Raw genomic sequence first — 242500 nt, forward strand, 5'->3', positions numbered from 1 at the left:
GGGTGCGTTAAATGTTAAGCACATTCTCTGCAATACTTTAAACACAGTTGTTCACATAAGACACAACATTCAAAACTGAAAACCATGTGTTTCTTTTAGAAAACACTGCCACACAACTGCTACACTCAACCTACCAAAATACCATATCCAGTTCTCACATGTTACAACACTTCTAGCTAATTTTTAGACATCAAAGCCTAATCCCTATAAAGAGGCCACAAGTTGCAAATCTTAGTGTGCACATCACTGGAGTTCAATATTGCATAGAGATGAAGATGAAGAGTACAAGAATGAGGAAGAGGATGAGAAACCATAATGGAAGTACTACCACATGGTAGTAGTGTTTTCCATTTGTCACTTCAGTATGTAGTCACATATATGAAAGGCTAATCATCTGATATTTGTGTGTAGCGTTTAGATGCAAAAATATGGTTTTGGCAAGAGTTGCAAGAGTTTTGGTTCAAGTGTGTGCTTTTTCCAAAAGTTTGAGATGTTTTGCCTGTTGTGTGTGTAGCATTGGCTGCTGTGTGTTAAGTTTCGACAAAAGAGCCATAGTTTCAGAAATTGGGTCTTAGAATCTGCAAAAAACTGTATTGACTTAGTTATATATATATATTTTAGTGATAGTTCTGGTGAGAATTGTTGACATTTGATGTTTGTATGTTTGAGCTGGTGAAAGTTAACCATTAACATAGTTAATTTCATCAATAAAACATTGGCAATCTTACTGGCAATCTCTCAGTCATCGTGACCTGGTCATCCACCTCACCAGAGACCCAGCTGCACAGATGCCCCACCCCCAGCAACACAGACGCCCCATCCCCACCACAAATCTCTCTGATCATGCAAACTTACACCTTTCTTCCAAAACCAAAATTCTGAACAATGGCTACAATAGCTTAAGGACAAAATCAATCAGCAAACTTAATTAAAATGGTATCAGACCTAAAATCATTCCACTATGCTTATGCACTATTCAATCATAAAATGTCTAGAAAGACTCTCCATTACATCAGGCTGTTAAAAGAGACAAAATAGAAGTCAATGTAGTCTAATGTAAACACTATCAAGTATTTTCTCTTTTGTTGCAATAACACTTCTTAAAATTCTTAATAATTAATATTTCCTTGTAACTTTGTAACAAAGTTTGTTATACATTGAGAGGATGATGAGTGATCACAGCAGCCAAGTATGTCTCAGATCTACATAATTGAAATAGTACATTATATAAGTTTTACATCTTTAAATATAAAGGTATTTCATTTGTTGTTATATTTTTTCCACAATATAATCTAATCTGTGTTTGTTTGTTGTAATGACATATTTAGTTTTTTATACTTTCTATTATTATTTAATTTTTGGCTGGTGCTTACAAACAATCTGCATATTAAGATATAAGTGAAGCGTACAGTATTAGTGCAACTCACGTATTGCAATTTGTTGCCAATACTCGTGCCAATAAAATTATACAATAAAAAATAAAAAAGACTGGATATTCCTTTAGTGGTTCCTACATTCATCAGAGAGGGAAAATGCCATTTGGTCGCTAAAGAGAGAAAGAAACAGCTAAGAAAATCTGGAGAAGGAAAGGTCTAAAGAGGTCTTAATGCTGCCAAGTCACACCTCTGGCCCCTTAAGCTTCCATGGAATTCCAGCATCCCTTAGGTCTTCTGCTAGCCTTTGTAAGAAGTTTAACAGTCTCCCCTGTTTTTATTTCCAGCATTTAATTTACAGAGAGTGATGCACCACAGACCAGAGAAACTGCAGGGCACTGGAGTAAGGAGTGTGCACCCAATGAGCTATTCAAAGGCTGGTGAAGACTCAGCTTTCCTGCACAGGACTCTGGGTGCCAAGATCTGGCAGCTTGTGTCTGTGTGCACACGTGCTGGTGCATGCCACGGAACGCATGTACGCACGAGGTGTGGGCGTGCTGCACATGTGAGTTAGATATCCAAGGGTACACTGAACCTTCCTCAAGGCAAATTCATTAAAAGAGGCAAATTCATCACAAGAAGGAAAAGAAATACCCCCAGGTGGGTGAGAGCGGGTTTGGACCTGGTTATCATGACAGCTTTCTATGGATTTAAGGAACCCAAGTGAGATCTTTCTTATAATCCCCTGACACCTGCCTTTCCTAAAGTATAGCTGAAATCTAGCTCATAAGGTCTTACTATGCCCAAAGTGGTCTATTACAATAACTCAAAGGTATAATAGATACCTGCCATCCCTTAAATACAAGAACATGTATAATATTAAAGGGGGTGCATTCACTACACAAAGTAGTTAATCTACATCTGAAAGGTCCTGCTCCTTTTTTGGTGAAGTAATCATAGTGTAATTTGCCTACATAGAAAAGGCAACACAAAGTGCTGAAGTAGGCACAAGGAATGAGGTTTCATTCAGCAGCTGTGTGACTCAGACACTAAGCGAAAATAAGAAACAGCCACTTGAATGGACCTGAATCGAAAATGGGGAAAACAAACAACTTTCTATGCTGGCACGAACAGTGTGACCTACATTTACTCACTGGGCATATTTCCTCCCAGGGCAACTTACTAGAAAGGGGAGGGCCAGAGCTCTGGTCCTGGGTGTGCACCGTGTGACATGGTTGTTACACCAGAGGATTGCTCGTGTTCAGGCCCCCGTGGCTGTGCCTTTGAGCAAAGCACTTGATACCTCGACACCAACGCCCACTTCCAGATGGGCTTGGTTGGCGGCAGCAGGTTTTCAAAGCGCTTAGTCATGCAAAACAAAAGTTTATTTTCCTAGTTCACGGAAAACGTAATCTAGGAGAAGAGGGTATCAAAGATACACAAAGCTCTGGTGTCGTAGTATCTGATCTGTATTTCAAACTAGAGATGCAGAATCTGGGGGCGGGGTGGGGGGGGGGGGCTGGGAGCGGGGTTGCGGAGGACAGGGGGTGGAGGGTTGGAGCATAGTGAAAGAGAGAGAGAGCAAAAGAACAATATAAAATATTATTTTATATGGATAATTTATGTATAGTTTTCATTTCACTAGTCAATTGCTTAATTGCCTGTTTGTTTAACAGGGCAAAGGGCAGATGTGATTTTAACGCTATATTTGAATGGGTGCCACAGTTGATTCTGCCTTTCTGTATGCTCTTGTGAAGGTGCACCAAAGGTGCAGTGATTAGTAATGAAGCAATTGTTTAGAGGATTAGCTTTTAGGGAGAAAAGGGTGTTTTACTCTCTTATACTGAGGGATGTGTGCATGAATTAAATACTGTGGTCAGAAAACTTATTCCTGTTTCAGTGTAAATTCAAACTGTGAAATCCTGTTTATCATTGAATAAGCTTGATACAAGGAGATATCCCCAGATCATTCTGAAGGAGAACAGGACCGTGTGTTTGACTCACTGTCCAGCACCAATCTGGGCCATCAACACAGACAAGAGTCCATTTTGCAACATTCAGTAGTTCTGATCTTTACAGGTGTACAAACACCACTATTTAACACTTGATATGATTTGATATGATTATGCTTTAGTTGCACAAAGCTCTATTAATTGCCTCTCTATTCACTGAATGAGATTACCTAATTAAATTAAAGGAAAAAAAAAACAATTTGACTGGGACATTTGCCGAGTTTCCGTTTACAGACAAATATTGGGAGGACTGTGGCTTCAGAAACACAAAGTGTACATTGCAAATGTGACTTTTTGTAGACCTCAAATTCACTGATTATTTGGTCTCAGACATCACTGGAAAATATTAAAGTAAGAGATTGTGTTTCGCAAGCAACTGCAGCATCTATACCAGTTTATTTAGGAAGAGAGAGAATCAAAGCAGCTCAATCTGTGCCATGTCATTGCTTTCATGCTTTTGAGGAACCATGTCTAATCTGTTCCAGTGTGCTCTTGGTATCTGACACACACAGAACTCAATTTCCAGTCACAGAGGAAAATCACTTGTCATTTTTTACTGTTCAAGTCCAAATGCTATGCTCAGTTTACATCTATGAGAAAAAGCTTTTTTGGCAGCAATGAAAAGAAGTAAAATGTCCTCCACTTTTACCCATTTGGAATCTTATCATCTTAATATAGTCTTGTACTCTTAATATAGTATTGCATGACCCCTGAGGACTGTCCCCTGGATATCTTTACAAATTTGTTAGTGGATAGTTCAATAATTATTTAGCAACTGCTTGTGCAAACTTGAATGTCAGAAACATGGAAAGGAACAGTATGTCAAAAATGAAGCAGTACTGCAATCAGACACGATTGAGAAATAACATATTTTGTAGCTCAAGGCACTGGTGTGAGACAGAAAGACAATGTTATGAGATTTATATCTTTGAGATCTCACATTCAGCACAGTTGCTCATATTATACATTCTGTTTCTCATGCTCAATCACTCTTTGGATCTCACTTGTAGTGTTTTCGTGTCTCTTATTTTGTCCCTCGCTATCTCCTTACCTGTGATGAAGACTGCCTTCCCTTCAACAGGCAGGCTGCATGGCGGGGCAGCCCATGAGGAGTAGAGCCAGCAGAAAGCACAGAGTACAGCCAGTGCCAACACAGCTGGCATGCACAGGGTACAGAGCCTCTCCACGAGCAGCAGAGCCCCCAGCCACGCCACCGCCGAGGGCACGGAACTGACATGGGACGCCAGGAACTTCTTCAGTGTGCCACCCACGAACACAGACATCACCCCCGTGTAAATCCAGAAGGAAAGCGCGTAGTCATCCATCGTGCAGGCCGTGAAGCTGGAGCAACTTTTTTCTTTCTCTCTTCTTCTTTTCTGTCTTTTTATTTTCTCTGTCTCTTTCCGCCTGTAAGTCTCTTTCTCCCACAGTAGTAGCAGTAGATCTGTCTAGCTGTCTCTCTCTCTCTCTCTCTAATAGTTTTCTCAGAACCATGTGCTTGTTCCTGTGGTTGCTTTCACCTACACTCTCAGGTGCCTGTGGGTTTACACGCACACACACACCTATGCACACACACAAGCATGCATGATCAGATCCAGCACTGACTGAATTGGTTGTGCAGAGTGTGTGTATATATATAGATCTCCATGAGGGAGGGGAGGGGCTACTCAGAGACAGATCTAATCAGAGCACAATGGCCAAAGTTTCATTACACTTTAGCCACCCCTCCATCCTCTTGCCACCCCTTCTCTCTCTCTCTCTCTCTCTCTCTCTCTCTCTCTCTCTCTCTCTCTCTCTCTCTCTCTCTCTCTCTCTCTCTCTCTCTCTCTCTCTCTCTCTCACTCTCTCTCTCACTCAGTCAATTTATTTATCTCTCTTCACAAAAAAGCATACTGGCCTCTGTTTCTCCCTGGGTCTTGTTCTTCTGCCCTCTTTCCAACTGTGCTGAGTCTTCAGTATGACACAGTATGGCAGTGTGACCCACTGCAGCTCTGCTTAAGTTAACAGGGGCTCTTTATCACAGGGCTCTGAATGAAGGCTTTCATTATTAAACTGCAGCGTCGGCTGACAGGTGGGCATGAGGCACTACAACAACCTGAGGGTCTATTTGGTGTTGAGATAACATATGGACCCTCTGTAGTGATTTAAATAAGAAAAAGCCAGCCTGGAAAATAGAAGAAAAAAATAACCTAATTATGAGTTTTTCTATATATGAGTTATTCTCTATACATATAAACTATCTATTTTGGAACTCATTTTCAAGACCTAAATGCATGCACACACACTCCTTGACTCCTGCAAAATCCTGTTTCAAAAAATCTGCTTGCAGAGTAGCATAACTGACCTTACATTCACATACACACACACACAAAATCTCTCAAACTCAGCAGGTAAGCTATAAATCTTCAAATCTTCTTCAAGAGAAGAGAAATACATTTAAAAGGCAGGAAAAGCTGCAGAGAACAGGAAGGAGCTTTACTCACAATTACTCACCAGGTGTGCTACTTCAAAGGATCATTTATTAACGCTGCCCCCCCTATCTCCATCCACATGTATTATCCACCAGGTGCTGAATGCTAGCAGGTGGATTAGGTTTGATCTAGAGGCTCAACTTGCTAGTTCCACCTTTGTCAAATGTGGAACATGCTGTTCTCTAGGCATAAGAGCCCTCAAGGCAACGCATACAGTGCAACATGCCACTGGCCGCCTATATTCATACACACCACGTATGCTGTGGGACTTGTGGCGTTCCCTGGTGAAGCATCGGTATGCAAACTACCTGGCCTATCTCTGTCCAAGGATGGGCTGAGACATACTTTGTAGTCATGGAATGCCCTGATGCCTGCATATTGTCTGCAGATTAGTTGTCTATGGAATTCCCCTCGCGATGTTAAAAAATAATGGTAAAATGACCAGATGTCTAGATGAGGTAGTTGGAGTTACTAATTAATATTTATTATTTATATACCAGTTATATCTATCTGTAAATGGACACAAAGCAGTCAAGTCTTACAACTATCTATAAAAATTAAAATCATTGCTAAAGTAAAAATAAAAGCATATCAAGGGTGTTAAATAATCAATAAATGTTAGCAATTACTAAGGTAATTAGGGCAATGAAACTGAGCCCACGGCATGTTTCTAACCCAAATCCACCATGACACCTCTTAATTCTGGCTTAGCTGTCTCATCTATGGAAATACATGAGAAATCAAAAAGTTTCTGTGCATAAAATGCACTGAGACCAGAATAACTTAGAAGTGACAGGTTTGCTTATATTGAACATACTGAACATACTGTTAGCATTTTTTGCAATTCTGCAGTTTCAGGAAATGTCTAAAGTTACAGCTTGTATAGAAAATCAAAGTCAGGCCTCCTAGCTATCGAAAGAAAAGCCCATGTCATAACTCCAATGTGCTTATCTGGGACATTTGTATATCAAATATGCTTCATGTTGGTTCTTGTTTGCCGATATGTGATCCAGCATATGCGGAGGAGTGTGTGCATGTGCTTGGACAGCCTTGTGTTATTGAAGCAGTAGCCAGAGCAACGGAGCACTAAAGTTGCTCTTGTATATGAAGAATTGGAACCCAAAATATAAGGCTGGTGGTTATTATAATAGATGTAAGAGACAATTAAACATCTTTTTTGCCAGAACATAAAACAGGAGAGAGAGAGAGAGGAAAGGAGAGAGAGAATTTTTGATATGTCAATTTCGTCATTGCCACTTCATCGCTCTGCACGGCAGCCTGCTGATGATCCTCGTCACAGGAAGCCCAAATTTGGAGGTGTGAAATCCTGACTGTTGTGCTCTGCTTTGATTGCTCATATGACATCCACACAATGAATCTCAAAGCATGAAATCACCGATACACGAGTACTGCAAACCACACATTTCTTTAAACAATGACTCCATAGAGTGCCAACACAAACACACCACAAACACCTCCACCCAACTCCACCCCACCCCACCCCACACCACCCCTTCAGCATTCCCGAAAATTACCTCTGCAACCCCACAGGCTGCACTCCCTGCCCCCACCTTCCAAACACAACTATATACTTCCCCCATCTGAGCTTAAACCCCAACACCTCTCTCTCTCTCTCTCTCTCTCTCTCTCTCTCACTTTTTTAGCCCACAGGAGACACAAAAACAGCTCAGTCCCTTCACCATCTTTTGATTAATTTTGACATACAGGCTGAGCTAACTGATCTTGACATATCTGTAACTGCCCCCTTCAACACGACAGAAACAGGACCGGCACTGACGCTTCAGACTCTGCTGACATCGACTGCCTTTCACACAGGAGAATAACTAGTTTATTACTGGACCAGAGTCCAGTTACCCTGCCACACCCCAGTGTCTCCGACAGGGGGTAATCTGAAACAGCAGGAGCCTGTGGAGCAGGAACCTGTTCCAATGCACCCCTTCCCAGCAAACATCAAATCTGCCCCCTCCCCTCCTTACAACCCCCATCACGACTGCCCCAGACCTTGTGAAGAATCTACGAGACGCATACTGATTCATGTCGGTTCAACAGTCAGGAGTTCCAATCTTCCTCACTCACCAAGTTTATTGGCTAAGCCAGCAATGGCGATGTTACAGAAGGACTATCCTCAAATTACTAAGGTAATCAGAGCGGTTGGTTGGTTGTCTGCACAACAGAAAGGAGGCATCAGATAATGAAACATTTTGGGTTATTAAACATTTTCAAAGTTAACAGGCTGAGAATGGTAAGCTCATTAAATCATATTGAGGGTTTGTGCTGAGGATCTTGTCTGTGCTGAGAGGAACATCTGTGGAGCATGTTGAGGGACTTCCACATGTCTGGATTGTAGTGAGTTATCTGCATAGTTCTCGCCACATTTGCCATTTTCAGAGGTAATTTTTTTCCCATGTCAGCTGTGCCCTCTGTTGGTCGCTATATGCAAATGGGCAAATTATGAGATGCTTAAAATACTTGGAATGTTCACAATGCTCACATTTGATAAGCTTGCACCACATATAGGAATGTAGCAACCAAATCAATAGGAATCAAATTTTGAGCAGAATCAAATGTCATTTGCGCAGGTGTGTGTTCATTAATCTGCCAAAGCACCTCCACCAATGCAATGGATGCACTCTGGAAACCCTAACCACATCACCATACAAACCCTGACTTTTTCATGAATGAAACGTTATTCCTGATAAATGTGATACATGAGCAGTAAATCTAAAGTATAATCTTAGATAAGTCAAATGTGTGTCAACTAATGTGAAAAGTGTTGAGCCAGTTCTTTCGCAATGTTCTTTATCTGCAAAGTTTATGCTTTAGCTTTCATGGCAACAAACATTTGCAAATAACTACACCTTGTGCTCCTGGTACCCTTATCCCCATAAATGATGGAGATGCAAACAGATCTGAAAAGAAAGGCAGGCCCCCAGGAGGACCAGACCTGTGAATGTTCCCTTAGATAATCTTCACCGCCGCTACTTAGCTGGTGTGCTGTGGAAGCGTCCTCTTGCAGTTTGCACCTCTGGCTTTTCTTTGTTCTGTGTTTTCATTATTTTAGATTGTTGATTTGGTGGATTGGCTGGTGCTTCTTTGTAGCAAACCTGTTCTGCTGTGATTGATAGAGTTGTGTGTTTTGGTTCATACAAGTGTTTAAAGTGTACATGTGGAATGGAGGAATTAAGCACTATATATCTTCACTACATATGGGACAAATGTGGCCCACACTCCAGCTCCACATCATTGTGCTTTGTTAAAGGACATTGAGCAGTCGTAACGTTTTCTCTGGTTACCATTGTAAATGTGAGAATCATCAAAAAGCAAATATTGTATTTCTTTTTTTCAATATTGTAAAATATATTGAAAAGACATTCAGAAATTCATTGTTTCAGCAGTGGGTTTTCCTGATGGATTTGCCTTTATTTCATGCAAATGTATTTACTGTTTTGATAAAGTATGCTGACTGTAGAGCATAACTTCATCATGGAGGATTGAAGACGTTTTAAGTGTCTGTCATGTTAACAGAATCATCTGGTTTGAATAAAAGGGCCATGGGGAGGGAGCGGATGAAGATATACAAGACCGGGGCGGTGTGTCAGATGGAGGTCATTTATAAGATCCTGTCATTGTCTTTTCTTAATGCAAAGACTTTCAAAACTTTCAAAATGTACCTAAACTGAACAGACCTCTTACTGATGTAAGTACACCATGGCCACACAAAAGTCTGGCAAAGCGCCTGAGAACAGCTCGTGTCTCCAAGCAGAGCACTTGCTGCAGAATAGCCTGTGTCGGCCAGTACAGACATCTGCGCTGCTTGCTCAGAACCCCAGATCCCCAGGTGAAGATCTCCGCCTCAGGCTGTGCCTCTGAGCAGTTCTCCTTTACTGCACAACAACCAGCTGAACACAAACCATTTCACTATGTATAACCGAGCAGCATACACTCATCCTAGTACAGGAAAATATTTTATCGAACTGATTAATATAAGCTATTTTTTTTTTGTTATTTTAGCTTTTTCTTCCATCACATCTCTGTCATTCTAAAATTCTCTTAACTGTTTAGCTTTTGGTCTGCTGCAGCCAAACATAACACGTGCAAAGCGTGAAGACGGTAGGGGGAGGGGACGAAGAGACTTCCCAGAACAGCGTGTCCTTACTGTGTGTCAGATACAGACCACAGTGTAAATACTGGAGAACCGCCAATCACTTCATACCTGTAGTACCAGCATCTCCTGCATGAGCACACACACACACACACACACACACACACACACACACACACACACATACACACACACACACACACACACACACACACACACACACAGACACACACACACACACACACACACACACATAGGTACACACACACACACACACACACACACACACACACACACACACACACACACACACGTGCACACACTCATGCACACACACACACACACTCATGCGCACACACACACACACAAATACAGACAAAGAATTCACACTAAGCTGTAATGTGGCATCATCTCTGAAGGAACATGGAAAGACTAGATGTTCTAAAGTGCAGTGACTCAGATTTAGCTAATGCAGAGGAATGTGTTGCATTACAGAAGCATGTGCCTGCCATTGGGAATACTGGGTTAGCCTGCAAGTTGTAATCTACTTTTGATTCAATGCCGTTACCATAATTGATTGTTTCAGCATTGTGTAGATTCCACCATAGTCTTTTTAATGGCATCATCATTTGACACTGCAGATCACAGAATACTTCAGGTTGTAAAATTCAGTATGACTATCAGGATGGCCTCAAACTGACACCCAAGAATCTAGTTGTAATGTACGTAATCTCTGAGGGATCAATTCTCAGTCCACTTACATTCAATCTGTATATGCTCCAATTACAGCAGTTCTACAAGATAACAACACTTCTTAGTACAGGTATTCAAATGCCATGAAGATGTACTTGGCTCTTAGCTCATGATTTTCTGTGTTTGAACATAATAATAAAGAATTTCCTTCAGTTCAGTGAGAATATAAAAGTAAAATGCAGAATTGTAAATCTGAATCTGGCACTCTGGCAGAACAGGTTTGCTACAAAGTAGAGATCAGGTCCGACATCTCAGGATAAACTCACGATAAACTCAGATCTCTCCTGCACATGCTCTACCAAAACAATATTCAAAGCAGTTCTCTCTCAACTTCATAGGAATCAAAATGTTTAATGTCCTAGTAATTCATAGAGAATCCTATGCATTTTTATCTTCAGCAGTGTTGTAATGGTCTGTTAACTATATAAACCAATTAGGTGTCCTAGTTCCAAGAACACAGATAAGATAACTGAGCCCAGAATCCAGACTAACCCTTGGGAACAAAACTGCACATCTTAGATGGCCTTTGATTATGACTAATTATTCATTGATCATAAAGGCTTGCACTTTATTTCAACTGCATGTTGAAATGTGCCATATTTGTCAATTGTGATTTTTTCACCGCGATCGAAATTTGTCCTCCGCATTTACCCATCTGTGCAATTAGAACACACACACTTGTGATTACTAGGGGGCTGTGGTGCACACATGCCCAGAGTGGTGGGCAGCCCTAGCCCGGCGCCCGGGGAGCAGTTGGGGTTAGGTGCCTTGCTCAAGGGCACCTCAGTCAAGGCCTCAGGTATGGGAATCGAACCCACGACCCTCCGGTCACAAAACTAGTTCCCTACCACAGGACCAAGACTGCCCTATGCCCTATGCCCATGATGTTCTTTGTGTTCTGTGAGGAAAATTTTCTAATGTCATTTAAGATCACATAAGAACATTATGATTTAGTACATTAGCAAAAGAACTGTGAATAAGGTTGATCAGTGATTCAGTTCAGTGATTCATTTGTAATCATGTCCTTGTTTGGGTGTAACCAGCGTCAAGAGAATGTGTAGAGACAGAAAGTGCTATGTTGTGACTGTCATCCTTGCTGACCATCAGCTCTTCCTGTGTTCTGCTAGAAACAGGAAAGATCCATATTAGGAGGAATGCACATGTGAGATGAAAGATGTCTACTGTGCATTTTGCCCCCTCAGGTTCTCAGTGTGCCCAGATGTACTGTAAACATGTGATAACAAAGGAATAAAGGAGATTGGATTGCCCTCTCTCCTCAGAGTTCTTGTTCTAGACTCTCATGCTTTTTAACTTTTGTAATAAAACTCTCAGTTTTTTACGAGTGCTAACATGCGTTTCCCAATACTTGACATACATTTTCAAAACTCTAAACACAGCAACACATTTACCTCACACAAATAGCCAAATAGTTAATATCCTGTTCAAAAGCGCATTGTCTTAACTAAATACCAACTCTGCATTTCACAACGTAAACAAAGTTTTCTCGTTATACACCAACTTTGTTAAAAAACAGCAACCCTGGTTCAGTATTCAAACATTCTTTCAAGCACAAATTCTCTATTCCAGATGAACATAGTCAATCACTGCACAACCACTGTCAAAAAACTAACATTTGATGACAATACAGAAACAGTACTACATGTAATACTTTACTCTCTCCCAGCAAACAACTGTTGCTTTCTTAGTCAGTTCATGTTTACTGTAATCCGCTTCATTTGGACTTTTTTTCAAATGTGTGCATTTTTGGCAACATACTGTCTACACAATGAGTGATATTTACTGTTAGGTATTATATGGAATGTAGATTAGACAAAAAAGGAGTCAGTAACAGTTTTGCAGTAAAGGTTATATTTTACTGTATTACGGACATTACTGTAAATTTTTGCCTAATCCAAAAAATAATTACCGTAATTGTAAACATAATTAGCCATGGTCCCATATGTGTAAAAATACACATATACAAAAAAAGCCACACAGGGGGAAAAACAGGATACAAAACTGAACAGTCTTGTTACATGTATTCTAAACAGTCTTCAGCAGTTGGCCACATGTTTTCAGCCACATCACATCTGATGTTGGCCCTTGCCATGCACCTGGGATAGAAAAATCCAATGCATCCAGGAGGGACATTTGGTCATTGGGCTGATGATCATACACCTTCCACCTCCAGACTGAAAAAAGTTCCTTAGTGGGGTTGAGGAAAGGCGAGTAGGGTGGGAGGAAAAGGGACAGCATTGTGATGACATGAGAGTGACAGAATGCTACATTGTCCTATCACAAATGTCCTCGTGTTTCCTCACCTGTTCCATTTCTGCTTCTGGAACCAGTTGTTGATAGAATTCATTCATAAATGAAAGAAGGATGTCTCTGGTATAGGGACCAATCTGGCATTTGTGAAGGACCAAACCAGCACTTGAGATAGCAGGACGAATTGTTATATTTGTTCCTCTCTGACCCGGTACATTACTGTACTTCATTTTATTTAATTGATCTATATGTATTACAGTAATAGCTTTTCAGCTGCAGAGTTTTTGCATTTTATACAATATTTAAGGTTTTGATCCTTAGGTTTTCATTTTTGACATGCTGTGTGCAAGCATTTGTAAATAAGACAAAAATTTACCTTGTGTGTATAGAAAATGTGTATAGAAAATGTAAGCATTGTAGAAACATGTTAAATGACTGCATTTTGTGCAAAAACAATATGAATTGTACTAATTGTATAGCCACTGAAGACTGATGTTGTTTACTGTGTTTAGAGTTTTAAAAATGTGACTACAGATTGGACAAAAGGATGTACTCTTTACTCTGAAAGGATTCAGAGTAAAAGTTCTCTGAATGGCATCCGAGTGTGAAAATGTGCTACATATCTAGAATCATCTTGTCATGCTTTACCACATCCTGCAGGTATAATGGTGCCAATATACTGGGGCCTGGCAGCATTTCCAACACATGTCTGCTTCATGATTGACACCAGCAAATGTTTTCTGTTTTTTCTTGGAGGCATTTATCCTGTAGTGAGGAAAAAGATAAGAAAATATCTGAATCAAGCTGATATCCCAGATGATCTGTATTCCCACACTCCTGGTAAACCACTGCAAATAACTAGACTCCTGCTGCCTCACTAATGCCAATCTCCCACTCTGCATGCAGCTATATCGTCAGCTCAGTTAAGTAAGATTTGGAATTTAGTGTCAGTTAGTAGTGCTCTCCAGGATTTCCAAGCATTTTACACACCGTCGCACTGATCTCATTAACCTAACAGTCTGTTCTTTGTTTTATCCCAACACTGGAGCCAAACAAAATGAAAGCACGCAGCTCTGGATTATGGTCTGACCAAAACTCTGGTTGTATCACAGCTTTCACTGTTTAACAAAACAACATTTTGCACTTCTTGAATTATTATACAAACATAAATGAAATATAACCAGTGTAAAAAAAGACATGGAAATATTACTGTAAATTAAAGGAAAAAATTTAGTAGAATTCTTAAATAAGTATTATTAGCTAGGTGCAACATAGTTTGATTTAAACAGACTTGCAAACAAGCTCAACTGGCTCATAAAGAAGAATAAAAAAAACATTCACAAGTCAGACATCCATAAGGACTGACTGCAGAGGTGTTATTAAGGTTTATAGAGCCACATGAATGACTTTCCTTTTTGAATCTTTTGGTCAGCAGTGATTCATGTAGGAGAATAAAACTGTGCCTTCGAATTTCACTGATGTTGGTAATTGATGATGTTGGTTTTGCACTTAACAAATAGCTAGCTTTCTTGTGAGGAGCAGAGATGTGTACTGTTAATGTTTACTTGGTGAATGCAAACTCATTCCACATGAGCTCCATCAGAAAACTTGAAAGGAAAAGGTATCATTAAATGAAAGCAGCACAGACAGTTGTCATTACCCGTAATGTGTGCAAATGAGGCTCATTATGATGCCTTTATTTTTGTAATTTTATTGCACAGCTATGAGAAGAGCTGTCAGATTGAAGTCTATCTCAGTCTCATCTCTCTTTGACTGTCTAAGCATGCCTTGGGTCTGCATTCTCAGCTTAAGGAAGTAAGATAAGTGGCTTTGCCTTTTCCAGTATGCTGGCAGAGCTGCTGGCCTGGGGGATTTAAAATGTGCTTCTAAGGCTCTAAAGCGTAACGTTTCACACGACAAGCCATGCACTGTTTTTCTTGGCTGGAAAGTCGAACACTGGGTGCTTTCCGGTTAATGCATTAAAGAGATCCCGCCAGCTATGGCTCTGTAATTTGTGCAGCTCTTTTGCGCGTGGCAAGCCTGGAAACACAAGTGCAGACAGGCACACACACTTTTGGAGAGACCCACATAGGTGAATCAAGACCTCCAGCAAAGTCCCATGGGGCATCTATGGAGAAAATACATTTTGAAAATGCAGCCTGCTGATAGACTCTGTTTATGTTGAGTAGATTGAAAAAAAAATTGGATGGTGAATGGATTTAATGGGCAGCAAGAGATCTTGGAGCACTGTGGGACAGAGGCCTTGTGTGCATGTCCATGAACAAGATAATCATAACCGCACAATGCTCAGTAATTCTAATCATCTTGGAGGGTTTCATCATTTCATGCACATTAATGCACATACTCTGTAACGCAGCTCGCGCTGCGGAGCGAGAGGACGGACACAATTGCTGAGAAGAGCGAGATTTATTCAAGGGAATACCATACTCATCGTCAGATAACCAGTCCGGGTCCATAACGGGAGGGCAGTCCGAAAAACAAGCGTACACAGGCATAACGAAAGGAAAGACGGGGAGCAGGCAATGGATCAAAAAACAGGGAACACACTACGGGCAGTCACAAGGATAAAACATCCAAACATTCAAAACAATCGACGAGGGACAAGGGACACTCAGGGACTATATATACACAGAACACCAAACAGGGAACAGGTGAGGGCAATGACACGGGGGAGTGGTAACAAACGAGGAATCACAGAGACAAACGAGCAGGGCGGGATAAACAGGCAAGGAGCACAGACAAGAGGGAACCCGGAGTGACAGCTAAGGGAGGGGGCGAGGCCATACGTGACATACTCAAAAATATGAAAAAACATTGGAAGTATTTCCTCAATCATATAATTCATTCTCAACCTCTGAATAACACCATCAAATGCCAATAAAATGATTTTAGATCTGTTTGAAAAATATTTTAGGTAAAAATACTATGTAACACTTCTTTTCTTTTAACATTTCAAGGTATCTTCAATCTCCTAAATTAAAACAGTGAAACAACGAAACAGTAAAACAGTGGCACTGCCCTAGATTATTTCTAAGATTTCATCAAATAATTTGACTGTTGGCCACTGTGACGTGCGGAGGAACGGACACGACACGTAGCAGATAGGTGCAAACACGAACTTTACTTGACAATAAAGACGCAGCTTCACTGCGGAGGCGCAAGCACAACAAATGTGACACTCACACTGGCATGAAACTTAGACAAAGACGAGCACACGACACTGCGCGAACGCACATTAAATAGGTGAGTTACACAGACCCATGTGACCTCGAGACAAGGCACAGGTGTAACAAACGAACACGCTCACAAACAACCCACACCCACGGAAGTACAAACATGGACATAACAGCACGCAGACGACGTCATGACACGCCCACAGGGAAGGGTCCGGAGCTTTCACCGTGACAGAACCCTCCGCCAGGGGCTCGCTACTCCCGGAGCGTCCCGCGTAGCCGGGAAGCCCCGAACCAACACCGACGGGGCAGGTCCGGAGCCGCCGGGATCGTGAGCCTCCGAGAGCCGTCACCCCCGACGGCGGGAACCGCCGCGAACAGCTCTAGCACACCCTCCCTGGGAAGACAGGGGAGAAAACATTAAACAATGGCACGCTGACAAACACACACACTGGAACATGAAACACCAATGGCACAAAAGGGAACAGTGGGTTAGGGAGACACAAGGGGATAGACAGAAACACCGGAACACAAACATTCAGCCCCGAAGCCAGGCTTCCCGCCTGAGGCAACGCCGGTAGCGGCGCGAAGGCTCCGGGGGCTGGAGACGCTGCAGCAGGCGGTGCTCCTCCCGCCTGTTGCGCCTGCTCACCGCCAGGTGCCGCACGGCCAGCGGACGCGCTGGGTGGAGCGCGACTGGTCGACCGCTTTGGGGCAGTCCCTCTGGCGGGCGCTCGAGGTGCAGCGTGACTGTCCGACCGCTTGGGGGCAGTCCCTCTGGCGGGCGCTCGAGGTGCAGCGTGACTGGCCGACCGCTTGGGGGCAGTGTTTCGGGCGAACGCGCGAGGTGCAGCGCGGCTTGCGGCCCGTTTGGATGCAGCGAAACCGGCGGGGCTCGCGGCGACCCACCCCCTGGGTCCGCGGCCCCCTCCGTTGCCAGGCCAGCCCCCTCTGGAGCCGGTATCGGGGGTGGTGTCCATATCCGGCTCCTCCTCCTCGGCCACGCTCCAGTCCATGGACCGAGCGGGGGTCTCGCATCGGGAGTGTTCCATGGGCTCCTCCTCGCAGGAATCCCCACTCTCCGATGCGATCGAACTGTCCGGTCCGCTCCCGCCTCCCTTGTATACTGTCGGGAGCGAACACACCGACGGAGGGCTCTCCCCCTCGCTCTCCTCGCCGTAGTCGGAGGGAAGGGGACTGACGTCATCCCCCCCGTAGCGAACGGTGCTCTCCGAGCAAACCGACGGGGAGTACCCCTCTGCCTCTGAGTCCACCTCTGTCGCCTCACTCTCAGATGGCGGAGCACTGACGTCTTCCTCCCCGTAGCAGACCGTGCTCCGTGAGCACACTGACGGGGAATACTCCTCCTCCTCCTCGGAGTCCGTCCCCTCCGTCTCGCCCTCTGACGGTGGGAGACTGTCCTCCTCACCTCCGTAATCCACCGTGCTCTTCGAACACATTGAGGGGGGATAGGACTCTTCCTCCTCGGGAGGGGTGGTTCCTGCCGCCTCTTACCGCCCGGTGCGGGGGCTCTAGGGACGCGGCGAGGTCCTGGTCCCTCCACATGCGGACCGCGGATTGACGTAGATGTTCTGCCATCTCCGCGTCCTCCGCTTCCCGAGCCGCGCAGAGCATGTACGCGCACAACGGGTTCCTCATCATCTCCTGCTCGGAGACAGGGGCTTCGTGGTGACGGACCGGGGAAGAGCCGTGGTGGCGACGGCTCTTTCTCTTCCCTTTAGGCGCCCGGGTGGCGTATCCAGGCATACCTCTTTATCTTGGGCTCGTCTTTCTGTGACGTGCGGAGGAACGGACACGACACGTAGCAGATAGGTGCAAACACGAACTTTACTTGACAATAAAGACGCAGCTTCACTGCGGAGGCGCAAGCACAACAAATGTGACACTCACACTGGCATGAAACTTAGACAAAGACGAGCACACGACACTGTGAACGCACATTAAATAGGTGAGTTACACAGACCCATGTGACCTCGAGACAAGGCACAGGTGTAACAAACGAACACGCTCACAAACAACCCACACCCACGGAAGTACAAACATGGACATAACAGCACGCAGACGACGTCATGACACGCCCACAGGGAAGGGTCCGGAGCTTTCACCGTGACAGCCACAAAATACCTTTTATTTAGATAAAAAAAAAACATTTTTAATATGGTCATTACTTGAGACTTTACTTGGATCTTTGTGTGATGTGCTTTGTCTTGTGGAGTTCCTCAAGGTTTGATTATGGGACCAGGCCTTTTTAATCTCTAAATGATCCTGTTAAGCAGAATAATTAACAAGTAATTTATTTCCAAAAAACAAAGCTGTATATGTCCCTAGCTATTGATCCTCAAAGGTCTATTAGTTTCCTGATTGTCTAGAGGACATCAAATCGTAGGCGTGTCAGTTTCATGCAGGTGAAGACAAAACTGAATTCCTTGTATTGGAAATGGCAAACTTGAAATGTTATACTGGTGCATTTAACATCCATATCAGTATAGGATACAACTGTATAAAAAGGGGGTGTTACTATAGCAACCATGGCTTTAAGAAAAATATCCAAGGTCTGTGACATTCTTTTAAAAAATAACAGTGAAAACTTGTACATACTTTTGTGTCAACTTGTCTGGAGTAGCGTAACACCACTTTTTCTGATCTCCGGTAACTTTAGGTTGCAGAAAGTACAATATGCTGTAGTAACTATAAAATAAACTCTTCTTGCACAAGCTTTCCCTAACAAAATACAGACTCCTGGAGTTGCAAGTTTTAACTTTTAAACATACTCATTTATGGTTATTGTCACGTTGAGGACCCCGGCCCCTCCCTTTTGGGCGTGTGTTTACGTTGTCCACATGCATTGTCTGCGTCAGTGGATACCCGTGGTTATGGCTATGTCGTGTGATAATCTGTCTCACCTGTGACTCGTCTCGTAATCACGTGGGGCTAATGTGGTTTGTCTATTTAATGTGTGCTTGCGCAGTATCCTGTGCTCGTCGTTGTCTAAGTCTGCACGTTATGTGCCTGTGTTATTCGTTTTCTGTGCGCTACACAGCGCTATACTTGTTAAATAAAAGAGTGACGTTTGGAAAAAGGAAGGATTCTGTGTCTCGTCTGTCTCCCGCCTCCCGCGTCACAGAATGACGAGCCGTCAAGAGACACCAACATGCCAGGCTACGCCACCCGGCCTAAGAAGGCACATCGCCCCAGCAAGCGGCACCACCGCTCTTCTTCCTCCCCCCCCCGCACCGCAAAACCACGCTGACTCTGGTGCAGCTGGAGGAGGACCTGATCTGTGCGTCCCTGCTGCGTCAGGCTCGGGAGCACCGCGACCCCGAGGCGGCGGAGAAGCTCTGCCAAGAGGTGGTGCGGCTTTGGGGGGAATACTACCCCTCGTCATCCAGAGATCCCTCACCCCTGCGGGTGAGCTCCTTTGAGCTCTACGGGACGGAGAGCACCCCCGAGAGTGAGTTTGGGGAGGGGGACTCCCCAGGCGAGGAGGAGGAGCTAGATGATGAGGAGGAAGCCTACCCTCCATCGCTAGACGACGCCTCCACCGTGGACTACGGTGGGGAAGGAGAGGACTACCCCCCGTCGGTGGGCGAGGCGTCCACCGTCGACTACGGTGAAGAGGAGGAGGAGGAGTCAGAGGAAGAGGACTACCTCCCTCCACCCGTAGGTCCCTCTCCCACCGTCGAGGAGGGCGAGGAAGAGGGGGAGGAGCAAGAGTACGACGAGGAGGAGTACCCCCCGTCAGAGTGCTCCGCATACCCCGATAACGACTGTGGGGAAGAGGAGGAGAACGAGGATTACCCTCCATCCGAGGGCTCCTATACCGAGGAGGAAGAGGAGAGCCCTCCCCCCTCGGAACTGTCCACCGGGATGGTGAAGAGGAGGAGGAGTCCAGACGCGGGCTCATCCCCCGAGCGTTCCCCAGCCAGCGACATGGACTGCTCCCGGGGTGGCAGCTCGGGACAGCCCATGAGCTGGAGCCGTGGCAGTGATGAGGAGATGGAAGCAGAGGAAGCCACTCCCACTGCCAGGTCCGGAGGGAGATCCCCGGGCGAAGAGGGATTCCCGTACGGCCCACCGAGGGGTGGGACCAACCGCGCTGCACCTAGCGCGTCGGCCAACCGCGCTGCACCTAGCGCGTCGGCCAACCGCGCAGCACCCGGCGCGTTCGCCAGCCACGCTGCGCCCAGTGGAGGGTTTGCAGCAAGGACAGGAGGAGCACCGCCCACCGCAGTGGTAGTGCCCTTGAAGAGGGTGTCTGTCACGTTGAGGACCCCGGCCCCTCCCTTTTGGGCGTGTGTTTACGTTGTCCACGTGCATTATCTGCGTCAGTGGATACCCGTGGTTATGGCTATGTCGTGTGATAATCTGTCTCACCTGTGACTCGTCTCGTAATCACATGGGGCTAATGTGGTTTGTCTATTTAATGTGCGCTCGAGCAGTGTCCTGTGCTCGTCATTGTCTAAGTCTGCACGTTGTGTGCCTGTGTTATTTGTTTTCTGTGCGCTACACAGCGCTATACTTGTTAAATAAAAGAGTGACGTTTGGAAAAAGGAAGGATTCTGTGTCTCATCCGTCTCCCGCCTCCCGCGTCACAGTTATGATTTAGCTTGTTTAGCAATCACAGGGCACATAAAAGAGTAGATGTGTTGTCATATCATCTATGTAAATTCTAAAAAGAGGGTTTTGAATGCCATTCTGCCACATCTCTCCACCAAAAACCCACTTGAAAGCCCTAATTGCCACTTCAATTGCCATGGTAAATGCCAGAGGTGGGGACTCGAGTCACATGACTTGGACTCGAGTCAGACTCGAGTCATTAATATTAAGACTTTTGACTTGACTTGAAAAAATATTCAGCAAAGACTTGATTTTTTTTACCCCAAATCTAAATTTTAAAACGCATATTAATATTTATAAAGTGCGCCCCATTAATTTCATTTCCGTCCTTCTGACGCAGACCAGTCCTCTGCTTTTCTACACTCTGTACGTGTGTGTGCATGAGCTGCAGCACAACCAATCAAATGGGGGGGTCAGCGAACGTGAATTGTTACCGGGCGGGGTGTAAAATGGACACAAATTAAGCATTATATCGCGATCGATCGATCGCCAGTGGTTGGTGCCAGAGCGAACTAGTAACTCATTGAATCATAGATGTGGATCAGAGGTAAATAAACTAGATTTTTTTCCAGCGTGAGAAATCGGATGTGTGGCGTGAGAGCGTGTGAAGACGGTCAAATGCGTGTGTCTCACGCTCAATGCGTGAGAGTTGGCAACCCTGGGTTCTGTATCTGAACTCAGGGAAGAGAGCCTCTCTCTGTCACCATCATAATATCCAGTTCTATCTCAGCATGGATTGTGTATTTGAAGACATCTACGTCGAGAAAAAAATATATTGACAAAAGTGGAGCGAGTTTTCAGCTATGGGGACATCATTCATCGTGCACAAATGACATACAGACTTTTGGCCAGCAAATGCAATGCAGAATAGTTTACTGAAATGTCTAAAGTTGCAGATTCCTGTTAATTGTTCAGTTCTTATATTTGTTTGTCTTGTGTCACTCACACATGTTCTCCAAGAAACCAGATAAGAGAAGAGAGGGAAAATGCCGTTATGGTTCTTTGTATTGTACTGTGAAAATATCAGCACTTTTTATTTGAACATGGAGTTCTACTTATGACTTTTTCACAGAATATTTATTTCTGGAAAATTGTAGTTTAAAGTATGAATATTTTTGCAGCTAAGTTTAACAAATTGAACTGTGCAATAAAGAGGTGTAATTTTAATTTTTTTTTTATACTTCGTGTTTTCAGTTGCACATGTTTTATCAAGATTTGAGGAGAATACAGATTTAAAAAAGAACGCATGTCTATTATTTACATTTAAAATATACCTGCAACATTGGTAAAAAAAAAAAAGACTCGAAAGGACTTGAAATTCCAAGTTTCAGACTTGGGACTTGACTTCACTGTTGCCTGTCTTGACTCGAGTCTTGACTTGACTTGAGTGTCTTTGCTTGAGACTTGACTCGGGACTTGAGGTATAAAGACTTGGACTTACTTGAGACTTGCAAAACACTGACTTGGTCCCACCTCTGGTAAATGCCAAAAGTGCAATTGTACAACATGCTACTATGCCTATTTCTAGATGGTGATATATTCACCTGTATCAAAACAAAACTCAATAGAAGAAATTAAACTGCCATGTTTAATAACCCCTTGCATTGGCTTGAGAACTATTTCAAACCAGAGACCCAAAAATATCACCAATGCTGGGTATGTGAAAAAATATTTGACGCTAACCTGGAGCAGAACAAAAATACGTAAATCATGTGAAGTATAGCAAATACTGTCGCCAGGAATTGTGACCTGATTAGAGCTGCACAGATGCAGTCATTAGATTTTTTCGGTTATGCCAAACAGGATCCAATTCCCCAATGTCAGTTTGCTTTTAAGTGAACTCAACAGAGCAAGGCATGGGTCACTTCCTGACAGTGTGATCAAATGAACCCAAGCCTCACTTTGGAAAATCCCATTCCACCCACCACCCTGACAAAAGAGTTCATTTATAACCAAGCGGCCATTGCAGGCCCGTAGCCAGGGGGGATCGAAGGGTTCGTTCGATTACTGTAAGTAAAAACATTGATCTCTTATAAATATTTCCAAAGTATACATCAGTAATACGGGGCCACAAATAGGGTGACTAAAATTATTTTTCTTTTTCTTTTTAATGGCAAGATCTGGTTACCTGGGCCACTTCCATGAGTTTTTGTGAAAAGATAATTAGTGAAATGATCAGTTGAGTCAAATTATGTGGAACTGTTTTTCATTGCAGAATTCTCTTCCACACATATACACACAGTCATGGGGTGCACCATGTGCTGCAGTATAGCAGGTGTGGTGTATATCCTCTGTGTCTCTCTATATTACCAAGTGTGTATGACAATAGTCACATCAATCCTGGAATAACTGGAATAATACTACCTAGAACCATACCAGATAAAACTTTCTTGGAACCCCCTTTGTCTCTATGCTGGACCATTGATTTTAGCTACAGTTCAGCACAAACAGTGCCAGTTCTGATATGAAACAATCCTCTCTCCTCCAGTGACTTGACAACTACAACTCTCCACCCCGATCTCAGGCTCCAGCACTGGGGTCATCTAAGGTCATCTGCAAAGTAACGATATTGATACTGTTATATTCGAGGCACAAATCGTACTGAAGGAATAGTAACGTGTGGCAAAAGTACACAGGCAAACATATAGTGACATTTGGAGGACAAATAAAGTATTTTCAAGAATATTAGGTGTAAATTTAAATCACTGCTGACACAGAGGTGGAAATAGAAGAAGGAGAACAACAAGAAGAAGATGATGATATTTGAAATTGCTACCAAGTCCATGCATTTGTGAGCACAGCTACATTGGATACATTGCTACATTGGCAACGTGATTCAATGAATTAGTAGATAAATGAATTGGATCACTAGAGTGTAAACCCTATATATACCAGGACTATCTTCTGCTTCTCAGTAGGGGAATTGAATGATGCTATAATCACTGGGTTTAGAAAACCCAAAGTGTAAGCGTTGCACTTTTAAAATATGTTGTGTCATCACTTTTGGACTTCACTGCGTGACGCTGGTCGGGAGGGAGTGAGATGTGGTTGCGAAAAAGGAATTCTGTTCTTCTTCATAACAGAATGACGAATTCGGTTCTGTGCAGGCAAGCAATTTGCAGGACTGGAAAAGAGCACCTTTGGGCTTGAATAGGGGAGAAAATAGCCTAAATGTGGCACAGGTGATCATGTTTAATAATACATTGATTAAAAATGGGGCAGCTCATGGGTATGATAACCTTACGCAGGGACTCCTGTCTTACTCGGGAGGTTACTGGACACCCCCCCCCCTCCTCAGCCCCTACAAGAGGTGTGTTCTGAATGGTTCACTTGTTAACTCATTTACAATTCACGTAGGTTGTCCCATCACAGATATTTGCGGTAGTACGAATCAAGAAGAATTAGTTAATCAGTGAAGCTCTAAAATCAACAAGGAAGGCTAACCACCCTACATCGTGCTGAGGGGCACAGGAAGAGAGGCAAGGAGAGGGCCCACAAAGGTAGTGTCTTCATTGCCAATCCCTTCGGGTTCACAAAGAAGTTGCTGGGAGAGAAACAGTGGGAAACTCATATGTCCTGAGGAAGACATACACCTACCTCTACATCAATAACAGCTACAGAAACCCCGTTTCGACATGAGAAAGCAAGATCTCAGCCATTGCGTAGCTCTTATACATCCACCTGAACCCAGCACCCAACGAACCCACCCTCATGTAGGTCAGAGATGTCATCAAAGTTGCCAGAACAGTGTCAGCACCAGGCCCCAGTGGAGTAACATATAAGGTCTTTAAGAACTGCCCAAGGCTGTTGGAATGTCTCTGGAAGATGTGTGTTGTGTCCCTTACCTACAGAATCTACATGCAGCAGTGATGGGAGGGGGATGCCTCCAGATTCCTAAGGTTTCCTTCCACTTTGGAGTCAGTCAGGACCAAAATTAAAGAAGAGCATCCCCAGTATGATAACAGAAACATAAGGCATCATAGAGGCTGGAGATGCACTCATCTCCTCTCTTGCCTTTCAGTTCTGCTTTTCACTTCAGCTCTACCCAGCTCTATGGGTTCCCTGTGGGCTGCTACCTTTCACAAAAAGAAGGCAGACGGTCTTGTGGGGACCTCCATCAAAGGGAGCAATATTTGTTTTAAATGAAGTGCTTGTAGGTGATCTCATTCAGGGATACCACCTTGTTTGCAGGAGCTCCCTGTAGCTCTCTTTATAGACCCTTCATGAGAGCATCAATAAGCACTGGTTCTTTCTAGAGGTGTATTCAACTAAGGATTTTCATCGAATCTGATTAGTCAGATTTTCCATTTAGTCGACTAATAGTCGAATCGAGGTTTTTTTTATCTAGAGCACCTTAAACGGGATCCCGTTCTCATTCAGGATTTTTTTCTACTTCAAAGTAAAAATCTAACACTCAGATAAATGAATAAACATGGTAGGTTGGCTTTATTCAACTTAAATAAAAATAAAATAAAAAAATAAAATAAAAGTGACGTCTGTCAAGTCAGAGGGATCCGTGTCTCATCTTTCGCTACGTCCCCACCGTCACACTTATTTATTTTTTAATGAAACGTTAGAGAACATTAACCGTCAGTGCGCAGACAGGCACTGTGCAAAATGTCAAAAATATTTTTTAATAAATATGCCTGCCTGAAAATATTTTTAAAATGCCACACAACAGCAAAAAAAAATACAAGAAAAGGTTCAAGTAACGGGGTTTTGTCACGTTGTGGGGGGGGCCCCCTACCGGTCGCCCCCGGTTACAGCGGCAGCGGTCCTGTTTTTTGTCACGTGATGTTCGTCCTTCAGGTGGGCGGGACCCGTGATCCGTCGCACCTGAGGGTCATTTGTTTGTCTATATATGTCTTGTCTTTGTACCAGTTGACTGCTGGTTATTATTTCCTACATTTGGAACAATGCACGGGTTTTTGGTTTGCACACTTTCTATTAAACCATCCTCTTTCCCTGAGACTTGGCGTGATCGCTTCCTTTTTGAGTTGCTCACCCTGCCCGTCACAGGTTTAAAAAGCAAACAACAACAAAAAATGTTTATAGGCCTACTTGCCGAGACGCACTGCGACACGACACGACCGAAACGACAAACGGTTGAACTGTTTTTTTTCCGCCTTACGCGTTTTAAATAGTATGCCATGTTGGTTGTTGTCGTGCAAAATGAAAGACATTGATGACATAACTTGCACTTTACTTAGTTTGATTCATCTTTATCTTTTTCAAAATACTTTTGAAGTTTTTTTAGTAGCCATTTGTCAGTCCTGCCTCCCTCCAGTCAGTCATGTCTCTGTTTGTACTCTTATTTTGAAATTCATTGAGTCTGGTTTCAGTGTGTTCCTGTTCACTCCTTGTTTGTAACCCTGCCCCCCATTAGTGTTCCCAAGTGTTTGTACTTGGTTTCCCTTGATTTCCCCTGTATTTTAATCCTGGTTTCTGTGTAGTCGGTGCTGGTCTTTATATTGGTAACATCTCTATGGTTCTTAGTTCTGTCCAGTGATTCCTGTATGTAAGTCTGTTATTGTTGGTTTTTGTTAGTTGTATTAAATATGAATGACTCTCTCCTGGATTTGACCCTTGCCTGTTTATATGACCCTGATTTTGGATTTCCCTTCAAAACACCTTGCTCTGCTCAGCACATGCGTCCACCTCCTCACTTCCAGCTGCCACAAATGTTACAGAAAGACCAGCCTTACCAGGACGCAGCGAGAGAGCGAGGATCTGGTAAGCCAATTCACTGTGATCAGGTTCTGACTGGCTTTGTGCAGTTGGAATCTTCTGTGACACAGTGCTGGCAAACCAGTGAGAGGAAATCCCCTGGCGCTGTGGGTACACGGGCGGCTCGTCGAGCTAATAGAAAGGCATGGTCACATTCAGGCATAGTTGACTGTGTGTACAAGAGCCCAGGTAAGCGCCAGGAGTCTGCCCGTCTTGGCCAACAGTACAGGGAAGAGCGACCTGTAGCGCAAGACGTGGTCAGGCGGAGTGAATGTGCAGATGATCTGTATACCAACACTCGGCGTGCTTTTAAGGGTCAGTGTGAGCTCCCGGTGCCTCGTGTGGGGTGGAGCAAACGCAATAAGAGCCGCCGAGGGGATCTTGTATCTGTATGTTCCTCCAGGGTTTCTAAGGCACCAGTGGTGATGGAGGACGCCACTGCCACCCCGTCAGCTCCGGTTGCTGGTGAAGGAGGGACCACGCCCATGTCTCCTTTGCTCCAGGCTGCACCCATGGACGTCACCACTGACCTCCCTCCACTCATCCCACCAACCTCACCCCTGGAGACCCCAAAGGATTTTTTGGGGGGGAGTAGTGGACACACTCCCCAGGAGGGGCTGGAGCGCGACCCAGAGGCCCAGAAGAGGCCTGAGCGCGACCCAGAGGCCCAGGAGAGGCCTGCACCAGTCCCCGCACCCCGGAGGGGCTCACTGCCTCCAGTTGCACAGGCCCAGGAGAGGCCTGCACCAGTCCCCGCGCCCCGGAGGGGCTCACTGCTTCCAGTTGCACAGGCCCAGCAGAGGCCTGCACCAGTTCCCGTGCCCCGGAGGGGCTCACTGCCTTGTGTTCCAGAGGCCCAGGAGAGGCCTGCACCAGTCCCCGCGCCCCGGAGGGGCTCACTACTTCCAGTTGCACAGGCCCAGGAGAGGCCTGCACCAGTTCCCGTGCCCCGGAGGGGCTCACTGCCTTGTGTTCCAGAGGCCCAGGAGAGGCCTGCACCAGTTCCCGCGCCCCGGAGGGGCTCACTGCCTTGTGTTTCAGAGGCCCAGGAGAGGCCTGCACCAGTTCCCGCGCCCCGGAGGGGCTCACTGCCTTGTGTTCCAGAGGCCCAGGAGAGGCCTGCACCAGTCCCCGCGCCACGGAAGGGCTTACTGCTTCCAGTTGCACAGGCCCAGGAGAGGCCTGCACCAGTCCCCGCGCCCCGGAGGGGCTCACTGCCTCGTGTTCCAGAGGCCCAGGAGAGGCCTGCTCCAGTTCCCGCGCCCCGCCTGGGGCCCACCGGCGTTCCAGAGGCCCGCCTAGGGCCCACTTCTGCCTCATGTACCCTCACAGGGCCCACCGTGACTATTCCACCCACCTGTGGGCCTAATATTGACAATATTTTTGCTCCCCCTAGTGTTCCCCCATCTGTGCCTGTATCCCCATTTTTGCCTTGTTCTGTGCCCGGTTTTGTTCTGTTCCCTGTCTCTGTACGTGATACCGTCATTGTTCATGTGCCCATGCCCGTTGCTATATCTGGTGTTTCTGTCCCTGTACCCATGTTTGTTCCTAGAGTTGTCACCCATTTTGTTCCTGTTCATGTGTCTGTAGTTTTGAATATATTTGCCTCTGTCTCTTCCTCGTTCCTTGTCCACAGTACTGTTCCCCGTCCGGATCCTGCTTCCCCGGTGTCTTGCCCTGTCCAGTCCCCAGAGGTCCCGTTTTCCTGTCCCCCTCAACCTGTTTCAGCTCCTGTGTTTGTGTCTCCTAGCCCTCTGTCCCCTGAGCCTTCTTTTTTTGCCCCTAGGTCCTCGGTTCCAGTTGCATTCCCCTCAGTGCATTCTCCCCAGCCCCCAGCTTGTTCTTTGTTTCCTGGTTTAGTTCCTCCTATCTGTGCTTGATGTTTTTTTGAGTTCGGTTGCGTGCCTCGGAGCGGCACGCCTTGGAGGGGGGTTCTGTCAGTCCTGCCTCCCTCCAGTCAGTCATGTGTCTGTTTGTACTCTTATTTTGAAATTCATTGAGTCTGGTTTCAGTGTGTTCCTGTTCACTCCTTGTTTGTAACCCTGCCCCCATTAGTGTTCCCAGGTGTTTGTACTTGGTTTCCCTTGATTTCCCCTGTATTTTAATCCTGGTTTCTGTGTAGTCGGTGCTGGTCTTTATATTGGTAACATCTCTGTGGTTCTTAGTTCTGTCCAGTGATTCCTGTATGCAAGTCTGTTATTGTTGGTTTTTGTTAGTTGTATTTAAATATGAATGACTCTCTCCTGGATTTGACCCTTGCCTGTTTATATGACCCTGATTTTGGATTTCCCTTCAAAACACCTTGCTCTGCTCAGCACATGCGTCCACCTCCTCACTTCCAGCTGCCACAAATGTTACACCATTATAATCTGGGCGGACGCTGATCCTGTAGCGTGTTCAGCTCTGCTCATTTGGATTGTGCAACTGCAGGGTGTGATTTGTTAATGTGTAGTAAAGAAGATGCCTATTGTTAATGCGCACACATAATTTAAAAATATTTATTAACAGAAATTAGGATGATTTTATTTGACAAAAGGCTATATATAACGAAAACAAAGACATTTCATGTAACAACTAATTCTTAGCAGCATCCTTCGTCACCCCCATGCAGTTAGAATGGTACATTCGACTATGACGTTCATAGTCGACTAGGGGGTATAGTCGAATCAGCGACTATTGCAGGTCACCCCTAGTTCTTTCCATTGTAAAGAGCATGGTTGCAATTACTTACTTTCTGAGGTGTATGCAAACATACTAGCGGTGCCCCCCGCACTCCACCCCCCACCAACTCGGCAGATAATTTTCTCAGGGTTGGCAATTTTTCAAGATTGCTTGGAGTGAGATTTGAACCTGGAGGAGGTGGCGAGTGTAAATTGTTGACCAGGGGGCGAATGAAAGTTGTTGACCGGGGGGTGGCGAAAGTAAGATGGTCACAAATTAAGTATTAAGGATCGATTTGGCGCTGAATTTGTACATTCCTGTTGAATGGAGGACCTGCCTCAGGCATAGAAGGGCGTGATCACAAACCCCACCGTACCAACACAAATGATGTAAAATTGCCTTCAGTTCTGGGCTGAAGTCAAGGTTGTCAGCCAGCAGGAGACAGGAGCTAGATACCAGAGTAGTCCCCCAAGCCTTGGCCCTTTCTGTGAGTCAGGAGATGATAAAAGCCACGTTAGCGTGATCATAAGAGTGGGGCTGGTAAACAAAATACAATTCACATGGTACCACAAACATCTTGCAACCTTCAGGATTCCATCATATACTTTGGGGGTGGTGATATGACACCCCTCAGCTATTGTGTACTCACCATTCTGGGTGTCTGAACTCACTGAGAGGCTCTCCATATAGCAGACAAGATGGTCAAATGTGGATTACAGCTCCCTGGGCTCCCATTGCTGGTTTCCCAAGGCAGCTATCTGGACGTTCAGTAGCTCTGCCCAGTACAGGGCACTTGCTGCACCCCCATCAGGTGGCTGCACATTCTGTGGGCGTGGTGCCTGGCGTACCATGACACAGTGATATAACAGCTGCAGTCTTCGTGTGGGAATTTACCTACACCCTACATCTACATTTCACTAAACATTACACCCACATGACTTATGTCACATCTTGAATTTTTGACCTGAACTGAACAGTTTCCAGATAAAAACTTCAGATAAGACCTTCATTATTTAATATCTAAGATTGCTTTGACTGTCAACTGACACTGAATGTTTTGCCAAAACCCATACGCTACCAAGCATCACACTTACTGTTACAATGATTCTTTTTGCCTCCTGCTGTTTCACCTTCTTGCTTCATCATTCCAAGGCATCGGTCTGTGAAAAAAAGACAAATGTGGCCTTTAATACCAATCATAACAAACGGATCTGCATATTTACTTTAATTTGACTTGCCATGGCTCATCTATCATGCATTCTCTGCTCTGGCTGTGACAACATGTCCTGATCCAAATGAGTGTACCATAATCTCTGCACCTGTCTTTGCTTGTCTTGTAACCCTGCTTCCATCAGGAAACAGCCTCTAGTCTCTACGTCAGTTAGAGGCTGCATCTGTTCTGGCAGTATGCCAAAAACTGGCACAGATGTCCCCTAATCCCCATAGACCCTGGGACTGCACCATACAACTGCTGTCAAACGTTACCACTCCCTCATCATGGGTTTACCTGACATCTGTGAGAGAGATCATAGCCATGGAAGAAAGACACAGCAGCTGGGTTTACTACCATAGACTGGGATCCATGAAATTCTTATTGTAAAGTATGACTGTGTGTGTTGGGGGTGGGGGGGGGGGGGGGGGGTCTTGCGCTCTGACCACCAGACCAAATACCCAGAACTCGCAAGGCAGCCAGAAATCGCATGGCTGACAGAACACATATTTATCCTCCTGACTGACAGTCTCCATCACACTACCCTCTCCTTAGGGGAGCACATCCACCCCTCATTCAGGGTCACATCCATATCCCTTATATGGTGATTCATACAGGGCTGCATAACATCACTTCACAGCAGGGATGGTCCCTCCTACCGTGAGAACTCTGCCAATGGGCTCATGCAAGCATCCAGCTTCACACCATTTGTAGCAAAGGCAGAGAGCAACAATGGAGGCTCAGAACCAGAATACCATCAATGAACTGGGTCTGGTTTTTTACACAGGATTTCAGCCTCCATCTGCCAGCCAACTCAATCCCCAGTTTAACTCGACTATTCAGGAATCTCTAATGGAGTAACTGTGTGACATCATTTTATACTATAATGCATTTACCAGACACATTTATCCAGATCAAACATGTTACAACATGTTACAGAGGACGTAAGTGTAGTGTTAAGCTACCATAGGCCTACTGCGGAGATGGTGGTAACACCTGGTATAGTGTATATCAGGGGTGCCCACAAGTTTTCGGCTTGCAAGCTACTTATAAGATGACCAAGTCAGAAAGATCTACCAGGGGGTGGGGGGTTGTGAGGTGGTGAACGAAATTAGGGGGGACGGGGGACGGGGACGTAATTTGTTGAGCGCGGGGGGGGGGGGGGGGGGGGGGGGGATTTGCGTGTGTCAAACCTTAGACGTCAGATTGGCTACCATGAATGTCAATCAAAATATACAACCGTCAGTGCAGATGGGCGATTCATCTACTACTTTTTAATGTCATGCGATCTACGCACATTCCTTCGCGATCGACCAACACATCCTTCATAATTGATGTAATGGGCAGCCCTGGTGTATAGGTATAGTTGGTGTAGTGCAATGGGTAATAATGCTGCTGCCCTGGTGGTGGACAAGGGTTCCACCTCCTGTCAGGGCAAGTAACCTATGCTATGGGAATGAGTTTTGGGCAAGGCTTGTAATAGCATCCTGTGGAGGACATCCTAGACTGATGCCAAATATTGTTTTCAATAATGCTGATGCAGTCTCTTAAATGTTGCAGAGCATACCTGCCTTTGTGCAGTTTTGTCTGTGCATTACTTGGCCTCTAATGTCACTTGCTTATTATCAGATTTCACTCACACATTGTCACTGTAGTCTATACTGATATGTTAACATTTTCAATAAACTGCAACACACTTTCTTACCAACCTGTCTCCAGAGTCTTCCTAAATGTGACACGTGCAAATGGTAACACCATTTCTAGTCCATTTTATACATTTAATAACAGAAATGTACATTCAAGTCAGTAAATGCAAAGTCAATTCAAAGAAACATGGCCTGGCCTCACACTATACAAAAGCTGTTGCTCTCCATTTTTGGACTTGAATGTGTATGTGTTTACATGTCAAAACGTATGAATACAAAAACACAGACCTGTGCTGGATGGCTAGTGTCCAGCAGGTTTGCCAGGTTTATTTGGAGTATTAAAACAAGGCAATCATCATAACTTATCTGGGTACCCATATCATATACAATAATAGCTGTGTAACTATTTGCTGTGCCTAACATAACCCTTTCAGAGCCCTGTATACACAGTGAACATGGATTATGGAATGGAAGGTTTAGTTTGGGTTAAACGTAACATGGCCTGGCCTTGTTGGGAACTAAACCCATCCTAATTGTATATTATTGCTTATGACATTGAAGCACAAAACCGATAGACAGATTAAACTTCTGAGAAATTATCTTTCACCTCATTTACCTTTTTGGCTTTAGCAATCTTGTCAGGACCTGTCAGACATGAATCAGCCTGAACAAGAGATTTGGAAGATAAGCGCTATTTTGAGCCTTGCTTGGACAGCTCACCTTCAGAATGCAGTTAGAACTTGGCACTTTGAAGCCAAAACAACTTTTATCTGTGACAATCTGAAACATTCAGTTCAAGCTCTCCGGTGTCTTATTCTGCCATTCTTGGCCCAGACTAGCTAGTATCCTCTTATAGCCTCTTCAGATCCTGCCAAGTTGCACAGCTCCATGAGAAATCATGGGCGGGAGACATATGAAAACACCCGTGAATGTTTGGATGAGTGATTTGGTTTTTGTTCTTTTCGGATGAACACCAAAGATATTTTCACCCAAAACCAACAGTGCTGTTTGAAGAATGGTCCCAAGCAGCGATAGTGTGCTGTAGGACATGTGGGAGGAGCCACTCATGGGAGGATAAGGGAGGACTATATGCTTGTATCTGGACTGCATCCAATCAGATTAGGACTAATTAGGACAAGTGTGTACGCTAACAAAATCTAGCTAACAAATCTAACAAATTCAATAATTGCAAAAATGCTTTGCAAACAGAATTATTTCAACTTTGGCTTGGTAAATATAATAACTACATAACTAGAGTAGCTGTGTTTAATTACCTGACATATTTAGTAGCTTTGCCAGAAAGGTAGTAGCTTTAATGTGGATGTATGGAGTGCAGATTAAGACATACAGTAGTGTGTGTGTGTGTGTGTGTGTGTGTGTGTGTGTGTGTGTGTGTGTGTGTGTGTGTGTGTGTGTGTGTGTGTGTGTGTGTTTGTTGGGGGGGGGGGCGGTCTCTGCTCTGAATCCTGCTCTCACCCCAGTTTTGTTTTCACAGCCACATGCTAGTGCAGATCTGTCCCGAGAACTCTGTGAACCCTTTGGAAAGTACAGAGTGTTACACAGGCATACATACATGCTCTATTCTTCCTTTACACTTATGTAAAACATAAACCATACACAAAATATATGCAGTGAATTTGGCATTAAAGATATACTTCTTGAGATCAAATCGGATTACGTTTATTCAGGTTATTAGCTTATGGTGTATTGTAATGCACAGCAGACCACATAGACATGCATTTGGACTGTAAAAACAATGTTTTTATCTTTAGATTACCCCTCCTATGGTCAAAACTATACTGTACAGTGAAGTTCATCACATATATACAGACACAAGGACTCTGACACTACTGACAATACAATTTCACACTGTTACCAAATAACTACACATGATTGTCAGACGTTAAAGCTGAAAGGTCTTCATTCTCATCACTTGTGTAATCCTCTGAGCACATCTTGCTGGTATTGACTCAACATTTCCCTCAACATTTCCAAAGTCCCTTTTGCAAAACAGTTTATACAACACTCAGCAGTGTATATTACAAAACCTCCTGTTTTCTCATGAAAAGAATAAATCTGGGTAATAAATCCAGTAATCAATGAACTAAGCTCTCATTTTATCAAAGTATGAGGTGTTTTTGTTTTTGTTGTTCTTATCTACCTTTCTGTAATAAATGCCTGACAACACAACCTGCCGCTCAAAGGAAGAGCAGCCTCAAATCTTGAACTTGTCATAACACACTATCCTGAATAGTATACATGTAAAAATCTAAATTTATAACAGAATTTATATCAGACATGAAAAATTAAACTGTTCACTGTGTAGTAGGTCCTCCCTTTCCAGTTCTTCACACTCTGCCAGAATGTTCTTATCTAGCTCTTCACAGCGCCATGATATGGTCAGTGCCATGTGAACTTTGGTACAGCTACTCGCTGCTCTGGGCAGATTCGGCACTTCCAAACTATGGAGCCCTTCACCTGTTTTCAGCCTTTGACCTGGATTCTTCCATTGTTTTTGCCTTGTTCAGTTGGGAGTTTGAAATTGCATGAGATTTTGGTTATTCACCAAGATTGCATGGGGTTTTTGCCACATAAGCATTTGGCACTAGGAACAGCATATGAACAATATCTGCCATAAGACAAAAGCAATCAAAAAAGAACAAAGGTTTTATCAACATTTTCACTGCTTTGAAACGTACAGTAGATATTCATGGAAAGTGAAAGGTGATTATAGGCTCTGATCATAGACAGAGGGATCGTTTAAGTCTAAGGATACATCTGCATTCATCATGTGTAAATGGCCACTTGTGAATATTTGTAATCAGGCATGTCCTGGTATCTAATCAGTCATGGGTCCACACAGACTAACATGAATTTTTCCTACGTGAATGTCGGTGCATTCACTACTTTATTATAATGGCCAAAGCTTCTGATTTAAATGGGGCCCCATGAATTGTGTAAGACTTAAGCCTGGAGGTCTGCTGATGTCACTAAGAACCAGAGACCTACAGTTCCTGTTTTTATAATAACTGCTTTCTTGAAGCACAACACAATACATGTTCATTATGAGTTCACGTGTGCTTTTGTAAGCAAAGCAATAATTATTGTTTTAAGCAAGATTTCAGTAGGTGATACCAGAAGACAGTACACACCTCATGAAGAACAGACATGTGGGTATTCTGAAACAACAGGGTGTCTGTTTTTTTTTTGGAAGTTATATATACATATATACATATAATCTTGTTTAATGATTACTGAGTTTCTTCTTAATGTAACACTGCAATGCAATATAAACTCAGGTGTCAGGTATGTGTCCAGGAGGACATGCGTGTGCTCTGAAGCTGTGAAGCTGTGTCCATTCTGTGAAGATGTTATTAAAGCTCATATGAATGTGGACTCTTCTTTATGTCATTTGACAGAGAAGTGTTTGAGAGGCCACCGGGAGTTTAGTAATCTGTCAGTAGTATTTGTTACTCAGTCCTACGGGACCTTGTTGTTTGTAGGTCTTAACTACAAACACATGAAAAATGTAACAAAGTGGAGTGATGCAATAAGTTTGGGACAAAGACCACACCTGAGACTTCTCCCTCTTATCTAATGTAATGTATTCTCGCTCTGCTCTCTGGAATGGGTTTTCACACCCTGCCTTTCTCCCAGTTCCCTCCCTGTTGTCCATGAGTTCTTTTCGCTTGTCTTGGACCCACTGCAAAGAGCATCTGGCCTACAAACATGAAAGGCCATACAGACCCCACCTCCATTGCCTGGATAGCATGGATCCTCTCCCCTTTTACAGTTTTGCATTCACCCAAGGTGCAGACAGGAAGGTGCGGTCTTGTTAAACAAGGGGATTTGATTTGTCTTGCATATTAAAAGTTTATGTTTGGCGTGTTTCAGCTGTAACTGCAAAAAAAAATGGTGCAATCGAGAACTGAGAACATCAGAGATTAGTTCAGATTCAGAAAGCAAAAGCTGGATTTGGTTTCAACCCCTGGCTTTGCTAAATACTAAAGACAACAGATAAAATTGATAAATGAAATCAACAGGATGTGAATAAATCCTGGCAGGACGTTTTGTGTGTTTACTCTGGATGAGCAAAATTTGTGTCACTACACTTTTTCTTTCATTATTTTGATTAAATCTGTCTTTGTGTGTTTACAGCATCACCCGTGTGGTTCACATTGCTTGTTTGTAATGATGTTTTCATATTCTTTTCACAGCCAACGAGCACTTCTGCCATGAATTCAAATGAATGTTCACGCCTCTGGGAAATAGCATCTCTGCTTTGTGTCGGACATTGAATAGGACAATGTTGATCGACAGAGGAACATTTGATTGTGTGTGCGTGTGCATGTGCGTGTGCGTGTGTGTGTGTGTGTGTGTGTGTGTGTGTGTGTGTGTGTGTGTGTGTGTGTGTGTGTGTGTGTGTGTGTGTGTGTGTGTGTGAGAAAAGAACAAGTGGCAACCTAGTTGTACTGACTAGGTCAGTCTGACACAGGGACACAACACACAGAAATAGTTTGTGTGCCGCTTTGTAATACAAATGAGGTTGTGTAACTGATTCTTTTTTGTCTACATCAGAGAGGTTCACTGAGACCCCTCTCTAGCCAGTAGTAAGTAGTATGAGACAATTCACAGAGAGTAAAAGATTCAGACTGTTTCTCACCTCCATTTTTCAGATCATACCTTCGTATCAAGTAAGCCCAAGCACACAGGGTTCCTAAGTTGACTAATACAGACGACCTGGTCCATGCAGAGTCTTTCCTTGAGGTAAAGTAGTTTAACATCTGAAACTATCCGGCCACAAAATCAGGACCAGCCATGGTGTAAAATGTACTATAGGCTATTGACAAAAGTATTCGCTCACCTTCCTTGACTCACATATGAGCTTAAGTGACATCCCATTCCAAATCCATAGGGTTCAATATGATGTTGGTCCACCCTTTGCAGCTAGAACAGCTTCAAATCTTCTGGGAAGGCTGTCCACAGGTTTTAGAAGAGTGTTTATGAGGATTTTTGACCATTCTTCCAGAAGTGCATTTGTGAGGTCAAATACTGATGTTGGACGAGAAGACCTGGCTCTCAGTTTCTGTTCTAATTCTAATGCTTTGTGCACTGGTGCACAGTCATGTTGGAAGGGGCCAGGTCCAAACTGTTCCCACAAAGTTGGGAGCATGGAATTGTCCAAAATGTCTTGGTATGCTGAAGCATTCAGTGGTTCTTTCACTGGAACTTAGGGGCCAAGCCCAGCTCCTGAAAAACAACTCCACACCATAATCTCCCCTCCACCAAACTTGGCACAATGCAGTCAGACAAGTACCGTTATCCTGGCAACCACCAAACTCAGACTCGTCCATCAGATTGCCAGATGGAGAGCCATGATTCGTCACTCCAGAGAACGCGCTTCCACTGCTCTAGAGTCCGGCGTGCTTTACACCACTGCATCTGGCGCTTTGTATTGCACTTGGTGATGTTTGGCTTGGAAACAGCTGCTCGACCATGGAAACCCATTCCATGAAGCTCTCTGCGCACTGTTCTTGAGCTAATCTGAAGGCCACATGAAGTCTGGATGTCTGTAGTGTTGACTCTGCAGAAAGTTGGCAACCTCTTCACACTATGCGCTTCAGCATCCGCTGACCCCACTCAGTCAGTTTACGTAGCCTACCACTTTGTGGCTGAGTTGCTGTCATTCCCAAACACTTCGATTTTCTTATAATACAAATGACAGTTGACTGTGGAACGAGGAAATTTAGGAACGAGGAAATTTCACGACTGGATTTGTTGCACAGGTGGCATCATATCACAGTTCCACGCTGGAATTCACTGAGCTCCTGAGAGCGATTCATTCTTTCACAAATGTTTGTAAAAACTGTCTGCATGCCTAGGTGCTTAATTTCATACACCTGTGGCCATGGAAGTGATTGGAATGATTCCGATCATTTGGATGGGTGAGTGAATACTTTTGGCAATATAGTGTATGTCTCACCCCCAGCAATGTCAACTGCCTCTACATGGCCCCCAGCAAGAATTCTGGGTAACACTGGAAGGTCAGTGAGACAGAGGTAAATCTCCTCCACATTACAACAAATAGGAGGGAATGTCCAAAAGTGATGAAACAGAAGTTTAAAAATATTTCTTGTTCAGCAACGACTGAAGTTTCACAGTAAACCTCTAACTTGCATCCAGTCATCATAGTAATTTATTACTAATAATACTTTAGTGCATAACTATGTTCAGTCTGTGCAAAGCAGGGGGTTAGTGAGTGCGCTTGTTTAAAAAGAAAATCATAAAATGGGTTCCTGTGAAGCTTAAAACTTGAAAATGTCAAGGACCTCAAAGCAAGTCAGTGCGATGTATCTCCAATGCCTTCCTGAAACAGAGCAGGCCACCATTACAATAACAAACCTGTGATGTGATTTATTATGCTTCTGAGAGGATTGCAGTGGCAAAAACCTTTAAGAACCTTTTTGCCCACAGCACCTATTTCATATTTGACATAAAAGCATTCAACACACTAAAAGTTTTCATAAACCCAGCTCCCTGTAAATGGGTTTATATATATGTGCATGTCAGGCCCTTGGCATATACCTTATTTCACTGCTATACTGCACGTGCACATGCACAGCCTGCATGTCCCCTTGCTCTTAATTTTCTGGCTGCATATCTCACCATTCAGTTCAAACCAGAACACAGGACAAAATGTACTGCACTTCACACAGCATGAGGGCAGAGCTCCAGCAGCAGTGTCTAACTGTGATAGGGAACGGGTGAGTGAGAGAGGGACTAGCACAATAGGTTAGCACAATGGTGAAGGCTGATGGTGATAATCGCACCATGGATGCTGTGGCAATGTATTCACAATGTACCCAATGGGGCACGGAGAGGGTCTCACGCTGATAAACACACAGGAACACGCACAAAACCACCATTGTTCTCACTTCTGGGCAAACTATGTCACCTCACCCATCACTCCTGTCTGTCTGCAGGAAGCAAAAAGACAGGTTGTCTTGGGAGAGAGAGGCAGAGTGAGAGAAAGACAGACAGGAAGAGAGACTGAGTGAAAGAGAGAAAGAGAATGAGAAAATAAAGGCTAAAAAGTTAAAGAAAGAAAGAGTGAAATAATGTTTGTGCTGTCTGAACTCCATTCCTTTGACTGATGCACCCTAAACCCTATACTTTGATTAATGCAGATCACTCTTTGATTAATGCAGATCACTCTTTGATTAATGCGGATCACTATTTGATTAATGTGGATCACTCTTTGATTAATGCAGATCACTCTTTGATTAATGCGGATCACTATTTGATTAATGTGGATCACTCTTTGATTAATGTGGATCACTCTTTGATTAAAGTGGATCACTCTTTGATTAATGTGGATCACTCTTTGATTAATGCGGATCACTCTGATTAATGTGGATCACTCTTTGATTAATGTGGATCACTCTTTGATTAATGCGGATCACTCTTTGATTAATGTGGATCACTCTTTGATTAATGTGGATCACTCTTTGCGTTGATGTCTGATGTCCTGGAAGACCTCCACTATGATGTGCTTTCTGGGGAGAGGGGAAGAATGTTCTAATGTTAGAGTCTCTGGTGCCTGGTGGTGGAACATTCATTTTCACTCTGGAGGCCCACGCAGTACAAACATTTTGCAGGAATGTTGAGGATTGGTGCATTACAAATGCAAAGACTTTATTATTTACAGCCTAAAACTACAGCCTCCTTTGTGGTTGTTGCTGTTACGTTATGAAGTTTCTCCTGTTTCTGAATTGTAAATTCACCATAGTCTACCATTCAGTTTCCAGTTTCCAGTGCTTTGCAAACATTTAATTTTAATTTTATTTCACTGTGATGTAAACTGATTCTCAGTATATAATGAAAGTATTTGAAAGAAGAACAGGTGGTGGACTAGATAATGCAAGAATGGATATGATTTGGATAGCAGACCCATTTGAACACAGCTTTAACACTGACATGGTAGCAGCATGGATGTCTGTGTAAAGCTGTTTAGCAGACATAGAAGTGCTGATGGGAATGTTACAGTGAATAGTGAATTACACTTCTGGGTTAAGAAGGAACACCACACAAATAAATCCAGGCAGAAGCGGTCCTTTGTCCAGATACTGACCATAGATAAAAGATCAGAGTAGAGCTATACAAGGTGTGTCTAACAAAGTGGCTGGTGTATACATCTGGAAAAGGTGTTGTACATTGCTGTACCATTAACTGAACAGGATAAGACATCTAGTGTATTATGCATGAACAATACTGCTATGATTCAATACTCATAATAGCTGCTGAATCATAACCCACATTGCCCAGAGCTTCCATTTTATCACTTTAGTGTTGTTACCACTATTGTTTCTCTTAAGACTGACTCCTTTTTTTTGTTTAATCCTTAGAGAAGGATGTGTTCTGAATTGTTTCAAGAGGAACTTTTTTGTGACAATCATAAGTACTAAATTCTGAACTAAACTATTTAAAAGCATTCAGGGTGATGTCATCTTACCCTAAGTCTAAGATATCAACTGCATGAATACATAAATAAATATATAAATGCCTTTTGTCACTCAAGATGTAATAGTAGCAATGTAAAAACATCAAGAAATATCAGGCAGCTATTAGAAAAGTAAAATCACAGAACTAGTAAAAGAGATAATCCTAAAAGAAACCTCATCGGCTAATAAGCTGAAAAGATCACAACATGGAGTGCTTGAAACCTAGAGGACTATCAGCTTTCTGTGTCTGATTTGCATAATTGGTTTCATTGATAGTGTGTTACTATAATGAAATCTTTAAATGTTTATTTATTTATTTGTATTTATTAACTTAACTTTTTTCCAGAATCATTTACATTTGAAAAATGGGTTGCTTTATGAAATGAACTTCATAATTCTCTGCAGAACTCTGAATGCATGAATGTGCTACATTTTAGGGATGGAGGCAAGAGAACTTAGTAACTTTAAACATTTTTTCCTGCGCAAAACAAGAATATAATTATATAATGCATTAATTTGCATAGAGACTCTTATTCTTGGTGCTCAGTAGGTTTGGCTGCACAAAACTGTTATGCAATTTTCTCGAACACTGAATGTTTGATCCAGACCCTCTTTTCCCTTTCAGCAACATTTTCTAAAATATGGTACGAAGAAACAGTTTAGTGAGAGCAGATTCATTCCACAGCACGTTTCCTGGAAGTCTCCCCAGTACACTGCAACACTAAGCTGTTACATCTGCCTCTCACAAAGAGCAGAGCAATCTGGTGGAGCACAGCTGCACTGGTAACCAGTTCACTGTACAGCACTTTTCTGGCACCTCTGTCGTGCTTTGACTTGGCAAGAGTCTAAAACGAATGATGTGTGACCAAAATATGCAACAAATTAGCTAAATTTAAGTTATTCAATAATTATGAGGTGAAATATCTTGCATACCACAAAAGCGGTATATTTGTAACAAAAGATGGTACTACATTGAATAAGAATGAGTTTGATTTGTCAGATGTGGAACACACACACACACACACACACACACACACACACACACACACACACACACACACATATGAGGAATTTGCCTTGGTGAGTGTGCATGTACCATACCAAGCAGACCGAATACTGAACTATTAACAGATGTACAAAGAAAATAATACAGAACACACTAGACTTAAAGTAAAACCTGTTTAATGATTAAGTATATTGGATATATGTAGGTATAAATTTTAACATTCAATATGTATAAATTAGCTAATTGTGGAGAAACATATAATGTAAGGTTATATCCAATAGTTTTTTGCCAGATTATTTTTATTACCATTTTTTAGATATTTATACTTCTGTAGTTCTAGCTGGAAGATTATTATATAGATGGTGCACTTGAGTGGGGCAAAACAATGGAGTTATGTACTACAGATAAGATGACAATGGAGGTACATACTACAGATAAGATGACAATGGAGTTATGTACTACAGATAAGATGTGTGAGGGAAATTTGCTAATGTCATTTAAGATCACATAAGAACATTATGATTTAGTACATTAGCAGAAAAACTGTGAATAAGGTTCATCAGTGATTCAGTTCAGTGATTCAGTTCAGTGATTCGTTTGTAATCATGCCCTTGTTTGGGTGTAACCAGCGTCAAGAGAATGTGTAGAGACAGAAAGTGCTATGTTATGTCTGGCATCCCTCTGCTGACCATCAGCTCTTTCTGTGTTCTGCTAGAAACAGGAAAGATCCATATTAGGAGGAATGCACATGTGAGATGAAAGATGTCTACTGTGCATTCTCCCCCCTCAGGTTCTCAGTGTGCCCAGATGTACTGTAAACATGTGATAACAAAGGAATAAAGGAGAGAGGGCAGTCCAATCTCCTTTATTCCTTTGTTATCACATGTTTACAGTACATTTGAGCACACTGAAAACCTGGGGGGGGGGGGGGGGGGGGGGGTTGCACAGTAGACAGCTCTATCCCAATCGATAATGTCAGATATCTCTATCATTCATTCACCGATGTCCTGCTATTGTGGTTCCTCATGTGCACTTGCCAGTGACATGTGCGGTTTAGATCGAGGAACTGAGAACAGGTATTCCTGTTCTGATGTGGTCTGCACCACTTCTGCAGCCCATATGCAATCCCACACAATAGCAGTCACAGCCAAACAATCACGTTTTCTAATATCAATATCAGGACACTGCGCGAACGCACATTAAATAGACAAACCACATTAGCCCCATGGGATTACGAGACGATTCACAGGTGAGACTGATTATCACTCGACATAACCATAACCACGGAGATCCACTGACGCAGACAAAGCATGTGGACAACGTTAACACACGCCCAAAAGGGAGGGGCCGGGGTCCTCAACGTGACAAATTTCAGTGTTGCGAATAAGGTAACGGCGTCATTTTGTCAGTAATGCATTACTGACAATATAATTAATTACTTTTCCTGTCGTTACAACGCCGTTGATGTTACTGGTCATTAAAAGCAGTGCGTTACTATATTTTGATATACTAACAGTAATGTGAGCGGACCCCTGCCCAGGCTAGTGAGGAGTAACAGATCTCGATAGGTCACAGTTCTCGGTATAACACCTGTTTAACTTAACAAGTCAGTAAGCGATTGGCTAAGGCTGCGTTATGGTAGCCAATCAGAGCCAGTGTTTTTACACGTGTGCCGAAGCACACCAGTGAAACACGACACAAATGGAGAAGAGGCAGAAATGGCGAGTCAGGAGCAAGCCGAAAACAAACTAGCATTTTCAAGGTGGTTCAAGTTCCTGAATGTCTACCAGACTGGGTATTTGATTATTTAATTAAGAATAGAGGTTTTATTGTTAAGTTACAAAGATTTGGGGTTTTAAAGGATTTTATCCTGCACTGGTCTGTTGGTGTGCAATAAATATCAAAAGTTAAACACCTTTCTGATCTACTCATTTCAGCTGAATGTGAAAACTGCTTTTTCAAAAAATCCTTATTCATTGGCATATAAAACGTTTTAACTGCAAGGCAAATAGTTACTTTCCCTGGTAACGAGTTACTTTTATTATAGAGTAATTCAGTTACTAACTCAGTTACTTTTTTGAACAAGTAGTGAGTAACTATAACTACTTTTAGTAGTTAAGTAACATTCCCAACACTCAATATACATCAGAGAGGCTCATGAGGGCAATTTGCTAATGTACTAAATCATGTTCTTATGTGATCTTAAATGACATTAGCAAATTTCCCTCACATCTCCCCCCTTTGATTCTGTGTAATCATTAAAAAATTATTAATTTATTTCAGGCCTCCGAATTTGTCCTGTTGTTTGGAGCTGTGTGGCACAACAAGGTCTCCTGGTTGGAATCCGTGCAGTGGATTGTCCAACACATCTGGCAACACCACTTTGACCTGCTCAGAATAAACAGAGACAAATTTGTGCAGGATTCCCATTCAGGTGGCTCCACTCCTGTGTTTGGAGGCTGTTCAAACATTATCTCAAACGCTGATAAGCCTGTGTGTGCCTGGGGGCTAGTGCAGCTCTGCCACAATACCAGAGGCAGGCATTTCACCAAGTTTAGTCCTATTTCCTGAGTCAGTTTAGAAAGCCTTCCTTTTATTGTGCCATTGGCTTTCTATCCTGCTCCTGCCCTCTCTTCTCAGAGTCCTTGTTCTAGACGAGACTCTCATGCTTTTTAACTTTTGTAATAAAACTCTCTTTTAACCACGTCTGAGTCCTCATCTATTTTCAGGAAATTTCCATGACAAATGACAATAGTTATGTACTGCAGATGAGCTGAATACAATGCAGTTATGTACTTCAGATAAGGAGATGACACTGGAGTTATGTACTACAGATAAACCGAAGACACTGGAGTTATGTACTAGAGTTAATCTGCATGGTGATAGTGTAAGCTAGAGTTAATCTGCATAGGCTGAAGTGTAAGCTCAACTTTAATAACTGAGAATCAAAGTTCTGTTGAAGAAGCTGTCCTTCTGTCTGGGTGTGTTGCCTTCGATAGTCATATTTCTACTATAGAGGAGGGGCAGAAGGAGTGGTGTGAGAGGGGCGTGGCCATTATCTGCTATAGAGGAGGGGCAGAAGGAGTGGTGTGAGAGGGGCGTGGCCATTATCTATTATAGAGGGGCAGAAGGAGTGGTGTGAGAGGGGCGTGTCCATTATCTACTATAGAGGAGGGGCAGAAGGAATGGTGTGAGAGGGGCGTGGCCATTATCTACTATAGAGGAGGGGCAGAAGGAGTGGTGTGAGAGGGGCGTGGCCATTATCTACTATAGAGGAGGGGCAGAAGGAGTGGTGTGAGAGGGGTGTGGCCTTTATCTACTATAGAGGAGGGGCAGAAGGAATGGTGTGAGAGGGGCGTGGCCATTATCTACTATAGAGGAGGGGCAGAAGGAGTGGTGTGAGAGGGGTGTGGCCTTTATCTACTATAGAGGAAGGGCAGAAGGAGTGCTTTTAGAGGGGCGTGGCCATTATCTACTATAGAGGAGTGGTGTGAGAGGCAAAGCCCAGTGGTTATGGATAAGGTGAGTGTCAATCTGTGTGTAGTCTTTAGAGTGGTTGTAACAGGACCGCACATGCTTGACTGTTCCAGACATCACCGCTGGTTATGAGTTTGACCACAGTGGTGTGGTCTGTCAGACTTTACAGTCTTCCCTTTTTGGAGGTGTAGTCATTGGTATAAAGACGAGAACACACAATGTTGCTCCAGTAAGGAGGATCAGGGGTCTGAGTTTAGCTCCAGCTGCACCTGCTCGCCAGTGTCTGTCAGGAAATCTGTGATCCACTGTCAGATTAAGTCTGGCACAGAGAGTTGGGTGACTTCATAGGTATCTGGATGGTAGAGATGTTTTACCATGACGTGCAGGGCCAGGTTTACTGCCATCAGAAAACCTGTTGTCTCTGTACTGCAAACTGTCCATTAAGGGATATGTGATAGCTTTCAGATTGGATAGGATGAACCTTCAAAGACCTTCATGTTATGTCAGGGGCATGTGCCTGTAGTCATTTCAGCCTGTAGTCCACTTCTTTTTTTGGGACTGGGACGACAGTAGAAGTAGTTTCAAGCATGTAGTTATGTTATGTTATGTTATGCTATGTTGTGTTATGCTCCCACTTTGGGCTCCTGTAGTTACAGAACTAGACTAGTAACCAGAAAATTGCTAGTTCAAGTCCCACCACTGTGAAGTTGCCACTGTTGGGCCTCTGAGCAATGCCCTTATACCTCAACTGCTTGTATTGTGCTTCATTTCATAATAGTGTCACACACACATTAGATGCCACTTTGGTTAAATGCTGGAAATCAAATGTAAAATGTAATATAAGTACATGTAGAACACACTCATACAATACTACAGCAATGGGACATTATATACAGGGTGATAAGTGCAAACAAAACACACATGTAAATTTGGAAAGAGACCTTGGACACTGCCCAAGCAAAGAAATGCTTGGTTTTGGTTTTGAGGTTTTGAAATGTCTTGCCTAATCCTATTGCAGTGCACAAAATCAAAACTAGCTGACAATGCTAGTCTGAACTATGCAATAACACAGGTGTTGCACCTGCCCACTTATCTACTGTGTCTAGACAAACATGTACAAACCTTAATGGTGGATAATGCAGGTGTACCCGTTGTGAACACATTACTACAAATATAGCAGCTCAGCCAAAATCACCACTCAAATTGTATTTCAAATATGAACCTTAGACAAACCAATCAACAGGAAGCCAACAGCAAACCAACCAAACAAGAGGTGAGTTGGCGAGAGTGTCTAGGGTGTCATGATGTGCCGCTTATCGAAGCAAAACGTCACACAGAAGGACTCTCAGATATTCCAGCCACAATCTCATTTACCTGTTTGTGTATAATATTTCAGTTACAGGTTGGTTAGCTGAAAACCTCACTTAGAATGGTCTTGTAAGATGAGTCCCATAGGTTCTGTGTGAATAGTCTTAATTACGGTAACAATTAAATGTAATGACACATGAATAATGATTAAAGTATCATCAGGATATATAGTGTAATGATTCCAGGAAAACTTTGGATTTGCATTGGTTCAGTGAATATGACATCTGAAGCATTTTTACTTTCAGTAAAATTTTATTTTGTGTGTTCTGTTATAGTTGATTAATACACTCTTAGCAGCGTTTTGTAACATGAATGTCATCATGAATGAATCAGACAAGAGTTTGGAAACATTCACAGTCAAGTTTACTCATAACTGGAACAGACCAAAGATCATATCAGTCATCTGAACTCAAACCAACCCAACTAAACTTAACCTCAACCTGGCCTTTATCCTGACCCTAACCCTGGCCTTTATCCTGACCCTAACCCTGGCCTTTATCCTGACCCTAACCCTGGTCTTTATCCTGACCCTAACCCTGGCCTTTATCCTGACCCTAACCCTGGTCTTTATTCTGATCCTGACCCCAAAACCCAGACACAAAATATTATTATAACAGTATGTCTATACCAGCTTGTTGAGTATGTTGACTTGGTATTATGCCTGTTACATGTTCAGTGACTTCTCAGGTTAATGTCTACAGATATGAACTTGGACATGCCATGTGAAAAGAAAAACCCTGAACTTGTCAGATTATTAACATATCTTATGAAACAATTTCACTGAGAGTCGGCTGAGGGTTTATTTAATCTAAAAAAGGACCACTCAAAGTAGCTCTGCATTTTCAAAGCTTTGCATCTTGGCATATGATACCTGAAATAATTGGTCTTATACTTCTTTTGATACTTTACCTCATGCTGTACAGTCCTGACAACAGGGGTTTACAACCACACTGATCTTGGATCACTGAGTAAACTGCCTTAGAGAGGCAGCATCATGAGTTCATTCAAGAACTTGTCTGCCTGAGACTAAAGAATGTAAGAAATTCTGATCAGGATCCTGATTAGCTCCGTCTGTTTACCCCTCTTCATTATTTCTCACCTGGTGTGTCCTCAGATTCACTTTTACAAATCTTTCTAAGCATGAAAAAGCAATTAATCATGACATTAAATTCTTGACATGACAGATGTTATGACATCAGCATCAACTGAAGATAATTAACAGGTATAATGAATTATCAGCAGAAACTATTTGTGCTTCTGGAGTCTACACTATGTTTTTATTTCTAACATATACAGCTTAAAAATGTAAATGAAAATGTATGAAAAATATTCAGAAGTTCAAAAGTTATTAAACAAAGTCTGACCCACAAGGTGAGTCTGACCTGCTGATGAGTCAATGCGGGTCTTTTGAGGTTGTCCTTGTTGTGTCTGATATTAGCTTTCACTTTGTTTACAATACCTTCAGCAGTTGGTGAGCAAATTTCTCTATTGAACTACCCCAAAACCTCCATGCACAACATTCTGTTCAGAAGGAACTTCTGTATAAGGCCAATGTGGGTGGTGTGTTTACACATAGCCCTTGTTTGCAAATTTGAATCCCTGGTGAAATATAATTATACAATGATTATGGCTTGACAGCTTATAAATTTACACATATCAAAGGTCACAGTCTTTTCATTCTGACATTACTGCTATCTTTGCTCAAGATTTATTGTTTGGTATGACACCTCCCCCTGAGATTTCTTCCTGCAGGGAGCAGATCAATCATTTGTGGTGGAGTAGATAGACTAGAACAGTGCTTCATAGAGTTATTATTCTGAGAGCTGGCAGCAGTATTGAAGAATCTTTCAATGTTGTGATGGGGTGAGATTGTGATCTTTGGGGAATTACTGTATTATGGTTGGTGTTCTGTCACCAGAATCCCAATTGAAAAGTATATACAAAAACACAGAGATATATATATATATATATATATATATATATATATATATATATATATATATATATATATATATATATATATATTAAAAAAACAAAAAAACTCAAACATTACCCCAGAAATGGCACTGATGTGTAATGTGCCCAGTTGTAAGGCAGTGTGGGTGGAGAGAAGTGACTCTGGATACCATCATTGTCACATTAGATTTGTTACAGCATGAATGGAATGTAAAGAGGAAGCACTCTACTGTTCTACTATTCCATGGAAGTGGTGACAGCATCAGAGTTGTCTGTTTATTGATCTGTGTGCTGAATACAACATGCCAAGAACAATTTGGCTCTATTATTGAAACACCTATAAGAAAACTTAAGAGTTTTAAAATAAAGGATCGATCATAACTGGTGAGGGTTTATAAGGTTAGACGTGGAGGCTACTACCTAAAACACAAAATAGAAACATATGTAGTTGGACACTTGTCACCACAGAGAATGTGATGAGGTGTCTTCATCCCAAATACAAACACTTGATTTTACTTTTTTTCAAAAAGGCACAAAAAATCCCATTTATTTGATAAGGTTGTTTGTGTAGATTGCTTTGTGCCACCTGCATTTTGATCAAAGACTTATGCCACACTTCAGGCTTTTGAAAGCAGCCCGTGGGACATCAGGCAGTGGCATCTTCACATTGCCTTTGACATCATTATGCTGGCTGTGACATCGTCGCGCTGGATTTATCACAAACAAGCTCAGCTCTTCAAATCCAATTCCAGGTCAGCATGTACTTTTCATGTAGGGCGCACAGAAGGAACTCCAGATCCAGTGGATAAAAACAGCTCGTCTGTGCTGATTTTGAGTCAGATTGTTCTATCCAAATTCCAGACATACCAGGCATAATTACTGGAACAAAACCGGAGTTCAGATCAGAGTGCAGATAGTCACTACCAATTAAAACCTTGAAGGTTTACAAGTACTGCCAGGAAATCACTCTCTGCATATATCACTGAATCTAATTACCTAGTCTACTTTTCTCTAATTTGTATGCTAAATATTAAAGACTAAGACAGAGCTTATAGAGAAGTACGTTTGAGCACTATAGAATTGATTCCTCGATACAAGGTTGTTTCAGTTCAAGCATATTTTTTGATATGCTGTCACTCTGGTAAAAAATAGCTCAATAATAGTTTTTACTCAACAAATGTTTAAAACTGCCAAGGTCAGTTTAAGGAGGAACATCAGTACACATGCTTTGACGTCTTTCGTCTTATGTGTCAGCATTCTTCATCAGTGCACCTGATTCTGATAATAAGTTCAACAAAACACTTTCGGTTGCCACTAACATAGTTCTACATAGCTAGGAGGTGTTTCAGCATATGCAGTTCTGTTAAAAAAAATAATGATAATGATTATCATTCTCATTTAGTGCTTGTCAATAATATAATCATTGCAAATATTTCAAAGCAGAATGGGGTTCCAACATGTGCTGTACAAGTTCTTTTGAAGAAACTCAAAGGCCCACTGGGCAACATAAAGACATGTGCACTGCAGTGGATGAAGAACACATCCTACTTGCCTTCCTTCAAAACTGGATGTTACTGCCATCAGTTTGGAAACCAGTGAGACCCACGTACACCCGTCTACTGCTTGGAGAAGTCTTGTCAGAAGTGGTGTTCTTGGAGGAATAGTAGTCAAAAGCCATGCCATCACCATGGAAACAAGGCAAAGAGACTCAATGGTGCATGAAAACACATGACCTGGGGTGCAGAGAAATACATCCCACTGTAGCTGCAGGTGGTCTGGAGTGATGAGGCAAAATGTGAAACATGTGCTGGAAGGGCTGGTGAGCAGTACAATAATGAGTGTCAGTGGAGCATGGTGGAGGTTCAACAGTGGAGCATGGTGGAGGTTCAACAGTGGAGCATGGTGGAGGTTCAACAGTGGAGTATGGTGGAGGTTCAACAGTGGAGCATGGTGGAGGTTCAACAGTGGAACATGGTGGAGGTTCAACAGTGGAGCATGGTGGAGGTTCAACAGTGGAGCATGGTGGAGGTTCAACAGTGGAACATGGTGGAGGTTCAACAGTGGAGCATGGTGGAGGTTCAACAGTGGAACATGGTGGAGGTTCAACAGTGGAGTATGGTGGAGGTTCAACAGTGGAGCATGGTGAGGTTCAACAGTGAAACATGGTGGAGGTTCAACAGTGGAGCATGGTGGAGGTTCAACAGTGGAACATGGTGGAGGTTCAACAGTGGAGCATGGTGGAGGTTCAACAGTGGAACATGGTGGAGGTTCAACAGTGGAGCATGGTGGAGGTTCAACAGTGGAACATGGTGGAGGTTCAACAGTGGAACATGGTGGAGGTTCAACAGTGGAGCATGGTGGAGGTTCAACAGTGGAGCATGCTGGAGGTTCAACAGTGAAGCATGGTGGAGGTTCAACAGTGGAACATGGTGGAGGTTCAACAGTGAATCATGGAGGAGGTTCAACAGTGGAGTATGGTGGAGGTTCAAAAGTGAATCATGATGGAGGTTCAACAGTGTAGCATGATGGAGGTTCAACAGTGAATCATGGAGGAGGTTCAACAGTGGAGCATGGTGGAGGTTCAACAGTGGAGCATGATGGAGGTTCAAAAGTGAATCATGATGGAGGTTCAACAGTGGAGCATGATGGAGGTTCAACAGAGAATCATGGTGGAGGTTCAACAGTGAATCATGGTGGAAGTTCAACAGTGTAGCATGATGGAGGATCAAAAGTGACGCATGGTGGAGGTTCAACAGTGTAGTATGATGGAGTTTCAACAGTGAATCATGGTTAGGTTAAACAGTGGAGCATGATGGAGGTTAAACAGTGGAGCATGATGGAGGTTCAACAGTGAAACATGTTGGAGGTTAACAACAGTAGAGCATGGTCAAAGTTGTTTGCCAATTTGAGGCTGCATTTCAGCAAATGAAGTTGGAGATTTGGTTTGGTTTAAACTGATTCTGTTTTTAAGGCAAAGGGAGGTCACCCAAAACAATAATTTGATTTAGCATTTTGTTACTTGACAAAAATAAACTATAATAACTATTCTGCTAACACTTCCATTTCTGAAAACATTCTTAATTTGAAGCAACTTTGTCCACCCATGCCTAAAACATTTTCATAGCACTGTATCTCTTTCATGAAAATGTGCAGCCTCACATCACACTGTAAAATGTATAAGAGCCTAGAAATCACTGGTGTCCTGGATAAAATCCCCATATCATTATACTGCCGCCATCATGTTTCATAGTTGGGATGAGGGTTTGATGTTTTGTGGTAGACTGTGCACTTTTTACATTTATTAAAAGTTTAGCTTTTATCTCATCTGTTCATGGGATATTGTTTTCTGTGCCAATCGTAAGATTGTTTGCAGCATTGTTTGAGGTTTCAGTCCTCTGTAGTGCTCTAAAATGCCTTTTGATCAGGCCATATCGCACCATATGTAATAGAGAAACAGAATTCTTTTTTGAAGGGAAGCTACCAAAATCGTGGGGGTGGTGGGGGGTTATTAAAAGACTTTTCAGGTCAAGCACACACATGAGATGAATGGAAAATCTCACCCTAATTACCCTCTTATAAAGAAGTCAAGCTTGCAAGCATATAGAGGTTTAAACTGTATCTTTTCTGAAGATGTGACAATGAATAAATGTATGTGTGTGTTGTTTGCAAACAATATGTAAGTGCTGTTTATTACAGTATTACTCAGTTGATTTCTCAGTTGGTACATTTCTCACATCATTGTTTACAGTGGCATCAAAACAAGTGCATTTCTCAAAACAGTTAGTGCAAACAGCAAAACTCAATGAAATACCTGCAAAAGCACATACTTCACTCAGAATTGTTTGGTTTTGCCTCAAATGCAAATATTTAGGTCAATTTGTCAGTGCCATCAGAATATCTAGTCTGTGTGCCTTTGCCAATGAACAAAGCAATCAAACAATTTAGTCATGTTGTCAGTGCAACTTAAAATTACAGTCAGTGCAGACTGTAAGTATATTCTGACGGAACTAGCAAAGCTTTGATTTCAAGAACGCTGCACATTCTGTGGTATATCAAATGAAACAATACATTAAACACAAAATACAAACTTAACAGAACACAAAGTTACTGATAAAAGAAACTGATAGCAAGAAATTGGACTGGAATTACTATACATTTGTACAGCGATATTGTTTACACTAACTGCATTGTTTGCACTGCAATTTGTTGACAAACACAAATCTGATTGAAAACTTTAAAAGCCAAAAACTGTTTGACTAGAAAAAAACTGCCAAATTAGGAACTTACTCTATACATTCAAAACAAACTGAGCACATACATGGTAAAACATGGTCTACAGTTTCACCTGGGACAACCTCTTCCTCTATTTTGTCCCCACACCACACAGTCTTACTCCTCTACACCATACAGTCTTACCCCTCTACACCATACAGAGGGGTATGGGAGTGGAGTGTGGAGGGAGGGGTATAGGGGTGGAGGGTGGAGGGAGGGGTATGGGGGTGGAGTGTGGAGGGAGGGGTATAGGGGTGGAGGGTGGAGGGAGGGGTATGGGGGTGGAGTGTGGAGGGAGGGGTATGGGGGTGGAGGGTGGAGGGAGGGGTATGGGGGTGGAGGGTGGAGGGAGGGGTATGGGGTGAAGTATGGCGGGAGGGGTATGGGGATGGAGGGTGGAGGGAGGGGTATGGGGGTGGAGTGTGGAGGGAGGGGTGTGGGGATGGAGGGTGGAGGGAGGGGTATGGGGGTGGAGTGTGGAGGGAGGGGTGTGGGGATGGAGGGTGGAGGGAGGGGTATGGGCTGGAGGGTGGAGGGAGGGGTATGGGGTAAAGGGTGGAGGGAGGGGTATGGGGGTGGAGTGTGGAGGGAGGGGTATGGGGGTGGAGTGTGGAGGGAGGGGTATGGGGTGGAGTGTGGAGGGAGGGGTATGGGGGTGGAGGGTGGAGGGAGGGGTATGGGGGTGGAGTGTGGAGGGAGGGGTATGGGGTGGAGTGTGGAGGGAGGGGTATGGGGGTGGAGGGTGGAGGGAGGGGTATGGGGTGGAGGGAGGGGTATGGGGGTGGAGGGTGGAGGGAGGGGTATGGGGGTGGAGTGTGGAGGGAGGGGTATGGGGTGGAGTGTGGAGGGAGGGGTATGGGGGTGGAGGGTGGAAGGAGGGGTATGGGGTGGAGAGTGGAGGGAGGGGTATGAGGGTGGAGGGAGGGGTATGGGGGTGGAGTGTGGAGGGAGGGGTATGGGGTGGAGTGTGGAGGGAGGGGTATGGGGGTGGAGGGTGGAGGGAGGGGTATGGGGGTGGAGGGTGGAGGGAGGGGTATGGGGGTGGGGGGTGGAGGGTAGGGGATGTCGGGTGGTGGGAGGAGCAGGTTTCCTGTGTGGTAATCCCTCACACACACACACACACACACGCACACACACACACGCACACACACACACACGCACACACACACACATCTTTCTTGTTCTTCAGGTTCTTGTACCTCAGTGTTCTCTTTCACTTATTTCAAGGTTATTCTGGCATTGATTTAAACTGATCTGTATTGAATACTTCATAGAACAATATGGAGAGAAGCAACTGTGGTGAAGTTCTTCCAGTTGTAAACTCTCTCCCTGCACTCTTGTCTTTGGAGACCCTGGGCATGTGGCATATGTTACAACAGAATTATACTGTGTAAATGTTAGCGGGGTTTTTTCTGTGTGTGGGTGTAAGTCTAAACCTGTCACCAATTATCCTATTTACTAAGCAGAAGTCTTTAAGGGGTGCCACACAATGATTCTATCAATTACCTTTATTTAATAAACAATTTGTTCTATAATTATTTTTCAATATAAAATATTGTGTGTTTTTTGTTACAAATGCATATTATATTATTACTTACTTGAATATCAGATCCTCTTAATAATTCAGTTCTAAATATAAATAATGTAAAGTGTTTATAAGCACCGTCCCTTTGCTCTGAGCCATCAGCAGCATCCCTCTGAGAGTGTATCTGATCAGTCTTATCATCAAGAAAGGGTTTTTCTTGGAGAGCTTCCTAAACACGGACAATCTCAGGAGGAATCCAGACATTGTTTGATAAAAAAGCCCCTCATTGTACCATTGCTCTCACTTCTCCCCTTCCTTCCGCTCGCATTAACAGTGAGTGCTACTGTGCTGACGGCCCACCTGAAGAAACAGAGAAGGTCCCTTGGGAAGGGAGCAGCCAACATCCCAGGCCAGCAAGGAGGAAGAAGAACATAAACCGATGAAGAGGATGTGCATAAATTATATACCTCGTCATTCCAATACATTTGCTCATTTCCAGTGTAGTGACGTTCCTGTCTGAAAGAAGTTGAACTACATGGTAAAACCAGTGACTCTGAACGTTCCCATAGTGCCTCAAAAACCAACCCAACCCCCACCTTCCAGGAACCCAGCACCCTTTAACCTAGCACCCTTTAACCTCTGTCATAACACCTGTGTTACATATGTGGAATGCCTTACGTAACAATGCTACAGTACTCGACAGACCAGTGAGGCTGTTTAAGAAACCATCTCACTGTTACTGAAATGCTACCCTTAAAGCTCGAAGACTCTCAGTCATGTGTCATTAATGCCTGTCGACATCTCTTATGGCCTAACAATCAGGTAGCCGCAGGCTTATTTTGATTAACCACATTCTGGACAAATTTTGCCAAAGTCAAATCAAAAAGGCCCTTTTCAGGGAGTAGGTGTCTTTCATTAGTCCCCTCCCCACAGAAACACCACACAACTGAATAATGTTGCTATCCTGTGTGTGAGGTAATGCATGTTTTCTTGATTATTTTAACACTTTCACAGAAATAAGGAGAGATCAGGCTAGTGTTCTGTTGAGCAGTTCGATTAACTCACCACCCAACGAGACGATGAGATGTTCTCCAGACCCCTTTGGTGAGCTCTGTAAATAAACAGAGTGTCCTCTCACAGGCCATCTGCAGCTGAGCCCTCACAGACACCCCTCTCTGCTGAGAGAACACAGACACAAGTGATTGTGTCACATATAGTTACTGGTAAAAGCATTAGTTTCTCATGCAAAGAGCTTTGACATCTGCTTCACCAGTGCAGGCTTTCCACACTGCCACAGACTTAACCAAAAGTGTGTGTGTTAGTGTCCATGTGTGTTAGAATATCTGTGTCCATGTGTATCTTCATGTCTCTGTCAAAGTGTGTTAGCATGTCTGTGTGAGTTTGTGTTCATGTTCTATCTTCTGTCTGTTCTTTACAGCTACAATTTGCAACTCCATGGCCACACACACACACCCACAGACCCCCCAACACACACACACGACACACACACCCACTCACACATACACACCCCACACACATACCCACACACCCCCTACACACACAACACACATACCCACCCACACTCCCCCACACACCCACATACACACACACACACCCCACACACACATAACCACACCCCCCACACACGTAACACACACACACACTCCCCACATACACACATGCACACACACACACACACACACACACACACCCCACATACACATAACCACACCCCCCACACATGTAACACACACACACTCCCCACATACACACATGCACACACACACACACACACACACACACACACACACACACACACACACACACACAGAAACACACACAACCTTTCTCTGTCTGTAGTCCCATCAGTTCCCATCAGTTTTTGCTTTTGGCTTACACATTCATGCTTATTTTTTCAAAGCTGTATGGTGTGTGCAAATAGTGTTTAAAAGGTCCAGTCACCTTTATGTTTCATTAAGATCCAACATTTTTTTTATCTAGAATGCATGCAAATTTAGGTCTAGATTTCAATATCATTTTATCTTCTTTCATGAAAAAAATCATTGAAAAACTATTATGCTCTTACAAACCTCTTTACCTTAGAGCCAAGGAAAGCATGAGGTCTATCAAAAGATTATACCAATTAGGTGTAACTTTTTCAGGTAAATATAAGGTTTGATTCCAAACATTCTTTTCTAGTTTGTAACTGAGCTTTACTTCAGTAGGATGAACCAGCTAGGCCCACTGCCAGGTCTGCTTTGGCCCACCACTATGAAATAAACCCTGTGAAGTTCCCTTCCTTTTGTTCAGTGGATGGAGATGGAAATAGCTCATTGTTTTAGCGGAGACTCCTTCGGATATCAGCAGGTTCCATCAAGGAGGCTAAATCACTCCAACGCATGCGATGAACTTCTGTATATTACATAAAGCATTCATGGAATGTCACACTTCATCTGCAAACGTGCTCCAGAGAGAGTCCCATCACCCTCCTCCTCACCCGCCCCATCACCCACTCCATCCTCCACCCCCTCACCCGTCCAATCACCCACCCCATCACCCTCCTCCTCACCCGCCCCATCACCCACTCCATCCTCCACCCCCTCACCCGTCCAATCACCCACCCCATCACCCTCCTCCTCACCCTCCTCCTCACCCGCCCCATCACCCACTCCATCCTCCACCCCCTCACCCGTCCAATCACCCACCCCATCACCCTCCTCCTCACCCGCCCCATCACCCACTCCATCCTCCACCCCCTCACCCGTCCAATCACCCACCCCATCACCCTCCTCCTCACCCGCCCCCTCACCCGTCCCATCACCCGCCCTATCACCCGTCCCATCACCCGTCCCCTCCTCCACCCCATCACCCACTCCATCCTCCACCCCCTCACCCGCTCCATCACCCGCCCCATCACCCTCCTCCTCACCCGCCCCCTCACCCGTCCCATCACCCCCCCTATCACCCGTCCCATCACCCGTCCCCTCCTCCACCCCATCACCCACTCCATCCTCCACCCCCTCACCCGCTCCATCACCCACCCCATCACCCTCCTCCTCACCCGCCCCCTCACCCGTCCCATCACCCGCCCTATCACCCGTCCCATCACCCGTCCCCTCCTCCACCCCATCACCCACTCCATCCTCCACCCCCTCACCCACTCCATCACCCGCCCCATCACCCGTCCCATCACCCACTCCATCCTCCACCCCCTCACCCACTCCATCACCCGCCCCATCACCCGTCCCATCACCCACTCCATCCTCCACCCCCTCACCCATCCCATCACCCACTCCATCACCCGCCCCATCACCCGCCCCATCACCTGTCCCATCACCCGTCCCCTCCTCCACCCCATCACCCACTCCATCATCCACCCCCTCACCTGTCCCATCACCCGTCCCATCACCCAGTCCATCATCCACCCCCACCGTTAACTCACATGACCCAGTCGGCCATGAGAATCCAAACAGGTGCACTGCTATTAAAACTGTATCTGAAAGTTCTCAGCCCAATGAAGGAAGTAAAGTATTCACTAGTGGATAGGTTTTGCTGAGCAATGGAGCCACCAACTGCTCCAGATGTTTTCCCTGGTCCCAGGTCAGATGGACATCCTGGGTAGGGTTCACAGTCACATTCTTCACCTCTCTTTCTCTCTCTCTCTCTCTCTCTCTCTCTCTCTATCACACACACACACACACACAGACACGCACACACTATCCAAATCCCTTGAGTGCCCCCCCCCCCCCCCTCTGATTGGCTCTTCTCATCCTCTGACTATGTGTCCCTACTTTGTCCTCTCTGCTACTCTTCCATATCCACATAAATCATCAATAACAGGAGCTGTGCTGGGTGGTTTAGTCGGTTGGGGTGTGTAATTCTACAGCCAGTTAGTGATGATTGATGGGTTGTAATGGATCATGTGGGCTCAGCTGTACATCTGACACCATATAAAAACATCTTATACTGCCTATAAATGCCACCAAAAAATGTCCCTATTCAAACCTCTGTCCTCCTGAATGCTACCATGCAGACTGATACCACTGGAAAAATATTAGCTGGAGATTGTGTTCATTTCTTGAGGCCTTAAACACCTACAAATTCTGACCATTCTGTTGCTATTTGTACAAAATGTTCATTAAGCATCTTATATGGGATGTATAAAAACGAGTGTGAAGGAATGAATCCCACTCCAGCTGTTCTGATCCACATCCGGGCTGACCTCAGGCACTACGAGAGCATCAGATGACATGCTGTGAGTGGAACACATTCCACCACCAGACGCAAGTGTTCACCCCAGTCATGCAGGACATGAAACATCTCTGAAAATCATCCTTTCATGTTTAACTCTGAAGTCCCCCAACATGGTAATCCACAAGAATAAAATAAATAAATAAATAAAATTCTCATGTCGCATGAATGAATAAACAAACAAATAAACAAAGCTGTCAGAACTCATACAGCAATGTGTACGCTAACTAAAGGAAAACGAGTAACCTCACAAATGCTTGGGTGTTTCCAGCCGAACAATGAATGGGGCTGCAGCAAATGACCCAAAATGAACCTTGGGCAAGCACACCAGTCACTGTCTTTTATCTGTAATTCTAATGGAAACAGTTTACTTTTTTGTATCCTAATTACTTAAGACTGTTGCGTGCATTCTGTTGCTACCCGCCCCTCTGTGACTCAAGTTGGCCATTACTGTCACATAACTAAACTCAGAGTTCAATAATACTTTAAATACCATGATAATTATCTGTGTAATGTGTAAAATTTCATATTTCCTTTACTATTCTATAAAAATGGCAGAATAATCCAATAAAATCCTGTCCATGACACCATTCACCTTCCTATAAAATACAAGCACATTTCCTGGACTCCTGGCTTCCTGGACTTAATGGTTCATTTTCTTCTTCTTCTTTTCTTCTTTATTACTTCAACATTATAAATGTAAATTATACATTTTTATATTGTAAACATTCAAGCAGAATCAATACGCAAGTCTTGCATACTGCTAAATCTGATGAGTTGCTCAGTTAAATTGAGGACATTTGAGATTAACTTTTATTGAAATACAAGCACCACAACATTTTGACTCGTGGACCTTTAACAGACAAGTAAAACTTTGTCTCATTATTTGTACATCTCCGTGATTGTTCTTTACCTATTTGTAGAACGTTACTGCCATCTGCTGGACTGATCCACACAATACAACAATACCTAAAAACTCACTATGAAACTTCATGCTATAGTCTGAGGACATAATTATATTTCAAGACCAGTGATGGCTAAGTTACCTTGAAAAAGTAATCCGATTACTGATTACTGGAACATCATTTCGGGAACAGTAACAATGTATCTCATGACATTAAAATAATATATCTCCTGACATTACGTTTGTGTCGCTGCGCGGTATTATTTGTAAATGTATTTGTAAACGTAATACAAGCGAACTTGGCATCTGCCAAATGCCATAAATGTAAATGTAAATGTAACTATTCAGTCAGACAGCTATTTGATGTTAAACGAAATACAATACCAATTTCAAGCATTTAAAAGCACGTTAGCCAAAATTCCAGCACTTTTCAAACCTGGAACACAATGCAACATTAAAGTTCGTCAGGTAAATGTTCATTCTCCCGTTTTTGAGGGGTGTTTCTTTATACTACCACATATCGTTACGGACAACACTGCACAGAATGACATGAACGCGCTCGCGCTCTCACAGGTTCACGCGCAGCGTGCGGAGTCGAGCGCTATGGTCAGACGCAAAAGTGTAACTGAGCCAAGAAGAAAGCAAAAATATATATTTTACTAAGGAAAATTAAAATAATAACGCACAGTTATTTGGATTACTGGACTGCAAATAGTAACCCGTTATATTACTCGTTACTGAAAAAAGTAGTAAGGTTAGAGAACACGTTACTAAGTAACGCGTAAGTAACGCGTTACTGACATCACTGTTCAATACAGTGTTTAATTCAACCTTTTCAAAGTTCTTGTTGGTTTTTGAAAATGATGTACCACTTTTGAACGTTGAGGCATCGTATCAGAATTCTCTAGAATCGAGAAAAATGACTGAAAAAAGACTTTCAATGTTTTCACACAAAGAAATAGTACTTACAGTTTTTCTCGATTGTTAACACACTAATGCTGGTAATTGAGACACAATGACCACAACATGTAACTATTGCACCAACCCCCTGAACCAATTCTACTAAACTACAAGCACAATTCCTGCTTTACACTCAAATTGCAGTTCTAAAACACACTTTTTTCAAAACACTACACACAATTTTCTGCATTTGGCATAATTTTCATGAAGAAAATCTCTTGTTTTCACAAGGAACACACTGTTATTCAAAATTCTAAAGTTAATTGTCCTACTATGCACACTGACTCATCATATCAGCAAACACCTGTCACACATGTGTACAACCAGCAATCAGAGCTTTAGCATAAAATGGCAAAAGCTCTTCTGTTGGTGGTGAGCTCTTCTGTTTTGGAGCAATGGATGCCAACAGCGGAAACAGAGGGAGAGCCAGAGGAGTGAGAGCAAGAGGAGGAGGACGAGGATGAGGAAGGCCAAGGACCGTAATCTCTGATGAGATCCCAGCCACTTTGGTTGACCATGTGGTCTATGGTCTAACAATGAGGAAGGCTGGGCAAAGAGTACAGCCAAATGTGAGTAGGTACACTGTAGCATCCATCATCCGGACTTTCCGTAATGAGAACAGGTAAGAAATCAACTCTCAGTAGGAAACTGCAGTACTGCATATCAATACAGTACTCAATGAGTACAGTATTGCCTGTGGACTGTTCTGTAGGACTGTAAATATAAAGTATGTTTCAAGTATTTGGGAAATGTATTCCTACTTTGTGTTCCTACACAGTATTTACAGTATTTTACTATTTGTATTGCAGAACTGAATGGTTACCAACATGAGGTGGACGGAAACGTCTTTTGTCTCCTGAATAGGAAACTGAAATCCTGAACATGGTCCTAGAAAATAATGCCATAACATTATGGAAAATACAAAGAAAAATAATAGAAAACAACGAGATATTTCAAAATATTGATAGGGTGAGATTATCAACGCTGGACCGTGTCTTGCGCAGAAATAATCTGTGGATGCCTTTTGAACGAAATTCAGAAAGAGTCAAAGAACTGAAATATAACTATGTGCAAGTAAGCCCTATACAATCTCACAACTGATGTATCCCCTCAACACTGTATAAATTAAACATATTTCAGTATTGTAATCATAATGATTGTGCTTCACAATAGTGACTCCTCCATGTCTATTTCTGATACTGTCATGTGTGTTTCAGAGAATCTTTGAGCTAGAGGTAGATGCAGTGGAGCACCAATTCATCTTCATTGATGAGGTTGGATTCAACCTCACAAAAAGACGGACGAAGGAGGGGAAGGAATATCATTGGCCAGCGTGCCATTGTATGCAACATAGTTTTTTTTTACTGTAATTGTAACTGTATATAGTAAACTCTTCTGTTGTTGTGTATGTAGACCACTGTATGTGCAACTTTGTGTTGGGTGGGATGTACACTGTGTACATTGCTTTTGTGGGAAAAAATAAAATATATTTGTTACTGTATATGTGTGTTCTGAGTATAAAAACACTATTCTAAAATATTTTACAATGCACTTATGTATTTCCTGTCTGTAGTAAGTGTAACACTGCACAAAAAAGGCCTAAGTCATTATGATGAATGGAGAAGAAGTGTTTTCCATTCATCATAGTGTTTTACATTGAGCACATCAGTGTTCAACCAGTTGTTATAAATGTCTATTCATATGATGGTTTGTGTGTGTCATCTGAGAACAAAATACCATTTTGAGAAGATATAATATTGTTCTGACTGTAAAGTTTCATTTTGAAAGAGAACTGAGGGGTTTTGCCCATTGTGTGTGTGTTTTTCTGATTTGTGTGTAGAGTTTTGAGAGTATGAGGCATGCTTTCAGACAATGTGTGTAAACAATCGAGAAAAACTGTAATCAACCTGTCAATATTTTTATTGATATTAACGCAAACATTAACTGGTCAATAACTTAAACTTTTATTTTGAAAAGGAGATGCCGTCATTAATTTCCCGGATGTATCTTTGTCAAATCGCATTCATACCCATTATCTCTATCCCGATCATATGTGTTGGACACATTTTTCTTGTTAAAAATTGTAACGATACTCGAGTTTATGGTATTTCGGATGCGTTTATATGTGACACATACGCCGCAGGGGTATAATAGGCAGAAACAAACCTCGATGTATACTTCTATGTACTTGGGTGTGATTTTCTTGTAATAAGAGGCGGTGTGCGTCTCATTGGCGTGTACGGGGCTCCGTTACTTTGAAGCGGTTAGTTTGTTGAGTGTCGTTCATCACTCTGAACATCTTTGGTTTTACCCACAGTGTCGTTACAGTTGGGTGCTCCCCAGTGAGGTGGTGAGGTGTCTGTGCGTCGCTGTTTAAGCAGTGAAGTCTCCTCTGGCGTTACCGTCGCTTACCTGTACACCCTTAAACGTGTGTGGTGTTAATTCCACGAGTAAGCGCTTTATTATGGACAAGCAGTGCGCAGATGTTTGGCTTTTTCACAAAGAAGAAATGCACCGATAGCGCTAAATGCAGAGAATGGCGATCTGAGCACAGCGTGCTGGGCTGTGTTACTAGTGCATAAGTGCACTAGTAGTGTGTGGCGTCCGGGATGGAGACGTGAGGAGACCCGGGCGATGATGATGTGGACTGGACCGAGCTCATTCGGATGTGCAACCATCAGTCAATAAACCCCTAGGTGAGTTTTATAGCCTGCTATCGAGTTGTATTTATAACCCTGGTACGTATAGATGTGAAAGAAGTTGTGGATAATGATGAATAATCAGGTATGATGAAAAGGGGCTTAAAGGCTTTAGACCATAAATGTGGTTCTTCACTTTCATTTACGTTTGTTTTAGACTACTTATTCCAAAACTTAATTGAAGTTGACAATGTTTTTCAGTTTGATGTTGATTAAAAGCATCACATGTTCCATTTAAAGTGGTTGGCTTTTATGTTATTTTATTATTTGTGATTTTACCTGTTTCACTGGGGGAAATAGATTTTCAAAGCGATGTGTTCAGCAGATCAAGTCCAAAATCACATGTATCCAGCATGAACACCCTTGCACAGGGGCTCATATGACCGTATGTTCAGGTGAAGTGCAAGCAGTGATCCCTCTGTGTTGTAGCACTGTCTCAGTGGCGGGAGAAGACGGCTACTCCACCCACCCATGGACGTGTGCGGCAGGAACCCCAACCGCACCGCCCCAGTGAGCGATGGAGAGCCGAGACGGGCCGACCTGCCGCTGTGCTCCCGGACGAACGGTTGGAGCTGGCCTCCACATCCCTTCCAGCTGCTGGCCTGGTTCCTGTACGTCTACTTTGCAGTCGCGGGGTTCGGCGTGCTTGTCCCACTGCTGCCATCGTACTGGATCCCAGCGGGCTACATTGTATCCTTTGCAGTGAATGCTAAGAGTTTGTTCGCCCGTTCGTTTGCAACATCTACCCCTGGACCGACTGTTGTGTAAATGTGGCCAAGGATGCGTGTTAGTGAGTGTGAGAGTGCGTTCGGTAGCCTAGCTCGGTGTTCAGACTCGTCCACCTCGCTAAAGGTCTCTGTCTTTAACCCAGTGACCAGTGTACGGGCGTGATGTTTGTCTGCCACCTGTTTGTGCACGTGTCCGCCGTCTCCGTCGACCCAGCAGACTACAACGTCAGGGCGAAGAGCTACAAGGGGCCCGTGCCTGTTTTTGACCGCACCAAACATGCACATGTCATCGAGAACTGCCACTGCTACCTCTGTGAGGTTGACGTGTAAGTGTTGTGAGTTCCTGGCCACTCACTCACACAGGATGGTACAGCAGCAGAGGTTGTGACGTAGTGGAGACATTTTGAACAACACAAGCATGGTGTTCCATGCATTAAAGTAGGGGGGTTTGGAACACAGGTTTCCATGGAAATGCCATTTAATGTCTGTTATAGCAGTATTGATATACATGTGTTTGCTATATTGGTATTGATCGTATTGGCCTAATACTGTAGAACAGACTCTGTTCTTCATCCTTCATTGTCCGGGCTGTCCTAAGAGTTTGTAGGCCAGCAAATAACTGCCATAGCTTGGATGAAGTTTATGTTTATGCATATAGATGATAATAATAATGAAAATAATAATTAAAATTGTTTTGCATCTATTTTTATTGCATATATTGAAATAAAATGGATATAAAATGATGGATATAAAATAAAATGAATGTAAGCTACATGTAGGTCATTCTTAACAGCTAACCATGATTTTAATCTGGATTTAAAAACACATTAGTGCAGGTATGTTCTGAAAGGGAGCAGTTTCAAGGAGCCCTTTGTCAGAACAGGCTGTTGGATGAGGGCAACCAGCTGATATCACTTCTATGACTGTCCCTGTTAAGAGTTCACCTCCATGTCACCATTAGCATTTAATGGTGCTATTTCTTTGTTGTTTTTAGTGGTCCAAAGTCCAAGCACTGCAGTGCTTGTAATAAATGTGTGGCTAGATTCGATCACCACTGTCGATGGCTGAACAACTGTGTGGGCAGCAGAAACTACTGGTGAGGTTCCTTGTGCACATTTAAGGGCTCTTATTTTGAATATTTCCATTATGAATAATAAATATGTAGTATGTTCCGTTTCGTTAAAGTAGGTCAGGGCAGATGGGCATTTTCTCAACATGCCTTGTTAGCTTGACATGTTGTCTACAGCACGGGGAAAACACTCCTGTTACACAGTGACAAAAGGCTCATAACTACAAACCCTGTCAAAAGGCCTCATCAGCAGCCTTATGTCATGAGCTAAACTACATTATTGCTCATTGTGGTGCAAGTAAAATGGTTCGCATGTGCAGGTATTAGATAGGAATATAGCTGTCTTAGGCAGTGGATTTAATTTGGGTTTAATGAGGGTTTTGTTGAAACTGGGATGTTTGCTAATTGGTTGACTGTTTTGTCCTTGTCTTTGCAGGCTCTTTCTGAACAGTGTCATATCGGCTCTGCTGGGCATATTCTTAGTTGTGATCATTGCCAGCTACGTTTTTATCGAGTTCTTCTTGGATCCATCAAAGCTACGATCAGACAAACACTTTGAGCAAGGTAAGAAAAGGTTCTGGTGTTATGTTGCATACCGTATATTGTACTGTACTGCATTACAGCGTACATGAAGACGATAATTATCTGTGTGCAGTCAGTGACCTTCTTAAACCTTTTAAGAAATATTGTTCTCTCTGTGTGTGTGTCTGTGTGTGTCTGTGTGTGTGTGTGTGTGTGTCTCTCTCTCTCTCTCTCAGTGAAGAATGAATCTGTGGTGTGGTTTGTCTTCCTGCCTGTGGCTCCTGTCTCCACGTCAGGTCCAGCCGTCCCGGTCCTGGCAGGGGTGACCATTGTCCTGGGGCTACTCTCCTCCCTCCTGCTCGGTCACCTGCTCTGTTTCCACGTCTACCTGAGTGAGCCCTGCCCCTTCCCACCCTGGTCTGCCACACGCTGGAAGCCTGTAGCCATAGCCCAGATGTGTATTAAACACACTCTGGCCTAACGTTGTCATGACGCTGAATGTGGCCTTGATGCTGAACAATGTCATGACATGGTATACCTGTGCAGGTGTGAGCACTGTCACACTGTTTCGGGAGCTCTTCAGTCAGATCTCTTCAAAGGAGCACTGTTCTGAGATCAGTGGCAAACACAAACTTTGCAGTATCTCTTCATGATGAAGAGACCTGACATTTCTGCAATACTGTTTAGAAAGAAAAAACTTGCATTTCGCAGGTGATATTTTACTGGTGGTCAGACATGCCAGAGTTCTGGCAAGCAGACGTTTTCATTTATAATGAGCTGGGTAATATTTGAGCGTCTGCTTTGGAGTATCTATAAAAGGGCTTTGGAGTATCTATGAAAGGGCTTTGGAGTATCTGTAAAAGTGCTTCAGGTTAAATTCTGAAATTAAGCTTCTTCAAGGCAGGTGTTTTATGTGAGTGGAAGTATTAGATAACAGAAGCCAGAAGTACTGGGTACCACTAATATAAGGTGGTATATTTGCATTTAAAAAATGTTACATACGTTAAATAAACATTCTGTATACCACTAGGTGGCGAAAGAGCTATTTTTGTTTCTTGTTTCCTTGCAGGGATGTTAGCATGTTCATATACTGGTAGTTTTGTTTTCAGATCAGAAGAAACAAACAAAAAACTCATAAAGTGGGCAAAAGTCAGTGAAGGTGCAATGTTGTTTTGAATCTTTCCTCTCTTAGTGTGGAATCGGCTGAGCACATATGACTATATAATCCGGCAGAGGCATCGGCAGGAGACGGGGGATCCGCACAAGGGCCCTTCAGGGAGGGACGCTGGGCTGCCCACCATGAAACTCCACAAGGTAGAAACAAGACAATAACACATGCACACAGGGCCAGATACTCGGGGCCTGTTTACCTGCTGAAGTCCATTTGAGGTCTACGCCTCAGTTTTTGTTTGTTTATTGTTTCTTCTAAGGCCACTTTGATTATCAGTCTCAGTGGGAATAATTCATTCTTAATCTACTGAAAATTGAGACCTGTCTTCATGGGTTGATTATGGGTTTCACTGCTTTTAGGCACTTCATCTTTAAATCTTAAATCAGGCCTTTGAGCCTGATCCAGGGTTTTTGGTTTGTTTTGGTGTTCATCAAGGTTGTGAATCAAGCTTCTGCTTTGAAAACAAGACACACGTGAGTGATGAGACCAAGGTGAAAGATATCTTTACTGTGCAAATTGTTGCCCTTTAAAGCTCAATGCTACATTTAAATAACTAAACATGGCATGTGTTACCCATGGATACTGTTGTCTGGGGTGGTGGGTTGGGAGTTGGCGCATGGCAACCTGACTGTTTTGATTCATCGTAACGGGTGTCTGCGTGGTTGGCGGCCAGCTTGTTCCCAGAAAGGGTTTGCTGTGGGGCGGCCGAACATCTCACCCGGGTGGCACGCTGATGTCACAGTGCACCATGGGAAAAGAGTACACACACCGTTAGGTCACTTCCCTCTGCAGGATGAACAGTGGTGCGACATTTGGAAAGAGGAGAGTGCAGCGACAAAATACTCTGTTTGTATCCGCAGTGGAAACTTGAATTTGACTGCTGCAGCAGTGTGTCTGCGTCTGCGTCTGCCGGTGTACACAAGAATAAATGAAACGTGTTCACGGTGTAGATTTTCGGTGTAAATGCTTGTCAATCTTGAACTTGGTGACTCTGTGGGAGTGTTTTCTGCGTGTGCCTTAGCGACGTGTGTAGCTGAGGCGTTTTTGTCATTTTTCTGACACGTCAGTGTGAGGAGGGAGGCGTGTGTGGGTGTATCGATGATGTCATCCATCTCCGGGTCTACATAAGCGTGTTGAGCAGATGGTTACGGTGTCGGCGCGGACACACGCACGTGCAGTATCATGAGGGCACAATATACACGCGTACACTAGTTCATAGCAGTGACGCATGTAAACACAATTAGTCAGACACTGCAGATGGGACACACTTTCTAATGACTTCACACCCTGGCCAGTCTGTTGGTTCTGGGCCCCCCTCCCTTCTTGGTGGGTTGTTTTACTGCAGTAACGGTGTGACAGGCACAGGGGGGACAGGACTGGCTGCTGAGTGCATGCAGGCTTCCGTGGGCCACACAGCACCTCTCTGTGCCAAACACACTGGGTGGTCAGTGACAGAAGTCAGTTCATTCTGAGTGATCATGGACTTTATGCTGGTAACGCCTGCCTGTCACTCATTCTCGCTCTCTCTCTCCCTCACACATACACACGCTGGCACTGTTCCCTCTTTCTTTCTTACAGGACGTGAACCACTCGGGTACTCTCGGCTACACCAATCCTGAGATGGAGCTGGAGGTTTCTACTGCCGTGAGCTCTCACAGCCGTGCTGAGTAAGAGTATTTCTCACCTCTACCACGCCGGTGTGACTCTACATCAGTGTGACCCTGCCACCCTCCCACAGATAGATGGGGCCCCCGGGCCAAGATGGAGTCTATAGTAACTAAAAAGATTTTCTGTGGAGAACTCCCACTGATAGACATGCAGACTTATCTTATTGAAAAGGGCTGTTACAATAAGAAAAAGGAAACTGCCGTCAGTTCTTCTGAAAACCCCCAATTGTCTCGAATGAACAGCGAACTGGAGGAAGCAGTAATGGTCAGTGCACATGTGAACATAGAACAGGATTAACAAACAGGATTAACGAGCAGGATTCTCCTTCCCAGCGGTTTTACGAGCTCTCTGCCTTTGTTCTCACTGAATACGCCAAGTCTCCTCAAATCCGTGAGATTCCTGCAAGCTCAGCTCAAATCCTTCACACACCCCACTGAAAGCACCAGGGCTTTACGGTCTGCTGTTTTCTTTTTGCTATAATGACTCATGGAATTGCAGGTTATATTATTTTATTGTGTGTAGCCAGTTATGCCATTAGGTCCTTCTGTTGGGGCATGTACCCGATCAGTGAAGACCTTTACACAGGAGTTAAAATGCATTCATGGGTAAGACTGGATTGTCACAGTGATGGGGGTGTGCATAAGTGTGCAGTCTCCTACAGTGCGGATCAGGCACATATCAGTTTTCCCTTCCTTTGGGAGCACAGACTGTAAGAGCGTCGGGTCTCTCGTGCCGCCTGTGACACTGTGTTCCCACACACAATCCTTACACGGCGAGTGTTTAGTGCTTCAGTGAAGGGAGAGATGTATTCAACCATATGCTCATAATTCCACTTTACCTGTTTTCTAATGGCTGTGTATGAAAGCTGGTGCGTACACATTCCACTAGATAAGATGAAGGCTAAAGGTAATTTTATGCTGTTTTAGAATTTATTAGAATTTTTAGTCTAATAAAATGTTCATGCCCGCTGTTCTAGGCTTGCTAAACATGTCTTGTAAAATTATATAAACATAAATATACATCTGTAATAAATTTAAGTTCAAGTTCTGAGTTACCTGTCTGCAGTGCCCAGTGATCTGCCTGGTGGGAGTTTATTGGAACTTGTTTAAGGTCGTAAAATGTCTTGTGTAGCAGGTAAGGTCACCTGAGTGTAGCGGAACATTTTCAACCCACAAACAGAAGGCAGGGGAAAGTTTAGGCAATTTGAGACCAACATGTTAGGAGGTTATTTTGTTTCACAGCAATAATGCTCTTCGGATTATAGGGCTGAAATGTGGTTGTGCATCTTCAGTTTACACATGCAGTGAAGTTAAATTTGGCCTCAATATGTTTGCTCAAGCTGGGTTCTGTTTAGTGGAGAATGCGATGTTGATTACCTCGCTATGTGGGATAGTATGTGGGAGCTATTTGGCATGATGTTGACCTTCAATAATCAGCCACAGTAACTGATAGAACATTATATTTTAATTATGTGCTCACTGCCAAGTCTATTTGCTTTGTAGCTGTGTGAAGAGTGTGTGTTTGTATGTGTGCATGCAGGTTGTACGGTAACGGCAGGATCAGAAGCTCACCTGAGAGAAGAGCTGTAGACCAGCTCCTCCCAAACGTTCCTGCAGAGCAGCAAGCAGCACCTTGTCCCCGCAAAAACACACAGGTTAGTCCGGCAGTGGCCACACACACACACACACACACACATACACACAGAGTGTCTAGAGTAGTGCTGTCCGGCTGTACTCGAGTTGTACAGACCCCTTCTTTTAGCATGTGTCTAGAAGACTTCAGAGGGGGCAGGTCACAGTCACATTTATCCTCCAGCTCTTGTTGTGTGTGGCTGTGATCCAGGTTTACTGGCCCCAACTCCACTGGTTCTGTCTGGGTTTATGTTCCATGTCTCTTTTCTAGAAAAAAAAGAAGAAAACACGAAAATCTCCAGCAGAAATTATAAACGACCGCGTCACGGAGACGACCGCCAGCAGAGCCACAGCCCAGCACTCTGCTGAGCACGGTAACACACACACACACACACACACACACACACACACACACACACACACACACACACACACACACACACACACGCGCACGCACGCACGCACGCACACACACACACACACACACACACGCACGCACGCACACACGCACGCACACACACACACACACACGCACACACACACACACACACGTGCACAGTTACAGGATCAGCTAATATTTAATGTTAAACAACCTTAATGGCTGCGCAAGCCATGCAAACTTAGGCCAGAGCCATATTTCCCTTTTCACTTTTCCTCCATGTTTCTAAGATAAGACCCAAACATACACTACCACACCTGTAGGGAAGAGCTAATAACACACACTGGGCCAAAGTGCATGTTATACAGTGATAATGGATATGTTTCTATGGGAAAAATGATCTTGTACACAGGGAAATGTATTGACATATTAAGAATTAAAGGTAAGAATTATTATTTACATTTTGACAATCTGTCTTTGGGGTCCAAGCCTTAAATACTTCAGAACTTAAGTGCTTAACTTCATGGTTCCCAGATAAACTTCTAAAATGCACCATTTTCCTTTGTTGTTTTTGGTAAATAGCTGGACTGCACTTGGTCATGTTTGCATCATGGCACTCAGTAACTATGGTCCTTAATCATTGTGATCAATTAAGAACATAGTCAAAATATCATCTGATGTTGTACTTGTGCTAATCCCAGACAAAATGGTCAATAAAAAAACGATAGTGTAGCAGGTAGCTGCTGTTCATCCACGCGTTATTCACTCTGCACATCACTGTGCTGTGTAGTAGTTATGTTCCTCATTGAAGCTGTTTTATCTGAGCATCGAGGCACTCGAGGTTTGCATAGTTCTGTGTGCTGAATCGTGTTTAGCTAGTGAACCACCTTCACTTCCTAGTCATGTCTGAGTGTGTGTTCTGTACTGCTCTCCTGAGTGGGGTTGTATCGAGTGGACCTCACACCTCTAACCCTTAGTCAAGTGGATCTCACACCTCTAACCCCTAGTCAAATGGATCTCACACCTCTAACCCCTAGTCAAGTGGATCTCACACCTCTAACCCCTAGTCAAGTGGATCTCACACCTCTAACCCCTAGTCAAGTGAATCTCACACCTCTAACCCCTAGTCAAGTGGATCTCACACCTCTAACCCCAAGTAAAGTGGATCTCACACCTCTAACCCCAAGTAAAGTGGATCTCACACCTCTAACCCTTAGTCAAATGGATCTCACACCTCTAACCCTTAGTCAAGTGGATCTCACACCTCTAACCCCTAGTAAAGTGGATCTCACACCTCTAACCCTTAGTCAAGTGGATCTCACACCTCTAACCCTTAGTCAAACCAGGGACACCCAGCTCTGGTCCCAGAGATTCACTACCTGCCAGAGTTTAGTTTGAAACCTGATCTGATTAGGTGCGCAGGTTTGTTGGAATTCAGTTATTGGGATGGTACCAATCTAGGAACATGATGTCTGTTTTTTAGACTCCCATGCACCTTAGAATTTTTCTACTGGTTCTATTCTGTGTTGGTGTATTAGCCTTATTGAGTGTTTTTGCGTAACAATATGTGCGAGTTATGTGGATGTGTGGTGATGCGTCTACCTTGTGTCCTTGTGTGTCCTGGTGTTTAGAGGCCACTGTAGCCGCTGCCACTGTGTCCTCTTCCGTAAGCCAACGCCTCCCGTTCCCAACATTCCCTCTGCGGGTGACCTTGCCCCCGTTGGCTGCCGTGCAGGCGTCCGGACCCCCAGCTGAGTACCATTCTGATTCCGCAGAGTCCCTGGAGGAGATCCCTGTGCCACTGGCACGCCTGGGCACCACCACCCTTACCGGGGCACCCACACTGGCCCACTTCACCACCGCGGCCCACTCCTCTTCTACCCAGTGTGCTTTGTTTCCTGCCATGGCTCCCCAGCCCCTGCCTTCTCCACAGATCAGAATGAAGAGGCAGGCCCTCAGTCGAAAGGGTGCGGAGCAGGAGTTCGAGATGGCCTCACAGAACACCCGTGTGTTCGTCAGCCGAGCGAGCGGAGAGACCTCCGTGGCTCTAGGGGGAACCAGAGTGGAGGACAGGCCCAGATCTGCTGGGAAACGCACGCATACGAGTAAGAGGAGGAGCAAGGAGGAGCACAGGCTCTCCTCCAGAGCAAACACCCCGCTGGCATAGGAGCAGCTGCCCTAGCCAGGGCTCGTCCGGGTTGGACCACCCCACCTTAGTCCTTACTGCTCTGGAAGCTTATAAACCAAACTGACAAGCTGCTTCTGAAATGGAAAAGAATACAGTCCACTACACTCTCAGATCCAGTGCAGTCCACTACACTCTCAGATCCAGTGCTGTCTATTACACTCTCAGATGTACTACACTCTCAGATCCAGTACAGTCCACTACACTCTCAGATCCAGTACACTCTCAGATGTACTACACTCTCAGATCCAGTACACTCTCAGATGTACTACACTCTCAGATCCAGTACAGTCCACTACACTCTCAGATCCAGTACACTCTCAGATGCACTACAGTCTCGCATGTAGCACTGTAAGCCGCAAGTAAGCTATGCAAACACTGTTGAATGGAGGACCGAAGACAGTTCAGCTGAAAATTGCAATTTGGATATTTCGCTTTTCATTTATTTCAGTAAATTTTAATGTAACTTCTCTGTAGCATTGAGCAATTGAATTTTTATGGTTTCATTTTTATCACAGTTATTTTTTTTTTTTTACAGAACTATTTATTCATATTGAATGTTAAATGGTCAAATTTTGTGCACATTTTGTCACCATACATGTACAGATATTCAAGAAAAAACTGAATATTAAGAGTCAGCAAACATTACTATTATTAATGACTACCAGACATATTAATATTACCAGAAATATGTTAATATGAATCTGTAACCTGTTATCTATAGAAAACATACTTTTATGCTTCAACTCTAAAGAACATTTTACACTTTTGCAGTTTCTACCCAGTCCTGCAGTAGTCTGCACACCTGCACAGGTGATGAGCAGTTCTAAGCATGCTTACCTTGTTAGGAATTCACTTGCATTTTAATGGACATACACTGGCCTCAAAAATGCACAGCATTGACCACTGCCAAGATGCTCCTTATCGCCAATATATAAACTTCTTTTTTTTTATATATATATATATAGATATAAAAAAAATTTAACAAAACGTAAATATTCCTGGTGCAGAAGAGAGAAGAAGGTGTTTTTCATGTTGTCCAGACCCATGTTTGTATAGAATTTGCTCTTGTGTACCCCGTTCATGTGTCAGTCCGCTGAAGCTGTGTCATGTTTTTTACGTCTACGCCCGCGATTAAAGCAAACGTGTTCTTGCCGCTCACGTTTGCCACCTGCTCTGTTGCCCATCTGCTGTGATCAGAGAGCAGGACAAATGCAAATGCCACTTCACACAGGCAATAATTGCCCAAATTCCTAAAGGCATGCAAACATGTTCACAGCAACGTTAAGTATGCAGAGGTACTCACAGCAAGTCTAAAGTATGCAAGTCTGGATTTTATTATTTTTTCTCCTGGTAAGTCAACATCCTTTTCTTCTCAAGCGTTGCACTGTTCCTATGGCAACACACTACTAACACACAAATATCCCATTCCGGAAGGCAGGGGCTTGAATACCACATGGCTGGACTCACCTTCCTCTTAGGCACTCGCCTAGCTCACGCAGGAATTTGTGGCAACTGCTCCGATTTCTATAATTGTGTAACGATGCAAGACTAAAGACGAAATCAGCCTTCAGTCTGCCATCCAAGCTTCAGTTTGTTGAGCGGTTCAAACTCTGTCCTGCTCGGCGCTGGAGAGGTGTGTAGGTCATCTGTGATGAACCGGTTCCTGAGACACTAACACGTTCCTCCAGGGGGATGTAATCAACACCATCAGATTCCAGGTGACAGTCACTCAGTGACTCAGCTTACTACTGAAAAAGGACATTTCACTGTTGACTCTTAAATCCTCAAGGATTTATTTTTCTAATGATTGTAATCACAAACTTTGAGTGATCTGGACCTCTGTGGTTATACTTTCGTCTCAGACCTAACTGTAACACTAGTTATAGACCATGGGTTAAAGTTCTCCGTCACTACGACGGATTTCCGTCATTTGATTTTTTTGGGGAAAAAATCCGTCAAATCATAATAAACAACACACGCGCGTGCTATCTGTTTTGTGGCCGAGATATGATTCTCACTGGCGCTCATCAGCGCTGGATGGATGACGGCGGTGTCATTTGATTGACTTGCGGTTCATTCCGCCTTCAGATTTGCGGATGTTACGTAGAAAAGTTTTTACCCCCCTCCTGCCTGGCGTGATCGTAGCGCGCGACTTTGTACACCTGCGCGAACGGCGGAGGCTATTTGCTGCGTCACATTCTTTTTGCAGTGTAGACCGAAGCAATATGTGGTAGTATAAAGAAACACCCCTCAAAACAGTGGAATGAACATTTACCTGACCAATTGTAATGTTGCATTAGTGCTGGAATTTAGGCTAAAGTACTTTAAAATGCTTGAAAATGTAACTACTTCGTTTCACAACAAATATCTGTCTGACTGAACAGTTATTACGTTAACAAATACGAGCCTCTTGTAATTCCAGGACGAAACATGAGAGAACGTGAAGTCGTTAAGATTGGGCGTTTTGAAAATAAACCACCATTAAATAATGTGATAAAAAGCGAATTATTTCGAATCATTTCGAGTATATGTTTAAATATTTAACTTAAATTTAACGTTGAGAACGCGTTGAAATGGACCTTGAAAGTGACGTACAAGTGCTTTAATTCCATCTTATAAAGGTGTATGAACCCGGCAAACATGACTTGGTTCACTGCGCTGAAGCGCTGTGCGCGCGAAGTTACAAAATTCGAGAGGTGCACGACTGCGAGGCTCTCGCGCACGGGTGGAGTCACCGCGATTACGTCATTTTCGGCGTGCGGACCCTCGCGCTGCTCACGTCACTCGTGCTGCGTCAAGTATAAAGGCTTAAACCAGGCTTAACATGGATGGTGTTATTCTGTTTGTATTTAAAAGCTCTATCCAGTGGTGTTAAATTTTTTGTAACATACCTACTTAAAGCATGTAATCTTACGGCTTATGTTTTTGCGATGGTGAATCTGATAAAAACGAGAGCTTCATACCTCTCACCAGGATTCACTAAATTTGACTTGATCTTTAAATAATTTTCTGGAAGAGGACCCCCAGATAACTCCATTATATAAACATTTATGTACATTTATTGCTCAGGTGTTCATTCTCTCTTCTCTCCTTACACAGGCTGTTTAGATAAATATACTTTATAAATGTGTTTATTGTGTAGAATTAGGCAAAAGAGGCCGTGTCCCAACTACACCACATTTTCAGTAATTGCTGGCATTGTCTTTTGCCAGGAAAAATTTTTCAGTCAAATGAAAATTTCTTGCTTTAACCCATGTTATAGACCCTTCTCATAAAGTGTTACTGATCCATGCTTGAGATATAACAAACCCCAGGGTCAATATCAAATTCAGTTTACTTAGGAAAAGAAACCAATTTAATGATCGAGTAGAGAGCTGTTGTAGAACTTCACAAGGGTGGAGTTCTGCTCACGCTCTCTTCCTGCCTGGTGCTGTTTATAGCTTCGTATTGTTTTGTAGGGTAGATCGCTTACTCTGGCAATGTCCCTCAACTCAGCTGACTTGTCTCCACAGTCACCGCCACGTAGCCATGACAACAAAATACGACGACATCATAACATTGTCAGTCATGGCCTCTCTGGTAGGGAGAGGCATTGTGGTGGAACGTGTTGACATCCATAGGGTGGATGGAGGGTTCTGTAGTAGCTCCAGTTCTGGCACCATGCAGGTTGAGCTTGGGGATTATGCTCTCTCTGTCACACTCTCTCTCTCTCTCTCTCTCTCTCTCTACACAATGGCCTTCCACCTGTTTTTTATGGGTTGTTATTTTTTTACCAGGGTTGTTTTGTTTGACTTATGGCTGATGTTTGTTTGCCTCAGTGACTCTGGGGCGTTTTGACCCACTTATCCCGTGTTAACAAGGGCCTCGTCACTGTTCTACTGAATGATCTTCTGAAGAGAGAGCTGTGAATTACAGTGAGGTCATACAGCATGGAATGGAGGTTGTACTGCAGCCAACAGTAACCATCCACCCATTTTATATAGAGCCTCTGTGCTGGATCCTGTTTTAGATCCTGTTAAGTGATCTCTTCTTTAAAGCTTGAGATTAGTGTAGCATCAGTGTACTGATACTGATGGGGGGATTCTGAGTTTGTTGGTGTGGCCTCTGGCTTCGGGTTGGTGTTAGGGTTAGCACCCCTGGAGACATGCTTAAGTTCACATCTCTAGGGTTAGTATTAGGGATAGTGTTAGGGTTTGCACATAACCCCTAGAGACATGCTTATGTTCATGTCTCTCTACGGCCAGACAAATTTCACTAATGGTTCATGCATCTTGCACCTGCGTAACAGAGTTCAGCGCTTCTCATTTTTCTGAGGCAGAGGGATGGGGTTTATTGAATACCCACACTGCTCCAGGGGGTTCAGTGAATACCCACACTGCTCCAGGGGGTTCAGTGAATACCCACACTGCTCCAGGGGGTTTATTGAATACCCACACTGCTCCAGGGGGTTTAGTGAATACCCACACTGCTCCAGGGGGCGGTTAAACAGTGATACGCTTTAATTAAATGACACAGCCAAATGTTTCATTACACTGTTAGGAACTTCCAGATGTGAGGTGACTTTTGGATTAATTCATCTCTAGTTAAATTAATCCTTGGCTGACCAGTTCTAAACCTTCTTTGGTCTTTATTAAGAGGAATGCACAGAAAGCAAGTTCTGCCTTCCATGTTCTGAATAATATGTTTTCACAGATGAGGAATTTAATACTAAAATAATGCACATTTTGCCTTGTCCTGTTAAACCAGTGAAGGGCATCCACCCTTTCAACAGTGGGTATAGTGTAAAATGTGCATGTGCCTTGAACAGGTTCAGTTTTATTAAAGCCATAAAGGTTGGGAGGTCCTCCATCAGCATGTAGTTCATGCAGCTTCAGCAGGAAAACCCAATCTCCATGCTTATCGTTGTTTCCACGTTGCTCTAGCAACCTCTGAGGGCCGTGATGCCTCTGAGGGGCCTGGTCATCAGTAATCGTTCCCATGGCGACAGCTTTACATAAACAAAAGGCTGAAATCACCCTGTGATCTTGTGATGCCATTCGCCGCCCCTCTGGCCCCTAGCCTAACCCCCCACCCACCACCCCACTCCTCTACGCTCCCCTGATAGCTGCTGTGGACGAGTGGGCTTCCCACGCTGACAGGAACAGGAAGACAGAGAGGTTTTTAAATGACTGAAATCCACCTCCGCTCAGCTCTGATGGCCTACTGAGACACACACAAACACGCGCCCTGATGGCAACACTCTGGGCCTGTGAGAAGCTGGGGTACAAACTAATCCAGACTCAGGCTGAGCTGCAGGTCGGGCCCAGACTCTCCCTCCCTTGGTCAGTGTTGCACATGTGTTTCCTCTTAGCCACCCCGCCCCTGTCTCCACACACACTCCTTAATGGGCATGTAACGAGCTCCCATTAATATTGTTGGAGGAGTGGTGGGGGGCGGACGGGACAGGCGATCAGAGAGAACACTGGGTCGCCGGGGACGACGATGCCGCATCCGAACGATCACGGTCAACCACTTCCTCACAGACACACACCCACAGAGGATGAGCTCAGTGCTACCACATCCACATGAAAACACATGCTTGGCGTCCGCAGGAGAGACAGCCTGACTCGGGCAGACCTACAGTGGATGCCATTCAACTTCATCAGTGGTGAAGCTAATTACAACAGCCAGACCAATATCCATTCACCCGTGTGTTCAAAGTACTGGTGCAGTAGAACGGCGCTAATCCTGATGTCAAAACTTATGCGTGCACAAGGAGGAAATGGTTACTGTGATTAATGATGCGGCTACATTCCTGGTGGAATAAGAGTCCTGGCTCTTCTGCTGAGCTCTTGTGGTAGAAAGAAAACTCAATTTTCTGGGATTCTGAATATTAGATACCTGACGGTCTTTAGGTCGCCACTACATTTGTAACAGTCTACAGAGAGTATAACGTGAAACCTTTTTAAATATTGTAAGAAATTGAGAGAGTGGGAAAGATTTCCAAAGTGGCACTTTGCAGTTTAAATATTTGTATTAATATTGAACAATAATTAATCATCCACTGAGTGCAGCTCCCCAAAATGACACATTTACGATGTGTTAAATTGTGTTTAACTGCCTTTTGGGGACATGAGGAGGGGTTGAAATCCTCACATATGAATCCAAATATGCAGTGAAGCTCATATTCCATAACTGACACGTCTAATTCTGTGAGGCAAAGGGCAGAGGTGCCTTCATTCATCCTGCAAAGCATCTGAGTTTGATAGCGCAACAAAGTGTGGCTATGGAAACGTCAACACTCCCACCAAACATGTCAGTCATCCAGGGCTCATTGCACGTGCATCTGGAAGGTTTAGTGCAGAACCCCATGTGGAAAGGCAGTGTGGGGTCAAAAAGATGTGAGGAGTAGTTTGTGATGACCTGGGCATACCTGGGTATGTCGAGAGTTTGCTTAAATAATTAAGATTATCCCAACTGGTCCCTGACCAGGACACCAGACCTAATGGCCATAGCAGATAGACTCAGTGGAATATGGAGATGATGCAGGATTCGGGAGTGGCAGGTGAATTAAGATCCAGAGTTAACGTGGAGGAATCCCTAGTGGAGGAAAGAAGTGTGTGTGTGTGTGTGTGTGTGTGTGTGTGTGTGCGCGCGCGCTGGGTAATTGAAATAATGTCTAGTTGACAATCACAGAAATGCATGACAGAAACCTCCAGAAGGATGTGTAAGACTCATTGACATGGACTGCCGCCTGTTCCATTTTTGTGTGTCCATCTCTCACATGTCTCACACACACACACACACACATGCAGTGTTCTGCAGTGGTATGTGGATCTGGTGTTCTGGATAGCTCAGGCGCTGTAATGTGATCTGGTCAGAGGAGTGGACTGACATGGATCACATCATTAGGCACGGTGTTCAATGCAACATAACAAAGCAACAACAGATAACTGCTCGTTAGGTGCTGACTGGTGTGTGTGTGTGTGTGTGTGTGTGTGTGTGTGTTGGCATGCACTCAAACAGGCAATCCCACATGCATATGCAGGATCTCATGCGCGCACACACACACACACACACCATCTCTCACAAACTGATCTTGCTCTGTTTTGCTGTGTAAACTATATGTGCTGAATGACTTACTAGTGACTTGCGGTGTAAAGATACAAGATAAAGATACAACTTTGGCAGGCTCAATACAAGGAAAACGTTGTGTTGTGATTGTTTTTGTTGTTTTTGTGTGGTGGAAGTGAAAGTGGTTTTGATACTTTCATGATGAGAGTGACACATGACACTTTCATGTCATCACTTCAGGTTTGGGCCGTTTGATGTTATCTGCACATCTTTTTTGTGGTTTGTAATTGTGTCTGTTATGTGGACTTGTTGCAGACAGACTAAAGCAGAGTGGTTTCAGCAGTGTTATTGGGCAGCAGGTGAACAGGTGTCCACTGGAAGCAGGTAGAGGCTGCATTTAAATATCCTTAAATTGGCCACCACCCTTAGCTGCTGTTGCCCTAGTGATGCCCTAAGTGAGCTGAGAGAGGCGTGGCGGTTTTGGCTAAGACAGCCAGGTCTTATGTTTACTGACACACTGGAGTAGGAAGCGTAATGAAAGAGAGAGGAAGTCAGTGTGACATCCAGCGTTTCAGACGCTGGGGCTCGTTAAGTCCTGGGAAACCCTCTGTCATGGGCCTTATTAACTCAAAGCAGAAACAAATAAAGGTATATTTCTCAATGACATCAGGCAGTGCTAGATCATATTTGGCTCAGGGCTGTTGTAAAGTCTCATGATCTGTGTTTATTCATCCAGTATAGACACAATGGACAGGAGAGGAAGGGGTGGGGGGGCAACCCTGGAAAATGTAATTAGAGAGAGAGACATACAGAGAGGCAGACAGACAGAGAGACAGACAGAAAGAGAGAGGAGCCAGGATTGATGTGGTCAGAACTATTCATACCTGCTATTGTGCTTAGCCAATCTGGAAGACAGATTGAGACAATGGTGAGCAACTGTGAAGTAATAATCTTGACAGTTGCAATATGGAAGGTAGATTTCATTGTGTCTCAGAAACAAAAAAAAATAAAAGGTCTCGTGTTTGCCGATTACCTTCACTACCCAGTAATTAAAACAGTCTGTCCATGATACAAAGGCAACATATCATGTGTGTAAGTCCTCCTGTGCACAGGTACATACAGACACACGTGCACCCATATTCACATGCTTCCACAAATCATGCTATGACAGTTTGAGCTGTTCACACCTGCTTGTGAGTAATCACGCTCACACACACAAACACACACTTCTGCCCCACCTTCTGAAATGTCTAAACTTCTCTGACCACCCTTCTCTGCTGTCAGCCTTAAGACTCTGCTTCATCCCAACTGATAAATAGCCCTGGCCATTTCAGCCTAAGAAATCTCTCTCTCTCTCTCTCTCTCTCTCTCCCTCCCTTGATGTTAAACAGGATGTCTCTATGGATACAGGGATAAACAGATGATAACAAGCCCTCAGCCCTTTAAAGCTCATTGAGAAGAGGTTAAACGGGATAGAGAGAGTGTGTGTGAGGGGGTGTGGGTGTGTGTGTGTGAGAAAGAGAGAGAGAGAGAGGGAGGGAAAGAGCAGGTGGTGCAGGAGACAGATCTGTATATAGAGAGGTTTTTTTGTGCACGAGTGTGTGTGCGTATATGTGTGTGGAGTAGCCGTGCAGAAAGGAGCAAGGTGGCACAGGTAAGAGTTCCGTATTATCCTAGCACACACACACACACACACACACACACACACACACACACACACACACACCTGCACTCACACACACACCTGCACTCACAGTGCTTCAGCATAGTTTCACACACTGCTTGGAGCTCACTTGCCTATTTACTGCATGTCTCTCATGCACACACACTTATTCTGCACTGTGACTGCAAACTCCTGTTGCAAGTACATCCATCATTCGGCTTCAGATCTCAGGACTATTCCAGTTGTCCAGCGGTGGTAACGCACTTTCTTTTGTTTCCTCTGAAAAGCAATAGTTTTTAAATGGGATTATGGCATGATCGATTTGTTTGTGTGCACATGTACGAGGCTTACGCTAGATTGAGAATGTGGCATTCATATACCTTACAGGACCAGGACCTTACTGAACCAGGACCTTACTGAATCAGTTCAGGTTCTGTGTTTTTGTCCTTGCCTTGGGCATCCATGAACGTTTTATTCTTTATATCCTGAGTTTGACACATTTATGAGTGCTCATACAGACCTAAAGAATGGCTGGCACTGTCATTAGCAAAGAGTGTATGCTTGTCAGCATTTGGCAAAGTATTGCAGCATAAAAATGTCAACCAGTCTAATAAACACCTCAAGAAGGTAGCTACAACATTTCCCAAGAGCTCTTAAAGGACGGGGATGAGGTCATTGCTGTGGTTGGTTGGTAAGGATAACTGTGGCTCTCGAGCAGATAGCATTGTGATTAAGTGTAATTATAACTTTACCACATGCTGGCGAGGTCGCGGTCCACTGCTATCAAGCTGGAAGCGTTTAGCTGAGTCCCGTGTTTGTGCAGCTAAAGAGGACGGATCTGTCCCGTTCGGAAATGACATCACAGATGATCAATGAAATAACGTACAGAAAAGGCCATAAACATGAATCGTGTATGAACTTAATCTCTTCTCAGTCTGCTGGACTGCAAGGAGTTGCATAAATAGGAAACACACGAGAACTGCATGACTGTGTGTACTGTGACGCCAGTCTTACCATGAGAACACTTATATAAACCTGCATGCGCCAGTGTGTGTGTGTGTGTGTGCACTCGCGAGAAAGACACTGCATGTGTATAGGTGTTTACCACATTTATATAATGGTATCCATGGACACTTCCTGAGGCTGGACAATCAGACCGTCAAGTGAGGGAATCTCTTAGGAAGTGGACAGTGTGTGTGTGTATTTGTGCATGTGTGTGCAAGTGTGTGTATGTGACTGGGTGTGTGCATTGCATGCGTGAGTGTGTCCAGGGTGAGGTTCACACACAATGATGTCTTTATTTCACTGCCTGGCTCTGTTTCAAATGAAAACAAGCATGCGTACACAGAGCACTGGACACTACTATTTCAGACAATGAAAACACTGAAAATATGTAGACAATCAATCAGCCATTTGATATGATCCAAAGCATAACCTGTGCAAACATCACCTGTTTCAGTTTTAAGGTATCATACTGAACTGGTTCCCCAGCTTTTCAAAACGGCACAGACCTAGATGTAGAGAAAAGTCACTCACATCATGTCTTATTCCGTGTGTAAGTCTCTTAGTTTGTGTACATCTCTCTGTCAATGTGCAAGGGTGTGTGTGTGTGTGTGTGTGTGTGTGTGTGTGTGAAAGGGTGCATGCCTGCATAAGTGTGCCTGTATGCATGCTTGCATTAGTGTTAAATGACTGTAGAGTCTGCTGTCTGAAGCGTGGCCAGGCCCACCCACTGTCTGCTCATGACTGCTGCGTTCTGCACGGACCTCACCCCTCAGCCAAACCCTTGACATCCATCTGAAAGATTCCACAGAGACGTCCTCCACCAGACTCACCACACAACACAACCCCCATTTGGAGGGGCTCTTTTTTTGGAATTGTAATTTTAATTGTTATTAGGTTTCCACCAAGTTCTCAAATTGGGGGGGTGGGGGTTACATTTTCTTAAGCTCTAGGATGTTATATTAATTTATGCAGAGGTCTTCAATGGAACTGGTGACAACTAATTTAACCCAGAAGTACAGAACTGGAGTTTTAACATACATGGAATGATCTATATTTGTCAGTGCAAATTATCAAAGCAAACAACTGTTAGAAAGTGAGATACATATGAAGGTGGAACAGAGCCTGTGCATGGGCCTTGCAGGGGGAATCACACACTGCTCCCTTGGGATGTGGCCATGCTGGTGAGACTTAAGCACTGACACACGGGGGGGAGGTGGTGTGTGTGTGTGTGTGTGTGTGTGTGTGTGTGTGTGTGTGTGTGTGTGTGTGTGTGTGTGTGTGTGTGTGTAAGTGTGTCAGAGAGGCACACACAGCTGTGTGAGGTTATGCCCATTCAGTGTAGAGAGAGAATCAGAAACAGAGCAGCCAAAGAGCGAATTAGGGTGTTCAGTAGAGAGATGGGGAGGAAAGAAAGACAATCAGACAGACTGACCACCTCACACTCTGTCTGATGACTGTCTTCATTAAAGGCTCCTGCCTCACAATTGGGATGTACATGAACTCATTAATCTAATACACACAACCTGTGCAGCTCCCTAATCCACAAGGATTGAGAACCGACTAATCCAATTCCAATTGGCTGGACTTGACACATTTATATTAGGCCCATGAACGTTTGCCAGCTGCCCTACCATGACAAATTCATGACAGGGTGAACATTTTATCTCCATGTTTACTAAAAAATAAGCACCTGCTAAACGTGCTCACTGTCACGTGAGTGTTCGCGTGTTTGCTTGCGCACGCTCCAGAGTGGCACCTCTTCGGAGTAAATGTTGGATCTACTGGTCACCGCGTTATCACCGGCAGGGCCTGCTCTTTGGAGACCGCCGCTAGAAAGACTTTAACTTCAGCGTTGACTTCGTTGCAGCCGAGATGGCGGAAAGCACAGATGTGGATCAGCTGCTCAGCACGTTTAAGAGGTTCGCTGTCCACGGCGACACCAAAGCCACTGGGAAGGAGATGAACGGGAAAAACTGGGCCAAACTCTGCAAAGACTGCAAAGTCGTCGACGGTAAAAACGTCACAAGCACGGACGTGGACATCGTGTTCACTAAAGTCAAGTGAGTTTATTCAAATATATACGAGTGTTGTGTAAATAAATAAACCTTAACAAAAAATATATGAGTCTCGCTACTGCTCCGCGTGTGCTGCTATTTCACACACTCAAGATGACGGAGGGCATCTCTGCCACCCGTCTGTAGGTCTTAGCCGTGTCTTTGTGTCTGAAGCATTTCTTATTCTAAAACGATCGACAAGCCAAAACCTAATATTCTAATAAACTAATAAAATCTCTGTGCAGAGATATATACTATAACCTCCCAACAAATGTTAAGATGTACTATAATTTCTACTTAATACAGTATGCAACATCTCAATAATTTAATAGCCAAATCAGAAGACGTGCTTTATAATACATCACAGCACCATTGCCTGTTGTGTGCTGTAATTTAGACCAAAGTCATCCCGGATCATTACGTTTGAGGAGTTTGAGAAGGCCCTGGAAGATCTGGCTCCAAAAAGGTTCAAAGGTCAAAGCAAGGAAGAAGCTTTGGAGTCCATGCACAGGCTGATCGAGGGCAAGGAGCCCGCCAATATTGGGGTCACGGTGAGAGAACTTCTCGAAATCTTTCCTCAGAAGCACATATGGGTTGTGCGTGTGCGTTCATGTCCTCATGTCCTCATGTTCTCATAAACTTAGAAAGCTGCATTACCCAAGGGTGTACGCCGCAACAACAAAAAAACTTAACCCAAGGAATGTGAGGTTATCGACAGAGTCAATGAGAGATGAGCTTTAGTCCAGAGACGGAGGCATAGCTGGAGGCTGTTGTAGCAGCTGTGGTTTGGTCCTGAGACAGTGCCATCTGAAAACACGAATCAATGTGATCAGAGAGAATAAAATAATCATATAAAAATGTATTTGCAAAGGGAAATGCTGTGAATGCATTTAATATATCCGGGATATATTAAATATAGAACCGCACTTTAATATAAATGGCACAAACATGGAGCCATCATTTTTACCTTTCCCCACTAGAGGGCACTAGAGAGTTGGATGTTTTATCTCTTCTTTCAACTGTTCCTGGTGATGAGTGAGTAGTTCATGTCATGTATTCATGTATCTCAAAGAGCAGGAGTTCAGGGAGAGTGTTCAGCATTAGCTCTGAATGGGCCTGTCAACGTGTTGTGCTCTTGACCTATATTTCTAATTCAGGCTGCAGTGGTCCTTGGAGGGCCTGTATATAAAACACATTAATAGCGCAGAGTGATTGCAGTGAGTCGCTGAAACTGGCGTGTGTTGTTTCTTGTTAGACTCGGTTTATTTTACCACTCTTCACCGTTTGTAAAGACTGCCTAGAGTTGAAATATATTGCACTGCACTTTAGAATATCATCATTTATTGTGCGGCCCTGGTGGTGGAGATGGAGCAATTTGCTGGTATCAGCGAGGTCATGTTTGATTCAGATGGACTACACCAGAGACCGTATATATAACAGTCAATGGACTACACACACTGTTGACCGATGTGCGTCGCACTTTTTTTTGTCACCGCTGAAAACACATTCCAGTGTCGTTTTGTGTCTTAATTACTTAGAAAGTGGCTAAAGGCGGCGCGCTGGACAGGCTAACGGACACTTCCAAGTACACGGGCTCTCACAAGGAGCGCTTCGACGAGAGCGGCCGAGGTAGGGGCAAGAGCGGGCGGGAGGAGCTGGTGGAGAACACGGGCTACGTGTCCGCCTACAAGAACGCGGGCACCTACGACGAGAAGACCAAAGCCAAGTGACCGTGGTCCTCCGTGAGGAAGAACAACCCCTCAGCACGTAGATACGGACCAAAGTCCAACTTGAACTTTGTGCCCTGAATTGCTGTGGAAACCCGCGAATAACAGGACGTTATGTAAGTGGATGTCAAGTCATGACTTCCAATGCAGTTGAACAAATGTTCTAGGTTTTTCTCAGGCGATTTTAGTTTCTCCAAACAAAAGTCCACGTCAAGTTAACACCTCAGTTTAAAATAATGAGGGCATTAACAACCAAACGTAAAACTAATTTCAGATGGGAATTTGAGTCAATGTTTCCTACATTAACATCCCACACTTTAGGTTTTAATTGTGCTGATTTCAGCAAAGTGAACCAATTATAAAACCCTGACTGTTACATGATTCACTTACAAATGATAACACCGATCTGGTGCCTCGTCCTCAACTAACCTACGAGTTCATTTGCACTTTGCTCAGTTTTCACAGCCTTATACAGTCAATAAGAATATATCAACAATCATCAGTTAGAAAACGGAAATGTTACATGTGTAAGTTTAATTTACAGACATTGTATGAATCTGTAGAAAATTAATGTTTTTTACAATGCTGAATATAGGCCAAAGGGTTGATCTGCAGTTTGTAACAGGACTTCATGAAAGTAAGTTGTTTCATCACGTATAAGACTACATTGATTTGCCTAGTTCTGAACGTTTGCATTTTGATGCCAAAAATGACCAATTTTTAAAAAACAAAACCGTTGGTGAGTGGTTTTAATTTAAACCAGTATTTAAATTTAAACCCCCAATCTAAATACTGTGCATTTACAAATAGTGCCTTCTTCTTTAGTGCCTTCAGTCCTGAAAGACCTGTGACGTGTAAACAAATTGTACATTGTGACAAAACTGAAAGACCTTGTTCTTTACTCCCAATGCATTTCCTAATCAAAATGCTTTCAATAGTGTCCAGATGTTTGTTTTTGTATTTTTTTTGTTTTGTTTTTTTGTTTTTTTTTTGGTTAACATAAATAAGTGTATCTCCATGTTATTCTGAATAATCTTGAGTTCAGATTATTTAAAGCATGTTTTTTTGTTTTGCATTTTCATTTGTTGCTATATTTAATGTTATTCTGTTGTCAAACTGGAAGCTTATGCATTTAAACTACAGACACTTGTATAAAGGTTTTGTAAAGTGTTGTGTGTTTTATTTCTGGCAGATATGCCATACCCCCCCCCCCCCCTTTCATGAAGGCTTCTACGTAAACCAATTCATGGTCTTCAATGTCTGTAGGCTAATGGACTTAACATTAATAAGTGTTAGGTGTTGTGCATAATCCCAACCCTAAAGAGAAAAGCAGGAAGTTGTCTATGCACATTTTGGACTTTGTGTAGTATCCTGACATTCAACTCCCTACGTTACGTCTCTGTGGTCAACCAAGAGGGTCTGCTGGTCCCTTCAACCCTCATGCCAAAGTTAGAAAAGATTCCATTGAGTCTTTAGTCTTCACACACGCAGTCCTCACGTAGACCAGGCTGGTGTCTGTCTCGCTGCCGCTGAGCCCAGCGTCCCACCGCCACGTCCCTCCCACTGCTCCCGCGAGAAGCACAGGACGTCAATGCGGGTCCCCCTGTTGCCATGGCAGCAGAAAAACAAACAGAACAACAGCACGGCACCTGGCTCCAGCAGTTCTCGTCTGCCTTCTGTGTTTGTAACCAAACACACCAGTTCATGGCAACGTTTGTTTGGGACATCTCCTTGGAAGCCTCTAATCAAATCCATATCTCGCCCAGGCTAGGTGATCCGTTCTAACCCAGCCTCTGTTGATTGTTGTCATAGGCTGATGAATGGTGAACTCTTGCTCAGGCGAACTGTGACCGCTCCCGGCGACAATAAATTGGTTGATTAATCGCCTGTTAACTCTGTCTGCAGTCCTGAATGGGCCTGTCAACATGTCTTGCCACACATGTGGTCTAGAGCTGCAGCACTATTTGCAAATATACTTGCTCAACTAGTGATCATATCAGTTACTGCAGACGGGGCTACAGCCAAGATGGAGCTACAGCTTGCACAGATACCCTGTACACAGAACATATAGAGTACGTTATCTGTGAATACGAGGGGGAAAAACCCTTAAGAGCTTCAGTTTTATGTTCACAGTAGCCCTACATCTAGATTTCTTTTTAAAAAGTTGTGACATCAACACAAACACAAACTTTGATGGAAAATAACATCTGGAAAAGTTGCTTTTTTAAAAAGGCAATACCATTTTGCAGGATATAGACAAAGGAAATACTAGCCAATAACTTGATTTTATAAGGTCAAATCATAGTAAATATAACACCAAAACTGACTTTATTGGAATTCACATGTTGATAAAAATCTATGCTAAACCCTTTTATACATGTTGGCTTGTGTTCATCCTCATAAACGCAGCAATATGAGACTGTGTTGATATTGGTCTAGAGTTGTTATGCTGTGGCTGGTAGAGTGTAGTAGATACCCTGCCTCTCCTCTGTGGGACATGTCTGCATTGCTTTGTTCTAACCCAGTTAGAGTCCTGGGGCAAGACTCACTCCACTCACCTCCTCTGCACAGTGACTGAAAACTGTAAGTCCCTCTGGATAAGAGTGTCTGCAAAAGACATAAACTGAATGCAAATGGTGTTTTGGGATCTCTGGGGGACAGATAGGGGGACAGGTGGGGACCTGGAGGGCCTAAACTATGAGTTTATGCAGTTCATTTTCATGCCAGCATGGGTTTGCCAAACCGAACACAGTTGACGTTCTCAGCTGTTAGGGGCCCTGGGAGCCACAGGCTTTCAGCTGATCAGATCAGACAGATCTTTAGTACAGCCGCAAAACAGTCTACGCTATGGTGCTGCTATGTTAATGTGTGACCTTTTGAAGTCTCCATGTGACCTTTAATATGTGACCTTTAAAGTCTCTACAACTCCTGTGGTGACGTTGGTTGGTCAAGGTGTCTCTATGGCTACCGCGTATGCAAGAAAACAAAGCCTTTATTTACATTCAATGCTTTTGGTGGACATAACACAGCAAGCATGTCCTTGTGTCGCTCTCTCATTTCTTGTTTGGTTCTCATTTCTTCGTTAATCTTGTGTGTTTCTGAAAGTTGACTTGGGTTTAGAGAACGGTCTAGGACAAAGCTACATTGGTGACTAAGATGAATCCTGGGACAGAGAGCAAATCCTCAAAATGTTCCTAGGAGGTGAGACCCTTACACCACATACACTAAAATACTGGATTAAATATACTAATATACAAAATTAAAACAGGTTTACGTCTGTGGTTTGAAACAGTACTGGCATAGATAAGGAATGTGAGCACTGTGGTGTAAAGAAATGGAGCAGTTCAATCACTGAAGGTAGAGACATGAAGGTTCCGTGTCCTCATCGCAGCATCCTGCGTTTCTCCTGCTCCTTGCATTTCAAACAGCTCCCCAGATGACAGGACATTCTGTGGGGTTTTGAATGAGAGAACCTCTCCTACACAAAGGGTAACAAACCAACAGGCACTGCTCTCTCCTACATGGAGCACATTTGAAACACATTTGGATGCATTGCTTAAGGAAGATGACTCACCGCAAGGCGTCAGTAAAGAGCAGGACTTTAGAGCAGCTCACTGGTCATCAGCTGAGCCCAAGCAGACCTTAGCCACTAGGCCCACAGCTCAGAAGTGTGCACAGCTGGAGTTATGCATGGAGAGACTGCTTCAGCTTACCACAGGTACCAGAGTGTAATTCTTATTCTAATCTTGTTCCACTATTTTAAGTTCTAGAAATGTACGTTTGTGCAAATTTAAATACATAGCAAAAATACTGGAGTTTCATTAAGTGATTCGGTGTTTAGTAATATAAAAATATATATTATTCATTTTTATGGCAACATCAAAACATTTATTCTGTGAAGCTCTATATCAAATTGTTTAATGATGTACAGTAATGTAGGACAAGGCACTGAATGGTTAAACCTAATCAAATCAACCCTGTTCTGTCATTTTCAAACCTGTATGTAGTGACTCACCACACAGACGTTGCAGTGCCTGCTCAGAGTTTTTCTGATGGCAGTCAGGAACAAACATTTAAGCATGGACGGTTTATTCATTCACTATTTTATACTGGAATGTCTGGTCTAGTGATATTTAAGAAAATGAGCAATAATGACACAACTAAACAATAATTTTGAGAGATTTTTCCCATGTTACTTACAGCAGAAGCCACCTGCCTGCTGTCTCCTCTGGCCCAGCCTGCACTATCAGCCCACAGTAAAAACAGGAGTGAAAGAGAACTGATGGCTGAAGGAAATAAAAAGGAGGAGAGGAGAGAATAGAGGGATGAGCAGAATGTGAAGGAGGAGAGGAGAGAACAGGACGAATGCAGCTCTGTCTTTCAGGCCAGTGAGGTGGGATGTCTCGAGAGATGTCTTGCCAGGGCTCAGTGTGAACTGGTATGTGTCCTGCTTGGTCAGAGGGTCAGCACACATTCCTCTTGGGTTTGAGTCATGTTTTCAAATCTGTAAAACGGGTTCTGTTGCAGGAATTGCTAAAAAAAGATTGACTTCTGCTTTAAAGGAGAACTATCTTTTGAGATCAGACAAAAGGAAAAGTTTGAAAAGTGGTGAGAAAAGTATGCATGTTCCCATGCAGTGTGTACTGTGTGTACACTCCCTTCGGTGGTTATTTGTGTGTGTGTGTGTGTGTGTGTATATATGTGTGAAGATATCATGGCGTTTGAATTGAGCATGTATTTGCAGAGAGAAACAAAAGTTCTTCAAGAACAAGAGAAGTTGGTAAATCAGTTGAAACAAACTCTGAATCTCCTACATAAGAACCAAAGGTAGATTTGCACATTATGTTAAAATAAGTGTACATTTAAACTGCTTATATGTACATCTAGAAATCTAAAAGCATATTTGATAGTCAGTGTTATGGTTAAGGTTTAGCCACAGATTTTAAAAATGAAAGAAAGCAAGACCTGTTTACAGCTAGTCTACAGCAACTCTTCAACTAGTCTACAGCTAATCTACAGATAGTCTTCAAGTAGTCTAGTACAGATAAAGTCATATTAATATCTGGAGGTTATTTCTGGTGTTTCGTGTATTTCCAGGTTCATGCTGTTTCATAATAATTTGCTCCTGGACGTGATCAAAAACCGAACTGCCCTGCAAAGTGGAACTTGAACTGTGATGAAATTGTGAAGGGTACATTACCAATTTAATACTTTTAAAACATTTGATTTGTTTTCCACTCAATTTCTTAAACATTTTTATTGGGTTTCCTATTAACTATTCAGACATCTATGCCCAATCTGTGAATTCATCTCTGGTAACTTCAGCTCTGAGGTTCAGTAAAAAAAAAAAAAGCCCTTGTTTTTAAAGTTCAGTTTGATGAAGTTTCAGTTTTTGCAAATGGCAAAGGCCTGTTTCATAGAGTATGTGCACTTTAGAGTCGTCTTACCTCCACAAAAGCACCTCCAGAAACTCTTTTTATGACAGCAGTTAACAATTGTCATCTATTATGCATTTATTGATAATATTGATATGGAGGTGATTTTTATAACATCAAAGGTTTGGTTAATTCCAGAATTAAATGAAGAAATTTCAATGAATAATTATTAATATTAAATAAATATTCAAATCTACTCTGTATATTATGTTGGTTGATTGTGTGGGATGTGCTGGAAATGATACCAGACGCCACAAGACCGGTTCAGAGGTATTGGAGTCCATGCCGGTGCCAGCGTGTCAGAGCTGTTTTGGCTGCACGAGGGTGACTTGTACAATTACAGAAACAGTAGTATTAATGTTTTGCCTTTTGGGTGTAGACTCTTTCATGGACCATTTTCTATTTACGGTCAGTAGAGAGCGCCAAATGCTCACTCAAAAAAATGAAGACGTTTACGTTATCTGTTGGCTAGTCCCCTGTACGGAGAGGAGGGGACGGGGCATGTCGCAGGCATGATGCAGTATCAGCTCACCAGACAGTATAAAGGAAGTATATTATAAGGTGGTATAATATAAGACAGTATAGCCTATTAACCATTTCTAGCTTTATGAAGTGTACCATACACTAGCAAGAGTTAAATGAAGAATAGGTATATGATTTTATGTGTGTGATCACCTTCTCAAAATACATTTTTAAAGAGCTTTGAGAAATTACCTCTCAATAATTTTGACGTTATTACATTGTTCCCATATTCTTCCAAAATACATATATCCAGGGTTGCCAACTCTCACACGCTGAACGTGAGACACACGCATTTGACCGTTTTCACACGCTTTCACGCCACACTTCTGATATCTCACGCCGAAAAAAAAATCTAGTTTATTTACCTCTGATCCACATCTATCTATAGATCTATTCACAACAAAAACGATCTAATGATGGTCAGAACTAATCCTGTAAGAGACAAACATTGTAATGAACAGAAGGTCGAAGAGTGATGACACTTTTGAAAATTCCGTCACCCTTTTTGTGTCCATATTACTTTATCGGAGTGTCTATTTGCACCCGGGTACAAGTAGCATTTGCCACACAGCGAGGCTATTTTCACCCCTTAATTTAAAAAAAAAAAAAGCGAACCCATCTGCGCATGTCTACCAATGAATGCGCGGGAGCGAAAAGGCGCAAATTCAAAGGAACCGAAACGGAGACAGTCCGCTTGTTAAGTGTGACGACACGCGTGACGTTTCAGCCGCTTCCGGGTCCAAACAAACAAGGATGGCGGAGCCTGTAAACCTGTTTACGATAACTTCGTTCTTTAGTGAGGCACCATTGAGGGTTAAAAAAGGTCTAAACTCTTTCAACTCCAATAGAGTACTAAGTGTATCTGTTCTCCCAGGTGGTATATTTAGGGGTAGAGTCCAGGCGTCCATGAAAAAGACGATTTACGAGGTTGAGGTGAGTTGAGGTGAATTGAGGTTGAGGTGTGGTGACTGAAGTGAGTATGGGTCAAATAACGTTTAATACAGGTACACGTTGAGGGTCAGGCAGTGAGGTACAGCAGCTGCGTTTGCCCAATCGGTAAAGACAAGTGCCATCATATGGCAGCCTTGTTGATTTGGGTGGAGAAAAACGTGTCCCGCACCGATGTGGAATGCGTGTGGAAAAGGGCGAAGACACCGAAAACGGACGAAATTGCAGCCAAGAGAGTATCTGAGATGGCCCCATCCACATCACGAGGTTAGTAAATAATTTGCAATTGATGTCAATGTTGCATGGTTTATTAGCTTAACGCTATGCAGTTTTAAGTTGCGGTTTCCAAACCTGGTCCTGGAGGACATTCAGCCCCTCACATTCAGCCTGCTGGCAACACACCTGAACCATGTAATTTCAAAGCCATTGAATTTTGTGAGATTAACTTTTATTAATTGAATAGTTCTGATAAACTCTCACAATTTGTTAATCTATTTTAGAGCAGACTAGAGAGAGACTATAGTGTATATTGCATGTTTTAAAAATCTACAATTAAAGGTGTGTAATAAAATAAGTCATAATTACTAATGTTACTCCATTTTATTTAAGCTGGAATCAAAAGACCTGTCACACAACATGACAAGGAATGGGCCCTGGCATCTTTGTCACAGCTTGGGCGTTTTGCTGGAATGGGGTGGATTTTGAGTTCTGAACCGCCTCAGGTATGACTTCTGTATTTTGTACTCTAATATGCCCTTCACATTACCAGAAACAGCACAATTGCACTACATTGAGTATTTTGACTGGGATAAAGCGATTACATATTGTTGTTTAATGTCAAGATCATGGTTTGACACATGACTTACAATACATAGAAATGTGTAAACCCATGGAAATTAGACAAGTTTGCACTTATGATTCTCTGCACCCAAAAACAATTTCACATAGAATTTCACATTTTATTTACAGGTGTTTTGTATGCACCAAAATTTTTTTTAGAAATAGAACTTACCTTATCAACTGCACCCATTTTCTTCTCTCTTTCTCATTGCAAGGAAAGCGGTAGAAAGACAAAAGGGTCGTTGTTTTAGACTCGGATCTGTTAAAACAGCAGGGCACACAGCACTGCGGCATATTAAGGGACTCAATGCAGCGAGTGTTTGGACCCGGACGTGACGTTTCGCAAAGATGATGCGTCACAGCTTAACAACCCCGTAGGAAACGGTAAGCAGAATTTGGTTAATAGTTATGTATAAAGGTCCATCACTCAATTTAACTTTACATTTTAAGATATATATTTAAGAAATAGTGTGAGAATTATTATCCAACGAACACTGATATATTTTTGAGCTAATAGGAGCATAATAGTGGCGAACGTAAAGTGTTACCGGGTGGGGGGTGTAAAATGGACACAGCGAGAAAAAAAAGACGGATTTAAAGTGTGCAGAAACAGTCTAAATAGTCGTTTGAACTAACCTAGTGAAAACTGGGACATTAAATGATTTTTATTTTTTGCCGGGACCGAATATTAAAAAGAAGGAAAACCGGGACAGGTGGCAACACTACTGGCGCTACAGAACTTGGAGGCGGACACAAACGCAGAGGAGAGCGAGATTTATTAAGAGGAATGATCATGATCAAAGTCGTTCAAACAGGCAGGGGTCATAGGCGAGCCATCCAGGTTTGACAAATAAACAGGCATGACGATACTAAGAATTAAACTAAGACACCGAACGAACACTTTAAACCAAACACGGGTACATAAACGCATACAAACTAGAAAATCAGGCTACAGAAAACACAGACGATTGAGCAACGAAATGAGTAGAACTCACAGACCAGGAAGCGTAGAACACTGAACAAAGAGCATGAATAACAAGAGCACAACACGACCAAAGAGCATGAATAACAAGAGCACAACACGACCAAAGAGCATGAATAACAAGAGCACAAACTAACCAAATAGAACAAAACAACCAATAACCGATAAGTGAAACACTGGGACTATAAATACACAGAACTAAACTAGACACACAGGTGAAGACACTGATGACACGGGCGTGTCAGACGAGGGGAAACCATGGAGACAGACACGCAGGGAACAACACAGACACGAGGACAGGAACCCGAAGTGACAGAGAGGGGGGTGTAGCCCTACGTGACAGTTGCATTGCTATCTTACAAAAACAATTTTGTCCAGTCTATTTTTTGAGTTTTGTGTAAAATTATATAATTTTGTCTTTTTGTTCTCTATTTTTGTGTTGTTTCAGTACACACAAAGTACATGAATGTGTATAACAAAAGATGTACAGTCCTTTTGAATTAAGGTTTTTGCATGACAGAGTCAATATGCCAGACATATAATGTAATGACTATTTTATATAAGCTAATATTTGTGTTTTCTCCCAAGAAGGAAGAAAAGCTAAAGAACATTTGTGAAGGATACTCCTTCGACAGTTGTGAGGAATTCCAGAGAGCACTGAGATTATGGAGTGAAGAGGGCTACCATCCAATGCACAAAATTAAAATTTATTTAAACATGATGTAAATAATAAAAACCCCAATTTATTTCTTTAAAAAATGTACAAACCATCCAGAAAAAATGAATTAAAAAGTCAAATCTGTCTTCTGCATTCTGTGAAATTAAATAAAATTAAAGAGGCTGATAATGTACTGGCAGGAAGAATATTTGTATACATCATACTGTAACGCTGGTGACTGGGTGAAGGACGAGACACAGAATCCTGTTCGCTACAGACGTTACTTTATTTGTCTTTACACATATAGCGCAGACAGCGCACGTTTAACACTCATATAGAGACACGTAGACTCAAACAACGACGAGCACAAGACACTGCGCGAACGCACATTAAATAGACAAACTACATAAACCCCACGTGATTACGAGACGAGCCACAGGTGAGACGAATTATCACAGGACGCAACCGCACCCACGGAGATCCACTGACGCAGACGATGTAAACACACGCCCAAAGGGAGGGGTCGGGGACCATAACGTGACACATACAATGTGTACATATCAGGGTGCTACAGACAGATATTAACTTGTGTTACATTTTGTTTTAACATTATCACTGGCAGTGTATATTACATGTAGTATTTACCATGTGATTACTGCCATTAGCGGTAAGCGACTTAGGATAATTAAATTGCTATTTAAATTCTAAGCATGGTAAAGAAAAAGGTTTAAATTCAAACAGGTCTACCCCATAACCCCAAATAAAAGTATCTTCACTTCTTGTAAAATAATTTGTAAGTAAAATGGAACACAAAAGAATAGTACTAATCTTTGATAAATCAAAATGTTGGGTGCAAATAGTACACACTGCTACGTATAGCCGGGTGCAAATAGCACACACTGCTGCACATACCCGGGTGCAAATAGCACACACTGCTATGTACACCCGGGTGCAAATAGCACACACTGCTGCATATACCCGGGTGCAAATAGCACACACTGCTATGTACACCCGGGTGCAAATAGCACACACTGCTGCATATACTCGGGTGCAAATAACACATACTGCTGCATATACCCGGGTGCAAATAACACATACTGCTGCATATACCTGGGTGCAAATAGCATCTGCCTTATTTTATTTGCCAATAACGGAACGACGAGGGATTAATACACACTAGACTGCATGCACCACAGACTGCACAGTCATGTTCTACTGAATGGGAATGAGAGGACTAATCACTTAATAGGATAGACACACACCCATTACGAATTAAGGAAAGCCTGAATTCATTATAGTCCAGGGTCTCTTACCAGAGGGAGCTGGAGACGTCCTACAACGTAATACTCTCTGCCCTTTCATACATTAAACTGTATCAGACCTCGTCTTTAAATGAGTCTGTTTTTCCACAGTTCATGCTTCATTCAAAATCCGTAGTAACCAATTAGCAGAAGTGTAAACCTTCTCTGATATAATAATTAGCCTAAGTTTCAGACAATGCCTTCTACACAGAGCCGGAGTGGCTAATCGGGAGATTCGGGAGGATTCCCGATGGGCCGGCTCTTGTCAATCTCTAGTTTGGGCCGATTGGGATGGAAAAATAATTTTGGGCCGGATTTGCGCATGAAACTCCCGGGCTGAAAAAGTGGCCCACTCCGGCCATGCTTCTACATATATTCTCACAATATGACAATTATGTTACTTACAGGTAAACCAAAGCATACATATAATTCCTCAACATGGTCTAATGGGATATGCCTATTTTTATTTATTTTGGTCTTTGTCCAGAGTATAAAATTAACAATAGCAAAAACTCAGTTTATAAACAGCAGAGGTCTTAAAATTGACGGGAGAATGCTGTCTAGAACCTTCAATTCACTGGTGTTCGAAACAACTTTTTAAAATAATAAATAACAAAAGCAAACATCTTGGTCAATCTAAAAGATGACTTCATTTCCATGGTGACAAACCCAATATTAGCATCAGTGTGATGAAATACTTGTGTAAGCATTCTGAGTTCCTGCTCTAGTCAGAGGGAGGGGAGCACAGGGGCCTTCCAGTGCAACGCAACATGTTCTTAGAAGTCTAGGTAAAGTTCTCGACACTCGACAATTTTCACAATATTCGTTCATCAACCGATGACGTCGTTTGCGATTCCACCCAGTACAGATCCAGTGAAAACTCCATTATGTGTTAAAATCCTAGTTCACGCTGTGTAATGGATGTGTTGTCCTGGTCTGATCTACAGTGCTGGTTAAGATACGTGGGTCAAAGCGTTTGCTAAAAGCTCATCGTATGTACATGCACACAGTCTCAATGATTAGACGTATAGATTTTACATTTACATTTTTACATTTATGGCTGACACCCTTATCCAGAGCGACTTACATTTTTATCTCATTTTTATACAAGTGAGCAATTGAAGGTTAAGGGCCTTGCTCAGGGTCACCTCAGTCATGGCTTCAGGTCTGGGAATCAAACCCACGACCCTCCGATCACAAGACCAGTTCCCTAACCACTAGGCCATGACTGCCCACGGGGCCCACCACTAGGGGATATCCAGTCTCTGTACAAACGGAGCAGGGATTTCTTCGAATGGCTGGCAGCAAGTCAGACTGGTTTCTGGTGGGAGTTGGACTCCACCAAGGCTGCCCTTCATCACAGATTGTGTTCATAGCTTTTATGGATAGAATTTCTCGGCCTAGCCAAGTTGAGGAGGGGGTTCGGTTTGGTGGCCTCAGGATTCCACGTCTCCTTTTTGTGGATGACGTGGTCCCATTTGCATCATCTGGACGAGGCCTACAGCTCTCGTTAGATCAGTTTGCAGCAAAGTGCAAGACGGCCGGGATGAGAACCAGCACCTCTAAAACTGAGACCATGGTACGGAGTCGGACAAGGGTGGAGTGCCCTCTCTGGGTCAGGAATGAGTGCTTGTCTCAAGTGGAGTAGTTAAAGTATCTTGGGTTCTTGACAGGCAGATCGGTGAGGTGGCTTCAGTGTTGCAGACGCTGTACCGGACCATTGTGGTGGAGAGAGAGCAGAGTCAAAAGGCAAAGCTCTTGATTTACTGGTCAATCTACGTTCCAAGGTCACGAGCTCTGGATAGTTACCGAAAGAATGAGGTCACGAATACAGGCGGATGAAATGAGTTTTCTCCAAAGGGTGTCTGGGCTCTCCATTAAAGATAGGGTACGTGTACGGTCATCCGGGACTATAGTCCCTGCTCCTCCACATACAGGAGCCAGTTGAGGTGGTTCAGGCATCTGGTCCTGATGTCACCTGCTCCGGGCATATGCAACTGGGAGGAGACCCCTGGGAAGACACAGGAGAGATTATATCTCTTGGCTGTCCTGGGAACGCCGCGGCACCCCCCCGAAGAGATAGAACAGGTGGCAGGGGAGAGGGAAACTTGGACCTCGTTGCTTAGGCTACTGCCCCCGTGAGTCAAACCCGGATAAACAGAGGACAATGGGTGGATGGATGTATGGATGGAGGCCAGACTAGCTTGACATGAGGGTTACCATGACAATAGGCAGTATCTTTAACTAAAGACCGCAGAAGCGTTGAGTGCTCTTAACTTCAGACACAGACAGAAAAAGCAGTTACATCTGAAACAATTCGAAGTAATATTTTATTGTTTATACATCACATAAAGCTCTAAATTCATACAAGTTTCACACTTCTTAAAAAATAAAAAGACGAAATGAGAAAAAAAAAAAAAACAACGAACCTAAACGCCCATTTAGTTGCCTTTGTTCCGCTGGTATTGCACTCTGGGTAATGCAGTGATGGCAACACAAGGGCCCTAATCTTAGCTGTTCACTCACAGTACTTAGTGTTCAAGCAACTACCCTGACAAAAAAGGCCTCGTACTACGAGGAGCAAATGCCTCTTCAGTGGTAGATTCAGTGGGAAACCATAAGAAAAGATCAAAAAGGAATGCATGCAGATCAGAAAAAACGTCAGCGACTTATTTTTTCGCTTTAAATAAAATGGCTCCCTTCTGGATTTGAATTAAACTGAGATTTGGTCTGAGCTATTCAGGGACACCTTTGGCTGACTGGTGATTATACAGTAAGTATTTAGAGATCTTGGGGTCTATAGTGCAAGACACCTGCCACCAAGAAAAACAAAACATTTCTTTAAATCCTATAAAGCAGCAAGTTTACTACATACTCAAGTTCTTTTAAGCATAGCTTTGAACAATCTCACTGTACATTCAGTAGTGGCTTAGAATAGACCGTCTGCACATCCAGATGGCGTTCAGTGGCATGCACGCACCTATCGTCCAGACCAAGGCATGGATAGCGTTTGGATATTGCACAGTGTACACATCAAAAACACAGTGTATACTTATGGCATTGGGCCCACAGGAAAAGCTTGAGCGTAAGGGCTGGTGACTCCACAGACGTGTCAGAGGAGGGCCTCACAAACCCTCCAGAAGTACAAAGACCTAAGGGCTGGTCAGCACACTGCATCACAGCCAAGTATGCATAGCGTTTCCTGGCTGTGACATACTGACGTTCTCCCAGGAGGCCCTGGAGCACGGGTCTGCAGGGATGTGGGTTTATATATGAACACACACACAGTTCATGTGTCTCCATGCTGGATCTCCAACAGTAGTAGCACTGTAGTAGTGGAGCAAAGTTAGCCAGTGGGTCAGCTGGTCAGGGGAAGCACGGGGAGGGTGTTTGGGTGAAGTGCGGAGGCTGTTCACTTGAAGCGGCCGGTTTCCTGCGGTCGGTGGTTTTGGTCATTCACAGCACATCAGGCGGACGGGGTGACCGGACAGTGGGAGGCTGGAGCGCTCGGCTACAGCCCGCCGCGCTGCCTCCTCACTGGGGAAGGTCACCAGGGCCTCCCCACTACGCTGGCCACTCAGGTTGTACAAGACCAGGACAGAGTCCGCCTGGAGCTGCAGCAAGGGAACACACACACACACACACACACACACGGAGAGAGAGAGAGGGGAGAGAGATCACCTACCCAGCATTTCTTATTTACAAATTAAACCGCCCCTTTGTTATTAATAAAGATTTGACCAAATACAGATTTGTATTTGAATTGCAATCATTTCCACTCCGATCATGCTGAGCCAGATCAGAAGGGCACACAGTTAATGAGGTCCCCTACAGAACACAAGCAGTCTGGGTTAGTGAGGGCACCAGGAGGAGGGGTTTGTTAGGACTCCTAGGACAGGAAAGCAAAATACATCTCCTGCAGTGAGGGGAAAAGAACAGGAACATGAAGTCACTGCCTGAAGAAGACCAACTCAAAAACGCATCAAGACATTATTAGTCAAACCAGAGAGCCCGAAGAGGAGGATGCTATTCAAACAGAAAAGACGATTCATTTTCATGATAGAATGAAAGAAAAGGGGGAGGGGGAATCAGAATAGGATGCGATTGGCCAGGCTGGTGCTGGGGGGGCGGCGACAGGGAAGGAAGTAACTGTTCACGATGGGCACAGAGCCATGCGGGGCCTTACCTGGAGGAGCGCCACCTACAGGCAAAGCCACTCCTTGGGCTGGACCAGAGCGCGGGTCTGATCACTCACTCCCACCACACTGGGGTAGTCTTCAGAAGCATACTGTAGCACAACAGGCCACAGTCACATATACACACACGCACACAAACACACACAAACCCCCAAGTCTGACCGGGGTCTGCAGTTGAAAAGGTCCTCATCACTGATGCTTTAGTTTTCCCACAACATTTCAGCATTAGGAGGAAAAAAAAAAGCTATTTTAAAACCAAGATTCATTTAAGACTATAAGAAATTTTAGATAATGTGTATAGCTACCTAATGAAAATAAAGGCACTTTAATACATGGTTAAGTAGCCATTGTGCCACAAGCAGTTAGTCCTTGCAATGCTGTTTGAGAGGGAAAGGATTAATTGGAGCACACAGACACGCCCTTAAAGTCACACAGCAGGTCCTGGAAAAGGGTGTGGATGTGAACACCCTTAATCCAGTCCACCAGAGCACAGCAAGACCATCCCAGCTACTTCTACAAAGACATGCACACACAAACACACACAAAAGCATCACACAAATTCCATCCAAAATGTCACACAAAAAAAACCCCACTCAAATGTTCAGGTACCCTACTCCACATTTAGCCGAGACACATAGTGCAGTACTGAGGGGAAGTTTATAAATAAATAAAACACACCAAGACAAACCACTTTTCCCAACACGCACACACAAAGCACAATAAGAAGGTGACTGGGTGGGGTTGTGTTTCAGTGGTTCAGCAGTCACAGCTGAATTCAGCTTCTCCCACTAGCATACACTCTGTGGTGCTGCTGTCAGTTAGAGTACACACACACACACACACACACACACACACACACCCCTTAACTCTTCACGTTGGAGTAAACAGGAAATGGAGTGAGAGTGAAACATCTGGACCATTTACCAACACCCTACTGGGATAAGAAACAGCACAAAGACCCATGTCCAATGTCCAGATCCATCCACTCACTTCTCTCCCCCTTTCCTCCACCCATCCATCCATCCATCCTCCCTTCCTCTACCCATAGCTGCTGAAGTTCATACCATGTGTTGAAGTCTCCTCCCACTCAGGTGTCAGCCAATAAGGAGAAGGAGGGGCAAAAATGCACAGAGCAATGCAACAATATTAATGACACTGTGATCCATACAAAAGGAAGAGATTGACACACCCTCACACACCTCCACTTACAGGGGCAAACACCTGTGTTACTGCTACATGCAAATCCAGGTGCTCACCACCACAACCACACGTTATTTACCACATAGAGAATCATTAACCAATACTGTCTGGAGGGCTAATAAATGTACTGTGTGTGTGTCAGAATGAAGTACAGACACAGGAGTTCACGCTAAAAGTCTTTTCAGACTGGAGGAAAACATGAAAGATTCAGTGTATATGAGCAACATTCAACCCTTGCAACAAATCTCAGGACAGGACAGCATCACATCTACTTTATAACCTCTGCTGAAAATGTTAAACATGCATACTATACATATATAAATATTCATGTGATATTAATACGAGATGCAGAATGCACAGTGAGTGGTTTTATCTCGAGAGGATAACCACATAACCGGCTCGTCGCGCGTGTGCGGTGGCGTTCATCTCCGGAGCCTCACCTGGTAGCCCTGGAAGAAGCTGAGGATGTCCTTGACCCCGGCGTTGTAGGGCAGACCCTGCATGCGCACCAGGGCCCCGTGCGGAGACAGCACTGGAGGGGCGGGCTGGGTGGCCATGGAGCCCGGAGGAGCCGCAAAGTAGCTCATCGTGGAGGGAGACACTGGAGGACTTGAGGACATTGAGAGATGCAAATCACTCAGAATTGCCCAAATGAGAGAATAAACAGGGTGCAGTGGCAGGACGGGTGTGGGCGGGGCGTGGGGCTGGTACCTGGGGTAGTAGGCGGTGTAGTTCATGTTCATGTTCATGTAGAGTTGAGGCTGGGGGGCGTAGTAGGTCAGGGTGGGGGCGGGGCTGTGTGTCGGGGGCTGCGGTGTTCTCGGGGTAGCCAGCAGGGGGGGCTGAAAGAGGGCTGCCTCGGTGGAGAGCAGGGCTGCTGGGGCAGGAAACGCTGCGTAGGTCGGAGGTGAGAGGCCTGTGGGAGAGGGCGGGGAAAATGGAGACGATGAGGGTAAACAATGACACACGCACACACAGACACGTATTCATGCGTGCCCGTGCGCGCACACACACACCATCTCTGCAATGCAAAGTGCATCAACCAAATCAGGTCTGACGTCCTCAGATGGGGGAAAAAAACCACCCATACTGCCCAGGGTGGTGAAGGCGTTAGACCTGCTTCAGTTCAAAATAGTGCATGTGGAAACAGCAGGGTTTCCTAGAACTAACCGTCCTTCAGGAGGTCAAAAAAGACTAAACACACACAGTGTAATACAGGAAGGGGCTGTGTACACCACACACACACACACACACACTTACAGCATTTCTGAATGACACACACTGTACACTTTGACCCAGTTGGCCCAGAGACAGCCTCTACGCTCACGTCTGCTGTGACCTACATGCAGAAAGACCCATTCTGAAGCCAAGGTCAGGCAGACAGGTCCAGTCAGCATGCAGACAGGGCGTGATGGTGCCCACCTACATCACCGGCTCTCCAAGCCAAAGCTTCCTACCTCTCCACCTGAGCTACTCACACAGCTCTCAGCAATACATGCCCAAATCTGACCTTGAAACCCGCTGCAGACACGAGTGAGGAGCATGACGGCTCTGGTCACGCTGGACACCATCACACCTTCAGACAGGCTGCCCCTCCCTGCTGGGACAGGACACTGCTACTCCCCAGACCACACGCTCACCAGTCCAAAATAAACACCGTGCACATCACATCTTGCTATTTTGACTGTGAAGCAGAATAAAAATAACTATGCACTCTGGCTTTTTTCAGCTTTTGTATTTGAGTTGAAACCCACGTGTCCACGTGTTACTCACACAGATGAGCCTCAACCAGAAATGTCACAGAATACATTCACAACTCCAGTAATCGCAGCAAACTACCAGCCAGTTACCACAAACAATCAAACTAATCCCATTAATGAATCCTGACCAGCTGCAAATAATCCTTTTGTGTATCCCATCATCCCCTAATCTCGATGTCCAAAAATTGTGTGAAATGTGGGTGTGGTCCTGGACAGGTAGCATTCTCTGAAATGTGGGTGTGGTCTTGGACAGGTAGCATTCTCTGCCACATCTCTGTCCGTCAGCAAGGGGAGGCAGCCACAGCATTTCAAAGCTGCACTAATGCTCTCCTGGCAAGCTTGGTTAGGGGAGGGGGGGGGGGGGGGGGGGGTGAGATGTGGGCTACAGAACATACAGGGCAGCTTGCAGGGGGGCGGAGACAGGCCACTGCGGTTCAGCGTCCCGCCCATCAGCACAAAGCTCATCTCTTCAGTAGAACACTGGAACACCTCCACGTAGCGATCCTTCATCATCTTCTTATGACACTTCTGGGCAACCATGAACGCACGATCCGCCGACTTCATCTGGATGAAGGCGTCACCGGACGGCCGACCCTTAGAGGTGAACATCACAGGTCAGGTCACAGGGGTTAGTGCGGATCTATGAACCACTACCATTTTCCAAACATTATCTTTTGTCCTCATCAGGGATTAGGAGTCAAGATCAGTGTTATTTAACACCACAACTTGGCATGATAAAGGCCTGATACTCCTGTAATCCACCTCACATCAACTAAAAGGCTATATATTCAGATAGGTCATGGGAAGGACATATGTAGGGGGACACTGTGCAATACGTGTACTGACTAAACCTGAACGCGTCTAGCCTCGCACAAGTACACAGCAATCAGCTGGACTTTTGAGAAAACCAGCCTCGTTAAGTGATCGTTAAGTACCAATTATTACATTTGAAATGTAACCTAGTAGCCAATAACTAGACATGAAATATGTGATGTAGCACAGAACATCAATATCAAAGAACAATATACACAGAGTATCTGCTAAGACACGACCATGGACGGTGGCCCGGGGTGGCCAGAATTCTCACCTGCTGGTTGAGCACCATGTGGACGCCATGTGGTTTGATGTCTATAGTGTGTTCTCCCATGAACTCCAGGATGTCCTCGATGGCAGCGGCGTAGGGCAGGCCACGCAGACGCACACAGTCACGGCTGCTGCCTGCACTCATGAAGGGCGGTGTGGCCAGGACGGGCATGGGGACCATGGGGGGAGGGGGCAGCGTGGAGATGAGAGGGGTGGACATGTAGCGGTTCAGAACCTGAGGAACACCAGAGAAAGAGCTCAGACATCTACAAACTGTCACGCCATACAGCTCAGCTTTACTCTACTAACAAACCCGAGTGATATGAAACCTTCCGATCTCATGAGTCTGGCAGAGAATTATCCAGAGTGACCGACACATTCATAAGACAATGTGTGGGTTGTGGTATACTATAGGTCAGAACCACGACCCACGGTCAGCCTGCCTACCTGCTGGACCTCCGCTGCGGTGCTGCGGAACAGCTCGATGTACCTCTTCCCCAGGATGTGTTTGTGCTTCTTCAGGGCGTGCTGGGCATACTCCTCACAGGCAAACAGCACAAAGGCGTCGCCCGTGGGCCGCCCGTCCGGGTACTTGACGAAGAGCAGGCCCTCGGCCCCATCCGTCACGGGGCTGTCGGGGCCCAGGAAGCCCAGCACGTCCTGGTGCGTGGCGGTGAAGGGCAGGCCACGCATGCGGATGATCACCTGGTTCTCCTTGGACAGGAACTGAGCCACCTCGTTGGATGTACCTGTGCAGGGGAGCAACATGATAACGGCTCACTGCTGGAGGAGACCTGGGGGCCCTCGCGCGTGACGCAGACTTATCGTTCGCCAAAATGTGGAACGTTAAAAGGTTTAGAGAACATGGAGGAGGATAGGACTGATGCTACTTTGGGCAGTAAACACTTATTTAAGGTGTTAATTCCCTGGATCTACACCCCCCCCCCACGTCTGGGGCCGAGGGACAGAGGCCTCCCCTCTTATTGTGAATGTGCGACAAAACATACCGATCTGTTCAAAGTCTCCTAGGAAACAAACATACAAAAAATAAATGCACCTGCTGGTGTAACTGAGGGAGAGAGAGGAATAACACAAGCAGCCAGTGTCTCGACACGCTGCGTGTGAGAGGGCAGTGATGTCCTTTCAGTGGCCGCTGGTCGCGGTCGGGCTCTGGGGAGGCAGATGTCCCTTAGGCCCAGACACAGGTGGGGGGGGCCAAGAGTAGAGTTTCCCCTCAAGCAGCTTCACGCCAGTCAGCACAGGGACGTAGCTCACAAAGAGCCTTTCATTCAGCCCAGGAGGGGAAGAGAGTGCCTACTCTCCCTCCCTCTCACACGTTATGACAGGAGGAACTCTGTGCGTGTCTCTACATTCATCTGTAATTGAATGCTTCCACGTGACCACTCACCTCCCGCAATCTTCAGGAACTCCTCACCAGTGGCTTTGTACACCTGTAATGGGAGGGAAAACTTTAACAGGACACAGGAGACGACAGGTTTTTTTAACAGGAGATGAAAAACAAAATTCATAATTTGACAGCACTCACTACTAAGACTCGAATTATACAGAGGTCAACCCAAGGTCGTGGCCTTTTTAAAATGATGAGAGCGATATTGCTTAGACATAAACCCAGTTCTACCAACCAGTGTGGACCACACCCATGGTCGCCCTGGTTCCAGTGAGCCAGGCAGGTCTGGGGGGCGGGGCAAGGGGCGTGGTCAGGGGGCAGGACAGCTCACCTCGATGTACCTGCTGCCCATGTGGTGTCTGTGGCGCTCCAGCGCCATGTCTCTGTGCTCAGAGTCCACAAAGCGCACCAGAGCCTCTCCGTTACGACGCCCCTGAGCGTTGAGACACAGTGCCACACCACCTCTGACACACACACACACACACACACACACACACAGTTTCAAATGCACTGAGGTTGAAAAGCAAAAAAAAAAGTCTGACAGATAGGGGGCGCTCAAGAGATCATCTTACTTTGCAATGTTGAGTCCCTTGAAGAAACGAGCAATGTCCTGGTCTGATGACTGCCATGGCAACCCTCTGGCTCTGATGACTGTCTCACTGTCCACAGGTTCTGTCTTACTGCTGCAGGCGACACAGACAAGCAGAGAGACAGGCAGCTGCTTTTAACCCAGGTGTGTCAGGCCATTCCAGAAGAGCAACCATTCTGACGCTTAAGGAGTTACTCACCAGGCTCCTGATTCAAACTTGTATTTTACTGTCTCAAACGTCGACAATTTGTGATCTGGACAGAAAAGGACAAGCATTACTAAGTGTATTCAAAAACTCATTATAGACGACATGGGCCTTTTACAATAAATAACTACTGGTAATCTATAGTAAGTATATTGCACATATATATATATAACATATATATATATATATATATATATATATATATATATATATATATATATATATATATATATATATATATATATATATATATATACATATATATATATATATATATATATATATATATATATATATATACACACACACACACACACACACACACACAGACACACACAGACACACACAGACACACACAGACACACACGCACGTATGTATGTATGTGTGTATAATTTGCACACACACGAGAGAGAGCGAGAGGAGGTCACAGGTTGTGTGTTTTTTTCTGTGTAAGGTTTTGAAACACTGGTGAAGTATTCAGTGAAGTATGGTGAAACTCACAGGTGTGTGCACCACCCCAGCCTCCTATCCACCTGTCCCACTACCATTGTGGTTTCAGCTGTCAGTTTAGGTCTGCTGCTTTCAAAGCACCTGTATTAAAGTCTCTGTGAGCCGATACATGCCGTCTGCCTAGTGTTGCGGTCACTCACAGTGCAGTGCACACACACAGCCAAGTGCGAGTGAGAACCTTCTACAAAACGGTGTTGTTCTTAACAGAACTACAGTATATGGTGTAACGCGTCTTCATTCAGAGAGGCGTGTGCACTTCTGATGGACCTACACACACACACACACACAACAGGTGAGCTCCAGGCAGTGAGGTACCAGGAGAAGACAGTTGGAACAAGCGGATGCACTGACTGTATGGCTCAGCCAGGATGTGGAGAAGCAGAAGGACCATGGTCTTCACCTCCCTCAGGCCAGGCCTCTGCTCGCCTAGCGCGGGGAGACACGCGTCTGTGGACACCGCTTTAAGGACAAATGGCAGATGTGTACACACACACACTTCTATATTTAAACTTCATTTTTAACCACCACAATGACCTTGTAGACAATTGTTCCTAATGTTTCTATCTACGCATGTTAAAATAAGCAACTTTATAAATGTACCAAGCGTCCTGACACTAAGAGAAAGGATACATTCCTCCATGGAGGGCAGAGTGAGGTCCTTCACGGGGCCGGAGTTGGGACAGCATTTGTGAAATTCCCTTTTCAAATCCACAAACGAGTAGAAACACTCCGGCAGGACCAGATTCTAAAAGGACACAAAGAGGAGAAAACAATTCTCAGGACAACTTAAAACCCAACAGGGAGAAACCACCTTCCACTGCCTAGGAACACGGCCCCCTACTACAGTGGTTTATCTCCATGACTAGAGAAGGTGGCAGATGTGTTTTTAAAAGGCCATGAGCCATTGCAGCTTGTGTTACAGATCTTCAACAAGACCACACATGCAGCTGCAGAACTCTGCCCAATATACACCCAGCAGTCCCATCATTATGTACCGTGTAGGTGCACAGCTGGAGAGGAGAGACCATCTGCCTTCCACCGACTCTAAATGCACTGACCAGATAGGTGCACACAAAAGGCTGTCCAGAGAGAGCCGTGTTCAAGGCTGACGTATCTTGACGTGCCGGTTTATTCATAGGGGTTTTGGATGTAGAACAGGTCCCTCACGTGGGATGCTCACCTTCTTGGAGGCCTCAGGGTGGAGGGCCTGTCGGAGGAGTAGGGGTCCGTCCACACACAGTGTATAGGAGCTCCTGCCCAGAGCTTTTAGCTCCACAGACACCGCCTGCTGGAACTACACCACACATGCACAGTGGTGGGGGAAGGGAAGAGGGAAAATAAAGATTACATTAACTCAGCAAACACATCAGCCAGGTGCAAGAGGAAGACAAACAGAGTAAGTGAACGCTGGGAAAATGTTTCTAAAAGCCCGACATCACATCCCCCATGCTAAATTCATTCAGAGCCGATTTTTGAGGTCGGACTTTGACTGCTGGCAATAATGGCCCAGAAATGAAGAACTTCACCTGCAGACTCCACTGAAAGCTCAAAAATACACAAAAGAAACAGGGGGAACCCAACAGGTTCCACTTCAACAAGACCACGTTAAGGATCATGGACCAAGGGTCACAGCTCCCAGCAAACGAGAGACGTTTTGACAGGGTTGAAGACCGATCTGGACACGAAATTTTTATTAATTCATCAAACACCATGAGGGAGGAAGCAGTGCACCATGGCAGTGAAGCAACGTGTGCCACACACAGAGGTGTCAATTCCAGGTTCAGAAAGTAAAAGTCCTCACCAGGATTTTGCTCAAGCTTGCTAGATTTTCTAATTAGTGCAATCCAGGTAAAATTAGTGGAATCAACACAATCCTGGAAGCCTGAGCAAAATCCTGGTGAGGACTTACTTTCTGAACCTGGAATTGACGCCTCTGGCCACACGCCTGTCATGACTACACGAGGTCACATCTCACACCCACTACCAGTCCTCCCCCACACAGCAGCCAGTGACGTCTGGCCACGCAGCCACGCTGGGCTCAGGGGCAGGAGCGCTGGGCTCAAATGAGAGTAAATGCATCAACACTGCTTCATCATCACTGCTTAGTAGACTTGATAGATCTTCTTAAGATAAATTATATATATAAAAAAATTTTTTGGAGTTGCTCCAAAATTGTGATGGTTAATGTAACAAAGATCTGAGAAAACATGATTCCAACACTAAATGAAGTTAACACAAATATAAAATCAGGGCTGCACCCTCTCTGAGGAGAGCCTGTATAACCAGTCGCCGTGTACTGGTGTGTATAGCTCCACACGCAAGTCAAACGTGTCTTATCCTCCATAACTCTTGTGGGGCTCATGCTCAGTGTAATGTGGCTACCACAACACATCAGCGCTAGACTAGCAACAGCAGCCATTACAGAGCACAGACGCGTCAGGACCATGATTCAGAGAGTCACCGCTACAGGGGGAGTGCAGGACAGAGCGAGACACCATGATGTGGCAGCAGACAAAACTGGTTTTTGCTGCCAGTATTCTACATTCACAAAGCTTTAAATCACTGTGGCCTTCAATTGAGATGAAGCCCCGGGGGGCTGGTAGTAGTGTGTATATGTGCGCGTGTGTGTGTGTGTGTGTGTGTGTGTGTGCGCGAGAGCAAACCAGAACTGAAAAACAGGTTAATCCAGCCAATAACATGTCGTCAATCAGTGTGATTAAGTCAAATTTGGGGAAGACTCCATGAGCCTTTTATGATGCCTTCAGTGTAAGGGAGATGAGCACAAATATGAACATAATAATGTGTACAGATCACTGTACAGAACAGATAACCCACAGTCCCCTTCCTGCTAGTGTGGCAGCCATACAGAACTGAAGCCATTCAACACGGCCAGAGGCCAAAAGGGGTGAGAATCTGCACCTGAACATGCGTGTTCAAACAGGTCACAGAGATGCACGCGCACACACGGATGGACAGACGGACATGCGTACAGATGTGAGCACACACTCAGGGACACACACACACACACACACACACCACTATCACACTTAGCAGCCGTTACTAACCAAATGAGGCACAGGCATGGAAATGAAGAGCAATAATATTCCTCGCTGGCTCACCAATTCTTCCTTCATGCAGCCTTTATGAAAATATTCGAGCACAAACACTTCAGCTGCTCTAGCCATCAAACGCTATAGTTACTGTCAAAATAAAAGTCAGAAGGTGGATGGAGCGGACAACCCAACAACATGAAGCCTTACTGGCCACCGCTCGGATCACTGAGCAACAGAGCTTCAACAGAGTTTGAAAACATCTCAAAACACACACCACCAGAAGGGACGGTGAGTGGCAGTCAGCTGACTGCATGGGAGTGCCAGACGTGTTCCTCTCCTGGAGACGTCCTTATGTACCCCACCCTGTCAGGCTGAAGATAGAGACTACTGAGATGAGTCAGGTCTGACGTGACTAATGCGTGCACTAAAATCATCGTGACTGATGACCTAAAGGGACACGCCACATAAACACATCTTGCACTGGTCACGAGAGCACCAGGATGGGACTCCAAACGCCAGACTGGATTCAGCCGTCCTGTACCAGTCATCATCCGACAGACTACACGGGTCGCTGGGAGTCAGAACACAGGGCAGCACAACACGTGGGCCCAACAGCTCTGACCACCACATGACAAAGAGCCACATTTCACAACACATCAATGCCAGAGACGTGCAGGCAGTGGGCTGAAATAATCTTGAAACCTGATTGGACCAACACGTTCAAACAAGCCTGTCATTAATGAGGGAGCGGGGGGCACAAAACAGCAACACTCCAATAATCCTACTCCAAGTTGCAGAGACCTGGCTTCAAAGTGTTCATGCCTCAAGCCAAAGATTAGACAATTATCAGACATATGAAAAGTCTGATTATCTGTCTAACCATAGCCTAAGAGCACATCCATCCAGTTAAGCCTGCAACTACTCGCAATGACCTTAATGACCGGTATACCCGCCATCAGGTGATGTGCGGGACACACCAAGTCGTTCCCGTCACATCTGCGTCTAAGCTCTTAAGTAAAGGGTGTGTGACAACAGAAGACGCCTGTCCAGGCCGGCGCGGTGTCCGCGTGTCACAGACATTCAACTCCGCCCTGAGCAAATCAGAAGCAGGATTAACTCCTGTCCCACAACTCTTTGGAGAAACGTGAGACACACCCTTACCTCTGAGCCAACACTAACGACAAAACAGATCTTACACTGAGGCAAAGGGCAGGGATCATTAATTCTGCTTAACCACGTGCCTTTCCATTACAACACATAAAGGGAAGGACATTTCTGATAGGTCACTGGAGAGTGGTGGGTGAAAGACTGGGGATCCTGGGACTACTTGATGACTCGACAGTCTGCTTGTGTGTGTTGCGTGCATCACACGATTGGTGGGATGGCTCTTCAGTTCCTGATTAGCCTTTCGTCTGAACTATTATGCGCTTGAGTGTTTCAAAGAACGAGGTGAGGGAGTCACAGTAGAGGGAGAAGCAGCGATAGCTTCAGAATACTTTAAACAGCCAGGTGCACTCAAACCACCTTACAACTACTACTACTACATTCCTCAAGAGAGTAGGTTTATTCATCTCTACAGAGCTTACATTGGTGTGAGAATCGGTTCATGGATTCTCTATTTCCATGTAAAAACACCAACCAAAAAAGGCAATAAGCAAAGATAGCCTGAGCATATCTGTCCAATTCACAACTTGAATTTTTCTTAATAAGAAATGACAGCAAGGCTTCCATAATTACATTGATTACGTTATTACAGACAAAAACAAAACCCTCAGCATGGAGAACTGGCTTCAAACCCTGCAGGTATCCTGCTGCACTTTAAGCTGTGAAACTGCCTGGCTAACCAGAACCAGCAGAGCCAATTTCCTCTGCCTTTTAATCCAGAACTAATCTGGAATACTGAACTAATGTCTACACCACTAACAAAAAGTCTGGATTATTTGACTTTTGCCTTTGTTTTCCAGATACTGTAAACATGTCTGGTGTGTCAGGGTTTGGACACAAGTGTGAGGCCCTTTTACCCCCCTGCTGCCTCTCCCTGGTAGAAACGCCCGTCTGCACGGAGCAGTGCAGGCCAGTCACACACAAGCAAACATGCTGCTACCAGCCTACAGCAGGACCAGTCAATCAGCTCCGTCTCACGCACCCTCACTCACTCAGCGGCTTACTTCTCACTTCTCCAGAAAAACGACTATCTTTCTATTGTGCACATGCACATACATGCATACGCACGCGCACACACAGCACGAGCACGCATGTGCACACACACACAGAGCATCCAGAGGCAGGTGCAAACCTACTGAATCAGGCACAAAGTGCAAACCCTCCAGATCTGCAGCAACATTTAGCCCAGAGAGAGCAGCAGCACCAGCGCTTGGTGAGAAGCACACGCAGCACTGGGAGTTCACGCTCACCTGCAGGTCACGAGCACATACACCTACAGCACTAGTGCATGAAGTCATGAAGGCAAGTAACCATGGATTGCCTAATTTCTGAAATATCCCCACAGTGGGCATTTCTCTCAGGAGTCTTCATGTTTTTATATATATTTTACATATAATAATAATAATATACTTGGTTAAAATTTGGTTTTGTAAGCCATCATAATCCTCTGAGAAAACAAGACAGAAGAGGCACTTTATTTACCATGCTTTTACTGAAGGAATAGTACAGCTGCTAACAGTGCTAGTACTGCCTGAGGGTTAGCAGGGCACTGCATGAAAGGCTTCCATTCACCATTAGTGACTATTTTTATGAATCATTTTATGCATAGGAGTTTATTATCCATAATTGCAGCATATATGGATGTCCACAGATGAATCAGGGGTCACGTGGGATCACGGCATGGTGAGGAGCTCTGGGAGACGGTCTGGGCTGCACTACTGACGACCCTCATTACAGATCAATAACTGACCAACAGGCAAACACAACCTGTTCTCAGATCACACATTGTTTAAGTAGGATCTGTTCAGGAGGTGGAGGTGCAGTTTAGGTCCCAAAGCCTGAAGTAAGTCAGCCAGGATAAACACGAGCCCGAAAAGCCCAAACGCAAGAGAAAGTATTTCCCTTGTTGAGGTTTTCAAGGAGAAATTGATTTTACTGGTTAATCGTTACTGGGGCCTCTGGTGATAGACTGCATTTGAAGTCACATGAGTCTAGCTGAGCTACCACTAATCTGTCCCAAAACATGCAAAAGAGTTTTTTTTTTATTATTAAACTACAGGACGTTAATTAATTATTAAGTATAGACGTTCTGGTCGTCAACATCCCGTAGTTTGGAGGGCTGGTAAAGTGGAGACGGGATTTTTGTTCCTTAGACACTTCAGACTTCACTACCACAACACATCTACACCTCTGAGGCTGGACAACATGCCTGAAAATCCTGTACCTTATCTAGTGCTCAGGTGGGGGAGAGGCATATACACACTATGCATGAAGCAGAAACTCACTAACAAATCGCCCAATAAAGTACTGGACTTTTGTTAACTTAACGGACTTCTGAAGCACAGACAAACACGACTGGTCAGCATGGACCCGTGCTCATGAATCCCTGCGCACCTCCAGATAGTCCAGTACTCCAGAAAAACTATCAGTGGCCACATCCTGAAGCCTGCTCCAACCTGAAAGCCCTTCGGTTGGGCTGCGAGCCTAATCTCCAAAGCAGATCTCTCTGTGCGGGGTTGGTAATGACAGGGTTTCAATTATGAAATAGATGGGGGGTTGGGAGAGGTCTGCTGAGTGCAAACAAATTCTCCCTGCTGCAAGGTTGAGAAACACGTTTGGCAAGATGTGCCTTTTGTCAAAACACACAGACACACTGTAGTGGGGGGGGGAAACAGAAAATCTCCACATCCTAGTTAATAAAACAAGCCTGATCGGGAAACGCCGGCGTCACCGTGCCTCTGCTCCGACCGCTTGGCTTGCTCGTCTGCCTGGACACCACCACGCTCCTGTCCCCCACCCTCAAAGCCAGTGACATTTAGAGCTTCCAGGGAGGTGCGTTCGTAGGTAAACATTCCGGCTTCCAGGTGTCAGCAGAGCGCTCCAGACTGAGACATGACCCAACCTGCAGCTCGCCATGGCAGCTAAGGACCAGCCTGCCGCGGTGTTCAGACTCGACATGCAACAGTCGGTTCAGACAAAACTACAACCACCATGAAGCTGCACATGCGCGATATGAGGGATAAAATAAATGTCTGGTCTGACACCGGGAGGCCCTGCCCCCTCAAGACTGCCACTTGTGTATAAGACTGATTAAACAGTTCTTATCTATGACAAACTTCAGTGCAGAAGTAGTGACTACATGGAAGGCCTCATAAGGCTCTCCTGCATATCTGAACCACAGGGAGGCTGGCTGGCTGCAATGTGGGCCTCTGACAATTAGGACAAACAATAAGGGTCACCTGTTGAAGAACCGTGTCCAAAGGTTCTGCCTTGCTGAGCTCTTCCAGGGTCAAGCCCGTGTCCTCCTCGCACTGGTCCGTTAGTTCCAACGTGTCGGGTTTTACCAAACGCTGCTGAAGTTTCCCCACCTGTTAAGAAGAACGGCGTTTTCATGGCTTGCTGCAAACAGTCGCTGAATTTTTCTGTCACGACGAGACGCAGCCTAGGCGTCCGTGAGATAAACACCGGCCATAAACGGGCCGAGTCCCACCAACACACCCGGCCATGTTCAGATATCGCCCTCATGAGAAAACTCTTGTGAATTAAGTGTATAGTTGTACAGCAGTCCGACTCCTGGCAGGGTGACTGACCTCATGGCGCTGACATTACCACAAAAGGCACGCTTTCTCCACTCTGCTTTATTTAAAGAGACTTCTACGTACGTTTAATAGCAAAAACGACAAATAAATTGAAAAGACTCACGTAAATGGGCTATGAAGTCAAGAGGCCGATTTCAAATTCGAAAGCGTACCTTGTTGATAAATGTCCGTTTTCAAGTAAGCATAACTGTACCTACAATAAGCGTTTGTCCTGTACGTGGTTGAGAGAGAAACCTTACGAGTGAGAAGCTCCATACCTTTTTATCCCGTAGATCCACAATTTGCCACACCAACAGAATTATTTCCCTCTCATCCGAACCCAGTTTACCCCCATTTGCACCAGCTGTTGCCCCAAAGAACACCACCAGAGTATCACTGTGCGAAGCCATCAGGGACCACAAGGGTAAAAACTACAATTAAAAGCAAAGATCAAATAAAAAGTAACAGGCGGTTCACCTTTCTCCAAGTGACAAGAGAAGCAAACAAAAGGTCTGGAAATTCTCTAATGGTAGACGAAGTAGGAAAGAAGATTATTTCAAGAGAAGGACACGACAGACACGGCCGAAGGCTCTACCTGTTGCGGTACTTGAGTGTTCTTTATCCAGAGTTACTGGTTTGACTGGTAATGAAGGGTGAAAACTCCTCGTCTCTCTCACGCTAACCCCATAACGCGCCCTCAAGGCTTCCTCGCTTTCTTTTTTTCTTGGTTACCTGGATTTCGTTCGGCCTCCCAACCAGGAGTCAATCTCCCAGGGGAGAGTTTCGATTGGCTGATTCCAAAAGGTGAGGGAGGGGCAAAATAGCACAACACCTATGTAACCCAATATGATTGGTCTGTTATGAGCGCAGGAAGTCGCCACAGATAAGAATCCATTTTCCTTTCTTTGCTCACCTTTACAATAAATACTGCCACCTTCATTTTTTCGAGTGGTTGGAGGTTAAAAATAAATAAATATGAAAACGCGCTGATAGTTATATAACAAAAATAATTTATAATTAGGCCGCGAAATAGCGAATATGGAAAGCGTTTATTAAAACAGTCGAAACGAATAAAATTCCTGTCATGATAATTTTTGCATAACTCATTACAACGTATTACGGAGTTTAAAAACAATAACAGTATTTGTTGCTGTAATGTTCTCACTTTCTAATACTCTTAAATAATATAAGATTGAAATCCTGTTCTGCTGTGTCGAACACACAGGTGCAAGTTGTGTCTGTCTGTCTCCCTATCTGTCTGTCTGTCTGTCTGTGGCTCTCTCTCTCTCTCTCTCTCTCTCTCTCTCTCTCTCTCTTCCTTTTGCAAATGACAGTTGCTGCGCTCTTAAATGACTATACAAGACAAATTAGCAGTTGCTGCAGTTTAACAAAACTGACGGATCTGCAAAAACACTTATTTTGTAGTGACTAATCACACATACTCGATACCTATACTGACTTCCTCATTCTTAGGGAATGAACTAACCGCAGGTTTTTAAAGATGGCTTAAGGCTCCAAAACGTTCATGGTCGTTGCAGATTTCTATAGGTCCCAACACCACACATGTGTAGCGCAAAATTATTTCTGAACTATTACCGCTTATTGATAATTTGATGATTCCACACAGTCAGTGGTACATTTTGAATATTTTTTCTCTTGTTAAGTAAATGGTGGCTATGGGATGGATTAACTCTTAAGAACTTACATGCGTGTCCCAATCATTGCGCTGTCTGCGGTGTACCCTAGACGAGGTTTTGCAAATGTTTTGCAGAGAAATTCTATTATTTCTTGTCTAATAAGCATTCTTACAATGTGGAAACTAAACCCAGTGGGTCATGATGATTAATCAGGGTTGAAATGTCTTTCTTTGCTTCATATGTGTCAGATGGCTGATGCTGTCGAGAGAGAGAGAGAGAGAGAGAGAGAGAGAGAGAAACTCCAGGCATGCAGAACATACACTGACCACAAAACACTGACCTTGGCCTGACATATGCTTAGTATATACTTAATGCATAATAATACTGCCACTGCTAATAATACCGCCACTTTTATACCACACAATTATTTTGAAAATGTTCTTTCTTTTTAGGATTGAGTGGATTATTTTGCTACCACTGCTGTCACTCAAATATTTGTATATGAATTTGGAAAATTCATGTTCTGGATTTTAAAAGATTAAAATATTCAGTGGTTGTGCTCTAACCTCATGATCACCAACTATATTTTTTAATAGTAATAGTCAGCAATAAGCAATAAGTCCTTGTTCATATCACTGGCCCAAAGTCCAGGTATGATGTATTAACACTACTGTAGCACGGTTGTTCAGTCATACTAGTGAAAAAGAACCATGAATATTCATATTATCGCTGCAGTTATACGCAATGAAAATTAGACACGCTTCTTTGGAATTATAATGACACATTTGATTTGGAACTAAACAAAACCATGGTAACATTGGACATGTTGTCCAGAGAAGTGTGCTGTTCCTCTTTTCTCACTCCTCATTGAGCCTGTGCATGCATTCATGTTGCAATACAGACAGAAGACTCTACTGGAAATGCTGACATGCCAGACAGCTGAGGAAGCCTTGGCAGAATACAAACGTGCACAGACTCAGAAAGAGCTGCTGTGGCATTTTCCCATGCCAGCATGAACACACACCCAACACACATCCACACCCTCACACACACAACATGCTCCCACACCCAACACACCCACACACACCCTCACACACCCAACATGCACCCAACACACACCCACATATCACACACCCAACACACACCTACACCAAACACATTCACTTAAGTGAAATCAAATGCATTAAAAATGTGTTTTATTCAGTAAGTAAGAAGACGTTAATGATTACTGGATGAAAAGATTCAATTTTATTTTAAATTGATGTATTATAATATGGAAGATTTTTTAAACTGCTAACAAAACCATTTAGAATTTTCCTTTAGATCTAATCCTACCATATTTTTCATTAAAATTCATGGTCAAACAGCTCTGCAGATAAATTAATCGCATAAACAGGTCATGTTAGATCATGTTTAATAATAAAAAGTAAAATAACAAAATCATAATGAACAATATTACTGCAGTGCACAAAAAAATTCACAAATATTTAAATTATTAAGATGTATAGGATGAAGAATAAACGACCCTCGAACTTCATGACCCATGTCAACAAAATGGTGATTTAAACTGTATTAAATCCTTCATGATACTCACACATATTTTAAACACTGAAGTCAGTCTTCCCAGCACTGTGTGCTGCTGTGATCAGTGGCGAATGGTGCTTCTTCATGTCGACTCCCTTTGCATTTGCTTCAAAAATCCAATATAAATTGAAACTACATGCATACATCAGAGTCCAGCCAATAATGTAAATCAGAAGTATGCAGTTCAGTCATATTCACTACTATCATGCGCGCCCATGAGTAGTGGCATTATTGCACACATCCACTATGATCTGTGATTTGGACTCCTCTATGCTGCACCGAGATATATTGGTCTGGGAGCTTTGCCTCCTGGACACGAACGACATTTCCTTGGTGCCGTCACCTGTCACGCCGCTCGACAGGTGTCGGAACAGTTTGTGGATGCCAGTTTCACGCAGCGAGTCACGAAAGTTGCGTGCGGCAAACACGTAGAGCACGGGGTTGACCGCATTGCTGGCAAAGGCGAGAGCTCCGGCCACGATGACCATGCCGTCAACGACGTCCTGGAGGGTGTTCGCTGTCGGAGAGTCTTTCTCAAGGGTGAGCAGGACCAGGGACAGAGCGTTGGCGACGTGGTGCGGCATCCAGCAGAGGCCAAAGAGCAGGACCACTGCGGCGATGAGCATCGTGGACTTGCGCTTGGATCGCAGGCTCATGCTCGCGATGCGGCTGAAGAGGCAGCCGTAGCAGACGGCCAGCACGGAGAGGGGCAGCACGAAGCCCAGCAGAGACTCCAGCAGCAAGATGGCAGCCTCGTGCTCCGGCAACTCGTAGATGCGGTACAGGCACTGTTCCTCACCCGTCTCTCCACCGAGAACCTGAGTCCAAATCACAGGAACACTGAGGAGGATGGACACCGTCCACACTGCCAGAACCACCTTCTTCAGGGCCTGCTTCCTCTTCCAGCTGGCCGAGGCAAATGGGTACCTGATGGCCAGGAAGCGCTCCACGCTCATGACGGTGATGAGGAAGACGCTGGCGTACATGCAGACGTGGATGATGTACACCATGGCCTTGCAGGTGACCTGTCCAAACACCCAGGAGCGAGCCAGTGAGTAGATCCACAGGGGCAGCGTGACCAGCACGAGCAGGTCGGCGACAGCCAGGTGCAGGATGAGCAGCACGGTGTGTGAACGCTGCTTCACGTGCTTCACGATGGTCCACACCACCAGCAGGTTCCCTGGGGCGCCCACAGCGAAGCACACGGCCAGGATGACGCAGGCCCCGGTCAGGCCTGCCTGGTTCATCTGGCCCTCGGCATCTCCGGTCCCGCCGGGCTCCCCAGCAGTGCCTGTTCCATTCATGCTTCCCGTTAACACTCCACTGTGCACAATGTACTCACACGTTTGAGCAGAGACCGAGTAGAGCTGTGTGAGGTAACACTTCCTCTTTACAGAGCAAACACAGGAAAGAAGCACTTTTCAAGAAAAAAAGAGAGAACGAGATAGAAAGAAACAGAGAGAGAGAGAGAAAGAAAGTGTGGAAAATACACTCAATGGCCACTTTAATAGGTACAGGTTGCTAGTACCAGGTTGGACCCCCTTGGAAACTGGTTGGAAACAATATGTAAATTACGGCACTGAACAACATGTAAATAATGGCAATGATGTAAATTCCCAACTCATGTGCAATACAACCCATGTAAAATACTTCCCACTTGCAATATTATGTAACATACACTGTAAATAGCCTGTGCAATATTCAACACATCACGGAAACAATCTACTGAACCATTTGTAAATGTGGCACTACTTTTAACTTGTCGTTGTATGTCATGTGTGTATTTATTGTCCCAACAAGCACCTTGGAGTAGAATCAAATTTCATTGTAATGCAAATTATAATGACAATAAAGGCGATTCTGAAATATTCCTCAGAGAGTCTGGTCCATATTGACATGATAGCATCACGCAGTTGCTGCAGATTTGTCGGCTGCACATCCATGACGCGAATCTCCTGTTCCACCACATCCCATTGGATTGAGATCTGCTCTATTGGATTGAGATCTGGTGACTGTGGAGGCCATTCCAGTACAGTGAACCCATTGTTAACTTCAAGAAACCAGTCTGAGATGATTCACGCTTTATGATATGGCACATTATCCTGCTGGAAGTAGCCATCAGAAGATGGGTACACTGTGGTCATATAGGGATGAACATGGTCAGCAACAATACTCTGGTAGGCAGTGGCATTGACACAATGCTCAATTGGTACTAATGGGCTCAAAGTGTGCCAAGAATATAACCCCCACACCATTGCACCACCACCTCCAGCCTGAACCATTTATACAATGCAGGATGGATCCATGCTTTCATGATGTTAATGCCAAATTTTGACCCTACCATCTGAATGTCACAGCAGAAATTGAAACTCATCAGACCAGGCAATGTTTTTCCAGTTGTCTATTGTCCAATATTGGTGAGCCTGTGCGAATTGTAGCCTCAGTTTTCTGTTCTTAGCTGACAGGAGTCGCACCTGGTGTGATCTTCTGCTGCTGTAGCCCATCTGCTTCACGGTTTGAAGTGTTTTGTTTTCAGAGATGCTCTTCTGCATGCCTCAGCTGTAACAACTAGTTATTTCAGTTACTTTTTCTGTTCTATCAGCTCAAACCAGTCTTGCCAATCTCCGATGACCACTGGCATCAACAAGACATTTGCGCCCACAGAACCACTGCTCACTGGATATTTTCTCTTTTTTGGATTATTCTCTGTAATCCTTAGAGATAGTTGTGTGTGAAAATCCCAGTAGATCAGCAATTTCTGAAATATTCAGACCAGCCCATCGGGCACCAACAACCATGCCACATTCAAAGTCACTTAAATCACTTTTCTTCCCCATTCTGATGCTTGGTTTGAACTGCAGCAGATCATCTTGGCCATGTCTATATGCCTAAATGCATTGAGTTGCAGCCATGTGATTGACTGATTCGACATTTGCTTTAATGAGCAGTTGGACAGGTGTACCTAATAAAGTGGCCAGTGAGTGTATGAAGCTTTTGGAAAAGAGTTTCATCCAAACTTTTGCAGTTTTTATTGTAAGTTTACAGAAACCTCATATTTGAAATTTGACTCATGAGAAAATATTTTCGCCAAAGCACCTAGAAAGCACATTTTTTAAATTTATCTTTCAAAAATTATTAAAATAAATATACATCAGGCAGGAAAGCCAAGATGCCCTTTTAGATAATGAAAAAAATAAAGAAGAAAAGGATATGTTCATGACACACGTCTTCATATGTCTACATATGAAAAAAGATGAACATGTAATACATTTAATGTTTTAGTATTTAATAAGACCACCGGAGTTCTGGTCTGGACAACACGTCTACATCACATATTCTTCTAGAGAAAAGGGAAAAATATTTCCAATTGGATTACGTCACTGTTCAAGATAATTTCATAAAGAACCTGGATTTTTTTTCAAAATAGGATTTCTAGAAAAATGTGAAATGCAACTATCATAAAACTGTTTCGTAAGACATAAATTCATCCTTCACAACCTAAAATATTAGAAGCCCAACTAATTTTTTTTCATTCATTTACATTATCATATTCTCTTTAATCTATTTTATGCCCATTCTAAAACCCTAAAATAAAGACAACTTATGAACACCCCTTTCATTTAGTTCCTCCTATCACAATTATACTGTTATCACTGGCATAGCTGTTCTTGACTTGTGCTGGTGAATTGAGGTGAATTCTGTTCACCTCACCTCCAATAGGTTTGAGTTAGACAGTCCATCTTAAACGTCTGCAGAAGCCATTTCTTTGTGTGTTCCAGAGTCTGAGCATTCTGGTGTCAGGGTGTCTCTTCCTCTTACTTGGGCTGTCTGTGATGCAATTTCCTGGAAGAGCTTGACCATTCCAGATTTCTTCAGACCCCCCTGAACATTTCTGGCAGCAAACGCATACAACATGGGGTTCACAGAACTGCTAATGAATACCAACGCCCCGGTGACAAATATAAATATTCCTGGGAGATCCACCAGCTCATCTTGGTCGTTTGCTATGAGTTGTGTGACAATGATGATGTTCTGAAGGTGGTGGGGAAGCCAGCAGAGGGTGAAGGCCACTACCACGGCCGTGATGAGAAACAACGATTTCGGCTTGGTCCTCTTCATCTGGCGTAGCTGAGACACAATCTGGCAGTAGCAGACAACAAGCGTGAAGAACGGGATGAGGAAGCCAACTAGGGTCTCCAGGCACTTGCAGAACACCTCCAGACTCACAGAATCATACTCGGAGATGAGACAATGCTGTGTGCCATCAGCCCTGTCGTCAGTCTGCTGGGTCACAGCGGGAAGGATCCCAAGCAGGAAGGCCAATCCCCAAATGCCTGGAATCGTCCAGGTCATGACCTTTCCTGTCTTCCATCGCAGCATCTTCAGGGGGTACCTGATGGCCAGGAAGCGCTCCACGCTCATGACGGTGATGAGGAAGACGCTGGCGTACATGCAGACGTGGATGATGTACACCATGGCCTTGCAGGTGACCTGTCCAAACACCCAGGAGCGAGCCAGTGAGTAGATCCACAGGGGCAGCGTGACCAGCACGAGCAGGTCGGCGACAGCCAGGTGCAGGATGAGCAGCACGGTGTGTGAACGCTGCTTCACGTGCTTCACGATGGTCCACACCACCAGCAGGTTCCCTGGGGCGCCCACAGCGAAGCACACGGCCAGGATGACGCAGACCACGACACCCCCCAACCATTCATCCTCTGTGTCTCTGTCATTGCTGCTTGGGGGAAAGCTGCTCATATCTGTGACTGGTTTACAAAGCAATGACAGCAGCTATAAAACCTCTCTGCAGCTAAGTTTTAGTTTTTAGTTTCCTTATTACAGACTTTGTCCTCCCACATGCTTTACTTCTCTATATTATAATCACATGTCCAAACCAAAGAGAGACAGTCAGAGTACAAATGAGCTGTTAAATATCCAATAGATAAACCAACAGGATTCAGAAATAAACACTGCCTGATTAATATATTCAATCCTCTAATGGAAAACACAGTGCTAATCAAAATTCAAAATTCAAAGCCTTAGTCAACATCAAAAGTCTACTGTAAGCCACAATGTGGCAGTATTGTCAGTACATTAATGGGCATTGTACATAGTGGTATTTTATTATGCTGCAAGACTTTTATCCTAGGCTCTAGCCTGGCTTTTACAATAGCAAGAAAAAAGATGCACTTATCAAATGTTTATGGTAAAAAATATTAAATCAATTTAGAAGAGCATCTTCAGTGCAAGCAGAGCATGAGAAAGCCACAGAGAACTGAAAGTGAGGATAAGAGAGAACGAAAACCTCCATCAGCAGAACCAGACTGGACAACAGTCCGCAGCAGAGTGTCACAAGGAATGCACCATCTGGTAAAGCAAATCCCCACTTCAGGATCCCCAGCGGACGGGCCGAGAGGGCCTGGGCTGCTACTCCACTGAAGCAGTTCTGGTCCAACATGTTCAGCATGTCTATTCAGGTCTATTCTTCCCTCACACTCTGAACCACACTAGAGGGCTGCCACTTTCACAACTGCACTGGTTTACAGCATTTATCAAGCGTTATTATCCAGAGTGACTTACAAAAGCACTTTGTCATCTACTAATAGATTCTACCCTAGCAAGTACAATAGGTTAGAGTCCAAGGTACCATGAAACTAGGATACTGCTAGTATAAACCAGGATAAAAAAGGATAAAGACAGAAAGGGAGAGAGAAGGAGGGAGGGAGGGAGAGAGTGTGTGTGTGTAAACTATGAAGCTTTAGGACATGAGTTTCATCCAAGTTTTAGCAGTTTTTATTGTAAATTTACAGAAGGCTTATATTTGAAATTTGACTCATGCGAAACTATTTTTAGCAAAGCACTTGCAGAACGTTTTAACAAAAAGTTCTACAATTGAAGAACATCTTTTAATCTTGTCTTTCACAAATTATTAAAATAAATGTACGTCAGACAGGAAAGCCAATAAGCCCTTTTAGATAATAAAAAAATATAAAGATGAAAAGGATATGTTCATTGTTATGGTACGGTACCAAAAGGATTCAGTTGCCCCCGTATACAGCGACAGTTGTCTTGTTGTTGCGTTGTGTTCGTCCCTCAGGTGGGCGGGGCCTATGATCCTCCTCACCTGATGGTTGTTTGTTTGTCTATATATGTATTGTCTTTGTACCAGTGACTGCTGGTCATTGTATCCTTAATTTGGATTGAGTCATGGGTTTTTGGTTTGCTCACTTTATTCATTAAAACCTCCCTTTTCCCTGAGACTTTGCGTAATCACTTCCATTTTATTTCGCACTCCCTGCCTGTCATATTCATGACACACACGTCTTCGCAGGGTGAAAAAGATTAACATGTAAAACATTTCATGTCTAAATATCTCCCAGATTACCATGGGTCTGGTCTGGACAACACGTCTACTAATTCATTACTTCTTCATCTAGAGAGCAGGGAAGAATATTTACGGTTGGATTACGTCACTGTTCAAGAGAATCTTATAAAGAACCTGAATATTTTTTTCAAAATAGGATTTTTAGAAAAATGTGAAATGCAACAATCATAAAACTATTTCATAGTACATATATTCATTCTTCACAACCTAAAATATTAGAAGCCCAACTGATTTTTTTTCATTCAGTTACATTATCATATTCTCTTTCATTTATTTTATGCTCATTCTAAAACTTTAAAATAAAGACAATTTATGAACACATCTTTAATTTAGTTCCTCATATCACAATTACACTGTTAACACTGGCATAGAAGTTCTTGACTTGTGCTAGTGAATTGAGGTGAATTCTGTTCACCTCACCTTCACCCAGTTTGAGTTAGACAGTCCATCTCAGACGTCTGCAGAAGCCATTTCTTTGTGTGTTCCAGAGTCTGAGCAGTCTGGTGTCAGGGTGTCTCTTCCTCTTACTTGGGCTGTCTGTGTTGCAATTTCCTGGAAGAGCTTGACCATTCCAGACTTCCTCAGACCCCCTTGGAAGTTTCTGGCAGCGAACGCATACAACATGGGGTTCACAGAACTGCTAATGAATGCCAACGCCCCGGTGACAAATATAAATATTCCTGGGAGATCCACCAGCTCATCTTGGACGTTTGCTATGAGTTGTGTGACAATGATGATGTTCTGAAGGTGGTGGGGAAGCCAGCAGAGGGTGAAGGCCACTACCACGGCCGTGATGAGAAACAATGATTTCGGCTTGGTCCTTTTCATCTGGCGTAGCTGAGACACAATCTGGCAGTAGCAGACAACCAGCGTGAAGAACGGGATGAGGAAGCCAACTAGGGTCTCCAGGCACTTGCAGAACACCTCCAGACTCACAGAATCATACTCGGAGATGAGACAATGCTGTGTGCCATCAGCCCTGTAGTCAGTCTGCTGGGTCACAGCGGGAAGGATCCCAAGCAGGAAGGCCAATCCCCAGATGCCTGGAATCGTCCAGGTCATGACCTTTGCTGTCTTCCATCGCAGCATCTTCAGGGGGTACCTGATGGCCAGGAAGCGCTCCACGCTCATGACGGTGATGAGGAAGACGCTGGCGTACATGCAGACGTGGATGATGTACACCATGGCCTTGCAGGTGACCTGTCCAAACACCCAGGAGCGAGCCAGTGAGTAGATCCACAGGGGCAGCGTGACCAGCACGAGCAGGTCGGCGACAGCCAGGTGCAGGATGAGCAGCACGGTGTGTGAACGCTGCTTCACGTGCTTCACGATGGTCCACACCACCAGCAGGTTCCCTGGGGCGCCCACAGCGAAGCACACGGCCAGGATGACGCAGACCACGACACCCCCCAACCATTCATCCTCTGTGTCTCTGTCATTGCTGCTTGGGGGAAAGCTGCTCATATCTGTGACTGGTTTACAAAGCAATGACAGCAGCTATAAAACCTCTCTGCAGCTAAGTTTTGTTTTTAGTTTCCTTATTACAGACTTTGTCCTCCCACATGCCAGAGTTCAAATGAGCTGTTAAGTATCCAATAGATAAACAGGATTCAAAAATAAACACTGTCTGACAAATATATTTAATCCTATAATGGAAAACACAGTGCTAATCAAAATTCAAAGCTCTAATCAACATCGAAATTTTACGGTAAGCCACTATGTGGCAGTATTGTCAGTACATTAATGGGCATTGTACATAGTGGTATTTTATTATGCTGCAAGACTTTTATCCTAAGCTCTAGCCTGGCTTTTACAATAAAAAATATGCACTTACCAAAAATTTAATCAATTTAGAAGAGCATCTTCAGTGCAGGCAGATCATGAGAAAGCCACAGAGAACTGAAAGTGAGGATAAGTGAGAACTAAAACTCCCACCAGCAGAACCAGACTGGACAACAGTCCGCAGCAGAGTGTCACAAGGAACGCACCATCTGGTAAAGCAAATCCCCACTTCAGGATCCCCAGCGGACGGGCCGAGAGGGCCTGGGCTGCTACTCCACTGAAGCAGTTCTGGTCCAACATGTTCAGCATGTCTATTCAGGTCTATTCTTCCCTCACACTCTGAACCACACTAGAGGGCTGCCACTTTCACAACTGCACTGGTTTACAGCATTTATCAAGCGTTATTATCCAGAGTGACTTACAAAAGCACTTAGCTATATATTCATAGATTCTACCCTAGCAAGTACAATAGGTTAGAGTCCAAGGTATCATTAAACTAGGATACTGCTGGTATAAACCAGGATCAAACAGGATAGAGACAGAAAGGGAGAGAGAGGGAGGGAGAGAAAGAGAGAGAGAGAGAGAGAGAGAGAGAGAGAGAGAGAGAGAGAGTGTGTGTGTGTGTGTGTGTGTGTGTGTGTGTGTGTGTGTGTGTGTGTGTGTGTGTGTGTGTGTGTGTAAACTATGAAGCTTTAGGACATGAATTTCATCCAAGCTTTAGCAGTTTTTATTGTAAATAAAGCTGTAAGCCGCAGTGTGTTGTAGGTGTTTCTTATGTACTGCTCCAAAACAGGAGGATTGAATTCAAGTTCAATTGAGTCTCCAGGCAAAGCTGCCAGAAAGAGTTATGTAATAAAATATATTCAAAGATAATAACCCAGTTATGATTTTTTTTTACACATAATTATACATTTATTATCCGTAGTCTCATTGACATTAATTTGTCTTGCTTATTCATAATGTATCTTATATGGTAGACAAATGGTTTTTATACTGACTTTTCAAGAAATTCTGAAACATAAAACATGGTCTGAATCCCAAATGCCGTACTTAATTAAGCAGTAGGCACTAGATTTCAGTGCAATGCGTTCTGCTCGACCGTTCAAGCAGTACGTTCTTTCAGTAGGAGACTGGGCAGTTTTCATAACCTCGGACACACTACCTGTAGCCCGAGACAGCGGCAGCCAATCCGCGCTAATGAGAACCTGCACGCGACACGTACGTAAATTGCGCGTTCAAAAACCGCTGAAGGCTCTCGCGCTGGTCGCTTAATTAGTCTTTGTTGTACGCTTTAAAAACAAAACAAGTAGCACTCATTAGTAATCATTTCTGATATCAAATGCTACATTTATTGTGTTTTCAATATCAATAACAACATTGTCTAGCCAACTGCGCCGTATCGTGAGTGGACGTTGGGCTAACTCTACACAGAGAGCATTTAAACGTTGATGTTGACGGATGTGGAGACACCGACACGCGGCGTGGTGAACATGGACGTGGCGGAGACTCGCGTGTTTAACGTGGGGGGAGGACTGTTCTCGCTCCCCCTCGGCACACTGCGGCGCCTCCCGGGGTGTCCGCTGCTGCAGGGAGCGGCCCGTCCGTCCAGACTGTTCGTGGACCGGGACGCCTGCGCGTTCACACACGTGCACCACTACATGATGACCGGCACGCTGCCCCCGACGTGCGCGCCCGACACTCACTTATTATACGAACTGGCCGCAGGTCTGCAGCTCCACTCACTGCAGCAGGTGCGTGGGACAGATGTGTGTATGAACAGTGTTTTCTTTCTTACTCATTCGGGTACTGAGCCCTTCAGATGAATAAAACGCTCACATGTATCGCTTTATCTGTTCTCTTTTATTAAAAAGGCTTTACAAAACCTCCAATCCGACAAACATTATTTGCGTGCACGCCCTATGGATCTTCAGGTGGCCGAAAGAGCGACAATAAATTACTGGAAGACCCGCATTTGTAATACCAAACAGGAGACGGTGGTCAGCCCAGCGAATTCAGGTAAGTAAATGGGTTCAAATGGCGCCATCTTGTGGCAGTACACCGGGACACACATGTTTCACTTATATGACGTCAGGATGCTGGAGTCCAGTTAGTTGAGTTGGGGTAGTTATTTAAATATGTGTGTGTTTGTTAATTATGCCTTGGGACTGTAGTTCAGCTTGATATTAAATATATGTATATATATGTACATGTATGTATTAAAATAAAGTGTTAAATCAGTTCATTTCGATGATGAATCATTCCTAGTCATGCAGTCTGTGTTTTTGTTGTGTGTCAGTGCTCGACTCTGTGCCGCTGGGTCTGGTGGGCACTCCCCTGGTGGAAAGCGAAGAAGAGGTTCTGTTCTGTTTTGTTCCTCTGGAGCAGCTGCGTGTGCACCCGGGTCTGCTGGCCCCTGACTGCCTGCTCTGGCTGTGTGATGAGGTGGCCATCATAGAGTGCAGTAGCCGTCTTTTCAGATTCATAGGCAAGTGCCTGCAATTAATCCATCTTCATACACTGCACAGCATACTGCCTACTAATATGAGCATCCTGAAATGCATCTGACAGATGGATAGCTTTTTAAATGAAAAATATACCGATCACACTGCAGCTTGGAAAACTTACCAGCTGATGTAAACATGACCCACGCTTGTTTTCGTTTGTGAAAGCTAATTTCCTGCAGTCGGGCACGGTCCTGCTGCCAGAGCGGTTCAGCGATCACGAGGCGCTGTGCGCTGAAGCCAGAACGGCAGGCGTGACTGAGCTTGTAGAGGCCCTGCAGGAGGAGAGAAGTATGGAGCAACAGAACTAAAATCTGCTAATTAGGAACATCCAAATGTGCTGATGTGTCTGCCTTTACTAACACTCCTCCTCGAGCGAGTGAATCGGATCCCAGAGTTACAACCACAATGAAAATAACCCAGTTCTCATGGTGCCTTATTTCTGTCCAGGCTGGAGTGAGAGGCGTGGCCTGGATTGGTCGCCCGGAGATGGCGGGTTGGGCTGTGTGCTGGAGCCTCTGTATGTTCTGAGCTTGGACCTGCTAGTGAAGTACCCAGACTCCTCGCTTGGCCAGCTACACGTGGACAGCAATCTGGAGGGCAGCAGATTCTACATCACTGGGTCTGGAGTGCTCTTCCAGCACGTGGAGTGAGTCTGGGACGCTGTCGGGAGTGTGGGGCATGGTGTGGGTGAGTTCAGGAATGTCAGGATGCTGTTCTGACACAGGAGCTGGTTGGGAACATCTTGCCTGCCTCTGACGAGCTCTAGAGAAGAGCTGCCTGGCCTGTGTGCTCACCTGGACGAACAAGACGAGACTTACCTGGCCATCAGAGAAGCCCTGAGAGAGCGCTTCTGCAGGAGAGAAACCAGTGAGTTCAAGTCAAACACACACACCCATGCAAAAGGAACCTAGACTTGTCAAAAACATGTCTTCCCCTTCTCTCTCTGACAGGCTCAGTAGGTGTGAGGTCTCCTGTCTCTGTGACAACATCCACCCTTTATAAAGTTATTAAAGTTTATGCTGGAACTCACTGGTATGCTACTTACTTCAGAACCCTTATAAAGGTAAATGATATGAATATGGCCTCCACATAATCTCAATCATCTAAAGAAGTGTTCTCCAGTGCTGGGGCTCCACTCCGTTCATAACACTCCTTTATCTTGTCCCTCAGCACCCCGAGTTCCTCAACAACTCTGCGAGGAGCAGGTGGATCGTGTTTGGGGAGAGCCTGCTAGTCAAGGGTGATGGCCAAATGTTCCGGCACGTTCTGAACTTCCTGAGATGTGGCCGCCTTCTCCTGCCCTTGGGCTTCAGGTTCCACTCAGTGCACTGGTTTCTGACGGGTCTCTGGACCGAGACCAAACTCGGATTGTGACTGCGAATTGTGATTTATACTGACATTTAATCCCTGACTTAATCTAAAATTGTGAAATTTCCCAGTTTTCATGTACATCTCCAGATTAGTTTGCTGCATGATTATGACTTTACAGTTGATGGAGGGCAAAACTTTAGATCACTGGGTTAAAGTACACTCTGGGCTGGGTGCTGTAAAAGTCTGCTCTGTGTTTGTAGGGAATGGCCTTTGCTTTGTCAGGAGATTAAAGCCTTCCAGGTTCCTGCTCTGTCTAGTGCTCTGCTGGCCTGCTCTGAGTACAGGTAAAGAGCTCGAGGCTAGTACAGAGGAGTCTACCGGTCACATGCTCCTTATTAAATAAAAAACAAATCAACCCATCACATTTGAACCCTGCTTGGTGTGGGGTAGCAGTTTTGTATCACATACGGTACTCATTTGTAGACTGAACATGAATAAGAGTTTACCATAGTAGGTAAGTGACATCACTTCCTGAATTTGGGTATTGATTGGTCAGATTGGTGTTGGTTGTTCTGCTAGGGCATGGTGTAAGGTTACGGCCCAAGCCAGGAGGAACACTCCCTCCTCCAAATTCACGAAGGACATGGACTGTTTCCTAGACACCAGCTCAGATGAAAAGGTTTGTACGTGGATGTCGGGGCAGAGTGAGGGACCATTCCATCTGAACAACCATCTGCATTAATACTGGGGAACCACAGGCTGAGGCAGTGTTATCTGATACAGCTGGAGCCATTTCAGAATCAACTTGTGATAGATTTACTGTTCCAGCCTTTTCTGTGAGGTGCTTATTGCAGCAACATGCCTGAGGAATTTAATTTAAACGTGTGGTTGAGTAACCAACACCCCCGCCCCCTCCCCCAGGGGCTTATGGGATATTTTAGTTTTAGTTGGGGGATCATGTTGAGGGTACCCAGGATGAAGTGTGTGTGTGTGTGTGTGTATGCAGGATGAATGATGTGTGTGAGCGTGTGTGCGTGCAGGATGAAGGGTCTGTGTGTGCATGCGCGTGGGATGAAGTGTGTTTGTGCGATGAAGACTATTGGATTTTTATTTTTTTGATGAATGTCATTTTCAGATGACTAATTTTGATTTTGTTAAAATAAACAAAGGGAGTTATAGCTGAGAGATGTAACAGTGGTTAATAGAATAGAAAAGAATAGAATATACAGTTGACCACTCATCCAATCTGCATTATTAATAATAATAATAATAATAATAATAATAATAATAATAATAATAATAATATTAATAATAATAATAACATCTGACCTACCGGTATCTGAGAGGCGTCATGCCCACAACAGCAGTCCCATCACTGCCATGTGCTGCTCATCAATGTTCACCCACAGCCTGTTTATGACCAGAAGACCACTGTTGACCGCTGAATATTGGTGGAGAGTGGACACTCTGAACCTGTCTGTACCACTGCAACACTGTCCAACACTGTTAAGTCTCATTAACCACCCAGCTCAGTATGCAGAACCATGCTGCTGCCATGTCGGTGTTAATGCAGTCGAGTGTGGTCCACCACCCAGGACATGGTCAACAGTGGTCCTGTGGTCAGAAGAGGACCAGTAAACTGGGTGGGAGGCACCTCTCAAACTGTGCGTCACCAGATGGACCAGTCTGTACACTGCTTAAAAGCTCCTCTGAGCAGTACTTAAGTGACCAGTGAATAATGGTTGTGTATATAAAAAATATTTCACTTACCAGTCAGTAGGAAATTCCTTGCATTTCAACTATTTTGTTCATGTAGTTCTTTAATATTATTGGCCTTCTCCCCCAACACACATGAACTTTGTGTTTATATTTACAACCACCTCTCTACAGGAGCAAACAGAGGAACACGGTCCTCCCTTATTTCAGAGAGAAGGGCCAGACTACACACTCCTCTTGACTGACACAGGATCCACCAGCTCCCACTCGGAGGCCGAGAGCGTGTGCGTCTCCCTCGATTCGCCTTACCTGGACTCCTCAGGAATAAAGGAACAGGGAGCTAATTGTGAAGACGGACAGAGGGCGGGGGAGATCTCCATGGAGTTCCTGCATCACTCCTCAATCCTGGGGGAGTCGTGTCCCAGTACCCTGACTGTTCTGGAGGAGTTGATGAGAGGCAGTAACACTAGACTTCCACATGAGGGCACTGTGGTCAGCCGTCGGGCTTCTGGAAACCTGGATGGACGTAAGGGCATGAAGCATAGTGCTGAGGAGGACCGCTGGACGTCGTCTCCGCTGCGCTCGCTGTGTGAGACCTGGCAGGAGGAGAACATCCCTGGGCCTGGCCCACAGGACCTGCCGGCTCTGCTCGCCGGCGCCGCCCTGCAGGCCAGAGGCTCTAACACGCACAGGCGACGGCAGAGTGCAGTGAGGGAACGCCTGTGTGGAGACTGCACGCGTGCGCATGGGGACGCACCCCCGATGGCCAGCACGGCTCGGAGGGCGAGGAAAACGCCAGGCAGCACGGGAAAGCAAGGATCACAGACACGAGAATCACAGACACAAGCTCACAGGCTCCCCAGATCTCGCTGTCGCAAGCCTTACACCAGAGCCGTCTCGGGTGAGATACACGTTGCCTGATCAAATTATTTCCTGTAAATGGTTCGTAGATCACTCATTTCCTGATTTCTTGAAAGTGTGTGTGATCATTGATCTGGGTATGATCTGGTGCAGGTCAGAGAGGGTCTGTGAAGGGCGGTGTGTGTCCTTGCTGGAGGTGCCTGGCGTCAGTCGGAGGTTGTGTGTTAAGGGTGCACCATCCCCCAGTGCTGGGGAAAGGCGAGGCAGGAGGTTACTTCACCCACAGTACCATCTACACAGGTTCCTAGTCCAGTTCTCAATCCAGTTCCCAGTACAGTTCAGGATCTAGTTGTATAAACAGACAGTTTCTGTTCATTCCTGTCCCAAACTGAACTTAAGGGCTTATTTATGTATATATGTCATAATATGTAAACGATATGATATGCTAATGATAACTAAAAACACTAAAGTGAATCCGATAAACAATTTAAAAGTATTGGTATTAAACGGAAAATACAGCTGTATTAAGTATACCTGATTTCATACTGTTCTAACAGCCAAACAACCTCAAGCAGTACAACCTGCTGATACAGAGACCAAAGGTGAGACTCTGCCTTCCTTATTGATCAGAATAGGTTAACAGAGATTGTCACAGTCACGCGGAACCCTATACTTTGCATGTTGATTTATTTGTGAACGGGTTAGGAGATAGTCCTTTGTTGTGGATGAAATTTCCCACAAGAGGGTGGTGAAGTTCTTTTTTTTTTTATGTGTTTATTAACCTTAATTAACCTGTCTTGCTCAATGAGTACAGTGTTTCCTGTCATATCATTAAGACGGATAAAGTTGAGAGGAAAACTGCAGGAATCATGCAGACATTTCTGTGCTTGGGCTCTGACTTTGGAGCCAGTCTTCTCACTTACATCACGCATCAATCAGCCAATCACAATTCACTCTGGATTTCAGTCCCTTTTGATTTAAGGTCTCTGCACTTTCTCTGGCAAAGGAAGAGCCTCCTGGAGCAGGGTTGATTGCATTTCCACCAGTACTCCCGGTGGGTCATAAACCAGTGTATTTCTCTCCAGATGTGGCATTTGCACACTTCAGCCTGTCTTATGAAGAGATGGTGTATGCTCGTGAGTGCCATGCCTTCCTCACAAGCACCATCTTAAACTCCAGCACGCTGGACTCAAAGGAGAGCGCACACAGCGTGGTCAGCCTGGTCTACTGCCTCTGGGTGAGAACACCAATCTCATTTTCTCACTGCTGCAAGCACCTTCATTAAGCCATTTTAACAATGTGGTCATGTTAATTTTTTTTTAACTGATAATCGAAACTTATGATTATGAAATCTAGAAAGTTATACCCTAGTTGGAGCCTCTGAAAAATATGGCAAGACATGATTTACTGTGGATTAAAATGTACTCTAGATTAATATAGCCTTGAAGAACCCATAACCCATTTGTTAATGTGGTGCAGGAGGAGCAGAATGAGTTATCAGAACAGTGGGCTTTAATCATACATAAGCACATACTATCATATGAGATATTTAGGCAGTGATAACTGGCATGAGATATAGTACTTCTCCTCTAAGATGAAACTGGGGGCACAGAAACATATCTGTGAACCTAAGGTGTTTAGCAGTACTCATACCTGTCTAGCTTCTTGGAGAATTATATTCCGACACGCACTTTACGCTCCTCTAACTCGCATCTTCTAGCAGTTCCATCTGCAAAAATGCGTACTCTAGGTGATAGGGCTTTGTGTTGCTGGTCCTAAACTATGGAATGATCTCCCGTTACAGTTACGTACCTGTCAGTCTTTACCGTCGTTCAAAATCAGTCTGAAAACTCATCTATATCAGCTAGCATATGAGTGAGCAATTGTTTGTGTAATCATTGTTTGGTTTTTATTATTTTATAACATTTTTTTTATTATTATTTTTTTTTAAATCATTATTATTATTATTATTATTAATGTTTTATTGTACAGCAGGGGTGCTCATTACGTCGATCGCGATCGACCGGTCGATCGCGAAGGAACTGTCGGTCGATCGCGAAGGAATGTGCGTAGATCGCGTCACATAAAATAGTAGTAGATGAATCGCACATCTGCACTGACGGTTGTATTTTGATTGACATTCACGGCAGCCAATCTGCAATCCACTCAACAAATTACGTTCGCCACACCCCCCCCCCCCCCCCCCCCCCCCGCTCAACAAATTACGTTCGCCGCCACCCCCGGTAGATCTTTCTGACTGGGTCATCTTATAAGTAGCTCGCAAGCTGAAAACAGTGGGCACCCCTGTTGTACAGTGTCCTTGGGTCTCATGAAAGGCGCTTTATAAATAAAATGTATTATTATTACTCCAGTGGCCGTTCTGCTGCTCATCCCAGCTCTCAACACCCTAAAGCACTACAGACACTACACACCTGGTAGAGGTGAACTGGTAGCAGGGTTACAGCAAAACCAGAGACACTCTGGTTAGGCACCAAACACTGGGCTGAGAAACACCATTATAAAGTACCATTTTTAATGGATTGTATCGTTCTGATTTGCAGAAAGCCCATATTGTGAGTCTGCATTTATGTCAGTGCTTGTGGTGTCCGTGTTGTGCTCCCTCTGTTAGACGGGTCACGCCGCACTGGAGGACTTGGTTCATGAATTGCTGACGGTGCTGCGCGTCGGTCCACAAGGACCGCTGGAACAGCAGGAGAAGTTAACACAGTGGCTGAAGGTAAGAGCATCTACAGCCCGTGTTAATGAGCATGCTGGAGGCAATGTTAACAAAGTGTTAATGAAGACGCTGGAGGTAATGTTAATGAAGCGTTAATGAGGATGCTGGAGGTAATGTTAACAAAGTGTTAATGAAGACGCTGGAGGTAATGTTAATGAAGCGTTAATGAGGATGCTGGAGGCAATGTTAACAAAGTGTTAATGAAGACGCTGGAGGTAATGTTAATGAAGCGTTAATGAGCATGCTGGAGGCAATGTTAACAAAGTGTTAATGAAGACGCTGGAGGTAATGTTAATGAAGCGTTAATGAGCATGCTGGAGGCAATGTTAACAAAGTGTTAATGAAGACGCTGGAGGTAATGTTAATGAAGCGTTAATGAGCATGCTGGAGGCAATGTTAACAAAGTGTTAATGAAGACGCTGGAGGTAATGTTAATGAAGCGTTAATGAGCATGCTGGAGGCAATGTTAACAAAGTGTTAATGAAGACGCTGGAGGTAATGTTAATGAAGCGTTAATGAGCATGCTGGAGGCAATGTTAACAAAGTGTTAATGAAGACGCTGGAGGTAATGTTAATGAAGCGTTAATGAGCATGCTGGAGGTAATGAAGTGTTAATGAGGATACCTACATTAGAGTGCTTGTGTGGCCCTCCGTGAAGGTTGGCTAGATTCTCTGCTGCCCATGATGGCGTTATCAGCGGGGACTTGAATGGTGAACATGTACTACGGAACTAACCTTTCAGTACACAACACTCACATTACACTGGGTTGTATGCAAGTGTATATGTGATATATGATTATACATGATTGTGTTTATTCTCTTGGGGAAGTTCACTCTGCCACTGGCAAAGAGGTATGCAGAGTGTGTGAGTGATTTACTGAGGAAGACGGCACTCCACATGGACACACTGTTCCCTCTGGATTACCTGGAGGTCACTGTGCTATAACCGCAGGGGTATGTAGAACATCTGTGTACTGTGTGTGACTTTCTGGAACCTTCTTCCAGAGACGTTTTTGACATCACCACCACCACAATTGATCTTGATGCTTTGCTAGTATTCTAGGATTTAATACTTAATCTAGTATTGATGCTGTTCAGTTAAATCCAGCACTGAATGAGCTGGACCTTTAGATAGAGCTGAGAAACTAAAGTAGATGTGAATTGACACACTTCAATTATGGATACAAAGCAGTCCATTTTTATTAAATACATATGAACTTGTTAGGAGTATGAAACGTTTAAACACTCACGCTTCGGCGGTAACTGAGAAGGCTTCTGCTGACTCTTACCCTCTGTGAACTCTGAACTTTAGAGTTGCTGATCAGAATGGCACTTCAGTGATTCCCTGGTTGGCTGTGCATACATCTTCCCACATTCCTTACCCTCCTTTAATGCTAGGAACTTGGCACCAGCGGTGCAAATATTTACAGGCAATATATATATATATTTGCATTTGTCCATGTTTGCCGATAAACAAGGCTGCAGACTGAGTGTTCCTGCTGCTCCATTTCAAACAGGACCCAGTGGTTGCCCGACTGCATCCCGCAGGAACACTGACCCAGGGTCAGGACCGAAAGCCAGAGGAGCGAGGAACTGCATGAGCACGGAGTAGCATCCCAACTGAGAGTACTGGCCACAGGTCAGCTTAGAATAGAAACGAATAAAAGATTCAACAGTACAGAATATGCTGGTGTAAGAAAAGGAACGCATGCTGCTCCAGAGGGGAGCATGTTACGCACAGGCCCAGTTTCAGCTGCATGCTCTGGTACCAGGGGGTTTCAAAATCGGCTTGGTTGCAGTTTACAGCAAAGTGGTCAACAGACAAACGGACAATATGAAACAGTTCATAACTGTATTGTAAACTAAAACAATTATTTACAGTTATTTAGCAAAAGTACAGAAAACTGCTGTACCAGAATCTTTGAAAAGAAGATAAATACAAGGATATTTAAACAAACAGAAAAAAAACTATATATAAGCTCTGAAAGCAAATGAGTGGCTTTGTCTTCAGCAGTGCTATCTTCCAGCTTTTTGTTTTTTTTTTAGAAGTCCACAGGATAGGATTTATGATTTGAAGAGGAATGATAAATACTGGCTTGAATCCTCTTCTGCGTATAGTAATGAGATCTCCTTAAGGAACAGCCAAGCATTAGACCTGTGAAATAAGAGGTAGTGGAATTAGGTACCCCCCAAGTACAGCACCTTCAGAACACACACACACACACACACGTCTGTAGGGGTGGAGCGCTGTTAAGCTTGCAGGGCCATGAGCTGGGTGTTGGGAGCGGGTGTGTGATGGGTGAAGCACAACTTACAGGAGCGGTGGTTACAGCGCGGGCTCACACTACAGTGGAGGGGCCTATAACCTGAGCACCTTTCTGGAAGTGGAGATTGGAAGCAGGTATTATTGCAGTGTTATGGGTTATGAACACCCTGTCACCATGTGTCTAGAACATTAAACAAAGCTTATTAGGATCGTATGAGTCTTTAGGATAAATGCTGGACCACAAGTTTATTTTATTTTAGCTCAAGATGAGAAGGCCTATTGCAAATCAAAACATTAGCCCCAAAATGGTCCTACAAATTAGATCTGGTTAGGTGCGTAATGTTAAGGTTGAAAACGTAAGCCGATGTCTCAGGTCATGTTCTCCAGTCAGGGCCACGCACCAAGATAAAAGCTCCACATTACACAGTTTACACGTTGATTTTCAGTGTAATCTGAACCACATGATTTTGCTGTAAATAATTAATTCAGGCCGGAGGGTTGACAGGAAAACTACCCAAGTGGCCTTATTTCTGTTATATGCAGACGTGAGTCTTGCCACATCTATCGAGTACTGGGCCACCTCTGTAGATGCAAGACACCAGTTCTACATACAGGACAGAGACGGGGGGAGAGGGGGGCAGGAGCGTGATATGGATGGGGGGCAGATGAAGGGCTGTGGGATGTGGGACAGAGACGGGGGGAGAGGGGGGCAGGAGCGTGATATGGATGGGGGGCAGATGAAGGGCTGTGGGACAGGACGGCGAGGGTTTGGAGGTATAAACGGGGGACAAGTCATTCTTTCAGACTTGTGTTATTCCAGGACGCCATAATCACGTCCCGGGTCGTCCATGCACCCCTGCTCTGAGGGTCTCCCTGTCTGGTTCTGTATGTGTGTAAACCACAGCTGGGAAAACGTGAGCTGCTCAGGCTCCTGGTGCTTTTCATAAGAACAGAGCACAACGGAGTGTGCGTGTTGTTTCTGGACACATCAGTGCATCCTGAGATGACATCCTGCAGTTACGCTAAAAAGGCAAGAACAACACTGGCCTCTGATAGGACGAATGGTTGTTTATCTTTATCTTTGCTGGGCTATTTCAAACAAAGATATGGAGAGAGTGCTTCCAATTTAACACCACTTCAGGGGACATGGGGTAAGCTCACGTCTGACCAGTGGAAAAGGCTGCTACCCCTGACATGTTTTCACATTGTTTCCTGTTGGATTTGGAACAGTTGCATCAGCAAAGACAAGGTGTTCTTGTCAAAAGTACACACACACACGCACGGATACTGACCGCTGAAATGTACTGGCTGTTGAAACGTGGTTTGTGGTTGGAGGGGGAGGTGATGGAGGAGTAGCTGGTGGTTTCACAGGGAGAGCTGGGCTCCTCAGACAGAGCCTCAGGGAGGTGACTGGACACGCAGCCGCTGTCAGAGCCACTCGAGCCGCTGCCTGACAGACAGTGTGAGGAGGATCCCGAACTCTCCGTCGCTACAAACACACAATGCTGTGTTTCTTTACAACGTTCATGCGCAGCAAAGAATAAAGTGCATTGAAAAGATGTTGGGTAACTGGATACTTTCTGTGTCTCCTTGACAAGCAAATAAAAATATTGAAAGACTAAAAAGATGATGCAAATAGACAAATGATTAAAGGCCAGATCAGACACAGCATCAAGGCAACAACACCTTCATATTACGTGAGCGTAAGTGTAAGGTAGTGCGTACTCATGGAGGGCTGGCTGCTGGTCTCATGCTCCAGCTCGTCCTCCTCGATACAGGGGCTGACGAGGGGTCTCTCCCCAGACAGCAGCGTCTGGCTGCTGTACATGTGCAGGTTGAGGGGCCCCAGTAGCGTGGAGGACGGGGGCCCCCCTGTCCCTGGGGCACTGCTGGCGGGGGCCGCTGCCCTCTTGAACGGGTTGGAGTGGTCGAACAGGGAGACGGCGATGGAGGCTCTTGTCCTGGCCCCTGTGAGGAGGGAAGATACACGTGTGTGTGTGTATGTGGGGATTTCTGCTCGATGGGGTTCAGAATCATTCAGGACCTACGAATCAGTGATCCAGGAGGTTTTGGGATCATACCTCTGCCCTTCATGATGTAATCAATGGCACGATCGTTGATAGCAGCATCACTGGGTTTGATATCCAGAAAAGGTTTATTGCCCACACCCATAGACACCATCTCCTGCATACGGATCTCTACACACACACACACACACACACACACAATATAAAATCAACCGTATGTGGACGGTGATCAGAAAACGGAATTGTTTTCCTAAACATGTACTGTGTCAAGCCAGTGTGTGAATCTGAGCTGTTTTCAAAGGCCTAACCACTATTTTCTTTACACTCAGAGATGTCTTTTGAAACCACAGTAAGACAATAGAGGTTTGAATCAAATGAGGAGTGGTGAAAACCCCTCTCCTCTCAGCCTGGACACAAATACAGAATTAATGATTCCTAAACGTGCTGAGGTGAGGAGAAAAGGGAGAACTTAAACACACACTCTTCACTCCTTTTCTGTCAATCTCCAAACACCCTGTCAGATCAACGGTCCTGCTTCTGTTTCTTTCTCTCTCTCTGTCACTCACACACACACACCTTTGTTGCGTGTGGCCTGTTGCCACAGTATGCGGGCGATATCGGAGGTCCACGCGTGTTTGATGTCGGAGGTGGAGGCCTGGAGGATGTAGGTCTGGTTCTTTGATGTTCTTCTGCGGAACCAGATCTCGAAGCGTAGGCCGCTGTCCCCCGACGTCTCTGTCATCCCCACATCAGCAGTCTGCAGTGCATGCAATTATTGAAACCGCCTTCAATCTCAGCCACAACTTGTTAATGGGAGCAGCTTCTGGGCTGGGGTGAACTTCCCGAAGGTACGGTGTGCCTCCTGACTGCTCTAATCGCCAAGAAATGTGGCCCACGCAGATCAGCATTTAGCAAAAGGCTTACAGCAGCAAGCTGATGCTGCAGGAGCCAGGAGCACATCACACCCCAGACCAGTGGAAGGAGTACACACAACACACACGCCTCACCTTGAAGGAGTGTTTGTATATGTAGACGTCCAGGCCTCCCTCCATACGTTTGGGTTTGCTGAACAGTACCAGGTCCTCAAACAGGAAGACGTGCCTCTGACACCTCTTCCTCCCGTACCAGATGGTGAACTCGTCCTGCCGAACCAGCTGGCCCTGCTCCTTCAGGTTCACCTGAGGCACAGAGCAGGTGTGGGTCAGGCTTGTACCACGTCCACTTTGTGAAACCGACCCTTAAGAGCCTCCTGAGGGACGTCGGTATTTTGGGCGGTGGTACGCGTATCCACTCACGTCACAGTCGCGGATAGCGTCCATGGCGAGCAGGTCGTTGCCGTGGCGGAGCTGGAACTTGACCATCTCTGCGGCGGTGCGGAGGTTGGAGTGTTCCTGCTCCTGCGCGTCGCTCACCTCCTTGGTGAGGTCCTTCAGCAGAAGGGCATACTTACTCATGCGCTGGATCGGCTTCAGGAGGTAGGACGCCAGATCCATCTTATCCTCCAGTTCCAACTGCTTATGCTGGAGGGAGGGAGGGGGAGAGAGAGAGAGAGAGAGAGAGAGGCGTTGTAAGATGGCACAAGACGTGACACAGGCTCTTCACCCAAACAGGGTGTGACGGTTATATAAATCAAATCATGCACAGCTCCAAAAAGCTTTGAGACAGCTGACACTGATCACTGACAGGTGATGCTAGTGGACTGCAGCGCACACTCACCCTAAAGAAGGTGTTGCCATGGCTGGCCAGCAGTGCGTCTGACTTGGGCTTATTCTTGCTGTACAGGGCGTACATTCCAAACTGGTCTTGCTGCAAATATGCAAAAAAAGAAAATAACTTCATCAGCACTGATATCTCAACCCACCAATCAAGCGTGTGTGCCCTAGGGACAAAGCTGGCACTGCTGGTCAGGAAATGTTGAACGGAACAGGCCTTCATTTCCCAGTTTCAGTTTGGTTTTCTCAGCACCCTGGTGCAAACTGCTTTATAATGTGTTGTATATTAATTGGAAGCTGCCAGAGGGCCAGGCCATGCCAGGAATGTGTGGGGATTCTGGAGCGTGTGATAGGAGCTCTGCTGTAGGCCGAGAGAAGACCCCTAGAGCCTTCATTAAACACCAGATTCTCCCTCTTTCTGTCTCTCTTCTCCCCCCTCACTTTCCTCCCTCGCCTCCCCTTGATAATGACTTAAGAGGACAGGAACAGAGCAGAACCCTATACGAGGGCCAGACAGAAACACCTAGTTTAGTACGTTTACATTCTCAAAAGATTTGATTTAAATAGTGTCCTGTCTCATAGGAAATATAAATATAAAGTATGACCAAACTTTATAACAATCCTCAAAAAAAAGGAAATGCAATATACAGTATTTATCATGAAAGTGTCAAGTAATGTGACATTATTATATCACCCATTCCTACGTGCAAGGCTCACAGCTACAAACAGTCCTACAAACAATGACTTGGTGTCAGCTCCCATCTCTGGCCAAACACACAGCAGCGGCGAGCAGCTGACCCCAGGTCAGTGGTGGAGGGAGGCTTACGTGGCGCAGGAAGCAGTGGCTGACGCGTAGAGGGTGGTTGCAGCAGCTCTCGAGCTCCTTCAGGAAATACTGGCTGTGGAAGTCCACCAGCTTCTCCAGGTTGCCGAAGATGACGCTGCGTTTGCCGCGCAGGTCCTGCGGGAGGTCGAGGCGCTCCATCTCGGGGAAGTAGTGCTGGATGATGTAGCGCAGCGAACGCACATACTCGCGCTCCGTCGTCACCATCTCGTCCACGATGTGCCGCAGTTTGCTGAGAGGGAGAGGTGGAGGGATAGGGAGGGAAAGTAACGGAGAGAGGGATAGAGATAGAGGGGGAGAGAGAGAGGAAGGGGGAGGCAGAAAGTAAAGAGAGGAGTTTGAGATCAATTATTAATTCATGAGCCAAGATACAGCTTAAACAAATAATGGGTAACGGGATAACCAGACTGCTCAAACTGAATGAATCTGGAGTGATGTGATATTGGCACAACATCATACAAAAGGCAGCAGAGTGAGTGACAGCTGTGAGCCCCTCCTCCCCAGCCTGGGAGTGGCACACCTCCCCACGGGACAGCCCTCTCTTTAGCCCGCCAGTCTGGAACGAGCTACACAACATACACCTGAAACCAAACCTGCTCGGGTGGAGCTACATTTAACTGTGAGTCATATGTTAACCAACCAGGTTATATCTGGATGAACTGCACATTCTTACCCCACGCACACACACACACACACACACACACCTTAATCTAAACCATAACACAGGAAAACAGGTCTCAGAATGAGCATAAAACAGGTTCCTTATGTCATGTGGAAGTACAGACAGCACACATCATTGCAAGGCAAGCTTCATCCTCACACTCTTCCTCCAATGAGCGAGTTTGGAACGTGTCATTACTGTCTTAAGTTCTGCATTTAACTGCCACCTTCACAGAAATACTGAGAAAACAAAGGCCTGCTATCATTTTGATAACAAGCTTGAGATCCTGCCTGTGTTTATTCTTGCAACCTGTGAAAAACTGCCATGCTTGGTTTGCTTAAAGTCTATTAGAGGACCAAGTTGCCTCAACTAGCACTTATATTCTCATTCTCTCTCTCTCTCTCTCTCTCTCACACACACACACACACACACACACACACACACACACTATCTCTGTTTATGTATTCTCATTCTCCCTCTCCCTCACACACACCTCATCTCTGTTTATATATTCTTCACAACCTTCCTCCCTGACCCTGCTTCCCTCCTGTGTGCTAATAAATGGCTGAAATGGCTTGGACTAATTTCTGTGGTGAGTGAAAGGCGGCAGACGCAGGCTCGCTCTCCTGCACTTCAAAGCCTCCCCAGAGCCCCCTCTGCACAGCCCTCATCTGGGAGAGACATCAGGGGCTCCACGCCGTCCCCCAGGGGCTCACCCTGGACTGGGGGCCCTGCTCTGGAAAAGACATCACTGCCTTAAAGATGAGGGATGATTATGAGAGAGTAACCACACACACACACACACACACACCCCTTACAGTTTCTTAGACACACACAAAGAGCACTTGCACACATGAATGGAGTCTGCAAACAGCTTCTCAATATACGCCACTGTGTATTTTATCCAGGGGAAGATGTGTCTGTGTGTGTGTGCGCTATGTCAAAATGACAGTTGGCAAAGTGTGTTTGTGCAAGGGGAGAGCTGGTAAAATATCTTGGTGTGGCTGTGTGTGTTGGCAGCTCTGTTTTACCGTGTTTGGATAGGTATGGGATGGGGAGGGGGGTGGGGGGTGGGCAGGTGGTTATTCGTCCAGAATACTGCTAGAAATGTTTTTAAAAAGAAAGAAAGACTCACTGTGTTACTGCTGCATTAAGGTGGACTCACTGTGTTACTTCTACATTAAGGTGGACTCACTGTGTTACTTCTATATTAAGGTGGACTCACTGTGTTACTTCTACATTAAGGTGGACTCACTGTGTTACTGCTACATTAAGGTGAACTCACTGTGTTACTTTTACATTAAGGTGGACTCACTGTGTTACTTCTACATTAAGGTGGACTCACTGTGTTACTTTTACATTAAGGTGGACTCACTGTGTTACTTCTACATTAAGGTGAACTCACTGTGTTACTGCTACATTAAGGTGAACTCACTGTGTTACTGCTACATTAAGGTGGACTCACTGTGTTACTTCTACATTAAGGTGGACTCACTGTGTTACTTTTACATTAAGGTGGACTCACTGTGTTACTTCTACATTAAGGTGGACTCACTGTGTTACTGCTACATTAAGGTGGACTCACTGTGTTACTTCTACATTAAGGTGGACTCACTGTGTTACTGCTACATTAAGGTGAACTCACTGTGTTACTGCTACATTAAGGTGGACTCACTGTGTTACTTCTACATTAAGGTGGACTCACTGTGTTACTGCTACATTAAGGTGGACTCACTGTGTTACTTCTACTTTAAGTTGGACTCACTGTGTTACTGCTACATTAAGGTGGACTCACTGTGCTACTGCTACATTAAGGTGGACTTTATGTGCCACCCAAACTAGCACATGCATTTTGAGTGCAGATTGGTGACATAGAGTTCTGTCCCAGAACAGGGACAGGTGTGTGTGTGTGTGTGTGTTCCTACCTGCCCTTGGCGCGTGGCTCTGGGACAGGACTCCCCGTGCGGTGCGTGTCCATCGGTGCCCAGCCGTGTGCAGGTGCCAGCCGTGGGCTGTAGGGCCGGTCTACCACCTCCGTGCTGCTGACCTCCAGGCCTTTGATGAACACTCCCGTGTTGCCCCTGCGTGCCGGCTCACTCAGCGTCCGCTGACACGTACCGTAACGGGCCTCTCCCGAGTCTCCGGTGGCGGCGCTGTCGAAGCTTTGGGTCTTGCGCAAGACGCGGCGCTTGGCCTCCAGCAGAGAGGGAAGCCCGGGGCTGAATGAGCAGGAGGTCCGATGGGGAGGTTCCTCCTCGGAGGAAGTGCGGCGCATCGGCCGGTGCGATGCCGGGCCGGTTCTGTGGGGGAGCCGGCGCTCCGCGTGGAAGGGGCTTCCGGTGGGGGTGTCGGGCGAGTCCGTGCGGCTGCAGGGAGTGGAGGAGATGCTGGAGTGGGAAGAGAGCCTCTCACGGGCCCACACGCCCCCAAACGCCTTCCTGCAGGAAAACGACAAGCTGCTGCTACGCTCCTGCGGCGTGGCATTGCCGTCCGAGTGCCTGCGGGGGGCGCCGGCCGTCGGCTGGGAGTTGTCCCCGGCGGGGGGCGAGCGGCGGGCGCGCAGGGCCGCCTCCAGCTTCTTCTCAAACATCTGCTTGGTCTCCTGGCACTTGGACCAGGCAAACTTCCACTGTTTGAGGCCCTGGTCGCTCCTCAGCTCCCCAGCCAGGTCCTTCATCTCCTGGAAGCGAGCGTCGGGGATGGGAGGGTGCTGAGCGCGGTAGGTCTCCAGACACGCCAGCACTCCCTCACTCTTCTCAGGCGTGCTGCAGTCCTCCATGCTGACACAGGCCAAGTGCCTCATGCCTTCCAACGCCCACTCGTACGCCTGAGAGACGTGGGAAGAGAAAAAAACGAGAGAGAATGAGGACAGCGCAAAGACAACTACAGTGTGTGTGTGAGGCTGTCACCTGTAACAGGCAAAGTGACATGGCAGACTAACAATATATCATGAGGGAATGTCCATGAGAAAACAAGCATGAAAAAGGGAGTGTATGTGTGTGTGTGTGTGTGTGTGTGTGTGTGTGTGTGTGTGTGTGTGTGTGTGTGTGTGTGTGTGTGTGTGTGTGTGTGTGTGTGTGTGTGTGTGTGTAAAGAGGGCGGGATAAAGAGGGTGGCACCTCCACACCTCTTTGAAGTAAAATATAAACGTATTTATGAAGGAAGCAGGAGGTCTGGGCAGTAAGACGTTAACACTAATAGCTTTAGCACTGTGAAACGGCACTGGCACCGCCTGTCTCACCGCCTGTCTCACCGCCTGTCTCTGACGGGCTCGACCCCTGTCCTGCAGCCTGTCTTTCTAGGTATCCCCTCCTAAACTGGCCTCATGCTGTGCTGTGCTGTGTGTGCGTCTGCTGAAATGTATGGGGGGATTAGCAGCGATCAAACCCTCACAGGCCCCAGCATTCCGACACGGCGGAGCTCTGACAGATTCCTGAAGCAGCGGAGGATAAACCCCTCCGCCTTTCCTCCGTCTCCCTGCATGTGCCTACACAACACAGCGCCTCCCCCTCCAGGGCTTGTTTTGGGCTGCTAGGTGACATCGCATGGTTCTCCAAAGCTTTCTTGCTTCCTCTTTATCCTTCTGTCCAAGTACAATGTTTTCCCTTCACAATCTCTCCATTCATTAGACATCAGTCTATCACCCTGAGCTGACACACACAATTTCACACGTTGCTCCGTCCCACACACTCTAGCTGCTACACGCCATCTCTCTCGGTCTGTAGCGTCGCTCGCCTCTCCTCCTCCTGCCTTGGCTTCCTTGGTACTGACCTGAATCACAAACCTGTGTGTGTGTGTGTGTGTGTGTCTGCCCAGAGTGACAGTGGATCCACATACCAGTGTTTTCAGCCCCTGAGCACCCAGATACTAAGGACATCCAAGAGACCAGAGGTCAGTTCAAATTAACAATACATATTGCTAATGGCTGACATATTGAATGAGAGTGAGAGAGAGAGAGGGAGATTGAGGGAGAGAGGGAGAGGGAGAGGGAGAAAGAGAGCTCAAGAAAGAGAATTACTATGACTTCTTGATACTCTTAATAATAGCTAATAATCATTAAAACATTTTTAGTATTATTACTAATTTTATTATTGTGAGAGTTCAAAAATAAACACAAGGGTTAGGGGAAAACCCGGTAACACAATAGGAAGCCTTTCTTTTGAACTTCTGAGCCTGTTATTTCACCGTGTTATACGCTTGAGAAAGAGAATTTGTCCACAGAGCCAAGAGGAACGCCATTCACCCCTGCAGTAAAAAGCTCTGTCACTATGACCGACTGCTCATAGTGACGACATCTCCAAAAGGCTTCACAGATTTGTAGAGGTCACAGCCTCAAGGTAAACTCTCTCCCCCGGCTCCCCTGATCTAATAGGGAGCACCTCTACATTAGGGAACTTCCATTTAAAACTTTATACCAGTACCACAATTCATCCTTTCTGATCACCCTGTTTGATGCTTGTAATGTCACAGACAGGCTGAAGATGACATCATGGTGGAGAGTGCTTAAGGTCCTTTGAAGTGTGAATGGTATGTGCGTGTGTGTGTCCGTGTGTGAGTGTGTGTGTGGTATGAGTGTTTGATTGGTGAGCGCTGAATTAGAAAGCCTGGAGGAGGCACCCCTAAAGGCACCATTCAACCATACACAAAAGAGAGAGAGAGAGAGAGAGAGAGAGAGAGAGAGAGAGAGAGAGAGAGAGAGAGAGAGAGAGAGAGAGAGAGAGAGAGAGAGGGGGAGGAAAAAGGGGAGAGAGAAATAGAGGGAGAACGTTAGAGAGGGGGAGAGAGATGGAGACAGAGAGTGAGCTTTTGTACACATAAATGAAACTCCAGCAGCTTAAGAGGGTTGAGAGGACATTTTAACCCTTGAAAGAAATCTTTATTATTTCCTAAAAAATGAAAGAAAAGAGGGAAAAGCAGGAAAAGGTTTTAGGACAGCATCCAATCTCTGATCTCACGCTTCAGTCATGCTAACAATGTGTTTTCCTCACTACATCTGTGTGTGTGTGTGTGTGTGTGTGTGTGTGTGTTTCAAGCTGAGCATTAGCGCTTTAGCTAAGGTTTAGAAATTCCTTCAGGAGTTACTGCACCCTCACTCATCGCATCTTGATTGCTTTATGAAGCCAGTGCAACTTAACCAGAAGCGTTCTGTTGAAGTCCCTAGAAGCACATGCTTCAAAACACAACAGCCAGGCCTGATTCACTAGGGGGTGGGGTTCACTGTGTGAGGGTCTCCACCCTAACATCCCTGCACGCCCCAGCTGGGAAAGGCTGCTTCTGCAGTGAGAGTGAGCACACTTGTACAGGAGAGCGTACAGGGGACCCGCACTAAGGCTGAGTGAGAGTGAGTGAGTGAGGACAGAGGGAATCGGGACTTTAAAAGTAAAAGACTCCTGAGACGTGTCTAATGAAGACCCTGTGGAGGGACCTGCCCCACTCACATGACACTTAAACAAAACATTCCTCCTCTACGAATCTTGGCCAGAACAGTTGTACTTTCTCCTTGACTTGTCAAACAACAGATAACTCCAGATAACTTGGAAACAGCACTCAAACCCCATATCACTTTCACCATTTAAAAACTGAGAGTATAATCTTAATTCTCTTCCATTCCAAGGGTGCGATGCATGTCACACAACATCTGGCCTCTGACAGTGGAGACTAAAGGAATGCTAATAAATGAATAACAACTCAGTGCCTGACAGATTTGATATATAGGGATGGGGACTAAACCCTCAGCACCTGTATGATAATGAGACCCTGGTGAATCTGACTCATTTGAGCTGATCTGTATAATTACGGAGGCCCTCAATTCGGCGGCTGACAGCAACAGAGACAACTAAGACCAGTCCATCAGAGTCAAAGATCGCTGCATGTCTGATCAGGATGACACAACTCCAACTCCAAATATCAAAGCAGGGAAGTAACACACACACACACACACACACACACACACACACACACACACACACACACACACACACACACACTCGCACAAATATAGTAACAGGTGTGGGAGTGTATGATTGTATAACAAGGTGCGTGTGCATGTGTCACCCGTGATAGATGCACTTCTCTGTCTTGGAGTTGCTAGGTGAGGTATATTATGGTAATCATATGGCTTATACACAGCTGTCTAAAGGGGCCCGGTGGGCTCCGGCAGCAGTAACCAGCCCCCGTGACCCCTGCAGGTCCCCTGGGCATGGCCACACCTCACTAGGCTCTGCACGTCTGTCTGGGGCCCCAAGTGTGCCATTTATGTTCAGCATTCCTTGGCTACCGAGAGTCAATTGTGATTTTAGAGAAAAGAGGAAAAAAAGAGAAAAGACAGAAGGAAACAGGAAAAAACATGACTGCACGAATAAGACACGTGGTTAAAAACCGACATGACGAGTGAAACGTCTGTGATGAGAGAGAGAGATGAGATGTGCGTCAGGCCTGCTGGGAAACACTGGGTGACATGCCCTGGTGAGACCCGCCCTGGAGGGAATCACACGGATCTACACACAGAACACTCCATCCTTACAGTCAGACAGCAGGGCATACACAGTCACTTTCTCCTGGTAGGAGTGTGTAGTTGAGCCATTCTAACCTAACCAGGGGGGATTAGAAATGGTTTCAAACCATTAAGTTACTGGCTATAGATGTTTTTTTTCCGTAGCTTTCATTCCTAATTACACCAGCATGCTGCTATAAACTCAGAATATTTTCAGCCACTTACACTTTTACAGAGGTAATCAATGCATACAACCATTTTCCTACAGTTTTATCACTTCACATATGCACTCAAAACACCTCATGGACAAGATTAGAACTGAACCAAGAAGTCTAGGTGCAAAGTAAATTACCCACTGCAAAACTACGTAGATGTGACAGCACAGAACAGCACAGTGTGTGAGTGTGGGGTTCAGCTTGTTTTAAGAGTTTTATTTGCCAGCATACTGTGGGTGACCCTGGGGCAACATGTTGGAGGGAGGGTGTGTGTGTGTGTGTGTGTGTGTGTGTGTGTGTGTGTGTGTGTGTGTGTGTGTGTGTGTGTGTGTGTGTGTGTGTGTGTGTGTGTGTGTGTGTGTGTGTGTGTGTGAGAGAGAGAGAGGGAGAGCGGACCCAATAAAGGGGTAGGAGAGAAAAGTATGGAGAATGACCATGTGGCATTTGTGGCAGTAATCAGACACAAACATACTACTGAGTGGCAGTAATCAGACACAAACACACTACTGAGTGGCAGTAATTAGACACAAACATACTACTGAGTGGCAGTAGTTATTAGACACAAACACACTAATGAGTGGCAGTAATCAGACACAAACACACTACTGAGTGGCAGTAATCAGACACAAACACACTACTGAGTGGCAGTAATCAGACACACATACTACTGAGTGGCAGTAATTAGACACACATACTACTGAGTGGCACTAATCAGACACAAACATACTACTGAGCAATGTAAGGCTTATTCAACTGTCACATCACACACACACACCACACATGCACAAAAGTAGCCTGTTGGAAAAGGACTGCTTCACCTACATCTTCACTTTGGGGTCACGGTTGCTTCACTGATGTGAGGGAAAATAGTTGCAGAGTGATGGATCCTGTCACTATGGTAACATAACCTGTTGCATTAGTTTCACACTACACTGAAAGTGGTACAAAATGAGTCTCGGCACCTCAGCCTCTGACCTTCCACTGATCAAAGCGGCCAAAGCAATCGTTGCCTCAGCGTCATAGTGAGGGAGGAGGAGAGGGGGCACACGAGGGCGTGGCCTTCCTGAAGGTCGTCACGGCAGCCCCACACACAGGTGGCTCATTAGCAAGAGGTGAAGCCAGCACGCTCCAGTGAGCAAAGCAACACGCTATTAACCAGTAGAGCATCAAATCAGTCAGCCATTAACTACCTCTGTCTTCCTCTCCCACACTTGTCTTTCCCTCCCTCGTTTCTTCTCTCCCTCCCCTCTTCTCTCCCTCTCTCTCCCTGACAGTTTGCTCCTCTGTTTCTAGTGTGCGTGCGTGATGGTCTGCTGGAGGTCTATATTGTGGAGCCAGGGAGGTCCACCCTGTGTCCTGCACTCGCCTCCAGAGACACAGGGACAGAGACACAGGGACAGAGACATGCAGTCAGTGGACAAAGTGGACTGACAGGCCTAATTAAAAGAGAACGGACATGTTTTTGTGTGAAGGCTGGACTCCTGTCGCCGGCTGGGGCTGAAGCTGAGGGGGTGTCAGGGGGTGATGGAGGAGAGACTCGTGTGGTAGTTACTGGGGGGGGGGGGGGGGGGTCAGGGGTGATGGAGGAGAGACTCGTGTGGTAGTTACTGGGGGGGGGGGTCAGGGGGTGATGGAGGAGAGACTCGTGTGGTAGTTACTGGGGGGGGGGGTCAGGGGGTGATGGAGGAGAGACTCGTGTGGTAGTTACTGGGGGGGGGGGGGGGGTGATGGAGGAGAGACTCGTGTGGTAGTTACTGGGGGGGGGGGGGGTCAGGGGGTGATGGAGGAGAGACTCGTGTGGTAGTTACTGGGGGGGGGGGGGGGGGGGTCAGGGGGTGATGGAGGAGAGACTCGTGTGGTAGTTACTGGGGGGGGGGGGGGGGGGGGGGGGGGTCAGGGGGTGACATGCCAGCTGAGCAACATGATGAGAGGATGGAGGGGGTGGAGGGGCAGAGAACATTAAAAATAAGGACTTTACATACAAGCGCACACAGGTGCATGCACACACACACACACACACACACACACACACACACACACACACACACACACACACACACACACACACACACACACACACACACACGGGACAGCTGCACATAATTAAAGAATTAAAGTGCTGTTCAGGGTGCTGACTCTGTCCACCTAGGCCCCCTAGAAACTCCACAGGCCCACGCTGGCCCAACACCCCTCCAACCCCCCAAAAAACTCCACCATGAAAACTGCCTCCTACTCTCCCAAACACAATCACTCCACAGCTGATAACAGAGGTGGTTCATGTGGTTCATTAGTTTCAGGATAAACATCCTGTGGAATACCTCGCTTCTCCAGGACACTCCTCCCACTCACCAACTCCTCCCACTCACCTACTCCTCCCACTCACCAACTCCTCCCACTATCTGCCCCGATGGACTTCAGACTTACAATACAAGCAGGTCGCCCTTGAGGTAAACAGGATAAAGTCTTGCATCATGATGTCACTGAGATATGACATCTGACTCATTCCAGCAGAATGATCATGCTACCTGTTCAAACAGTAGGACACGTCACTAGAGTGGGACCGGTGTAAAATAATCCACAACCCTTATAATGATGTGACCAGCACTGCAGGGAGGAATAACAACATAATGGCAAAGTGTAAAGCTATCTGATGTGGCCTTTTGCCTGGGGTCATAGAACACACTGGTGTAAAAAAATAAAAAATCAAAAAACAAAGGTTCACAGGGGAAAAGGATGTGATTTTCAGAGGGCAAGAATACACAGCTAACTGTTCATACTTACACCTCTTTCTGTGCCAGTATGTTTTCAGAGGGGCAGAGGAAAAGAGAAAGGATAAGGAAGAGGCGAGAGGAGTAAAGAAGAGAGAGATGAAGGATTATCAGAGTGCAAGTCAGTCAACTATCCAGAGAAACCTGTGGAGTTCAAAATGGTCCCACCACGATCTCACTTAGCCACGCAGTGGAATAACACACAAACCAACATATGAACACCATATGAACACCCACCCAACCACAACCACACACACTCACAACCATCCACACAAACCCACCCACCCAACCACAACCACAACCATCCACACAAACCCACCCACCCAACCACACACAAACCCATCCACCCAACCACACACAAACCCACCCACCCACAACCAACCACACAAACCCACCCACCCACAACTACACATTCACAACCAACCACACAAACCCACCCACCCACAACTACACATTCACAACCAACCACACAAACCCACACACCCACAACTACACATTCACAACCAACCACACAAACCCACCCACCCACAACTACACATTCACAACCAACCACACAAACCCACCCACCCACAACTACATCCACAACCAACCAACCACCCACACCTACCCACACAACCAACCACACACCCACAGCCCTACACACCCACCCACCCACACACACACACACACACACACAACCAACAACACATCCACCCTTAATATGCACCACATCATAAACTCTGTGACAGAAGCAAAAGTGACAAGTAAAAACGCCCTCTGCCACTCTACACTAAACCATTATGGTTATTTGGTGAAACATAACACAGAACTGCTAAAAATATAAAACCAACTACATCCCATTTGAAGTGTAGTTGTACCCATCATCAAGTGCTAGTCGGCACCCCCAGTCCCTCTGCTCCTACCTCTCTGTGGCTGTATCCACTCTCCTGATCAACGCTGCAGGTCCCATCAACAGAGACTGGAGCAGCAGCAGTCATCCTTTCCTTCCTCCCTCTCTATTTCTTTCTCTCTCTTCCTCCCTCTCTCTCTGTGAGTGACAGACTCAGTGAGACAGAGGGCTACTGGCGCCCACTGCCCTGTTCTCCCCACCTCCACGCTATTCACAGGCAAATACTAGTCTAAATACCAGATGGGCCTGCCCCAGCAACAGAGAGAGAGAGAGAGGGAGAGGGAGGGAGGGAGAGAGAGGGAGAGAGAGGGAGAGAGGAGGAGAGAATGGGGGGAGGACACACAAGGCAGAGGGGGTGGGGGAGAGGTGGTCTGTTGACGGCACTACAAAGCCACACTCCAGAAAAGGCAGGAGGGAAGGAAGAAGGAGAGAGACACAGAGAAAAATAGAGAGACAGAGAAAGAGAGAGAGTAAAACTTGGCACAAAGGTGCCACCTGGACCCTGTGAACCCTCATTCTGATGACAGAAAGATCCGGAACAGTGATGAATGAGCTAACCCGCAGTGGCCAGCCAGCAAGACCTGCGGGTTATTACTGAAAAGTATACACACACGCGTGCACACACACACACATGCACACGCACACACACACACACACACACACACACACACACACACACACACACACACACACACACACTATTAGACAGTGACTTGTCTAATAGCTGTTTAAACATAAATGAGGGGTAAGCTCAAATTTGTGAAGGGGATGAGTCAGGTAGATACCCCTAGGGGGTTGGTAAAGTACGTAAGGGTTTGTGTGCCTGCCTCTGAATGAGTGTGTGTGATTAAATGAGTTTGTGGAAGAGGCAGGGAGAGCGGAAGGCGTAGCCACACTCTTGGCCTGGGTTTGGCTGAGCTGCTGTGTTGGTGGGGAGGAATAATCTGAGCTGGTGAGTCAGTGGGGAGGCTGTTCTGCCTTTGAGATGCTAATCCAGAGTGACTGTGGGCAGGGCAGAGGGAACCCGGCTACCCAGGGTGGGGGGATCCAGCAGGCTCCGCTCCACGGGGACCCCGCGTATCAATAACCTGATCGATAAGCCCCGCTCACAGACTGCTGCTTGCGCGTCCTCACGGCTCTCGTATCAATATCACGATTACCCACAGCAATCAGCCGTCACCATATGGCACGAGCAGCACGAATAACCCTCCTGTTGCGAGGACAAAAACTAGTTTCAGGATCCTGTGAGATGTTGAAAGATGCAAACCTCTGACCAACAACCTCTGGGCTGCTCCATGCCTTCAGGAGCCTGTTAATATTAAACACAAAATAAACAAGGGTAGAGCCGTTTCAGTGAATCCTGGACCTGCCCACCATTCATTCTTTATAGGACTGTATGAACAGTGCCACTTCCTCTCTGTGTGTGTTCAGCGCTCCACATAAAATCTTCTCTTTCTTGTGGCTGCAGCTAAAAAGAACTAATGTTCTCTCAACTTCTGGGAGTTGCTTTCTTTACTACAAAGGGCTACAAAGCTACACAGCATGACACACCATAAATAATGTGATCAGAAGTACATTAAGGAAAATGTGTGAAGTGGGTTCAAGCTGCAGGGAATCTGTTCTGTGCTGGGCTTGAACAGACACTGCAGTGTGCAGCCTTTAGGTGAAAATACAGCCCTACACCCTGCCATTAGGTGTTAATATAGGCCTAAATGCTGCCTTTAGGTATTATTACAGATCTACACCTTGGCTTTAGGTGTTAATATAGACATACCCTCTGGCTTTAGCTGTTAATATAGACCTACACTCTGCCATTAGATATTAATACAGACCTACCATCTGGCTTTAGGTATTAATATAGACCTATCCTCTTGCTTTAGGTATTAATACAGACATACACTCTGGCATTAGATGTTAATACAGACCTATCCTCTTGCTTTAGGTATTAATACAGACCTATCCTCTGTCTTTAGGTATTAATACAGACCTATCCTCTTGCTTTAGGTATTAATACAGACCTATCCTCTTGCTTTAGGTATTAATACAGACCTATCCTCTTGCTTTAGGTATTAATACAGACCTATCCTCTTGCTTTAGGTATTAATACAGACCTATCCTCTGTCTTTAGGTATTAATACAGACCTATCCTCTGTCTTTGACTGTCTCTCACTATTGATCTGTTCTTTTCTTTCCTCATCCCCTCTCTCATTCTCATATTGGGGTCTGGTTAGTTTGTCCCTCTTCCTTTGTCTGTTGAATCACAGGGAGATGTCACTTCAGTGATTCTCCTCTCTCTGTACTTTTGTGTGCACATACCATCTGGACACACACACACACACACACACACCCCCACCCTACTGCAACCACCCACAGACACACACACACACACACACACACACACACACCCTACTGCAACCCCACACACACACACACACACACACACACACCCTACTGCAACCACACACACACACACACACCCACCCTACTGCAACCACATACACACACACCCACACACACACACACACACCCACCCTACTGCAACCACACACACACACACCCACACACACACACACACACACACCCTACTGCAACACACACACACACACACACACACACACACACACACACACACACACACACACACACACACACACACACACACACACACACACACACACACACACACAGCCTACTGCATTCTGCTGCATTAGAGAGCAGTGCAGCACTTAAGTGACACATTTCTGTCTTTCTGTAGTGAAAAGTCACTTGGCATTTCTTCCACAGTTATTGCGAGGAGGCCTGCAGGGCGGCGACAGAGAGACATTAATACTCTATGACCTACTGTGTGTTATTGATCTTCTGTAGGCCTGACTGGGCCTGCACACACAGATGAATTACAGGACATTTGTCCAGTGTCTGGATTTCTCAACATGCAAATGCTGTAGGTTTATATTTCCTTGTTTCTCCTGACATACAGGTTTCTAACAAAAATGTACAATTACCGTACTTCTCAAAATTAATTTCAGCTTCTTAGAACCTGAATCATTCAGTGAGTGAATGTACTGGAGATGAGGTATTAATGGAGTGTGTGTGTTATACTGGGTATGTATGCGGTCTTACTGGAATGTGTGTGTTATACTGGGGATGTCATCTCTCACGTTATTTACAGTGTCTACGGTCCTCTCCAACGTCTCAACTGCCCAGTTAGGCATGGTTGCTAGGCAGCCAATGAAAACAGAGCTAATTTGGGTTTGGCCCACATATCACATGAGACAAATTAAGAACTAGACTCCTGGACACACACACCCACACCCACACCCACATACACACACACACAAAACATCAGCCTCACATACTACTGTGGCACACAGTTGCCAATAAACCAATAAGGTTTATTTATTGTATTAACCTGTGGTTTACAGAACACGACTGCTCTCTGAGAATCAGCTCGTCATGTCAACAGAAGGATGAAACACAGCTGCCACATCAAGCTGTTCCTAGACCTGTAGAGTCAATCAGCACTAAATACATATCCAGATTAAAAACTGACCTAGGTACAGTACCCAAACAAGTACCCAATTCACTTCCATGTCACATGTCAGAATATATATGGTTGTTCACATATGAGTTAATATGCCAACAGAGGGCAGGAGAGGCCTCTTTGAGCTCGCCTTGACAACAGAGAGACAGACAGAGGGGGGAGGGAAGGATAGAGGGAGGGAAAGTGGGAAAGAGAGAGAGGAAGGGAGAGAGAGGGAGGTAAGGAGGGAGGATGGGAGAGAAGGAGGGGGAGAGGGAAGTTGATTGTTATTGATAAGACTCTTCAGGTCAGACTCCAGCTGAAAGGTGGGGAGACAGAGGGACAGTTGTGGAACAGAGAACATACAAGACAGAGTTTGTTGTTGTATTTTGTCTCAGGATAACTGGGTAATGTCCAGGGATGTATGGAAATGCTGTAGTTGAGATTGTGTACATTTGTGCCAGTTCTTGGTTGCTAGCTGTAACGTGCTCAAGTTACAGATATGTGACTCCTCAATACATCAGTGGCTCTGAAGGCTTTCTGCAGCCCCCTGTGTTATCTGAATCGTTGTGAGTGCATCAGAGCTGTTTTCTCTGCGTGTCTGTGAGTGCTGTGTGAGACGCTGGGTCCGAGCATGCACTGCAGTGTGAGTAGAGTCTGGAGGTATGCAAGGCAAATATACAGCACCTGCTTATGCATGAAGTGGCACCGTGAGACCCACATGGCACTGAACAAGCTTCAGAGAACCGATCTTCACACAGAGATAAAAAATAAAAAGAAGCACTGTTATCTCAGTCTCATGCACTACACCCGTCCCCCTTCTCTATTTTGCTGTGAGTGTGTGTTTGTGTGTGTGTGTGTGTGTGCTCTTCGACATCAATGCCAGTCTTGGACGTCCGCAAGACCAGCTCTTCCCTGGAGAAACCTCTTATTTTCTCATTCCTCTGTTCACATTTTGTCAATCATAAAAGCTAAACTCACCTTTGGATTCTCCCATTAATCCCATAACCAGCTCCAGCTCTGTGATACGCCACTAGCCTATCACTGGTCTTGTTCTGTTTCACTGCTGACTACAGAAATACAATCACTTCACTGAGAACAGTTTTCTAGTTTAAAAGCCTTCATTGTTCCAGACTCCCACTGAAGTCACCAAGGCCCTGGGCTCAGATAGACACAGCCTCACCCTCTGACCTCTTACAGGCCTACAGTGAGCACAAGAGAGAGGGGGAGACAGAGAAAGAGAAAGGGAGAAAGAGAGAGAGAGATCCTGACCAAACCCCATACACACCAACCAACACCATTGTTTCCATGGAGGAAGCACGCAAACCAGTTATATCTCGGTTATATCACTGGGCCTTGCAGCCAGAAGAACCTCAAACTCAAGTGGTCTAGACAAAGTGCTCAGACTGAAGCAGCATCTTCAGAATGCAGTGCAGGGTTAATCTCGGACAAGCCGTGACGCAGACGAGCAGGACACTGACAGGAGGAGGAGGAATCTGAGGAGTCTGGGTGGAGGACGAGGAGGAGTCTGGGTGGAGGACGAGGAGGAGTCTGTGGGTGGTGGAGGAGGAGGAGTCTGTGGGTGGAGGAGGAAGAGTCTGTGGGTGGAAGGTTTCAGCCCTGCCTCAGCCCCAGGCTGACAGGAAACTGCCTCCGGAGTCCTGAGCCGCAGACTCCAACGATCTCTGGGGTCACAGGACGATCTGCTGTCAAGCTGAGCATGTAAACGGACACCTGCACCCTTCCTGTCTGCACGCTGATATATGCGTTTCCCTCCAACGCCCCACACGGCCTCTCTTGGCTCTCTCCTGTGAACCCTCGCGTCTGGGAGACAGCTTCAGATTTATGCACACGGCTTGAGAAGGAACTGCAGCCACGCTAGCGCCTGGAATTGTCTCGTTTTTCCGGTCGGTGTTTGCAAGTGAGACGGCACATGAGCAGATGTGAGTCAGACAGGATGAGGCCAGTCACAGAAGTGAGGCGTGTTACCTTGTCGAAGAACTCGTAAAGGCGGACGGTCTTGTTGATGTTCTCCTTGGTGTCCTCCACCCTCTGGGAGAAGTCCTGCAGGTGGACCCAGAAGGAGCGAACCTTCACTTCATAGACCTGCAGCTCTGCAGACGAGACATCCTCCCACCGCTCTAGCCGCTTCAAAAGTGCCTCCCCGCTCTTACAGTGTTCCTACAACACACACACACACACACCCACGTGCACATACACACACACACAAATAATGAATAACTCCACATTCAAGATTAAAGTGTTTACTTTCATTGTAAGGTTAAACTCAGTCAACAGGGTTTTAAAAATTTACATGGTTAAGTATGACTAACTGCACAAACATTCAATACACAAAGAATTCTAATCCAATCAAAATTGACAGACAACTCAGAAATGTTTACCGGTCTAGAGTCGGTCACAGTAAGATAAAGGAGAAGATGCTGCTCGGTCTTGAGTGAGTGTAGTGTGTGGTGAGCATGCCCAGTTAGAACAGAGAGGACACGTACGTAAGCTGCAGCGTAGAAGTCTCTGAAGAGGGTCTGCTTGCCACGCAACTGCTCCAGAGAATCTTCCAGCTCCCCTAGTGTCTGTAGTCTACTCTCTCCGACCTCATCTATCCACTGAGTCACCTGGGACAGAGAAATGAAACACACACACACACACACACACACACACACACACACACACACACACACACACACACACACACACACACACACACACACACACACACACATCAAGATAAACGATAACATTAAATGATAAGGTTCACCTGACTTTACTGCCTACAGAGGTAGAAGAGTCTGAGGCAGATGCTTTGCAGTTGTGCAATACAGGAGTTAAGCATTGACAACAACTCTGTTAAGATGAGATTAGCTGATTTGTGGGGTGGCTAAGACAGAGGTCAGAGGTCACTCCCTGCTTCCCTGGGCAGACATGAGTGGCCAGCATGAAGCCAAAGCTTTCGTGTTACTAGTCCCAAGGCTACCAGAAATTAAAGCTCAAAACCGCATGGCAAAGCGCTCAAATATACTCCAGGGGGAAACGGCTCTGAGCACGTGATTGGATGACAGGAAGCAGAGGCAGAGGTGTGAGCACGTGATTGGACGACAGGACGCAGAGGCAGGACAGCACTCACCTCCCGGAAGCCCTCTTCAAGGCTGGAGAACTCCATGATGAACTCCAGCTCCTGGGTACACTTGTTGGAATGCATCACTAACCTGTGGACCAGCTCGTCCACCTGATTGTACAGACTGCCCACACTCTCGATGGCATCTCTGCAATGGAAAATCACACACACGTGCACACACACACATTGACAAATTTTAAATAGAACCAATCAAGCAGTACAATTATATTCACAGATTTATAACCAAAACAAAACAACCAAAACAGTTTCTAAAAACTTACTGTTGAACGCAAGCAGGTCAGAATGAAAATGTCAGGATTGTACCCAAAGTTTGATTATTCCCTGAGATGCTGGAGGTTGTACTTCAGTAAGACAAATAAACACCGACTTACAGTGTTCCAGTCTTACTTGCCGAGTCTGTTTTAGGTAAGGCTTTGTTTGGCTGTAGTGTTAGGAGCATTCAACTGATTGGATGAGATTATTTTGACGGACAGGGCGTTCAAGCAATGACAGCACACATGGACTGGTGGCTCTGATGAGGCCATCTATCACAGTGGCCAACTGTGTCAGACCAATACCCTAAAAGACACACTGTGTATGTGCGCATGTGTGTGTGTGTGTGTGAGAGAGAGAGAGTGCTCTTCCTTTCTCTCTCAGAGAAACATTAGTCCAACGCTGTGATTCAGTGACTGGGCACATTGTGTGAGGTGGAAGAGCTTGATGAGTAAAGCATGACTTCATCTTTGCTTTAGCTCAGTAACACAATGATTACGCTCCTATTCTACTACCGTACAACATTTCCCTCAAGATGGGAATCTCAGTCGTCCTTGTACAAACACACACACACACACAATATAACAACAGTACCAAGGTACGTGACACATATCATATCTACTCCAGCTACAGTGAATCACCGAACCACAACTAACACACACACGTACACACACACACACACACACACACCGATTCTCTGGGTCACACCCATCCATTCAATGAGAATAAAACTCAAAGGAGCCTTCAGGCCAAAGGAGTGAGTGGATTTAAGGTCTTTATAGCTCTGGTTTACATACTCACACTGATTGTCCACGGACACATACAATTGGTCTACGCAAATACACTAATGCCACTCACCACAGACCTTTATACTTGTTACATTAGAGATGAGAAATCTAAAGATAAACTCTATGAAACCTGGATTCCCCATGAACCATACATCACAAGACAGAGACACCTGACACTACTGTATGTCCATGCATGGTAGATTATATGAAGATCAGTTTATGTAGTCATTTTCTGTAGCTGATAGACTGTTCTGGAGAATCAATGAGTCACTCATGTGATGCTATGCTAGTAATATGTAATTATAGTCTCACTTATCTCAGTGCTGCCTTCTGAATGTTGATTTTCCTTCAAATAACAGCTTAGGCTTGGGTCAATTTACCAATAAACAAACAAACAAAAGCAAAGAGAAAAAGGTCATGTGACTCAAAGCTTTTCATGAACTCAGAACTCACTTGGGTAAGCTTGTTTATATATGGTTATTGAGAATAGGTTCTGAAAATATCTCCAAAATGTCCCAATCCCTCTGTGAAGCTGTTTAATTTGAGATTACACTGTTTAATTTGAGATTACACTATCTCTTCTGATCCTGAGGGCACTTTGGATACTATGCTAGCTACGAGAGATGAAAGCCAGTGCTCAAAATGATCTGCCTTCAAACCTGAAGTTACGGACAAAACTAGTCATAAGGCGCGCACGCGCGCACACACACACACACACACACACACACACACACACACACACACACACACACACACACACACACACACACACACACACACACACACACACACACACACACACACACACACACACTTTCTCCACAGGCCTCAGATATCAAAGACATTCCACGGAAGGAGATGGAGAAAATAGAGAGAGAAGATCAGTAGATGTGCATGGCTGGCTGAACACTGTGCTGAAAGCACTGCGGATGCTCCCTGACTGACACTAACACACACAATAGAGACAGAACCATCTGACTGCTCACTGTAGCTGTGCTCCAAAATGAGTCTTACTAGATAAAAATACACACTCCAGTTCATGCACACACACAAATGAAGTGCTTAGACCTGCACAAATAGCAAAAAAGGACAAGAAACAGAAAGCACAGAGAGGACAGAGAGAGAGAGAGAGAGAGAGGAAAGAGAGGGAGGAGAGAGGAGGAAAGAGTAAGGTGGAGAGAGAGCGATAGAGAGGGGAGAGAGAAGGAGAGAGGAGAGTAGAAGAGACAGAAGGGAGGAGGACAAACAAAAGAATAAGTGAAAAGAAGGTGTGTTTCCTGCCTCATTGAGCAGTGCAGTGGTTCTACTACACACATTTAGTCTGGCAATGCTTCATTCCTGAGGAAGACCACACATGGCCTGGACTAATGTCACACACACACACACACACACACACACACACACACACACACACACACACACACACACGCACACACAGATACGCGCAGATTCACACCCACGCACACACCCACAAGCTTACAAGCTTGTGTGCACATGCCCATCTAAGGCCTTTCACTAGAGAACAGGGCGTGAGCATGAAGGACGTGACATGAACTGACAGCGAGAGTGATGAAGACAAAAGAGTGCAAGAGGGCACAGCAGCGGGACATCGGGACATACAGCCCCTAACGGCACCTCCACAGCAGCGGGACATCGGGACATACAGCCCCTAACGCCACCTCCACAGCAGCGGGACATCGGGACATACAGCCCCTAACGCCACCTCCACAGCAGCGGGACATCGGGACATACAGCCCCTAACACCACCTCCACAGCAGCGGGACATCGGGACATACAGCCCCTAACGCCACCTCCACAGCAGCGGGACATCGGGACATACAGCCCCTAACGCCACCTCCACAGCAGCGGGACATCGGGACATACAGCCCCTAACGCCACCTCCACAGCAGCGGGACATACAGCCCCTAACACCACCTCCACAGCAGCGGGACATCGGGACATACAGCCCCTAACGCCACCTCCACAGCAGCGGGACATCGGGACATACAGCCCCTAACGCCACCTCCACAGCAGCGGGACATCGGGACATACAGCCCCTAACACCACCTCCACAGCAGCGGGACATCGGGACATACAGCCCCTAACGCCACCTCCACAGCAGCGGGACATCGGGACATACAGCCCCTAACGCCACCTCCACAGCAGCGGGACATCGGGACATACAGCCCCTAACGCCACCTCCACAGCAGCGGGACATACAGCCCCTAACACCACCTCCACAGCAGCGGGACATCGGGACATACAGCCCCTAACGCCACCTCCACAGCAGCGGGACATCGGGACATACAGCCCCTAACGCCACCTCCACAGCAGCGGGACATCGGGACATACAGCCCCTAACACCACCTCCACAGCAGCGGGACATCGGGACATACAGCCCCTAACGCCACCTCCACAGCAGCGGGACATCGGGACATACAGCCCCTAACACCACCTCCACAGCAGCGGGACATCGGGACATACAGCCCCTAACGCCACCTCCACAGCAGCGGGACATACAGCCCCTAACGCCACCTCCACAGCAGCGGGACATACAGCCCCTAACACCACCTCCACAGCAGCGGGACATCGGGACATACAGCCCCTAACGCCACCTCCACAGCAGCGGGACATACAGCCCCTAACACCACCTCCACAGCAGCGGGACATACAGCCTCTAACACCACCTTCACAGCAGCGGGACATCGGGACACACAGCCCCTAACACCACCTCCACAGCAGCGACTCTGAAATCCTCTCTGAGATGACCCCAGAACTGTGTGACTGAAAGACACACACACACACACGCACGCACACGCACACACACACGCACACACACACACGCACACACACGTACACACACACACGCACACACACACTCCCAAGACAACATCAAAGAGAACCCTAAGCAAATATTTTGTTTGGTGAGTATATCGTGTAGTACTGCTTTGCAAAAAAAGAGAATTGAGATTACAAACCCAGGGCAAAGGGTGAGGAACTTTCACTACCTTAAATTGTGGCAATAGGCAATATTGGTCAAAGATATTCCAAAACAATATTACATAAAAGAAAGACATCCATCTCCATGTGCTGCTTGTATGATATAGCTTTAAGAACAGAGCAGGTATTGGATAAGGACATTTCTCCTGGCCCTGGGAAACCACTACCCCACAAACTCATTCCAATTGCAGTGCTGCCCCTCAGAGGCCTGGATGAGCTCCTGCGCTCTCTTGGCCTCCAACGGCCTCTGAGCGGCCTCCCCATCCCTCCTGTGTGGAGGACTCAGGCCAGCGGACCGGTCACAGTGATCAGCTCTACTGCAGGAGCCTGACAGGGCCCAGGTTATAATGGTCCACTTAGAATGAGTTTGACCGAGGAAGGAAAACAAGCAGAGAAGTGTGTGTGAGAATGAGAGAGAGAGAGAGAGAGTTATAGAGAGAAAGAGAGAGAGTTATAGAGAGAAGGAGAGAGAGACAGAGAGAGAGAAGGAGAGTTACAGAGAGACAGACAGAGAGCATATGCAGATTGTTTCTGATGCACCAGAAAGCATCATTATGTGCTGAAATATTATTCATTTCAGTGGAGCCATTAAGTGTTAAAGCTAAAACGCTGATTAAACTGTAGGACTTGTAACACACACACACACACACACACACACACACACACACACACACACACACACACACACACACACACACTCCAGCAGCGTGTCACAACTTGCACCTCATACTACCAGAGCCGTGTGGACATGAAGTACGTGTAACTGAAATGTGTCTCTCAGTAAAGAATACTGAATAAAGAATATACAGAGGCGTGTTTCTGATCATTTAACTAATGCACAATCCTTAGTCAGACGTAGCCTATAAAATATGCATTAGAAACAATGTGCATAACAGTTTGAGTATGTATATTGTCCATACCAACACATGAGGTCAGTAACTATATATTGACACCCACATGTAGTCCTCAGTCACACTGGCGCTGCTCTCATCTTTGTGGAGGCGGGACAGTGATTACTGTAGTGATAATTCACTCGTGTGTGTGTGTGTGTACTGACCACACCCACCTGTAGTCCTCAGTCAGGCTCACACTGGTGTCTTCTCTGCGGAGGCGGGACAGTGCTGCACCTCCCTCCTGCTGCAGACGCACTAGCCGACTGTCCTCCAACACACACTGCATCAGCTCCTTATATTTACACAGCAATGCCTGGGCCCCCTGCAGCACACACACACAATCACAAACACCAGCACACACACACACACACACACACACACACACACACACACACACACACACACACAATCACAAACACCATTTTAGGGCAGAGCCTCTTTATACAACCAGGGTAGAAATTCAATCTGTTCACCCTATTAAATAAAAGCTCTGTTAGTGATTTCAGAGATGGGTCATGATGCGTGTGCCCCAGGGAGAGTCTCTCTTCTCCTTCTCAAATCCCTGAGGACAACAGACATCCTCCATTGACCCAAACCGACGGCCAGGGGTCAAATCAGTCCAAAGCCTGACACATTAACCTTGCTCTGCTGACCCCATTAAAGCACACATGCATGCACAGAAACAGTTGCACAAAAAAAATGCCCTGGCAAACATGCACTATACTCTGTCACTATACTCTGTTACTAGAGTCTGTTAGTAGACACTGTTACTAGACTTTGTTAGGAAGGAGAGGAGAGGGTAAGAGAGGGGAGGACGGGGGGAGGAGAGGAGAAGAGAGGGGAGGACGGGGGGAGGAGAGGGTAAGAGAGGGGAGGACGGGGGGAGGAGAGGGTAAGAGAGGGGAGGACGGGGGGAGGAGAGGGTAAGAGAGGGGAGGACGGGGGGAGGAGAGGAGAAGAGAGGGGAGGACGGGGGGAGGAGAGGAGAAGAGAGGGGAGGACGGGGGGAGGAGAGGGTAAGAGAGGGGAGGACGGGGGGAGGAGAGGAGAAGAGAGGGGAGGACGGGGGGAGGAGAGGGTAAGAGAGGGGAGGACGGGGGGAGGAGAGGAGAAGAGAGGGGAGGACGGGGGGAGGAGAGGGTAAGAGAGGGGAGGACGGGGGGAGGAGAGGAGAAGAGAGGGGAGGACGGGGGGAGGAGAGGGTAAGAGAGGGGAGGACGGGGGGAGGAGAGGAGAAGAGAGGGGAGGACGGGGGGAGGAGAGGGTAAGAGAGGGGAGGACGGGGGGAGGAGAGGGTAAGAGAGGGGAGGACGGGGGGAGGAGAGGGTAAGAGAGGGGAGGACGGGGGGAGGAGAGGAGAAGAGAGGGGAGGACGGGGGGAGGAGAGGGTAAGAGAGGGGAGGACGGGGGGAGGAGAGGAGAAGAGAGGGGAGGACGGGGGGAGGAGAGGGTAAGAGAGGGGAGGACGGGGGGAGGAGAGGGTAAGAGAGGGGAGGACGGGGGGAGGAGAGGAGAAGAGAGGGGAGGACGGGGGGAGGAGAGGGTAAGAGAGGGGAGGACGGGGGGAGGAGAGGAGAAGAGAGGGGAGGACGGGGGGAGGAGAGGGTAAGAGAGGGGAGGACGGGGGGAGGAGAGGGTAAGAGAGGGGAGGACGGGGGGAGGAGAGGAGAAGAGAGGGGAGGACGGGGGGAGGAGAGGGTAAGAGAGGGGAGGACGGGGGGAGGAGAGGAGAAGAGAGGGGAGGACGGGGGGAGGAGAGGGTAAGAGAGGGGAGGACGGGGGGAGGAGAGGAGAAGAGAGGGGAGGACGGGGGGAGGAGAGGGTAAGAGAGGGGAGGACGGGGGGAGGAGAGGAGAAGAGAGGGGAGGACGGGGGGAGGAGAGGGTAAGAGAGGGGAGGACGGGGGGAGGAGAGGGTAAGAGAGGGGAGGACGGGGGGAGGAGAGGGTAAGAGAGGGGAGGACGGGGGGAGGAGAGGAGAAGAGAGGGGAGGACGGGGGGAGGAGAGGGTAAGAGAGGGGAGGACGGGGGGAGGAGAGGGTAAGAGAGGGGAGGACGGGGGGAGGAGAGGGTAAGAGAGGGGAGGACGGGGGGAGGAGAGGAGAAGAGAGGGGAGGACGGGGGGAGGAGAGGAGAAGAGAGGGGAGGACGGGGGGAGGAGAGGGTAAGAGAGGGGAGGACGGGGGGAGGAGAGGAGAAGAGAGGGGAGGACGGGGGGAGGAGAGGGTAAGAGAGGGGAGGACGGGGGGAGGAGAGGAGAAGAGAGGGGAGGACGGGGGGAGGAGAGGGTAAGAGAGGGGAGGACGGGGGGAGGAGAGGAGAAGAGAGGGGAGGACGGGGGGAGGAGAGGGTAAGAGAGGGGAGGACGGGGGGAGGAGAGGAGAAGAGAGGGGAGGACGGGGGGAGGAGAGGGTAAGAGAGGGGAGGACGGGGGGAGGAGAGGGTAAGAGAGGGGAGGACGGGGGGAGGAGAGGGTAAGAGAGGGGAGGACGGGGGGAGGAGAGGAGAAGAGAGGGGAGGACGGGGGGAGGAGAGGGTAAGAGAGGGGAGGACGGGGGGAGGAGAGGAGAAGAGAGGGGAGGACGGGGGGAGGAGAGGGTAAGAGAGGGGAGGACGGGGGGAGGAGAGGGTAAGAGAGGGGAGGACGGGGGGAGGAGAGGAGAAGAGAGGGGAGGACGGGGGGAGGAGAGGGTAAGAGAGGGGAGGACGGGGGGAGGAGAGGAGAAGAGAGGGGAGGACGGGGGGAGGAGAGGGTAAGAGAGGGGAGGACGGGGGGAGGAGAGGGTAAGAGAGGGGAGGACGGGGGGAGGAGAGGAGAAGAGAGGGGAGGACGGGGGGAGGAGAGGGTAAGAGAGGGGAGGACGGGGGGAGGAGAGGAGAAGAGAGGGGAGGACGGGGGGAGGAGAGGGTAAGAGAGGGGAGGACGGGGGGAGGAGAGGAGAAGAGAGGGGAGGACGGGGGGAGGAGAGGGTAAGAGAGGGGAGGACGGGGGGAGGAGAGGAGAAGAGAGGGGAGGACGGGGGGAGGAGAGGGTAAGAGAGGGGAGGACGGGGGGAGGAGAGGGTAAGAGAGGGGAGGACGGGGGGAGGAGAGGGTAAGAGAGGGGAGGACGGGGGGAGGAGAGGAGAAGAGAGGGGAGGACGGGGGGAGGAGAGGGTAAGAGAGGGGAGGACGGGGGGAGGAGAGGGTAAGAGAGGGGAGGACGGGGGGAGGAGAGGGTAAGAGAGGGGAGGACGGGGGGAGGAGAGGGTAAGAGAGGGGAGGACGGGGGGAGGAGAGGGTAAGAGAGGGGAGGACGGGGGGAGGAGAGGAGAAGAGAGGGGAGGACGGGGGGAGGAGAGGGTAAGAGAGGGGAGGACGGGGGGAGGAGAGGAGAAGAGAGGGGAGGAGAGAAAAAATAAATGTCAGGCTAAAGGCAGTGCGCATATCACTGGTATTAAGGAGTGTGGAGGGAAACTGAACAGAGCCCCAGAGTCACTGGAAGGTCACTGGAAAACATACAGCTTGCAAATGAAGAGGAGCAGAGTGTTGGATAGGGCTGCCACAAACTATTATTTTAATAGTCAACTAATCACCGATCAATTTTTATGATTAGTCGACTAATCGGACCACATGTTAATTTAATATAAAACATACAGCTTATCGCACTAGAACGCAGCTGCTATTATATAACCATCATTAGATTTCAGCTACATGCTAACTAAAAATAAAAACAATATCATAGTTCATTAAACCTTTAATGGAATCTGCAGCTTGTTGCAACAAACAATTATTAAAATAAGAATAAGGCACTGGCTTAAACAACACAATAATAAATACATTAATAAAGAATTTTTTTTAATTTAGGTTTTTCTTTCTTTCATTTGTCTCTGGCATCAAACAGCTACATTTAAATCAAATTAAGTAGGTACCTGAATCTAAGGAATTATTCACAAAAATAAAGTTTTGGTCTCACTGACGTTACAGAAAACACATGAATGCATGCTAAGGCTAATGAAACAAATCGCCATGGCTAAAGTTAACTTTTACAGCTATCACGATGAGTAAGTACCAAGTTAATGCTCCGTTTATGCTCATTTTAGCAGCTAACTAGCAGTGTAGATGACAGAGATGACGGTCCCTCTTTATCACTGTCACAATCAGCCACAACCTTTTCAGGTGCTCGTACATCGCGGTTGTGCTGCCATGGAAGGGAAGTTCTGCCTTGCAGATATTGCATTGCATGTTTTTCTCTTTCATTTTCTTAAAGTGATCCCACACTTTTGAGCTCCGTAGCCGGGTAGAACCGATACCAGAGCCTGTCTGTATAAGGTCCTGGGATGTCGTCCACTGCCTACCCGGGTTTCCACTACTGCGCAAAGACAGAAAGGCAGACGCAGCAGTGGAAACCAACAAAAAAAAAACCCAGACGCATCGACGATTAAATTAGTCGTTGACTTTTTTAATAGTCTACATAATCGTGACTAGTCAACTAATCATGGCAGCCCTAGTGTTGGACTACATGTCACTGACCCCAGGGTTAGCGCCAGGGTCCTGCCTCTCCAGGCGGGCTGGGTTAGTGCTACTGGGTACTGTACCTCTGCAGTAGAAGGCAGGACTGTGCACTCCAGAGTGCTGATGGTGCTCTGGAGAAGATTTACTGCATCCTCACAGTGGCTTCGTAACGGCTCCAATCTCTGTGAGAGAGAAAGAGAAAGAAGAGAGAGAAAGATGAGAGAGAAAGACAGAGATATACAGTTGTGATCAAATTTATTCAACCCCCAATGCTGCGAAGGGTTTTATGGAATTCAGTGCACATTTGTAATTGTGTTCATAATGAAATCTTACAAGGACTTGTTAAAGAACTAAATGCAACTAAGATAGCATCAATTTTTTTGTCATAAAGTATTAAATGGCCTTTTTGTGATTTCTTCATTGACACAATTATTCAACCCCTTTACGACTACCACTCCTAAGAACAGAGGTTCATTCCAGTGTTTTCCATCAGGTATTGAAAACATCTGTGGATGTCAACGAGCAGCAATCAAGCATGATAAGCACCAATTAGGCAGATTTAAAAGGACTGTGATACTCAGCTCCTTCTAGACATCTACTGGTGTGTTTCCAAGCATAGTGAAGGCAAGAGAATGGTCCCAGAAGACAAGAGAAGAGGTTATTGCTCTTCAAAAGAATGGCAATGGATATAAAAAGATTGCGAAGTTGTTAAATATTCCAAGAGACACTATCGGAAGTATCATTCGCAAGTTCAAGTTAAAGGGCACAGTGGAAACGTTACCTGGTCGTGGCAGAAAGAAGATCCTGACCGCGACTGCTGTGCGCTACCTGAAGCGTAATGTGGAGAAAAATCCCCGCGTGACTGCTAAGGAACTGAAAAAAGACCTGTCAGATGTGGGCACTGAAGTTTCAGCTCAGACAATAAGGCGCGCACTGCATAACGAAGACCTCCATGCCAGAACGCCCAGACGCACCCCCTTGCTGACTCCAAAGAACAAGAAAAGTCGACTGCAGTATGCCAAAAGTCATGTGGACAAGCCACAAAGGTTTTGGGACAGTGTACTGTGGTCAGATGAAACTAAATTAGAACTGTTTGGGACAATGGACCAGCGCTATGTTTGGAGAAGGAAGAACCAGGCTTATGAACAAAAGAACACCTTGCCTACTGTGAAGCATGGCGGGGGGTCAATTATGCTTTGGGGCTGTTTTGCTTCTAATGGTACAGGAAAGCTTCAACGTGTGCAGGGTACCATGAATTCCCTTCAGTACCAGGAGATCTTGGAGGAAAATGTGATGGAGTCAGTCACAAACCTGCGGCTTGGGAGACGTTGGACCTTCCAACAGGACAATGATCCGAAGCACACATCCAAGTCCACTAGAGCATGGTTGAACATGAAAGGCTGGAACATTCTAGAGTGGCCATCGCAATCACCAGACTTAAATCCAATTGAGAACCTCTGGTGGGACCTAAAGAAGGCAGTTGCAGTGCGCAAGCCTAAGAATGTGACTGAACTGCAGGCTTTTGCCCATGAAGAATGGGCTAAGATACCCATAGGTCGCTGCAAGACACTTGTGTCAAGCTATGCTTCACGCTTGAAAGCTGTCATAACTGGAAAAGGATGTTGTACTAAGTACTAAAAAATAATGTCACTAGGGGGTTGAATAAAACTGATAATGATGTGAGCACAGTAAAGCCATTTGTGGTTATTCCATCATAAATATTATGTTATGTTTGTCTAATTTATAAGTGCCTCTTTGATATAATTGTAAATAAGATGACTGAAATGATCAAAATCAATGTCAAACTGGCCAAAACACTTTATTTCAGTGGGGGTTGAATAAATTTGATCACAACTGTATAAAGCGACAGGGTAGGGTACTACATTTAAATAAACAAAACCATAATGACTGAATTGGGGGTGGTGTTGGTAGTGATGACTCTCTTACCGTCCTGAAACAGATCCAGCTGGCATGGGAGTAGGGAAACGTGCCATCGAACTCAGTGGGGAGTTGAGAAATGTCTACATGCTTATGCAGAGCCTTTAGCGAGCTTAAGACCTCCACCTGTCAAACACACAGAAGACACCATCTCCTTATAACCCTGTAACACTATCCTTATAACTCCTTATAACCCTATAATAACCCCTTATAACTCCCTACAACCCTATAATACTGTCCTTATAACTCCTTATAACCCTGTAACACTGTCCTTATAACTCCTTATAACCCTGTAAAATTGTCCTTATAACTCCCCATAACCCTATAACACTGTCCTTATAACTCCCCATAACCCTATAACACTGTCCTTATAACTCCTTATGACCCTGTAACACTGTCCTGATAACTCCCCATAACCCTATAACACTGTCCTGATAACTCCCCATAACCCTATAACACTGTCCTTATAACTCCTTATAACCCTATAACAATGTCCTTATAACTCCCCATAACCCTATAACACTGTCCTTATAACTCCTTATAACCCTATAACACTGTCCTTATAACTCCTTATAACACTGTAACACTGTCCTTGTAACTCCACCGCAGTTCTATGTCATGGAATGCTGCAGAGTAATATCTTTGAATGAATAAGGCGATTAATCTCTTGACCATTTTGGAATACACTGGAAGTTGGCACTGCTAATGATATCCTCCCATCACAGGATCAAGCCACAGTGCTGGAATAATCATGTCAGCTCTCTGTGTTCGTGGCAGTCTGATCTTTGTCCATCAGCAGAGACGTTTGTGTTTCAAGAAGAGCCCCAGTCTCCAAAAGCAAAGGGTGAAGGAGGTGGTGCGGAAGACCACAGTGTGGTGCAGCGTAATGTTTAAGACGGCCAGATAAGAAGATTAATGGTATGGAACAATCTAAGGAGTTGCTTTAAATAAGAGAACTGCTTCAGTGTGCTGAGTGCCAGTCTTAATGATTCAGGCCTTAACGATTCAGGCCTTACGCTCCACCTTTATTTATAAACAAGAGGCTTACCGACTCACTTCAACCACTGATTCAAGCAACCCACTACAATATGATTCACTCGATATCTTCAATAAATACCCTGTATGTAACACCATATGTGTAACACCGCATGACAGAGCAGATATGAGCTTGAAGGACAAGCGCAGGAGGGAATTCAATCAAAAGTAGGAGTCACACACACACACACACACACACACACACACACACACACACACACACACAATGATGAACAAAATGATCAAGAACACTAGACAAGCGCAATAGACAAATACACTGTGGTGACATTCCAGGAAAGTAAATGAAGCTACAAACCAGAAAGCTGACATCACATGACTTTCACAACATGACTAGACATGTACAAACCTACATTCAACACTTGACACCTACACTCATGAAACAAAGGCCTTCAACAGACACATTATAGAGGACTAAACAAGAGGCTGGAGAGTCAAATGAGGTAGAAGGACCGAATCCAGGAAGGACAGGTAACTATAGAAACCGGAAGCTAAGGAGGGAGAATCATGACAGTACGTTATGCAATCAGAAACCACAAGCTTCATTCTAAATGCAGCGATTGAAGTCAGGTGTCACCGTAGCACCATGCAGGCAAATGGGCTTCTTCACTCTGCAGGAGTGTGTGTTACCTGAACTGAAGACGGTTTCTCCATGCGCAGAGCCAGGTCTCTGTCAACCAACAGGAGCAGAGAGTGGATGCAGCCCGGCTTGGTTTCCTGTGTGAATACAGCAGGTTAAAGGTCAGAAAAACGCACACAAACAACAGGACACAAATTTGAAATAAATAGCCACAGAATATCACAATGGAAGCTTATATATTCAAACACAAGTGTGCTTGGGGGGAAAAAGGTTTTTACTGAAGAGAATAAATGCAGAGAGCAAAAGACCCAAGATAAAAGTGATGACAGTGGCGATGACACATGGCTTACAACATGAACAATTTCTGCATTTCTTCTCCTTTTAATGTCGCGTGAAGAAAACACACCACTGTGCCTCAGGAGTCTTGTTATCAGGCATCAACTGTAACGCAAGGCCAGGCCAAACTAAACGGCCCAGATAAATTGATGCAGGAGATCTGGTAGCACACGTCTTCCCCTCTTGGTTCGACTCAAGTCCACTTGATTGTCTCTCACAGAATGAGGTTGTTGTTATTCATTCAGCATGCTGGGAGGTGTAAATTGTGGATATTACTCAGTGGGTGCCAGGTTTCCTGGTCTTCCTGCCATGCGGTAATGTGGGCATTTGTCTTGCAGACATGCTAAAGAATGGCCGGAATGATAAATGGATTGGTCAGGACACAGATTGTGGAAAACAGTAGGATCCAGGTGACCTGCCAACACACCTATCCAAACAAGAGCTCATTCTGGCAGTCAGCTAGCTCCTGCTTAGAGCATCCACACACAGCCAGTAACATGTCAAAAAGATCTTTTCCCCAACTAAATAACTTGGAGCTCTGTCAATTCCTTTTACAAAACAGTCAAGGTTCAAGGGTTTGCTTTTAATGTAGTGTTACAAATGTGAACTTCACTTAACACATCACACACACAACAAAGGTATGATGACATGGCAAACAGTTCCAGCTAGCACAACTTTAGCCCAGTCATGTTGCGGAGGAATAAAGCTTCACATTTGTACTGGCTTTTGTTTGCACTGAAAATCTTTTCTCCACATGTGAACCTCTAACCCTTCTCAGTAAGCTGTGCGGAGTAGTGACTAAGCTGTCTAGGGAATAATAAACAGAAAAAAAACCACAAACAGTACATCCTATTTTCACACACGTGTGTAAGCTTGGGTGTATCCCTGGATTTAGACTTTCAATGGCTGCTCCTCCCTATTTCCCATGATAGTTTTTAGTTATTTAGCTACAGTGTAAAGCCTTGTCTCTATGAGAACTGATTACTAAATGTCTTGGCTCCAGCTAAGATTCAAACACCGTATTCACACCGTATCAGACAGTAAGGCTGCGGGTCCCTGTGCCTGTGTAAACAAGACCAAAAATAATGTGCTGGTATGAATGCAGCAATGTGGCCACCTTGATTAATACAGAGATTGCATTCTTGGCCTATCTGTGGTTTCGACTCATCCCGTTGGACAAACAGCCCCTAAGGGGAGCTGTAATGTGGGCCCGGGGAGCCCATAATAAGATGATGGTATCTAAAACAGCCATTGTGGTGCAAAGATAAAGTCTCTAACTTCTCCCACTCCACCAGTCGCCGTCTCACTGCATGCATTAGAATGGGCCATATCCGCAACCTTTCCTCAGGAGCCGCAAAGGGGCTCACGTGCCCCGGGCTCGGTCCAGATCTTCCGACCAGCACCGTGCTGTGGTGTACACCAGGCAGCGTACAGACTCTGCAGCAACACTGCAGAAATGAGGCCAGACTTCGTACACATACACTAACTGCATGGGTCTTGTTTCACATCTACCACTTTTGTGATAACACAACAAAGAACAATGCACTGAGTATTGGAATGGACAGAACCTTACATCAGATCAAGTAAGAAGAATACAACCATGGTGAGCGATGTCATTCCATGTTGTTTAATGGAGGCTAAAGAGAAACAGATTGACAGATAAAACAGAATCAAACAGAAACTCTGGCTGTGTAGGTTACGCTTCCCACAGCGTGCACCTCTGATTACGACAGAAAGGCTGGTGACTAAAAGCATTCTTTCATTTGCTGTCCTACACACAGACGCACACAGTGGCCTGTTCCTCCTCCCTGGCCCATTCTCTAGCCATCAGCCTGCGTCCTTCCTGAATCCACTGAGTGGATCCACTTGGCGCCCAGTCCTAATGTTCTGGGTCCAATATCCCTGGCACGGGCATAAACTACAGAATTATCGAGTCCTCAACCTTTCAGGTGGTTCCCCTACTGCTCTGTCTGAGTAGTAACAAACCCACGCGGTGGATGTCAGATAAATAACATTCATGACATTCATGGCCTGGAACCAGTCGCACTTTAGACTTTACTGAGCGAGGGATGCAGAAGGAAGAAACGCTGGAATTCATAACTTCCATTTCGTGCTCCTTGAGGTCGTCAAAATTAAAAATGAAGATTTATGGATTGCTAAGTAATATCTTTTTAAGATGGCACACCCTGGGAGGGTTTGAAAGGTGTGTGTCAGGAGTGTGTGGGTGGGATGAGGGAGGAAGAAGAGATGAAGAAGAGATGAAGAAGAGATGGGTAAAGGTTTGTCTCCCACACACAACAGAAGTGCATCCTCACCTGCAGCATGTGGAAGGCTTTGAAGAGAGCAGGGACAGGGGAACACCTTCGGGCGTCCACGAGAATGGTCAAACCTAGGGCCTGCACTTCCTTCCTGTACGACACACACACACACACACACACACACACACACACACACACACACACACACACACACGCACACACGCACACACGCACACACGCACACGCACACACGCACACAGAAATACGTTCCCAATATTAGGAAAGGATGAATAACTTGAGAATATTCTCAGCGTGTGGAGATAGTACCTGAGAATGATCTCAGCGTGTGGAGATAGTACCTGAGAATGATCTCAGCGTGTGGAGATAGTACCTGAGAATGATCTCAGCGTGTGGAGATAGTACCTGAGAATGATCTCAGCGTGTGGAGATAGTACCTGAGAATGATCTCAGCGTGTGGAGATAGTACCTGAGAATGATCTCAACATGTGGAGATAGTACCTGAGAATGATCTCAGCGTGTGGAGATAGTACCTGAGAATGATCTCAGCGTGTGGAGGTACTGAGAATGATCTCAGCGTGTGGAGGTAGTACCTGAGAATGATCTCAACATGTGGAGATAGTACCTGAGAATGATCTCAGCATGTGGAGATAGTACCTGAGAATGATCTCAGCGTGTGGAGGTACTGAGAATGATCTCAGCGTGTGGAGATAGTACCTGAGAATGATCTCAGCGTGTGGAGATAGTACCTGAGAATGATCTCAGCGTGTGGAGGTAGTACCTGAGAATGATCTCAACATGTGGAGATAGTACCTGAGAATGATCTCAGCGTGTGGAGATAGTACCTGAGAATGATCTCAGCGTGTGGAGGTACTGAGAATGATCTCAGCGTGTGGAGATAGTACCTGAGAATGATCTCAGCGTGTGGAGGTAGTACCTGAGAAAGATCTCAACATGTGGAGATAGTACCTGAGAATGATCTCAGCGTGTGGAGATAGTACCTGAGAATGATCTCAGGGTGTGGAGATAGTACCTGAGAATGATCTCAGCGTGTGGAGATAGTACCTGAGGATGATGTTGAAGTACAGCATGATCCGCATCAGCTCCACACTGTTGCAATCTGGGTTCAGCCAAGCCGTGTTTCTCAATGTCACTGTTACAAGCGCATGGCCCGACTTGTCTCGTGTTCCTACAAACAAAACAACGATTGACCAACCTTACAATTGAACCAGAGCACTTCTGCTGAGCAGTCTGTGAGAACTCAGAGCAGGTACAGAGCTTCAACAAACAAGACACATGATACCAGATGTTGTAGGAAACAGACAAAACACTGAAAATATCACCCAAATTCACTGTAATGTAAAGGTATTAAATCATTTTTATACCGGTATATACTGGCAAAGATGATATTATAAGGCATCCATAGTACTGTTTCAGTATTTAGAAATAAGAAAACTCCCTTAAAATACCACTACTGTGGTGGTTATTACATGTAATTTCATAGCTTGAGACACAAGATTAACAATAATAACTCTAGTAATAAAAGGCTATTGCATATGTATTTACCACACATATGCAACTAAAGTCCCTCACCTGGCATGCATAGGACTCCTGAGCTGAGGACATGAGGGTTGATGTTATGGGCTTCACTGAGAACACACACAGGAGACACAGACAGGGGCTCCTGGAGCTTCTTTGTGGAGTTGCTGCACTGCACTTTTCCCAGGGAGGGAGTCACTGAAATGGGACACAATACCCGGTTTTGAGCCAGAGGAAGGAGATGGGTTGAGAGTAAGGTGAGAAGACAGAGGGGCAGGGCTGGCTGAGTAACATGATTAGAGAGACAAAGAGGAAAGACAGATCAGAGAGACAGGTGGATTAGGTAAGATTTACAAGAACAACAGCTGCATCGCAGACACACACACACACACGCGCACTCACAAGCATGCATGCATGCATACACACGTGTGCACATTCACATGCTCACACACAGGCATTCACGCACACGTGAACACACGCGTACATGTGTACACACAGAAACATACACAAATCCAGACAGACCAAAACTATTTGCTTCACAGGTGTGGCTAGCAACCATTTATTCCAGTATGACACCACTAGCCAAAGTAGGAAATCAGTCAATGCTATTAGTGGAGGGAGGAACATCAAAAACAAATCGCTGGTGTCTGCTACACCCCCCTCCAGCCTGCTGATGTAAATGATCCAGGTTTAATCACACAGCCACAAACCTGTTCGGATCAGCCTATTGATGGCTGAGCAATTTGAGTCATTTGAGGTGATTAAATTCCGTTCAGCTTTCAAATCACAAAAGGTTATTAACATAGCTGAACCTCAGGGTCAAAAAGGACAAAACTACTGAAACTCTGAACTCTACAACTGACCCAAAAACAACTGGGCAAAGTGAACGGATCTTAGCTGCATGATCAAACTTGCAACCAAAACAACACACACCATCACAGGGAAATGCGTGTTTATATTTTCTCTGTATCAGTGTACAGCTGGGCTCTTTGCTTGCTAATCTACAACATTCCTGCTGTCTTTGAGCTTTGGACCATGAGAGGACTCGGGTCCAAGATCTGTTAGTGCTGTGGAGTTTGGCGTCCAGGAACAATAAAATCCAGAACGCTCCCCAAATCCCCCACTGCAGTGTGCTGCCACTGCAGAGATCAGCTCAGATGAGAAGCAGATGAGATATTGCCAAGGGGACTCCAAACGTAACCTTGTGCTCATAAACCACAAGGACAGGGAAAACAGGCACAAATTGCTCAGAGACATAATCTGGTTGAGGCCGTCCACTCCAGAAGGGTTTGAAGCTGGTATGGGCGAGGAAAGGCTGAAGATTGCTTTCAAGATTTATTGAGATGTTCTTCTTCAGAAAGATAAGGTGGCACTGAATCTGATGAATCATTCACCTGTTTTCTTTATGATCCCAGGCCTGGTTCAGGCCTGCCACAGCAGACTCCCACATCCCAACAGAACCAGCAGCTCCAGGCTGTGGCACAGACCCCTGAGGAGGTGCTGAGCAGAGCAGGATCAGGTTTCACCTCCCCCGTCTGGAGGGTATAGGAGATCAACCCCACACTGATGCTTTATTTTTTATTCTCCATCTCTCTTCTCTTTCTTTCCTGTTTTCATTTCATTCGTGGCTACAGACATCAGGCTGGGCCTTTTGGGGTTTGTTTAACCATAGCTGCCGGATGAATGAATTTATTGGCAGATAATTCCAGTTGCAGACATGCTAACTGGCTGAGAAGTGTGCGTGTGTGTGTTTATTTAAGCATGTAATATAGATCACACGTTGATAGATGATGGATCATTTGCTTTCTCATTGTGCAGATCTAGCCAGATCTGCTATTTGGAGAAAAGACAGCCCAGATTTTATTTTATTTTTTTAACTGTGCGTATGTCTCCACATGTGTGTGTCCATCTGCAAAGCTAATCAGTGCTCTCTCACAGGTTGTATAGTCATCATGCTCTCTTAAGACACGGGGGGGATTAATTAGACCGTCAAGCCTTTTTTCCAGAGCTAAAGCTTCTAGAAGAGCTTTAGCACTAAATCATAGAAGACACTGGCATAAAAGACCTGGGTCTTTGTCCTGCCTATTATTTTATTAAACAAAAATGCACTAAAACTGTCTGCAACACTAGGAGAAATCAATCTTGCCCAATGAAAACGCTCCAGTGTAAACCTAGATTTCCACTTGATGTCAGACAAGGTGACTGACAAGCATGGAGTGAAATGTAGAAAAAAGAGAAAGCGTTAAGTAATAGATACCGGTAGGGATGTAATTACAGCACGGCCCCTATTGCAGGACCCTGCTGAGGATGTGTAAACCACCCACCTGGAGAGAGAGAGCGCGAGCAGCATTCATCACAGTCTACCGCCTCACAACAAACAAAGACGCTGCCGGTACAGAGTCCCCAGGGCAGCAGCACCGCCCCACACCATCCAGGTGCCCCGTCCCCACCTAGGCACACCTGCCTACCACAGCCCACCCACCCATCACACAGGCCTTCACATTCTACCTGAGCTGAAGAAAAGCATGAAATAGACCACCAGATCACTAGAGATGATTCAGGAGACCACCAGATCACTACAGAGATGATTCAGGAGACCACCAGAACACCAGATCACTATAGAGATGATTAAGGAGACCACCAGAACACCAGATCACTATAGAGATGATTAAGGAGACCACCAGAACACCAGATCGCTACAGAGATGATTAAGGAGACCACCAGAACACCAGATCACTACAGAGATGATTCAGGAGACCACCAGAACACCAGATCACTATAGAGATGATTAAGGAGACCACCAGAACACCAGATCACTATAGAGATGATTAAGGAGACCACCAGAACACCAGATCGCTACAGAGATGATTAAGGAGACCACAAGAACACCAGATCACTACAGAGATGATTCAGGAGACCACCAGAACACCAGATCACTACAGAGATGATTAAGGAGACCACCAGAACACCAGATCACTACAGAGATGATTCAGGAGACCACCAGAACACCAGATCACTACAGAGATGATTAAGGAGACCACCAGAACACCAGATCACTACAGAGATGATTCAGGAGACCACCAGAACACCAGATCACTACAGAGATGATTCAGGAGACCACCAGAACACCAGATCACTACAGAGATGATTCAGGAGACCACCAGAACACCAGATCACTATAGAGATGATTAAGGAGACCACCAGAACACCAGATCGCTACAGAGATGATTCAGGAGACCACGAGAGCACCAGATCACTACAGAGATGATTCAGGAGACCACCAGGACACCAGATGATACAGAAGCTAAAGGGAGAACGGTTAGAAGAGGATAACAACATACCATAGATCCACCAATACAAGCTCTTATTATTATTCAGTGAGGGTTCCTATTCCACTGCAAGCAATTATTTAAGAAAGAAATGATTAATTACTTTCGGAAATAAACAATAAATCTGTCATAGGTCTTCACTTTTTGCAGCAGACAAACATTAAACGAGTCGTGTAGTGTAGAGCAGACTCGTCATCACTGGCCAGTCAAAACATGTTCCAACTAAATATACTATCTGTATCAGCCCAAGGCAATGAATGTTAAAGCAGCAATAACAACAATAAAACCCCCCAAAAACAAAAACAGGTCTATCCGAAGTTAAAGATATCTAATTACCAAAGAACACAAACCAGAGACAGTGAGGTCTGCACAAGAACACAAACCAGAGACAGTGAGGTCTGCACAAGCTACTTTTCCCTAAAGCTCTCTCCATTTCCTGCTCTCAAACACAGCCGTTTGGACCATCGTTCAGTGGAAGCGCCGTTCGTGGAGAAATCTGAAAACGCACTGCCTACGGACCGGCACATGGCCTTAAGCCGACGCCTGCTCTTATAAAGGACCCTGAACACCAACAGGTGGTTCCTTCTGTCAGGCAACAGCGGCTGCAGAGAGAGGCAGCTCTCCGTCTCTAGCTCAGCCCGTAGCTCAACAGGTCTGCTGGAAGGCCGTCTGCAGAGCACAGCCGGAGCGTCCTGCTCTGGGACACGCTGAGGAGCGCCATGCCGTGCTGAACTGTCTAATGTAAACGGAAGCAGGTGAAGACAGCAGCTGAAGAAATGGGTAATATATTACACCGAACAGTCTGAAGCTAACCGTACAGCTACACATGAAAGAAACCTCTACCATAAAACGTCTCATAAAATGAAGAAAGGTTAAGAAAATGTACAGAGCTGGGGAAAACGAGAGGAGGATTTAGCTCAGTGATAGCGTTGGCGACGGAATGAAGAATAGAATGAAAGGATAGAGTGATGTGGAATGAGGATGGAGGGAGTGGCAGAGAGTAGTACGAGGAAGAGAGCAGAAACTACATCAGCTGGATTAAAACTAAAGCTTTGGGAGAACTGGTAAGTAGAAAAAACAGGAGAACGGACTAGATTAAGGGCACAGGCGGGTCGGACTGCGGGATCAGGGGGGTGGGTGGAGTTTGGGTCGTGGGCTCGGAGTCTACCTTTCAGCGGCTGTGGTTGATGCTGTTGATGATGGTGGTTATGAGACTCCACATCTGCTTTCGGCTGTGTGGAGCCATTAACAGAAGATGCAGTCTCATCCGTCGGCTGCTGCTTCTCCATCCTCTCTTCCTTCATCTCCTCCTCCTCCTCCACAACCTCCTCCTCCTCCACACCCTCCTCCTCCAGCTCCAGAGGAATTTTCTCGCCCTCCACCAGTGTATCTGGAGTGTGTGTGTGTGTTTGCTCTGGGGTACAACCCCCATTTATGACTGGCACATCTGACACAGCCTCAAAGCTTTGAGAGACTGCCGACCCTGTGCAGACTGCAGAATGACTGGTTAACTCAGTCACTGCGGTTACCTGTGTCTCAGCTGACCGGTATGATACAGCGCTGCCCTCCGCAGTTTCACTGGAGCCAGTCAGCATTCTTTCGGTCTCCTCTAACTTCTCGACTTCCTTTCCTCCTCTCTCTCCCTCCTGCGATCGCTCTCGTTTCTGCGTTTGTTCTCTCTCCTCCCTGCCTAAGTAGGACTCGCCCTTCTGCTGGCCTGAAGGCGTGCCACGCTGGGGTGTGGAATCCAACAGACCTGTTTGAGGAGTCTCACCTTTCCTTACCACATTAACTGCCACTCGCTCTACATCTGTCTCGCTCTCTGCATCTGCCTCTCTCTCGGTCCCTCTCTCCAGACCCTCGTCTTCTGTCCCCGTCTCACCGTCCTCGTCACATGACGTCTTAAACGTTCCTCCAGCTGTCCCTTTTGAGCTCCCATCCTCCCCCTCAGCCTCCAAGCCTCCCTCGTTCCTGCTCTCAACCTCGTGCTCCACGCATGGCGCTCTACTCTCCTCACCCGGACGGCTGGCTGTAACCTGACCCTCCCCAGGCTGTGTGGACACAAAGGCCCAGTCTACCTGCTCCCCGAGGGGGTCTGCTGACCCGGGCCCGCCCTCCGTGCATTCACAGAGGCCTGGACTGCACCCACCACCACACTGGCTACAGCAGGGACCCTTCTCAAATGCTCCCGGCCCACTGGCTGACCGGACTATAGGGTCCTCTGGTTGGAGCTCAGTTTGTGGTTCTGTGTAGGTTGGTGTGGGTAACAGAACCTGGCTGGTCTCGGCCCGTCCCTCCGCATGGCTCTCAGCAGGTACGCTGTCCGCTACATGCTGTGGGTCAGGCACGATAGTGTCCTCCGTGTCAGGACCGTCTCTCCCACTACCGTACGCCTCCACCTCACCTTCCAGTCTACGCTCTCTCACAACATTTGTTTCTGAGTGTGCAGCAACACCATTTCCTGTGGGCCGGTCAGAATCTGAGCAGAGCTGACTGTGGTTCTGTGGGTCTAAAGTGTTAGTTACTGCAGAGTGCTCAACCCTACTTAAAGCGTCAGGCTCTGAATGCAGCTCGTCTGTCCGGGAGTGAGTAAGTGCGGTACTGTCATGGTCCGAGCGTTCAGCCACACGCTCTCTCGCGTGCTCATGCATACCGTCGGAGGCGGTACCTCTGGTGCAGGCGGCGTCTTGGGGCAGATGAGGCAGGTCCAGTGCCGCGCTTTGGGTCAGGACCTGGGGCTGCAGTGGCTCGCTCAGGTTGTCCTTGATCAGCATGGCACACACCGCGCTCTGAGAACAGGCTCCGTTCCTCACGGGGCTCCAGGACGGGGTGGCGGCGGACTGCGACCCCTGTGACCCTGCTGCCCATGGACGCTGCAGCGGCCTGTAGTTCAGGCTTATGGACTGAGTCAAGGAGCCTTTCTGGGGGGAAAATCGAGGCAGCTCGATATCGGCCAACTCCACATACTCTCCCTCCGAGTCTTCAGCACTGCTCGAGCTCCTAACCGAGGGTTCCACAGCAGGGAGGAGCCTAACCACATTGCTCTGATCCTCTGTCTCCTCCGACTGGCCCATGGAAGTGTCAATCAAAATCCCACCGTCTGATACAGTAGTGCTGTCTTTACAATTCCGCTCCGTATCAGATTGCTGTCCGTCTCCGATGTCCTTAATCCTCCCATACCCACGCACCGATTGGTCCGCTTTTGAGGGATGGCTGATAAACTCGGGGTGCACCACGTCCTCCCACGGGACCCTAAAAATGTCGTTGTCGGCAGAGAGAAGGCAGTGCTCCAGGACGGTTCGTCCATCTGCCCGCCTCTCCTGGTTGATGGAGTCCAGCCAAGCCATGGTGAAGACGGAGGTGTATGCTAGCTCAGGTACCTCCACCTCCTCCACATGCTGCCCGTTAGCCGACAGGCACCTAAGGGCGACGCGCGGGGCACTTTTGGCCGACGCCACCACCTGGAGGTAGAAGTCTCCGGGCCGTAGGACGCGCCTGTCCAGCGAGGACAACTGCACTATGACCTTCTCATGGATGCACAGTGGCCACCCCTCGTGGCGGAACAGGAAACCACAATATGGGAACTGTAGAGGAAGAGAAACAGGGACAGACAGACACTTTTAGAACCCAGTCTGAGTTTCACTCTTGTTTTTTTCCACAATAAAGAATCAACAGGAACGAGTTGTCTCATTAAAGCATTAAACTGTGAAAGAAGTGCAGGACATGTGTCCATCAACCTTCCCTACATGCTTGGGTTTGTCTCACAGCTTGTAATTACTATGTACAAACTGGGGTGTTAAGATAGCAAAGGAATTTTGTTTTTCTAGCAGTCGGGCAAACCCAGCTAATCTGAGACTCCATGGTGTTTTACCCCTGTTAAAAAGCACTGACATTGTACATTACTTCCTCTTTACTTATGAAGTTAATGAGTTTACAAAACACCCACTCTCATACCCCGCCCCTGAAAAACAAAAAAACACAACAGACACAATGATGCCTGGAATTCAAGTTCTATCAGACCTGATGAGACGCTGAAAGAGAACACTAATCTAATGGGTGTCTAACTAAAGAAGAATGCCAAGGCACACCTAGAATGCCATTCCAATTTCAAAATAAACAATCAGAAAACCTCAGAGAATTATGGCAAACTCTGAGGATTTCATCTTGATTTGAGACCACTGGAGCTGTGGGAGAAGAATGAACAGGGAAGCCCTTTATGCCAACAACTGTTCCCAGCAGGCTCCTCAGCTCCCTGTCAACATGAATACATTTCGCACACGACTTCCACAGTCTATTTACTTCACCAGGAATGGCCCTACACCTCACATTAGTCTCCACATGTCAAAGAATGCAAAGACCAAAACAGTGCCCGAATGCAGCTGAATTCACTAGATATTTCCCTCCAGACTGACGGCATTCCTCTGCTACACTGAACCAGTGTGTAAAATGAAGAAAGGGTCATAGACAGGTATATTATTCTCCTGGAACCAGAGTCCAAGCGACCAAGAGTGACCTGAGGTTTCCTTTAAAAAAACTGGAGAAGTCTGGAGAGGATGTAGGGTAAGAGGTTGCCAAGCAGAAGTGTGTGTGTGTGTGTGTGTGTGTGTGTGTGTGTGTGTGTGTGTGTGTGTGTGTGTGTGTGTGTGTGTGTGTGTGTGTGTGAGTGTGTGTGTGTGTGTGTGTGTGTGTGTGTGTGTGTGTGTGTGTGTGTGTGTGTGTGTGTGTGTGTGTGTGTTGGGGAAGGGGGGGTTAAGGGGAAAATAAAGAGCTTTTCATTGGTGGACTAGTCATCCTGCACAGACTGCTGGATACTATTATGATATCCTTCCGCAACGATGTGGGCTTCTAACCACTGAGCAGAGCAAACCCATCATGGACAACGCAATACACTCCAGTGACCCCAGAGGCAGCAATACACTCCAAGGTCCCCAGGTGCAGCAAGCAGGATACTTTCCCACAGAGGATGAGGACACACACACACACACACACACACACACACACACACACACACACACACACACACACACACACACACACACACGTTTTAAAGTAATCTTTTTTTCTCTCTATCCCCCTCTCTCTCCTACTATCTCCCCACACTCTCTATCTCACTTTCACCCTCACTCTCTAACTCTCTCCCCCGTACTCTCTCACTCTCTCTATCCCTCTCTCCCCCCACTGTCTCTCTCCCACTCTCTTCGCTGCCTTCTTCACCACTAAATCAAGACTTATCTTATGACAGTCTTCCTAATCTAAGCTGCTTTGGCAACAGGCCTCTGGGTGACAGTCTTGTCCTTCTCTACAGACTAAGAACTAGGCTGATTCTGTCAAAACTGTAAATTATTTGTAGTGAAGAATGCAGGTAATGCAGTCTCTCTCTCTCTCTCTCTCTCTCTCTCTCTCTCTCTCTCTCTCTCTCTCTCTCTCTCTCTCTCTCTCTCTCTCTCTCTCTCTCTCTCTCTCTCTCTCTCTCTCTCTCTCTCTCTCTCTCTCTCTCTCTCTCTCTCTCTCTCTCTCTCTCTCTCTCTCTCTCTCTCTCTCTCTCTCTCTCTGCTAACAGCAACATTGGGAAGTACACAGAGAGGGTGACCTCTTCTAGGCGCTATCCTACAGAAACAGTAGTGGCTTTTCCATCCAGTTATGGATGGATCCTCCATGCGCGCACACACACACACACATACACACACACACACACACACACACACACACACAAACCTTGTCAGCACATAGCTGTAGTATGCATGGCCTCCCGCAATCTCCCAGTACATGGCGGTGTTTGAAACATCTGCTATGTAATGTGGGTGGCATATATAGCATACAGCTCCAGCAGTTGCCAAAACAGGAGGGAGTCAGTAAAGAAATCATGCCTAGAGCGAGAGAGTGAGAGAGCGAGAGAGCGAGAGAGAGTGAGAGAGCGAGAGATGGCTGGGAAAATACCCTCTCCCCTGAAGTGTTGATAGGGCTAGCTTCTCAAATAACCAAAACATAGAAGTGCTACCAGAAACATTTGAGCCTGGTGGCTTCCCGAGTCCTTTGTCTAAGGTGTGTGTGTGTGTGTGTGTGTGTGTGTGTGTGTGTGTGTCTGACTGCACCCACATAGTGACTAATAGTGAGTGGAGGGAGAATGGTTCACCTAAACAAACATGACACACCGCGGTGCTATCTAAGGCACAAGAGAACAAAAGAACACGACAAACAAAAAGACAATGATCAGGTGTACAGAGACTCTCAGAGGCTACAGTGCCACGTTCACCTGATGTCTAACCCCAAAGCTGAACGAAAGGGGGACTCACACATGCGTCCTGCTGCAGGTTCTGCAGGAGATGCTTGGCAGGTACCAGGAAGCCGATGAGGTAACGTAGGCCGTCTCCGCAGAACACCGAGTCCACCACGTCCAGGACCTGACACAGCACGGTGCCGCTGGTGGCCTCGAACGGCGGGTAGAGCACAGCGAGTGTACTCTGGATGCAGCTGTCCAGAGATTCAGAGTCCTGAGGAAAAACACACACACACACACACACACACACACACACACGCGCGCGTGAGGCGAAGAGTGAGAACACCTGTTCATCTAAGACAGGCAACTGTGCACGTGGGGGTTTGTGAGCTGGAGAGAAGCAGACACTGAACAAAGCAGCAGGGCTAGCGGCCCCCAGCACGAACACATCTGTGCCCCATCACCGCACATCTTCCTGGGGGAACCGTGTCCCATACGCCCTGGGAAGGCAGATGGGCTACAGGCTCCGTTATGGGCCTTCCTCTCTTCTGAGCTGTGAGCGGTGCAGGGTGCTCGCTGGAACCCGACCCCCGGGCCCCTGCAGAGCTGGGGAGAGAGGCACAGCTGCTAAAAATATCAGCCCCTGCTAGCCACTCATAAAGCTGAAAACCCACAGGGCTCCCACAGACCCCCCTGGAGCTCTTCATATTACCTTGTCTTTCCATTTTATTGGGTATTAAAGTGGCCCACTTCATAATGTTTATAACAGGTTATTAGCTTATGCAGAAACAGAGCTGATGCAGGATTTCACTTCTCATAACGAAGGATTTGACTGCTCATAATAAAGGATTATAATGCTCATAACACAGGATTTTACTGATCGTGTTAAATCTGAAAACAATCCATCACAGTGTGCAAACAGTAATCTGCATCAAACTCCTCCAATAAAGACATTTCTCCTCACAAACGCCCATTTCCCGAGTCACTTCCTCTCCCTGATTCTCACTCCCCCTCTCCACGACAGACAGAACAGCCTCTGTATCTCTCTATCTGTATCTTACCATGGGCCGTTGCAGTAAAGGGCCCCCAGGGCTGTGTGTGGCAACGTCAGTGAAAGCTTCATCTGTCAAGAGAACACACCCCGCACTAACTGCCCCTAAAATATCTGCCCCAAAAACAGTACTGCCACCTCACACCTCGCTGCACTGCTGCTGCCGTGGCCGCTGGGTTCTGGGTGGACGGAGTTCTGCTAGCTGGGTGTGCTGGAGGCAGGTGGGTGGGAATCTGACACTGCACAGAGACAGGACCAGCTGGTAGCAAGAGGGCGTCTGATTTGTGTGTGTACGTGTGTGTATGTGAACGTGTGTGTGTGTATGTGTGTGTGTGTGTACTCATACGTCTGGGAACTCCTGCAGTCATACAGAGGAAAACAGGACAATAGAGAACTGCGGAGGCACTGGCATGGCTACAGTGTGGGAAACATCACGCTGTAATATCAGAGTTCAGACTATATAAGCACAACAGCAGGTTTTAAAAGTCCCTCTGTACCCATAAACAACCCCCCACCAGTGTAACAGAAGGCTCAGAGAGAGACGTAAACGACGTGTAGCATGTGGCTGTTATCCAGGCCCTTTCTCCTCCCTTCCCACTCACACAGTTAGCAGGGCGGTGTGAGACAGGCCGGCTCTCTGCAGGTGTGTGTAGAGCACAAACACCTCACCAACAGATAAGACACAAGGCAACAGTGAGCTTCTACTGTCTTTAGGTTTGTAATTCTATCAATACAGTAATTCTATCAATACACACACACACACACACACGAACAATAAGTGATTAAGTATGTTTTTTTCCACATTATTTAATGTTTTTAAATAATTATTAAATATTTCATTATTTTTTTCCACATTATCATTATTATTTATTTTAATTGTTTTTTTTTTTTACTATTTTTATTGTAAAGCAATTTGAAGCTCTAAAAAAATAAAACTCCACACATAAAGAGGGCATACCCATAATCCCATGTGTTATTCTCTCTCTCTCTCACACACACACACACACACACACACACACACACACACACACACACACACACACACACACACACACACACACACACACACACACACACAATGACTCAGGCAGCTGTCAGGTTAATGGGTCCTGGGCTAAAGAAAACATGAAGCACTACACGCTTCTGCTGAGCTGCATGAACTAGAGGTTTGCAGAGTAATGAGAGGAAGTGATTTAAGCTCACCCGGGCCTGCCTTCCGTGGTGTGTGTGTGTGTAAGTGTATTCCTGATATTGAGTATTCCAGATGGTTCAATTAGTGTAATTAGTCCTGAAAGCACACATACACTCACACTGGAACATGCAGGGCTCTGTTTGTAAAGGCATGGTAGAGTTACGATGAGAGGGTGTTTGGTGTAATGGTCCCTCCTCCATTTAAAGGTCATCACATGACAAAACAACATGAGTATCCACACGAGTGGGTGGAAAAACAACCAACAAAACACACACACACACACACACACACACACACACACACACACACACACCCAACACACCAATGTGTACCCAACACACATACAGAAACATGCTTACCCCCCCCCCCCCCCCCAACACACTCTCATTCAGACCATCCGGTGTCTCTCTCTCTGTCTCTCTCCTCCTTTCACTCTCTCTCTCTCTGTCTGTTTCTCTCCCTCTATCTCTACCTTTCCCTCCCTGTATGTTTCTCTCAAACATTCCCATATGGTGAAGCCGTGATGAATCAAGCTCATTTATAGTGTAAGCATCGGCAAGTCTGAACAAATTCCATCTGTACTGGGCTCACAAGCTGCTAAACTAAACATTAACGTTATTTAGCTTTGAATGCAAAAATAAATAAACGTACACATGTTAATGCCTGTTGTATGAAGACTGTGACCACGGGGACGACTACAAAACATAAAAGCATTCCCCATATTGTCCATTAGTCCAGGATAGCAGTTGCAGAACTACAGTTATTCAGCATAGCTGTAGAATGCAGCTCAAGGAGAAAAAGTCATGTTGGAGGCAGGTCCATGTTAGAGGCAGGTCCATGTTTAAGGCAGGTCCATGTTGGAGGCAGGTCCATGTTAGAGGCAGGTCCATGTTTAAGGCAGGTCCATGTTAGAGGCAGGTCCATGTTAGAGGCAGGTCCATGTTTGAGGCAGGTCCATGTTAGAGGCAGGTCCATGTTTGAGGCAGGTCCATGTTTGAGGCAGGTGTGACCCAAGTGTTAAAAAAGCTCCAGACTCCAGTGTCTGAATATACCTATATCAGTAGCGAACCGTGACCTTTAAACCTGGGCCCGCAACCCCCCCCCCGAATATTTTTTTTTCCTTTCTTAATAAACTGCAATAAAGAAAAACTGAGACGACAGTACAGCTTTAAAAACGCAATAAACAATAATATCTGTACTAGATAACGTCTCAAGCAAAATAAGTTTCCAAACAAAATAAGGTTCACAGCTCCGTGGTTCTCGGAAGCGGAATATGTAAACAACGGGCACGAGGACGTCAAAGGGATGAATCAAAACTAGCTAGCGGTGGTGCTAACGACAGCTAGCGTCGCCACAGCGGGCGGAAATTATCATACAGTTAAGCCCGCCCATTAAGAGAGAAGATATGATTGGTCAATTTTGCTGTCATTTGAAACTGGTATTGTGTTGAATTATAACTGCCAGGCCCTCTGTAAACGAACAGCGGGCATCACAGTCCTGATAGGGGGAGACACAGACTCACAGGCTTCCACTTAACCCCTCACCTTCCAACACAGATTGAATAGACACGGGTGAATGTTTTATTTGCTTATATTTTTGTAATATTTTAGATGTCGAATGTCAAACTGTAAGTAGATAAAATAAAATTGGATAATTATATATATAATGCTTTAAGAATATTTTAGGCCCTCTGAGAGGGCGTAGAGGGCCCTGACGGTTCCCCACTGACATATATATATATATATATATATATATATATATATATATATATATATATATATATATATATATACATACACAGCTCTTGATCTGAGCTGTCACACTTATTAAACCATTCATGTGGCAGGACTGAAGCAGCAGTGCTCACATCCTCAGACTGAGGACTTTAATTATCCAGATGGGTTCAATGTAGGCTCTCGCTCTCAAACTGCGTCAGAGTAAATATTTCAATTGAAAGTAAGACAGCAATCTTCCTGTACTCTGATCATTTTTTGAGTTATCAGCTTTCTCTTTCATGGTCTCTCTCTCTCTCTCTCTCTCTCTCTCTCTCTCTCTCTCTCTCTCTCTCTCTCTCTCTCTCTCTCTCTCTCTCTCTCTCTCTCTCTCTCTCCTCGTAGAGCGGATCAGAACACAACACTACAGTCTGACAAGCAGACAGAGGAGAGCAGAACACAGACACACAAGGATGTAATGCTGGTTTGCAGCTCATGTTTAATAGGCTCCAGATTTAAAAGGCCACACAGGCAGACCCTTGATGCCTCTTCCCACTGCTCTCTGCTTGAGGCATTAGCACACTGGGCTACAGACTCAGGGCCTATAAGGGCATCGCTCTGCTGAGCTGTGTAGCTATGCCTACCGAGTAAACACACTACCTCATGAGCACGGTCCCTCTATCAGCCGATCTGGAGCACTCTGGCGCAAATGTTTTTCTGACGATTTGTGGTTCCATTTAGTCTTCAGTTCAGAAAACTTCAGAGAACATACTGTAAGATTGCAGTTTTTTTCCCCTCAGAATAAATTGAATGTTTCCACAGTAAACACACGGTCGAGCGCCTGTGACATGATGTTGGCTGGGACGTTCGGGGCATGCGGTTGCAAGCTGACCGTTTCCTCCTGAGTCACATGGGCACAGGCCCGTTCCTGTCACAGTCCTCCTGAGTCACATGGGCACAGGCCCGTTCCTGTCACAGTCCTCCTGAGTCACATGGGCACAGGCCCGTTCCTGTCACAGTCCTCCTGAGTCCCATGGGCACAGGCCCGTTCCTGTCACAGTCCTCCTGATGGCAGACTTCACAGCACAGGGAGAGATGTGTAATCATGTATCTGGTCCCTAGCTGCCCAGCAGACTGGCCCGCTGCAGTGGCAGATTAGATTAACTAATCCTGTCTCAGCGGGATGGCAGATGAATATTCAATCACATCATCTGCTCCCAGGGGTGCAGTGATTCTCTCTGCTAACAGTGGCAATCAACCCCCAACCCACGCAAAGAAATACAACCACTTTGCCTAAAAGCCCAACAACTACTCTTGACCGTTAGCTCATATTCACTGTGGAGGGAAGCAGATGTTTATTCCATACGCAGCCAAGCTGGGCTGGTGATCACCAGATCGCAGAGGTGAAGTCGTTAAGACCTGCTACTCTACGACATTTGCTGCAAGACTGATGCAGACACAAATCAGAACCAGGGTTATTTTCTTCTTTTTTTTTGCTTTTTGAGAATAAGAACATATGTGTGGAATCGAGTGGTGGTGAATACAGAAATACTTCTTCTTGACAGCAGTGAAGAGACATGCTACCTTGCTGCATAAGCACACACAAAATCAACACAAACATCACCAAAGGGCAAATCTTTCACTCCAGAGAACAATACAGCAACAACATACATAATACAACGAGCTTCTGCCCACCTGTGAGAGAGATAATAGAAAGAAATATAAAGATAGTGATGCCCAAAAAATGGAAGAGACGGGAATACATTACAGACCTGTGACAGCTCCTGCATTTGTCTGACTGGAGACGTTGACAAAATATAAACATGGTCCAAAATCTCCTCCTCTCTCCATCTCCTGTTTTTATGTGCTGGACCGCCCAGTTTTAACTCTTTTGAAAGGAGAACTGGCACTGGGAGTGATGTTGGCTGTGCTGTCCCTGTACGGAGGAAACAGACGGCCTCACTCCTGCCTCGTGTAGTAACATAGTAACAGAGCCAGAAACAATATTCTCAGGAAATATCTATCCATCATAAAATGGATTACTGTGCAAAAGAGAATCCATATTTAACTATATTTCCAACAGCATGTATCCCCTAAAAAGAAAAATGGGTGAAACTAGAGAAAAAGGCAACAAATTGCCAAATTGGCAATTTTAACCAAATTAAATCCTCCTGACACCTAGTCAAGGTTAGGTGCTTTGATCAAAGGCACTTCAGTCATGGAGCCTGGGAATCGAACCCATGACCCTTCGGTCACAAGACCAGTTCCCTAACCACCAGACCATGACTGCCAATGCAAATGATATGGGTGAACTACCCTCAGTTTAGTAAAGACAAGCTTGTCATTTAGCATGAAAACAAACAAGTAGTTCCACCTTATTTAGGTCACATATTTGCTGTTGACAGAAAAGGTGAAGCTATGTTTGAACTATGTTTCAGAACACGTTTACTAAATGTTAAAGCTCTTTGTAGTGTACATTAACACCAATAGCACGACTAGTAGTCCATCCATGGATGCTGTTCACATCAATAATCCTGGGAAAAAAAAAAAAATACTGAAAAACCAAACACTTCTGGACCTGTTTGGTCCTGTAGCTCACGGCTTACAGACTGTTCACACGTTTCATAAATCAAAGAGGATACTTTACTTTCCAAAATACCTTTGTGGAGTAATAGCAGAAGCATTGCTGGAGTTGCGAAACTGTCTTGTCACATTCCTGGTGTGACGGTGGTAGAAAATGGGTGAGCATGAAAAAACTGGAGCACTGAGGGCACGTGTCAAAAAGCGGGACAAGGAGGTACCGCAATAGTTGAGGAATAAAAGCTGACGCAGGCTTGCAGGTCATAACTGTGCGAATCTCTGTACTCTCCATCTTTTCAAAAGCTTCAAAGAGATGCTTTGTCAGTGCATGTCATTAAAACTACTAAACATTAAGATTGATAGACACATATCAGAAATGCAATTAGCAGGAGAGGACTCTAGTACACTCAACTCTGTGGGGAAAAAGGATTCCAAACAGATCCTAACCCCCGAGTTGGTCTGCAAAGAGATGAGTCGTTTCTTTCCCCCAGAACAGTGCCACGCGGGGCTTGTGCCCACAACGGCTAACCTGCACCTCCTCTCTGGAAATCTCTTTATCAGTGTACATTCCAATTAATGAATGTCCAGACCAATCCCTATGACACGAAAGTGGACTCAGATAGTCCAGGGCTCTGTCCCACTGAGGCCCATCGCTATAGATCCATTAATCAGTAAACCAGATCTCTCCACATTTTTCCTTTACTAATGTGGTATCTAAAGAAGGATCAGCACACACATGCTATCATAATGCTGCAATTATGTCAAACTTGAGCATATATCAAAAGCTTACACGTTGCTTTCTTGGAATGCACTGAACGTGTTTATCTTCAAACATGCCTTAACTACGCACATTTAATCTACAGTTAAGTCAGGTTTCCATGACTACACAAATGAACCTTGGGAAGGAGAAAATTAAGATTTCAGAATAAAGGAAGTGAAAGCACACAGGCGGCAGACTCACAGGCTGGATGTTGTACGCAGTTTCTGGTGTCTCCTCAAAATAATCCCAGCTAATTTTAATCCATCTCCTGAAATCCGAACCTGTAGAAGGATCATTCTAAACCGGCTGGACAATTTTTACCCCAGTGAAAGTCCACAAGAGCCCTGCCATTTAGAATCACTCCCCAGAACACTGAGCAAGCTCAGAGTCCATTCACATCAGAGCCCATTCACATCAAAGACTACAAGTTGACTTTTGGCCCAATGCCAGTGATGGATAGCCTCCCAGTCTGTGCTATTGTGATGAGTGTCTCCATTGGCTGAGCTGGAGTGTGTGGTGGCGCTGTCTGGGACTGGACTCAGCAGGAAGTTAACACGTGAGGTCAAGTAGGAGGAGCTTCGAGTATCATGGTGGATTATGGGTTTAGGAATTATGAGTTCCTGACTTCAAAATGTTTTTTTCATATCTAATGAGCATAATGAGCATTATTGTAGAGTTAATGGTCCATCACCATGTACAATGATTCTTTTATATTTGCCATCTCACAACAATGCCAATCTACCTGAAGGTGAGTGTCCTACCTGTTTTTGAGATGGTCTCCTATTACTGGTCTGTTTACAGGTAAAACATTTGTGTCTCGTTAAATAGGGCACACCACTCCTCAGCCTCGTAGGAATACCCACACACTGTCAATAAAGTAAGAGATGGTTTATTTATGTGTGACAGTTACCTCCTGTACACTATACATGGGGATGTTATTACAGAATGGGAATTTCAGAACAAGAAAAAGACACTGGACGACATAAAATACTCATAATCTACTGCACCCACTATGGCACAGACACAGACCTTATCTTCATACATCAGGTTACCTCTCTGAACTCTGAGCTGTAGTCTTTCTAGCAGATGCATACGCACTTGTGCACAAGAGAAAGGCATGTGAATGTGCTGAAGAGAGCATAATGAATCTCGCAATACTGAGGAAACAAGTCACTATATATACACTATTAAAAAGGAAAGACTAGCCTGAGAGTGTCTGTGTGTGTTTGTATTTGTTAAAGGTAGGTGTGTTTCGCGTGCTGAGAAATAAAGAGATGAATCAAACAAGCTTTCAAACATGTCGTACACAAGATGGTTTTCCAGCTCCCTGCTGTCTGTCAGTTTATGCACGGTTCAGACGTGCCCCCGTGGCAGGGCGATCACACAGCACGTGTGCAGGACCTGTGTCTGTGGGCATGACTCGCTGTTTAACAGGCAGGACATAACCTTCACATCTTTCCATGAACCTTCATCTTTCTGTCCTTCAGTTCTTCTCTCTCCCTCTCTTTCTCTATCTCAGCCTCTCTATCTCTCTTTCTCTATCCTCCCCAACAATAAATACAGACTTAGTTTCTGCTAAGTCAACCTGATGGCTTCTGACTCGGCGATCTAACTGGGCTTCACCTAGAGAGGATGAAGTGAAACTGGTGCATGTATTATGGAGCATCCAGTCACCCTCACGCTTGTCCAGTCAGCTAGACGAGGTAGAGGATTGATCAAACGCAAGAAGAGGGGATGATTGCACAAGGTCTTACCAGGTAAGACAGACAGAGCACTCCTTTACCACAGCAAATAAACAGCAGTGCACAACTACACACTCGCAGACACACTTACTAAATTTCATAACACACAAAACCTGCTCTGTTAGTTTTTTTTTTCTACGCATGCACATTCAGCTTACATACAACAACTCTCTCGCAAAAGCAAACACACATACACACACACACTTGCTCCAGTCACAAGGTCTTTTAGCACTCTTGGCCATTGCAACATGCATTAGGCTATTTTCTCACAACCGTGTACCATTTTGACCCCAGACAACATTTCTTCACCACTCGGGACTAGGCAGCAAATAGAATCCTTCACCCACTTCCCTCTGGTCAGTTAAACAGTAACATTTCACACAAGACCGCCTCCTTGAAAACAGATTCAGTTCAAACTTAAGCCGCTTGTCTCAGACTCTGGTGTACACACATGCACACACACACACATGCCCACCATCCCCAAAAAAACACCAGCTCTTCAAACATGGTGAACAGATAACCCACTGGCCCTTGGCCCCCCTCTCTACAAGTGCCATGAATCATGTTACGCGTTAGAGGCAGTGCCAAATGTCGCAGACGTGAAGCCCGTCGGAAAGGAAGACCAGCAGTTAAAAGGCGTGGTGAACAAAAGGGGCCTATTTAAAGGCACTGACATCATGAGAAACGGTGTGACACTGAATGAACCTCTGCACTGTTAAAGGCTTTAGGGAGGCAGTATAAAAGCTTTATTTTTCTATATAGTTCAGTCTTTCCCTGATGACGGGGACGTGAAGAGGAGAGGAGAGGGAAAAGGAGAAGAGGGGAGGGAAAAGGAGGAGAGGGGAGGGGAGGAGAGGGGAGGGGACAAGAGGGGAGGAGAGGGGTGGAGAGGGGAGGAGATGGGAAGAGTAGAGGTGAGACAAGAGGGGAGGGCCAAGCCTGCAGTGTGCTCCTCGGGCCCTGAGCAGGCCTGTGTGGTGACTGAATGAACTGGGCTGACTGATGCACTAATGCTAATGCTGCCCAGAACACAGACAGGGCGAAGTGTCTTTCCAGGCCCTGGTTCAATGTCAACTCACTTCAGCCCCAACACAGGGGAGGCTAAATTGAATTCACACGTGTTTTCTTACACAGGAAGAGAAAGAGGGAGGATAATTTGAAATAAAGATAGAAACACAAAGATAGACTCCTGACAAACTCATAATCTCATGTTACCCCACTCTCCTTCTACCTTCCTACCTTATTATTGTCCTGTCTAGATCTAAGAAGTCATCAGAGACTTGCATTACAAAGTGGAAAGCGGACAATCAGAGTTTTTTATGACACACAAACAAACCATCATTCCTGGAAGCAATAACCACATACCCACACCTCCCCCGGCAGACCTGACCTCTCTGTAGACCCACTCTGATGTCTAGAGAGGAGTAGAGGACAGGAGAGAAAGGCAGAAACAGCTGCAGTACGACAAGCATGTGCATGCTTGCGCGCGCGCGCGCACACACACACACACACACACACACACACACCGCTCTCAGTGGACCTCTTCATGCTGAGTCTCCAGGTCAGACTTCTATGTTCTTGACTTTACCTGTTTCAAGGACAGCCTAGCCAACCAACCCAATGGGTGACCGACCTGTCCACTCATTCATTGTGTTCTCTGTATCACACACACACTGAATACAGCCATACACACCAGAGAAAATGCAGGTACACAAAGGCACGCACTTAAATATGCTGCCATATTTAAATGATTACAATTTTAAGATTCTTTCTATTAAAAAACATCTACCTCTATTTCTCCCTCACAAGCCAGCTTACAAAAGGCAAGCCTTTCATTACCAGTACACACACGTGAACAGACATGTGTGTGGATAAACACGCGCACACACACACACACACACACACACACACACACACACACACACACACACACACACACACACACACAAACACAAACACACACTCTCTCTCTCCTCTACCCCTCCCCCCTCAAACCCCCATAAGGTAAAACTATTAACACCTCAACAGAGTTCAACCTCCTTCAAAATCAAAGCAAACACTGTGGTCAGATTCAGAACTCACCATGTCGTGACGAGGGTGTCTGAGCTAAATCCCCATTCTCTTGGTTCATTTTCCAAATAGTCCTGCAGTCTCGGGACTCTGCTGCCTGTGTGTGCGTGTGTAGCTCTCTGCACGGCAGACCTCCGGCACACTGACACACTCCACTTACTGCAGCAACACAGCAGCAAGGTAGAGCCCGCCTCCTCTTTACCCCTCCACTCACGTGCCTGCCGGCCCTGTCACTCTGTCAGCTAGGACCGCCTACATGACAAAAAATAGAACGCTTCCTTTCGGCTGCCTGTGTGCAACTGCTGTACTGCGTTCTGTAAGGAAACCCGAGAGAGCCAAACAAACTGCTGTAAATGAGATGGGTGATGTTTTTATGGTGTTTACAAAAAAGACTGCAAAACACAAATGAAATGATAGGATTTCAAAAAGGAACCATCTTCTTAAAAATGGATTCAAACTATAAAACCAAAAATAATGATCCTCACACACAAACAGCACAAATAATCAATCACAGCAGTCACAGGTTACAAACACACACACACACACACACACACACGCGCGCGCACACACACACACACACACACACACACACACACACACACACACACACACACACTTTGCTTGCATATCAGATGATCAAACATCCGATTTCTCTGGAAACCTTGTGTACTTCACTGCTATGTGTTCTGAAGAAGATTCTGGTTGACTTGAGTTAACTGCATTGTACTGTAGTAAAAGATGTAGATATCTAAAACATTTTAAAACATTCAAAAAGTCATCTTTTTTGATGTTTCAATTTTTTTTACTAACTTATACCCCCATCCATTAAAACCTACAGACTAAGGTGAACAGATGTCCTCTTTTTGAGACTTAAAAAAAATGTCCGGGCAGAAATTCATAAATGTCATAAACGTTGTTTTACCAGAGCTTACATAAGTATTTCGTTGACAAACTAGTCACGCCCCCCCCACCCCCACTCCGTTTGGACCCCTGCTGAGTCCTTTTTTGCCATGTCAGATCTGCTCACCCTACTACACTCTCATTCCAAGGCTTGCAAAAACTACTCAGACGTGACAATAAAATCTCCTTAAAGAAAAGTATTGAAACATTTTCAATAGGGGTGACCTGCAATAGTCGCTGATTCGACTATAGTCGACTATACCCCCTAGTCGACTATGAACGTCATAGTCGAATGTACCATTCTAACTGCATGGGGGTGCCCAAGGATGCAGCTAAGCATTAGTTGTTACATGAAATGTCTTTGTTTTCGTTATATATAGCCTTTTGTCAAATAAAATCGTCCTAATTTCTGTTAATAAATATTTTTAATTAAATGATGTTTGCGAATTAACAATAGGCATCTTCCTTACTACACATGAATAAATCACACCCTGCAGTTGCACAATCCAAACAAGCGGAGCTGAACACGCAACACAATACGCAGCATCTGCCGAGATTATAATGGCTACTAAAAAACTTCAAAAGTATTTTGAAAAACATAAAGATGAACCAAACAAAGTAAAGTGCAAGTTATGTCATCAACGTCTTTCATTTCGCACTACAACAACCAACATGGCATACCATTTTTCGTAAGGCGAAAAAAAAAACGTTTGTCATTTCAGTCGTCTCGTCTCGTCGCATCTCGGCAAAGTAGGTCTATAAACATTTTTTGTTGTTGTTTGCTTTTAAACCCCGTTACTTGAACCTTTCCTTGTATTTTTTTTTGCTGTTGTGTGGCAATTTTTTTATATTTTCAGGCAGGCATATTTTATTTAAAATATTTTTGACATTTTGCACAGTGCCTGTCTGACAGTTCGACATGCGCAATGCGCACTGACGGTTAACGTTCTCTAACGTTTAAAAAAAAAACAAATAAGTAAATAAATAAAAGCTGAATAAAGCCAACCTAACGTGTTTATTCATTTATCTGAGTGTTTTAGGTATTTATTTTGAAGAGGAAAAAAGTCCTGAATGAGAACGGGATCCCATTTAAGGTGCTCTAAAAAAAAATAAATAAACCCGATTTGACTATTAGTCGACTAAAGGGAAAGGCTGACGAATCAGATTCGACTATGAAAATCCTTAGTTGAATACACCCCTAATTTTCAAAACTGTGGTTTTGCTAAGGAAGTCACATTTTGTCCAGCATTTGCTGGTGTTTTACCTATTCAGAGAGTGGACGCACAGACCTATAAACAATCTACTGAGACAACAAGAATTCCTTTGGTGTTGACTTATCATCCCACAAACAGTGGCTAACTGAAAGTTCAGGATCCTCCAGGATGATGTACAGATCACATCCCTTTTTAAGGATCCTCCACTAATCTCTTACAGACGAGACAAAAACAGTAAAGACATGCTCGTCAAAAGCAATATAAATGACCATTCAGATTTCAACTGTGGTACTGTAGCCTTCAACTAACCAAGATGTGCTACATGCAAATTTATTAACACAGCCACTAAAATAACTGGCTCAAAAGGATCAATTGTCATCACTCATTCATCCTCATGCACCACAGCAGGTGTTATCTACTGCATCACTTTCAAGAGATGTAATCAGCATTACATGGGAGAGGCCAAGAGAAGACGTGCTGATCGGTTTGTTGAACATCTTTGGACCAGCAGGATAATAAGGATTTGTCATTTCCAGTGACAAGACATTTTAATACTAATGAACATTGTGTTAACTACTGGAACGTTTGAACTCCATGGAATGAATACTCTGATTTAAAACATCTACTTTTTCATATAATGATCATCTGAATCTCTTTGGAGGCCTCTGGATGGCATGTGGCTGCTTATCTCCATGTTTGAGTACATCTGGCCAGACTCATGAGTATCAGACCTTCACTGCCTCTGAACAATACATGCTCCTACATTCTCACAGCTTTATTTAGCTGAGCACGTTCTATTAGCGAAATGTTTCACTCTTACAAACACTTGCAGCATACCAGTAGCTTCATCACATGGCCAGTGTTGGAATATTGACTAAATAAAATGTTAAACTCTTCTTACAGTTCCTTTATTCCTACAATACCAGTGCCATACTAATAAACATTCCAGTGATGTCTGCTTGGTTTATAGACGGCCACAGACCTACATTCGAATGTTACTGGTGTGAAGGGGAGTTCTAGCGCCGCAACTGGACAGACAGCTTGTGCAAATTTTATTTCATTACTCAAGAAAATGCTTGTGCCCAGAATGACTCAGATTGGTTAAGTGCAGACGCTGTTCCCTCAGGGCAGCGGGGGCTGGGCAGTTTGCTCATGGTAACAATGGCTGTCGCCATCAGCCCAGATTGAACCCATGACCTCTGGAGCCACAGCCAAGGGCCCTTCTGAATGGGCTGAGATCAAGTCTTCATAAAAACACTTTTTAAAAACCACCAACAAAACAGGAAAGAAATACAAAAAAGCAAAAAGAACGTTCGGAGTGCGGGACAACCCAAAACTGCAGTGCCAAGAAGTGACCGGGAATGTTGACAATATTCTGGCAATATTCATGTGGAAGTACTCTTGGGTGTCAGTACACAAGTCCGTTTCTTAGGAGTCAGTGCACAGGTCTTTTAATAAGAGATTTGCTGCAAATCCCAGCTTGTAAATCTAATATACAATCAATTTGTTTCTGATATATTGCTATTTTTTGCAGTAGAAGACAGTCAAAAGACTGGTGGGGCATTATATCTGGCTTAAGTGTGTTCATGCTGGCCTAGTCCACACCCATTTCTCCACCCATCTTTTTCTTTCTCCTCCTCTACCTCTTTCATCACCTGATTCCATCGACTCCTTCAGTTATCTTCAGCTAAACAAACAGGAATTGATTTACTGATCAGGGCGATTCAAGCCTACCTAAACAAGGCACTCACCTGTCTCATGCTCCGCCTCTCCAGAAGCAAAGCCTGATGGGTAACCCCAAAAGGACTTCCTCCACTTCCAGTATGTTTATTAGCTCATGCTTATTTGGAGTTTTGATGGACTGGCTTCTATACAGGCATGTTATGGCAGATAACAGCAATGCATAAATCAACAAAAATGGCACTACTAAAAAGGCAAGAGAATGCATTCAAATATTAAGTTACCTGTCACTGGTGTCACCTGTCACCTGTATACCTGTTCTCTGTTGTGACTAGTCTTTGCCCTTTGGCAGACTGAAGTATGTTGCTAGACCTTGTTTTTACTGGAAGGAAATGCTATGCACAGTTGTTCATAATAGAACTATCAATATCAGAATATTCCTAATACCCTGGATGGTTTTTTTTTTTTACTTTGAGATCACAGTGGTGAGGCCATGTTTGCATGCTAACGTCAACTCTCCCTCACACACACACAGAACTGTAACTCAAGCATAAAGCAACTGCGTTTGCATGTCAGTCAGAGAGACTAATATGTTTAGTGCAATGTCAGATCTATGAGCCGATGCCCTGTTCTGTTCTAGCCTCATGCACATGCCCATTTCTCTTTTAAAGCCCATTTAATTTTAAACAGGACGGTGCACATGTTTGTCCCAGTGGCTCCATACCATATTGGGCCCAGTGTGCAGACCAATTCTCCACACATGCTTCAGGTGGTTTGTGGTCTAAATCTAACTCTCAAGGATCACTAGCAACCATAATAAACCCTCTAAAGAGATCTTACATTTACATTTTACGGCATTTGGCAGACGCCCTAATCCAGAGCGACTTACATTTTATCTCATTTTTATACAAGTGAGCAATTGAGGGTTAAGGGCCTTGCTCAGGGGCACCTCAGTCATGGCCTCAGGTCTGGGAATCAAACCCACGACCCTCTGGTCACAAGACCAGTTCCCTAACCGCCAGGCCATGACTTCCCCTGGCAGGCTTCTGTTTCCAGAGGTTTCAGAGATAGAAGATATTATGAAGGGCTATAGTAGCTGTAGATCCAACAAACAAATAAATAAATAACCCAGTTCCATCAGAGTTTCTCCATCTGACATCTCTTCTCTTTCTTTGTTGAAAGAGCTGTCTTTCCAGGTCTCTCCACAATGAAGCGGCTTTAGTGTCTGTCTCTACATGCAACCTTATCTGACAACTGAGAGTTACGTTAAAAAAACTGTAATCTGGGCTAAAAGCCACTGAACTCTTCCAGCCATAAACATACATTGTTTGAGAGAACTCAGTCATGACAGGGACAGGAAGTAGAGTGAATTTCATCTTTATCTTAAGTTTTGCCATAAGGCAACTCACAGACCTGCCACTGTTCTCTGGGTGAATGGATGACGTGTTATACGGTCTTTCAGTTTATCTACCATATGTATACATATGTGTGTGTGTGTATATGTGTGTGTGTTTGTGCACACACATGCCCCCAGGGCAATACAAGCCCATATGAGAATGGTTGAGGGACATGAAGACTTGAGTTTTTCAAGACTGATCTATTCTGAAGGGACAGCTGCAACATAAACTCCCCCAGAGAGGAGACAAGGGCAAGAGAGAGGAGAGAACCAGGGTAAGAGGGCAGGGGAGAGGGTAAGGGAGAGGAGAGAACCAGGGTAAAAGGACAGGGGAGAGGGTAAGGGAGAGGAGAGAACCAGGGTAAGAGGACAGGGGAGAGGGTAAGGGAGAGGAGAGAACCAGGGTAAAAGGACAGGGGAGAGGGTAAGGGAGAGGAGAGAACCAGGGTAAGAGGGCAGGGGAGAGGGTAAGGGAGAGGAGAGAACCAGGGTAAAAGGACAGGGGAGAGGGTAAGGGAGAGGAGAAAACCAGGGTAAGAGGGCAGGGGAGAGGGTAAGGGAGAGGAGAGAACCAGGGTAAGAGGGCAGGGGAGAGGGTAAGGGAGAGGAGAAAACCAGGGTAAGAGGACAGGGGAGAGGGTAAGGGAGAGGAGAGAACCAGGGTAAGAGGGCAGGGGAGAGGGTAAGAGAGAGGAGAGAACCAGGGTAAGAGGGCAGGGGAGAGGGTAAGGGAGAGGAGAGAACCAGGGTAAGAGGGCAAGGGAGAGGGTAAGGGAGAGGAGAGAACCAGGGTAAGAGGACAGGGGAGAGGGTAAGGGAGAGAACCAGGGTAAGAGGGCAGGGGAGAGGGTAAGGGAGAGGAGAGAACCAGGGTAAGAGGACAGGGGAGAGGGTAAGGGAGAGGAGAGAACCAGGGTAAGAGGGCAGGGGAGAGGGTAAGGGAGAGGAGAGAACCAGGGTAAGAGGGCAGGGGAGAGGGTAAGGGAGAGGAGAGAACCAGGGTAAGAGGGCAGGGGAGAGGGTAAGGGAGAGGAGAGACTAAGGTAAGATAGAGGAGAGAGGAGAGTATGGGAGTGGAGAGACCAGGGTAAGAGAGAAGAGACCAGGGTAGGAGAGAAGAGACCAGGGTAAGAGAGGAGACAAGAGAGGGTAAGGGAGGCAGCAGTCAGGGTGGCTGCTATTTGAATTGTGATTGACAGAGAGACTGATAAGACAGCAAAAGCAGGTTACGGTGCCAAAAAAAAAAAAAAAAAAGGTTTTTGTGTCGTTCAAGAGCCGCGGCAGGCGACGGGAAGGAGCATGTCAAGGATTTTCTGACCTGCCAGAGATTATAATCTCTCTGTCTATCTGTCTGTGTATGGGTGTCTGTGGCAGCAGCAGGTCCAGGCCTCAGGCTGGACTCAACCAGGTGAAGGGTGACCTATGTAGCACACTGAGGCCAAACCTCTCAGGCCAGAGCACCACTCTCTCCTCTTCTCTCCCCCACTCTCTCCTCTTCTCCCCTTCTCTCCCCCACTCTCCTCTTCTCCCCTTCTCTCCCCCACTCTCTCCCCCACTCTCTCCTCTTCTCCCCTTCTCTCCCCCACTCTCTCCTCTTCTCCCCTTCTCTCCCCCACTCTCTCCTCTTCTCCCTTTCTCTCCCCCACTCTCTCCTCTTCTCCCTTTCTCTCCCCCACTCTCTCCTCTTCTCCCCTTCTCTCCCCCACTCTCTCCTCTTCTCCCCTTCTCTCCCCCACTCTCTCCTCTTCTCCCCTTCTCTCCCCCACTCTCTCCTCTTCTCCCCTTCTCTCCCCCACTCTCTCCTCTTCTCCCCTTCTCTCCCCCACTCTCTCCCCCACTCTCTCCTCTTCTCCCCTTCTCTCCCCCACTCTCTCCTCTTCTCCCCTTCTCTCCCCCACTCTCTCCTCTTCTCCCTTTCTCTCCCCCACTCTCTCCTCTTCTCCCCTTCTCTCCCCCACTCTCTCCTCTTCTCTCCCCCACTCTCTCCTCTTCTCCCCTTCTCTCCCCCACTCTCTCCTCTCCTCCCTTTCTCTCCCCCACTCTCTCCTCTCTCTGCAGGGTTAACACATTACAGCGTCCTCTTATCACCCACACTTGATGGAGCAGATATTACTCACATGCAGACAGAACGTGTAACACATGGAACGCCTGGAAGGCAGAGGATCCACAGCGCACTCTATAGTCACACGGAGGAAATGTCTCCCTCAACAACCTCAATGTCCCCAAGAGTCTTTTATTTGCTAAAACGTATTTGTTTGTACAGGAACCAAGTCCATCACCATAAACACTATGTTTGTAAAAACATCTTTAAAAAACTTGTATTAATATATGAATTAATAATAAATTAAGGTACAGCAGCCAAGAGACTACAGTATCTGTCCATAAGTGCTGAGCCAAATAGAAACTGTATAATATCCAGTGCTGTGGAACAGTGAAACATTCAACACAGCAGAGGGAAGACCACAGGCCTTCTTTCATGTGATGGAGTGTGCCTCAAATGTTCTTTAATCTGCAGTAAAATTAACTTATACATCTTAGCGCGCAGCTGTCAGTTTAAGGCTCTGGTTTTCCAAGCCAGACATTCCCTATACAGAACATGAAAGACATAATCAGGCAACTAGAAGTAAGATAAAAGGGTACAGAGCACATCAAAGGGAAGAGTGGGCAAGACAAAGATGGGCTGGGTAGGATGATGATGGGTACAGGGTACAGGTGAGAAAAAGCACACACACACACACACACACACACACGCACACGCACACGCACACACACACGCACACACACACGCACACACACACACACACACACACACACACACACACACACACACACACACACACACACACACACATCCATCCATGCACTCACACACACCCCATCTGGGCATGAACAGAGGTTCTTATGTTCTTTGCACAAAGCTGTATTTGCCTAGGTCAACCCATTAGACACAATTAAAGCACAAACGGTTTCTGCAGAAGGTTAATGAATTTTGTGATATGTCAAAGTTGAGTTGCAGCCCTAGATCTGAAATGAGCTTGGGTCAAGGGTCATAAGGAAACTACATTACACAGGCGGCTTAAAAGGGCTCCAGGAGGGGAGTGTGTGCGAGGGTCGGCGGCTGATCTAAAGCAGCACAGCCGGGTCTGTCGGCGTAATACGCAGAGAAAATAATCTACAAAACAAACAGGGCTGACCTCTGCTCAGTCCAATCTGAACACAAAAGGAGAGTGGGGTGAACAGTGATGCTTAAACACTGCCATATGTGCCTATGGGAATTAAACTTATTCCTGCCAGTGTCTGGTGCAAGCAGCTGCCATTTGGAACCTGAACCTCCACTGAGACCAACACAATGACCAGGGAATGTTATCTGTCATTTCATTCAGACCCATCACTTACAGCCATGTGCCAACAAAATATTTAGTAGTTCAAAAACTGAAATGTGACACTCAGGCCTTTTATTATGTTAAGTATATCAGTGGCAAACTGGTCAAATGAAGTAAGCCTTAAATTATGTGCTGGTCCAGACACACAGGCACATGCACAGAGCTGAGACCTGTGCCAACATGATGAGGGAATGATGGTTATGGGGGCTTCTGTTTGTTTTGAAGGGGTTACAAGGATGTATCTGTAGGGGTTTCCATGACCACACAAATCTCTCACTCTTTAACACCCACACACACATCATGCAGATTCCTGGACGGTTGTATAACAGAAAACACCCCTTAATCTGTAGTTGGAATTCATGGTATTTTGCAAGACAGAATATGAATAGAAGAGCCACTATTATAACTACAGGCAGAATAAAGGCAGAACCACTATTATAACTACAGGCAGAATAAAGGCAGAACCACTATTATAACTACAGGCAGAATAAAGGCAGAACCACTATTATAACTACAGGCAGAATAAAGGCAGAACCACTATTATAACTACAGGCAGAATAAAGGCAGAACCACTATTATAACTACAGGCAGAATAAAGGCAGAACCACTATTATAACTACAGGCACAATAAAGGCAGAACCACTATTATAACTACAGGCACAATAAAGGCAGAACCACTATTATAACTACAGGCAGAATAAAGGCAGAACCACTATTATAACTACAGGCACAATAAAGGCAGAACCACTATTATAACTACAGGCACAATAAAGGCAGAACCACTATTATAACTACAGGTAAAATAAAGGCAGAGCCACTATTATAACTACAGGCAGAATAAAGGCAGAACCACCATTATAACTACAGGTAAAATAAAGGCAGAACCACTATTATAACTACAGGCACAATAAAGGCAGAACCACCATTATAACTACAGGCAGAATAAAGGCAGAACCACTATTATAACTACAGGCAGAATAAAGGCAGAACCACTATTATAACTACAGGCAGAATAAAGGCAGAACCACTATTATAACTACAGGCAGAATAAAGGCAGAACCACTATTATAACTACAGGCAGAATAAAGGCAGAACCACTATTATAACTACAGGTAAAATAAAGGCAGAACCACCATTATAACTACAGGCAGAATAAAGGCAGAACCACTATTATAACTACAGGCAGAATAAAGGCAGAACCACTATTATAACTACAGGCACAATAAAGGCAGAACCACCATTATAACTACAGGCAGAATAAAGGCAGAACCACTATTATAACTACAGGCAGAATAAAGGCAGAACCACTATTATAACTACAGGTAAAATAAAGGCAGAACCACCATTATAACTACAGGTAAAATAAAGGCAGAACCACTATTATAACTACAGGCAGAATAAAGGCAGAACCACTATTATAACTACAGGCACAATAAAGGCAGAACCACTATTATAACTACAGGCAGAATAAAGGCAGAACCACTATTAAACTACAGGCAGAATAAAGGCAGAACCACTATTATAACTACAGGTAAAATAAAGGCAGAACCACCATTATAACTACAGGCAGAATAAAGGCAGAACCACTATTATAACTACAGGCAGAATAAAGGCAGAACCACTATTATAACTACAGGCACAATAAAGGCAGAACCACAATTATAACTACAGGCAGAATAAAGGCAGAACCACTATTATAACTACAGGCAGAATAAAGGCAGAACCACTATTATAACTACAGGTAAAATAAAGGCAGAACCACCATTATAACTACAGGTAAAATAAAGGCAGAACCACTATTATAACTACAGGCACAATAAAGGCAGAACCACTATTATAACTACAGGCACAATAAAGGCAGAACCACTATTATAACTACAGGCAGAATAAAGGCAGAACCACTATTATAACTACAGGTAGAATAAAGGCAGAACCACTATTATAACTACAGGTAAAATAAAGGCAGAACCACCATTATAACTACAGGCAGAATAAAGGCAGAACCACTATTATAACTACAGGCAGAATAAAGGCAGAACCACTATTATAACTCCAGGCACAATAAAGGCAGAACCACCATTATAACTACAGGCAGAATAAAGGCAGAACCACTATTATAACTACAGGCAGAATAAAGGCAGAACCACTATTATAACTACAGGTAAAATAAAGGCAGAACCACCATTATAACTACAGGTAAAATAAAGGCAGAACCACTATTATAACTACAGGCACAATAAAGGCAGAACCACTATTATAACTACAGGCACAATAAAGGCAGAACCACTATTATAACTACAGGCAGAATAAAGGCAGAACCACTATTATAACTACAGGTAGAATAAAGGCAGAACCACCATTATAACTACAGGTAGAATAAAGGCAGAACCACCATTATAACTACACGTAGAAAGCAAAGAGAGAACAGGTCACACATTCAAACACAGAAAACCAACAATTTTCATTATTTTCATTCAACACTAACTACCAAACTGCTGTCAACATCTGGTGAGAAAATATAAACAAACAAAATGTTTGTTCTTCTGCACACCCAATACAGTAAGAAATACCTAAATACAATACAAACATGTATCAGATAATCCCATGGTTATTGGAATTACATGGCTGACATGTCTAGGTCACCTGCTAAGATAGTATCATCTTCACATTGGCTGGCACTCATGAGAATATTCTGTTCTATTTCAGTGAACCATGTGCTGTAATGAGCCTGTAGCCATCTGAATCCATAGTCCTGTATACAGCTGGAGGTACAGAAGTAAGAGGATACACACCCACACTCAGGCACACAAACACACCGTATACATTATTAGCCCATAAAGCAGGAGTCTTAAAACTTTACATTCTGCCACACTTAAATGAAGGGACTTCAAATATTATTAAGATCGGAACAAAACACCAGTGTTTTTGTGTCATACACAAAAATAATAAACATATCACATTTTATGTCAAACTACACTACTTTATTTAGGTATATGCAGGTATTTTACATAATGTTTTATTCCCATTGCTATAAATCTATCAGAGTGTACTACATAAGTCTATTTATTGGTGTAACTCAATAATATAGCTCTGACAGGATAAATGAAATTCAACTCTTCTTTCACGTAACATAAGGGGAAACTCCATGCCAAAGCCTGTGTAACATGCATCTAAGAGTGATCACACAATGAGAGAAGACAAGTTTAACAGATCCTGTTTGCTGTCAAACAACTGGGACTGTAAAATAAAATTGGCTGGATCCTGATCTGAACCAGGAATCGGATTCCAAGAACAAAGCAGCTAATTGAACTAACCTTTGTTACAGCTAAAGTAATGCTTCTAATTCAACTAACTCTTACTGGACCCAATTAAATGCCCACAAAGTGCTGACTGATTACAGCTTTTAATGGCTGGTCAACCCTCTCAAAGCTTATTACAGCAGAGGAATCAGCGCAGATGAAGTGAGGACTGCCGTAGGGTAGTAGGTACTCTTTAGGGGAGTGCTTTAGCTTTAGCCTGAGCTCCATAAAGGGACAATTAGCACAATGCTGTTACAATCATATTATCCACACATGAGAGATTAACTGCTGTCACTACAGTGAGACAGACAAAGATGAAGGATTATTTCAGATTAATCTTGGCTGTACAATGTCACATGAGTAAGTGCAGCATAAGTACGAGGCAAAAACAAAATGTTCAGCTGCTTAATCACGCTTTGTTCTGCCTATCACTACCCCCCCCCCCCCCCCCCAAAGTCAATAAATATGGGACTAGGAAAGGAAAGCGTGTGATAAGCTTCCTTTTTGACAAAGAGGAAAGAGGAAAAGAAAAAGAAATGTAAAATATAGCCGCAAGCGGCGATTGGCGGGTTCACACACAAATAGGCATATTTTGGCCTCAATAGGCAAAAGGAAGCCCAAAAGGTCCTTTAGACCTAAAAGTGAAAAGAAGCTGTTTGGGTTTGGCCAGTGTGTGCTCTACAGATAGAGTGTGATGACATCTGTGTGTGTCAGAAAGGGAGACACAGAAATAGCACATCTGGCTAGGGCTGCATCTATGTGAACAATATAGGAAGGCCTGCATGTGCCCATACATGATTGGGCCTGTATATCACCAACAGAGAGAGATTGAGGGAGCCAGAGACTATGCTTTGTTAATTCACTCCTTGCACACCTTGCACGCCTAACATGACTGCCCGTGTATTCAAAGTATGAATGTAGTCTGCAAAGCCTGCCATAACATGACTGACATGACTGGCATGACTGACATAACTGATATGACTGAAATTACATCACTGGCATGATGAACAAAAGTAACATGACTGATATGACTGACATAACTGGAATGAGTGACATGACTGGCATGACTGTAATGACATGACTGATATGACTGACATGACTTATGTCTGACATGACTGGACTGACATGACTGGACTGACATGACTGATATGACTGGACTGACATGACTGACATGACTGTTATGACTGGACAGATATGCATACAAACTATACATACATTTAGGTAGAAGTGTGTGTGTGTGTGTGTGTGTGTGGTAGTGTATGTACTCAAACTATGACAACATATACTAATACATACATACATACATAAGTATACATAGAAACTATACATACATATAGGTATAAAGGTGTGTGTGTCTGTGTGTTTGTGTGAGAGAGAGACAAAAAAGAAGCCAAATATCAGTTTGTATGAGCATGTCTTAGTCACTGAGATATGGGTGGGTATGGCTAGGGAAGTGTCATTGTGAATGCTATAGGAAGGCCTGCTTGCGCCTGTATGTGTGTGTGCCTGGTTAATAGACACAGAGAGATCTAGGTAGCCAGAGCAATGTTTACTTAGGGCACAGAGATGGGAGGGGGAATGTGGGTGAGAGTGTGAGAGAGACTGAGTGTGTGAGTTTCAGCTTGCGTGCGTGTGAGAAGGAGAAGGTGACAGAGGGACTTTACATGCATTTTTATGCATTGTATATAATACTGCACTGTAGAGCCATACGATAACCGATTTAGATGAAACTTGACAAATTTGTTCAGGATGGGATTTTGAATGGGCTTGTGCATTTTGGTCAGAATTGGATAAAATATGAAAGAGCTTTAAGAATATGAATATTGTATGTATCGATGCTGTCCATTAAAAAAATATTTAGCAGGTATAAGTGTCCTCAAATCCAAAATCTTTGGATTGTTTTTTGATTTCACACTCTGTAGAGTATTATAAGACTTTGCTTGACATGATAGTATGAAAATCCTAGGAGCAGTATGAAAAGTGATGATTTCAAACTATTAATAACTGTAAATAAACTGTGCATTTTTTAATAGGACATGTAATGGGAAAGTTGTTCGCATTACTGCAAGGAATCAAAAGAGTCCAATTGCATGTTCCCAAGTGGAATTATGTAGGGGATATACTTGCTTTTTTTGCAATAGCGCCCCCCAGTGGCCAATCGACACCCGGCTGGATTATGTCATAGGGGGTGTGCACTTGTCCACACCCAAGATGTTTCGTGCAAATCGACCAATGGTAAGCCTGTCAAACGCGTGCCGATCACTGATTGGCCGATTACGTCAGCCATTTTGGAAGTATGGCATGTCTGCTTTAGGACCTGGTTCCCAGAGGCCCATAGATGATGTCTGCCAAGTTTCATGTGGATCAGCCAATCTGAGTGCATGGGGCAAATTTTTGCATGTTATACCGCCCCCTAGCAGGTGAGGTATGGCAACCTCTGCGAGCTGCCCCAGACCCTCACAGGGAAGCTGTCTGTGAAGTGCCATCTCATTACATGCAAGTTTTCTTAAGTTAGAGCTCCATATGCGCAAAATTTACTATTGAATTTACGCCCCCTCATTTGATTGGCTTATACTGACTAGGTAGTGAAGAAATTAGCATTTTTGTTGGATACATTTTAAAGTTCAGACTCTTCTGAACGTTTTGATACCACATATGTGCATGTATGTGAAAAATCCAGGGACTAGTTTGCACTCAAAGATGTGTGTGATTTTGCACATTATGCAAATTAACTCGAAATCTAAGTGGGCGGAGCTTAATGGTTGTATATTAATTGTCCTATTGAATTTAGTCAAGGAATGCATAGGAACTGGAATTTTGGTTCTAGGACCTACGGTGTAGGAGATATGGACAAAAAGTCAATATGCTCTGCTATAGCGCCACCATCAGGCCAATTTGGGTCCCTGTATGGGAATCTGGTCCTTGGAGTTAACTGAACCTTTTTGCCAAGATTGGGTTTTCTAGGCATTACGGTCTAGGCTGCACGATGCATTTTATGTCGAAAAATGGGCAAAAGAATAAGAAGAAATATAGCCGCAAGCGGCGATTGGCGGGTTCACACACCAATAGGCATTTTGGCCTCAATAGGCAAAAGGAAGCCCAAAAGGTCCTTTAGACCTAAAAGTGAAAAAAAGCTGTTTGGGTTTGGCCAGTGTGTGCTCTACAGATGTAGAGTGTGATGACATCTGTGTGTGTCAGAAAGGGAGACACAAAAATAGCACATCTGGCTATGGCTGCATCTATGTGAACAGTATAGGAAGGCCTGCACTTGTCTATACATGATTGGGCCTGTATATTACTGACAGAGAGAGATTGAGGGAGCCAGAGACTATGCTTTGTTATTTCACTCCTTGTACACGTAGCACGCCTAACATGACTGCCTGTGTATTCAAAGTATGAATGTAGTCTGCAAAGCCTGGCATGACTGACATGACTGGCATTACTGACATAACTGATATGACTGGCATGACTGGAATGACATCACTGGCATGACGAACAAAATTAACATGACTGATATGACTGACATAACTGGCATGACTGTAATGATTTGAAGATTTGACTGACATGACTGGACTGACATGACTGATAGGACTGACATGACTTACATGACTGGCAGAACATGACTGGCATCACTGACATGACTGATATAACTGACATGACTGGACTGGCATGTCTGATATGACTGACATCACTGGTATGACTGACATATACTATACATATACTATAGATATGCATACAAACTATACATACATTTAGGTAGAAGTGTGTGTGTGTGTGTGTGTGTGTGTGTGTGTGTGTGTGGTAGTATATGTATTCAAACTATGACAACATATACTAATACATACATACATAAGTATACATAGAAACTATACATACATATAGGTATAAAGGTGTGTGTGTCTGTGTGTTTGTGTGAGAGAGAGACAAAAAAGAAGCCAAATATCAGTTTGTATAAGCATGTGTTAGTCACTGAGATATGGGTGGGTATGGCTAGGGAAGTGTCATTGTGAATGCTATAGGAAGGCCTGCTTGCGCCTGTATGTGTGTGTGCCTGGTTAATAGACACAGAGAGATCTAGGTAGCCAGAGCAATGTTTACTTAGGGCACAGAGATGGGAGGGGGAATGTGGGTGAGAGTGTGAGAGAGACTGAGAGTGTGAGTTTCAGCTTGCGTGCGTGTGAGAAGGAGAAGGTGACAGAGGGACTTTACATGCATTCTTATGCATTGTATATAATACTGCACTGTAGAGCCATACGATAACCGATTTAGATGAAACTTGACAAATTTGTTCAGGATGGGATTCTGAATGGGCTTGTGCATTTTGGTCAGAATTGGGTAAAATATGAAAGAGCTTTAAGAATATGAATATTATATGTATCGATGCTGTCCATTAAAAAAATATTTAGCAGGTATAAGTGTCCTCAAATCCAAAATCTTTGGATTGTTTTTTGATTTCACACTCTGTAGAGTATTATAAGACTTTGCTTGACATGATAGTATGAAAATCCTAGGAGGAGTATGAAAAGTGATGATTTCAAACTATTATTAACTGTAAATAAACTGTGCATTTTTTAATAGGACATGTAATGGGAAAGTTGTTCGCACTACTGCAAGGAATCAAAAGAGTCCAATTGCATGTTCCCAAGTGGAATTATGTAGGGGATACACTTGCTTTTTTTGCAATAGCGCCCCCCAGTGGCCAATCGACACCTGGCTGGATTATGTCATAGGGGGCGTGCACTTGTCCACACCCAAGAGGTTTCGTGCAGATCGACCAATGGTAAGCCTGTCAAACGCGTGCCGATCACTGATTGGCCGATTACGTCAGCCATTTTGGAAGTATGGAGTGTCTGCTTTAGGACCTGGTTCCCAGAGGCCCATAGATGATGTCTGCCAAGTTTCATGTGGATCGGCCAATCTGAGTGCATGGGGCAAATTTTTGCATGTTATAGCGCCCCCTAGCAGGTGAGGTATGGCAACCTCTGCGAGCTGCCCCAGACCCTCACAGGGAAGCTGTCTGTGAAGTGCCATCTCATTACATGCAAGTTTTCTTAAGTTAGAGCTCCATATGCGCAAAATTTACTATTGAATTTACGCCCCCTCATTTGATTGGCTTATACTGACTAGGTAGTGAAGAAATTAGCATTTTTGTTGGATACATTTTAAAGTTCAGACTCTTCTGAACGTTTTGATACCACATATGTGCATGTATGTGAAAAATCCAGGGACTAGTTCGCGCTCAAAGATGTGTGTGATTTTGCACATTATGCAAATTAACTCGAAATCTAAGTGGGCGGAGCTTAATGGTTGTATATTAATTGTCCTATTGAATTTAGTCAAGGAATGTATAGGAACTGGAATTTTGGTTCTAGGACTTACGGTGTAGGAGATATGGACAAAAAGTCAATATAGTCTGCTATAGCGCCACCATCAGGCCAATTTGGGTCCCTGTATGGGAATCTGGTCCTTGGAGTTAACTGAACCTTTTTGCCAAGTTTGGGGTTTCTAGGCATTACGGTCTAGGCTGCACAATACGTTTTAGGTCAAAAAATGGGACAAAGAATAATAAGAAAGAAAAATCCTAACAATTACAATAGGGTTCCCACACTATGTGTGTGTGAACCCTAAAAATAAGAATATAGCCGCAAGCGGCGATTGGCGGGTTCACACACCAATAGGCATTTTGGCCTCAATAGGCAAAAGGAAGCCCAAAAGGTCCTTTAGACCTAAAAGTGAAAAGAAGCTGTTTGGGTTTGGCCAGTGTGTGCTCTACAGATAGAGTGTGATGACATCTGCGTGTGTCAGAAAGGGAGACACAAAAATAGCACATCTGGCTAGGGCTGCATCTATGTGAACAGCATAGGAAGGCCTGCACTTGTCTATACATGATTGGGCCTCTATATTACTGACAGAGAGAGATTGAGGACCCCAGAGACTATGCTTTGTTATTTCACTCCTTGTACACCTAGCACGCCTAACATGACTGCCCGTGTATTCAAAGTATGAATGTAGTCTGCAAAGCCTGGCATTACATGACTGGCATGACTGACATAACTGATATGACTGGCATGACTGAAATGACATCACTGGCATGATGAACAAAAGTAACATGACTGATATGACTGACATGACTTATGTCTGACATGACTGGACTGACATGACTGATATGACTGGACTGAAATGACTGACATGACTAGACTGACATGACTGTTATGACTGGACAGATATGCATACAAACTATACATACATTTAGGTAGAAGTGTGTGTGTGTGTGTGTGTGTGTGTGTGTGTGTGTGTGTGTGTGTGTGTGTGTGTGTGTGTGTGTGTGGTAGTGTATGTACTCAAACTATGACAACATATACTAATACATACATACATAAGTATACATAGAAACTATACATACATATAGGTATAAAGGTGTGTGTGTCTGTGTGAGAGAGAGACAAAAAGAAGCCAAATATCAGTTTGTATAAGCATGTGTTAGTCACTGAGATATGGGTGGGTATGGCTAGGGAAGTGTCATTGTGAATGCTATAGGAAGGCCTGCTTGCGCCTGTATGTGTGTGTGCCTGGTTAATAGACACAGAGAGATCTAGGTAGCCAGAGCAATGTTTACTTAGGGCACAGAGATGGGAGGGGGAATGTGGGTGAGAGTGTGAGAGAGACTGAGAGTGTGAGTTTCAGCTTGCGTGCGTGTGAGAAGGAGAAGGTGACAGAGGGACTTTACATGCATTCTTATGCATTGTATATAATACTGCACTGTAGAGCCATACGATAACCGATTTAGATGAAACTTGACAAATTTGTTCAGGATGGGATTCTGAATGGGCTTGTGCATTTTGGTCAGAATTGGGTAAAATATGAAAGAGCTTTAAGAATATGAATATTATATGTATCGATGCTGTCCATTAAAAAAATATTTAGCAGGTATAAGTGTCCTCAAATCCAAAATCTTTGGATTGTTTTTTGATTTCACACTCTGTAGAGTATTATAAGACTTTGCTTGACATGATAGTATGAAAATCCTAGGAGGAGTATGAAAAGTGATGATTTCAAACTATTATTACCTGTAAATAAACTGTGCATTTTTTAATAGGACATGTAATGGGAAAGTTGTTCGCACTACTGCAAGGAATCAAAAGAGTCCAATTGCATGTTCCCAAGTGGAATTATGTAGGGGATACACTTGCTTTTTTTGCAATAGCGCCCCCCAGTGGCCAATCGACACCCGGCTGGATTATGTCATAGGGGGCGTGCATTTGTCCACACCCAAGAGGTTTCGTGCAGATCGACCAATGGTAAGCCTGTCAAACACGTGCCGATCACTGATTGGCCGATTACGTCAGCCATTTTGGAAGTATGGCATGTCTGCTTTAGGACCTGGTTTCCAGAGGCCCATAGATGATGTCTGTCAAGTTTCATGTGGATCGGCCAATCTGAGTGCATGGGGCAAATTTTTGCATGTTATAGCGCCCCCTAGCAGGTGAGGTATGGCAACCTCTGCGAGCTGCCCCAGACCCTCACAGGGAAGCTGTCTGTGAAGTGCCATCTCATTACATGCAAGTTTTCTTAAGTTAGAGCTCCATATGCGCAAAATTTACTATTGAATTTACGCCCCCTCATTTGATTGGCTTATACTGACTAGGTAGTGAAGAAATTAGCATTTTTGTTGGATACGTTTTAAAGTTCAGACTCTTCTGAACGTTTTGATACCACATATGTGCATGTATGTGAATAATCCAGGGACTAGTTCGCGCTCAAAGATGTGTGTGATTTTGCACATTATGCAAATTAACTCGAAATCTAAGTGGGCGGAGCTTAATGGTTGTATATTAATTGTCCTATTGAATTTAGTCAAGGAATGTATAGGAACTGGAATTTTGGTTCTAGGACCTACGGTGTAGGAGATATGGACAAAAAGTCAATATGGTCCGCTATAGCGCCACCATCAGGCCAATTTGGGTCCCTGTATGGGAATCTGGTCCTTGGAGGTAACTGAACCTTTTTGCCAAGTTTGGGGTTTCTAGGCATTACGGTCTAGGCTGCACAATACGTTTTAGGTAAAAAAATGGGACAAAGAATAATAATAAGAAAGAAATATAGCCGCAAGCGGCGATTGGCGGGTTCACACACAAATAGGCATATTTTGGCCTCAATAGGCAAAAGGAAGCCCAAAAGGTCCTTTAGACCTAAAAGTGAAAAGAAGCTGTTTGGGTTTGGCCAGTGTGTGCTCTACAGATAGTGTGTGATGACATCTGCGTGTGTCAGAAAGGGAGACACAGAAATAGCACATCTGGCTAGGGCTGCATCTATGTGAACAATATAGGAAGGCCTATATTGTGTCTATACATGATTGGGCCTGTATATTACAGACAGAGAGAGATTGAGGGTGCCAGAGACTATGCTTTGTTAATTCACTCCTTGCACACCTTGCACGCCTAACATGACTGCCCGTGTATTCAAAGTATGAATGTAGTCTGCAAAGCCTGGCATTACATGACTGACATGACTGGCATGACTGACATAACTGATATGACTGAAATGACATCACTGGCATGATGAACAAAAGTAATATGACTGATATGACTGACATAACTGGAATGAGTGACATGACTGGCATGACTGTAATGACATGACTGATATGACTGACATGACTTATGTCTGACATGACTGGACTGACATGACTGATATGACTGGACTGAAATGACTGACATGACTGGACTGACATGACTGTTATGACTGGACAGATATGCATACAAACTATACATACATTTAGGTAGAAGTGTGTGTGTGTGTGTGTGTGTGTGGTAGTGTATGTACTGAAACTATGACAACATATACTAATACATACATACATAAGTATACATAGAAACTATACATACATATAGGTATAAAGGTGTGTGTGTCTGTGTGTTTGTGTGAGAGAGAGAGACAAAAAAGAAGCCAAATATCAGTTTGTATGAGCATGTGTTAGTCACTGAGATATGGGTGGGTATGGCTAGGGAAGTGTCATTGTGAATGCTATAGGAAGGCCTGCTTGTGCCTGTATGTGTGTGTGCCTGGTTAATAGACACAGAGAGATCTAGGTAGCCAGAGCAATGTTTACTTAGGGCACAGAGATGGGAGGGGGAATGTGGGTGAGAGTGTGAGAGAGACTGAGTGTGTGTGTTTCAGCTTGCGTGCGTGTGAGAAGGAGAAGGTGACAGAGGGACTTTACATGCATTCTTATGCATTGTATATAATACTGCACTGTAGAGCCATACGATAACCGATTTAGATGAAACTTGACAAATTTGTTCAGGATGGGATTCTGAATGGGCTTGTGCATTTTGGTCAGAATTGGGTAAAATATGAAAGAGCTTTAAGAATATGAATATTATATGTATCGATGCTGTCCATTAAAAAAATATTTAGCAGGTATAAGTGTCCTCAAATTCAAAATCTTTGGATTGTTTTTTGATTTCACACTCTGTAGAGTATTATAAGACTTTGCTTGACATGATAGTATGAAAATCCTAGGAGGAGTATGAAAAATGATGATTTCAAACTATTATTAACTGTAAATAAACTGTGCATTTTTTAATAGGACATGTAATGGGAAAGTTGTTCGCACTACTGCAAGGAATCAAGAGTCCAATTGCATGTTCCCAAGTGGAATTATGTAGGGGATACACTTGCTTTTTTTGCAATAGCGCCCCCCAGTGGCCAATCGACACCCGGCTGGATTATGTCATAGGGGGCGTGCACTTGTCCACACCCAAGAGGTTTCGTGCAGATCGACCAATGGTAAGCCTGTCAAACGCGTGCCGATCACTGATTGGCCGATTACGTCAGCCATTTTGGAAGTATGGCATGTCTGCTTTAGGACCTGGTTTCCAGAGGCCCATAGATGATGTCTGTCAAGTTTCATGTGGATCGGCCAATCTGAGTGCATGGGGCAAATTTTTGCATGTTATAGCGCCCCCTAGCAGGTGAGGTATGGCAACCACTGCGAGCTGCCCCAGACCCTCACACGGAAGCTGTCTGTGAAGTGCCATCTCATTACATGCAAGTTTTCTTAAGTTAGAGTTCCATATGTGCAAAATTTACTATTGAATTTACGCCCCCTCATTTGATTGGCTTATACTGACTAGGTAGTGAAGAAATTAGCATTTTTATTGGATACATTTTAAAGTTCAGACTCTTCTGAACGTTTTGATACCACATATGTGCACGTATGTGAAAAATCCAGGGACTAGTTCGCGCTCAAAGATGTGTGTGATTTTGCACATTATGCAAATTAACTCGAAATCTAAGTGGGCGGAGCTTAATGGTTGTATATTAATTGTCCTATTGAATTTAGTCAAGGAATGCATAGGAACTGGAATTTTGGTTCTAGGACCTACGGTGTAGGAGATATGGACAAAAAGTCAATATGGTCTGCTATAGCGCCACCATCAGGCCAATTTGGGGTCCCTGTATGGGAATCTGGTCCTTGGAGGTAACTGAACCTTTTTGCCAAGATTGGGTTTTCTAGGCATTACGGTCTAGGCTGCACGATGCATTTTATGTCAAAAAATGGGCAAAAGAATAAGAAAAATAAGAAAAATACCAGCAATTACAATAGGGTTCCCACACTATGTGTGTGTGAACCCTAAATAGCCGCAAGCGGCGATTGGCGGGTTCACACACCAATAGGCATTTTGTGTGGACAGATATGCATACAAACTATACATACATTTAGGTAGAAGTGTGTGTGTGTGTGTGTGTGTGTGTGGTAGTGTATGTACTCAAACTATGACAACATATACTAATACATACATACATAAATATACATAGAAACTATACATACATATAGGTATAAAGGTGTGTGTGTCTGTGTGTTTGTGTGAGAGAGACAAAAAGAAGCCAAATATCAGTTTGTATAAGCATGTGTTAGTCACTGAGATATGGGTGGGTATGGCTAGGGAAGTGTCATTGTGAATGCTATAGGAAGGCCTGCTTGCGCCTGTATGTGTGTGTGCCTGGTTAATAGACACAGAGAGATCTAGGTAACCAGAGCAATGTTTACTTAGGGCACAGAGATGGGAGGGGGAATGTGGGTGAGAGTGTGAGAGAGACTGAGTGTGTGAGTTTCAGCCTGCGTGCGTGTGAGAAGGAGAAGGTGACAGAGGGACTTTACATGCATTCTTATGCATTGTATATAATACTGCACTGTAGAGCCATACGATAACCGATTTAGATTAAACTTGACAAATTTGTTCAGGATGGGATTCTGAATGGGCTTGTGCATTTTGGTCAGAATTGGGTAAAATATGAAAGAGCTTTAAGAATATGAATATTATATGTATCGATGCTGTCCATAAAAAAAATATTTAGCAGGTATAAGTGTCCTCAAATCCAAAATCTTTGGATTGTTTTTTGATTTCACATTCTGTAGAGTATTATAAGACTTTGCTTGACATGATAGTATGAAAATCCTAGGAGGAGTATGAAAAGTGATGATTTCAAACTATTATTAACTGTAAATAAACTGTGCATTTTTTAATAGGACATGTAATGGGAAAGTTGTTCGCACTACTGCAAGGAATCAAAAGAGTCCAATTGCATGTTCCCAAGTGGAATTATGTAGGGGATACACTTGCTTTTTTTGCAATAGCGCCCCCCAGTGGCCAATCGACACCCGGCTGGATTATGTCATAGGGGGCGTGCACTTGTCCACACCCAAGAGGTTTCGTGCAGATCGACAAATTGTAAGCCTGTCAAACGCGTGCCGATCACTGATTGGCCGATTACGTCAGCCATTTTGGAAGTATGGCATGTCTGCTTTAGGACCTGGTTTCCAGAAGCCCATAGATGATGTCTGTCAAGTTTCATGTGGATCGGCCAATCTGAGTGCATGGGGCAAATTTTTGCATGTTATAGCGCCCCCTAGCAGGTGAGGTATGGCAACCTCTGCGAGCTGCCCCAGACCCTCACAGGGAAGCTGTCTGTGAAGTGCCATCTCATTACATGCAAGTTTTCTTAAGTTAGAGCTCCATATGCGCAAAATTTACTATTGAATTTACGCCCCCTCATTTGATTGGCTTATACTGACTAGGTAGTGAAGAAATTAGCATTTTTGTTGGATACATTTTAAAGTTCAGACTCTTCTGAACGTTTTGATACCACATATGTGCATGTATGTGAAAAATCCAGGGACTAGTTCGCGCTCAAATATGTGTGTGATTTTGCACATTATGCAAATTAACTCGAAATCTAAGTGGGCGGAGCTTAATGGTTGTATATTAATTGTCCTATTGAATTTAGTCAAGGAATGTATAGGAACTGGAATTTTGGTTCTAGGACTTACGGTGTAGGAGATATGGACAAAACGTCAATATGGTCTGCTATAGCGCCACCATCAGGCCAATTTGGGTCCCTGTATGGGAATCTGGTCCTTGGAGTTAACTGAACCTTTTTGCCAAGTTTGGGGTTTCTAGGCATTACGGTCTAGGCTGCACAATACGTTTTAGGTCAAAAAATGGGACAAAGAATAATAAGAAAGAAAAATTCTAACAATTACAATAGGGTTCCCACACTATGTGTGTGTGAACCCTAAATATAGCCGCAAGCGGCGATTGGCGGGTTCACACACCAATAGGCATTTTGGCCTCAATAGGCAAAAGGAAGCCCAAAAGGTCCTTTAGACCTAAAAGTGAAAAAAAAGCTGTTTGGGTTTGGCCAGTGTGTGCTCTACAGATGTAGAGTGTGATGACATCTGTGTGTGTCAGAAAGGGAGACACAAAAATAGCACATCTGGCTATGGCTGCATCTATGTGAACAGTATAGGAAGGCCTGCACTTGTCTATACATGATTGGGCCTGTATATTACTGACAGAGAGAGATTGAGGGAGCCAGAGACTATGCTTAGTTAATTCACTCCTTGTACACGTAGCACGCCTAACATGACTGCCTGTGTATTCAAAGTATGAATGTAGTCTGCAAAGCCTGGCATGACTGACATGACTGGCATTACTGACATAACTGATATGACTGGCATGACTGGAATGACATCACTGGCATGACGAACAAAATTAACATGACTGATATGACTGACATAACTGGCATGACTGTAATGATTTGAAGATTTGACTGACATGACTGGACTGACATGACTGATATGACTGACATGACTTACATGACTGGCAGAACATGACTGGCATCACTGACATGACTGATATAACTGACATGACTGGACTGGCATGTCTGATATGACTGACATCACTGGTATGACTGACATATACTATACATATACTATAGATATGCATACAAACTATACATACATTTAGGTAGAAGTGTGTGTGTGTGTGTGTGTGTGTGTGTGTGTGTGTGTGTGTGTGTGTGTGTGGTAGTATATGTATTCAAACTATGACAACATATACTAATACATACATACATAAGTATACATAGAAACTATACATACATATAGGTATAAAGGTGTGTGTGTCTGTGTTTGTGTGAGAGAGAGACAAAAAAGAAGCCAAATATCAGTTTGTATAAGCATGTGTTAGTCACTGAGATATGGGTGGGTATGGCTAGGGAAGTGTCAATTGTGAATGCTATAGGAAGGCCTGCTTGTGCCTGTATGTGTGTGTGCCTGGTTAATAGACACAGAGAGATCTAGGTAGCCAGAGCAATGTTTACTTAGGGCACAGAGATGGGAGGGGGAATGTGGGTGAGAGTGTGAGAGAGACTGAGAGTGTGAGTTTCAGCTTGCGTGCGTGTGAGAAGGAGAAGGTGACAGAGGGACTTTACATGCATTCTTATGCATTGTATATAATACTGCACTGTAGAGCCATACGATAACCGATTTAGATGAAACTTGACAAATTTGTTCAGGATGGGATTCTGAATGGGCTTGTGCATTTTGGTCAGAATTGGGTAAAATATGAAAGAGCTTTAAGAATATGAATATTATATGTATCGATGCTGTCCATTAAAAAAATATTTAGCAGGTATAAGTGTCCTCAAATCCAAAATCTTTGGATTGTTTTTTGATTTCACACTCTGTAGAGTATTATAAGACTTTGCTTGACATGATAGTATGAAAATCCTAGGAGCAGTATGAAAAGTGATGATTTCAAACTATTATTAACTGTAAATAAATTGTGCATTTTTTAATAGGACATGTAATGGGAAAGTTGTTCGCACTACTGCAAGGAATCAAAAGAGTCCAATTGCATGTTCCCAAGTGGAATTATGTAGGGGATACACTTGCTTTTTTTGCAATAGCGCCCCCCAGTGGCCAATCGACACCCGGCTGGATTATGTCATAGGGGGCGTGCACTTGTCCACACCCAAGAGGTTTCGTGCAGATCGACCAATGGTAAGCCTGTCAAACGCGTGCCGATCACTGATTGGCCGATTACGTCAGCCATTTTGGAAGTATGGCATGTCTGCTTTAGGACCTGGTTTCCAGAGGCCCATAGATGATGTCTGTCAAGTTTCATGTGGATCGGCCAATCTGAGTGCATGGGGCAAATTTTTGCATGTTATAGCGCCCCCTAGCAGGTGAGGTATGGCAACCACTGCGAGCTGCCCCAGACCCTCACACGGAAGCTGTCTGTGAAGTGCCATCTCATTACATGCAAGTTTTCTTAAGTTAGAGTTCCATTTGTGCAAAATTTACTATTGAATTTACGCCCCCTGATTTGATTGGCTTATACTGACTAGGTAGTGAAGAAATTAGCATTTTTGTTGGATACATTTTAAAGTTCAGACTCTTCTGAACGTTTTGATACCACATATGTGCACGTATGTGAAAAATCCAGGGACTAGTTCGCGCTCAAAGATGTGTGTGATTTTGCACATTATGCAAATTAACTCGAAATCTAAGTGGGCGGAGCTTAATGGTTGTATATTAATTGTCCTATTGAATTTAGTCAAGGAATGCATAGGAACTGGAATTTTGGTTCTAGGACCTACGGTGTAGGAGATATGGACAAAAAGTCAATATGGTCTGCTATAGCGCCACCATCAGGCCAATTTGGGGTCCCTGTATGGGAATCTGGTCCTTGGAGGTAACTGAACCTTTTTGCCAAGATTGGGTTTTCTAGGCATTACGGTCTAGGCTGCACGATGCATTTTATGTCAAAAAATGGGCAAAAGAATAAGAAAAATAAGAATATAGCCGCAAGCGGCGATTGGCGGGTTCACACACCAATAGGCATTTTGGCCTCAATAGGCAAAAGGAAGCCCAAAAGGTCCTTTAGACCTAAAAGTGAAAAAAAAGCTGTTTGGGTTTGGCCAGTGTGTGCTCTACAGATGTAGAGTGTGATGACATCTGCGTGTGTCAGAAAGGGAGACACAAAAATAGCACATCTGGCTAGAGCTGCATCTATGTGAACAGTATAGGAAGGCCTGCACTTGTCTATACATGATTGGGCCTCTATATTACTGACAGAGAGAGATTGAGGGAGCCAGAGACTATGCTTTGTTATTTCACTCCTTGCACACGTAGCACGCCTAACATGACTGCCTGTGTATTCAAAGTATGAATGTAGTCTGCAAAGCCTGGCATGACTGACATGACTGGCATTACTGACATAACTGATATGACTGGCATGACTGGAATGACATCTCTGGCATGACGAACAAAATTAACATGACTGATATGACTGACATAACTGGCATGACTAATGATTTGAAGATTTGACTGACATGACTGATAGGACTGATATGACTGGACTGAAATGATTGGCATGACATGACTTACATGACTGGCAGAACATGACTGATATAACTGACATGACTGGACTGGCATGTCTGATATGACTGACATCACTGGTATGACTGACATATACTATACATATACTATAGATATGCATACAAACTATACATACATTTAGGTAGAAGTGTGTGTGTGTGTGTGTGTGTGTGTGTGTGGTAGTATATGTATTCAAACTATGACAACATATACTAATACATACATACATAAATATACATAGAAACTATACATACATATAGGTATAAAGGTGTGTGTGTCTGTGTGTTTGTGTGAGAGAGAGAGACAAAAAAGAAGCCAAATATTAGTTTGTATGAGCATGTGTTAGTCACTGAGATATGGGTGGGTATGGCTAGGGAAGTGTCATTGTGAATGCTATAGGAAGGCCTGCTTGCGCCTGTATGTGTGTGTGCCTGGTTCATAGACACAGAGAGATCTAGGTAGCCAGAGCAATGTTTACTTAGGGCACAGAGATGGGAGGGGGAATGTGGGTGAGAGTGTGAGAGAGACTGAGAGTGTGAGTTTCAGGCTGCGTGCGTGTGAGAAGGAGAAGGTGACAGAGGGACTTTACATGCATTCTTATGCATTGTATATAATACTGCACTGTAGAGCCATACGATAACCGATTTAGATTAAACTTGACAAATTTGTTCAGGATGGGATTTTGAATGGGCTTGTGCATTTTGGTCAGAATTGGGTAAAATATGAAAGAGCTTTAAGAATATGAATATTATATGTATCGATGCTGTCCATAAAAAAAATATTTAGCAGGTATAAGTGTCCTCAAATCCAAAATCTTTGGATTGTTTTTTGATTTCACACTCTGTAGAGTATTATAAGACTTTGCTTGACATGATAGTATGAAAATCCTAGGAGGAGTATGAAAAGTGATGATTTCAAACTATTATTAACTGTAAATAAACTGTGCATTTTTTAATAGGACATGTAATGGGAAAGTTGTTCGCACTACTGCAAGGAATCAAAAGAGTCCAATTGCATGTTCCCAAGTGGAATTATGTAGGGGATACACTTGCTTTTTTTGCAATAGCGCCCCCCAGTGGCCAATCGACACCCGGCTGGATTATGTCATAGGGGGCGTGCACTTGTCCACACCCAAGAGGTTTCGTGCAGATCGACAAATTGTAAGCCTGTCAAACGCGTGCCGATCACTGATTGGCCGATTACGTCAGCCATTTTGGAAGTATGGCATGTCTGCTTTAGGACCTGGTTTCCAGAAGCCCATAGATGATGTCTGTCAAGTTTCATGTGGATCGGCCAATCTGAGTGCATGGGGCAAATTTTTGCATGTTATAGCGCCCCCTAGCAGGTGAGGTATGGCAACCTCTGCGAGCTGCCCCAGACCCTCACAGGGAAGCTGTCTGTGAAGTGCCATCTCATTACATGCAAGTTTTCTTAAGTTAGAGCTCCATATGCGCAAAATTGACTATTGAATTTACGCCCCCTCATTTGATTGGCTTATACTGACTAGGTAGTGAAGAAATTAGCATTTTTGTTGGATACATTTTAAAGTTCAGACTCTTCTGAACGTTTTGATACCACATATGTGCATGTATGTGAAAAATCCAGGGACTAGTTCGCGCTCAAATATGTGTGTGATTTTGCACATTATGCAAATTAACTCGAAATCTAAGTGGGCGGAGCTTAATGGTTGTATATTAATTGTCCTATTGAATTTAGTCAAGGAATGTATAGGAACTGGAATTTTGGTTCTAGGACTTACAGTGTAGGAGATATGGACAAAACGTCAATATGGTCTGCTATAGCGCCACCATCAGGCCAATTTGGGTCCCTGTATGGGAGTCTGGTCCTTGGAGTTAACTGAACCTTTTTGCCAAGTTTGGGGTTTCTAGGCATTACGGTCTAGGCTGCACAATACGTTTTAGGTCAAAAAATGGGACAAAGAATAATAAGAAAGAAAAATTCTAACAATTACAATAGGGTTCCCACACTATGTGTGTGTGAACCCTAAAAAATACCAGCAATTACAATAGGGTTCCCACACTATGTGTGTGTGAACCCTAAATATAGCCGCAAGCGGCGATTGGCGGGTTCACACACCAATAGGCATTTTGGCCTCAATAGGCAAAAGGAAGCCCAAAAGGTCCTTTAGACCTAAAAGTGAAAAAAAGCTGTTTGGGTTTGGCCAGTGTGTGCTCTACAGATGTAGAGTGTGATGACATCTGCGTGTGTCAGAAAGGGAGACACAAAAATAGCACATCTGGCTAGAGCTGCATCTATGTGAACAGTATAGGAAGGCCTGCACTTGTCTATACATGATTGGGCCTCTATATTACTGACAGAGAGAGATTGAGGGAGCCAGAGACTATGCTTTGTTATTTCACTCCTTGTACACGTAGCACGCCTAACATGACTGCCTGTGTATTCAAAGTATGAATGTAGTCTGCAAAGCCTGGCATGACTGACATGACTGGCATTACTGACATAACTGATATGACTGGCATGACTGGAATGACATCACTGGCATGACGAACAAAATTAACATGACTGATATGACTGACATAACTGGCATGACTGTAATGATTTGAAGATTTGACTGACATGACTGGACTGACATGACTGATAGGACTGATATGACTGGACTGAAATGATTGGCATGACATGGCTTACATGACTGGCAGAACATGACTGGCATGACTGGCATCACTGACATGACTGATATAACTGACATGACTGGACTGGCATGTCTGATATGACTGACATCACTGGTATGACTGACATATACTATACATATACTATAGATATGCATACAAACTATACATACATTTAGGTAGAAGTGTGTGTGTGTGTGTGTGTGTGTGTGTGTGTGTGTGTGGGGTAGTATATGTATTCAAACTATGACAACATATACTAATACATACATACATAAGTATACATAGAAACTATACATACATATAGGTATAAAGGTGTGTGTGTCTGTGTGTTTGTGTGAGAGAGAGACAAAAAAGAAGCCAAATGTCAGTTTGTATGAGCATGTGTTAGTCACTGGGATATGGGTGGGTATGGCTAGGGAAGTGTCATTGTGAATGCTATAGGAAGGCCTGCTTGCGCCTGTATGTGTGTGTGCCTGGTTAATAGACACAGAGAGATCTAGGTAGCCAGAGCAATGTTTACTTAGGGCACAGAGATGGGAGGGGGAATGTGGGTGAGAGTGTGAGAGAGACTGAGAGTGTGAGTTTCAGCTTGCGTGCGTGCGAGAAGGAGAAGGTGACAGAGGGACTTTACATGCATTTTTATGCATTGTATATAATACTGCACTGTAGAGCCATACGATAACCGATTTAGATGAAACTTGACAAATTAGTTCAGGATGGGATTCTGAATGGGCTTGTGCATTTTGGTCAGAATTGGATAAAATATGAAAGAGCTTCAAGAATATGAATATTATATGTATCGATGCTGTCCGTTAAAAAAATATTTAGCAGGTATAAGTGTCCTAAAATCCAAAATCTTTGGATTGTTTTTTGATTTCACACTCTGTAGAGTATTATAAGACTTTGCTTGACATGATAGTATGAAAATCCTAGGAGCAGTATGAAAAGTGATGATTTCAAACTGTTATTAACTGTAAATAAACTGTGCATTTTTTAATAGGACTTGTAATGGGAAAGTTGTTCGCACTATTGCAAGGAATCAAAAGAGTCCAATTGCATGTTCCCAAGTGGAATTATGTAGGGGATACACTTGCTTTTTTTGCAATAGCGCCCCCCAGTGGCCAATCGACACCCGGCTGGATTATGTCATAGGGGGCGTGCACTTGTCCACACCCAAGAGGTTTCGTGCAGATCGACCAATGGTAAGCCTGTCAAACGCGTGCCGATCACTGATTGGCCGATTACGTCAGCCATTTTGGAAGTATGGCATGTCTGCTTTAGGACCTGGTTTCCAGAGGCCCATAGATGATGTCTGTCAAGTTTCATGTGGATCGGCCAATCTGAGTGCATGGGGCAAATTTTTGCATGTTATAGCGCCCCCTAGCAGGTGAGGTATGGCAACCTCTGCGAGCTGCCCCAGACCCTCACACAGAAGCTGTCTGTGAAGTGCCATCTCATTACATGCAAGTTTTCTTAAGTTAGAGATCCATATGTGCAAAATTTACTATTGAATTTACGCCCCCTCATTTGATTGGCTTATACTGACTAGGTAGTGAAGAAATGAGCATTTTTGTTGGATACATTTTAAAGTTCAGACTCTTCTGAACGTTTTGATACCACATATGTGCATGTATGTGAAAAATCCAGGGACTAGTTCGCGCTCAAAGATGTGTGTGATTTTGCACATTATGCAAATTAACTCGAAATCTAAGTGGGCGGAGCTTAATGGTTGTATATTAATTGTCCTATTGAATTTAGTCAAGGAATGTATAGGAACTGGAATTTTGGTTCTAGGACCTACGGTGTAGGAGATATGGACAAAAAGTCAATATGGTCCGCTATAGCGCCACCATCAGGCCAATTTGGGTCCCTGTATGGGAATCTGATCCTTGGAGGTAACTGAACCTTTTTGCCAAGTTTGGGGTTTCTAGGCATTACGGTCTAGGCTGCACAATACGTTTTAGGTCGAAAAATGGGACAAAGAATAATAAGAAAGAAATATAGCCGCAAGCGGCGATTGGCGGGTTCACACAAAAGAAGGCAAAAAAGCCCAAAGGGTCTTTTAGACCAACAAGTGATATGAAGCTACTTCAGTCCAAAAAATGGACAGATAATGTAATTTGCAAAAAATTATTCAACTGGGGCAATAAAGGCCCAAAAGATCAAAACAAAATGTATTGGCAAAATGATTCAGATCATAGAAGTTAATCAAATGCTGTGATTAGCTTTGTATGTGTGTGTTTGTGTGTTTTTTCATGTATGCATTAAGGGCTTTGTTGGTTGGCTTGAGCCAATGAATACAGCTGAAGTAGAATTTTGTTTCTAGGCCATACAGTGTGGAAGATATATGCAAAATAATTCAGACCATACAACTAAATCAAATGCTGAGATTAGGTTAAAAGCACTGACCCAGGGGCCTAGTCAAATAAATATACCTTTGGCTGAATTTGACTGAAGTTGTGATCATAGCAGCAGGAGAGCTCTTCTTAATGCCCCACATGTAAACCCCACTCTTTAACCCTTTTCATTTAGCTGACAAAATCTGTCACGTGAATCTCAAACAAACCAAAGAGTGATGGCTTAGTATACAATAAAATAACACAAATATTCTTATCTTTGCCTGTTCATGATGTTCTCATCCCTACTCTGACATGTTCTCACTGTTGTGCCCTTAGTAGGGAGGCCACTAGGAATGTGTATCTAACAAGACTTTGATGATAAGTAAAGCATGCAGTTATTTAGAGGTTGTGTGTGAAATGTGAATTACATGTCTCTGTCCTCTCTTATGTCATTTCAGGATGTATAGAGGGCATGTGTTGAGAGTGTGGATGGAAAAATGAAGCTAAATATCAGATAGTGTGTTGGAAATGGCTAGAGAAATGTATATATGTAGCATATAGGAAGTCCTGTGTGAGGGTGTGTGGAAAAAAAGAAGTTAAATATCTGTATATTAGTCACTGGGTAATTGGTAGTAATGGCTAGAATTAGTGTGTATGTGAAACCTATAGGCCAGAGAGGCCTTTGTTTTTGTGAGTGCATGTGAGAGAGAGGGAGGAGGGAGAGCCCAAGGGTTGTAAAGTGTTAGAAGCATGGGGGAGTGGAGGAGGGGGGCAGCGTGTGTGAGAATGGCAAACGTGCGTGTCTTATTCAACTGAGGCAATAAAGGCCCAAAAGATCAAAATAAAATGTATTGGCAAAATGATTCAGATCATAGAAGTTAATCAAATGCTGTGATTAGCTTTGTATGTGTGTGTTTGTGTGTTTTTTCATGTATGCAGTAAGGGCTTCTTGAGGCTTTTTTGGTTAGCTTGAGCAAAGGAATACAGCTGAAGTAGAATTTTGTTTCTAGGCCATACAGTGTGGAAGATATTAGCAAAATGATTCAGACCATACAACTAAATCAAATGCTGAGATTAGGTTAAAAGCACTGACACACTGACCCAGGGGCCTACTCAAATAAATATACCTTTGGCTGAATTTGTCAGAAGTTGTGAACATAGCAGCAGGAGAGCTCTTGTTAATGCCCCACATGTAAACCCCACTCTTTAACCCTTTTCATTTAGCTGACAAAATCTGTCACATGTGAACCTCAAACAAACCAAAGAGTGATGGCTTACTATACAATAAAATAACACAAATATTCTTATCTTTGCCTGTTCATGATGTTCTCATCCCTACTCTGACATGTTCTCACTGTTGTGCCCATAGTAGGGAGGCCACTAGGAATGTGTATATAACAAGACTTTGATGATAAGTAAAGCATGCAGTTATATAGAGGTTGTGTGTGAAATGTGAATTACATATCTCTGTCCTCTCTTATGTCATTTCAGGATGTATAGAGGGCATGAGTTGAGAGTGTGGATGGAAAAGTGAAGCTAAATATCAGTTATTGTGTTGGAAATGGCTAGAGAAATGTATATATGAAGCATATAGGAAGTCCTGTGTGAGGGTGTGTGGAAAAAAAGAAGCTAAATATCTGTATATTAGTCACTGGGTAATTGGTAGTAATGGCTAGAATTAGTGTGTATGTAAAACCTATAGGCCAGAGAGGCCTTTGTTTTTGTGAGTGCATGTGAAAGAGAGGGAGGAGGGAGAGCCCAAGGGTTGTAAAATGTTAGAAGGATGGGGGAGTGGAGGAGGGGGGGGCAGCGTGTGCGAGAATGGCACGTGCGTGTGGGCTGAGCAGCTCTCGTCTTCTCCCTGCACAGCTCAGTATGGAAAATGAAAATATTCACTGTAGAGCTGTTTGTGGACGGATTTGGCTCAAAATTGGCACATCACACCACAATGGTCATGTGAATGTGGATGTCAATTTTCATAACAATCAGACATACTATGGTGTAGTTATTGAACTGTGAATTTGATGTGTTACGATGGTAGCATTGTGATGCATATGAAAAATATTAATTTGTGAAAACCTTAGGATTTTCTCCCTAATCTTAGCATTTCAGAGTCTGCTGAGTATTACAAGGTGTGATTTAAAGGTGATGGAGTTAAAATGCTAGGACTAGTATGAAAATGACAAGTTATATATATTTGATAATAGTGAAAAAGTGGTACATTTTTGCAAAGCACATGTAATTACAAAGTTGCTAGGAATTCTGCATACAATCATATGAGTGCAAGCATTTCTTGATAAGTGAAAATATGTAGGAGAAATTCTGGATTTTCTAGTATAGCGCCACCTAGTGGTGCAATTCCCTTCTAACATGAGTATGTCTTAGAGGGTGTGTACATGAACATACCATGTCAGTTTCATGTGTATGTACCTATGGTAAGTCTGTCAAATGGCCAATTAATTCAAATTAAAATTAATTGGCATATGGCGGCCATGTTTTTTGAGTGATGATGTCATCATTGTGTGCCTTGATACCACTTGGGCCCCTGATGATGGCTGTAAAGTTTTGGCTTGATGTGACTAATGGTTTCTGAGAAACCGTTTTTCCCATGTTATAGCGCCCCCTATTGAACAATCATGGCCAGCTTTGACCTGTGACCTCTGAGTCATGTGCCCTAACAACTGATAAATTTTCATGAAGATTGGTCAAAGCATTGCTGAGATATAGCTGCTGAAGTCAATTTAGCCACGCCTCAGAGCTATTGATTGACATGTGACAGTCAGACTGTATACCAATGTCACAGTTTTGTTGATATTCATTGACAATGAGATTCTTGTGAATATTTTGACACCAAGATTGTGGTGATCAGATAAAAAACCAGGGACTAGTATAAAAAAATAGGTTTTGCATATTATGCAAATTAGCAAAAAATCTAAGTAGGCGGAGCTTAATGGTTGTATATGAATAGTCCTATTGAATTTTGCCAAGGAATCCATAAAAAGTGGAATTTTGTTTCTATGACTTACGGATTGGGAGATATGGACCAAACGACAAAATGGTGTGCTATAGCGCCACCATCAGGCCAATGTGGGTCTCTGTACTTGAGTCTGGTCCTTGGACCATACATTATCAATTTGCCAAGTTTGGTGTTTCTAGGCCTTACGGTCTAGGCTGCACAATGCGTTTTAGGTCAAAAAATGGGCAAAAGAATAATAATAATAAGAAGAAAGAAAAATCCTAACAATTACAATAGGGTTCCCACACTATGTGTGTGAACCCTAATAAGAAAAATACCAGCAATTACAATAGGGTTCCCACACTGTGTGTGTGAACCCTAAATAGCCGCAAGCGGCGATTGGCGGGTTCACACACCAATAGGCATTTTGGCCTCAATAGGCAAAAGGAAGCCCAAAAGGTCCTTTAGACCTAAAAGTGAAAAAAAAGCTGTTTGGGTTTGGCCAGTGTGTGCTCTACAGATGTAGAGTGTGATGACATCTGCGTGTGTCAGAAAGGGAGACACAAAAATAGCACATCTGGCTAGAGCTGCATCTATGTGAACAGTATAGGAAGGCCTGCACTTGTCTATACATGATTGGGCCTCTATATTACTGACAGAGAGAGATTGAGGGAGCCAGAGACTATGCTTTGTTATTTCACTCCTTGCACACGTAGCACGCCTAACATGACTGCCTGTGTATTCAAAGTATGAATGTAGTCTGCAAAGCCTGGCATGACTGACATGACTGGCATTACTGACATAACTGATATGACTGGCATGACTGGAATGACATCTCTGGCATGACGAACAAAATTAACATGACTGATATGACTGACATAACTGGCATGACTAATGATTTGAAGATTTGACTGACATGACTGATAGGACTGATATGACTGGACTGAAATGATTGGCATGACATGACTTACATGACTGGCAGAACATGACTGATATAACTGACATGACTGGACTGGCATGTCTGATATGACTGACATCACTGGTATGACTGACATATACTATACATATACTATAGATATGCATACAAACTATACATACATTTAGGTAGAAGTGTGTGTGTGTGTGTGTGTGTGTGTGTGTGTGTGGTAGTATATGTATTCAAACTATGACAACATATACTAATACATACATACATAAATATACATAGAAACTATACATACATATAGGTATAAAGGTGTGTGTGTCTGTGTGTTTGTGTGAGAGAGAGAGACAAAAAAGAAGCCAAATATCAGTTTGTATGAGCATGTGTTAGTCACTGAGATATGGGTGGGTATGGCTAGGGAAGTGTCATTGTGAATGCTATAGGAAGGCCTGCTTGCGCCTGTATGTGTGTGTGCCTGGTTCATAGACACAGAGAGATCTAGGTAGCCAGAGCAATGTTTACTTAGGGCACAGAGATGGGAGGGGGAATGTGGGTGAGAGTGTGAGAGAGACTGAGAGTGTGAGTTTCAGGCTGCGTGCGTGTGAGAAGGAGAAGGTGACAGAGGGACTTTACATGCATTCTTATGCATTGTATATAATACTGCACTGTAGAGCCATACGATAACCGATTTAGAATAAACTTGACAAATTTGTTCAGGATGGGATTCTGAATGGGCTTGTGCATTTTGGTCAGAATTGGGTAAAATATGAAAGAGCTTTAAGAATATGAATATTATATGTATCGATGCTGTCCATAAAAAAAATATTTAGCAGGTATAAGTGTCCTCAAATCCAAAATCTTTGGATTGTTTTTTTGATTTCACACTCTGTAGAGTATTATAAGACTTTGCTTGACATGATAGTATGAAAATCCTAGGAGGAGTATGAAAAGTGATGATTTCAAACTATTATTAACTGTAAATAAACTGTGCATTTTTTAATAGGACATGTAATGGGAAAGTTGTTCGCACTACTGCAAGGAATCAAAAGAGTCCAATTGCATGTTCCCAAGTGGAATTATGTAGGGGATACACTTGCTTTTTTTGCAATAGCGCCCCCCAGTGGCCAATCGACACCCGGCTGGATTATGTCATAGGGGGCGTGCACTTGTCCACACCCAAGAGGTTTCGTGCAGATCGACAAATTGTAAGCCTGTCAAACGCGTGCCGATCACTGATTGGCCGATTACGTCAGCCATTTTGGAAGTATGGCATGTCTGCTTTAGGACCTGGTTTCCAGAAGCCCATAGATGATGTCTGTCAAGTTTCATGTGGATCGGCCAATCTGAGTGCATGGGGCAAATTTTTGCATGTTATAGCGCCCCCTAGCAGGTGAGGTATGGCAACCTCTGCGAGCTGCCCCAGACCCTCACAGGGAAGCTGTCTGTGAAGTGCCATCTCATTACATGCAAGTTTTCTTAAGTTAGAGCTCCATATGCGCAAAATTTACTATTGAATTTACGCCCCCTCATTTGATTGGCTTATACTGACTAGGTAGTGAAGAAATTAGCATTTTTGTTGGATACATTTTAAAGTTCAGACTCTTCTGAACGTTTTGATACCACATATGTGCATGTATGTGAAAAATCCAGGGACTAGTTCGCGCTCAAATATGTGTGTGATTTTGCACATTATGCAAATTAACTCGAAATCTAAGTGGGCGGAGCTTAATGGTTGTATATTAATTGTCCTATTGAATTTAGTCAAGGAATGTATAGGAACTGGAATTTTGGTTCTAGGACTTACGGTGTAGGAGATATGGACAAAACGTCAATATGGTCTGCTATAGCGCCACCATCAGGCCAATTTGGGTCCCTGTATGGGAATCTGGTCCTTGGAGTTAACTGAACCTTTTTGCCAAGTTTGGGGTTTCTAGGCATTACGGTCTAGGCTGCACAATACGTTTTAGGTCAAAAAATGGGACAAAGAATAATAAGAAAGAAAAATTCTAACAATTACAATAGGGTTCCCACACTATGTGTGTGTGAACCCTAAAAATCCTAACAATTACAATAGGGTTCCCACACTATGTGTGTGTGAACCCTAAATATAGCCGCAAGCGGCGATTGGCGGGTTCACACACCAATAGGCATTTTGGCCTCAGTAGGCAAAAGGAAGCCCAAAAGGTCCTTTAGACCTAAAAGTGAAAAAAAGCTGTTTGGGTTTGGCCAGTGTGTGCTCTACAGATGTAGAGTGTGATGACATCTGCGTGTGTCAGAAAGGGAGACACAAAAATAGCACATCTGGCTAGAGCTGCATCTATGTGAACAGTATAGGAAGGCCTGCACTTGTCTATACATGATTGGGCCTCTATATTACTGACAGAGAGAGATTGAGGGAGCCAGAGACTATGCTTTGTTATTTCACTCCTTGTACACGTAGCACGCCTAACATGACTGCCTGTGTATTCAAAGTATGAATGTAGTCTGCAAAGCCTGACATGACTGGCATTACTGACATAACTGATATGACTGGCATGACTGGAATGACATCACTGGCATGACGAACAAAATTAACATGACTGATATGACTGACATAACTGGCATGACTGTAATGATTTGAAGATTTGACTGACATGACTGGACTGACATGACTGATAGGACTGATATGACTGGACTGAAATGATTGGCATGACATGACTTACATGACTGGCAGAACATGACTGGCATGACTGGCATCACTGACATGACTGATATAACTGACATGACTGGACTGGCATGTCTGATATGACTGACATCACTGGTATGACTGACATATACTATACATATACTATAGATATGCATACAAACTATACATACATTTAGGTAGAAGTGTGTGTGTGTGTGTGTGTGGTAGTATATGTATTCAAACTATGACAACATATACTAATACATACATACATAAGTATACATAGAAACTATACATACATATAGGTATAAAGGTGTGTGTGTCTGTGTGTTTGTGTGAGAGACAAAAAGAAGCCAAATATCAGTTTGTATAAGCATGTGTTAGTCACTGAGATATGGGTGGGTATGGCTAGGGAAGTGTCATTGTGAATACTATAGGAAGGCCTGCTTGCGCCTGTATGTGTGTGTGCCTGGTTAATAGACACAGAGAGATCTAGGTAGCCAGAGCAATGTTTACTTAGGGCACAGAGATGGGAGGGGGAATGTGGGTGAGAGTGTGAGAGAGACTGAGAGTGTGAGTTTCAGCTTGCGTGCGTGTGAGAAGGAGAAGGTGACAGAGGGACTTTACATGCATTCTTATGCATTGTATATAATACTGCACTGTAGAGCCATACGATAACCGATTTAGATGAAACTTGACAAATTTGTTCAGGATGGGATTCTGAATGGGCTTGTGCATTTTGGTCAGAATTGGGTAAAATATGAAAGAGCTTTAAGAATATGAATATTATATGTATCGATGCTGTCCATTAAAAAAATATTTAGCAGGTATAAGTGTCCTCAAATCCAAAATCTTTGGATTGTTTTTTGATTTCACACTCTGTAGAGTATTATAAGACTTTGCTTGACATGATAGTATGAAAATCCTAGGAGGAGTATGAAAAGTGATGATTTCAAACTATTATTAACTGTAAATAAACTGTGCATTTTTTAATAGGACATGTAATGGGAAAGTTGTTCGCACTACTGCAAGGAATCAAAAGAGTCCAATTGCATGTTCCCAAGTGGAATTATGTAGGGGATACACTTGCTTTTTTTGCAATAGCGCCCCCCAGTGGCCAATCGACACCCGGCTGGATTATGTCATAGGGGGCGTGCACTTGTCCACACCCAAGAGGTTTCGTGCAGATCGACCAATTGTAAGCCTGTCAAACGCGTGCCGATCACTGATTGGCCGATTACGTCAGCCATTTTGGAAGTATGGCATGTCTGCTTTAGGACCTGGTTTCCAGAGGCCCATAGATGATGTCTGTCAAGTTTCATGTGGATCGGCCAATCTGAGTGCATGGGGCAAATTTTTGCATGTTATAGCGCCCCCTAGCAGGTGAGGTATGGCAACCTCTGCGAGCTGCCCCAGACCCTCACAGGGAAGCTGTCTGTGAAGTGCCATCTCATTACATGCAAGTTTTCTTAAGTTAGAGCTCCATATGCGCAAAATTTACTATTGAATTTACGCCCCCTCATTTGATTGGCTTATACTGACTAGGTAGTGAAGAAATTAGCATTTTTGTTGGATACATTTTAAAGTTCAGACTCTTCTGAACGTTTTGATACCACATATGTGCATGTATGTGAAAAATCCAGGGACTAGTTCGCGCTCAAAGATGTGTGTGATTTTGCACATTATGCAAATTAACTCGAAATCTAAGTGGGCGGAGCTTAATGGTTGTATATTAATTGTCCTATTGAATTTAGTCAAGGAATGTATAGGAACTGGAATTTTGGTTCTAGGACCTACGGTGTAGAAGATATGGACAAAAAGTCAATATGGTCCGCTATAGCGCCACCATCAGGCCAATTTGGGTCCCTGTATGGGAATCTGGTCCTTGGAGGTAACTGAACCTTTTTGCCAAGTTTGGGGTTTCTAGGCATTACGGTCTAGGCTGCACAATACGTTTTAGGTCAAAAAATGGGACAAAGAATAATAAGAAAGAAAAATTCTAACAATTACAATAGGGTTCCCACACTATGTGTGTGTGAACCCTAAAAATCCTAACAATTACAATAGGGTTCCCACACTATGTGTGTGTGAACCCTAAAAAATACCAGCAATTACAATAGGGTTCCCACACTGTGTGTGTGAACCCTAATAAAACATTCTTAATACTTTACAGCACAGCTTGACAGCAAAGGCAGCCCGGACAAGTGTGAAGACAGGAGAGGGTGATGTCATTACTGGACCAGCCTGTCTCAGCAGCAGTTTGGGTGCATGATTATTTGCTTTGAAACAGGAGCCTAAGGATATTTGATTTCTCAAATGTCCACATTTTATGCAATGAAGTGTCATTAAGTTAAGTACACTTACGTTAAGTACATCACTATTCACATCATTAAAGGCACTAATTCATCTGGTGCTTTAGAATTACATATACCCAACTTATAGGAGCACATGACTTTGACCAATCTGCAGTCCCTGCATGTTTTCTGAGGCAACACCCACCCTCATTTCATCACTGACAAGTTCCTGATACCCTGATACGGCAGAAAACTGCAATGTCCTCTAAAAAGCCATGAACTTTTGAAGTTAATTCAGAGTTTTACTTAAGTATTACTAAGTATTTAGTAATAGGGGGTGCCTTAAGGTGAGCTGCACCTATTTTTGCTGCATTGGCATTAAAAACCTATATGAACGTTCACTAAATGGATCATTAGCCAGAGCTAAATAAACATTTTAATGGATAACCGTTTCAATGGTCATAAAATCAATTTAAATTGTTAACATTTTAGATGTAATGTACCTCATGAAGCTGCTTTATAACTCACTCACTTTAAACAAGCAGAGGATTCTCCACAGGAGGAAGTAGCGTACACATCACCGTGTGGGGATGAATTACAATACATGTACTTCATAAAGAACTTCATAAAAATGATTATGAATGAAGTATCATTTTGATGTATTTATAGACCATATTTACTCTAAACTAAATACTTACTCTAGTACTCTATACCTAAATTATCTGTACCTAACAATCATGCAGCAAATTAAGAGATAAGCCCCAATTTTTATTCTTATAATTCTCCATTCTTATAATTTCTGAACAGACCTAGCATTTTCATATGACCCATGCAGCCTACTGTGGGCTCCATTAACACTGCACCAGTCCATAGGCTATAGACATGCATAAAAAATGTCTACTTTTGAGAAATTTCCAATCTTTATGACTTGCACTAGCGACCTATAAACATTGGAGTTGACACACCTAAACTTCAAAGCCGAAACAAAGATTAAAAAAATCAGTTAACATAAAAGATTATGACATGTAGTCAATCACACTGTATATGTACACCTATAATCAAAACAGATCCACCTGTACAAAACAAAGTGCCTAACAACAGCCAGTTCATAAATGTAGCTGAGCTATATTTAACATATTCGTTTGCTTGTGGTTTCTCAGTAGGCCGTAATTACAAAGCCTAAAAAACACAAATATACACACATATGGGGGGGGGGGGGGGATCTACTCTATCAGCTATTCACAAAAAACATCCATCAGATGTTGTTCAGTTTATCTCAACTGAGTACAAATGCTCATTAGAAGCACAAAACACTAGATACAAACACTCCAATATGACAAACATGACAGATGTGTGTATCACAGAATAGAGCACAGCAGACCGCATATAGTTAATGTGTCTCACACACACAGGATTCAGACAGATGAGCAATTGAATAAGACTTCACATAAGCATTAACCTCTAACCTCTATTTCACAACGAAGGTAAGTAAGAAAAATGATTCCGAGCTTCACTCTTGGCCCTTCATCAATATCTGAAGCACCCTGCCTACACTAGAATGTGTAGGCCAGTCAAGCGCTTGGAGGGATTGTAGAGGCCTATGGTCACAGCCTCTGAAATGTTTAAAAAAACATTACATCTATAGTTTGTTTCCTACATCACATAATGACACAATGCCTACAAACAGTGGCACAACTCCATCAAGCACAAATCTGAGCATTACTTGGCCTCCAACCAAACCAGTTCTGGCTGCTAATGAAAGATTTATTCAATTTTCCCGCTGATAAAGTGTATGGTCAGTGAGCTGTAGAGTTATCAAGAGACTCTAGCACTCTCCTAGACTGTCTTGCTGAGTTGCATCAGTGGTAAAGAATAAGAGAGAATACTGTGTGTATTCATACTCAGGGGAATGCTGTCTGGCATGGGTGTTGTTATTGTGTGGGTTTTGAATGGAGACTACAAGGAACTGCCAATCATTCTGTTGAGGCTAACTGGAAGTCAACACCACTGTTTTGTGGGGGTTTGCTAGGAGAACTGAACCTCAGGTGATTTCCTGCAGACTGGCGTCCTGGAAAAAATGACAACACCACAAACTGTCAGTATAGACAGCTCTGAAAATGAACACTTGTCACCATGGTGAAGTCAATAAGAAAACAACACAAATGACTAAACAAAGCCAGTATAGCAAAGCTGCTGTCACAAAGCTGCGCACTCGTGCCAAACCTTACCGAATGGCAAAATGGCTGCTTGCATTATGCAACACAAACACTCACTAAAATTCTCCCCTCTGAGTCAACCATGAAGCTCGAGAACATGAGCAGGAACTTGGTACAGTACAGTGGATTCAAAAAATGCTGGAAACATCAAAACAGGAAAAAAGAAAAGGCTCCACTGGTGAAAGGACCAAAAAGGCTAAAGGGGCCGAGAGAGAGAGAGAGAGAGAGAGAGAGAGAGAGAGAGAGAGAGAGAGAGAGAGAGAGAGAGAGAGAGAAGGGGGACCAGAGTGCCAGAGGGGAGAGAGAGAAGCAGAGAGAGAAGAACAAAAGAAAGACACATGCGTTGTATGTCAACACAGAAACCATGGTTGCATAAGCAGTGAGGAAGGAGTCCACCCAGCCCCAAGTGACTTTTAAATGCATTTGGAAATAGTCATCGAGCATCTCTTCTGTTTATTTCACGCATTCTGATCTACAATACTATGCAAATGCAGTAGGACAGCCACAAACAAATAAACAAACATTTTCCTGTTCTCTGTGCTTACCAAGACAGGTCTTCAGCGAAAGCTCTGACTGCAACTGTGCGGGTAACAGTCATTTATGCTACACAAAAGGAGACTGGGATTTGGGGCTTACACTGGTTTCAAATGTAAAAAGATAGAGTGATCATTTTTCATGTTGCAGAATTACATTCCTACTGGTACCAAACCT

At 44.7% G+C, this 242500-nt stretch overlaps 9 protein-coding genes and 1 long non-coding RNA gene across 22 annotated transcripts in view; 4 read left to right on the forward strand and 6 right to left on the reverse strand.

Moving 5' to 3' along the window:
* The window catches only part of hsd11b2 (hydroxysteroid (11-beta) dehydrogenase 2), a 16812-nt gene extending 11808 nt beyond the window's left edge, over positions 1–5004 (reverse strand). The window contains 3 exon segments of the mRNA XM_077000052.1: positions 4437–4512; positions 4514–4572; positions 4575–5004. Coding sequence (XP_076856167.1) covers positions 4437–4512; positions 4514–4572; positions 4575–4710 — 271 coding nt within the window. The 5' untranslated portion in view covers positions 4711–5004.
* Positions 5005–62312: 57308 nt separating this feature from the next.
* Positions 62313–72889, forward strand: zdhhc1 (zDHHC palmitoyltransferase 1). 2 transcript variants are annotated; one of them, XM_077000102.1, is made up of 12 exons: positions 62313–62992; positions 63425–63685; positions 63874–64049; positions 64718–64819; positions 65229–65356; positions 65551–65706; positions 66507–66628; positions 68064–68152; positions 69693–69807; positions 70056–70158; positions 71795–71829; positions 71939–72244. In XM_077000102.1, the coding sequence occupies exons 2-12, from the start codon at positions 63467–63469 to the stop codon at positions 72104–72106; spliced, it is 1413 nt and encodes a 470-aa protein (XP_076856217.1). In that variant the 5' UTR covers positions 62313–62992; positions 63425–63466; the 3' UTR covers positions 72107–72244. The 2 variants fall into 2 exon arrangements, with proteins under 2 accessions (XP_076856217.1, XP_076856208.1); XM_077000093.1 differs by having other exon boundaries at positions 71795–72889.
* A 980-nt stretch (positions 72890–73869) lies between these two features.
* tppp3 (tubulin polymerization-promoting protein family member 3) lies at positions 73870–86666 on the forward strand. Of its 4 annotated transcripts, none has more exons than XM_077000140.1 (4): positions 73870–73984; positions 83940–84132; positions 84524–84677; positions 85665–86666. In XM_077000140.1, the coding sequence occupies exons 2-4, from the start codon at positions 83945–83947 to the stop codon at positions 85854–85856; spliced, it is 534 nt and encodes a 177-aa protein (XP_076856255.1). In that variant the 5' UTR covers positions 73870–73984; positions 83940–83944; the 3' UTR covers positions 85857–86666. The 4 variants fall into 4 exon arrangements, with proteins under 4 accessions (XP_076856255.1, XP_076856246.1, XP_076856226.1 ...); XM_077000131.1 differs by having other exon boundaries at positions 73932–74069; XM_077000111.1 differs by lacking the exon at positions 73870–73984 and adding an exon at positions 80755–81058.
* A 5833-nt stretch (positions 86667–92499) lies between these two features.
* On the forward strand, positions 92500–95451 carry LOC143510606 (uncharacterized). 2 transcript variants are annotated; one of them, XR_013130028.1, is made up of 4 exons: positions 92500–93025; positions 93368–93480; positions 93814–93982; positions 95169–95451. It is a non-coding gene; the product is annotated as an uncharacterized LOC143510606 (long non-coding RNA). The 2 variants fall into 2 exon arrangements; XR_013130029.1 differs by having other exon boundaries at positions 95172–95451.
* A 3399-nt stretch (positions 95452–98850) lies between these two features.
* On the reverse strand, positions 98851–116039 carry esrp2 (epithelial splicing regulatory protein 2). 5 transcript variants are annotated; one of them, XM_077000070.1, is made up of 17 exons: positions 115882–116039; positions 115565–115717; positions 114948–115076; positions 108672–108785; positions 108122–108236; positions 107843–107938; positions 106975–107029; positions 106759–106869; positions 106518–106650; positions 106187–106229; positions 105226–105527; positions 104783–105013; positions 104091–104289; positions 102647–102851; positions 102376–102544; positions 100726–100827; positions 100016–100153 (listed from the first exon to the last, which is right to left on the reverse strand). In XM_077000070.1, the coding sequence occupies exons 2-16, from the start codon at positions 115694–115696 to the stop codon at positions 100741–100743; spliced, it is 2121 nt and encodes a 706-aa protein (XP_076856185.1). In that variant the 5' UTR covers positions 115697–115717; positions 115882–116039; the 3' UTR covers positions 100016–100153; positions 100726–100740. The 5 variants fall into 5 exon arrangements, 3 of the variants coding, with proteins under 3 accessions (XP_076856198.1, XP_076856185.1, XP_076856179.1); XR_013130026.1 differs by lacking the exon at positions 115882–116039 and adding an exon at positions 101800–101821 and having other exon boundaries at positions 100117–100153; positions 115565–115875; XM_077000064.1 differs by lacking the exon at positions 115882–116039 and having other exon boundaries at positions 115565–115875.
* A 2063-nt stretch (positions 116040–118102) lies between these two features.
* LOC143510611 (leukotriene B4 receptor 1) lies at positions 118103–119977 on the reverse strand. Its single transcript, XM_077000165.1, has one exon. The coding sequence runs from the start codon at positions 119809–119811 to the stop codon at positions 118711–118713; it is 1101 nt and encodes a 366-aa protein (XP_076856280.1). The 5' UTR covers positions 119812–119977; the 3' UTR covers positions 118103–118710.
* Positions 119978–121687: 1710 nt separating this feature from the next.
* On the reverse strand, positions 121688–123324 carry LOC143526849 (leukotriene B4 receptor 1). The gene has a single exon (XM_077021560.1). The coding sequence runs from the start codon at positions 123260–123262 to the stop codon at positions 122249–122251; it is 1014 nt and encodes a 337-aa protein (XP_076877675.1). The 5' UTR covers positions 123263–123324; the 3' UTR covers positions 121688–122248.
* Positions 123325–123930: 606 nt separating this feature from the next.
* Positions 123931–126985, reverse strand: LOC143526853 (leukotriene B4 receptor 1-like). 2 transcript variants are annotated; one of them, XM_077021576.1, is made up of 2 exons: positions 126724–126985; positions 123931–126361 (listed from the first exon to the last, which is right to left on the reverse strand). In XM_077021576.1, exon 2 carries the CDS (start codon positions 126351–126353, stop codon positions 125340–125342), a length of 1014 nt encoding a protein of 337 aa, XP_076877691.1. In that variant the 5' UTR covers positions 126354–126361; positions 126724–126985; the 3' UTR covers positions 123931–125339. The 2 variants fall into 2 exon arrangements, with proteins under 2 accessions (XP_076877691.1, XP_076877700.1); XM_077021585.1 differs by having other exon boundaries at positions 123931–126470; positions 126724–126769.
* Positions 126986–127872: 887 nt separating this feature from the next.
* On the forward strand, positions 127873–137454 carry LOC143510626 (BTB/POZ domain-containing protein KCTD19-like). 2 transcript variants are annotated; one of them, XM_077000200.1, is made up of 17 exons: positions 127873–128422; positions 128543–128687; positions 128968–129156; positions 129341–129463; positions 129623–129821; positions 129900–130042; positions 130126–130238; positions 130346–130488; positions 130747–130830; positions 131066–131165; positions 132377–133103; positions 133217–133363; positions 133621–133665; positions 134149–134300; positions 135693–135800; positions 136630–136754; positions 137318–137454. In XM_077000200.1, exons 1-16 carry the CDS (start codon positions 128120–128122, stop codon positions 136744–136746), a joined length of 2838 nt encoding a protein of 945 aa, XP_076856315.1. In that variant the 5' UTR covers positions 127873–128119; the 3' UTR covers positions 136747–136754; positions 137318–137454. The 2 variants fall into 2 exon arrangements, with proteins under 2 accessions (XP_076856315.1, XP_076856323.1); XM_077000208.1 differs by lacking the exon at positions 133621–133665.
* A 317-nt stretch (positions 137455–137771) lies between these two features.
* On the reverse strand, positions 137772–198312 carry plekhg4 (pleckstrin homology domain containing, family G (with RhoGef domain) member 4). 2 transcript variants are annotated; one of them, XM_077000177.1, is made up of 24 exons: positions 198160–198312; positions 187117–187314; positions 181992–184407; positions 177549–177692; positions 177021–177144; positions 175995–176088; positions 173394–173480; positions 171720–171836; positions 169856–169954; positions 165453–165601; positions 160335–160473; positions 159703–159825; positions 159185–159376; positions 145236–146137; positions 142632–142881; positions 141810–141899; positions 141389–141613; positions 141101–141271; positions 140670–140850; positions 140148–140264; positions 139792–140034; positions 139359–139555; positions 138116–138178; positions 137772–137955 (listed from the first exon to the last, which is right to left on the reverse strand). In XM_077000177.1, the coding sequence occupies exons 1-23, from the start codon at positions 198160–198162 to the stop codon at positions 138140–138142; spliced, it is 6300 nt and encodes a 2099-aa protein (XP_076856292.1). In that variant the 5' UTR covers positions 198163–198312; the 3' UTR covers positions 137772–137955; positions 138116–138139. The 2 variants fall into 2 exon arrangements, with proteins under 2 accessions (XP_076856292.1, XP_076856301.1); XM_077000186.1 differs by lacking the exon at positions 138116–138178.
* Between the last annotated feature and the right edge of the window lie 44188 nt (positions 198313–242500).

Source organism: Brachyhypopomus gauderio, chromosome 1 (genome assembly GCF_052324685.1).
Source record: "Brachyhypopomus gauderio isolate BG-103 chromosome 1, BGAUD_0.2, whole genome shotgun sequence".
Lineage (NCBI taxonomy): Eukaryota > Metazoa > Chordata > Actinopteri > Gymnotiformes > Hypopomidae > Brachyhypopomus > Brachyhypopomus gauderio.

Coding starts and splice junctions, on each gene's coding strand:
- esrp2 (XM_077000083.1), bottom strand. CDS start 115,696: ATGGCTTCGCACAGTGATACTCTGGTGGTGTTCTTTGGGGCAACAGCT. Junction 115,077..115,564: donor TGGATCTACGGGATAAAAAG/GTATGGAGCTTC, acceptor TCTTCTTAACAG/GTGGGGAAACTTCAGCAGCG. Junction 106,230..106,517: donor TGGGCAGCAGGTACATCGAG/GTGAGCTGTCCT, acceptor CTCCCATTACAG/GTGTACAAAGCCACTGGTGA.
- LOC143526849 (XM_077021560.1), bottom strand. CDS start 123,262: ATGAGCAGCTTTCCCCCAAGCAGCAATGACAGAGACACAGAGGATGAA.
- LOC143526853 (XM_077021576.1), bottom strand. CDS start 126,353: ATGAGCAGCTTTCCCCCAAGCAGCAATGACAGAGACACAGAGGATGAA.
- plekhg4 (XM_077000177.1), bottom strand. Junction 169,955..171,719: donor GCTGGATCTGTTTCAGGACG/GTAAGAGAGTCA, acceptor TCTCTCTCACAG/AGATTGGAGCCGTTACGAAG. Junction 146,138..159,184: donor TTTACGAGTTCTTCGACAAG/GTAACACGCCTC, acceptor CACGTCTCTCAG/GCGTACGAGTGGGCGTTGGA.
- LOC143510611 (XM_077000165.1), bottom strand. CDS start 119,811: ATGAATGGAACAGGCACTGCTGGGGAGCCCGGCGGGACCGGAGATGCC.
- zdhhc1 (XM_077000093.1), top strand. CDS start 63,467: ATGGACGTGTGCGGCAGGAACCCCAACCGCACCGCCCCAGTGAGCGAT. Junction 63,686..63,873: donor GGATCCCAGCGGGCTACATT/GTATCCTTTGCA, acceptor CCCAGTGACCAG/TGTACGGGCGTGATGTTTGT. Junction 64,820..65,228: donor GTGGGCAGCAGAAACTACTG/GTGAGGTTCCTT, acceptor TTGTCTTTGCAG/GCTCTTTCTGAACAGTGTCA.
- tppp3 (XM_077000140.1), top strand. CDS start 83,945: ATGGCGGAAAGCACAGATGTGGATCAGCTGCTCAGCACGTTTAAGAGG. Junction 84,133..84,523: donor ATCGTGTTCACTAAAGTCAA/GTGAGTTTATTC, acceptor GCTGTAATTTAG/ACCAAAGTCATCCCGGATCA. Junction 84,678..85,664: donor CCGCCAATATTGGGGTCACG/GTGAGAGAACTT, acceptor TTAATTACTTAG/AAAGTGGCTAAAGGCGGCGC.
- LOC143510626 (XM_077000200.1), top strand. CDS start 128,120: ATGTTGACGGATGTGGAGACACCGACACGCGGCGTGGTGAACATGGAC. Junction 130,239..130,345: donor ACTTCAGAACCCTTATAAAG/GTAAATGATATG, acceptor CTTGTCCCTCAG/CACCCCGAGTTCCTCAACAA. Junction 135,801..136,629: donor AGTTAACACAGTGGCTGAAG/GTAAGAGCATCT, acceptor CTCTTGGGGAAG/TTCACTCTGCCACTGGCAAA.